The 288,358-nt window shown below is 39.2% G+C and overlaps 2 protein-coding genes across 3 annotated transcripts; one reads left to right on the plus strand and one right to left on the minus strand.

Moving 5' to 3' along the window:
• The first annotated feature begins 6,925 nt into the window (after positions 1-6,925).
• ARHGAP42 (Rho GTPase activating protein 42) lies at positions 6,926-172,834 on the plus strand. The gene is made up of 24 exons (XM_065044178.1): positions 6,926-7,417; positions 42,229-42,324; positions 62,853-62,914; positions 95,931-96,002; positions 115,757-115,858; positions 120,617-120,727; positions 128,012-128,116; positions 132,246-132,375; positions 136,440-136,540; positions 137,694-137,803; positions 139,218-139,296; positions 140,286-140,325; positions 141,554-141,616; positions 143,003-143,077; positions 143,725-143,809; positions 145,015-145,073; positions 145,859-145,964; positions 150,654-150,813; positions 153,152-153,296; positions 155,760-156,140; positions 159,469-159,625; positions 160,712-160,774; positions 167,160-167,239; positions 167,525-172,834. Exons 1-24 carry the CDS (start codon positions 7,264-7,266, stop codon positions 167,611-167,613), a joined length of 2,625 nt encoding a protein of 874 aa, XP_064900250.1. The 5' UTR covers positions 6,926-7,263; the 3' UTR covers positions 167,614-172,834.
• Positions 172,835-185,081: 12,247 nt separating this feature from the next.
• On the minus strand, positions 185,082-223,037 carry PGR (progesterone receptor). 2 transcript variants are annotated; one of them, XM_065044292.1, is made up of 9 exons: positions 222,802-223,037; positions 221,263-222,279; positions 219,902-220,053; positions 208,244-208,360; positions 200,265-200,567; positions 198,794-198,938; positions 195,032-195,162; positions 189,407-189,564; positions 185,082-187,108 (listed from the first exon to the last, which is right to left on the minus strand). In XM_065044292.1, exons 1-9 carry the CDS (start codon positions 223,014-223,016, stop codon positions 186,953-186,955), a joined length of 2,394 nt encoding a protein of 797 aa, XP_064900364.1. In that variant the 5' UTR covers positions 223,017-223,037; the 3' UTR covers positions 185,082-186,952. The 2 variants fall into 2 exon arrangements, with proteins under 2 accessions (XP_064900364.1, XP_064900443.1); XM_065044371.1 differs by lacking the exon at positions 222,802-223,037 and having other exon boundaries at positions 221,263-222,755.
• Between the last annotated feature and the right edge of the window lie 65,321 nt (positions 223,038-288,358).

Raw genomic sequence — 288,358 nt, forward strand, 5'->3', positions numbered from 1 at the left:
CTGTAAATCCTCAAGGGGACACTGCTATTCTATGATAGGTATTTTAGTAACCTTCCAAGCGTAGACAAGTTTATGGAAGTAACTTGCTTCTGGCCATTAATCTGCCTCAGTTTCCCTACCTGTGAGCAGAAAAATGTATTTCACCACACGTATTCTGTTCTGAACCTGACCCTAGACACCCAGAGTCATAGCTGGTATCTATCACCCTAGGACTGCTACTCAGTGGCTTTCACATAAATTGCTTGACTAGTTTTTATAGAAGAATGGGACTAGAACACACCCTTGTAGGGCACAGAAATTATTCTGCCCTTCTATGCCATAAAGTACATCCTTTTCCTGGATTCATGCAGAACTCAAACTCAAAGCTACTTAGCCCTGTCAAGACTTTGGCACTTCTGCACATGCACAAAAGCAGAGCTTTAGGTAACATAGAGAGTTAGAAAGGCATTCAGGTAAACAAATTATTGATTTAGTTTCTGGTTTATCTACCTCCACAAGCACATATTTACATAATTGAAAAAATACTTAAAGATTTGCCACAAAATTGCATTTGTTAGTTATTTTCTCCATCCTGAATAGCCCCACTTTCTAAATAAACTTTTCTGTAATTAAAGTTCGTTTTCGGGGGAGAGATCGCTTTGGGTAAACCGGTAGTTCATGTGTCATCCAGTATTTTTATCACAGTGTTTAACTTGGCCAAGTCCAGATTTATCTTTTGGAACTGAAGCCAGCCTTTTACTTGGCAAAATGCTTCCACTGCTTTATGACTGCCAAGAGGCTTCACACACTTGCCCTTTGGACGGGCACTTTAGCAATGGGCCTCAGCAGCTCATTACATGTACCCAATATCAGGAGTTGTTACTGGAATCAGCTTGTTTCTCACATTTGCTCTGCAAGGGTGGACCTCGCAGATCTCAGCACTCCCATGAAAAACCAGATGACACTGTCTCATAAAAAGACTTGCTGATCTTATTTTTTTTTTCCCCCAGTTATCTGCTGAGCCAATCTAAATGCAAATTATGTGCTAAAGAGTACTGAACACTGAGAACTTAAATCTTCCAGCGAATGGCAACTAATGTGAGACATCCAGGAACTCTTGGCCCTACTGACTTCTGTGTCATATCTTACTGACAGACATGGCAAGAATAAACTAGTCTTTTTCTACTCAGTTAAACAGGCTGCAGGTTACAACTACTACTTCAAATTTACAAATAGTGAGGTATGAAAGTTAGTCAGATTTCCTTTAAAGATCTTACGTACCTGCAAATAATATTAGGAAAATACTAGCTGGAAAAAATGATGCCATCTTACTGTCCTGTATTCATAGATCTGGTTCTGCTCCTCAAAATCAAGCAGCATAGCAGAGACTTTACGTGTGATCCTCTACCAGTTGCCATCTCCTCATGTTTGTCACTACTACGCAGTATGGCTGTGATTGCTATCTGTTTTCCATACAGTGGAGGGTCATAAGATCAAGAAGACAGCAGAGATGTCTGTTCACTTTCCCTCTATTGCTACGCTTTTCTGTGGTATCCCTTCTACCATGATCTTCCAAAATGAATAAGAATTCCTTCAGGAATCTTCTGTTATTCCTGTCTTCTATGCAGTCATCAGTAACCAGAGAAATCCAGTGTGACCCAATCACCATGTAAAGGTGTAAGCAGAGGTGTGAGCCCTGCTTTTAGCTCATCTAGCACCACATGATCACACAGTCCTTACCTGGTGCAGCCAGTTGACTAAGGACAGGACCAAATTTGCTTACATCTGCCTGTAGCCTTTTTTCTTCTTTCATATTCAAAGTATACAAGTCACAAGGCCAGTAAGGATGGCATCCACTTATGGAACCAGATTCTGGACGTGAAAGAATAATTTTGGATACCAATGTTAAAACTGAGTTTCTTGCTTTTCACTTTGATGATGATTTTTAGAGTCCAATTGTTTGCTTACTTATATTAAATAAACTACAGTAAATAAAATATCTAAATTACTTACAGGATAGTACAGACATCAGGCTATAACAGAATTCCAGCAAAGAATACATGAATCAAATTTCAGTTAAGATGCTACACCTACTGCCTCTCAGATGCTTTGCTTCCAGAGCAAAAACTAAAGCATGGGGGTACTTCTCTATAGTACGCAGACATGGAGAGTGATCCAAAGCCTTTTCATTCTAAGTGGAGCTCCCCAAAGCTGTCAAGAAGAAATGTGAGGCAAGGAGCTGTCTGAAGTTTCACCCATCCGGAGATGGACACTGTGAATCCAGACTGCAGGAACCTAACATCTAACTTTCCCACTTTGTAGGCAAATGCTTTGGCTACGAAGATATATATACAAAACTGGCAGTCCTCATCACCTTGCTGTGATTTTTAAGCTGCCACATCTATTGCTTCATGTAGAACGCTGAGTAGCCTTCCTCTGCTCAGTCACTCGTACTGTATCAATCCCATCCGGGATTTGGGAGCTTTTTGTCTGAGTGTCTGTAACTCACATGGTTTTATGCATCTACTTCTTCAGGTAAATGCTATTTTGAGCACACCATAAGGCAGAACCACAGCTAGCAGGGAATATTCAGATTCAACAGAGACATACCCAGGAGGCCCAAGCAAACACAGTGTATTTTTAATTTCAGCCTTGAACTTTGCTCTTTGAAGCTTCTCCAAGCCAGTTGGAGCTAGTTCAAGTACTAAAAAGACTACAGTTTTTTCAGGAAATATTATTGATCTGTAATTATTGATTACAATCTGAAACACTGATAGGAACGCATATGTGAGTAGACCTTTGTGCTCAGAAACCCATGTCTCAGGATAACATGATCTGTACATACTAAATTATATGGTTTGGCTTCTAAACTATGATTTTGGCTAGTTACTCTGCTCCTCTGACAATGTTAACTTGCAGTTACAAAAAAAAAAAAATTAAATAAATCCAAACAACAAAACAAACAGAATCCACTGGCAGCTACATCATTTAACAATCATTTAACACCACAGAGATCACATTCCAGACAGAGAGAGCAGTATCACTTTCAGTTTATACACACAAGGAATTATGAAACTTTGACTTATTTCCCTGTTTTTTTGTTTTGTGTTGTTTTTGGTTTTTTACTTTAGGACTGCTAGCCAATATAAACTTAAGATCTAGAATCTAAATTTAATAAGGAGAAACTGAAAACTTTTAATAGCATTTATGCTAGCAAGTTACTGGGAACCTTAACAACTCCCATGAAGAAACCAGTGGGAAACTTTGATGAAACAAGATCCTTAGAGAAGCTAAACCAAATTCAAATACTCTGTAAATAATTGCTCGAGTCTTCTATGCTACTACTATTTTCTGTGCTATGTAGGTACAGAGCTAATCTTGTACCCTTGAGCAGTTCAAGTGGACCTAAAAGCATCACTATCCTTGCATTCTTTGGCTATAATCCCCCACTCTCTCAAGGGACAGCAGCAGTTTGCAGAAGACAGAGCAATACCACGCAGCTCTATATGCTCTTTTCCCATAATTGTGTACATTGAGGCAGAAGAAATAACAAGGAAGTTGGCAGAGTCTCTGTTCTAAAATATTCCCTTGCGGACAACAGACCCTCATGGTCCTTCTCGGCATTAACCACTACATTAACAGCATCTAACAGAGGTCGGTAGAGCCATAACGCTAAGGAGTGCACATGTAGCCACCTCCTCAGCACATGAGTAGGTGTGTATATATGAGTACAGTGCAGTCAGTAAACCAACACGCACCTCTCCTTTGCCCTTCCCAGGCAACCCAGCTAACAGGTCCAGAGTAAGGATATGCCCCAGGCATCCTCTGGAGTCAGGGAACGGTCATTGATTGGAAATTACAGCTCAGTGTTTACATTTCAGATGAAGGAGAAATCTACAATAATTGATCTGACCTCATTAATGCCTAAGATTTTAGGACAAGCTTAGAATAACAAACAAAGAAGTGGATGAAACAGGACAAAGCTCCCCAGGGTACAGAAAAAAGGTATCTCACTTTTCAGTCAGCTCTTCACAGCTAGTGATAACATCAGGGTAACTCATTTACTAGAGCCTTCTACTTAAGGGACTGGTGTTTGTACCTACTTAGGTGTCTAAAGGAGTTCTCATTTAGCATAGTCCACCCTCTTCCAGCACCCTCTTGTAGCTTTCAAGAAAGAAGCTTTTCTGTAAATCTAGGCTTCTCCCCTGTTCCTCTCATCTTTTGAAATCCTGAAACCTTGTGTTTCTACTAGGGCCTGTACTAGAAACTTCCAGAAAAAAAATAAAAAAGAGATACAGTTTTTTCTCACAGTAAAGCTTGGACGTTCTACGCTTCCCAAATGTATCTTCAAATACCTTGTATTCTTTAGAAAATGACAAATTACGGGGTTCCACCTAACCTCAACACAAAGCACATACTGAGACTTACCTTTACATCACGATTTTTTTGTTAGTTAACCTATCTACAGATGTGCCAAATCATTCACTTAACAGATCCTCTTCAGATGCAGCCACAAATGTTCATTTTCTCTGCCAGTGGAAGATAATGTAGGATTGTGTTTACATCTAATCACTTCTCACTTTTTGAAACAAAAATCGTTCTTAATGAATCTATCTTCCTTAAAAGCGTTTTTTCTGAGAAAAAGGAATGGCGGTGACTGTGAACTAGTGGGATTTTTACAAGGTATTCAATACACCGTATGCTGAGAAATTCGCGGTTCAGCTAAGAAAGATGTGGATTATTTTGAGAAACATATGGAACCTGTTAAATGGATAATGTTAAGTTACCTGGAGGGAAGATGTCAGGCTGGAGGGAAGTTCATAGTAAATGTTGCTGAGTACATTGTTAGTATTGGTCTCATTAGTATTTCTGCTCATGAACCTGATACCAAAAGCAGCAATGGGGTCACGGAAATTCTGAAGATGAGAACATTAAAACATAAGAAATGAGACATCTTGATTACCAGAAAAATTGCTCTGAAATAAAATGTTAAGTACACGTAATGAATATTTCTGCTCTAACTTCAGCATCTGTTGGTTGAAAACAGAGGGAAAAAAACCAAAGTGTATTAGTGAACCCATAGAAATAATTTGGCCATGAAACAGACAAATATAATGTTAATTGAAGGTATTTCTAGTGCAACAGTGTAGTCATTGATGGGGCTGAACAAAGTCTTGTGCAGAATTTCAATAACACATGATTGAGTATTTTATTTTGTGACAGAAAGCTTTGATTTATTTAGATATTGTATGGAAGGTCTGGAGATGACATTATAGCATTCTATAACTACATCAAAAAATAAATACGGTAGAAGACAGAGAGTCTTTTTGGCTACAGGTGACATTGAAGGAAGAACAAGCGTGCCTAAAATAACTCTACAAATACACATAGGCCAAAAATTAGGTTTTTAATAATCAGAATAATTCTATTTGGAATATCCTTCCAGTAGTTCAACTCAATTTTAAATGAAGCTTATTAGTTTACAAGTGAGACTGCATGCTACTACCTGTAAAGCAAGGAAATAAACTTGTTAATCCAAAAGTATTTTCCAGCCTTATTCTTCCTGTCATTAGAAAAATAATTTGTCTCTGGCAACATGTTGATAAGCAAAGTTTTGCGATCACTGTGAATTAAGAGTCTTCAGTGGGTCTGTCAATACCAACATTGACAGCTAGCACAGAGATTGCCTTGTAGGTAGGAAGTTTCAGCCTTGTAAAAACAGAGAATTATTATTTTTTTCTGCATGTGATACAGTTAGAAATTACAGGCTCTTTTCTGCACTTCTGACAGTCACAAAAATCTATTGTGAAAAGTAAGAAAGGACTTTTGACGAATGGTTAAGAAGCATGAAGAGCGCAAATTGCGCTAAGGACCTACAACATGCAACAGCTTTGAGCCTTCCTCTGCTTTTGTGTTAAACTGTAAACATGGAGACTGTGATTGATGTGGTAGAAGGAGTGTGTGCGCAGCTAACAGAGAAGCACCACTGCCTTCTTGTTTGTCCTGAAGTATTATTATTTTTATGGTCAGTCTTGATGGTTGTTTCCAACTGAGTTATTGCTGGCTTTAAGGTGTGTTTACAGACAGCTCTCCTCAAACCCTGCACGTACATTTACACATACTTGCATACTGACAGGGTATGTCTGGAAAAAACTGCTCCAGATAAACACACAAGAATCATCCAAACTGCTTCTGTTTACTGAGATAAACCCACTCATGTACTTAGAAAAACACAACTTTCCTATAGTAACTAGGCTTGCAGCTTCTTGAAGCTCCTCTTCAGGACGGATTTGGCACAGCTGTATCCCCCATACCAACCAAGTGCCATGGCAGAACATGGACACTCCTATCTTTTAGTACTTCCCTGGTCTCCATCTCCCTCTCCCTTGCTCCTTTATGCTACTCTACCGTCTTCTCTCGCCATCCAGCTCCCCTGGAGCAGTGCCCTGACGGAGGGCACGCACACACACAGCAGCCAGGCCGCCAGGGCCGTGCTGGGCTCTCAGGGAAGATCCCCAGGAGCGCCTGGGCTGGCTGGCCTGAGCCCCGCTGCTCCTCCAGCTGCAGCTCCCGCCCGCGACAGGGTGGGCTGCTCTCCTCCACACCCGCCTCTCACACAAACCGGTCTCCTCCAAGCACACGGTTTTAAATCCCCCTGATGCTCCCAAACCCTGAGGTGGATCCTCGCTCCCTGCCTTCCTCTGGGCCTCCCAAAGCCCCAGGTAAAGGAGCAGACGAGTGCCAGCCCTCGGGCCCGTGCGGACCCTCCACCGCTCCTCCCTCACCCCGAGCCGGGCCGCTCCAAGGCCGCAGCACGCCCGCCCGCGCCGCCGCTGGAGGGCAGAGCGCAGAGGGGGCGGTGGCGGGCGAGGGGCGGGCACTGCCGGGGCCGCATCCCGGCGTGTGAGCATGCCGGGGCGGGAGGAGGGCGTCCTCGGCCGGGCCGGGGGAGGTTCAGGCTGAAGTTAGGGCCGGGGAGAGAGGAAGAGGGAGCGCTGCCGGAAGCGGCGGCGCTGGCGCTGGGAGCCCGCGGAGTTCCGCGGGCAGCATGTAGCTGGTGACAGCCGTCCGAGCGCGCCGCCTGCGCCGGAGCCGCCGGCTAGTTCGCTGAGGGTCCGGTGCAGCGGGTCGGGCGCTTCTCCGGGGAGGCGGAGGGGGCGGCAGCCGCGCCTCGCTTCGCCTCTCCCTCACTTTCCCCTCTGTCCTCGGCGCCGTCTCTCGGCTCAGCTCTTCCTCAGCCCGCCGCCCCTTCGCCGCCGGCCGGGGGGCTGCGGCGCCGCTGCCATGGGGCTGCCCACGCTGGAGTTCAGCGACTCCTACTTGGACAGCCCGGATTTCAGGGAGCGCTTGAAGTGTCACGAGATCGAGCTGGAGAGGACCAACAAGTTCATCAAAGAGCTGATTAAGGACGGCAGCCTCCTCATCGGGGCCCTGCGGAGTGAGTGGAGCTGGGGGCGGCGGGCAGGGGAAGGGGCTTCTTTTGTTTGAATGGGCGCCGGGAGCGGGCTCCCCTGCCGGCAGCCGCTGAAAAGCGCCTCGTAAACTTTCTCCCCTGCTCCCACCCCGCTGCTCTGCCTCGCCTCGCCTGCGGCGGGGCTGGGTGGGTGTCCCGGGGGAGCGGGAGCGGGGGCGGTGCGGGGCCCTGCCCCGGCCTGCGGGCCCGGCCGCGCCCTCCCCGGCGGGACGAGCGGGCAGCGCGGGGGCCGCGGCTGCCAGGGGCGCGTCCGGCCCAAGCGGCCCCGCCTGGGGACGGGGAAGAGCCCGGGCTGGGGCTGGGGGCCGAAAGTGGCGGTGGAGGTCGCTAGATGGACTGGGCGCAGAGCGCTGCCCGCGGTCTCTCTCCGGGACGCTGGCTGCTAGTGAGGTGTCTTCAGATAATGGAGATGCCCATAATAAAGGGGCAAAGCAAGACACTAAAGTTAGTTTTTATGAAGAAACTTTATATCTCACGCCTGCCGCCCTTCATGTATTAGTTTAACTTCTATGTATTCTGAAAGATTATGAAAGCGGAGATAAGGTTGGACCGTTTCATGCTTTTAAAACTCGATGAGTTGAGCACTGACAGCTCCCGGCCCCCCCGCTTTGAAGAGCTTAAAGTGAAAACTAGGAATTGCCATGAGCATTGCTAGACCTGGCTTGCCCTCATCTCCTCCAACTCCTGGCCACCTACTTCTCGTCTTTAGTCGCTTTGGATCTCTCTTAGCTGTTGCCTAGAGCTTTCCTTCGGGTAGAACAGAGAAATAACTTAGAGCTTCTTGTGCTGCAACATGTTGAAGGAAAAGAATCACTTCAGTCCTTAAAAATATCTGCCACATTCACATGGTATGCCGGTTTTTGTAGACTGAAGGGTAGCAGTATTGGTCTATGTGGACAGGGAGCAGGTGTTAATCCTCTGTGCTCACAGGGAACCTGATGATGCTTACCTGAAGTCTAAACTAAAAGTTTGTCCATTTACTTGGGACAGGAGGTCAAATTCTGAAGATTTTGTTTGGCCAGCAGTAGGACTGAATGTTAATTGTACTTGTTCATGCATCAGCTGTACATAGTTTATTTACAGCACTTCATTTACATAAAGCAGCTACTGGCTTTTTGAGACTTTTTCATATAAGTGCATGCATTTCTGGACACATCTCTGTTTTAGTGTGTAGCTGGATAGAAATGTAGCGTCTTATGTGAACTTGTATTAAATTCAATAAATTCCCATATCTGTGCCCATAGAAAATGTGCATATATGCATATATATATATATAAAAATCTAAAAGCTTGATAATACATTTTTCTTTCCAAAGCAAGAAAGGTTGTTTTTTTAGTTGTACTTTAGGTCTTTCTCTATGCTAAAAAGTTTTCTACATAAACCAGGAAGTTTGAACTTGCTTTAAGTAGTAAAAATTTAAGCTTAATAAAACTTACTATTACATACCTGATCCTGTGAGGTGGTGTTCACAAATAGCAGTGACAGGTTAGGATACCACATGGGTACATTTTTGGCCTGGGCTAGCACTAGAAATTGACTCATTTTTGTTCCAGATCAAATATGAACAAATACAATTTTTCTTAAGTTGTCAAAGAAAGACTGCTATAGAAGGAATATTCTTGAGAAGTTATTTAGGCCTTGATTCTGAAGTGAGTAATCCCATTACTTTTGTGAAGGCTGCTTGTGAGTCCTTGTTGGATTTAGACCTTATTATCTACATGTTCAACAATTCTCTCCTTCTTCAAAGAGAAGCAATATTTCTTTCAAGTAATGACTACTAAACTTGCAAGTTCTCCTGATTTTTAAAACTTTTTAGTTCAAATGTTACTGTGTTTGCCACAATGCTTATTGTGTTCTATTTGCAACTTCAAGATGCTGTATGCTATAGTGTCATTTAGCAAAATCAGATCTGCTCTGGTGTAGTAAGAAATATTTCTCCTTCATCTGAAATCCCTTAGTTTTGTGACTGTGCCTTCCACAGAGTACTGCCTCAGCCCCTGTGTTAGGACAAGTGGCAAATATCTGGATTTTTCTCAACAAAATAGAAATCCTAGCTTTATACTGTACAGACTCAGGTGTAGGTGCTGCAAGGACAGTGTACCTGTTATGGCAAGTAGCACTATTGTGTATTTCCTAGAACAGAGAACTTTTGACTCATTAAAGCACACTAACTACTCCTGCTCAGCTTTCAAATCAGTGGAGTGTGAGGCTTTTTTTTTTTTTAAGTTGTCTTTGAAGATCTAATCAAACAGCAGAGGAAGTAGTTTATTTTGGTGACGTACTCTTAAAGTTTGGTCTTTGAATACTTAATAACCTACAAGCCCTGAAGAACAACAGGCATTATTTGCGATGTTTAATCTCTTCAGGTGATCTAGGAATTTTCATTTACATGTTGGTTTTGAGGATCAGTTCTACTGGGGGAAAACTTCAGACTGTGCTGCAGGGCTTCAGTGAAGATGAGTTTTGAAACATGTCCTTCCTGACCATGTTTAGAGAAGAGACAGTGAAGCTAACTTAATGTACTTAGAAAATACTATAATCTTTTAAAGTTACCTAAATGTAAGATATTATATGAAGCAGCGGTGCGTGCATGTTTTTTTTCAGATAGAATTAAACTTCTATATTACAAAAGTTACAAGATATTAATTTGTGCACAATCCAGTATGTAAGAAGTTACTGTAAAAATGCAGTGTTTATAAATACGTGACAAAAGATCCTGCAAAAAAAATGAAGGATGAAGAAATACACTTAATGTAGTATGCAAACATTTTGCATTTTTATTGTTGGAGCAGTCCCAAGATAAGGTCAGACTTTATTTTAATGTTCATTCTAGAGAATGCTGCTTTCCAAAGTAGTATGTAGAGCTGTAATATGTAATATTGTGCCCCATAAAGCATCCGTTGACTATTGTGAATGCAGCAAAAGCTGACAATACTGGGATTGATAGAAAATCCTCATCATCTTTTCCTAGTGTGTTGTGGGTTTGTTGTTGTTGTTTTGTTTTTGTTTTTTTTCCACAATGTTTTCTTCTCTTTCTAAACGTGTAAGACTCTGGGAGTACCCTAGAAGAGCATAGATTACATAGTCCAGTTTAGTTAGGTGTTAGCATTATGTTAGTAGTGTCGGTGCTTCCTTCTGTCTTGTCCTACAATTAGTATTTGCAGTGAAAGACTACATTTTCTTTTTCAAATAACTGAGGTACAAAATACATTACTATCTCTTGAAAGGCTTAGTTTATGTCTGTGATAGATGTTCCTATTACATTAAAACGTTGTCTTTCAACAGACATTTAACTCTATGTGTAGACAGAATTATGTAGGACCATATAGTGTTCTTTAGTGTACCTGAAGGTGGGTTTCTAAGAAAAACTGATGTTCTGGTACAACAGGCCGCCTTGATTATTAGGTAACTCTTAATTTCATAAGTTCTTCAGATGCCTGGTTTAACAGATCTTTCAGATACATGTTTAAAATGTATACATATGTATACATATATGCTTATATACTTCACATAGGGAAGTCTACCTGTAGCTGGACTCCTGAAGCAGAATTGGAATATTTCCTTCTTATTGATTCCATCTTGTTTTCAGTTAAAACATCAAGTCTGTTTTTCCTGTACTTTTTGCTAGTAGTGTACTTTGTAATTTCATTGTAGTTGCCTTGCAAAGCAGCAGCCTACTCATGATCATGTAGATTATAGGGGACATTTCATTATAAAAAATACTTGTATGCTTTCAATTTTTTTAATAGGCCCGCTTTTCTGCCGAAGTTAATGAATACTATATTCAACAATCCAAAAAAGTAACATGCATATTGCTGTGCAGAAGCGTTCAGCTTTTCTGTCTGACTTTTGAGGCCTTCTCTCTACATCTTAAGTCCTACTTTAGCAACAAGTTCATGTATTCAAAGGTGAGAACTCCATAAGTTTCAGTAAAAATGGTTAAAAGTTCGGTGCATTTGCAGCTGTTTTCAGTAATGGTTTACCTTTTAAAGTGTTCTAAGATGGTGTAAACAGTAATGTAGTTTACAGTAATGCAGAGATGTGGTATAATATAAATAAGATTTAACAGGTATCTTTATGAATTTACAATTTAGTAGCAATCATCAGTACTTTAATTTTACTACTTAACACATGGAGAAACAGAGAAACAGGCACAAGGTGGAAATACCATCTTTTATAGGGGGTGTGAAGGAGTATGTTTTTACCAGGGTTTTACAGAAATTCTACACAGAAAAGACTGCCTTGAAACTGTTTTGACATACCGTTTTCAGGGATGATTTTCTGCTCCTCTCAAACTTAATTATAAAAATACAGTGATGAACCTGGCTATATGTAGAAATTTTGGGGGTTAGCTGGCTGGAAAAAACATGAAGACAAAATTACAGCATAAGAACTTATCTTGTTATCTCTCTTGGGAATTTTTTTTTTTTTTTAATGTAACCCCCCCCTTTGTATCTTTCCAGAAAGATCCATTTTCCCAGATATCTTTGCCTCACATATTTTAATGAGATTAAATCTTTACAATGTCTTTTCCAGATTACAACTGGAGCAAGACTGTGTTCATTGAATAATAACAAAGGAGAATGATTGCTACCAAACTTATTAATTTAGATTCTAAATAAAGCAACTGCTTCTTCATATTCCCCATATGGTACTAATGATGGCAAACATGGAATTATTGAAGTATAGCTTCCTAGTGACAACTTCAGAAACAACTCGCATTGCGTTTGAAAATTGATGGTTTTAGTCATAAAATACAAAGATGCATAACTTGCCTTTCATGTTATGGTTGGGTGAGAGGCAGGGCACTACAACAGGTTACATGTCTTAGTCTCTAAATAAATGATTCCCTTACCAATGGGGAAAAATTTCACACTAAAAGGAAGTTGAAAGTGAGTAATTGGCATTAATGATTTGAAGTCACCTGCTCTCGTGCTGTTCTGTTACTTCTGATGGGCATTTGTTCTGTCCTGCTCAGCTTCTGCTGATGTCTGAGTTATCTATGAATTATGGACATAACTTTCAAAAATAATTCCAACAGATTTCAGCCTTTCATGCAAAGATGCCAATGATACGCTGGTTCTTGGCCAGAGAAGGAGCATATTTGCTTTCTCTACTGTTTAAAGCAGCTGTAGCCTGTGTGTTATTTTCTTTAACCAAATCTACATGGAGATAACAAACACTAGTATGCAGTGGACTGTTCCAGAGCACAGTATTTTCTGTCCATCGCATGATGTTTCATTTTGAACCAAGGATCCCTGCAAGTGAATTCCCATACTGTCAGTAGTGACTGCTGTGTTAATGAAGTCCTTGAATGACTCAACATGGGTGTTCTTGTGCTTTAATATTGAAACAAGTATTCTTTAGAGAAATTTTATAATTAGATTATGTCGGGTTACCAAAGGAGTGGGTTTGAGTTTCAGATGCCATATGAAATTATGTCTCTGCTTTAAGGAAATATTGCACATTTTTTTTAAATTAGGATTGTGAGACTTTTAAACTGATTTTTGAAAAGGTCGGATGTAATCTGTTTCTTAATTGGCCAGTTGGCTTGTTGTCTACTACAAACTTCGTTTGCTATGAATAAGATAAATCAATTCTATTAATAAGAGACCAGCTGCTTCATGATTATTGTCTTTACTACAATGGAAAATATGATGCTGTGGTCACTGAACTTATACAGATCTCTTGGGTTTTTGTGGGCAGAAGTACTATAGCAACTTGCAGTTTCCTGTAATAGTAAATAACTTTGTATTCATCCTGTGTGAAAAAGAGAGGACAATACGGTCCTTCTTACTACTGAATGATATGTAAATCAGTGCTATGTCTTTGCTGTTTTAGTTTTTCCTGTTGTCTCAAAATTGTAATTATAACAAATTTGGAACATAGGAGAATTGGGTATTTAAGACTAGCATGGATTTCCTTTGTTAAATCCAGTCTCTTGCTAGTGTTACATCATGTAACTCCTACATATCAAGCTCCATTTAAAAAAGTTTTTATCCTTACTAGTTTTGCTGGAAGGCAGTTCTAGAACCTTGTTACTCTGAGGGTTGAGTATCTAATTAAAAATAAATTTATTGTGGAAATTCAAACTTGTTTATGCTCATTTTCCTTTCACTCAACATTTCTGCACTGTTGTTTACTTGGATTTGCTTGGGGAATAATCACATCCTTTCGCTAGACTGAACAAGCTGTTCTCATCCTCTTTTAAGAGCTTCTCTGGTTTCTTGGTCAGTTCAGTAGCTCTTTTATAAGCCTTTTTAAATTTTCTTTTAAAGGTTCAGGAGATCAGAAGTAAATGTATGGGAAATGAAAATAGTCTAATGTTTACACGTTTGATCTTTGCTCGTAGTATTCTGTGAGAACACCAATCATTAAATGAAATCAGTGTTTATAGTCTTGTTTTGACTATGTGGTGCTATGGATTCCTCAGCTCTATGATAAAAGATGAAAAAGTCTTGGGATCTCATAAGCTGTAGCAGTGAAGGAAATATTAAACTAAAGAAAAATAGCTTGACCTTCTTCCATATTAAAATGAGACTGAGGTATTGTTGGGCAGTAATCTAAATTCCCATTGGCACCCTGCGAAGTGCAAATAACTTTCATTAGAAAGATAATATATTTCACAGCACGTTATGAACTCTGGGCTATGTTACAATACAGTTTTACAGATCAGTTCAAAGTTATCAACTTAAATCACTTCCCTGTCCTGAATTATGCAAACTCGTGTTTCACAGGACACCAAAAGCCTAAACAACGTGTTGTTGTGCTGGTGTTTTGCTTAGTAATATTCAGTCATGGGAAATGGTATGGAAATTCTGTGTGTCTTCAGAAGTCTTATCTTCTTTTAGCTTAAAATTGAAAGCAGGATACAACGTGCTGTGATGCCTAGGTCATATAGTTGGTTCTACTACTGATGTTACTTAATATTTTGCAGGTTGCTTAAAAAAGAGAGGTTTGCATGTCAGATGTGCAGTGTGGTGTCTGTTTGCAAAGGTACTCTTCTGTTCACTGAAAGATACTATGTAAATGAAAGTAGGTATCACCAATAGGATTATTTTCTTCAGTCAAGAACCTCTAAGTTAAATAAACATAATAAAAAATAAACCAGGTAACAGTAAGAAGAATCAATGCGGTTTGATCCTGTATTACAGGGATAAATAAGCCTCTTATTTTAATTATTCTTTGCCTTTTGTGCTGTAGCAAACTCTTTCTTCGTTTAGTTTCCTGTAGGTGATGACACCTCAAACTTAGTTTTTGTCTTTTGTTCTTTCTTTTTTTTCTTCTCCTCTTTTTTACCCTCTTTCCCTCTGTTTTGCAGACACAAGTCCAGTGTTCTGTGTCCCTGATACCTCCCTGCTCTGTGGTAGCAGCCAAGCTCTCCCAAAGTCAGGTTTGAAGTGTTAAATCAGATTGATCTCAGCATCAGCCGTTGAATGATGTTGAACAAAAACATTCCTCTTTTTGGATGTTTGCAGCAAAACCTTTTCCTAATTGTTTCTTATCTAGATAACTTCTGTAAGTTCTCATCTTCTCCACCTTAATTATTTTACTGCCATAGTAGCTTGGTATCATGTGCTTTACTGGTGACTAGTTTATTAGGTATATTGTGGTTTTGTGTTGTGTTTTTTTTTTTCTTTTTTAATAAATAAATTATTTACTTGTGCAAAAGAGAGATCCACTAATCTGATGCAGTTTATCTTTGATAAATCTATATTGCCTTTTACCCTATATTCTATAAAGTTCTGAGCTTTTAATTGTTCTTCAGACGGTGTTCCAAAGCATTTATTGACTTTAAGGTCAAGCATTAGTGGTGGAACATTATTCATTATCTTTGTTTCTGAAATATATTGTTTCTTCCCCATGAGGGTGGTGAGGCACTGGAACAGGCTGCCCAGAGAAGTTGTGAATGCCCCATCCCTGGAAGTGTTCAAGGCCAGGCTGGATGGGTCTTCGAGCAACCTGGTCTAGTGGAAGATGTCCCTGCCTGTGACAGGGTGGTTGGAAGTAGATGATCTTTGAGGTCCTTTGAACCCAAACCATTCTATAATAGGTATATATTTGCTATGAGAGCAGACTCTTTGACTTGACCAATTTAAATCTTGGGTACCAAGTCTTCCATTATCATGTTGGAATTTTATTGTTAAATTTTATCTGTCATAATCCCTGTTTGAGTTTATGGAGCTCTTTCTTTTTCTTATTTGTGTGATGATGCTCTACCTTATTTGCCTTTAACCTTTTGCTTACGAATGGTGAGCGGGAGAGAAGGGAGGGGGAACCCAAGAACTCTGCCTCCTTGGGATGTACTGTTTGTATAAGCTGTTATTTTGAAGCCATGAATGTTGTAGAGGGGTGATATTTTCCCTCTAGGGCTAAAATGACTTAATTTGCAGGAAGCATGCAGGTGGAACTTGCTGCTTTGAAAAAGGTTACTTCAAGGCTGAGGTTATCTAGTAAAAATAATTGTTCTCTTCTTGAACCTTTTCATGTCTAGTACTGTTGCTGCCATTAAAACAAGCTGTATAGTGATGTTTGAAGAAAAAATTGAAATATGATTCCTTGTCCCTCTTGTGGATTACTAGTTAGCCTACATACAGGGAAGCTAGAGGGCTATGGAGCTGACCTTCTGGGGAACTTGGAAATAAGTAAGACTTGAGCTTTACTGTAGGAGAGGTAAAATACCCTTATACTGGGGAAAGGCAGAAATTGTGGGAGTATTTGATACTGCTACAGCTAAAACCAGCATGTATGTTTAGAAATACATGCCTTTGCCAAATATTTTACCTTCTAATATAAGCTGTATTAACTTGCATACTTTTATAAAGAGTCTGTTTTAATGAAGAAAAATTATGTAATGGCTCCTTAATAAAAATTACAGTTAGCTTGTAGTAAAGACTTTGGTTTGTTCTGTGTATCCAGAGATGCTTCTGTGAATCTTGTCCTGTGGTATGTGTTACTCTCATAAAAGGCTTGTTGATAGTTGCCAGTCAGTGCCTTCAAAAGTTGGGGACTGGCATTTCACAGTACCTCTAATGGGTTGGATTCTCCACTCAAGTTGTGGTCTGAGCAACCAGACAGTGGAGACCAGGCAGAGGTCAAGTAGTTCAAAATAGACCTGAGGAAAAGAATGGCTGTTTTCCACTGGTAACAGATCCACTTAAACAGGACTTGGTTTGATCCAGAACAAAGTATGTGAGGTTAAAACGATATTTTGTGAATATTCATTTTTTATTAACCACGTGCACATACTTTTACTGAAATGTAAAATGGCTAATACTACTTGCCCCCCTGCTCTGGGTTCCATCATATTATTGTCCAAGCCTGCTTGTAAAACTAGGAAAAAATAGTGCAGTTTTGTAAACATCAATACATGAAGAGATGTTTGTTGATTCATGAATCTCCGTCTAGGAATTAGTTACTGGCTATATTGCACAGGTTGAATATTAGAATATGTTACCTTAATTTCATAATTGTATTGATGTATTCAGTACAACTGAAGTAGCAAGGAAGAGAATGCGCTTCAGCTTCTCAACATAATTTTGCCTTGACAGCTGCCAGTGCTTTGCTCTAGCTTTTTGAGGAAATTCTCTGGCTTCTGCTTTTTGTTTTTTAGAAAGTATGGTGAGTCTCCTGTGTTGAAAAACTCTCTTTTATTTTTTTCAGAGTTGGATCACATCAAATTTCACCTCTGTTGTATTTGCATGATCTCTTTGGGGGCATTTTCAACAAGTCAAGAAGTAGTGAATGTGGCATGGTTACAGGCCAGTTAACATTGACTTTGAAAAGTCAAAGGTTGCTGGTGGAGAAGGAGGAAGATGAGTGTATTTAATAAATGGAGCATGGGCTTGCAGACTGACAGATACTGGAAATTTATTATCTCTGCGAGTATAAGTTGAAGGGTTTTATGGATATTGGCTCTATTTATTGCATTTCTGGGTGTTGAGTCTGATTCTGATGCTCATTTTCAGGAAAATGATGAAAAATTTTGAAGGCCCAGAGGAGACCCTGTGAACATATAAGGAGCACATGAAAGTGCTCAAGCTCCGTGGAAACCACAAACACTATAAAGCATGTCTTTTGCAATTGCTTAATTGGATGAGAAAGTTAAAGATTTATTTATATCACAGAAAAGAATCTTGATGGAGAGTTTCTCTATCTAATGGACCAAGTCATATGAAGATACAAGTGTTGGCAGAAGCTATACAAGTTAAGATTAGAAAAGTGCAACTGTGAAGTTAGTAAGATATTTCCTTATGACTGTGGTAGACTTTTCAATGCTAGAAGCTCTTAAATTGTTTTTTGTTTTTGTTTTTTTTCCCCAAGACGCAGTCCCATTCAGTTATGCCTGAAACTCCTGCTCAGTGGTAGCTGGTGTGTTGATCGCATTGCCACCTTCTTGCCTTAAAAAGAAATGTTCTCAGTCTACCTTCAGGTCTTCAAGATTATATTAGTTGAATGTACCTGTGTATATGGAACTTTGAAATCTGTGAAGAATACATCCTTAGGTCATTTTATAGATGAAAGCATTTTAAAACATGACAAATATTAAAGTGGGGCTTCAGATGGTTCCTTCTAGTACTCTTCTTACTTCGGTGTCATCATCATGTGACTTGAAATGGAGGTGATATGCTGGAATAACCATCTTGGGGAGGGGAGATTGTACATGTGGTGTGGGTTTTGTGTTTAGTTTTGTTGTGGGTTTGGTTTTGTTTTGTTTTTTTTAAGTTTTCTCCTTAGTTTTGAATACCAGACTGGATGGCTTAATTTAGTGTTTATACATTGTCGAGGGTTAAGATTGCGGGGTGACAATAAAACCCTGGCAGATGTATTGTTAACCCCCTCTCCCCCTCCCACACTTCCCCCTCCCTCTTCCCCCTTTTCCACTAAGGAGAGGCGATTGGGAGGAAAAGAAGCACAGAGTGAAGAGAGTTGGAAAAAATTAAAGATGTTTTACTAATGCTACTAATAAGAACAGAGAAAATAATACAAAATATACAAAACCAATCTTGAAAGTCTCAGCAACTGCAGAGCCGGCACCTGAAGTCCTGGATTGGACTCTGCAGCCAATCGGAGCTGGATTCAGTCTCTCACTAGGCCTCAGTTCGCAGGGACGACTAGCAAGGTCCTCTCCTAAGGTCAGCCATAAGCAGAAGGGAAAAGGGAAAAGCAAAAAGAGATCCTCGTGATCTCCCACTTTTATATGAAGTATTCACGTGAATGGGATGTTATACACAGTTGGTCAGTTTCTTGCTCACTTGCTTCTTGTCGCCCCTCTCGCGAGATGTCCATCCATGCTTATCAATAAGTTTGCATTCCGTTTGCTAGGTTTACCAAAACATGTGTCTGAGTCTCCAGGAAAATGCAGTTAATATGAAGGCTTTAGCTGACAGGCAAATTCACTGAAAGAGAAACTTGTTTTTAACAAAACCAGGACATACATGCATGTGCAACTATGCATTGAAATGAAACCAAACAGTTGAAGATGGCAATACGACCTTTATTTCCATATACACAGACACTAAATAAATATGTCCAGTTCAAGTTCCTATGCTACAGGTATGTAAAGATAACAAGACTAACATTTTTTTAAAGATCCTTGATGTTAGGAAAGTGGGGTTACAAACTTCGCTTTGTTAGCCTGTTGAGATATGGATTGTCTGAAGTACTTCAAACATCTTAAAAGTCTCATACTTCTTGTACCTATATTGTTTTGTCATCTACTAGCATGAGTGGTTTAATTGGAAAATAGACAGGTACACTGATTTAAAAACACAGAAGTGTATCTCCAAGCAAATTCTTGTAGGCATAAATGTAAGGCTTGGCAACAGACTTAATTTTTCTCACAAATACAGTTGGTACCGTTGGCTTTTTGCTGTGTGAGCTTAGAGCTGCTGCATCTTCATGCTGTTTGGGAGCCTAAGGTCAAATGAGAAATCCAAAATATTTCATTTTATGAAGAGGACTGTAGGCACAGCAGTACATTTCCTGTTTACGCAGCCAGATCTTCTTTGTGTGCTGTGAGATTTACTGATACACTCAGGCAGGATTTTTGAGTTTGCACTGTAAGCCGTAACTGTTGTTACTTAGCTCCCTGCAAATGCCATCATCTGCACCCTGGCCAGAGTGATGCAGCTCCATGTGTCTGTGGAGAAGGAAACAGAGATGATTCTCACCTAAGTCTTGCCATTTTTTGTTTATCCCTAGATTGCTGTATTGAAGATGAAAACGTTAAGGCCACGTTTAAGTCATTTGTTTAGCATTTCTTGGTTCAGGTTTCATTGGGAAGTGAAAAAATACAAGTTTTGTAACAGGTACAATTTTCTCATTCTTGTTCCCCATGTGCCGAGAGACAAATTGGTCTCTAGTCTAAGTAAATTTAAACTACAAATCCATGGAATCCACTGACTTCTTTTGGTCCCATGCAAATTAAAGAACTTTTAATTTTTATATTCTTGAACAGTATCGATAACTGTACATAATATGACTTCTTCTGTTTAGTGCTTTCTTTATGAAGTTGAAATACAGCCGATTAAAAGTGTGATTATTTTTATTTTATCTATGTTGCTGCAGCACAGCAATGATGTAATTCTTTGTTTTGTTCGTTCGGTTATTTTCTCTCTTAGTGCAACATATCCAAAACCTCCCTGGGAGGGATAATCACCTTAAATTTACCAAAAAAAAAGCTGCAATTCACATCTTATTTTCCATTATATTTCTGACAGTTTCTAAATAATTTGTCAGTGACATATGCATTGTGTGAAATGGCAAAATTTCTGTTGTCATTGGCACTCCAGAGCTTTTTTGATTTGTCTTCGGTAAGAAGCTACAGTTTTCAGGGCACCTTGAGACCTTACGACTATTTTACAATAAAAACTCGCCTACTTTTGTTGCCCGTCTTGAGGAGTTGTTGTGAAGCACTGAGTACTGTGGTGATGCACTAAGCATCAGTCTTGCAGGATTTTCTGAAACATTTATTGTACCCAGAGGAATTCCATGATATTTTGACAAACTCTTTCCGTGTCCCTTTGTAAATTAAAATGGCACTTAAGCAATTATATATTTGTACAAAGGTAATGAAATACAAGACAGCAGTGTTAGGCTTACTAGTGAACACCGGTGGGTTGGGGTGTGATGTTTTAGTGGCTTGAGTAGGCTTTTTTTTAATTTTTAAACATACTTAATGATTCCGATATCTTTTTTTCATTATTTTTTCCCCATTGTGGGGTGTGTGGAGGAACTGTGTGTGGTGAACAGGAACAGGGACGATGAGGTTCTGTACCAGTGGGAAATGGAGTTTCTGCAAAGCAAATCTCATGTCTGGATTCCTGGCAGATCTAAAAATTAGACCAGTTGAATGTCCAGTTTTTGCTTTCTTCTCGTCCCAGTTGTCCCACAGTAAAATAAAGCCTGTGGGTTTGGGAGTTTATCTTAATATTATTATCTATAAATGTGTTAAATACAGGTTTTTTTAAAGTTGTTGTAGTTTGTTTGATTTGGGTATTTCTAAAAAGTCCTTTTTAGTGTAGGAGTGGGATCTTAGATGATCAATACCTTTAAAATAAAATAGCATAGGAGGAGTTTTTTTTCCTGAGCTAGAGCATTCAGATAATACTTAGTGCAGTAGAACTTGCCATACTGCTGTATGTCATACTAGCCAGTAGAAAATTTGTCATACTGTTTTCTTAAATTTTATTAAAAGTGTGTTGGATCTTTAAATATGAAGTCTGATCCTCCATTAACTCCTTATTAATTCCAATATAAGGATTGCATTTGTGTGCGAGAAATTCAGGAGGAGGGATTGATGGTGTTTTTACTGCTTGCGAGATCCAGAGCTACTATGTGGAATTGGGTCTCTCCAAAAGCTGGTTTCTGCTTCTTTGAAGGATGTCAGGTATAAGGAGAGTGTGGTTGATTTTTGGTTTTTTTTTTTTTTGTAAGAAAAAACCTTAAAATGATAAGACTCAACAGCTTTTCCATTTCTGCAAAACCTGATTGTTTCTACATGGAACAAATTATTTCAGTCAGTAATGAAATCTTGTTATTACTAAAATACACATTGCAGATTTTATGAGGCTGCTTTAGAGATGTGTTGGCATCTCTGCACTTCAGACGTCCAGAATAAAACTGGCCAGTTGGTGATTCACGCAAAAGTACTCAGCATCTAAAATACATCAGACAAGGAGAACCTCTAAATTGCAGTAGCCACCTGCTGGAGTTCCCTCACCTGTCCTCAAATAACCTCTTTTCAGAAATGGCTTTATCTACCTGGGGCTTGAGTGCAGGTGTCCTGTTGGGCTCCACAGCAGCCTGTGGCAGCCAGCCAGGAGTTTCACCATGTGTGTGCTGCAGGGGCGGAAGTTCCTTTGTCCTGTGCCTGCTGCTTGGTTATTTTGTCTGATGATGCTGATTTCTGTTCTATGAAAAATAGTGATTGCTGCCTCCATGCATTGCCGGTGCTGTTCATCTGTGGGGTTTTTTTTGTGTGTGTGTAATTTTGTTTGTTTGTTTGTTTTAAAACTTTTCTTTCTTCTTCCTTGCAGGTTTAGTTCCCCAGCTACTCTGAAAAGTTCCTGTCTAGTTAGTTTCTGCCTTTAAATAATCAAATCTGTCCCTCTGGTTGTCTTTTGCCAACCTTCTTTGTGCCTTTTTCATGGTAACATCATGGAATATTTGAGGTGTGAATGCATGAAATAATATTTTCTACTTTGTGCTCTCTTTGTCTAATTAGCCTTGGTATTTTTGACTGTTCCTCATCATTGAGTTGACATTGGAATTACTGTAGACAGTTCTTTTACAAAATCTTTGCAGCGTATTAAAGCTAATGTAAATCCGATCACTACGTGGATGTAATTGAGATAATTTTTTTCCATGTGCGTTAGCGTGCGCTTCCTAAATTTTATTTTCTTCTATCCTCTTACCTCCCTGACATTTAAGTTTGTGACATCCTTCTGCTGCTTTCCAAGAAAGGAAAAAATGAAATTGATTATAAATATCATTATAACCATCTATTTCAGCAGCAAAATATGTTATTCAGTGTTAACACCCTTTTTCCAATCTGATTTCCAGATTCCATGATGGCTCTGGTAAATAGTAAGGCTTCTTTGATATCCTGAAAGGAATTATTTGGTGGAAAAGAGAGATGTCAATAGTGATAATACAGAAAATCTACTAAAATTTGATTCCGTTATGAGAAGCTGCCACAGTTAAGTACTTGTTGCTGTCTTTGTGCACTGGCAGTTGCGAAACCAGTTTGGTAGGTCTCTCCTGTGAGATTCCAGATCCTTGAATATTTTCCTGGCTTAAAGCCCATGTCCTCTTGTATTCCTTTCAAGACCAATACCCTCACTCAGCTGGAATATGCACTTTGTTGTGTTCATTACTTAACAGAACTGAATCTTCAAGAGAAGTTTTCTGCAACCTTTTCTATGGCTCTGCTACTGCCATAGCATCCTTAAACTGAAAGTTTTGTTTCGTTTGTAAAATATACCGGGAATACACAGGTTGCTAAGGAAATTTTCAGGATTGTATAGGAATTACTGGAATGTGACTTTTCAAGTACAGAGATACATATTTCTGAAAGCTGTTATGTGAGCACCTCTTGATATTCCTTTTTCTTGTGTGTTTGTTTTTCCATCCAGGTGAGTTATGTTCATGTCAGGGAATAGTCTTCCTTGATGTCATATTAAGTTGACTGGTTCTGATAGTGTGGGGTTGTTTTTGTGGGTTTTTGTTGTTTGTTTGGTTTTTGTCCATGCGTAGAAACACTTCCTATCAATACCAGTTCCAATATGTGAAGTATTTTGGGGGCAGTTGTGTGCGATCTTTTTGCAGCGATTGTCTGACACCTTTTCTGTGGAATGTGAGTGTGAGTGGTGCAGGCAGCCACCTTTCATCATTAGGTACTGGTGGTCAAAATCCCGTATTGAAGAAAATAACACTAAAAACTGGTTTCAAGGCCCTTGGCTTTTGAATTCTTTCTCTTTTTCCTCCATTACACCCTTCCTAGAAAAAGAATAACCTATGGACAGAATGCGCTTTTTTAAAAATTCTTTTTCCTCCTCTTGCCAGTAGTTCAATCAAACTTGAGAGTGTCTCAGTAGCTATCTGCAAGTATTTGAAAGGGTAACATTAAGGGAGAAGTGATTTGAGTTCTTAGTCTGTGTTGTGTGAGGGATATTCCTGTTTACAATTCACAATTCTGATTAATTTTTTATTAAACTGAACGCTGTAGAAGCGGCAGCTACTCTCTGTAAGTTCTATGTTCAGATGAGGGCAATGAAAATATTTACTGTGAATAGCCATTGTCCAAGTAGGTAGGTTTTTGGAAAGATGACCATAGCTTAGAAAACTAGTTTTGTTTCCTTTGTGTATTGGAAAGGTTTTGGACTAAAGTGATGTTTCCCAGAAGTGAGAAACTCAATATTAGTGCTAGCATTTGAAAATGGAGAAATATAGAATTGTAGCATAGAATCATTTTGCTAGGAAGAGACATCAAGATCATAAAATCCAACCACAACCTGGCACTAAACCATGTCTCTGAGAACCTCATCTATCTGAAAAGGTGGTTTGGGAGGGGCTCAAGAAGAAAGGAAAAACTTTGGGGCTTCTAAACTAACCAGAAAATATCAACTGGGTTCAGTCTTCAGGGTTCCAGACACAGGGGAGGAGGAAAAACCATCTCAGGTACCAGAGGTTGCCCAAACCTGATGGTTCAAGAAATCCTAATGAGGACAGTGCAGTGTGTACTGTTAGTAGATATCCATATTCCTGCTGTGCTTTCAGAAAAAGGTTAGACTTCCTTTCTTCTTCTTGATTCAGAATTCATTCTCAGGACTTGTTCTCCTTTCCAATCTACAATCCTGAGGAAAAATTATAAATTATGCCTTGTGGGGAAAAAAACTTGTTTTAACAATTCCATACTTAAAAAATATGCCAGACTTTCTCCATACCTGGGGAGTAAACACCCAGATGAATGATATATGGTAAAATATTTCCACGTTATGGCCTTTAGGTGTATCACTAGGAATTTTTTTGAAGAATGTCAGAATCTTGTACTATTAGACACTTAATAGCTCTGCTCTTCCATTTATCTTTTAAAATCTGAAATTCCATAGCAAAAAGAATGATCCTATAACATGGTGAAAACATGGTCTGAAAAGGATGGAAGTATTTATCAAAGTTTTCAACATAAATACAGAATTATAAAATTATTCTGTCACTTGCGCATACAGATTCCTGCAGTGCTTAATTAAATGATAAAATGCTTTTTTAATGACCTGGTAACACATTTGGTGTCTATCACTTTCTAATGCAGGCTATATATGGTATTTGTAGTATCTCTGAGTTTGTTACATTACTCTTAATTTTATTCAGTCTTCATTCTCTGCATTATTTCCAGTTAATGCTAAGTCTGTTATTCCGTTACTGTACTGTTCTTGTTCAAATTAAAAATGGTATCTTGTTGGTTTTTGGATTTATTTTTTTTTCCCTATGTTATCTTTTGTTACTTCAAATATTATCTGTGTTGCATAGCCTTCTGCATTTAATTTTAAAATAACTTGTGTCAGCGATAAGTTTTATTGGGAAGAGTTCTACCAGGCCATGCTGCAGTCACGCAGATGATAGTGATAAGGAAATATTCAGGTAACCGTACTGTTCTATGCTATTGCAGTAAATGTACTCTTATTTAATTTTTCTTGCAATAATAATTTACGCATACACTTTAAAGTTACTAGAACTTCAGGCTAATAGATTTAAGAAGCCAGAACGGTCTTGAAGCCTTCTGTTTTGCTTATCTATGGGGAAAAGAGGATCTGAGTATTATTCACATCCAGAAACATGTTCTTTATATTCATTCATGAAAATAATGAATTTTAAAATCGCTTTATTGGGTATATTTTTGGGAAGCTGTACACCAACAAGTAAAGTTAGCAGCAGCAGCATCTCTTAGCCACTGACAATTCAGTTCAGGCAGAGTTCTTAAACTGAAGTCTTTACTGACTTTTCGCTGCAAAGGCAGAACTTCTGAGGGTTATTATTAGAGTTTGTTTTCCTTTCAGGGAAGAGAAATTTCTTTTTTCGTGTTGGAAGTAGGAGGAGGAAGGAAAAAAAAAGGCAACCTGAGTGTCATTACTGAGAAAAGGGCACTGTAAGTCACCTTTTTTGTTTGACTTAGTTGGTGTTCTTAGTAATTATGTGTGTCTCTCAGTGGCCTCCAAAACCAATAGGAAAATAACGCTCAATGAGTCTGTTTATGTCAAGCTTCATATTGGTTCTCTCATCCGTGTTATTTATGGTTACTGCTTCCTACACTAATTTTGAGCACAGTCTTTACCCGGTTTATAGTTAATATTCCACAGTGATCTTTTTTCATTTTCTCTTCCAGTCATTATAAAAATGGACAGCAGAACACACAAGATTAATTTGTGTGTTTAGCTTGAGGGAATGATATCAAAGTTAAACTTTTTAGCTCTTTGGCTGCTAAGTGGTGAGCACGACCATCTTGCATTGAGGTAGCTCTGATTACATCAGTGTTCTGGGTTATTGTCTGTGCAGAGTGGATCTCGGGAGTATTGTTTGGTATTGAAAGGTGCTTGTTAAACATTTAGCAAGCCTATCTTTGCGCGTGATGAGCTTGATAAGAGATGCTATGATACATTGTATTTTAGATAGCCAGAAAATCCCTGTCCTTAATAAATAAGCTATTACAACAGTCAGCAGGAGTCATTATGGTCTCTCTTGATAGTGCCTAGATTGGGGGTCCTTAATTCAGAAACAATTAACAAAGCAGAATGACTCCTTAGGAGAAACTATGTATTGCCTTGCATGTGAGACTCGAAGATATCTATAAAACCATATGCTAATTGGATGCTGTAATTTTAAATAAAATAATTAAAAGTAATAAAAAATAACCTATTTAGTGCTATGTTTTTCTCTTCTTGCAGCCAATATTATAATGTACTCTGCCTGTGTCAAGGAAGCAAACATGAGTGTTTTGAGAAGAAGGTGTTTTACTTGGCTACTCGTGTGGTCAATTGAGTGATTCAGAGATCATGTTCTCGCATTCGTGTTTACTTACATGTTTAACTGGAGATGAAGCAGATTTGCAGTCAATACACATTGATCTCTGAAAGGATGATTCATTGCAGTTAAGCATTTTAAATGTTCGTGAGAGTTAGAAATACTGCATTTGGAAAGCAGTGTCCAAAATTGAGACTACCATGTTTGTGATTTGCCAGTTTGGTTCATATTGCTCCTTGTAAACAACAAATGTTGCCTAGACTAACTGGAACTTTTTTTCCCCTACGAGAATTCCAGTTGTTTTAAAAAGAATTGATGATTTCAGAATTGCATCCAGTTACAGAACTTGCTTGGTTTTGATCTTGCTAGTGTTTCCCATGTTTTTATGAAAAGCATAACTTAATGGAAATCTTCCCACTGGTATTAAATGGAGGGTAGAGAAGCCTGTATGTTAAGTACTGCTGGGCTTTTGAAATGGAATCTACAACTCCTTTAAGCAGCTTTTCATTGAGAAAAGGGAGAGGAGGGTGTGCTGGAATGGAAATCCAGCCAGCCAACGAGCTGTGAGTCATGCAGAGCTTGTGCTCCAAGTGCAGCTTCTTGTGGCATGCTGGAGGGAAAATGATGTTATAGTGATGTCAGGGCCATTCTGCAGTCAGTTTTTGCATAAAAATACAGTCCTCTGGTTAAACACCAAATTTTGCTGTATTAATAACTTCATTACAAATAGTTGCTTCAGGCTCAGAATATTTCGATCTTTTTCTTCATCTTCCTGATGAATTTTTTAATTATTAAAACTTTTGCACTGTGTGCGGAAACAAAATTGGTGGATGTTTTCCAAAAGCATTGTTATCAGCTATTCTAGTGTTGTTTTGTATCTTTTCAAAAGGAAGTTTTCCCATTTTCTTGGAGAAGACCCATCTGGACTTCCTCTAGAACTTAGATGCAAGCAAAGAAGCTCTCTATTCCCATCTCTTCAATATTCCCTTGAGCATTTATTCTTGAGATCGAGCTGTGATGAGTTTAGATTGAAATCTTAGTGGGAATTCATCTCAATTAGTGGGAATTAACATGATTTTGTGAAAGACAAATAAGATTCTGTAGCACCTGAAAACTAATGGAAACATTTTTTATGCAAAAACTCTATATTAAAGTTATTAAAATGTAAACTGTTCTAATTAAGAAACATCAGAGCTTAATTGTGCAAACCTTAATTGTTCTGTCCTGTTCTTGTTCCACTCTTCTTTTGTGTTTTTAAAGATGTTTTAACTAAAGTTTAGCAAGTGGCTGTTAAGTAACCAAATATGTTTGTTTGTGGTGTGTTCCTCATTTTCCTAGAGACTGACTGCAAACAGATACACACCACTAACTGCTGCAGCTGAAGTAACTGGGCGTTCTGTAGGGGCTGCATTAAATGGGTCAAAACAAGATTGTGTTGCTTTTTACTTTGTAATGAAATTTGGATTTTGTTTTCTCCTTTTAATATAAAAATCTACTTTTAAAAATTATGCCACATTGGAAGAAAAAAGTTGCAGCTCTTTTGGGGACTGGGAAGTGTGAGCAGCTGCATTCTTTCCAGCTCTGGTTAGTATCTCCTGCTCTGAAGGAATGGCATCTGGAATAATGGGCATGAAGCAGGGACCCACAGGGCTCTGCCTAATCACCAGTTCAGTGTGTGGCCTTGGGCAGTCTTGTTTTCAGCATCTCTGTCTGTCAAATAAGGTAATGATGCTCTGTATGACATGAACATATCCTCCTTTTACTGTCTTCCTAGACTTGGATTGCAGGAAGGCTGAGATAATTTTGTATTCATTAGAGGACTTGGATGGTATGCAGTAAGCCATAGTGCAAGGAGAAGAGGAAAGAATAATATTGAACTCTGAGGACAAAATCAAGTATTGAATAGCTGTCCACATAGGGGCCATCCACGTACTAAGAATAAGTTAGGAAAAGTTTCAAAAGAGGAGGGTGAAGATAATACATGTGTTAAAGGAGTAAAGCTGTATAATCAGTCTTCATTTAAGCCATTTGGGCTTGGTAGCCCAAATCAACTGTTGACAGCTCTTTATTTGCTAATGCAGTTATTCTTAATGTTAAAAGTTATGCTTAGCATTCCTCATAGCACAAATAAACAAGTCTTTGCTGGAAGAATTACAGCCTTGTAATATGACTAAAGGCACAGTGGTCCAGCTCCTCTGGCTCTGGAGCAGTTAAAGATGGTACAGCCTCCAGCTGTCCATCATCACTCCTCCCCTGGAGAACATCTCCCATGCTTCAACCAGCAAGATAGAGCATCTTCGTGATCCTTGATTTTGCAGTGTTAAGTCAGCTCTTCTTCCTTTGTTGTTGTTCATTGCAAAAATAGGTGATCCTAGATAGGTGGCTAAAGAGAGCTTACCTATGGTGGCCTATTGGCTCATCCATGAGAGTGAGAACATCCTGCTAGCAGATGGTGGTCATCAACTAATGGTGTCTTGAGTCAATCAAGCTATAGTAAAACATACACATCCAAATCTTCCTACAGAGAGCTGAAGAACGACCATGCAAGGTCAGACTTGAGGCTTATCTGGTGTTATATCCTGTCTCTAGATACAACTGAGTGCTGTGCTGGGAACTGGTTTGTCTCTCATGCACAGCACGGGCTGCCGAGGGGAGGATAAGAACCGGCAGAATGTGGAGAAGCTTCCGCTGTCCCCAGCGGTTTGAGGCTTGAAGATTTCCTGGGCGAAGGATTATGGCTTTAATAGCTCTCAGTGGATTTTTTTTTTTTCCTATGAACTTGTCTAGGTCTTTCTTGAACATACATAGAATTTTTGATAGCCGCAGCATCCGGTGGCAGGGAGCCTCATGATTTCAGTATGCATTTTACGAAGAAAAGCATCTTCTTTCTTTGTTTTGAGCTTATTTCTTGCTATGTTAATGCCCTTTTGTTTTCACTTTGGAAGAGACAGCCACCATTTCTGTAACGCTTGTGAGCTTTGTAGAACTTTTAGGGCTCCCCAGTTGTCTTTTCCAGGGTGATGGCTGAGTGCATTTCTTTAAACAAGATATTCTTACCATTATTTGCCTTTACCTCATTTCCCTGTGCTTTTCCCAGATACTCTGGGATGGTGTCAAGGAGTAAGACAAAAATCTGTATATAATGTTTAAATGCAGGTCTCTCATGAGTTGATGGAAAGATGTTAATGATAATTCTGCTGCTTTTTCCAAATTTCAAATAATTACTAATATTTTTGTTTCTTGCCTGGACCTGAGCATAGAGTAATAAAACAACCTAGTTACTGTTTATCTGTTTTAATGACAAAGGTCTCATACATGAGTGATAATAGTTAGTTCAGAACTCATTACACATGCCGTAATATAAACACTACTAGTACTAATGGATGGTAAGAGTATTAATTGAAGGATAGCACTCTGCCAGGAAGATAACAAGAGGATGTTGTCGTATGTTCCTAAATCTTTTCTTGACAGGAAAGCAGAACAAAATTCCAGAGAATTAAAAGCTGAAAAAACCCAGTAGATGAAATATGTAAAAACCTATTTGGTCCTTCTTACAAGATATTTGACTTAATAAAAGTTAGGCAGACTTCAGCAGAAGATCATTAAAGTTGCTTTTGTCTGAGAAATTAATTAAGTAAAAGTGTCCAATGAAATGAATGTAAGGGATAATTACCTCTTTACTGTAGCAAATGAAGAGCTTGTTCTTCGACATAGTTTCATGCATAGAGAGAAACTTCATATGATTACTGCTTTTTATAGGGTTCATCTTTCCACCTCTGGCTGAAAGCAATAAGACTGCCAAGTATTTAAGATACAAAAACTATTTCATAACTGTTAAGGAAACAGTCACATGCAAATTGGAGTTAACTCCAAACTCCTTGGGAACTCTTGATTCCTGAGGGGTAAGAGCAGGAGCTCACCTGGTGAAACAGGTTTGTAGTTGTGCAGTTCTTTATTTAATGAAGCATATTTCATTTGGCTGGTTTTTCTCCTGTTATTAAAATGTAAGTATTTTGGTATCAGATTTCTGAGTTTGGGATACTGCAAGTGATTTAATTTAAACCCTCAGAAATTTATCTTTAAGGCATTTAAGTGCTTTCATGGCTCTCATCTCTGCATTTTCTGAATTCCTTTCATATTTTAAAGGTAGAAGAGGGTTTAGCTAGCATATTAAGCTCGTTTGCTATATAGAACTTATGTGTTGAGTATCCATTCTCCCGAAGTAGTGAGAAGTAGCGCTGTAGTGAATTGGCTCTATGATAGACTATTTGAATGCAAGAAACTTCTTTAGGCCAAATTTGGTAAAGATGTTTAGTCCTATTTAACTTTACTGGACAAAATCCTGCTTGATATGGGGTCTCAGTTCTGTCTTCCCCGTCTGGAAGTGTATATCTGACTCTCTAAACAAATGTTACATCTGTTTGTGTGTGTCTGTTAGCAAAAAACCTCACACAACCATGTGCAATACTGAAGTTCATGTGACTGTGATATTAGTTGTCTGATCAAAGGAATCTAATCAAGTAGTGTATTCCTGAGCTATAAGAGCCCAAAAGAATTTCATATATAAAGTGTTTCATTTCCTTTAAAGCGAAGTCGTGGTACTTTTTTCTTTAATGAGCTAAATATACACATTTTAATTTTTTCCCCCTCTCCTCCTCCTCCTGTTCTTACAAAACATTCTACTTTGTTGCCCAAGTGCAGAAAACTTTGCCAGGAAGAAGGGTGAGCAAAGCTTCTGTTTCCCATGACCCTCAACTCTAATGTTGTTCCAAGAGCTCACTACTCACAAATGCCTTGATAACTGCTTTCATTCCTTTCATCCCTCCCCCGCCGTCCCGCACAGGCCAATGTGACCGATTCTCCCTCCAGCAGCTCTTTCGCAGAACAGGGGAATCTACTTAATGTAAAAATCATGGCACATAAAAGCACTTAAAGATATATTGCAGAAATTTTTACAGCTGAAGATCTGCGTGATAATTACTGCAGTGATTTATTCTTGGTTTTCCTAGAAGCAGTTTCTTAATAGCTCTCTGTTCATGCCAGAACTGACTAACCCCATTTTTTATTTTACCCACTGGATACATATTTGGGTAGGGGTGGTAGTGGGGAAATTGCATCTCATTCTACACACGCACATATGCAACACAGAACTGGCAGAACTGATCTTGCCCAAGTAGTCAGACCTGTGGTTCCTTACGAATGTGTTGCAACATAGGCTTTAAATATATTATCATATATTGCTTTGTGTTTCACTGTCTGTTCATAGGCACATGCATTTAAAAAAATTCTCTGGATACTCTGTGAAATTAAGAACAAACCGAGAAAACTGTATTTTAAAGTACTACTGAAAGACAGTCTGGTGCACCAATATTTTACATTGCACTGGAAATCTGGGAATTCCCATATTATTTTTTCTGGCAACTCCTTGGTTGCCAGACAGGAAGTCGTTCTTTGCTTTTTCAACCTCTGGCAGCATCTGCTCTTAGTCTCTCTGCCTTTTTTTGTGGTGCTTCTCCGCCTGCTCACTGCTCGCCATCTCTGGGATGTTTCGGGAGTTGTGAGAAATGACGCAGCAAGCCTGATAAACCCTGTTTCGATGGAAGAGGCTGGGGAGGGGAAAGACAGGGCTGTGGACCTAGCTCCTTGGAAAAGGCTGACACTGTTCTGGGAAATAAACATCTGTGGGGTGGGGGAAGAATGTGGAAGATCATGAAAGAGCATTTAAAATCCCCAGAAGGAGCTAAGAGAAAGGATGTTGGGGGTCAAAGCAAATTTACAGGGAAGAAAGCTGAGGAACCTAGGATGGATAGTGGAGCGGTACAAAACTCTGAAGAAATTAAAAGTAGAATGGTATAGTTGAAGGTAGTAAAAACTAACAACAACAAAATAAAAAGTGTAGGGGGAAGAAGTTAACATTCTGGCTTTTTCCAGTCCTTTAGGATTTCTGTGTAATCTTACACCAAGGCTGCTGGTTTAAGTTGTTTGTCATTTAAATGACTGTTGAAAAAAAAACTTGAAATTAATTGTATTTGAAAAAGAGATGAAAACTGGCATGCATGCAGTGCTTGGTGTTGGCCAAACACTTCCACGTAGCTGAGCATCCTTGAATTGGCTGCCTTGGTGTGCTATCTACATTACATCTGAAGGAGGTTGTACACTCATACCTGAGATTTTAGAGCAATCTTGAGTTACACCAACTTGAGGTGTTGCACCTCAACCAGTATTAATACAATCTTGTAGTGTGAGAATTGATGTGTGACAAAGACTACATGAACAAAAGATCCATCATGTGGCTCAGCTACAACATCTTGTGTGCCACCACGATCCATGCTCTTTTGATGTATGTACATATGAAGTTGAAGACCAGCAAGCTGTATCTCTCTGGAAAGTGCAGCAAAATGTACTGAAAGGCAGTAAGCTTAGGAAAAGACTGGAATACAGCCCTCAGCCAAAGTGAGCAACTCGAAGGTCAGATAAACCATTAAACAAAGAGGATATAGATCAGATATAATCCTAGCTTCTTCTCAGGTATGTTTCATGCACTTTACTGAGTGGTTAAAAAGTTAGGCTAAAGAGCTGAGATCTTCCTGATAAAGAACTATGGTACAGTTTTATCAACAGACGCAGGGAAAATATTACAAGAGTGTGGTGAATACTGATTTTCGATTATTTGTGAATGGAAAAAATAGGGAAATGTAGTTTATTTTCAAAGATTTAATCTTCTCTAACAGAGAAGAACTATTACACTGTTCCAGTATTGGAAATATTGGAATTCTTGCTGTGGGTCTTGGCCAAAAAGCTTACTGAATGAAAATAAGCATATCTGCAAAACCAGCATTGTATAGAAGTGTTTTGGTTGACTGTAGTTTAGAAAAATAAAATATTATGCTAGGAATAGCATCAGAGTTACACCCCACAGCCAATCTTTAATTTCAAAAGTAAAATGAAACCAAATGCTTTCTGAAACTTTTAGCCATATTTGTGGAAAATATCAAAGAAAATGCAGTTGGTAGCAAAGGAAAATTTTCTGTTCTGCTTTTAACCATGTGATTAGTCACTTGTAAAGGCTTTATTGTTGCATGAATTCTGTGAAAATGGTTTGATTGGAAGGTATAGACCCCAGCAATTCCCTGCATAGTCAGTTTGGTTTCTAATCAAATACAGCAGTATTGTTGAACAGTCTTTATAAACTAAAATACTGAAATAAAGGATTCTGTAGCAATGAGGTAAGGAAATAAAATACAAGTATTGGGAATATTGAAACAAAATAAAATGTCACCACTTCATGTGGTTATGAAGTTATGTATGTGCCTTATATTTAGAGAAGCAGATGTGCATTGTATACGGTGTGGTGTCCTCCACATTGATGGCCATAAGGCATACATTTTTTGTTGCATTTTCATTATTTCACATATTTATAACTATGCAAAGTCAAAACAATTCAGTCATTGTATAGAATTTACAGCTTCAGCATACTGCACTACAATTCACTTATTTATGTTCTTCTGATTAAGTGAATAAAGTTAGGTTTCCACATCTACAGATGAATTGAGTTGGAGTAAGGAGAGCAATAGTAAAAAGAGGGATGGAATATTCCTAACGTTGTCTTTTTCACTGTATAACATTATTTGGTTCACCAGTTATGTTTCTGGGAAGTTTTGTCAAATCAGTGATTTTATCAAGTAAACATGCAAATGTGACCTAAAAGAAAAAAACCCCTCTCATTAAATGTCAATATTGTTCTTGGGGTGGCTTTAAGAATGTGTTGGATTTAGTGCTTAAGCATAGATACGTTGTAAGAATACCCAAAGTACTGTACAAGATTGTAACATAAGGAAGTTGGGACTTAAAAATGTTGGTCTGAATAGCTATGAAGTTTGTAGAAGATACGGACTTTTCAATAGCTCTTGCTTCATAGTGTTAAGAAAGTGGGGACTTTGTGGCGTTTGGTCAAGGGGATTTCTCACTGCTTCCTAGAATGAGAAAGTAAATTGTGCACTTTTCTCATGGAAATATTCATGAGTAAGAAGGCGACACTGAAAAATTTCATACTGCTATAGCACTTTATTTAACCCCAGAGGAATGCAGCAATGCATGGGCTACATGTTGACATATTCTGCTGATGTCCTTTCTCTGGAGATTATGAGGAAGAAATGAGCTTCCCTGAAATTAGGAGCAAACCGTTGAGCCCAAGGTGGAAAAGTGATGTGGGACTGCTGGCGTATGGAGTTGTTTATTTTAGTTGCTTATTATGGTTCCATGAATAGCAAGTTGGCAAAGAATACACACCGATGAAAATAGCAAAGAGGATAAAGAGTTCATTGATAGCAACAATGAAATACTGTGCCAATAGAGAGTAATGGCCCTTGTGCTGCAAAATCTTTGGCACTGGGTTCTGTATTCACTTGTGGTCTTTTCTTGTGGCTTCTTCAGAAGGCATTATGGCAAGTGGCCAGCAGTAGCTCCATCTGTCCCTGCAGATAGCCTCTCCTCTGCCAGCTTGCTCTGTGGTTTGCCAAATAAAATCATTCTGCAGAAATCTGGGGAAAAAAAAAGAGTTTTCCTGTGACAATTGGAGAATTTGATACACAAAGTAATGCATTTGAGAAATAAGGAAATAATGTGTGTGTGTATATATGTCATTAAATAGACTTATAAAGATAGAAATGCTGTGGTCAATATCCCATGCAATGGTATAATCTGTGAACCATGAGTGGTAGGAAAGGCTCTAGTATTGAAAGCCGCTTGAAACCAAAGATGGCAGAAGCGGTATCAGCTGACTCTACAGATTTTCATTCATGTTTTAAAGGCATAGTAACATGCATTTTAAATTGCTTTCTAACTACAGGTGGTATGGACGTGTTCTGGTGGTGCTGTTTCATTAAGCTGAGGTAACCTGTTCTGGCAGCAAAATCCAGAATTCTCTTCATGTAGAGCTGAGGGAATTAATTGGAGTACTGAGATATATGCTAACGTCCTTTACAGGTCCCTGTGTTTGTCCTGACCTGCTATCATATATACATTACAATATTGGAAGGTTTTCTGTGTGTGACGGTTACCTATGGCTGTTGATTTTAATTTATTTTTCGTTTTAAAGCAGTAGTGAGTGACAAAGAGCGGAAAGAGGCAAAAATTGTGAAGAAAATGCATTTTGGTGCTGTTTACTGCATGAAGACCAACTGTGAAGCTGGGATTTTTAATGAGAAAGCCCTTAGGCAGGAAGAAATTTGAAATATAGTAGCAATATACACAGTCTTGTATGATCACTGCTTTTAACAACTTAATAATTCATACTGCCTAAATATAATTGTACTGCCAGCTGCTGTGTTTACAGTCGATGATGTGGAAAAAGATGTCCCACTGTGACATGTTCTAGTTACAATCAAATTGACTGTAGCAAACACAGAAGCTGTTGAAGTTCAGTGCTTCTCAGTGGGGTGTTCTTGTTCCTCCAGCTTATTTCTGGCTGTTGATACAGCTCATCTCCCTGGAGCTCATTCTCATATAAAACAACAAAACCAAGGCAGTTCCTGGTTCATCTTTGTAGTGAATAAGTGTGTCATGATCTACCTAAGGAGACATGTATCTCACAAGTATTCTTCTGGCTAAATATTGTTTTACAGGTATTTCTAATACTGAAAGGCCTTTTTCACTTGTCTGAATTTTAAAATATTTCTGTCATTTGGTGCAGTAAGAATGCTGCAAATCATGCTTATAGCTGTTGTTTCACAATAATAGTGTCTCTGTTATAAATCTACTTGAAAATACATTTATTTGTACAGTGATTAAAAAACCAAACCAAAAAATTACAACAGTGACTCATTTTCAGGTACCGAGGAGTGAAAGTCAGTGAGCTAGAGAAATGGTTCTCTGCATTTTAGCACGCTGTTTTATCAAGTACTTTGGCAATATTGTTCAGTTTCTGCTGTTTTACTCGCATATTATGGCTCCTTAGTGCTCAGTTCTGTTGAGTGGCTTGGGTTTTAATAAACCTGTATATCAGTGCAGAACCAGATGATACAGCTCATCAAGTACCGCAGTGCATCTAGTCATATCTGACAGCAGAATCAAAACTGCCCAGAGGTTTGAAACACTGAAGGAGACTGTATGTTGTCTCCTTTCCAGTCTTCAACTGTCCTGAGGTTCAGCTGATGGAAGAATTGCCTCTAATATCCTGCCAGCGCAGCCGTCGCCCCTTTGCTCGGCTGGCTTTGAAGCTGCACGGTAACAACTAGCTTTGTGTCAGATCACCAGATATGTTGCTGTTACTATTTTGGCCAGAGCGTCTGTTGTTTGAAGTCCCGTTTGCTGCATTCCAGCTGGCGCTCAGGAGTTCATTTAGGCGTGTTTAATCTTCTCACTGGGTTTCAACTGCTGTTTTTCTTTATTAACCCAGTGAATGATACCAAGCTTTTCCAGGGTGATTGACATCAGTCAGGAAGAGTATTGGTTATTGAAACTCCATTTGCTAATGAAGTCATCTTTGTAAGCAAACAAGTGGAAAGACTTCGGCTTTGATGTATTTGCTGAGGGCAGTTTCTTGCAGGCTGTTATTAAGGCAGGGATATGGGTCCTTTGCTAGTGCATAAAGTTTCTGCTTTTCAAGCTGGTTTGACCGCTGTCAAAAGCTTGGGCTTTCTTCTTTTCTTCCAGCCAGTCAGACTGCCAAAACCAAACTACAACCTCCCCCACCCCAACCAAAAAAAATTCTTCATGCTTACCAACTTAGAGAAATCTTGTCAAGCTTCCTTATCTGTAGCACTTGATTGTTGTTGTGAAGGGCTGTGCCGAAACTAAGATACTCGTTCTTTTGTTCTTCAGGTAATAACATCCATCATTTCACCACTTCGGTGTGATGTATTGTTCTCTCCTCCTACTCAAAGCTCTGTAAAAGAACTAATTTTATGATCTCTTCAACAAGTCTAGTACAAGAAAGTTGAAGAAGGGTTCTAGTAATACAAAGGGATTTTAATAATTTTATAATCTTTTAAATAATTTTAATAATTTTATCATCCTGTATCCAGTATGTAAGGCCCTATCCGAAGCCTAAAATATGTATTACAGCTCAAATTAAATCTTCCTTTTCAAAAATTTGAAACAAAGTGAATGTTAAATAAACCTGACTTCTAGGATAATGCGGAGGTTTTTTCCATATTTTTATTGAGTAAATATGTGCTAAGCAGTTTGATCAAAACCACAAACCTTCAGGAAGAAGAACAATAGAGTAACGTGTTTCCTGATTCCTCTGTGACTTTCCTGAATGGATGATGACTTTTATTATTCTTTCATTAGCATTATGATGCTGATGGTTGGTATTATATGTATCCATATGTAATAGCAGTGTTATATTACTTTGTTGTGGTTAAACTGCAATTATCCTTTTATTGTTTCCGGTCACATTGTAGTCTGCTGCTTTTAGTACTTCCTCTGTCAGACTCCACAAAACAAACCAAAACCCTTGCTGGCCAGCTGACTTGCTTCAGTCCTTACTGAAACAGGCTACTCTGTCTCAGTTATTAATATCTCTTTCCACTGACTGTAAGTAGTGTGAAATGGTTACTCCTGACTATATGGCTCACTGCAAATCTGAACTGAATCCTCCTTTGGAGTTGAGGAAAACCGGGAAGGTGCAGGTGAGTACTGTCAAAATAAATGTTAACAGAATTGCTGGTTAGAAATTCACCCCTCTGGCAACGGAGGGATAACAGGCTGCGTTTGCACTCTTCTGCTGGCACCTGGAGAGGTTATTCTACTTGAGTGCCTACAGAAGAGCAGGGGCAACAACATTTATGTTACCATTGAGACTTGTTGAGCAGCTGTCCTTTCCTGGATGGTAGAGTTGCACTGTCAGTCAATAAAGCTGATAAGGTTTTTATAGTAACTTACAAGATTGGATGACTGTATTCAAAAGAGAGTTTCTGTACTGGGCTAAGTGAAATATCCTAGTTCGTGTGGACTCCATGAAAAGAGGGACATGACTACCAAGATGTACATGTTAGAAGCTGAATAAGAGTGACTCTTGTAATGCCACATAGCTTGCAAATGATAAAGAGGTGATTTGTTTGGCATGATTTACCTTACTATGATTGGAAGGAGCGAGATGTATTGAGGGCTCTCAGGGACATTAAGACTCTGGGATGTCCCGCTTTACAAGATGTCATTTATCACTGGATACGGTCTCTGCTCTATCTCTCTGCTCTTTTCATTTTTTGTCCAGACAAGATAAGATGGTAGTGATATTGTTTGCCTCTGCTGGATTGAAGAGGCAGTTGCTTTTCAACCTGATTTAGTGCAGTTTTGAGTCTTCGTATGTCTTAAAGGAGGCCTGCTTATTGCACAACTGGTCCTTTCTGTGATTAGGTGAATTTTATAATCAAGTAAAGTGATGATGCTCCTAGGAAATAAACTGATAAATATAACTAATTGCACTGTTTCATCCAGTGTTGGTGGTTCAACTGTGATGTTGAGCTTTGAGTTCTCACAGAGTAACTTGTGTTACAGCCTCTTGGAAGCTGTCCAAGTAAGATGGAATTTTCTGAGAATAGTATTTTTTTATATTTTCAAGTAAAATTAACTTTGTACAGAACCTGTAAATTACTTTCACGAGAAACATCTTACCTTGGAACTTAATTTTATTCCTTGCTACACCAAACAGCTTTAACCTTAATAAGGTATTTTCTAATACTTTCAGGTTGTTAGAGTAGGTCTTATATAGAGTAAGAAATCTCCAAATAGTATTGTTCTGGGTTATTTCATCACGTTATGTAATGAGCTCTGTAATTCTTACTACATTCTTCATACCCACTATTTCGGAGTTAAGTTAAACATGCCTCCTTCACGTTCAAAACATAGAAGCGTTAACTGTTGGATTTGCTGACACAGTGAAAGAGAGAGCAGCATCTGTATATGACGAATCCGGGATATAAAATGGAGACTCCACCTTAGATATTTTTATCGTTTGTTTCCCATTCCCTTGACATTTGTTCCATGGACGAGTGATGGGGAGAGTCCACGTTCCCTCATTTCCTTTCACATTCAAAGAGATGCTGGTCATTGTGGATGGCTATTAGACTGCCCAGAGGAAATAAATCTGCATTCCTGGTAGTGATGGGTAATTCTTAAATTTCAGTGTACTTGCAATATAGAATCTTTTTCATTCAGTCACCTTAAGGCCATATTGTTCCTTTTGGTATCAACTGCTATGCAGCAATTCTATAGAAATGGTCTAGGACTCAGTGTAGTAACCTGGTGGAAGAGCCAACAATAAAGCTGTGTTTCTTTCCATTAAACTCAAAAGCATCCTGCCATGGTTAAGTTCAAGTTTAGATCTTTCTAAAAACTGTAGAACAATCAGTTACTTAGAGATCAATGATGCTGTATTTGCATGAAGGGGAGTGCTTCAGCCTATAAAAATCTGGTTTTGTTTTCATACAAATATCAAGAAACACTTTGTGTTTAGCACCTAATTTGTTAATACAGTACGGTAGGAAACGTTCAGCAAGGATGCGTTAATTCTGGGGAGCGTTCTTTCCTCTTTTCCTTGCTTTTTGTCAAAAAGATACAGAATTTGTTTACCCAGTTCTTTACACCACAGTTATTTATCAGGTAAGCATATGAAAATCCTTAATAATACAAGAAAAAAAAATCTGTTAATGTCTCTATTGTATAAAGACTGCTGGTTCTCTTGTTGGACTGATGTTCTCTAAAGCTGCATGTAAAAACATGAGATCAGCGGGCACTGGGTAAATACAGGGCTGGTGCAAACTCCTCGTAGGGATTCTATTGCATTATAGTGGTTGCCTTTAAAAGAAAAAAATCAGTCACCTTACTGTGTGGATTCTTATTTGGAGGTGTTTGAAAGATTATTATTATTTTTCTTTTTTTTCAACCCTTATTTCATTCAGGATAGTGGAATGGTTCTTACTATAGGAAATTGTCCAAATTTAAATGACACATTTTTGTGTGTGCGTCTTGATTTGGGACATTAGGCCAATTTGTGTGTTTATGTGCTAGGTTTTATTACACAGTATCACAGTATGTTTGGGATTGGAAGGGACCTCAAAAGATCATCTAGTCCAATCCCCCTGCTGGAGCAGGAACACCTACGTGAGGTCGCACAGGAACATGTCCAGGCGGGTTTTGAATGTCTCCAGGGAAGGAGACTCCACAACCTCCCTGGGCAGCCTGTTCCAGTGCTCTGTTACCCTCACTGAGAAGAAGTTTTTTCTCAAATTTAAGCGGAACCTCTTGTGTTCCAGTTTGATCCCATTACCCCTTGTACCCTTTATATATTTATAAACATTAATGAGGTCCCCCCTTAGTCTCCTCTTCTCCAAACTAAAGAGCCCCAGCTCCCTCAGTCTTTCTTCATAAGGGAGGTGCTCCACTCCCTTAATCATCTTGGTTGCCCTACGCTGGACCCTCTCCAGCAGTTCCCTGTCCTTCTGGAACTGAGGGGCCCAGAACTGGACACAATATTCCAGATGTGGTCTCACCAGGGCGGAGTAGAGGGGAAGGAGGACCTCTCTCGATCTACTAGCCACCCCCCTTGTAATACACCCCAGGATGCCGTTGGCCTTCCTGGCCACAAGGGCAGAAAAAGGTTGGCTTTCTGATTTTGTGTCCAGTATTGAATAAACGAGTATTTATGGCTTTACAATAACAGAGGGTTGAGGAAATTGCAGAATCGCAGGATGACTGAGGTTGGAAGGGACCTCCAGAGGTCGTCTGGCCCAACCCAGCTGCTCAAGCAGGGCCATGTGGAGCTCGTTGCCCCGGACCATATCCGCAAGGATGGAGACAGATACATGATGCTTTTAAACCAGAATTTATGGTTTGTCTTTTGTTCATGACTTATCCTTAGCATGACTTCTGATTTGATTTAGCAGATATAAGAACCTTAATTGCCAGTTTTCCTAGCTATAAAATAGATACTAACTACTCCTGCATTTATACCGTCCTAAAATTACATTTGGCCCTTTGAAGGCAACCACGAGGCTGATGTGGCCCCTGGTGAAAATGAGTTTGACACCCCTGATCTCGGACATAGAGAATTGTTGCTGTTTTTCTGAGCTCATCTGGACTGGTAGCAATTTCAAGTCTTCGCCAAATACATTAGTTATCACATTCATCCCTGTGTGTGCCATTATATAGATGAAGTTGGATTGATTTGATGTTTCTTTGAACTGAAGATCCACCCTGTGTAATTCAGTGAAAATAGTGCTCAGAATACACGGACAACTTAGTTGACAGGCAAACATTGTGTTTTTTTTCTTCCCTTCAATTTGTTTTTACAAAGCTTTTACATAACACTATAATGTTTTAGTGTATCAGAATAGTTAGAATGTAATTATTTTGACAATTTTTACAAAAGAAACTGTCATAATCTTTATTTTAATCTGCGACCTAATCTTGCAACATTTTAAACAGTGGTCTACTTACATATGCAATTTACCACTAGACATTCACTTCTTACAGTAATTTCTTATTTTTCAAGAAGTATAACAGTTCTTCAGTTGTCAACATAATGGCTGTGTTAATGTTTGAAATCTGGCATCAATGTGTTTCGCAGGTCTCTGGGATATCTCAGGTACTTTCACTTTGAAATGTGAATGAAGTCATTGTCCAAAAAAGATAGTAGAGAGGAAACTGTGTAAACATAAAAATGTTTCATGCAGAAATTAAGGGAACATTGCTACAGTGAAGTGGTAGTGGAGTAGTTCTGATATTTTCTTGCTCTTCTTCTTGAATTTTAGATTTATCCATGGCGGTGCAAAAATTTTCGCAGTCTCTACAAGATTTCCAGTTCGAGTGTATTGGAGATGCTGAAACTGATGATGAAATTAATATTGGTAAGTACATTCTGTGCTCTGATTGCAGTAACGTTTTTATATTGTTACATATGTATTTAATATGGTATTATGAATATAGAGGGGCAATTTCTGTGTTTTTTTTTTTTTTTTTAATGGAGCATGTGAAAAAAGAAAGAAAAATTCAATAAGTAGAAATTGTGCAAGACTTTAAAAATATGTGTCACAAACTATGCCTTTATGATATAGCTTGGTTCATTGTGGAGGAGAATATTCAGCAGTACTTCGTAAATGGAATTGTCTAAATTCTTCTGCTATTTTTAATTTGCAGCCACTTTTCATTGGGATACTAAAACATGCACCAGCTTCCTATGAAACAACATAGGTCTGCAAAAAAAACACTTAAGTGCCTAGTAAGACGCAGGAAGTATTTAAGGGTCTAAAACAGGAATATGTTCTTTACAACTTGTGCATTCCTAAGTATATAGTTGTGTGAACTTCTGCCGGTAAAATTTACTAGCTGCTTAATGTTCCACCTCTGCGCACACCCAGAACTTCTGCATTCACAGAACCGAACGGCTCAGCTAGTCTTGAGTGTAAGTAAGCCTCTTTAATATCATCAGAATGTCTTCCCCCAGCAGACTAATCCTGAAAAGATTTCCAGGATTCAGAAATTCCGTCACTTTACCGCAAGGCATTGCAGTGGTTGCAGTAATGCTTTTGGGCAGTGGCGCAGCAGCTAGAGCACTTGGATTATAATCTGTCTTCGGAATGGCTACATTCAGTGTCACGAGCCTTACGTACCACACAGCCCCCGTGTCTCTCCTGTAATCTCCGAGAGGAAGAAAGATGGTTATTAGAGAGTAGTTGCTTCTAAAAAGATAAGTTGGCAATAGAAGAAGGGAGTGTAGGACTTGTTAGTATTTTTTTTTAAATATCTGTGTAATGCTGGAACTCAAATGTAGGCTTTTCCAAGCATATCCCATATTAAAACCTATTTTCAAGTCATAGCATGATAGAGTCATAGAATCATTACAGTTAGAAGAGACTCTCAGGATCTTCAAGTCCAACCATAACCTAACCTAACTCTAGTACTAAATGATGACCCTAAGAACCTCATCTAAACACCTTTTAAACACCTCCAGGGATGGTGATTCCACCCCTTCCCTGGGCAGCCTGTTCCAATGCCTGACAACCCTCTCTGTGAAGAATTTTTTTCCTAATATCCAATCTAAACCTCCCCTGGCACAACTTGAGGCCATTTCCTCTCATCCTATCACTTGCTACTTGGGAGTAGAGACCAGCCCCCTCCATGCTACACCCTCCTTTCAGGTAGCTGTAGCCAGTGATAAGGTCTCCCCTCAGCCTCCTTTTCTCCAGGCTGAACAGCCCCAGTTTCCTCAGCTGCGCCTCGTCAGATGTGTGCTCCAGACCCTCACCACCTTCGTCATCCTCCTCTGCACTCTCTCCAGCACCTCAACGTCTTTCTTATGATGAGGGGCCCAAAACTGAACACAGTATTCAAGTTGGGGCCTCAGCAGTGCTGAGTACAGTGGCACAATCGCTCCTCTAGTCCTGCTGGCCACACTATTCCTGATACAAGCCAGGATGCTCTTGGCCTTTTCGGCCACCTGGGCACACTGCTGGCTCATGTTCAGCCGCTGTCAATAAACACCCCCAGGTCCTTTTCTGCCAGACACTTTCCAGCCACTCTTCCCTGAGCCTGTAGCGCTGCCTGGGGTTGTTGTGACTCAAGTGCAGGACCCGGCACTGAGAAACCTCAGACAATTGGCCTCAGCCCAATGATCCAGCCGGTCCAGATCCCTCTGTATGGCTTTCCTACCCTCCAGCAGATCAACACTCTCACCCAGCTTGGTGTCATCTGCACACTTACTGAGGGTGAACTCAATCCCTTAATCCAGATCATTGATAAAGAGATTAAACAGAACTGGCCCCAATACTGAGCCCTGGGGAGCACTGCTTGTGACTGGCTGCCAACTGGATTTGGTTCCGTTCACCACAAACTCTTTGGGTCAGCCTTCCAGCCAGTCTCCTTTCCCTTCAGTATTTCCCTTTTCCTGACTGAGTTACTAATAATTGGACAGAAGCTTTGAGCTACTTGCTTTCCCTAGCAAGGTTTTCTCATCCTCACCTGACAACATTGTGATGGGTAGGGGACTGTCATCAAAGATGGTTGGTATTTGGTCATTGCCTTACCCTAACCTGCAGCAGGGGGGCAGGCGGGGAGGTTTAATTTTATTGACATATAAAAGTAGGGAAGAGAAGCCTCTGAGTGGCTTCTACTCTGATATAAAACTACACACATTCTTCAGATATATCCAGCTTGGAAAGAAACAAAAAATGAATGGTGTACATGCACTCTTTGACATTCTACATGTTATTTCTTGGCTGTTAAAGTTAACTTGTACGTATTTTATGCATCTGAACTAAATATACAGCGTCTCAGTTTTATGTCTTAGAATTGATCAATAACTTTTAAAGACATAAGGTTTTGCATTTAATAATGAAGTGCCTGAGGACAAAGACAACTTTTTTTACCTGTAGCTCAAATGTAGCAAAGAAAAGACATTTTATTGTTTAGACATTAAACAGGCATTTACAACTAGGAAAAAAACAGAGTTCTTGAAGCTTGACAGCTGATTTATTTCACTTGGAGCTTCAAAGAAGGGATTTCTAGCTTCTAAAGCGCTCACTGCCTGATGGATTGTCGTGTACATCAAAGAAGCTTATAAGAGTAAAAGGTAAACTGACAGGAATCAAATTCAGGTCTAACAGAGCTTGGATGATACTGTGTGCTTTTATAGAGTAAGGCTCAATTTTTGATCTCCCTAGAGCAGTGACCTAGAATTTGTCCGTATCTTTAACATGTCCCAACAAGCTAGATGTTTGCTTATCATCAAAGACAGCTTTGTGTGGATGAATCCTGCTCTGTGCCGCCTTCTTCCTTCACCTCTTTTTTTTAAGAATATCTACGGCAGTGCAGGCCATTGGCAAGTTTTACTTCAGTCTGCAGTGCTATTCTGACTTGATAAGTTTTGTACAAAACCGCTGTATGCATAGGCGGACCGCATGCTGAAGATTTTAAAAGACATCTGTATGTCAGGCTTAGCATTGGAAACCTACCCTAATCCACCTTAGCACTGGAAGTTCAACCACTGAAAAAGGCTTCTTCTGTCAAGATGTGATTATTTCTGTTAAAAAAAGTTTCAGCTTTTTTCAAAGTTGAAATATAAGTGATTATTTTTTTTTCTTACCAGTAATAAGTATTTGGAACTGAGTTGACAGCTCCATGAACTTATTTTTGAGACAATACTACTGCTGAAGGTCTCTGTTCAGTAACTCGATGCAACCTAGTTTTTGTTTGCTTTTTGTTGCCGACCTGAGTTCTAATAATAGCATGCAGTTTTACTTGCATTTCCTATAACCTGTGCCTTTTTAGGCACTCTCTTTATACAATTAATCTATTCCAGTAAGCCTATTACATGTAATACATAAGTAGTTTTAGTTCAGCTCCATGACACACTCAATACAAACAGAATTATGATGAATGGTGTTCTTCATATTTGTTTTAATCCATCTGTTATTTAACCCAGTCATTTATTTGGGTTTTTTTTTGTTTTGTTTTAATTCTTGTCTTTGACTTCTAATTTTTATGATTGCTTACTTTTTATTTAAAAATGTTTAATTCTTCCATAGAAGTAGTGACAAAAAAATCTACGTGTCTTTTAGTGGCTGTATAATGCATTTTAGGTAATCTTTCCGTGTTGTTGCAAGTTACCCAGATTACCTACATAGCCATTTTCAGCTATAACATGCCCAGTTTAGAGTCAGACAGTTTGTGCATGGATTGTAAGCTGTTCTCCTGACTTTCTTGAATAAGCAGATGGGCTTGTTCCTCAAATTATCTACAACTTCATTTTTCTTAAACTGTGAACATCAAAGGATTTGTGCTATAAAAAGCTTTATCAGCTATTTGCCTGCAAGTTTGGTTTGGGAAATAGTGCTCCCCAGCTTTACTGACTTTTAAACCTTAAAAAATAAACAACTAGCAACAATTGCCAGTGTTGTTTCTTCCTCTGTTTTGAAATGCATGTGGCAGCATGTGATCTGCAGCAGTGCAAGGACCATGATATTGGATAGGGCCATACTAATAGATAGTAGTACATGGGTATTAGCTTCAGTTGCATGTGATTCAGCCAAGCTGTAATTTTTTAATGTCATTTAAAAGTTATGCAGACAGTGATGTCTTTAAAGTAAAAATAACACAATGAATGACAGTGAATCAGTAATACTAAAAAGGCTTAGTAATGCAGACTTGATGTAAGTCACCCTTACTCGATGAAGAGGGTGTTGCTTCCCCCCATCGTACTATCAACTGTGCTTTCCTCAGTCTGAAGTATTAATAGCCAAGACTTGACAACATTTTACATTCACTTTTTGACGTATCACCCTGTGCACAGTTACGCTCAGCTTCCTTTACAATAAGCATTTTGCACAAAGATTAAATACTTTAAATTGACAGTGAATGAATGTAAAGGAGGTCAGTGATTTGTCTTACCCGGTAAGAGTTTTGTGCAAAACAGATGCATGATTTTTGTGTTTCAAAACTTATAGGTAAGATAGAACGTCACACAGACAGGATAGGTGCAAAAGCTGTGTTTTTAATGAACGTGTGTCTTTTTCCTCAGTATAGACTGTGCCAACATAAACTTTGCAAGGAGAAGGTTGCCCAGCTCCTCCTTCCCTACTATTACCCAGCTTGTGTCACCTGATTCCTTCCACAGGAATCTCCCTGTTTTTATTCTCTTCTGTTTATGTTTTCTGGATTGTGGCTGATACAGATGAAAATAATAAACATTGTTATTTAACTCAGTGGCATTCTGTCCTGTTTCTTTAAGAAGTTCTTATCTGGTTTGAGTTATGGCTCATTATAGATCAGGGCGATTTAATATCAGCAGTGTAAGACCATATTCTTCAGAATTAAAAGAAACCAAGACCAATAAATACATTCTGATATTCTAGCATTTTACTTTAGTATCTGTTTTTAATTACTGTGTGCTATTTAGGAAAAAGCACTGAAAGGAATGTGTATTTCAGTCTGTCACTGCTGGTTTTGAATTTTATTTTTCTTTTTTCCCCTGAAGAGAATTATATTATGACAGATGTTTCAGGCAGAATCAGATGTTCGATTTAGGAGTGTAATAGGATTATGATGATCTATGAAATCATTAATTAAGCCACAAGAAATAGGTCAGAAGTTCTAAACTGTGGTATCTTTCCTTGTGGGGACTGAATTCTACTCTTGCTGCTAGCAGTTGTGGCTCATGTGATCTTTGACTCACAGCTCAAGTCATTAATGGGATTATTAAAATTGCTAGCAACTAACCATCTACAGAACTGTTAACTCGTACCAGGCAATTATGTTGTATACAGCAGTTAGGTTCAAGTTGAACTTTGAAAAGTCAGCTAAAAGGTACTGGGGAGAAATACTTGGTTTTTTTTTAAACAAAAATAAACAAACAAAAAACCAAACACACACCAAAAACCGCACAAAAACAACCCCAAACAAGCAATCCCCAAAAAAACAAAACAAAAATCCCCAACAATAACATCAAGAAAAAGCACCGCCACCAACAAGAAAACCTTTAATAGTAGTTGTTAGAGTCCACTGCTGTGATCTTAAGGATCTCTTGTTTGAGTAAAGCGGTGATGCCAGAAGCTGAGTTGTCTTTCTTGCTTGTACCGGCCATCCACACACAAAATGCTTTTGACTCGGCAGCTGCTCTGACCTCTTGCAGAGCCTGTCAGAGGATGAGCATCCTCTCAGTCAAAGCAGCAAATAGTTCTTTCTTGGGAAATAAAAACTACACAAATATGAGAAAAAATCAGTTTTGCTCCATCTATCTCTTAAAAAAATGCAAAAGGTTAATTGGCATTAGAAAGTGCCAAATTCCGCTTTTTTTTAATGGTGCAAACTGTGTGTGCACTGCTCTGTTAAAATAAAGAGAATTTATAGGAGCCTAAAGTGCATGGAGGGAAATCTTGACGTGTCAATCTGTGGACATTGCAGTCTCCAAGGCAGGAGACTCTCTTTGGGAGCCACGTGGAGACTAATCAGGAACCTCAGAAGGTGCCTGTCAGGCCAGTTGCTATTTCAAGCCACTGTATCTCAGTTGTTTGTGGTGTGCAATGGCTTCTTGAGTTGCCTGCCTGTTTAGGAATTATTTATTAAATGCCATTGAGACACCTACGGTCTGAATCACTTGGATATCTTGCAGGTCATCTGCTTAATCACTTGAGGTTAGCTTTGATGTTCAATAAAGTTCTTTTTAGGGTTAATATTCTACCTGTTTTGCACTGAATTCCCATTCGTAACCAGGTTTCTGAGTGCAATTACTAAATACCAATTAAGTGTAAAATGAATTCCAGTGGCTCAGGCCTACGACTGCCTTATCCAAGCCAAGGAAAGAGGAGGATCTTGCCACCGCCTTGAGAGTAGAATTCCAGGGGTGGATTTTTTTAGCACAGGCATCATCACAGTAACTTTTATAGTGCTTGAGTTTGTTGAACTTGTAGAACATAGTAGAGACGAGGGTATGTATAAAAGTTTTTTTTTTGTTTGTTTTTAAGATGGGTGGAGAAGGGTTGGGTCCTGAATTAACACAGAAAGCTGTTTGCAACTGCGAGTGAATTTGCATACAAAGATTGTATGCTGTTTTTTTTCCACAGTAATTACCTGCCTAGATTTGCCAGCTCTTTTTCCTCCAGTTGGAAGAATGGATTTTAAGATTAACTTTTTAGTTGACCTTCAAAGCAACTTTGCATTAGCTCCTTACAAGACCTGAATCACAGGACACAGTTCTTAGGTGCTCCTATTGGACTATTTTTATCGACAAAAGTTAAATAGTAACGAATTATGGGAGGAACTCGGCACAATCAGGGTGTGAACTGCCTGAACTATTTGTTTAGAATTTGTTAAATCTGTTCCTAGCGTTATTTTTTTGATCCCTGTTGCATATTTAAACAAATGCCACCTGTTTCTGGCATGCTATTGTTTCTTAAGGTCAAGAAATGAGTGATTTTATGCTAGTCTAAGTATCCTATAGGGGCCTCAAAACAGCATCTGCACCAGCCAGTGAAGTTGGGCATTCTGTTGGTCCAGCCCAGAGCTCTTGTCCTTGCTGTGGAAGGTCAAATGAGGCTGACAAAGCAGGAAATAAAACAATGTTACAATCATCTGTGAAGGAGGAAAGGAAAATTAGGTCAACAACACAGGCCTTGTTTTTCCTTCTTCTCCAAGATACATATCAGAAGGTTATTAGAATTTGCGTGTTCCATTCTCTGTTACAGTAAGGTGTGTATTCAAGTGAAAGAAAAAAATAGGTTGAGGTGGCTGATGCAGTTACTGCCCTTCCTGTCTGCCTTACCCTTCTTCTGTGGCAGGAGTAGCTGGATCTAAAGTAGGAGATCTCCTGAGTCGCTGCTGTTTGCATCCTGCTGCACTACTGGAATTTAAAATTCATGCCGGTTCATTTTATTCTGTTGGACTGCAAGCTGTGGTATCTCAGACTCTGCCCCACTTGCCTTGGAGCTCGTGCTGTTTACAGAAGGAGGTCGAGGCAGGCAGTGGGCAGCAATTGCTTTGATTGTCCTGGTGCTTTCTGCTGAGGAGATTAAAGGAATCAACATCTGATCTACAGCTGAGTAGACAAGTAGACAGGTCCGTGCCACTCACTGGTCAAGATGAAGTATCTGTTGTGTCCCTCATTAATAGTTTGGTCTTCTGGACTCTGGTAGACGCATTCTACTTTATTTTCCTCATTCCATGCCTTCAATGTACCTCTTCTCCCGTCCTTTAGCTTTGGTATTTCTAGAGTTGGGCATCCCAGTGGAAGTATGAATGTCTGTGGGGAGACAGGTTGAGGACTAGAGAATTGCCTTACAGAGCTGGTCTGAAAATAACTGGCACTCGTTTTCAAAAACAGGTAGTGGTTTGATCAACTTGGCTTTGAGAGACATTCATTTTCAGGTTTGAGCAAATAAGATGAAGAAGGATTTGTGCTTTCTGAAATTAAAATCCTTAGTAGAGATTAGAGTTTTAAGCCCAGGAAGTCCTTGATCCCTTTCTAGACCTAAATTCAACAAAGCTATTATGGCAAATGGAACACTTGTTGAAGTATTTGGTGATATTTTTTCTAATTAGAGTGTTTCACCATTCAAGTAATAAATGTGCTGAACTTTACAAATCAGAAAAACCCTATTAATGATTCTCAGCTGCATTCTGAATACAGTGCTTTTCCTTTTACCTCCCCTGTTTCAGCACCCACAAAGAGCCACACACAAATAAGGTTTGTACAGCTGGAAAGGTTGAAATATCGTTTTTTTTTTCCCTTTCTTTAAAGTATGGATGTGCCTCTGAAGAATCAGGGATTGGCAAGCTTGAAATGTAGTCATAATGACTTCTAACTCCTGTGTTTATGGAATGCTAGGATTGAATATTACTTTTGCAGCTTACTAAGTTGCTTGTTGCCTAGTGATTATTTCCCGCATGAGCTTGAAATAGCAATTGTTTTCTTAGAATGAAAGATTTGGGTTCATAGTCAATTTATATCACAATTCTTTCTAGTGAGGTTGGGGTGGGAGAGGCAAAGGAAAGCAGGAGGGGATGGAAAGAGTCTCTGATTTAACAAGAATCCACATTTGATCTTAGCTATATCCCAATATTTCATATTTTTTAAAGCTATTCTTCTGACAAGCTGTGGATATCAGTCAACTCTGGAGAAGTGTGATCTGTTCTAGTTAATGGTTAATTTATTTAAGATAAAGATTAATTGGATTATACGGACTGTTACAGTCTAGGAAGTTATGCTGTTAGTTTCAGTGGGTGCCAATTCAAGCTGCTGGGGTTCCAAATTAGGTCTCCTGAAGCACTTTAAGATCGCTTCATACCTGCTGGGCAAAAGATAATGTTCTGAACATTGTTCCCCCCCCCTGCTGAGCTGTGCAGCTGTGGGGTTCAGCCCCAGGACTGCTCTGTATGTGGCTCCATCAGGTGAAACAGAGGCTGTTTTCTCTTTGACAGATAATGAAAATGTTAAAACTTATTTTGTAGTGGCATGGAGATGCAGCACTTTTTTATAACCACTTGTTTAAAACTGTTCCTTTTATTCTGTGAGAACATGGTGAAAATAGATTTGCTTTGGCTAGTCCTGAAAGCCTCCACTCCTTCGCAGAAGAGTAGAAGGAAAAGGAGAGAGAAGAAGAGCGATTTACTAATTTGTGGAAGGGTTTTGATACAGTGCTCTGTGAGAGCAAGTGACTGCCTGGGACATCCATTCAGTCCCATGTTCCAAACAAAATGGAAGAAATCGCTTAGATGATTTAAAATGTTTCTGCTGTCACTTCAGGATGCCACATTTTGGGAGAGATGTGATAAAGTAGTAGAGTCTAGAGTAGGCTTTTTCTAGCACAGCGCTGAGAGTGTTCTATTCAAAAACTGGTTATATTGAGGAATTCATGCTGCAGAAGATGAATTTCCAAATTGAATGATATACTTTGAAAATACTTGCTACTTTTGAAATGAAAGTAGAACATTAACACGGGGTATATATTGCAGCTGTTTTTTAAATAAAGTGTTAAACGTGTGGTGGTGGTATTTGAATAATTGTTTGGTGTGGGGTTGTTTTGTTGTTACGAACATACTGTGGGATAGGCAGCCGTTATAAACTTTAAAGATATTTCAAGACTCTAAGAAACATTTTGCCCTTGTTTGATCCATTTAAAATATTCTGCTTGTATTTGCTTTGTGAGGTTGTGCATGAGTAGGGCATGGCAATTTACCCGTATTAAGTCAAGTAATTAGATTTATTTAAATTGTGTAACATTGCATGTCTTAAGGTTATCTCTCCAAGTATTGTGTTTGACAAGTACCCACAGTGGATCTGGAAACTGTAGATAACCTGGCTTTCTTGCAAGTCGTCTTGGTTTGTATATAAACGTGTAGCTTTTTTTGTAGACTATTGTTGAAAAGGAGTGGAGTGGAGAGTGTAAATGTCTTGGCTCAAAGCATTGTTTTAATTTTTGGAGAAGGCTTATATTTGTTTAAATATTTGTGACACAATAGCTACTTCTTATATCAAAGAATTCTTGAGTATGATACTGTTTGTAACTGGATTTACTTAGGCAGACAAAGGTTTGTTTCAATAAAATTCTGTAGCGGGGAAAAGGATTTTTACTCCTCATAGCAGCCCTGCATTTTATGTTTTACACATGTTTAGGAAAAAACCTTCATAAAAAACATGCTATATTTGCTTATTAAGTTTTGCAAGATGAAAATACTTTTGAGTTAAAATTCCAGTTGCCTGTTATGGTATGTACATGTTATACTGTACTTACAAACACATCTCGCAGAGCTTTGGGCTTTGATTAGGCTCAGGTGTCAGTCTGCTCCGCGAGGCACACAGGTGGTGCTCAGCCAGGGGGTTCCATTCCTGCCGGGGACCTGGCCACCCCTTCTGCTGCTCTGTCTGGCCTTGGTGCTGTGACAAGACCCAGAAGACTGGTCTGGGGAAATGCTTGTTCCTGGGAAATGACCAGTTTTTGAACAGCTGTTCTTGGGGAACACTCCCTAAAAAACATACAGGGGTAGAATGCCATAGCCAGGGAGACTGATACTGAGTCTGTGATAGTGTCACTGCTGGTTTTGTCTTTGTGGGGAATTTGGAGTGCTTATTATGATCTCTCTGTCCTAACACTGCAAAGAGCCAGTAGGATCCAAATTACGGTGTAGAGGACAAAATACCAGCACAGGTCCCGTGAGTTTAGAGTGCTTTAATCAAATGAAGCAGAGAAATTCCTTGGGTTTCGTTTGTTTACTTTTAGTTATGCGGATTTAAGTAACTGTGCTCTGATAAAGTTGTCTGCTTGCCAGTATATAATGGAAGATATGATCATATTTGGAGAATAATAGATAGTCCTTGAAGCATAAATTTAGGCATAAAATCTTAATTTTGTCATTTTTCTTGCTTCCTCATTTGTGTAATTTATTTCAAGAAGCTCTAAACCAGACATCTTTCATATCTGTGTTTCTTTGTCTTTTATCATATTTTTCCTTCCCGATGTATAATGGGTTTGTTTGGCAAATTTAGATTTATTTTTGTAAGGTAATACACACATTTTCAAGAGTTGAGAAATATTGGCAAAATAACTTTCCCTACAGTTCAAGGTGGGAATTGCCACAAGAAACAAAATTACCACTCTACATTGTGCTCCCTGGGAGGATCTTAACTCTTACAGCAGTAGTTACTATTTATTTTTCTTATGGGCAGGTCTGTGTTAAGTCAGGATAAACTATCCTTCAAATTGAATGGATTTTTTTTTCAATTTTTAGTTAATCAGAGTTGAAAGTTGGAAGTTTAGATTAGGCAGAAATTGCTTCAAAATCTGAAAGATCGTGGTGCTAATTCATAAAAAATCATTAGATTAAGCCTTCACAGAGTTTACTTAGCAGATTAATTATAGAGCAGATATTAAGAATGTTCATATATTGAGTCCAAAATTGCTTCAATGAGTCTGGTCTGTCCTGATTCTATCACAAGAGCAGTACAGACCAGAGTTGCCTCTACCTTCGTGTACCTTCTCATGCTGGAATTCTTAAAGGATATTTGTGGTTTTTTGGGCTGTGAATTTAAACCACTGTCTGCTGGCAGAATTTGCCTTCAATTTGAGAGTGTCTGTTTTAAAACTTCTTGCATCTTTGCTTCAGCCTGTCTCTTTTATTATCAGAAGTATATTTCATTGTATTATAGGAAGGTACAAATAGTTTTTTGGTTTTTGGTTTTTTCCTTTTGGAGGTCGTGGTCAATGTAAACACAGACTGAAGGAATGCCTGAGATCCTTATTACAATCCATAAAATCTGATACCCAGATTAGGAAAATAAGAGAAACCAAATGGAGGATAAGGCAGCTCATCCAATATTAATTTTCCAAAGTTAAAAAGAGACTGAAATCCCATGAAGAGATTATTTTACTATTCTATTTACTATTGTACATTATTTTACTATTCTAACTTCGTTTTCACAGTGGAATCTTCTAATGTAATTTATCTTTTGACACCAATACTCAGCTCAAAGTGCATCTGACATGCTGCTATTTTGCAAACTGGAATTTACATAAATACCTAAGCAATATAACCTTAAACCTAAACAAAACGAAGTAGTTTCCTCTAATTTCTTGGGAATGAAACCCAGAGGAGAACTAAATTGGTAAGAAAAACAAGAGTTTCAAGTTCTGCACCCCTCTTCCCTTCTTTTGTTTTCTCTTATGCTTTCCCAGTAAATATTACTTCTGGTACTGAGCTCAGTCTTCTGAACTAAGTTTTTCGAAGATGTTGCCACTTGGAAAGTGGGAAAAACAAACCCAGGGTAGAAGTGGCAGCGGAAATAGCAGCAGCCAATGAAACGTGAAAACTGAGAAGATTTAGCAGATGTGTACTTGTCCAAATACAGCTTTTCTGAATATCTCTTTAAAAAATATAATACTGTTTTCTGTAGGAATATGTTGCTGTTGTATTCTACTACTATTTCTTAAATTATATTGCAGCGATACTGAGGCCTAGTCAGCATTGGTTATGAAATATTTATAAATTGCACAAATTATTCTTTCAGTTTGCAGACTAAGGCTCTGATCTAGCAGCTTGTTCCCTTTAGGCTAAACTGTAATTACATTTGAAGCTGTAGATAATTGTACACTTTTAATGTATCATGGGCCTTATTCAGTAGAAAAAAAAGGAAGAAAAAGACTTGCTAACAGATCAGTCCATGTTCTGACAGTGGTAAAGGAAATTGTGTTGTATAAGGTAAGGCTTTATTTAAATCACAGCCAACATATTGAAAGATGAAGAGAATGGGAGGCTTTGGGAGCCTTATTTCAAGACAGTCCTCTTGGGTTTACATTTTGACATGTTAAACACTTGCCGTAGCGGTGACATTTTGAGACATCCTCTTTAGTTACCTTTAGAAACACACTGTGGATCCTATATGGCTTTTAACATCCACAATTCTTGTTAGGTAGAAAGTACTGGGAAAGTAGATTATTGTCATACTTATGGCAGCCTGTCAGTGTTAATCTAAAATCTGTGATTTTTTTCTGTCTGATCAGGAAAACCATGTGTTGCTCCTCTTGTTTTACTTTTTTATTTTCCCTGCCCTTTTTCAATATAGCTGAAAGCCACAGGAAGGGTGATGGAAATTTTATTTGATGTTGTGTTTTTTTTAAAAGCTGCTTGAAGTAGTGTGACTGCAACTAATGCTAGTCACTAAAAGCTCTGGAAATACATCTGTGAATTAGTAACCATTTAATAATACATTTACTTTCATTTTAGAACTGTAAAAGACAGTCTTTTCCTCTGGTGCTCCCAGCACTCATGGATCTTACGTTTATTCTGCTTTGTCACTGAAGTCTAGTAAACAAATGTTAATCCTTAGGAAATTTCCTTATGGGACTTAGGTCCATCTTGAATTCTTGACTTAGTAATGTATTACTTACTGGCAAAAACTCCCTTGGAGGCTTTGGTTGAAGTTGGTACTCAAGCATGAATAGGGAGCCTGCTGTAGCGCGTCCATGTGAGGTGTGACGAGGTCGGAGAGAGGACGTTCTGGACCGACGTTTCTGCGCGAGCGTGTCGGGAGCACCGTGCAGTGCCGTCCTGGCGCTCGCCAATCACATCAGCAAGATGTAAGGAAATCTCTGACAGGCTTGGATGTTTTTGGCTCTTGGGCAGCAAGATGTCTGAAGAACAAATGATGTATTTCTGTATGTGTATTTTTTCCATGCTGGCATTTATGTATGTGAAGATAGTGGTGATATATGCTTAGAATACTATAAAATGGTGTTTAGTGTACTTTAGAGTATTTAAAAATTGCCTCTGCATTGATCAAGACTATATGTGCAAGTATAAGTTAAAGCAATAGTCCATTTCACAGGAAAAAAAAAATATTCTGTGTTCCACAGTAACTTTCCATTCTATCTTGGGTTAAACATTACCTGCCAAACTTGGCTTTGTCTTTGAGTTCAGTATTGGTCATATATAACTACTTCTCGGTAGTTCCTTTCCTTTACTCATTAAATACAGATGGCATCATACCTATTGTATTTAACCTTTAGAAGTGTAACACTGTACTCTTTAGTATTAAGCTAATTATTGAGTAGCTTCAATGGTGTCTGGAAGTATGTTTTTAAGGGTGATACGTTCTCTGCAAAAGTATATAACAAAAACTTCATAAAGTTTATTAAGTACATGTTTGTTGTTTTTTTGTTTGTTTCCCCAGGATCCATGGTGTTGATTTTAATGCATTAAACCAGAATTCTAGATAATAAATGAAGCATATTTTTAATAATACATTCTATCAATTCAGATAAATAAACTTGTATCCTTTTTCATTTCTCATTTATTCACTTAGTTCTACACTAAGCTTTAGTTCTTTTTTGATCATGCAGATGTAGCCATTTGTGGAGCTGTGCTGTATCTTTTAAGTGATAGGGTTTTAAAAATGAATGAAAGACATGGATCTTTTGGAAAAAAAGGACATTGTTGATCTATACCATTAAGGTTTAAGCTGTTGGTACTGTTAGTTTGCTTCACAAGGAAGCAAATTAATTAAAAGTCTTTTCATTTAAAAAAAAGAGAGTGTTGGGATGTGGTGGGGTTTTGTTGTGTGTTTGTTGGGGCAGGGGGGTGTTGGTTTGTTTGGTTTGGTTTGTTTTTTTAATAAAGTAATGGGAGCCATTTCTCTTGAATGAGGGAACTTTGCAGCAAGTTGTTGCTGGGTTGGGAACACTCCAGAGAAAACAGCTGGCGACCTGTTTTAATTGTGATGAATGAGACCACAAATGTACAGACGGGTACATATACAATTGTTTTTACTTGTTGGGCGTTGCTTTTCACAAGCATTACTTCCATCATGATGCCAAGTGTAACTTACAAGTCCTTTGAATAGCCCTTAAATAAAAAGCAGACTGTAAAAGTGGATTTTGTAAACTAATATCCCCTAATGACATAGAATAACGTATTAAGGCAGCACTTTGTTTTAGTTAAAATGTCCCACCAATAACAATTTGAAAATAATTTAAAATACTTTCTTATTTCATGTGTTACGTTACATATTGTACTTTATATTATTGGTATGTTTTCAGAATGTATTTATCAGCACATTCCCACGACATTTCCTCTTGTGAAATAGTTGACTCTTCCTCCCCCCTCCCCCTTTTGTATTTACAAAGTTCATTTTAGTGCTTCTATTCTGATTTTAAAAGGAGGGGGAAAAAAGTAAAAACATCGCAGCATTAGTGATTAAAGGTTGTGAGGCCTCATGGGCTTCCTGACAGACAGCAGTGGGCTGGATCTGCCTCTAATAGTTTTGATTTTTACATCTATTTTTCTAACTACACAAAATAACCTCAGATAATTATTGTTGAAATATTTTTGTTTCCTGTTGAGAGTATCCAGAATCAGGTGTGTGTCCCCTGTGCCTTGGGTTCGTGCTGGAATCTGGAGAGGGATCCCAGTTGTGGAGGGGAGCGATGCCCCTGCCCAGCTCCACCGGGTGACTGGTGGCCTTGGGGTGACCTGTCCTGGGGAGGCCTGAGGCCCCATGGGGAGCTCTGAGCTGGGGATCCCTCGAAGTGCCCTGGGGGTGACATGTCCTGGGGAGGACTGTGCCCCACGGGGAGCTCTGGGCTGGGGATCCCCCCATCTGCCCAGCCCCGTCCCCAGGTGAGGCAAAGCTGTCCTGTCTGCAGCCAGAGGGGCTGTGGGAAGAGAGGGGAGGAAGAGTGAAAGGTGTGTGCTTGGCAGAAAGGAGCCAGGGCTGTCTTCCCTTTCCCATCTCCCACTGCAGCTTGGAGTCATAGAACCATAGAATGTCCTGAGCTGGAATGGACCCACAAGGATAATTGAGTCCAACTCCTGTCCCTGCACAGGACAACCCCACAGTTCACACCGTGTGTCTGAGGGTGTTGTCCAGTCTCTTCTTGAACACTGTCAGGCTTGGGGCATCTCCCTGGGGAGCCTGTTCCAGTGCTCCAGCAGCCTCTGCGTGAAGAACCTTTTTGTAATGTCCAACCTAAACCTCCCCTGGCACCAGGCTGCATTGCATGGATAAAATTGCCACTGAGTGCCACACAATTTTGGAGCTGTATCTCATTAATCCGAAGTGTGCAAGTAGCCAGCCTGAGTGCTGAGTTCCCTGCATGAGCATAGGCCATTTGTATGGTGTCAGGAAGGCTGATACAACCTGGTGGCTTTGGGCTGCGTGAATCAGAGAATGTCCTGAGTTGGGAGGGACCCACAAGGATCAAGTCCAAGGATCAAGGATCAAGTCCAACCCTGCATATGACAACCCCACAGTTCACACCATGTGTATGGAAAGAAGGATGTAATAACATGAAAGATTTGAAAGTACTGCTATATTCCTTGCTGCTGTAGGAGAGCTGCCAGTAGTAGAGCCGTTTTTGATGTTCTGTTGTGCCATTGCAAGGGCAGTGGGGTCACCAGAGACATCCGTGTTGCTGAGCTCTGTCTGCATACTGACTGTCCATCCTTCATCACGGTCTGAATTATACAATGCACATGTTCTCCCTGTGTACCTCCTGAGCTGGGAAAGGATGCTCCATGGCTTTGTGGGCCAAAAGGATGGGTATGGAGGTTGGGCAACAAGCAACAGAGGCAAAGCTGGTGTTGATGAGGTGTCTCTAGGGTCGGGGAATGGTTTGTCTTAGTTCTGCTGAGACTGTAGGTTCTGTGCTTTTACTGAAACTTTTACCTTTGTAATCCCCCCAAAGGTGAGGCAATGGGGCAGACAAGATGGAAACAGCTTCTCAGTCTTTAGCTGAACCACAGTATAGGGGGTATATTATTACCTTTATACTAGTGTTAAGCATTGAGGAAAATATTCATTTCCACACTTACAGAACATATTTTTATAGTTTTTTCTCTATCCTGGTCTTATTTAAATCCTAAGCAGAAGTTTTGACTCAGAAACTAAAAAACCCTCTGGTTCTGCCTTGAAATTAAGAAGGTGAATCAAAAGCTTATCTTACTGTTTGTTTCTGTGTTGTTGTGGTTTTTGTTTTTTACTTCATCCTCACAGTTTCCAGTCATGGTTCTGCCCAGTTTCTTCTTCCTGCTGTTCCTCCTTTACTGTCTTTTTGCTCCTAAAGCACTGAACATTGCCTGACTGGAGAGGATTGTTTTTTCTTCACAACTGTATTGCTTTTACCTGCCTGTAACCTTCCCTTTCTATTTGATTCAGATAAAGCCATGACTGTGTTTTGGGGCTGAGAACTGTCAGTACTTGGGTGCTAAAAGGTGTGAAGTGTTAACTTTCTAATTGAAGATGATGAAGAAAAAAATTTCATGAACCTTTGTTGTTTTAAGAGCAGTTTGTATGAAGTATCACAGTATCACAGTATGTCTGGGATTGGAAGGGACCTCAAAAGATCATCTAGTCCAATCCCCCTGCTGGAGCAGGAACGCCTAGGTGAGGTCGCACAGGAACATGTCCAGGCGGGTTTTGAATGTCTCCAGAGAAGGAGACTCCACAACCTCCCTGGGCAGCCTGTTCCAGTGTCTGTCACCCTCACTGAGAAGAAGTTTTTTCTCAAATTTAAGCGGAACCTCTTGGGTTCCAGCTTGATCCCATTACCCCTTGTCCTATCATTGTTTGCCACCGAGAAGAGCCTGGCTCCATCCTCATGGCGCTCACCCTTTATATATTTATATATTTATATATTTATATATTTATATATTTATATATTTATATATTTATATATTTATATATTTATATATTTATATATTTATATAAATATATATTTATATATTTATAAACATTAATGAGGTCACCCCTCAGTCTCCTCTTCTCCAAACTAAAGAGCCCCAGCTCCCTCAGCCTTTCTTCATAAGGGAGATGCTCCACTCCCTTAATCATTTTCGTTGCATCTTAAGTGAAGAGCACCATAAGGCTTGATGTGGGTAGGGAAAACTTAAATTTCAGTAGATTCTGGATCTGCTGTCTTACAAAGATATATGATAACTTCCCTTTAAAATAGTTCTGTCATTTTGAGTGACTCTACGGTAAAAAGTGAAAAAAAGGGGGAATGGAGTTTTAACATGTGACTACAGTAACACATCATCTTGTGGTTAATAATGACCATCTATTTCACTGAAATAATCTGGGAACAATTTCTCTTGCTGGCTTTACTAGAAAGTCAGCTGTTTTTCTGAAGTGCATCCTAATTCCCTGAATAGGTACTAAAATGAAAACAATATGTTTATCTAGTTTATTTGAAAAGATTAATTCCAATGGTGGGTAAAGAATCACGCTGCCACATGCGCAAGGGATGAACTGGCTTTGTCCTGTTTTCTACAGTCAAGGATATTTTCTTGTTAAATTTTGGCAGATATCAGTGTGAAAATAGGAAATAGTTTGGCCACGTGTGTTTGGCTCATTGTTTATTTAAGTTTTTTTTTAGGTTTTGTAATGGATACATAAATATTCTTGAATGTAGCACTCAACAGATTCTTCTCACTGACTTAACTGACTTAACCAGTCAGTTCATCATCAATTTCTTTACCTGGTTTTGACAGATGGGTTATTATGAGATGACTCTAAGAGGTTGAGTTAATGCAGTGGATAGTAAACTTTCTTGATCTCAAGATGTAACTCTGATAAAAGCTGAGATGATAACTATCTGAAAGTCAGTAACTGAAAGGCTCAGCTAGTAAACCTGTGTTGAGGAGTTCAGCAGTTTGTGCAGGAGGCCTAGAATTTATTTTACCTAAAAGATGGCAAGATTTTCTGGTGTTCATCCTCTCAGGGAAGAATATTAAAGGAAAAAGGCTTAAGACCCAACGGGACGGACATTCAAATTACCAGGTGTATTTGGAGTAAACAAAGTGCTCATGAGTAATTATGGGGGGAAAAAGGATTTGTCAGCAAAGAATTACTTCGAGGTCAATATATGCAGGTGGTCCATTACAGTTGCAAAAAATAAACTACGTAAGGTCTTGCAGAAGAAATTGGAACAAATAGTGAAGTGTTCTTCAGCTGTGAACGTTAAGAGAGCAGGAAAAATGCAAGGATGACCTCTGAGATATCCAGATGGGATAAAGGAGAGAAGTAATTTGTGTATGGTCCAAAAACGAAGTAGCGATTTGCGAATGCTGACCAGACAGTTAAGGCAAGTTAGATACTGGTTCCCTCTTAGAAGCTGCTTGAACATAACACATCCTCTAGACAATGTACTTATTTTCTTAAATCTTTCAGGGAAACTGAGAGGAGATGAAGCCATATGTTTGGAGAGTGACACATTTTGTAAAAACACTTGAGAAGATGGAAAAATAGCTAAGAGGGCAGGAATTCTGTTATCATACCCTCAACAGGGTATGTGGGTTAACTGTGAAGACGTTTTAAAGCCTTTTATTTTGAGAAATTCTACAAGTTTTGTTTCCTTGTTTTCCTCTTTAAAAGAGTATTTAGGTTGCCTCAAGTTTGTTTTGAGAAGCTGCAGGATTTATGAATCTGCATTCTGAGATCAGAGCTTTAAACCATCAAATTTAGCATCCTGTCATTGGCAGCAATTACTGCTGAGATGCATCAGGAGAAAGGAAAAATAACTACTTGGCTCTATTTATTTAAATGGTTCTTCTCTGGCATGTTTGTTTGTTGAACTGCGATGCTGAATTCTGAACAACCCATATTGCCCTTGAGAAAGTAAATGAAAAGACAGATCTTCCTAGAGAGATTTGCACCACTCACTTGCATGAGAGTAAAGCCTTGAGAGTTTCTGGAATGTTTTTCCCTTTCTTGCCCTCTTTTACGGGTTAATACTTTTATTATGTTTCTGTTGACATCTGCTGTAGCCCTTTGACTTGTATTTGAAGGCAGTTTTGAGCAAATGCTTTCTCCCAGTCGTAACAGAACTCAAAGCTTGCTTATAAATCAGTCATCTGTTCTTGTCACCTGGGAGCTTGTCCTTGCAAAATATAAAGCCAAAGAGCTGCTAAACCTAAACACTTGGCATAAGTATCACATTTCCTCTGAAATGCTGACTTTCAAATTTTTACCTGAGTATTTTCATAGTACTTGCAAATGCTTGTTGCTGCGTTTTTAGAGGAGAAGCTCAGGATTTTTCTTTGCGGTTTCTTTCTACTCCTTGTTTCCTAAAGCAGATTTTCTGGCTGATTGTAGAACACTTTGTTTTGAGACTGATCAGTTCACATTTCAGGAAAATAAGCTTGCCATACTCCAGATAAAAAAATATATATATTTTAAAAATATGTGTAACTCCTAAGATTCAGGTTCTTTCCCTTTGCTTTTTACCCACTCCTGAGCTGCTGCTCACTTCAATCCGTCCTTCATTTAATGACTACTGATTTCGGGGAAGTACTTTATAAGAACAGTATCTATCACTACTACTTCAGTCCAGATAATGGACTCATCTGATCTTAAAATGTGATGTTGACCAGGTCATTCTTTTTGCTTTTGTTTTAGCCCAGTCACTGAAAGAGTTTGCTCGGCTCCTGATTGCTGTTGAAGAGGAGAGGAGACGACTGGTAAGTTTGCTGGCAATAATATGGTGCATTGAGCATATTTTTACATAAAATTCTACTGTTTTCCTCTTCCTCCTGAAGTGCTGTTTTATTTTTTTAAATTTGTGTAGTAGATGTCAAGTATTTCATAAGAATCACTTGAAATTCTGCAAAGGCAGAAACGTGTTAGCGCAGACTGCAGTAATTTTGAATGTAGTGTTGAGCCAAATGCTTTTGCATCAATTTAAAAACTGTTTTCTCACAACTTCTTCTCTCCCCACTCCCCACCTCAAAATAACCTTTGAATGCTGCTGTACCTTCCCTTTCTCCCATCTTGTCTTATTAGTCACAAGGCACAGCACTAAACTGTAAAAAAAGGAGGTTATAGTAGAAATGTAGGTCGGTATTTATATTTAATGAAGTTTCAGTGTTGCCCAGTGAATGTATACAGGTAATCCAAGACTGGTGGTAATAAGTGGTAAGAAGAGAAACCAAATCAGTCACCTCTTGCAAAATACATTATAGATCAGACTTGTCAGAATTGGCCTTTCTTATGGTGTTCTTATTCCCTTTGTTTCCATATGACGAATCCACAGTATTATTTCATTTATACTTCTATTCAGATGTAGCTTTGTATAAGAAGTCTTAGGTATATTCTTGTACAAGTATTTTTTTTTTTAATTCACATAAGAAATGAAACTGTTTTTTTTCTTCCTTGTAAGTCAATCATGAATAAAGAAGAGAGATAAGGATTAGCCTCGGTAGGGGGATTTTTGAATATTGTGAAAGTTTAACTCACTCAAATCCATCCAATGACTAATTTTGTCCTTGTTTTCCTTTTTCTTACGAGTGCTTAGGGAGGTGAGGAAAGGGGTTTTCTGACTCAGATTAGAGGAAATTTATTAATCCAGGAAGAGGCTTAAAGTTCTCATATTCCTAAGAGTAAATAACCACAGAATTGCTGTCCTCCCATTTCTGTTTACCTAAATATTTTAAAGTGGCAAAATCATAGACATTTATATGATACGGTTGCGTAGTTAAGATCACCTAAACCTGTAAAAGTGCAGAATAGTTTGGTTCATGCTAAATGTTTTTTCCTGACTAGACAGAAGAGTGAGAATATGATTGATCAGTACTTAGCACCTTAAAGGACATTTAGGAGAACAGATTACTGAAACAGTGTTTGAAATGAACAGCTTTCCAGTTTAGGTTAAAGATTATTGTGGACTGACTATTAGAAAAAGGCAAAGCAATGAATAGGTGAAGGTTTTCTTTTTCAAACTGGTTATATTTTTCATAATGTGTATACGTAAATTTCCTTTGTTTTTGTTTGGTTGATTGTTTTTTTGTCAGATGAGTCACTCTTTTTCACCTTAAGAAGTTTCTGGCCTCTCTATGGTTTATGATTTGATCTTTCCACGTGACTTTTTACTTCATGTCTTGTAGGAAGGCCATTGGAGCAAAAAAGGGGGGAAAAATAATTAGTGAAAAAAGACTAGCCCGAGAGAAGGATATTTTTTGTTCTATTTCAGTATAACTTCAATGGGAATGCATGGACTATGTAGCTGAGCTGTTGGATCCAAATGAAGGGTGAGAGACTTGCTTGAGATTTTAGTCTCACAGAAGACTATTTTACACCTGTCTATAAGTTTAGTAGAATGTGATCATCAAATAAATACTATTTGCCACTTGGTTTACAATTATGTGTGGAGAAGCTGCTCTTGATGGGAAATCCTTTGCATCCAGCTCTTTGTGGGGTTTGAAACAGCTCCATTCTGTTTGTTCTCCAGATGAATGTTCATGCTGGGAACATTGAGGACACAGTTACCATGTTAGTGATATCTGAGTAAGAAAATTTAGCAAACTTAGCACTTCTCTGGTTTTAAAAACTTTGATCTGCCTGTTGGTGGAATTTATTTAATTATTATTGGATATAAACTTCCGAAAATATTAATTCCTGCTAGACCCAAATGCAAAAATGGGAACCTGAGGCTTGAAAAAATACATATAGGATAAACCAGTCCCACCTAGATCTCTACACAGTTATTGTGCCCATGCTTTTCTTTAAGGGTATGTTTTATAAATGAAGAAGTGACTTTGGTTGTCTTTTTTCCATCTTTCTGAGTTTATGCCCAGTGCTGCTTCACTTACCAGCCCCGGGTCGCAAAGTTCCGAATGCTCCATAAAAGCAGCCAAAGCACTGATCCTGCACTCACTTCCCAGAGTCCTGTGAACTGCAGATCCTGCTCTGATGCAGAGCACTGATTTAAAGCTTCTCCCTGGTTTTATTGAGAGGCAAAAGACAGGCTCTCCGGACATTTTTCTGCTGCAATCCACTAGTTTGCAGCTTTTCATACTATAATGAATGTATGTATTGTATCTTATGGCTTTGTTTTAGGCGTTAGAAGCTTAAGGATTAGAAGCTTCAAACCAAAACAAAAAAAGGACACAGAAAGTATCACCTTCATCAAAGATGCTTTTTTTTATTGTCCAGTTCTCTGGCTGCAGTTTCATGCACGCCATCCTCGAATCCAGAGGTCCCGTTGAGGATCGGGGTGCCGTGCTAGATGCTGAACAGATTGCTAGTAATAAGAGGTTTCTGCTTGACAAACTTGTGATTTAAGCGTGAAATCTTCAAAACAATTTCTGGCTATTTCTGAGGAAGTATGGAGCATTATTCGTAGCCTTTGATTCCTCTGCTGGAAGCACTTGAAGCCAGCCAATTTGCAGATTAGGGATGATTTTAGGAAAGCTTGAGGCTGGGCATGCAGGTCTTTAAGAATTTAATTTCCTTCTGCATAAAAAGAGAACACTGACAAAAGTTTTTGTTTTTTGTTTTTTTTAAAAAAAGCTTGTTCTTTTTAACATTTTGTAGAAGCAACTAGTCGGGGTTAAGACTTTTTATGGATACACTTCATCATGCCATTTAAAACTCCCTTTTAATTCTTGAAGTGTGTGACAGTAAAAGACGGTATTGGATCAGCGAATGCTGCATTTATGGGAAGATGGAGTGGCAGATGTTAATTTTACGTACCAACTAATGATCTTATTTAGTTTCCTTGAATTTTATATCATTAATTTATGAGCATGCATATGAGTGCATGATTCAGATTTCAGTGTGGAAAGTATGTGTTTATATCACCAATTTGTTTCTCGTGTGATGCCCATTAAATTCTTCATCAGTAAAATGATATTTTTGTTTTGGTGAATGCAGAGAGATGTGCCCACTGAATGTATAAATTAAATGTTTCCAGTGGTCAAGGAATTAGTGAGAGAGGTACTTAGCAAATCCTCTGTCCTTTTTGCATAAAGAACCAAGAGGAACTCATTTTTGTTTTCTTTAGAAGAAGCTAATGAAATAAGGTATTATGAACAATATTACTGGGAAAAACACTGAAGCATAAGGTTAAATAAGACTTTGTATCACATGCATAAATATTCCATTATGTAAAGCTTTGCAGCCATTATTATTGGCAGCAGTAATAATATGGTGATTATTATGAGTCAGTTTCTTTTATCCTTGTCTTTTATTTCCTGATGCTAAAAAAATGACTGGTAGTCCTTAGAAAAAACAGAGGTCATGCACCAAACGTTTTCCCTTAAAAAGCAAATAAAACAAAAATAACTTGTAAGACACCTTTTTGCAGTATTCTGCCTTATGTTTGATACTTGTCCTTTAATGATGCTTTTGGGAAACGGTGCTTTAAAAAAAAACGCTACCAAACAGCTCTTGGGTTTTACAAGTAGTGTGCCAATAGGATAAAAAGTCAGATTGATCCCCACTGCTTTTCCACTGACTTCAGCAACAAGCCACCAGGGACTGTAAAATAATGACCTCCCTCTATTTCCCAGTGATTGTTAGGGAACAATAGAGATACTACAGTTTAATTCCATGTGAGTATTTGGATCTATATCAAGAGAACTTACTTAAAATGCTTTCCTTCTGCTCTTGCTGGACTTTGACTGTTTCTGTTAAATAAGTGATATGCTTTTCTTAGATTTTAGAGATACATTCACTATTTATGTTTTCTGTTCATTTGATATTGTTAGTAAACTTTATAACAAACAGAACATACTGGGAGTCATATAAAATACTGAATCCTTTTCCTTTTATAGGATTATGCTGTGTTGAAACAAGAATAGATTAATTAGTTCATTCTACTGATTTTTCTCTTTCTTGAGATCCACTATCAGTTTGAAGCATTGAAGGTGTTCTCTTGAGTGTTACGTTATCTCGAATGTAACTTCTTGATTATTTCTGAAAGTTCACTAAATCCGTCAGCAAAACAGGCCTCTTAACTGGTACATTTCTTGTTATTTACCCAAGTTTATATGGGTTGCTGGCAGGTGATGAACGGTCCCAGAGCTTTTCTCTCTGGCATCATGAATCAGTGAGATGTGTTTGGTTACTCTGGATTCCTGACCAATATTGAATACCTCAAGGCATGCTACAAAAATTCTGAAGTGGATAGTTGTGGACTTTGCTTGATGAATATTTTTTTTCCTACCATCTATCTCCTTGTATCTCATAATCTTCATGCTTCAGAGAGTATCTCATTGTTGTGGACTTTTTAAATGTAAACTGGATGTTCTCATTGTGGTTCTGTATGTGCCCTCACTCAAGGGGTCTGATGCTATCTTCTCCCAGGGAAAGCATCGAAATACTCAGTTTCAAAGCTGCACTTGAAAAATAAACAAACTATTAAAACCAGCTATGCATGGAATGGTACATAAAATCAGATACAGAAGGACACAGCATGCTATTGAGCAGAATTAACCTTTTCTCTATAATATGAAGCGGGTTACAGATTCCATCGGAAGAGTAAGCAGTCTCCTGTCCACAGGTGCTGCTTATTACTCAGTTTATAAAGGGGAGGAGCCATAAAATCACATACACAAGCACCCTGAGATGGCATAGCATACACCTGGCATTTTGTTTCACATGGACTTTCTCATAAAATGACAAAAATAGTGTATGGTGGTGTTTTGATATACTTGGTAAGTGTGCTCTTCACCTGCAAAGAGACTGTCTAAAAGCGTATTGCTGCTAATGAAGGAACACTACTGCGAGCAAGAGGGTTTCTTCTCTTTGCAATTACGACTGGTTTTTTGTTTTGGTTGCCTCCCCATTTTTGCAACTTTAATAAAAAAGCACATCAAAACTGGTTTTGAGGTGGTGGTGTTTTGTTTGTTTGTTTATGTTTTCTTTTGTTTTCCTTTACGTAAGGTGGGCTGTACCTATCCTGTTGAGCAATTAAGGTAACATGTTGTCGAGGCTTTTGATTGCAAGGTGACAATAAAACCCTGGCAGATGTATTGTTAACCCCCTCTCCCCCAACTTCCCCCTTCAGCCCCTCTCTCTCCCCCTTCCCACTCAGGACAGGCAATCGGGAGGAAAAGAAGGACAGAGAGAGGAGAGTTGGAAAAATTAAAAATGTTTTACTAATGCTACTGATAAGAATAGAGAAAATAATAGAAAATATACAAAACCAATCTTGAAAGTCTCAGCAACTGCAGAGCCGGCACCCGAAGTCCTGGATTGGACTCTGCAGCCAACCGGATCTGGATTCAGTCTGTCACTAGGCCTCAGTTCGCAGGGATGACTAGCAAGGTCCTCTCTAATGTCGGCTGTAAGGAAAAGGGACGAGATCTTCGTGATCTCCCACTTTTATATGAAGTATCACGTGAATGGGATATTATACTGAGTTGGTCAGTTTCTTGGTCACCTGTTTCTTGTTGCCGCTATTGCGAGATGTGAATCTGTCCTTATCAATAACCTCTCATTCCATTGCTGTGTTTACCAAAGCGTGTATCTGGTTCTCCAGGAAAATGCAGTTAATATGAAGGCTTTAGCTGACAGGCAAATCCACTAAAAGAGACACTTGTTTTTAACAAAACCAGGACACATGTAATGTGTCGTTAACCTGAATTCTTTGGAAAGACTTTTTGAATTTGTGCATCAGACTAGTATTTTGGAAATACCCATTTCCTAAGCAACTGAGCTTTCTATTGAACAAGGAGCACTAAATCAGTACGGAGTTATTTTTCAATAATTTTATTTATTTATTATTTTTTCCCCTTTTCTTCCTCCTGCCTCAGTCTACTTGATATTAACTACAGAAGAGATCCCTGTCTTTGGTAAAAGGAATTCTGCAAGATAGGAAAATATTGATTTGAATAGTTTTGTTCACTGATTGGTTTAGTTTGGGTTTTTTTTGTAGTCCATCATCTTACTGTCCACTTGCAGTCAAGCGAAGTTTTACAAATCATTGGGAAAACGACTGAAGACAAATCACATGCCTGCATAAATCTTTTTGGTGAACCCCCATTTTGAATACTTGCTATATGCATTTTGGGTCAGAAAGCATTCTGTAGACTAGAAAAGATACAGAGATTAGGCAGCAAGGAAGGCTGGACGCCTGGGAGCTCAGGATGAGAAGAGACTGTCTATGGGGATGAGCCTTTGAGTAGCTTTAATTCAAATAAATTAGATCAATGCTTTTTGGAGACGTGGGATTCATTAATTGCAATGACATACCTTTAAAATATTTTGGCAGATCAGACCTATGAGTCCTCAGCAACAGGTTAACACTTTAGCCCTTCAAATGAGGCTTTTTTTCTTCCTGATGCAGTTGTCACTCTTGTTCCTAAGAACTAAACAGTACAAACATTCAGGTCTTGCGTCAAATACAACTAAAAGTTTGTGTCACTATAGCCCTGCTTGCTACCCAGTTCTCCCACTGCCTCTTATCTCAGACTCTTCTGCTCCGCTCCCTGATCTGAGCCATTTGCAAACCTTGTGGGAAATGAGTGAAAAAGACAAAAGAGGAAACACCTCATCCTTCTCCTGTTACTGAGTACATCACTAGGCAATTTATTCTCTATGCAGGGCAGAGGTATCAGTGCCAAATCGATATGTCCTCACCAGCATGATTTTTTCATGCCTGGAAGTAGACAGGGAAGGTCTGCAGAGTATGGCAAAGCATGAGCAGGTTATATCCTCATCCTCTCTTGCCTTCTAGGCCAGGGAAGTTGGTATCTAAAGGATTGGTTGGGGAAGACGTCTACCTGTACAATCTCGAAGGAGAAGTTGCTTTGCTAGCAGTAAACCAAATCTGCACCATTTGAGGACAGCTGTGCCTCAGAGTGCAGAGGTTGGTGATTGCTGCTTCATCCCATTTTGCTCTAAATTGCTCCTGGACATCTTTGGACAAGTCATGGATACTTCCATGGGCTGCAGAGCTTAGTAGAGCATCTTCTGCCTTGCTATCTTCCTGCTTTCTTTTTGGTCCTTCTGGAATTTATCTCAGATCCCAAACTGTGAGAAGCGTAAGTTATGTCTATATACGTGAAATTTGCCTGACCTATGGTTGCACATAGACTGCAGTAAGCTACATTTTTCCAGTCCAGTCTCACATTATGGAGTCTGTGGAGAGAAATGGGAACTTTTCAGGTATTGTCAACCTTCAGCACATGCTCAAAAAGTAATTTACTGTCAGTGTGTGCATGTTTCTCTTTGGGATGTGTGTGAATTTTACCTTCTAAATGGTTAATTTGTGTGAATCTTATTTTACTTATTTTACATAATAGAATATTTTTTGTTTATGTTTTTCATTTGCCTCTTCTGGAGAAAAGTACAGTTTGTCATTACCTTACATAATATAATACAAATTCTATATTTTTAAATATGTAATACCGTTTTGTTGAGGCTTTTGCCTGTTAGACTTGGAAATTGTTGCAGAAGAGAGTGGATGTTGTCAGCAGCAGTGTGTGGTTTCCTGCGGTATTTTAGCTCTGGTATGGCTGGAAGAACTGTGCTACAGAAAATTTTAACTAATGAATGATTTTCAGGACCAGCTTTCTACCCCAAATCTGAGTCAATTTTATGCCTCAGCTACTGTCCGTGTAAAAATTGGGAGGTAACTCAAGTGGAGTTCAGTGACACCTGGAAGAATGTTTTTGTATTCATATTAATTGCATATTTGTAGAGTATTTTTTGGACCCTTTAAGAAAATGTCCAGTCTTTCCTGTTGTGTTCGTACAAGTGTTTGTTTGTGTAGTGAACATAATTGGAGAAGTGATCCAGCTGGAAAAATAATTCCTTTGGCCCTGACTTTCTATCAGTACTTTCTCCTCACTGCAGTGCACTCAATAAAAACGATGACTTTCTGGCCCAGAATTGCTATCAAGAAGATAGTCGTTTCTATGATATAATGCTATCAGAAATCTACTAGAACCATACCTTTACTTGCCTACAGATGTTATCTGTGACCACTAGAACTGACAGATGAAATCAAGCAGTGTTTGGTGTATTTTTCTCATGCAGGTTTCCTGGAGAGGAGATCTGCAACGTGATCCTGTGATGTGTCCTGTTGAGGGAGAATTTGCAATGCAGCTTTCCCTCTTGCTGTGTCTTGGGCTTGAAGGAATCCTGTTTGCTGTCTTTCTCTGCACCACTCCAGTACAAAAATACACGTGTTCCGTGACTGTTTATTAGCACTTGTGCTCAATTAAAACAAAACAACACAACAACAACAAAAAACAACAACAAAAAAAGAAAACAAACACAAAATAATAAAAGTAAACTCACATTCTGTTATCTTTAATGCAGTTTAATATCTAACATCTCTATGTATACATAGATATTTCTGAACTTTCCCCAAAGAAAGAACACATACTAGATAATTTGAAGGTAAAGTTATGGGTGGGTGCTCTTTGTATAGAGCATTAACTGGCTCTTCCAGAGGATGCTGTGTCAGCTTCCATGATTTTCTTAGATAATAACGACCAGGAATGCATATGGAGCTCTTAGTGTTACTTTCCAGTTTTACACTGGGTATATTCCCCTAATTTTTTTACAGTTCTAATTTCTCTAATAATTTTCATTCTTTGGAGTAATTTGTTCCATTAGGACAATAGAAAATGGCCTCAAGTTGCACCAGGGAAGGTTTAGGTTAGATATTAGGAAAAAGTTCTTCATGGAAAGGGTTGTCAGGCATTGGAACAGGCGGCCCAGAGAAGTGGTGGAGTCACCATCCCTGGAGGTGTTTAAAAGACCTGTAGATGTGACACTTAGGGACATGGTTTAGAGGTGAACTTGGCAGTGTTAGGTTAATGGTTGGGCTTGATCTTAAAATTTTTTTCCAACCTAAACAATTCTATGATTCTATGATTATTTTTGTGGAAATGAAGAAAAAAAATGAAGTCATCCTGTGACATTCGATTAGGATAATATTTAAAAGATCAAACCGGTCTCATTAGAAACTGTTTACAAGTAGTCCCTCTCACATCCATGTTACTGCCCACCTGTTAACATCTGGGATGGAAAATATAGGTCCCTGTTTTGCTGAAAGGATTTCTGGTATGATTTTAGTGTGACAGAGTAATGCCATTAATACAGAATTTGCTCAGAGTTGTACGACGATGATGAAGTCAGCAGAATACCTGTTGTTCATATTTTGCACTGTGTTTCCTAGCCGCTTTATCTTTTTTCATTTCCTTTGGAAATATGAATTGTTTCCTATTGATATAAATGTTCACAATGCAGAACCATAGCAAATGCAAAGCCTTTTGCACCCTGTTCTGCTCAACTTGGTCCTAGATAATTCCATTGCCTTGAGAACCTGCCAGTTGCAGAAGAAAACAATCTGGCTGTTTTTAGAGACAGTCTTGTCTCTTTTCCAATGTAGTTGTCATAGAGTTGAATCGTGATATAGTTATTTTCTTGTAGAAAACATTTTTGTCAGAGGTGTGAAAGTGTAGGTCCGCCACCTTGATCTCTGGTTTATGTTGGATGGGTAGCTGGCACCAAACTGGGACTGCTTGTTTGTCTTGGTGGAGCCAAGAGACTGTGAGTAGGACCTTGGATGATTGTTTGAGGGGAAAAGGGAGTGGAGATAAGTGGCTTCACTGACTCTGGTCCTTGCTCACAATGCTTCTTAACATTCATGTACCTACAACATCTCGCATAAACAGTAGGCAAAGCCTTAGTAAGAAGGCTTTGATAATTAGTGTGCTTATAGTATTTGCTCTTCGGTTTTCTGCAGAGAATGGAAGTCAAGGAAATCCATTTAATTTTAAAATACAACGTGTGTTGCAGGAGTACTACACTGTAGATTACTGTAATTGATTCGGCTAACTATTACATTTTCTCCTGCTTTCTGTATTCATGGTGCTTGTATTTGCATTTACCTCCTGATAGATATCTGACTAGTAAGGCACTAGGATGATTGCTCCCTATTACAACATAGAATGATTACAGGGAGTCTTTAATCTTTGCTCTGTGAAGCTTTTTATTAAAAGATTTAACAGCTTGCTGTAAACAGTTCCATGATTTTTAGAGTGTATTGGTGAGCTGGCTTGGTGCCTTAGTAGTGTTCCTTGGAGTTCTTAATTGATTAATTAGCAGTGACTGCGATAAGAATAGGAAGTGATTATTGAAAACCAGTCATTAAAACAGTAACTCGTGGACAAATTTCTGAAAAATCCTGGTTTACTTTGCAGCATTTCTCTATTAGGAGAGGAGATTGCTTGCCATTCCCAGTTTTGAAGAGTATAATGGGGAGACAGAGGAGTGAAATTGTCCCTTCGGCAAAATCACAAAATGCGGGGTTAGTTGGAAAGCTGCTTGCTACTTCTTATTTTATAAATCTCTTTTGGTCCCGATTTCATATACTCATTTCATGTTCGCTGTATTTCGATGCATATGATCTTGCATTATAGGACAGCAACTACCCAAATTGTTTTGAGAGGCATTCATCAAGTGTCGTGGCTGGAATGAGTTTATTTTAATGACATTTTAGTTTTCATGGGAAGGCAGGTAGTTGCTATTTCAGCTTGTAGATGCTTTGCCTTTCAACACAGTCACTAACCAAGTGTCTTCTCAGATAACTATTGACAGAGTAAAGAGTGTTTGCACTTCTAAATGAGTATTTTAAAGGAAACTGAGCTTTGCTGGAGCAGCCAACCTTATAGCTTTAAAGTTTTATGTGTTTATTTTGTGATTGCAGAGGGAGGGAAAGGAGTTGCTTGTAGCAGAGGGTACATGTGGTGCCCATTATTAACCTGTAACAACGTGGGAGCATGCTGGTATCTGACAGTCTACCACAAATTTTTTAATGGATTCTGAATTTATCTGCGCTTCTCCAAGTAATATTGGAAAAGGTACTTCATTCCTACGAACAATTTATTTTCAACTTTTTCTTCTTTTAGTCTGATCTCTGGAATAGTTTGAAACCCTTGTGTTTTGGTGTTTTTTTGTGTGGTGGTTTTTGGTTTTGTTTTGTTTTTTCTTAACTGGTATCCTGGGAAATGTGATTAAAAATGAAAAACAACACAAGCACTTCATGTACCAGGGGTACGTAGAAAAAAAAGATGCCGTTATTTAAAACAAACACCACCAAAACAAACAAACACAATCAAAACCAAACAACACCTTTTCACAAGAAATCAAGTTAATTATGTTTTTTGAAGCCAAGGCAGCTCAATATTCTCCCTTGGGGAACCTGTGTAATCCGCATGGGCCCATAGCTGTATTACACACAAAGATGTTTTATTTGAAGTGTTCTCATTAGGATGTTGTCATAAGGTTTGCAGAACACTCAGATTGCTTTTTTAATTATTTTCAAATGTCTGTAGAAGCTAAATTACTGTTACTTTGACAAACTTTCTTAAACACATCTCCCCAAGCCAGTGCTTTTACTTTGAACTAAGCTGTTTTTTTGGCAGCAGTGCCAGTTTATTATGTACCCACTTCAGAAAACTGACCTGGATAAAAGCAAAACAAACAACATTTTTTGCTGCTTATTTTTCAACCGTGTTGCCACAGGCTGTTTCAGCATCACAGCGACAGAGGGCAAAGGAAGAAGTCACAGAGAGCATGAAGAAGCAATGTAAAATCCGCAAATTCTGCATAAGCTAGCAGGATCGCCAAAATGAGTGCCTGTGAATCAAGCTCTCCGTGCTACGTTTATTGCAGCCCTGCTGTTGCAACCAGTTGTGATCAAGGAAGGAGGTTACAGGAAATTGTAGCAAAATCTGGAAGCCATGTCACACAGTCCTGTGGAAAGTTCCAGATTATCACAGAATCACAGAATCACAGAATCGACTGGGTTGGAAAAGACCTCAGAGATCATCGAGTCCAACCCTTGGTCCAACTCTAGTCCATTTACTAGATCATGGCACTAAGTGCCATGTCCAATCTCAGTTTAAAAACCTCTAGGGACGGCGAGTCCACCACCTCCCTGGGCAGCCATTCCAATGCCTGACCACTCTCTCTGTAAAGAATTTCTTTCGAATATCCAGCCTAAATTTCCCCTGGCAGAGTTTAAGCCCATGCCCCCTTGTCCTGTTGCTAACTGCCTAGGAGAAGAGACCAATCCCCACCTGGCTATAACTTCCCTTCAGGTAGTTATAGAGAGTGATGAGGTCACCTCTAAGCCTCCTCTTCTCTAGACTAAACAACCCCAGCTCCCTCAGCCTCTCCTCATAGGTCTTATGTTCAAAGGTCTTATGTGGCCAAGGAGTCTGGGAGCCTTAACGATTAAATATTGTGAGAGCTGCTTCTTTGGATACCCATCCTTCAGTAAAAGACTGCCTTTAAAGAAAGTGTGCTAGACACTAGGACTGGGTGCTTTCTAAATTGATTTATGTTGTTAGTCATATTTTCATGAGAGCAGAAAAAAGACTAAGAGACCTGGATCTGATGCTGCTTCTGGTGCTTTTACTCCATATGTCTTGCCATGACATGTCATCCCAAATCCTGCATCCCTTTCTTAATTATTTGTGCTGTTCCCGACATGCTTATTTTGAACATTCGCCATTGACCCTGGCAGAACCTTCTAAATTATAATTCTTCAGCATTTGAGGCTTAAATAACCCCTGACCATTTTACTGTGTCAGCTATCAGTAATGCTTTGTATGCATGCGGCAATCAAATTGTATTTCACAGTGTGAAATCAATTTAAATTTTTTTATAACTTCATGTATTGTATTCCATAACTTCATTTCATATTAATTTATTTACTGTTATGTCTGGTTTTTAAAGGAACATCATGACATTTTCCTGTGGTTGTGAAGGAATTAGCCTGAACAGCTACAGTTTTAATTTTCTCTTTATTTTCTGTTGGGATACTGGAGCACTGTACACACATGGTTAATGCTGTCAATAGCATGGGCATAATGAAAGGTTTTCCATGGATCCTGCACCTATAAAAATTCATTTATCTCTGAATAGTTCAAATCTGTGGCTAACCTACCTTTCTTCAGAAAATCTTAAATGTTCATACACGTGCTTTTGTTTCCTGAAAGGATACATACTCCCAGTCTCGGAGTTAGCAGTTGCTGGGCATGGTACCATTACAAACAGCTCAGCTGACTTTGGCTTTATGCCTGGACATGTTCATTCATGAAATAATTGTTAAAACAAAACACAACTTCCAATTACGTTCATCTCTTAGAATAGCTAGTTTCCTCAGCACCAACTTTTTTAAAAAAATAGATTTTTAGCAATGATTTTTGGGAGGATTGTCCTGTTGGTACTGGAGAGATAGCGAACAGCAGATTGTTTGGATGCTGCCATGGCTCTTGTATCAAGAACCAGACCCTGCACAGAAGCAAAACCTTTAACTATCAGACTGCCTTTCACAGTGTTTTGTTTTGTTTTGTTTTTTTCACAGCAGCTGTGCAATACAATGCAAAGGGATTTGTAATCGTAGTAGGTAGTAGAGCTTAGTAGCTCTTAACCCCACTTTTGCAGTTACTGGAATTGATCCGTTGAGATCTGCAGTGTCTGTGAAGACGAAAATTCGTTTTCATACTGGCAGATAGCACAGGTTGGTCACAACTAGTGACTGCATGGCCAGCACAACCCTGCCTGGCTGATTGATCACTTCTGAGTGTCACTGAGAGCAGCAGGCAGGGCTTATGTGACTAATAGTGCATACGGAGTTGCTTAGTCCCAGTAGCCACTACTTAACCACTGATGAAGCATTTTTACCTCATACAGAAGCGATTCCATGAGCTGCTGAATAAGTAAGTAGGTAGATCAATAGTTAAGACCAGTTCCACTCTGAACTGTTCATCTTGTCTGTCAAGCCATCGCTCTTTAATTTGAAACGGGGTTCAATGAATGGGAGTTGCAAAAGAAGGCAAAGGGGGAGACCAGTGCAGTTACTGATGAGTTCGTAGGCCCACGCAGCTTCGCTTTGTGCTCAGTTGTGTTTGAGCCTTTTTCTGTCACATTCTAAAGCTTGTTACCACACCATGTTTGGGATTCCATCTTGTAACCAACACAGATTTCAAGTAAAGCACTTTGGATATTTATTCAAACCATTTCTAAAAGACAGATACCAGCTCTGATTTCGGCAGTGGCTGTGGATTGCCAGTATGAAATGAATGTCATGGACCTGCCATCAGATACCTGTTTCCAAGGTGCCTGTTTTCAAAATGACAAACCAAGAACTTGTTACGATAATGACTATCATGAAAAGGAATGGAGTTTTCAGATTTTTTTTTTTTTTAATAATTAAGGGGTACAGTTGTTACTGTCTTTAACAGGGTAGCAAAACTTACATTTACAACCAAGCTGGTAGAAAAAAAATCAGTGAAGATTAGTCTAGAACAGTATCCTAAAAGTGGCAAAAGTTGAGCATCTGTCCCAGGGATATGGTGTCGTTTCAAAGCTGTGATAATGTAACTGCACGTATGTATAATTTTATCTGCTTCTGTGCTTGTGTATTTATCCTCATAAAATTATGTAGGCATTCTCAGAGCCCGTTAAGTGTAAAGACAATGAGCTGATGAAAGAATGAGCTCAGGATCTGTTAGGTTTTTTTGGATTGTCTCATTTGCATTTTTTTTCTGCATGAGTTCCTGAAAAGAGGGTGTTCAAACTTCTCCATTTGTATGTTAGTAACAGAACTTTTGTTTCTGTGTGTGGGAAGTTTCTGTGAGTGCTGCTTACATCATCCAGCTAAGAAGAGGCGATCATCTGACAGGAAGAAATTGGGAGAGAATTTAGGCTGAATGTCAGGAAAACTTCCTCGGGATGAGCTATGTTGTGAAATGCTTTGCCAAGGAAAATAGAAGCGTCTAAGGCACAAACTGAGGTTGAGCCAAGTGTTGGAAAATGTAATGTAGAAACCAAGTACGTATCTTGTATTGCTCAGTGACTGTGCCTCCTTCTTAGCCTGAACCAGAGTTGATCACTTCGTTGTTAAGGATTGTTTAATAACTTATTTTAAAGATGCCCTTCATGATAATGGGCTAAGAAGCTGTGCATTTCTCAAGATGACTTCCACTCTCTTTTTCAAGGATAGGGATTGTGGGGAAGAGGGCAAACACTTGGAAGTTGGACAGCCTCTAATGAACATCTGCTTTTCTAGTTGGATTTAAGAGTAACTTCATGAGCCGTGACATTTTCCCAAGAGCATTTTGAGTGAGTCTCTAAATATATTGATTTTAGTATTTAGGAGCTGACACTTCTATGGAGAGCTCTTTAGCTGACCAGTTTTTGTTTCTTTATTTCTTTAAAGAAAATCAATGAAAGGAACCACTAAGTCAAATATAACCATTTCTGGCAATTTGGAAAATTTAAAATAAAATCCAAACTCTAGTAAACTTTTCTGCCAACATACTTTTATCCCTCACTGTTAAACTTTCATTTAGGGCTTTTGTTTGTTTGTTTCAGTTAAAATTTTGGTGTATTCTTATTTTGGACTCATAAGAAGTTGCCGATGACATGTGGGAACTCGGGCTCTTGATTTCTTTTAGAAGGCTGCTGCTAAACAACATTATGTCTGTCTGTTGTGATGTCTCCAGTTTCTGTCTAGGAAGAAGGTACCCATGCTCCCCCTTTCTGTTTTTTTTGAGGAAAACATATTTAAAGTCAGTTTCAGAAATTCTGACCAAGCTCATTTTAAAATAAATGCTGTGATGAGTCTGACAGCTCAACATCCCTTAAGGGATAATGTGTGCTAATTAAAAACCATTGGTTTTACTTTTCATAGTATGTCAGAAAGTCCTTACGTTGATTAGTTAAGTGTTTATTTATTCTTTTATTGATTTCCAGCTTTCTCTTTACATTGTAGTGGACCTCACAAGGCGGGCTCTTCGGGCTGCATTCCCTCCACTCTGGAGAAGCTTTGTTGACATCTGCACAGTGAGGGAAACAGGCCTGGCCCGGAAATTTACAGATCAGCATTTTGAAAAGCAAAGAGACCGAGTAATAACCATTCAGAACTGATTTGGAGTGATTCTTAAGTAGGTCTGACAGCCAGAGTGAAAATGTCTGGAAAGTTTTAAAACAGGGACTTTGTAAAGTGAATCTTGTTTATTTGCTAAGATTTATCTTAATCAGATAATTTCTGTAACGGTTAATGCATTGAATTTTGAAAATGGAAAAAGGAAAAAAGCCACAAAAACTCTCCACCAAAACAGAGATTCCTTCACTTCTTAAATTGAAGATTCCCACCCAGTACAAGACAATTTGGTTTTGTTGTGTTTACTTTTTCTTTGTGGGGAAAAAAATACTTGCGATAAATGTTTAAGAAGTGAAAGATATTTGTAATGTAGTAAAATATCTACATTGACCAAAGTACTCGATAAAATAGTTTACCATTAAAAGTGTAGTGAAGCATAGGTGTACTTGAATTCTGGATCTATTTTTTCTTAATTAGTTCTGTGCTCCAGTTATGCTGTTTCCTGTGTTTATGTAGCCATTTCCCCCTTGATAATATGTAATGTAAACATTCAAGCTGAGGATTTTTTTTGTTTGTTTGGAAAGCCAGAAAGGGAGGAAAAACCAGAAAACTTTTCTTCTGCTGCCTATCTGAAACAGCGTTCTGGAGTTCTCTTTTGCTTTCGTTTATGGTTTGAACTCTCAGCCTAGTCAAGAGACATGCACTGTTTGTACTAGTGATAGTGATAAAAAGGTAAATATCCAAACTTGTAAGTAGCCAACCGAACTGTTTTTCCTTCATTGTAGTTGTACTTGTGATTAGTTTCTCTTTTACAGTTTGCACTGAGTTACAGTACATGCAGTAAGCCATAAAAACAAATCGCATCTTTTACCGGATGATGAGGTACCTACCATATCCATTGCTGATTTATGGCTGTCTTCTAAACATTTTCATGGGCTCGCTAAAGAAAAAAGAGAAAACACACAAAAAACCAACAACTGGATTTTTTAAGGTTTGGTTTTGTGGTTGTTGTTTTTGGTGTGTTGTTTTTTTTCTTTAACACCAGGTAGTTCTTTTTCCTCAGTGTAAGTAGTGCCTATTAGTGTTGATGGAATACACAGAGAAAAGAGATTTCTCTAGTTAAGTGTCCAAAGTGCTGTGTTCAAGTTGTTGTCTCCTGTCACTCACCTCTGGATACGGGGGAGTTACTTTTGAGCAGAACTATTTTGAGAGAAACTGATAATTTTGGTGAAAACCAGAAAACCATAGGGTGAAAAGGGTGTAGCTCTTTTAGTTATGAAACCTACCAGCTTCAGTCATTTGTGTAATTCTTCATAGATCAGAGAAAGTTAAATGCATTCTTTAACACAATGCAAAATGGCCCCATCTATGTAGAAAATAATTCTGCTGACACAACTCAGTAGCAAGACTAAGACCTGAGAGACTAAGAGACAGGAGGGACAGAAGGGAGATACACAGAGTTTCCAGCTCACGTTATAAGTGACAATAGTGACAAAAACCCCACTGAGCTCTTGCCCAGTGAAAACAGGAATATAGGACACAGACAAATCAGAAGTTGTTTGAAGCGTGTCCTTGTGTACTACAGGAGCACCGTGGCATGCACAGTCTTTGTTATGCGAAAGGATTTTTAGAAAAAAAGAAAATAACTAGCATGTCCCGAAAAGAGATGAATGAAAGCACAGCAGATCCACAAATGGAGCCCCAGATGTGTGCAGCAAACTTGTCCCAGTATATTATTCTCTCCTGGGCTTTTATAATCAATTACAAGGCATAAGTCAGTTGGGTTTACATCTTTGCTTTTGAACTTACTGGCCAGTAGCTTCTGTTAGGCCCTGACTCTGTAGGGTTAAGCTGTGACTGTTTTGCACATAAATTAAAAAAAAAAAATTGGGGGGAAGGAAAACCTTAATGCACAGTGCTCTCTGCATTTGAATTTTACTTTACAGTGATCAGTGCATGTAGCATGCAGGTATTTATCCATAAGCAACCAGGTTATTTGCAGTGCCCACTCGCTGCTCCAGCTCTCGGTGCAGTCTCTGCTGAGCCTGCCCGGCACTGCCGAGTCCTTCACTGCCTGCTCGGGAAAACAGGTTTGGTAGTGGCTAACCCTGCCTTATAATAAGTCATTCTGTTTATGACCCCCAATCAAGTGAAGAAGAACCAGGTTTTGCCTTTTGATTTCTGATTTCTGAGCTCACTGAAGATGAGACACTCCAGTGCTTCCTAAGACTTCTATTATCAGTACCTAAAACAGGAAACTTCTTAAACACGATCACGTGTTTTCTATTGGATCAAAACATCTTAGAGTCTGACCATGAATGTATTTTGCCTTCATGTTGGCCAAGAACTGTTTTGAAGTGGTCTGTGCCTTCTGTGAATGATATGTAACTGTATCGGAGTCTCTCCTCCCCCTTAATCAGAGACACATTTAAACATCTTGCCCTTCAGGTTCCTGATCTTAACTCTTTGTAGCTGAGCTGAAGGAGGCATCGTGGGTCACTCTCTAGGCACTCTACAGGCACATTTGGTGTAATCATAATGAGCTCAGCTATCCTAGGTTCAGTATTATCTTTTTAATGTTAGGAATCTTGAGTTCTGCATTTTGCCTTCAGCGCCCAACAGAAGCTGCGTTAGTGACAAGAGGGTGGTTCATCTGTGTGAGCCCTCAGGCTGTTAAAGATCACTGACTCACAGGGGCAGGTTTGTAGATTGTCCAGTTTGTTTTAAATTCAATTCTTAGAACTTTGCTGTGATTAATATTTCATAAAATGGATCTAGGTGCACTGTTTTAAATGTGTGTCTGTGGCCTGAGAACCTAAATTAAAGGTGGCTTAATAAAGGTAGTGTTACAGGAACTGAATTTACAATTCTGTAGATCCATAAGGTGCTTGAAGTAGATATGACATGCGTCATTTTCAGACGGGTTCAGTGGTGCTGTCAGTAGTAAACATAAATACTTCACACTGTCACTAGGGTAGTATTCTTCTGAATACCAGCAGGGAGATTTCCGAGCAACTTTGACAGTTAGATGTGTTCCAGCCTGTAACCACTACACTCAAGAATCACCAACACCTTAGATTTTGCTTTGAAGCTAACAGAGAGCAGGTAAAAAGGATCTGAGCATTGATAGTCGTTACATCATTCTATCAGCCTTCACATGGCATCTCCCAGAGCACACTACAGAGCCCAGGTGGGATTGAGAACATCTGAATAGCCACTGTGAGCTCCACAGTTGCAGAGGGGGCTCTAAGCTCTTGTGTCAGTGTGTGGATGCTATACGTTTACTTTTCTGTTGCCCCTGGGGAACCCGAGAGCAGCAGCTGACACAGTAGGACTGGCAGGCTGAGACTGGCTTGCGCAGACACCATTAAGTAATTCACCAAAGCGCTTTTCCTTGCATGTACTTCAAAATGCAAAGTTCAAGCAGCACTTCCACCCTCCGAACTTTTATTGCTAATGAGGGCCCTTTATTCAAATCCGTTTCTTGGCAAGGCACACTGTGAGAGGAATGGAGTCAATTTTGGTAAAAGTTGCTGTGGGAGGGCAGTAACAGCATTGTTAAAACTCATGTCTGAGCAATTCCCTTGATACCATTCTTTGCATCCTAATTTCCCCATGAAGCCCAATTAACAATATGCCAGTGTTTACATCTTTATTCAGGACTTGTAACACTTGGGGAATAGTGTTTGACATTTGGAACAGAGACTTGACACATGAAAAGAGCTGTGCAATTTTTTATTATTATTATTTTATTCAAGCTACCAAGGGGGAAAGGGAGAAATAAATGAAGATGTAGAGAAGTGAAATTAATCATTTTCATATGAAATTAATTTTGGATTTTTTTTCCTTTACCACTTCAACTACACTATAAAGCACAACCTATCTGAATTTGTTTGGCCCCCTTCTGTTTGCAGATGTTTCTTCTTGGGAGTATCTGGTGTTTGAACGAACACAGGACTCGTTTGCCAGTGTGTGTGCTGTGAGTGGGACAGGAAGTTCTGTGCTCACTTTGCAAACACTTTCGAGTCTCAGGTCTGATTTCCTTCAATTCAGCGCATGTAACTAGTGTGAGTTTATTAATGGTCATGAAACCAGCCATGCCCTTTAATAACGCAGATGGATTTTTTTTTTGTCTTGATACTAACCTCTGGCATTCAGTTTCTCAAGACCATTATGTATTACTATTACAATCTCATTTTTATTTCTTAGAATTCTTATCAGCTGCTGTTTTTCATTTATCCACTTCATTTCCTTGTTTTTCTGGTAAGATGTATTGTGTTGCCTTTCTTGAAGGCTATTTTCATTTGTGTTTGTCATATTTGTAGATGCTAATAGCTAAAACTATACATTTTGTTATGTAATCTCTTATTTTAAAAGACAGTTAAGTGCAAATTTTTGGTATAATAGTTTTATAAAAGTAAATACATTTAAAAGTCTGCAGTAAAATCTTAGACATTTTTAAAGGTTAGCATCACGTGGTTTTCCTATTGTAATCTGTGTTTGTAAAATACTTTTGTCATGACGGTAGCAGGCAAAGATATGGTTTGGACTTATTTGGGTGAACTATTTGAGGTATTTAACCTGTCTTCATTCAGCTGTCTAAAACGAAAAGGAAATTTAGCAGTCTTTTGAGATTTGCAGTAAAATAAAGAATGATGAGAATAGAAGAGAATGTCTGACTTCACACATATATGCATTTATACATATGCATGTGTATGGAACATGACTGTTTTCACTAATCCATTTTCTTAAGGCTCTGTTTTGTGCATCTTGAAGATGTAAAATAGAGTTACCATAAAGGTGTTTGTAGCAATTTCACTTCAGCAGTTCGCAATGTTTAAAGCCATGTAATATTCCTCCAAGAAAAAATCTGCCTTCTGTACGCAGATGGCATTGTATTATATGGTGTAAATAATTTTTAAGGCTGTCCATAAAACGTGTTAGACGTCTCATTGCTGCTGCATGTTATCAGAAGCAGTTTTTTCACTGGGTATGTGGCAGGTTTGTAGCCTCTGACTTTACTGCTAGTTGGAGTAATTGGTAATATGTATTTGCTGCACTTTCTCAACTCAGCAGGACAGTTTGAGCATCAGCTATCAAAATGTCTTTAACAGTAAATTTGGTTTGTCAAACCAGACCATTTAGTAGATGGCGTTTATAATAAATGCAGTTTCTGTTCCACACGTAGACAGTGGGAATTGAGTAGGTTCTTCTTGGTGCTGCTTAAAGTTGTGCTTGAAGTATTAGTGATTTGACAATGCCCCAAAATCTTCTGTTTATAACCAAAACAGATTAGCATACAAACATTAAAATTTAACTACTGTAAAATAACAACAATTCTGGGAGTTTAAATATAATGATATTTTTCCCTTTAAATATTTATAAGGCAACAAAGATGTTTTAAGCTTACTGCAAATTCTCTAATGTGGAATTTAAAACAGATGGAATGAATATTTAGCTTTTCCCTCCAGAGATGTTGCAGGCAATGAATGCATTGAGTGAACAAGATAGTTAAAGGGGAATAGCATTAAAAAGAAGTATTATGTGAACATGTAGATAATATACTTTATCTAGATATGACAAACACCATTTTTCTGTCTTTAAAAAGTTTTAATATATGGAAATTTTGTGGCTAACTTTACTCTCATTTGCCTGCAATGAAAAGTTCAGCCAGAAATAATCTGCCTCATTATGCAAAACAAGAACTGTTGAGATGCACATGAAACTTGCTGCTGTAGCTTCATGATACTGGTATCCTCATCAAAATGCCTTTTTTTCCTTCCCTCTGTGTCTTGTCGTTCACTGAGCAATGTCAAAAATCAGAGTCCAGTCTTGCAGTCCTCAAGTATTGTCTGTTGTGGTTCATGAAGAGGTGAACAACTCATTAAGAAAAATAATCCTGAAATGCTTGAAGTCATTTATAAGACCTGTTACTTGCTGTATAGTTCTGTCAAATGTTTGCTCTGTTGGGAATTTCTCCTCTACTTCTTTAAGTAGGTAACATAATGATGCTCAGATGTTTCTGGAACAGCATTAAGTGGATGGAGTCAGATGGTGGGAACTTGTGATTTCCGAAGATCTGTTTTCTCTGTTGGTTTCCACCCTCAGCTGTGGTGACCCCTGGGTGAGCCCTGTCTCTGTCAGACCCCGCTCAGCTGCCCCGTTCCAGGGTCAGCTGGTGAATGTGTTAGTGATGGAAAGTGCAGTGAGTAGAGGTGTCGTGCTGCCGTGGGGCTCTGTGACACAGGGCAGGATGCTCATCTCTGAGACTGAATGAAGTCCCGTCTTAAAGAGAATTGACATGCAATGGCACATTTGGATTTTGACAGGCAAAACAGCGTAGATCAAGCCAGCAGTTTTGAGTGTATCTGTATCAACACTCCACACATGTATTGGTTGGTGATAACTGTAATAAGTGTGCCAGAAATAAAAGAAATATAAGCAAGTCAAGAGGAATAAGAATATTAAATTTGTGCCTAAAAATAAGCCATATTTTCTATTACCTGATATAATAAAGCTTAACTTATATGTTCCGTATATAGCCCCAGCTTAGAGTTAAAATGTATTTGACTATTTTTTTTCTTGTAAATTCTGAAGCAAGGAAGTTTTACCCTGCTTCATTGGTTGTAGTACTTTGGTAATGTAATCCTTGTAATTCTGTGAGTATTACTAAATTGTAGGTCAGCTGTTTGTTTACGTATTAGGAGTGCTATATACCTTTGTGAGTGTGAAGTTGGACTGTGAAGTAACCTGTAGTGAATCCTGTAGTGGCTGTAGTGTTTATGCTGGCTCTGTTAAATCTGTCTGCTTTCTGCTGAATGAGAGGCCACTATTCTGCCATCCCAGATTTTTTGGGGGTTATCCCATAAAACCTTAAATGGGTTTGCAATGTCCCTGAGTGAGAGCAGACTTCAGGCCCGGTGACCCAGTCATTAATTTGCTTTCTTTTGGAAAGATCTAAACAGTGTTGTATTTAGGCTTTGTACATCATGGATTTTAGAAAAGATTATTCCCGGAAAGGGCTGTCAGGCATTGGAACAGGCTGCCCAGGGAAGCGGTGGAGTCACCGTCCCTGGAGGTGTTTAAAAATGCCTAAATGAGGTTCATAGGGACGTGGTTTAGTGGTGGACTTGGCAGTGTTAGGTTAACAGTTGGACTCAAAGATCTTAATGGTCTTTTCCAACCACAATAATTCTATGATGCTATGATAAACTCAGAATTATCTTTGTGGAAGCAGAATAACAAACTTGAGTTCGGTTGCAGAGAACCTGGCTATTTCATGATGTGATGCATCTTGTCTGAAAGGTGTCCAAAGGGGTCACAGAAATAATGTGTTTCTTTCTCCCCATTGATTGGGAAGGGATGCTTATGTGGCTATATCATGCAGAGGCTGTGGATATCTCATCTTGAGTGACTGAGTTAATTGCCTGGTAAATTCTTGAGATTCTTTGTACTGGTGTTGTTATTGAGATGGTAATGTCCTCTGTCAGGTCTTGCTGTCGGCAGTGCATGGTCTGATTCATTAGGGTACTTCTTAAAGTTCCCAGATTTTGTGGAGAAGCTGTTAATTTGAACTCAAAAATATTTATTTCCCTCTTAATGCCAGTCCTTTGAGTTCTTACTTCTCTGTTGTTACTTGGCCCCAACGAAGTAAACTACTGTTAGTATGGAGTAGTCTCAAAGATTCAGAGTTTCAGGGTCATACACAAGGCTTGTCTTCCGGGAGGAGGAAAGGAGCTGCTGCTCCACCGTCATTGCACACATGGAGGATGTTGGTGCCTCCTTTCTTTCCAAGAGAATCAGTTTACTGGTTTAATGAAAGGAGTACTGAACCTTGGGATTTTGGAGTGCTGAAGTACCATACAAATAGTTTGCTGTAGAGATGGAGACACCACAAAAAAGGCAAGATGCTTGAGAGTGGTTGGGCTGTGTTTGGTAGGTACTTGCTATGTTGTACCCTCGTCTGAGAGAGCAGGACTCATCTTCACCTTGTTCAGGAGCAGGCGGAAACAGCTCAGAGAGCACATGCCTCACCTTTGAGCCTGTTGGGTGTAAAGTGAATGGAATGTGGTTTATATAAACACTTTATTAACAATTAATGTACTGGTATCTTGAAATTATTTTAAACTTAAATATTTTAATAACATGTAACGGGAAGGATAGTGGATAGTTTAAAGATAAGTGAAAAAAGACAGTAAAATGGAGGTTTTCTGAAATGGCCTCTACTTATTCATTCATGCCAGTGTGCTCTCAAATGTATTGATTGCAAACTGTAGTATTTTAGTCCTTGCCTGATACTTGGGAGGAAGAAAGGAAACTGCCAAATGGGAGAGAGAGACCAAGGGGACCTCCTAGTATTTGATGATATTCTCCTCAGCTTATGAGACAAGGTTGATTCTGGTTTGTGATCACAGAGGTAGTCACAGTGCTCTCTGCAAGATTTGCTTGTTTTTATATTGTGCTCAGCAATCTTAGCATGAGCAGGACTGTTTGTTCTTTCATCTTATTTATTTATTTTTTCTCTTTCCCTTTCAAATGAAGTCCTGGGAGTAATCCTTGAATTGGCTTCCCTCAGCAAGGTACTTGGGTTTTCTTTGTTCCATCAGCACACAAAGTGGTACCAGTACAGTCCTGATGTTTTTTGTGCTTTCAAGAATTACGTTTCTTTTCCCTTTTGAGAATGTCATTTCTTTCTGTTAGTACTGGACTCAGTTACAGTTGGTATTATACTCTGTACCTTACCTGTGCTAGAGACTGGTGGGGGAAAAAGCAGAGTTAAAATTACTGCTGCATTGGTGGGATGTTAATTTTGTGAAGAGTCTTACTTTGTCTAGAATAGGAGAAGTGTTTTTCACAAGAAGTGAAAAAACAATGAAAATGTGTGGGGTCTCTTTGTATTAAAGAGCAGTATCATGTACGTCGATATATGTGAAAGATGCATTTTCTTGCAATATACATGACTATAATTTTTTGCAATAACTTGCTTGAACTGAAGGCTTTAACAGAACTCAACCTCTGATTTAAAAAATAGCTTTTACATCTTTATTTTCCCTTCTCCTCGAGTCTCTATGCAACAGCACGCACCTCTCGGAATTTTCTTTTTCATCTCTTTCCTTTTAAAGCCCTGCAGTGTCACCATGGTTAAGCACAGAGTCACAGGAAGGGCAGCAGGTCAGGTTGAATGCTTGCCTAATTGTTGTGGGATTTGAATATATCGGGAAAATAAAGTGTAGAGTTGGAGGTCTCCAGCTGGCCTGGAATTCTGAGTGTCCTGAAGGAGGAAAGCTGCCTGGGCTGAGCGCTGGGGTGGCAGCCGGTGCCTCCAGCAGGAGTCCTGCACGGGTGGAGGTGAGGCAGAGCTGACCATGGATGTGGAGAGCTCTGATGGTGTCCGGATCACTTGCTCCTGCAATCCTCGCCTGAAGGTTTTCTGTGCCAGAAGGATGTGAGCTTTGCAGGAGAATCTGGCTGTGGTCAGGATATGGGATTGTCATAATTCTGTCAAAAGTTTCCTAAACTGTCTCAGATCTTAACATCTCACCAGTGATCTACTTTTCAAGATCAAATTTAGTACTCTATAAATGAGGTTGTGTGTCCTAGCATCACTCAAAAAAATGGGTATGCCACCAAGTTTCTTTTCAGTTAAACCCTGAACATTATCACTTCCCAGCTGAAGGGGAAGTTGAGGATTTCCTCTTGGTTCCTACAGAGGTGGATACAATGTCTCTACTTGTCTTTAACTCTGTAGATTTTTCATTGCCTGGAAATAGAAAGAGGCACTGATGGGACCAGAACAGGAGTTGATATCATATAATCACAGAATGTCCTGAGTTGGAAGGGACCCACAAGGATCATTGGGTCCAACTCCTGTCCCTGCACAGGACAACCCCACAGTTCACACCGTGTGTCTGAGGGCGTTGTCCAGTCTCTTCTTGAACACTGTCAGGCTTAGGGCCGTGACACCTCCCTGGGGAGCCTGTTCCAGTGCTCCAGCACCCTCTGGGTGAAGAACCTTTTCCTAAAGTCCAACCTAAACCTCCCCTGGCACATCTTCCTGCTTTCCCTTGGGTTCTGTCATTGGTCACTAAAGAGAGGAGTTCAAGTACTACAATATCTCTAGAGGGCTCAGAGATAAAAAGACAGACCATTCTTTCTGTAGGACATTTGTCTCTGAAATGTGGATGCTTGCAATGAAACCACTATCTCACTTCATCTCTCTGAAGATTTCTGGAATACTAACTATTTCTGACTGTGAAAAAAACAGGACAGAATCTGATGGCAAAGACATGGAAAGATAAGGCTTTCAAATCTACTTTATCCACTCACCCATATTAGATGTTCTGAGAGAAAAATGCATCAGGAAGCTTGTGTCAAGGTACACAAAACCTGAAATCATTATTGCAATGTTAAGTTTAAAATATTATGTGTATATACCATATTTTTTTCTGTGTATATATACACCTCACATCAATGTGTACATTTGAGAATAAAATGTTTAGGTTTAAAAAGTTGATGGTAGAATCTCAGGCAAGAATATTCATGAAAACCAACTTTATCCACAGGTGGCCCTTTTTTTCTTCTTCTTGCTCTGTAATCAGTAGAAGAGAAAAACTCCTTGAGGAGATCTCACATCTGAAGTCGGATTCTTCCTCTATATTGTTCTTCAGGGGAGTGTTTCTCCCTTTAAAGTTCTATGAGGACTCCATAGGCAGACTGGCCTTTCTGTGCTAAAAACAGCCTTTGTGCACGTTCTTCTGGGTCATTTTTTGACTGCTCCAAGAAGCAGCTATTTCAGGTATGACATAAGCTGTGCAACACAGAAAATTAAAAAATAACGTTCACTTGAAAAAACTTTGAGAAAAATAGTTTATTCGGCCATATATAACTACTCTCAGCCTTGACTGGCATGTGATTTATAGGCATCCCCTTGTGGCCATAAATTAGGACCACCTGATGCAGCACCAGGGTTTTGCTAAGAAGCTGGATATTGCATTACACATTGTACATGAAGTGTCCAACCTATGTAATTACTAGTCTGTAGTTAAAGCTTTGTAATCTTCGGAACCTGCTTTAACACCATCTGAATTTTAACTCTGCTTGAAATAACTGACATTGCTAGGGATATTTTTAGAAAATTAACACAAGCTTGCATATTGTTTGATGTCATCTTTTTTGTAAATGTAAAAGGGATTAAAATAAATTTCAAATATACTTTTTTTTTTGTTTTCTAAATATGTGAGTTACCTGTGTAGAATTTTCCATACAAAGCTGTGAAAATATTGGTCCTACTAAGATCACATAGTTACAGGCATTGAAATTCACATTGTTAAATTGATGTAATATTTACACTTTTTAACTTTTAAGGTAGAAACTGAGGACTTGAGTACATGGCTAATGTTTTATTACATGTTCACATTCTTTGGAGCATATGTAAACCTGATACATAACTAAGTTACATAAATGCTTGGTTGTATTTGATCTCTGCTGTTCTGTTTGAAGTTGTGTTGATTAGGAGCTGTTGATACAGGCCACAGACTGATAGAAGCATTTTTTTTTCTGACACATTGCATGTTAGGAACTTTCAGGAATTGGGGGAAGAATTTCAAATTAAATTATTTCCTTTTATCTAGCAGAGCAATATATTTCTATACTAGAAATGCATTACTATGCATATGTTAGCTATGAGATTTGTTGCCACCTTTGAATGAATTTGTTATTTTCTAGAAGTCTTATACCAACATGAAGCAAATTAGTGTTGGTCAGCATTCAGTTTTGTGAGTCATTCAGTACTTTAGGGAAATGAGTTTTATTTCCCATATGAAGGCGTGGTCATTCTGTATTGCATTTAAAAGTACTCACAGGAGATTTGGAGCAAAAAGTATCTTTCCCAAATTTTATGTAGTGAAATTCTATAGTGAAAGCATTTTACTATAAGTCAGATAAACTTGATTTAATTCCGAATTCTGTCACTGTGAAAGTGCCTTGTTTGATATTGTTGCCGTCATCTTCTGGCAACGGGGAATCCTGTCAACTTCATTCTCTGTATGACCTACCTAGTCCTTACCCCTACAAATAAAAATATAAGACCAAAAGATATGAACTGTTCTTCTTACTGCAATTGAACATTATAGATTGCCAAGTGAAGCTCAAAGCTTCATGTCTTAAAATTTTTGTGTCTGTATAAAGTAGCTACATCAAAGTTTTAGTTAAACTTCTGTTCATATTCACTAGTCCTACCTAATAAATGAAGAGGAAGAATGATGCATGTACAGTCTGCATACCACTGTCCTAAATGAAGCATAGGAAACTAATTAGAAAGCTCTCTCAAAAAATGTACATTAACTTTAGTTTAAGAAAATCTAGAAATGGCAATGTGCAGATGTGTTTGCAAAATCCTTATTCTTTCCTTTCTAACATAGTGTAGTGGTTGTGGTTCTCATAAGGATGGTAGTTGATGTTGAATTTTTTTCTTCGTTCTACTGATGATTGAAATGTTTAGTAAAAAACAAATGTTTAAAAAAATGCTAGTCAATAATATCTCCTAGTGTAGATGTGGGGTTTCTGTATGATGTGTGAAAACCACAGTTTAATCTCATTATTGGTACATTAATTCAATTTCACAGCTAATTTCTGAAAGCAAGGAGGGTTGGAAAGGTGGAAGATCATGAATCAGACAAGACAAATTAAGGTGTTTCAACACATTGGCTCAAAAGCTGTCAGAGCGTATTGAAATGTTGCAGTTATGCAAACAGAGAATGACCTCGTAAGTTGTCAAAGCTGGCTTAGAAAAAATTTTTTCAATTTTTTGATTGTTTCTTTTTCAAGTACTTTTTACTAATTCAGTGTGATTTGGGTGGTACTTCTTTTAATGGTATTTTTATCAATAATGCTGAATAGAGTTATACATACCAAAGTTAAAAAGTTGATTCAGTTCTTTAGTTTAGAACAATCTGTTTCTTTTTTACTAGATCTAATATAGCTCTCTCGCTTGTCAAAGTAATATTTTCCTGTTATGTCTGCCTGATACTTCTCTAGCATCTTAACTTAACTTGGTGTCATCTCGGTCTTTTTCAAAACTGCATGTTTTTGTGTTTTTTTTAAAATGTTTGATTTTTTGTTTGTTGTTTGTTTGTTTGTTTTTCAATCTGGAGAAAAATTGGTGCTTGTGCCAAACAAGAGAAACAATCACATTATTTGATTGACTGCCATGTATTAGCCATGCTGGGAGCTGGAAATGTGTAGCATTCAGTAACTATTGGATCAGGAAAGTATAACTTCTCTAAAGGTGTGACTAATCTCAATAATCTTTTAGGGATGAGATTTGTGTTTTAAACACGACATGGGTTTCTGAAGTTGCTGTTTACAGAAGCCATTGCAGTCTTCGACATTTTTTGCCTGTTCCAAGTGTCTGTGATTTCAACCTAGCACAATAACTGAAAAGGAGAGGGATTATCGTCTTGGCAGGAAGAAAGTTACTCTACTAGGACCACACAGTGAAAATTTCAGATTATTTGAAGCAATCAGATTTCTATAGAAATGGTTGTGGGAGGATTAGATTCCTCATTGGGGGTAGGGAGGTGGACTCTCTGCTGATCTGTAACCCTTAGCAAGGAAACTGTAATGTAATGAAAGGAAATGAATAAATGCATGAATAAGGCAAAAATTCTTTTTTCTCTTTAATTTTCAGTTTCCAAAGCTAGGCACAACTTGATGGAAATCAGTGGGGGTCTTTTCATAGTAGAACGTTCTGTGTCTTGTAATACCGGCTACGTCTGCTGGGACTCTCTTTGGAACTTTGCTGGTGTTTTCTCCCTTCCCAAAGCCCAAGCCTGTCACTTGCGGAGCTCCTTGTTTTGCTGGGAGGTGAATTGCCACATCGGGGCTCTGGTCAGTAGAAGCTTTCAGCCTGGGAGGAGCTTGCAGCATGTTCTGTTGATGTGGCTCAGCCACAGAGGCACAGACCCTGTCTAGATGAAGTGCGTGACATCTTTTAATTAGCCCTGCAACACCCGGTGTCCGCTCCTAGTTGCATATTTAACTGTGGGAGTAAATAAGATCGTGCTTCAGCCCAGCAAAGCCACTTCCCAGATGACTCCTCTCGGTGCCAGATGCTTCCCATGAGTGTGTTTTACTCAGTGCTTGGAGCAGGATGTTTCATTTGCTTTGCAGCAGCATTGAGTGAGGCTGGTCATAGTTGTGTTTCAGTCATTTTAAGGCTGTCAAGAGGCCAGACTATGAAGTGAGGTCTCCTGGGGTGGTGTGGAGGCTTCCTAAACATGATAACATTGAGCAAAGGGAAGAGCCATATTCAGCCCCATGTGGAGTTAGTTTGACTGGCAATGACTAACAGGAGGACTAGCAGTGACTGCTGGTATCAGTAGTAACTACTTCAGTAATATGAATATATCTTAATTGAGCTGTGACATATTTACTATATTGTTGCTGTATATAGCAATGACTCTAAAAGGCAGAGAAAAAGCTTACTTTTTTACATGAAAAAGAAAGAAAAGATGCAAACAGAATCACAGAATGTTAGGGATTGGAAAGGACCTCGAAAGATCATCCAGTCCAATCCCCCTGACGGAGCAGGAACACCCAGATGAGGTTACACAGGAACATGTCCAGGTGGGTTTTGAATGTCTCCAGAGAAGGAGACTCCACAACCTCCCTTGGCAACCTGTTCCGGGCTCTGTTACCCTCACCGTGAAGAAGTTTCTTCTCATATTTAAGCAGAACCTCCTGTGTTCCAGTTTGTACCCATTGCCCCTTGTCCTGTCATTGGTTGTCACCGGGAAGAGCCTGGCTTCATCCTCGCGAAATTCACCCTTTACACATTTATAAACTTGAATGAGGTCACCCCTCAGTCTCTTCTTCTCCAAACTAAAGAGACCCAGCTCCCTCAGCCTTTCTTCATAATGGAGGTGCTCCACTGCCTTAATCATCTTTGTTGCCCTGCGCTGGACTCTCTCCAGCAGTTCCCTGTCCTTGAACTGAGGGGCCCAGAACTGGACACAATGTTCCAGATGCGGTCTCACCAGTCTGTACCAGTGGCTCCAGGAAGCCTTTGTGGTTCCTGTATTTGCCATGTATATGCTCTGTGAGCCCTCAAAGCTTCCAGCTGCTGGCTCCAGATATACGTACTCCAGTTCTGCCTGATTTCGGGCAAGCCATTTCACGGGTTTGTTACCCCTGTTAATTTTAATCTACCTTCCTTGGGAGAGTAATTATCTTTGGAGTGCATGCACTTTGCCTTGTAGAAAGTGTTGAGTCTCAGATTGTTAGATGTAGCCCAAAAGTCTATATGTTTTGGGGAAATGTCCACATGGAAAATAACATAGTTTTGTAGTCTGTTCCAGTCAAACTGATGGAGTATGTTGAATGCAGTGAAAATACTGCTCCTCATCCTCAGTGCCCGATTTTTATTTTTAAATGTAGCCTGTTTTGATCACGGCATCATCAAATATGCCAAGTGTTGTCTTTGCTGTCTTGGACTTTGTTAGTTTAGCATGTCAGATTGAGTCTTGACTTCTCCTGAAACTCTGCCCTTCAGAGACAGATGTGGTGGTTCTGTGGTCTTTGGAATTGTAATGTTAGGTTTGGGAGGAAAGAAAATGTGTTTGTCTTTCAATGGGTTTATTCTTTATGTTTATTATTACAGCCTTTTGGGAAGTTTTCATGCTCAACTGACAATGTAACTTACCAATTATTGTTACGGAAGAGTCACAAGAGCTGTATTCATTCACATTTGGCTTAGATACATGTTAGATTTGCCCAGAGCTCCAAACCTGCCCAAGCACAAATGTGGGATGTGATGAGTATGGCACAGACTGGACTGGTGATGAGAAAAAGAAGCTATTCATACAGCAAAGCTCAAGTTTTGCTTGTAGTTAGTATAGCAGCATATTGTAATGTGGTTTATTATGCTTTATTTCTGATGTGTTGGAAGTTTTCAGTTTCTTCTGATCTTTCTACAGTAAAATCAATTTAGTTGCTTTTTCTGCCTGTCCCTAAAAGGCATATGGTGAAGTCATGCTACCTTTTTTAAGTGCGTGGCATGATGGCACGTCTGGCATTTGTATTCTTCTGCTTGTGTGTTTCCAACCCAAATGACCAGGGACCACTTCGGGTGGTCGCTGCTGGGAATGGTCTTTAGAGAGGGGTTCCCAGGACTGGATTTACGCTAAATAAACAGAGGCCACGAGGGGAAACTGTGATTCATTAGGAACCCTGTTTTAGGTTAAAGTGATAAAAATAGCTGGAAGACATCTTAAATTAGTTTAAAAAGCAGAAAATTGAATTAATGCAATCTAGAGTACTTTTTAAATTGTCTACTTTTCTTGTAGAGTTCTCTGTCCTACGCTTCTCTGTTCAGTGTAAGTATGTCATCCAAAGAGATAGCCGAAAAGATTCGGCTGTCGAAGATTCAGATTCTGTAAACATGGGCTTTTTTAGGCAGTGCTGTCAGTACTGCTGTGTTTATCTTCTGTGTTCTGCCAAAACATGTTCCTGGAAGTTTTCATTTTGTATTCTGGTTTTAGGCAAGATGCAGGAAATGGAAGTAAATTACCACAAAACCCTTCTATATGTTGCTACTACATTGTTCATTACAATTGCTGTAATGGAAATAATAGAATCATAGAATGTTCCATAATAGGCCAGTGAACATGCGTGTTGTATGTTTTGTGTAAAGAAGATGTAATTATTTGACTCTTAGCCATTTGCTCTTACCAGAATGTTATAGACGTGACTTTTTCAGTCTTGCACGTTGGCAGAGTTGCAATGACTCCACTTTCTGCAAATACTCTGGATTAAAAAACTATGCTTTGTGTTTAACTTTGCAGATCCAGAATGCTAATGATGTGCTAATAGCACCGCTGGAGAAGTTTCGTAAAGAGCAAATAGGAGCAGCAAAAGTAAGTGGCTGTGGAAATAATTCTTTATCATTTCATGTTTATTTGAGTTTATCAGTGTGTTTTGAAGGTTGGACTGAAAACAGACATTTGTATTCAAACATACTTGATGCCACCCTCGTTAATGTATTGGTAAATTATACTGAGTTCTTTGCTTCAGAGAAGGAGATGATTTAGAAATGGAGTTTAAAGACTGATTATGTGCATGGAGTACAGCTCTTGCTACTGTTGCATGTTCTTACCTTCTGGAGTTCTGTTTGCCTTCTGATGTCTGCATTTACCTTACGTTGCACCTTGGGTCAACCCAGAGCTGCAGCCGTGGGTGCAGTGGCCCTCAAAGGGCTGTTGTACGAACACCAAAGTAAGTCAGCGTGCTTTAGGCAGGCCCTCTTTCTGTCTGTCCTTTCCCTCTCCACTTTGCATGGCTGATGCACTGCAGTGACTCATATTGCCAGAGTATTCATCTTCATATTGCCCAGAGATTCTCCCGTGGGGGAAATGCTCCAGTTGGTGTTTTAAGCCAGTTCTCTGGTGTTAAGTGTTACATCTGTGTTAGAGAAACAGTGCAGGTTGTCTATACCAGGGTTTAGTAGTCAGCCTGGAAAATCAGCGATATTGGGGAAGAAGATTTTGGAGTGAGTTGTTAGTCTAGAACAGCTGTTTCCAGTCTGATCCTGGACTCTTAAGTGGTTATCAGCGGCTGCTTTGATCACAATCTCAGAGAGATGCATAAAGGCTGCGGTAGTCAATTAGAGGTATGGTTAATAACAGTTCTGTCTGTTGTCTTAAATATGCCAGTTCTGAAGCATTTTGCATCTTGTATTAGCACTCATAAAATTTTCTGGGAAATTTTCCATTTGTAAGGTTAAACGGGTATGAAAAAAACCTCTTTGATGTTGCAGCTGAGGTTGCGCTTGTGCAGTACTCAAACAACCTCAGAAGAAGAACAGAGCGATTGGAGAGACCGAAGGCTTATACTTTTTGTGCTGCTATTGTGATTATGTAGCAAACAGATGACACTTCTGTACAGGAACTAAGTGAATTTTGAGAAGAATTTTTACTGTGAACTTGAGGTCAGTTTTCTCTGACATGGATGTTCTTTATCCTCTTACTTGAAATGTTTTTGTGTACAGCTGCATTCTTCTCTTGTCCCACCCCTATGCTGCTGTGAGATGCAGGGCTGGGAGTTTGTTTTCTGTGCTACACAAATCAGAATTTAATCCCAGCACAAAACTGGTTTTAATTTTCAGCAGATTTTAGTTGCATTTTTCAGTTCTTTGTGTTACCATTTCATTTAATATACCTATATGGGATATCATTCTTCTTTGCATATACCTATACAGAATATGATTCTTCTTTGCAGAGAACCCTGTTTGAAAGTGTAACCTGCCATACTATTGAGTGTCCTGGTACCAGCAGAGAGATGATCTGCAGGTGGTTCACAAGGCTCCCTGCAGAACTCCATAAAACACTCATGTCTCCTTTGAGAATGTATCACTCAGTAGACATCAACACATTTAATGTTCTAACTGAAGATGACTCCTTTGTTGTCTGAATCAGCAGGTATTCAACTTTAAAGGCAGGGCACTATAGGACAGGTTGATTCCTCTCTATTCGGTATATCACAGTGGCTGGTTTCTTTTCCATATCCCTTCCAGATAAAATATGGGCATGTGCCCATCTTACATAATTTGTGGCATCAGTGATACCCCAGGTTCCAGTATAGGTTGGGAAATTACATATTAGAGAGCTGTGTAGGGGAAAGGGACCTGGGGGTCCTGGTGGACAACAGGATGACCATGAGCCAGCACTGTGCCCTTGTGGCCAGGAAGGCCAATGGCATCCTGGGGTGTATTAGAAGGGGGGTGGTTAGTAGATCGAGAGAGGTTCTCCTTCCCCTCTACTCCGCCCTGGTGAGACCACATCTGGAATATTGTGTCCAGTTCTGGGCCCCTCAGTTCAAGAAGGACAGGGAACTGCTGGAGAGGGTCCAGCGCAGGGCAACGAAGATGATTAAGGGAGTGGAGCATCTCCCTTATGAAGAAAGGCTGAGGGAGCTGGGTCTCTTTAGTTTGAAGAAGAGGAGACTAAGGGGGGACCTCATTAATGTTTATAAATATATAAAGGGTGAGTGCCATGAGGATGGAGCCAGACTCTTCTCGGTGGCCAACAATGATAGGACAAGGGGTAATGGGATCAAGCTGGAACACAAGAGGTTCCACTTAAATTTGAGAAAAAACTTCTCAGTGAGGGTGCCAGAGCACTGGAACAGGCTGCCCAGGGAGGTTGTGGAGTCTCCTTCTCTGGAGACATTCAAAACCCACCTGGACATGTTCCTGTGTAACCTCACCTAGGCGTTCCTGCTCCAGCAGGGGGATTGGACTGGATGATCTTTTGAGGTCCCTTCCAATCCCAAACATACTGTGATACTGTGATCGATTTGACTTGTAAGTGGTCACACAGCAGTGTCCTGAATGAGTTCGGGAGAAGCCTTTTTCCAGTGTCTAATGCACTTCATTGTGCAGTGCGATGTGTGTTTGGGGCAGTCCAGGGTACTGGCTTGACTCATTGGTGCCATATAGAGAGCTCTCACAGCTCATTGTTTTATAAAACATCAGATAAACTCATATTTTCTTGCACTGCACATGGAGTTCAGCTGTCAGTCTCAAAAATGAGAGACTCAGACCACCTGCATAACCCAGATTGTGATATAAACATTCGCCTCTGAATTGATTTTTATCAGCAGAAGCAATTACAGTTGGCCTTTAACTAAATGTAATCATCATAAAGAAGTGAGGGATTAATTACATTTAATACTGTTTTTCTAGTAATTGCAAAATAGCAGTATGTAATCTAGGAATAATGAGACCAGTACAAAACAGAGTAGAAATTTGGGCTTTCTGAAATTCATTGTTAGTGAAGTAGAGAATGTGGTCAGATTGCTTACCTCCACTGGTGTTCACTGGCCTTGACCCTGGAGCATTTATGAACTCTTATAAATATGGAGTGAGTTGACCTTGTTAGTTTTTCATGTGAAGTTAATGAAGTTTTGCACAGAGATTTTGCTCTCTGAACTCCTCTAGGGCGATCTGAACTGATAGCCAAACAACAAAACATAAATGCTTTCTTGATACTTGGATTTCAACAGCACACTGTTGAACAACAGCACATTTCACAGGACACTGAGAATGTCACTTCTTACTTGAGGGCTTCTCTAAACATGTCGGCTGTATGAACCATGCATCAACTGTTATTTTTTGCTATGAAATATCAGGTTTGAGAGATTTTTTTTCCCCAAATATTAATTTACAACAGTGTGGAGGATTATATTAAATCAAACCAAACTTGCTTCTGTTTCTCTGCCATCCCTGTCACCCTTAAAAATCTGAAAACATTTCTGTACTTCTGTTCCGCTCCAAAGAGAGGCTGAGGTGGTGCAGACTCCATGGTATAGATGATAGTTATGTCATATTATATATTTCTAGAGCTATGAATAATTTACATCGTAACATCTTATGGACAAGCATTTTAAGAGATTAGGTATGGAAACATGAGGCTCCTTGTGTATGCCTTTTGTATTGGCAATTTCAGCAACAGCCAGAGATGCGAGCATCTGGTCTTTGTGATCACCCTGGTGTTGTGACAGTGTGTTTTATAAGCAGTGGTGAGCGCTGGATTCTCTCACTTCTAACTGAACTTTGAAATAATTAATTTTAGTACCCTGTTAAGCTGCATTTCCAAATTTCTGGAGGAAAAATATTAGATAGTTGTGTTACCAATATACATAATAGGAAATGATCTTTGGTACTACAGTCAGGTTTTGGGGGCGGATGGGAAGATCATGAGAGCAAGCGCTTAAAAGTGTTTACTGGGTTTTTCCTTTCTTTCTAAAACACCAGATAAAATTCAGCTGGACATAAAACCAAGCAATCTTCCCCACTGCCCCACCACAAACACACAGGGAGCGGGGGGAGAAGGAGGAAATGTTATTAATTAATGACAGTTTTCACTGTGATAATCACCATTTTGTTTGAATACTAAGTATCTTAGCAAGATTTTTCTTACCATGATGAGCTATCTAGGACTGTCCTATTGTTGTGTTTAATATAGAGAATGGGAATATTTTATTTTTTAATTTAAGACTATATCAAGTTTAGGCAAAAAGTATAATCACAGAAATCAAAGAGAATATGGAGGATAAAATATGTCATGTTGATGTTACAAAGCTATATTTCAAATACAAGGGCAGCATAAACCCAGAGTGCAAAGTTCAAGTGGTTTTGGATTGTAACAAGAATAACATTAAAGAGCAATTCTTCACATGCACTTCAAAAACCTGAAGGACCCCAACAAATTTGAGAAACATTCCCCATAAAACATTAGTGTTTGTAATCAAAGTAGCAATACACAATTCTGCATCACTTGCTCTTCGGGATTTATGCTACTCGCTCTTCTGTTTTTATTGCACATATTTCAGTTCTTCCTTTTCTGTACACACTCAGTTTAAATAAAGCTGAGTTCTCTCCCGAGACTACACAAACCCAGCTTTGCATTGGATAGCCTGTTGATTTACTCCATCTGAGCTTAAAAAAATGACCTCTGCAATTATTGTAGAAACACGAGCAAAAGCCGGGTGAGGTAACTGGGAAAGGATTTCAGGCACGAAGCGTTTTGCCTTATTTGGTAAATGTGGTTTGCAAGTCCCCAGCTGGTGACTTTGGTGAGATCATTGTGTGAAGTGTTATGTACAATAAGGCCAAACTTTCATGTTTCTTTTTTATCCATTTGGTACAGTATTTAGCAATATTCGTTCCAATGTTCATTGACCTTTAGTGCAACTTAGATCAAAGACAACAGAAGCAATTTTAAGACTTAAAAGGAGAGTTTTGTTTCCTCCTTGCGATTCCATCTGTTTGTTTCATAAAATTATTTATTTTGGCCAGGAGGATTATTTTTTATCATTACCTACTTTCATTCATTCATTTGAAGCTGTGAATTCCATTCTGTTTGGGAGACAAATCCATGTTAACTGCTGGGATTAATTTTCCTGCACCCATGTTCACACCTATAGGCACATGATGTATGTAGGTGTGCAGGGGCTGGCGCGCTCTCTCTGTGTTTAATTTGGATTGTCCAGAAGTCAAGGGGAATAAAACAAACAGAAAAACACCCTTTTTTTTTAAAGTCTGTCAGAGAGCTGTCAAAGCAGAGTTTTAGATAGGTATCTACGATCAGTTAGAGATGCCAGAATGCCTATTTTGTGAACTAGTTTCCTTGGTATCTAATCAAATTATAGCACTTGTTCCTGAGAAAAATGAATGACTTTGCTCTACTAGGTATGGTGGAAGGTGTTTCATTATAAGCCGCGTGTGTTGCTCAAGGTTTGGTCCTTGCGTCCACTAGTTTGGGATATTTTAATATCAACCTGAACCTTAGAGAGGAGGGGGCCAGGGAAGCGGCAGAAGTGGAGCCAGGCCAGGATAATTGATGGCCAAATGGTTTGAGTTAAAATGCAACATAGTTTCCCAAAAACAATTACTACCAGAGTTACCTGAGACCTTATTTTTTGTAACTTACTCTGTAGGCAGGAAAATGCGGTGGATTTCAGCATTTCAGCAAGGCCTTGAAAGCAAGGCCTATTTCAGCAAGGCCTTTAAAGCACTCTGCATGAGAGCTTATAATTTAGTTTAGATGGAGATTATTATAAGTAACCAAATCTGTGTAAGGAACTGGCTAATGGGGAAAGGGCAATTGGTTTTTGTTCATGGGAGGTATTGTCTGGTTTGCCAAGGCAGAGGAGGAGGAGGGCTGGAGGATTAGGAAGAGGAGAAATGACTGAGGAGGAGGAGTTGAGGCTGCTTGACCGTCACTGTTATGTTTAGATTCAATGATCCTGAGGGTCTTCCAACCGAAACAATTCCATGTTTCTATGGCTGCACACCAAAAATTTACTTTACTGATAAAAAGATCAAGTGACAATCTGTTTAGATACTACTGTCTTTAAGGATCTATCCCTGATAGATATGGAACTACATGTTTTCTTTAGGTTTTCTTTTACTCATATGAATTGTTGGGGTTTGGGTTAAGCTTGTGATCTGTAAATTGCATTTGTAAATACATTTAATTCCAGTGTGAGTCCTAGATCACTTTTATCTGAGGGATAATGCAGAATATGTTGTCTAATCTGATATCTTATTTAAACTAGTATTGACAGATGCAAGAACTGAGAAATGAGAAGACTAATGTTAAAAATAATGTTGGTTTTATAATGGTAAATTTTGTTTGTGACAGATGTAAGAAAAGTTGAAAATTTGAAAGCTTCAGATTAAATATTGTTAAAAATGTTGTTTCATCCTGATTTTTGCTTTTTTTCCTCTGGATTTCAGTGTCTATGTATAGAGTCTTCTGTGAATTGACCCAGATCCTAAAATCTGGAGTAGGTGGATTGTTGCTTTATCAGCTGCAGCTATCTACTTTTCCATTTGTAATTTGCATTTAATGAAAATGTATAGTATAAAAAAGATTTTTTAAATGGGTCAAATGTATTTTTACTTTAAAATATAGCTATTCAAATAAATTTATGGAAGCAGGAAGCTGAGTAAGACCTGCATCAATTTGGTAATCCCTGTTAAAGTAGAAAATAATTGTAGTGCTACGCTGTGACTACCCACTGCTTCTTTTACACTTCTGTGTGTGAAATGTTTGGGATGTTTCAAAAATAGTGGTGAAGAGCCCAGTGTGCACACACTTCGTCTTTTCAGGCAGTCTTACTTTCTTCTGTGGAAAAACAGACCATTAAGTTGGGAGATATCTCTGGCTGAGCACCTGGATCCAGAGGCCTTTTGTCATTATGCAAATGCAGCAAAATTATTTTGTCATCGCAGTAACTGGTTTTGTTCAAAGTTGAGAAACTTCTAGGAAGTTAACTGAAAACAAAAAAGAACAATCCTAAAAGCTTGTTTCACTTTTAGTGTATTCCTTTAAAAAACAAAAACTCAGATCTCATAACTAAAAGATTGTGGACACGGTGATTAAAAACTGTTAGTTCAATCCATTAACTGCAAGTATTTGTTAGTAAACAGTTAATACTCTGTACAAAGTCTGTTTTAATATATTGTACTAAATGCATTCTTTCTGTTAAAATTTAAATATGATTAACTGGCTGACTGACTAAAACCAGTTTCTGAACCTGTGTTTTTTATGCACTTTAATAGAACTCTAATTTACATCCTAAAGAAAACATATATAAATTAATGGTAAATAAATTAGTCGTCTATAGTAAATAGGCAATGTAATTTATTGTGTTCTGCCAAAACATGTAAGAATTAAGGCTTAGAGTAAATATGTTAATTGGTGAAATTGCTGAAGTCAGTATACAGTGTATTTATGTTGGCAAAAAGAACCATTTATTAAAAAAAACCCTATGGTTAGTAAACCAGAAAAATAAAAACTTAGGTAGCAAGTATCAGTCCTTTAAGTGGAAAACAACAGAAGAACATAAAAATGCAAGTGTGCAATTGCTAATTAAATTAAGGCTTTTTTGTTGCTAATTTAAATTGGCCCACTGTCACCTGTGTCACAGGAAGCATTCAGGGACACTGCGTCTGGACCCCACGCAGCTGCTCAAAGCTGCTGGGCTCCTGAGCCTGGAACAAAATATGAGCGAGGACGATCACCTCCAGACTTCATTTCCAGTTCACAGGGGAAATGAACTTCTTGTTGGGTACTTCACAGTGGGGGAATTTGGCAACTATGCTCAGAAGCCCTACTCATCTATTATGTCCTTTCTAGCCTTGCTCTCAGCCATTGCATGGGGAGGATTACATCCCACACCTGAAAAACAGGACTCAAGGTTGTTGATGAGACTCTTCAAGAATCTCAAGGAGGATTTAAGAGAGATATAGAACGTGACCGATTGTCCATGGCACAGAGCAGGACATGACTTGTGGGAAGCAGAGAGTTTAGTCTTTTGCCCCCTGCACAAGGTCTCAGTCTCTACCCAACTAGTCAAAGGCATCTATTCCCCTGCTTCCTCAGGCTCAAAATAGGACTCCACTCTGAATTTTACCATCTTTATGAAACCAAATTCATAATGTTTTCAGAAAGGCAGCTGCATTCTCTTACCCTACAGGGGTTATTTTAGAGGTGTGCTCATGGATGTTGCATAGTCCACAGCTGTACCAAACACATAATACTTAAATAAATCAGGAGGCTTTTTACATGGGCATACATTAATCTGTGAATCTTATTCTCTTTCTCCATTGCTTCCCTTTCTTCTGTAGTGTATTTAAGATAAGAGCATAAAAATAGATGTATTATGTTTGGGCGTTACTCAGATGATGCTGAGTCTATGGGTGATTATTCCACACCTGTGGCAGAGTTGCAGTTTCCATTCTAAATAGAAAACAATTTGATTGTGACACTTGGCTATACAACCATAGGTTTCCCTTCATCCAGTATCTTGCTCGATCTATGCAGCAGGTTCTGCAGCAGCCTGGGAATATACAAACTTGAACTCTCTTACCATCGTAGCAATTCTGCTTTTTGCAAGGCAAGGATAAAAATATAATAGCTCTATTCCAAGGTGTCATGGGTGATAGTAGTTGGCAAGTATCACTTCTGTACTGTAACAAAAGATGGGCATGACTGCTTGAAACTCTGATGTGTCTTGGTGTACATATCGGAGCACCAAGAGCCTCATCTTTCTGGCAGATGAAACACCTTCGTTATTTCAGGATCTTTCAGTCTAAAGTAGCCACCACAGAACCATTTGTTCCTGTGGAGCTTGCCAAGAAGGGATGGTCTCAGATGGTTGTTTTGATGAGAAGATCATCCCTCCATAAGAAGTAAACTGAGAACATGGGTTGAGCTTAACAACGCCACTGGGGAGGCATGACTCTTCACCCTAAAGTGATAGTTTGTGTTCCTTTATCAGTGTTGTTAGAGGGACACTGAAAATAGATGCTTTCAAAACAAAATCACTTCTGACATTAACCCCAGACTGTTTCCTCTTTTTTTTTTTTTTTTTTTTTTAATCTTCTCTATCTATAAACAGCACAGCTTCCAGTTCTGTGTATTAATCTGAAAACTTTCTCGTAACACGCCTCAAGTGCTTCCTCAGGTCAGCGTTGTGGTCCCGTAGCGATGACGTGGCAGGTGGCGTGGGACCCTGCGCTGTGCTGGACGTGCTGCTGGCACGCTGAAGTCAGGGACGTCGCTGACTGGTTGGCATAGATGAGAGAGAGATTCCCAGGGTATCTTTACAAAGATACTACTACTTAAGAAAGAGATATTTTTATCTTCTGCTTTTAAAATAAAGCAGTGAGTATGTGACGTTATAAACTAGTCTCGGAGCTGCTTTTTTGAATGACATTATATTCCTTGCAGCTTTTTTTGCATTTTCTTTCCTTTAAGTGCACAAAGGGAAGAAGATATTTTGTAACCACGCTGCTGAAATGGCCTCATCATACACATTTTAGTTTACTGGCGCACCGAGACATTACTGAAATACACCTAATTTGGGAGGGAATCTAGCACAGAAAGGAGGTGTGGAGAACCTGAACTGGCCGTGTTCCCATGGGGGGAGGAAGGAATATCCAGTGCTGCTGGAGGAATGTGGGTGAGGAGAGGAGCAGCATCAGGTGGGGAAGCCAGCGGGGAACGCTCAGGGAATGGGTCGTGGCCTCTTAGGGAGACCGAGGGACGGACAGAGAGAATAAGCAATGTCAGTAAAGGGACAGCAGTGGAGACCAAGGGAAGTTGTTGACTAGTGTAATACAGTTTTAAAAACTGGATGTTCTTTTTGTAATTGAGAAGTTTACCACCCTGACTGTTAGGATGAACCCGAGCCTTGCTGTCAAGTGCAAAGATGATGCTACAAATGGTGTCCTGCCTGTAGCAACCCTGTGCTGTGCTTGCACTCCACATAACTGGATTCTGTATCTTTAGTATTTCTGTGCGCTTACATTAGTACCTATAGTGCCAAGTCTGTCTTCTCTGTCCTTAGTATGAGAACCAGAGAATCAAGAAAAACAAACTTTTTTCACTGTTGGCACTGTGCTGGATAACAGGTTGGTATGACTGCTGGACTTGAAAGGCAAATTTCTAGCTGTCTACACATGGGTGAAGCTGAGAGATTTGTGCCTGCATAGTCTAGGTGCTGATGCAGAAGATAAGGTAAAAATTGGAGCTGCCTGTTCCCCACGGGTTAAACCAGCCCACTTCAGTATCGCCCGTTGTCAGTTGCTCTTCTGCTGTCTGCGCAGTCGGTGTGTGGCACTGTTTGCATCAAAGAGTTGGCTACAAACCCCCAGATCTGTGCAATGGTGATAGGTGTGTCCTTTCCTGTAAACCTCCTTTTTTTATGTTTGTCCCACTTCATTGTCTGAACTGAACTGAATTTGGTGCATGTTGAAGCAGAAACCATAAAAAACATTGTATTTTTTATTTCTTTTTAATGAACTTCAGGAAACTCTTTAAGCTTGTACTGGAACTAGACAATGAGGAAAAAAAATAGATATAGAACTACTTTCTGCTTTTGCAGACAAGCTCTCCTCTCCTGACTGATTTTGTAAGCATTAATGTTAACAGGTTCACATGGCTGGTGTTGCCAGCTCAGTAACTTCAGCATTTTGAATATTCTAAACCTCAGCATGTGTTATTGCTGATGCGAATGAGCTTCTTTCCTTTTGTCATGTAAGTGATAACTTAGGATTGGGTTGTGTATTTTTGTCATTTACTGTCTACTCAGCATATATAGCTATATTGATTTCTAACATATATCTGTATTGCTTATGACATGGGCGGTTTATTTTGTATGAATTTTAATGAAGTATACAGAGTTAATTCAAGCTTCTTTCTGAATTCCTAAAGTGCATGGGTAAGTTTCTTTTTAAAATAATTTAAAGTCACAATCTTTTGTACAGGAGCAAGACACCCTTTTACTGTTCAGCTTCAGGAAACTGTCCTAAACCTGCCTCAGAGAAGAGTTTAAAAACTTGGTTTCTGCTGTTGTAGGGAGCTTCTTCATATTATTTCAGCAGTAACGCACTGGTATCCTAAGCAAGATATTCCAGCAAAAAATACTTCATGTTTAGTAGACAGTAAAAACAATAAAACTAGATTACGTGTGTAGACTCACCAGTCCTGCTGTTTGGGCAGGGATTTAACAGATTCCCAGACATCTAGCAGCTACTCCTGGAATCGCCAAGTGCCAAATAAACTCGAGACAGCTCTGCAGCTGAATAACAGAGTCAAACGTGTCCTGCTTAGCGACCTGCCAGTGCTGGCAGGTTTGCGTGTCTTTTCACAGCAGTGCTGGGAACTTTCAATGGTTTTTTCCATTTCGAGAGAGAATATTTTTGAGAGAAACGAATGACATTCTGCCAACACATTTGTTCATTTAATAGTAACTGCTTCTTAATTTGAACAGAATTTTAGATCTCATAGAAAGAGTGAAAATTTTCTGCTGTTTTTTCAGTCTCAACTGGTATGCACCCTCTGTCTGCACACATCTGATGGAATTAAATAGGGAAGTATTAGGAAATGGCTGTAGGATTTTACTGTAACAGGAAATGCTTTTGAAAGTACCTGATATTTGGATCTGTCAGGACATTACACAGGGAAAAGAAAATTTTCTTCAGAATTTTATGAACCTGAAAGTCAATTATCTCTTGCAGGTTTATTTAGTGGTTTATGCAGATGTCAACTCCATCCTAAACTTAAATTAGTTTCGGGTTGTTTAAAGTATGTTTTTAGTTTTATGCATATCTTACCTGATTTTAATTGAGGTTATTTTTTAAACTGACAGTTTTTAATAGCTGTCTTCACGGCTTTAATGCTGCTAAACAGTCTTGTATTCCCAGTTTATTGCCTTGTTATACTTCATAGTTGCAATATGTTCTTTTTATTATAATTATTTGTGTTACACAATATTCTTTTCTGGATATTTATGGTTTGCATATGGCTGTTCTTTTTGAGTAAATGATTGATTTAAAGATTTATAGTGTTAGGACATTTAATTTTCTACATGGTGCGTTCAGCTTCAATTTGGAAGTGTTTTCACTAGCAGTTATGAGTAACATAAGTCATAATTTATGACTATATTAACCCTATTTTATATTAAGCATCTGTCATTTCTTTATAAACTATACCATAACTTTGTTCCACTTAATATTATTTGCTAACAATACATAAGCAATGCCCATTAACCTCCTAACTTTCTCATAGATTTGGAGAGACACTATAGCCTCATGATATGTTGAATTCTGTTTCGGAGGAGGAAAGGAGTTTAACATCCCGTTTTCACCTTTGCATTTGGAAGATGTCTTTTGGCCTTACCTCAAACCTTTTTTGGCCTTACCATGCACATAACAAATCAAAATGTCTACCAAAAAGAAATCCCCCCATCCAGACATCTATCACAATGCAGCCTGTGGTCTCAGATGCCTATGATAATTTCAACTTTATTAAAACCAAACAAAAACCGCCAGCCCCCAACACAGCAGCCACCCCCCAGAGAATTCCAAGCAAAACCTCAGGCAGAATAAAATGTAAGGTGAATTTATTTGTTTTCAGAAGAGAAGTTCTGGGACTCTGAGACCTCATGTTTTCATAGGATCTGAGCTCAAACCAATCTTTCCAAGACTAAATCTAGTTTAGTTTCTGGTCTACATCTCTATTTTTCCTTGTCCTACTACTTAGTAAGACATGATCCCCAAAATTTACAACTCCAAACAAAATGCCAGCAACTTTGTAGAATACATTTTGATTTTTCCTTGAAAGGTAATGAAAAAATGTAGCTTTGACAAATATATTTGGAAGTCTGAGATTCCAGCAATGACCTATCTCCAGTGCGTTATTATATCAACATTTTTGCAGTTGTTGTCAAGGAGAAAGAAAGGGAAGGTGGCTTTATTGAGCTCAGTAGAGTTCACCATTGCCTTCAGTTTCTTCCACTGACAAATGTGTCTGACTTGATCTATATTCAAGTCTTATTATGGCATTTCATGCCAGTTTCTACATTTTCTGCATCTCAGCTTGAGTTGGTGAGAAAAACATCTACTAATTTAGCATGTGGGAAAAATAAACCATCACAGCCATATTTCACAATATTCACTTGTTTTCTAATTAAGAGATTCTCATTGAAATTTTTTCTTCAAATAGTTTCTTTGCAAGGTTTTCTGCTTTCATTTCCTTTCGTTATCCCTCTAAAATCACCCCTTACAAAACAAGGATATTGGTTTTGAACATTTATCTGAACTAATTGTGCAGGGCTTTTTGTTTTAAAGATTTATGTGTTAAAGTTTAAATATGAATTCTCAGACAAAGAGTAAAATATTTTATTTAGGGACAGATGTAAGATATACCTGAGATATGCTAAAAGATAAGTATAGCACCGAAAGTCATTGCGACTAGAAAAAATAGAAATGGGAAGAAGAGCAAAGGCTCTTTATGAAAAATAAGAGGGATAATTTATGTAATAATTCTGAAGATACATATAACAATTTTGATGTAAAATACTAGACACAAAGTTGTAGCAAACATAGACCATTTAAAAAAAAAATCAGTTTTCTTGATGTTCCCACTGGAAAAGAGAAGTCAGCTTCAAAACATAATATCTTTCTGCTTTACATCTAAAAATACTACTTGTGGTTAAAATCTGTAGGAATCATGCCAATGATTTGTTGCATGCATGTGATTAGTTACAGCATGGAATCAAAACCAAAATTATCTGACTCAGTTGACTCACCTTTTTAATAACTGATGTCTGATCTTTTCACAACCATAGATTTCTGTAAAATGAAGCATAGGAGAGAATCTTTTGAATCATTTCAGTTGGAAGAGACCCTCAGGATCATGAAGTCCAGCCATAATCTAACCTGACTCTAGCACTAAACCATGTCCCTAAGAACACCATCTAAATGCCTTTTAAACACCTCCAGGGATGGTGATTCCACAACTTCCCTGGGCAGCCTGTTCCAATGCCTGACAACCCTCTCTGTGAAGAATTTTTTCCTAATATCCAACCTAAACCTCCCCTTGCAGAACTTGAGGCCATTTCCCCTTGTCCTGTCACTTGCTACTTGGGAGTAGAGACCAACCCCCTCCATGCTACAACCTCCTTTCAGGTAGTTGTAGACAGTGATAAGGTCTCCCCTCAGCCTCCTGTTCTCCAGGCTGAACAGACCCAGTTCCCTCAGCTGCTCCTCATCAGACTTGTGCTCCAGGCCCCTCACCAGCTTCATCGCCTCCTCCGCACTCTCTCTCTAGTACCCCAACGTCTTTCTTATGATGAGAGCCCCAAAACTGAACACAGGATTCAAGGTGGGGCCTCAGCAGTGCTGAGTACAGTGGCACAATCACTTCTCTAGTCCTGCTGGCCACACTATTCCTGATACCAGCCAGGATGCTCTTGGCCTTTTTGGCCACCTGGGCACACTGCTGGCTCATATTCAGCTGCTGTCAATCAATACCCCCAGGTCCTTTTCTGCCAGGCACTTTCCAGACTCTCTTCCCTGAGCCTGTAGCGCTACCTGGGGTTGTTGTGACCCAAGTGCAGGACCCAGCACTTGGCCTTGTTAAACCTCAGACAATTGGCCTCAGCCCAATGATCCAGCCAGCCGATATCCCTCTATATGGCCTTCTTACCCTCCAGCAGATCAACGCTCCCACCCAACTTGGTGTCATCTGCACACTTACTGAGGGTGAACTCAGTCCCTTCATCCAGGTCATTGATAAAGAGATTAAACAGAACTGGCCCCAGTACTGAGCCCTGGGGAACACCACTCGTGACCAGCTGCCAGATGGATTTGGCTCATTCACCACAAACTCTTTGGGCCAGGTCCTCCAACCAGTTCTTTATCCATCGAAGAGTACACCCATCCAGCTGACAGCTTCTCCAGGAAGTTGAGTTACACTTCTAACTGGCATATCTTTAATTAATGGTATCTTGAGCAAAATTTGTTTCTGAAAAGATAAGTTTCTCTTTTTGGAGATAGTCTAATCATTTTTTAAATAGAAGTAGAGAAAAACTAAGCAAAGAGAACAAAACCAGGAATTAAATCTCGATCTGCTATTACATCGCTTGACTCTATCGAGAGGGTACTAGTTAGTAAAACTCCATAACATGCAGAAGTTGAGCATTTAGTTAAGGGTGTTCCTAATGGGATTGTTAAAAATTTGAGGCATTTAAAAAGGCTGCTATAAGGTCTCCCCAGTGCTTTCTCTTCTCTGGTTTGAACAACTTCTGTTCTCATCTTGTCTTCATAGGAGAAGTTCTCCAGCCCTCTGATTGCCTTTGTAGCCCTCCTCTGGACTTGCTCTAACAGGTCCAACATAGCACCCCTCCTTGTTGGCTCCTCTGTCACTTTGAGAAGGAAGTTAGCATCAACACCCACATTCCAGGAACCTCCTTGGATGGCTTATGCTCTGCTGTGTTGTTCCTCTAACAGATATCAGGGTGGTTGAAGTCAGCCATGAGGAGCAGGGCTTGTGAACATGAGACTGCTCCTGTTTGTCTGTGGATGGCCTCATCTGCTTGGTCCTCCTGGTCAGGTGGCCTGCAGCAGACCCCCACTGTAATGTCACCTGCCTCTGCCCTCCTTTAATCTTGACCTATAAGCTCTGGTTGACTCTTCATCCACCCCCAGCAGAACTCCATGCGTCCCAGCTGGTGGTGACATAGGGTGACACCCTCTCCTCACCTCCCCTGTCTGTCCTTCCTAAAGAGCCTGTAACTTTCCATTCCAACATTCCAGTCATAGGAGCCATCCCACCACATCTCTGTGATTCCAGTAAGATCACAACCTGGCAGGTGTGTGCACGTCTCTAGCTCCTCTTGTTTATTCCCCATGCTACATGTGTTTGCATAGAGACATTTAAGTTGGCCTCCAATGTAGCTGACTTACTGGTTGGACTGGCTGGAATTCCTTTGTGCTGCTCTTCAGGTGCTCTCCTGCTGACTGTGGTCCTTCTCTGGGCCCTGGGCATCTACTGCTGGCACTGCCATCAGACTGGTAGGAGTGGGATGGACTGAGGTTCTCCTTGTCCAGCAGCTTTAATTTAAAGCCTAAAGTTTAAAAAGTTAAAATTCTAGGTCGTACTTTGACAGAAATGATTGATAAGTTTCCAGGGCAAAGAGAAAGGATGAGGATTACTTGCAGGAAAGTCATGTGAGGAAGAAAGGTGGCTGGAGGCTGCAGGGAGTAAGAGACATAGCCCAGAGGTCGGGAACAGTGTCTTTCAATGGCCACGTACCTCATGCCTTGTGTCGTGGCTGGTGCTGTCTGTTCTGGTAGCAGTACAGCATGAGCTTTCCTATCCAGCCACATCTCTTTTCTCCTTGGGGTTTGATCCAAAGTGGAATCTAGAGGCAGAAGCAATCCTCTGTCTCCTAACCTTTGAGGAGATAGTTTTGCATGGAAACTTTCTTTGTAAATCTCCTGGCTTGTGGAAAAGAAGTATTGTCAGTCTCGTGGGCACAGAGTGTTTTGGGGGTTGCAGAACAGACTAAAGCTGGAGTGAGATACGTCTGTGACTCCACTGAGGATGCGCCTGCTGTGAGTCACCGGCTGAGTGTGCGAGGTGAGGGCGATCTTGGCATAAACTGCCGTGGTTCTTCTCTTCCAGAAAATGAATCACCTGCTCATGAGTGTATCTTTTTTTGTTAATTTTTATGATGTAAACAGTTTTCAGACGCTTCAGTACATTCAAATATGTGTTTTTTACTGACATAACAGAAGACATTTCATGTGAAGGCGACTCACCCACCTGTTGGAGCCAGAGTTTTTTTAGACTTTTCCCATAAACATGTCTGAGGGATCAGTACAGTGCCAGAAACACTGTCCTGCTGGCACCGCACCCTTATTCCCAGAAGTATTACCAAAGTAAGACACTAATGCAGTCAAAACTGCCAAGTAAGCTTTACTCTCAGTCTGCTTCTATTTATTCTCTGCACTTGGTCCACTTGCAGTCTTGAAGGGAGAGGTTTTCTTTTGTTAAAAAATGAAGAAGTTGTTAGGATGTGCTGTCCCTGGAAACACTGTGCTCAGACTAGAAGCTGTCCTCATATCAAGGAAGCCCTAGATTGATACTTTTCTCCGTCGTTTAGCTGGTGTAAACACTGTAAAGGTGGTGGTTGAGCAGATGACTGTTGTATCAGTCTAAAGGGTGGCCAGCATTGCTAGCAGAACAACAGCAGCCTTTAAATTCTGCATGTCTTCACAGATGGTTCCATGGAGATCTTTGTGAAGCTTGCAGATGTCAGCACAAAATATAAGCAGCTGGATTTGGTGCACTGGGAATAGCATTACATGTGTGAAGGGACTCCCCTTGGCATTTGACGTGCGGTATGGTAGAACAGGAGCCATTTCGGATGGCCGGGTTCTGTTTTCATACCTTTGACTTTGATTCTCACCAAGCAGCTTAGACTTCAGACACTTTCCCAGCTCTTGTTGGTAGAGGTTGTGTTAGTATGTTAATGTGAGCTCAAGTGCATGACCAGACTAACGCATTATCTGTATATCAGCTTGACTCTGAGTTCATGAGGCAAGAGGAGTATCTACTGCTTGTATCCTAAATCTGTTAGGGAAGGAATCGGTGCTGACCCAGCTGGGCTGGGTGATTCCTCGTCTGACACATGTAAACCTACAGGAGCTTTGCCCGTGACTTCTCATCTAATTCCTTTGGTGCAGCCTCTGAGGCATCAGTTGAGTTTGCCCTTGACTTGAGGATTTCCTCAAGATGGTGACTTTACCACCTGTGTCTCTTGGATTTTAAAATAATCAGTTAATTTTTTAGTCCAACACCTTAACATCATTGTCTCAGAAGATAGTATGCAACTAACTGCACCTTTTATTCAAAAGAAGCTTATCTGTGGTATATGATCAACTGAACTTGGTTTCTGTTTGTGACCAAAGATGTTGAGATACTCGGGTTGCTCTTGCTTGGTCACAAAGACCTGTCACTTGAGTATTCCCCAGGAAAACTGGGGCTGTGGAACCAACCTATGATTTCAGTCCCACAGAAGTTCATTTATTGGCTAACAGGTCATTTGGTGAGTCCTGCCTTCTGCCTTCTCTCTTTTAAGAATGTGTTTGGGAAAGATTTTGGAAGATAATTGATATACCTTCTTTTTCCCTTGCTAGGCAAAATACAAGGTTTTCTTTTTTCCTTTTTGCCTTTTTTTCCTCATATCTGCATAGCTGGAATTAAATAAAGAATGGCATTGGGAATTTTCTGTATTGTTAATTAATATTTTGTTGGGTCAAGTACCTTCTTTTCCCTCTGTCTTCTGAAAATACTTTTATTGTGAGGTAATGAGAACATTAAATTGTGCATATTTTTCATACTAAATATATTCGATTTTTTTGCACGATAAAAAGTATACAATATGTTTTATAATCTAGTATAATTACCATTGCCAACTTCAGTCACTGGTGCTAATCAGTAGGTGGTTTGTTGCTACAGTTAGTTGATAAGTTTTCGTTCATAGCATTAAATTCTTCCTTCTGTTTCTTATTTCTCTGACTGACCTGACTTTGCCATGATATGACAAAGAAAAACAGGGTGGTGCTACAATTTCCAGGGAGAAAGGGGTCAGGAAAATAATCACTACAGTTCTGAAGATGACCTGATGTTACTGCATTATGTCCAGTAATTAGTTTTTCCACCATTAATAGCTTTTGCACATGTGTAAGTGGGACTGCTGGTCTTCGCCTTTCTTTTCTCAAAATATTCAACTTGTTAGTCATTAGAAAGAATCATTACAACTTGCGTAAGATTGTAAAGGTCGCTGGCAGGAGGTTGTTCTTAATTGGGGGATATACAATTTCATAATTAAAAACTATATTTTTATTGTTAATGATACTCTCATGGGATGTTTATTTTGATCCCTTCTCCTGTTTCCTGAAATTTGGCACTTCTTGAAAGATGGAAAAGCTTGTGAGAAAGCTGTCTTTTTCTTACATTTCAGAATTAAATTTCAGAATATCCTATTTTTAAACGTTGAAGTATAAATTTTAAATTAGTTCACAGAAAATACGATGTTCTTTAATCTACTCATAGCAGTAGCTTTCTTTTGTATTATCATGTATTACAGTAGTCTCACAGTAGAAATGTGAGGGTTATCTGCACATGATGGGAAAAACTTAGGAGGAGTGGGAAAAGAAAAAAAGCGGGATAACTCTTTTCAATAAGACAAGCTTAAATATTCAGACACATCAAAACATTATTGGAAACAGACTTTTGGACCAATTGCCTTTTGCAACCACGTATGTTCTTTTCCATCATCCTCATATTTTAAGAGTGTGGGTGGAAAATAAGCATATGTAAGTCTTAAATGCGAGGAAGAGGCCTATATCATAAAATTTATTATACTCGTCTTCTTCTTCCATGATGTTATTATTCAGAAAAGACAGTGTGACAGGTAGGTACATTTATAAAATGTGGGAAAGATTAGTTTGCGTTAAATGTCTGCAAGATACCACCTACATAAAACCTCATGTATATTTATTACGGGAAACTATTCGAGTCTGTTGTATAGGTTTAGTACTTATGGGGAAAAAATCCTGCTTAATATTTCATTTAATAATTGAATCAGTCCTCCTTCTATGTTCAGGCCCAGTTTAGATTTAAATGCTAAAAACATCAAAACCAACAAAATATCTAGGCCTATTTTGGCACCTATTATTTCTCTTAATTTAAGTTACTTGAGACATTTAGTCAAATACTTTACTTGGCAATATTTTGTTTTTCAGGATGGGAAGAAGAAATTTGACAAGGAAAGTGAGAAATACTATTCCATCCTAGAGAAGCACTTAAATTTATCGGCAAAGAAGAAAGAATCTCATTTGCAAGACGTAAGCACTAAACATGTTCTTACCCCGTTTCACATTGGCGTAGAGATCATGATAGCGAAGTTGTTCTTTTCAAGACATGCTGTATTTCGTTAATGTGAAATTGTGCTGATTACTTGAGTCACACTTGTTGTGAATGTAAATACTTCAGTGGGATTATGACCCTAGTAGAGTTATATATGACCCTAATAGAGTTATATATTTTGTCAATTAAATGTTCTGCATGTCCAATTTTGTGTACTTCAGGTAGAGCTCATGTTTATTGGTTGCAACAACGGAATTATAGTACTACAATAAAAATGTTACTTTTATAAGGTATATGTGGAATATTTAAAAGACAAATAGTTAATTGCTTTTTTTGCTGTTTAATTTATTACTCGATTAAATTATGCATCTGTTTCACATAAATTTTAATCTGTGAGACTGAACTGAGGTCACTTTAGTGGTCCTTTTTTGTGCCTTTTTTCTTCCTCTTTTTCGCCTTATTCTGAGATTGGAGCATCATGCTCTGAAATTGTATCCACGACTTCAGCTTTGAAGGGTCTGTATGGCTAATTCTTTTCTGTTACACAAACCAACAAAAACAAAACCACACCACTTCTAGTTTAACAGGAGGATTCCAGGGCTTTTCAATATGGTGATAGAAATAATTATGAATTGTCTTTGAGGCATATTACAGTAAAACCAGCAATTTGATATCAATGACACTTTGGGATTTGTGCCAAAAGTAATTACAAATTATTTTGATGGGATTACTGTTCTCGCAGTGACTCTTAGATCATGAAGATTAGTTTGCAGAAGGAGTTTTCACAGAAGATGTGACCATCACTCAGTTACATAATGCAGGATGTTTTTTTTTTTACGTTTACCAGTAATAGTATAATTCAAATTAAATGATGCTTAGCAATTCAAAATTTGTAATACTGTTTATACTCCTGAATTACCATTGCTGTCCATGTAATAATCAGGCTAGATAAGACATTCGTTATATAGCATTGGTTAATTGTTCTGGTTGTATGTCCAAGTTTTATATGTACAGCTTTCACTTTCCCTAAACATCGTGTATATTAATAAAGAAGCAGTTCTATTAGAGGCTAAGCACCAGCTGAGAAAAATAATATTCTCATCAAAATGTGGAAAAGTGAACTCAAGCCCCAATTTACTCTAGAATAGAAATAAAACGTATAAAATAAAATATTTTACTCTTGAGACATGAGAATAATTACAGTCTAAAAACAGCAACTGAAATGAAAAGTAACAACTGTGAATCTAATAAACTGTGGTAGAATAACAATAGATTTGGCTCAAGTATATAAACTAATGGAAAACCGAAAAATTTTTCCACTGTGTCCTTAAGTGACATCTCTGGATTTAAAAATCTTGTAACAGAGGCTGAAGTTTTTTTGGTTTTCTCGATGTCCTACTTGTAAAGCATCTGGGGCATGTTGTTTCTGTCTTCCCCAGTTTTGTGCAGCTATAGGTGTGCTGAATCAGCAGCACACACCTACCATAAGTAGAAGTACAATAGCAAATTAGCGTCGAAAATGTTAACTGGGAAGACTTCTGGCCTCTATCCGTATCGTAAATGAAATGGGGCCAAGCACCAGTTCCTGGCCTGAAATCGAAGTGGTAGGTCTTGACTTAAAAGCAGCCTATAACAAGGATGGGGACAGACTTTTTAGCAGGCCCTGTAACGACAGGACAAGGGGTAATGGTTTTAAACTAAAGGAGGGAAGATTCAGGCCAGACATGAGGAAGGAATTTTCTGCAGTGAGGGTGATGAAACCCTGGCCCGGGTTTCCCAGGGAGGTGGTAGATGCCCCATCCCTGGAATCATCCCAGGTCAGACTGGATGGGGCTCTGAGCAATCTGATCTGGTTGGAGATGTCCCTGCTCATGGCAGGAGGGTTGGACTAGATGAGCTTTGAAGGTCCCTTCCAACCCAAACTATTCTATGATTCACATCCAGAGTGGTTTGGGTGAGCCCCGTGTGTAGCCCTAGTCCAGGACAGAGTTCCTTGGTGCAGCCAGACCCCGAGCAAAGAGCCCAGCGGTGCTGGTGGCTGGGGCTTTAGCTCTCAGTGCAGGGGAAGGGAAGTCTTTGCCTCCAGCTGTCATCACTCATTTGGTGAGATGGGAAAACCATTTTTTGACTGCTGCTGTCATACTGACAAATACTTCTCGTTTAACCTACTGTTTAATTGTTAAGTTTTCATGGTACCTCATCACATTATGTGAGCTAAAGCATACAAGGAGTAGTTCTTGTACTGTACTGGACTTTTTTACATATCTCTTATGAATGCAGCTGAGAGCACTTTAAGCATCTAAAGTTTGATGTTCTGAACATATTCTATAGAGAGTGGTTTGCATATATTCATCTAGTTGAAATGTGTTGGATATTTTAAGAGCCTGCAAGACTGGTTATGCAGTTTACACAGATAATGAGAGGTTTTTTCCTTTAGTATCCGAAAGAAACTTTATCATCTTTTCACTACCTACGAGAGTCCATAGTGGAGCAGAAAACGGTCAGAACTGAGTGATGTGAAATTTAATAAACTCCTGATTTTATTTCTCTGAAATCTGTTCCAGAATCAGGCATAGAGTGAAGGCTTCAGTCACCAACATTATCTGAAGTTCTGGTAGAAGTTTTAGCGATATCCTACGTCAATGAAAATATTTTTCCCTATAACTAGATATCATACAAGTAGAGACTCAAAATCATATCCATCAAATCTTTTTGGTTTTTACATGTAGTTTGAAGTCATAGAAAAATGTGTGAAAATCCATTTAGCTTTTGAAACTTTAAAATCACTTTCAAAGTGGTTCTTACATATCTGAATCCTCAGTGTTCACACAAATCCATAAGCTTCTATAGAAGATATATTTTGGAATTCATGATTTAGTCCTTGTACACTAGTGGTGATTATGACCTTAATTTGAGAACCCATGCATATTTGAGATGGCATTTGGTTGTATTAAGTATCATTACAACTATAATCTGCTTAAATGCTGTTCAGAATAGAGATGGATTTAATTAGGTGTTTAAATACTTTTCCCGAGTCAAAGCCTGAAAGAGCTCATTTCTAAAACTAGTTTCTATTATTTGCTTACCACGAAAAGTGAGAGCTGAGGTCTGTCTCAAGTGCTTATTCACTGCACTTCTGTGAGTGAGGGTTTGCTGGATCATGTCCCAGAGTGCTGGCACCTGGTTCTGTTCAGCTTTGCAGTATTACCTTCGTGCTATGTGTTTTGTGAAATAAAACTATCAACTAAGAAAACAGTAACTGAATGCACTACATTAGTGGCACATGTCAGAATTAATTCTGTGGTAAAGCACTTGTTTATTGGAATTCTGAGTGCTTGATTTCTGCTTTGTAATATTAGTTACTAATTAGTAAATTAGTCTGCTTTGTAATATTAGTTTGTAATATTAGTTTTTGTACTTAGTTGCCTGATAAGATTTTATAGGCATGGGAAGTGCTGAACCATTTGAAAGATGCCACAGAAGCCCATGCTGTGAAGTAGCATTAGAGCACTACGCTAGGGAAGTGGATCAATATTACTAAGAGCCTGTGTGGCCAAACCATGTCCTTAACTAAAGAAGCGATGTTAGTTATATACAATGTTGATGACCAAGCCCTGCCTGAAGAAAATTACTGACATTTTTGCATTTCTACTGTTAAAATTACTAAGCCTCTTTTATGATGTTTGCCATTTTAAAGTTTGCTAGCAAGTGAAGACAATATCTAGCTTTTCCAGTTTTCCCATATTTGTTATTTTTAGTGCCAGAATAAAACTAGAGAATGGCACACGTCAAAAAGAGCTGAGCTGGTTTCACTCGCATTGCAAATACCTGATAAAATTTCTTTTTGACCTAAGACTAATGCAGCTCAGAAGGTATTTGCTTGAGAAAATGCTTTGTTATGACGAAGGATGAATTAAAATACAATCTGTGTCTCTTCTTTAGGCATTATCCACATACTGCACTGCTTGTCTGTTAGGTCCCTCTCTTATGGCTTGTTTAAATTGAGGATAAAAGCCTATTACTCTTTATCAGTGATAAGAGTTAATTCTTTAGTTGTTTAGGCAGAAGACTTGTTTTGGTACTGGCTCTTCATGTGATATTATTCAGGCACATCTGACAAGTATTGCCTTGTTCTTGCATTCAAAAATTAAAATGTAAAAAATAATTGATTTATGAGGTTAATGACTTAAATATGTTTATAATCCAAAAGCATGTGACTCATGCTATGAAATAATAGGTTGCAAGATGTAGTTAAAGACAGTCTATTTAAGAAAGAAAATACCTTCTTGGGAAGATGTTTGAAGTTGAGAAATATATATATTTCAGTGCATGTGATACTCAAACATTTTAATAGAGATATTAATCCTTTCCTTTCTCCTTAATTACTTTCCTACTCTCTACTATTTCTAAACTTTCTGTATACCAGAGACAGAGTTCCTGCTGCCACCTTTCTTTTCTCTCCAGGCTCTCCTGAAAAGCAGAATATTAAAGCGCAAAAATGAAGAGGAAATCAAAAAGGCACAGGGCAAAGGCACGAGGCTAAAATGTGTACTCTTTGCTCCTTAAACTTGAATTTAGATATTCTAAGTTGGTATTCTAAGTTTCAGGAAGAAAACTGAATCCCATGAAGCTTGTAAAGCAATTTCATGGAAGATGTGTTTGTTAATGACAAAATCTGGTTTTAAAACAATCATGAGGGTAAATTAATGTTGTCTATATTTCATTTTGTCTTTTAGGCAGATACACAGATTGACAGAGAACACCAAAACTTTTATGAAGCATCATTAGAATATGTTTTTAAAATTCAAGAAGTACAAGAGAAAAAGAAATTTGAATTTGTTGAACCTGTAAGTTTTGTGTTTCATTTTGCTTAGAATGCACACATTTAAAGCTGAAAATTGAATTGAAAATATCTGGTTTTTGCTCCCTTTTAAAATTGTGATAGCAGGTTGTTTGTATATAGACAGACAGTAAGATCTTGGCTTGGGCACTTTCCATGTTTATTGAAGGTTTATATAAGAGTATCGTATCTACTGTGAAGTGAAATGTCTGCTGACTTGAAGTGTGCATAACATTTTAATGGGACAACATGTAATGTTGTGTCTGTGCAAGACATAATGGATGTTGCCTAATACCATGGTTTCATGGCTGAAATTTTGAGCCGGTTTTCAGATTTAAATATTCCATGTAGGCAGTGTACACATGTGTTTTTCTGAGTTGTACATGAAATAAAGTGAAAAATCAGTTTTTCTTTAGGATGGGTAAGGGTTTTTTTTTTTGTTTGGTTGGTTGGAGTTTTGTTTGTTTGTTTTTCTGTTGGTGGAGTCATTTGTCTTCAGTTTTCTCTGCACGTAATGTGCAAAGAAAGCATATGTTGATACACCATAAAAGAGGAAGATAAAGTTGTGTTTCAAAGACCATATTTAGACCTTTGATTTTTCTCCTGGACTGTGTTTCTGCCTCTCACCCTTAACTGTCTTCTGGGTCAGTCAGTACCAAAAGCTGCTTCGATATGATGTGCTAGCATATTTCTGTGGCATATTAGGAGTATTGCTACTGTTCATGTCATACAGGAGTAGCTTGCCAGTTGCCTTATTTCGTTAGGACCTGTAGTGCTGGACAGGGAACATCCAGTGTGACCTGTCCCTTCCTGTTAAGCCCTTTGAGCATCGCAGAGCACCAGCTGTGAGAGAGGAACATGACAAGTATAACTTTTTCTCTCTCCACGCCGTCTTCCAGCTCCCTTGTAACTAACTGAAGCAGCACTCCTGGTCGTGAAACAGGTTGAATCGCATCTCTAACACCCACTGTCACCAAGAACAGCTTCTCAGATGCCTTCCCTCCATGAAATGAAAATGTATTGTGTAGTGAATGTTTGACGTTGATGCAAACTAATGAACCCGGATTCAGCAAGCAGTACTTACAGAAATCCTATCTTTATGGCATACAGCTGCCAAATCTTAGAGACTAAAACTTTGCTTGGATTCCTAAATAAGAACATTTTTCTACCTGTCACAGATTAATCCACAGTGTCTCTCTCTGTCTGCTTCTGCAAAACTCTCGCATCCTGGAAAAAACTAGCAGGCTCGACCTAGTTCTGACCCTGGTATAGGAAACTTTATGCTCCTGTAAGGTCGTAGAAACTTTCTGTATTGAGAAGACTTTGTACATTGGGAAATATTATTGTGCAATTGCATATATTTAAAATAAGGTGTCTTTCATTCGATGTGCTAGCTAGAGAGGAAAAATAAATTTGATTTTCTATATTGTAGCTGGAGATACTAAGCTTTATCCTTTTGACCAGGAGCTATCCCCACACTACGTCAGCCATCATAGCAGCAGCTATGAACTACCAAAATGAAAGAGCGTTTTTTCAGTTTGTCAGTGCTGATACTGAGCAAGCTAGCGGGAGGTTACTGGTAAACTCAGTCGTGTGGACGTGGGTATTTTTCTCATGGGGTATAGACACCCAGTAGGTAGAATTTACTTTTGAGTGCATCAGTTGCCACCCTGTGTCAGATCAGTAGGCGTTTTAGCCTGGTATGCTGTTTGTGACACATAGGTATGGGAAATATTCTGGTGACTGGGTAATAATAGCCCTTGGGGGCAGTGTCTTCTGGCTTCGCGTGTGAATTTTTTGCTATCAATCTGCATATAAGTGGAACTTAATTTATAACACAATTTACAAAATTTTGAACCCTTAAAATTCTTTTTTTTTTTTTTGTTTCTAGTCTGTTGCATACAACATGATGGAATAAAATAATTTACTAAAACCCATAAGGCAAAGTATGCCGAGTAAATTATAATACACATCAGCAATACCACAAGAGAAAGTTTAAAAAAAAAAAAAACTCTTCAAAATAGGCTTTCTAAAAATGCATACTTTATGTAAGTGATGTTGGAAGTATGAGCATGTGCTCCTAGATGCAGGTAGATGAGGACAAAGCCTAACACTTCAAAATCACCTTTCAGAAGATTTGCCATATTATCAATTTTCCTCTGTGTGTCCTACGGACACTCAAATGCTAGGAGATGCTTGGCTGTGTGTCTATGTAGACATTCCGCTCATTGTGGTGCTTTCTAGTGCTTGTGCTGGTTGTGTCTGATTTATCAGCTCAGTGTCACATCTCCGTATGATTTGCAGACTGATGTGTCACTAAGAGATTCTTTGAAGGTCAGTTTAGCAAAATAAAAGAAAGGGTGTTAGTGCAGTGAAGGAGGCAATTGTGATGCCCATGTGAAAGAAGGATAAGTTTGTGACATAGGAATAGAACTTGAAAAGCACATGGTCTGCTGGAGCTCCTTCCAGCACCTGCAGTTTGTCTGTGCCAAAAGATAGGGATGGTCTGGGAGCCAGAGTGGGAGAAGCAGCCCAGCAGAAATGCCGGGTGGTTTACACCTGGGGCAGTAGGACACTAGAAGTCGGTAAGAGTGGAGAATGTTCCTTCCTGGAGGAGAATGGGGAGAGATCTTAAGATACAAAATGTTAATGACTCATACTCTGGATAGAGGATTACAATATTTAGAGTAGACTTTTGCAGCTGCTCCTCAGGCCCTGGATTTCTCTGCCGTTCTCTGCATCTTGTCTCAAGGAGTTGCTAATGTGTACTAGAATGTGAGTAACTGACAGCTGCCTATTTTTCATAAAGATCATGAATTTAAACTTTTTCTCAAGGACAAGTCAGTGTTACAATTTACAGCAAGTTAAACAACACAACGAAGTAAGGCACAACAGTCTCTGTTCCTAGGTTTGTCCTTATGGCCCCGGAGAAGCTAGTGCAAACCAACGCAGCTTTCTGAGGATGTTACGGTTGTTAGGAGAAACACAAACTCCTTCCTGGAGCGCCACTTTGTCCCTCAGCAATGCCAGGGCTTCCTTGGCCTGTAGGAATCCGGGCATGGAGCTCGTAAGCAGTGAACTATCTGAAATGTGAGGGTGGTCCGTTAAATGTCATGAAAGCCCAGACGTGTTTATTTAAAGAAAAAAAGAAAAACAACGAGCAAACCCTGCCTGTAATTGCATGCAGTTCCATGACACTTGACTGAGGGTGTTAAACTCAATTTCCTCTTCTTTGTATTTTCTACATTATTAACTGCATTCACTTTAATCTGATGGATAAGTACCTTCTGGTGCTATCTACTTATAAATATAATGAAACCAGGGAGACAAGGACTTCTGGCTGATGTGCTGCAGGCCAAAGGTTAAATTCCTCCCCTATCCGAAACCTAAGTACAGCCTTCTTCCTGTGAGAATGAAATGACCAGGCAGTCTTGAGGTCACCAGCTCTACATAAAAATAAATAAAGTCTCAAGAAATAGCTGGATTTTGTTTCAGGTTCTGTGTTGAAATCCTCGCGGTGCTGGGCTAGTGAGTAGCGTTGTATTACGGAGTTCAGACCTTGCTTTGTGACCGATTAGATAGTCAGACTGAGGTAATTATAAAGGCACTTGTTGAAATGAAAAATTGTTGATATGAACACATCAGGCGTTGTATGTGAGGTCTCTTTACACATGAAGACCACTTCGAAATACATTCTGAAAATCTTTTTTGAAACAAAAAAGGGCTGGTTTTATTTTCTTTATTATTTAATACAAATCTTTTTAAAATTAGGAGCCTGCCTTTAGCAGCAGTGCCACTTGTAACACCAGCAACAAGAAACACCCACTGGGAGCATAAGCCAAGGGCAGAAGTCCTTGGCTTTTAGATCTTCTCCATGCAGGGCCGTGGCTGTACCTGTCCCACTGGAACTGGTTATGAAGATGCATTAACAACACAGGCCCACTGGGTACATGGTGTTTTCTGGTGCCATTCTTCCACCACTGCTGACACATACATAGGAGCAAATGCCATCCTCAGTGTAGTTTTTTTCAACACAGAACTTAAATAAGCTGGTCTAAGACTTGCATATAATAAGCATATTTTTACTTTTATGCCTCTTTTTTTAACTGCTCAGAGTGTATTTGACTAAGAGAACCTCAAGGCTGGATCCTCTGCAGTGCACTACTGCCAGAATACCTGAGCAGTACTTTAACTAAAATGTGTTCAGATTTTCTGAGGGCTTTTTTGCTGCTGTTTTTTTTGCTTTCTGATAAATTCAGCTTTGCTGCCATCTTGTGTTATGTTTTTTTCCTCCTCAGTATTTCTCTGTGTAATCTGTAAAAGCGTTTGGTATGGTGGAAAATGGTTTTCTTCAAGTGTTGAAGCTGAAATTTAAACGGTTTATAATACATTCTGCAGAAATGCCCTTTGAGCTGATCTTTCATTCTGATCATTCAGGCATATGCTGACATACTGAAACTTTCTCCCACTGGTTCCTTTATTGTAATTTTGGTTGCTTTAACATTCTGCTCTGGCTGCAGTTTTGCTGAGTGCTCTTATTGCTCCTGCAGTGCTGCTTTACCTGAAAAGGGTGGGTTTAGCAGTAGGCTCCTACTTACAGGTTAAGTTAATCCATGTCCTTTTGACTGAAACAAGTTGAAGTAATCTCAGGAGTATTTATGCTGCTGTAGCTGGGGACGTGGATGAGTAACTGGATCTAGACTAGGTGGGGGCTTTGAACAGCTGGAGCCAGAGCAGAGCCTTGGTTATCATTTCCTTATACCTTATTAATAACAAAAGGAAGATTAGTTTTCTGTCTTTTCTTTTATGTAACTCTTTCTAGAATTACATTATAAACTTTGAAATTATACAACTGTTTCTGTCTGTTCACATAATTGGAGATTTGAAGATAAATTGTTGTGTTTGGACCTTCCTCAGAACCACCTGAATAACCAGGAAGAGGTTTGCAGAGCCAGGTCCTTAGCTGGGATCATTATTTCAGCTCGGCAGAAAACCATGTAAAGCTGAGACAATTTACACAAGCAGAGGAGCCTTTCACTTGATGTGGGATGTGGTTCAGGAATTCACACCCCTTGTAGGGGCCCTGCAAAAAGTGAGTGTCAGGAGGATGGAGCCAGGCTCTTCTCCATGACAACCAATGGTAGGACAAGGGGCAACGGGTACAAAAACTGGAACACAGGAGGTTCCACTTAAATATGAGAAGAAACTTCTTCATGGTGAGGGTAACAGAGCACTGGAACAGGCTGCCCAGGAAGGTTGTGGAGTCTCTTCTCTAGAGACATTCAAACCCACCTGGACACATTCCTGTGTAGCCTCATCTAAGTGTTCCTTCTCCGTCAGGAGGATTGGACTAGATGATCTTTTGAGGTCCCTTCCAATCCCTAACATTCTGTGATTCTGTGTGACCCTGCAATACTCTAAAAAAACAAGGGAGTCCTTCTCCCAGCCATGTCTTCACGCTTCTGCCTGTGCCAGCACTGATGATCTATTAACCTCAAACTGTTTAACTGACCAATGCAGCAGAACAGCCGGCTTCCCCAGGCAGAGATGCTCACTGAAGGGCTCGGTGGTGCCAGAGCTGGCACAAGAATGTGCGGGATAGGTGACAAAGCACAGTGAGGAGGGGAGGAGGAGTGGGAAGGGGAGAGCACGACTCCAATCGGGCAGCAGCAAGTCATCACGTTAGCTGCTCCGCCTGCAGTGCTGCGTCCTTGATCCCTCATCTGTCAAGCCCTGGAAGTTTTTACATTAAAGGGTGTGGAATGTCTTGGGATGCTGCAATGGATGGGGTCCTAAAATTGCAAAATGTTATTTTAGCTATTCCCCCGATATATATGTGTTACCTTAGTCCAGCAGTCTCTCAGTGAGCAGCAGGAAAGAGGGAGACAGAACAATTTAACTACGTTTCAAGTAGGGCTGAGTGTAAATTTAAGGAAAATATAAACACAGTAAAAGCTGCAATTTTATGTTGTTTCACTTTCAATAATCTATAGCATTGGTAACACAAAGAAAAGTGCATTAAATATGAATGATAACATTTTTGTTGCCTGAGTCTAGGCTACTTCAGTAGTCAATGGAGAGAGATAAATGTTTCCATTGGATCATTCATCCCATCCTGAAAGAGAAGCCTGAAAAAAGGAAACAGAATTATTCTCTCGAATACCTGTGTTTTTTACTGGGTTAGGAGGCAGCCTGGACAGCCAGTTACGCAACCTAGATGATTAGCTTTTCAATGGCTGTAATACACTAAGGTAAATCTGTCATGTTGTTATAGCTTTTGTTATCGTACATCCAAGTTAATATATCTTCTTTTGTTGTTTTGTTTACTTGGATGTGTAGAAGCTAAATTATATATACAAAGAAAACAATCCATAATAAAGAATTAAAAGCTTGTTATTTAACAGCAGGTAAGAAGACTTACAACAATGTCAAAATATTTTTTAAATTTAAAATGGAATAAGTTAGAAGGCTTTTAAAACTAGTAGATGGTAAAAATGCATTAATTAGGCAGCTAAAATTAAGTGTTCAGAAAATCTAGTTGCACTTTTTGCTACTTTAGCATTATTTAAAAGCAAACTTTAAAAAGGACTTTCACCCGGATACGTGCAGACTTCAACTGTTCTGTTGGAGTCAGTCACAGACATACCAAATAGAACCTGTATTTTGTTCAGAGCAGGAAGAAATTGTCTGGATTTCTTGTGTTGTATTAAGCTGTCCAAAACATACTTTCAAGAGTCTCATTTGTGGAAAATAGGTCATAGCCCAAGCAATTACTGTGAAGAAAGTGAAAATAATATTTTGAAGGAAAAAACCTTGAACTCTGAAAGTAGGAACTTGGAAAATGCACACTATCAAAGACTCCACCTGAAAAACTGGACAAAATAACTAGGACAGGGAATTAAATGATTATGGAAATGACAACTTCATGATTCAAAAGCATGTTTAACACCTCTCTTCCTTAAGGTGTGACTGTGGATTCCTTGTTCAGCAAACCTTTGCAACTGCAAGCAATAAAAACTTAGATTGTTCTAGGAGCTAAGACACAGAATGTTTTTTGCTGATCGTTTGCCATATTCTGCTGCTGAAAACTAACAGAAAATCAACCATCCTTACTTTTTGTTTTCTAATATTCACCTGAATAGAGAAAGTGTGTAGCAGTTGCTAAGAACTACTTTTTCACTATCACAGTCAATACCTGTTCTGTATAAGCTTGTGTATGTTCTATTGGTGTTATGTAGCATTAAGAGCACGTGTTAAAAATATATAATGCTTCTCAATTTTACTTTTTCAGCTCTTGGCCTTTCTTCAAGGATTATTTACGTTTTACCATGAAGGATATGAACTGGCTCAGGAGTTTGCACCATACAAGCAGCAGCTGCAGTTCAATTTGCAGAATGTAAGGATGATTTGTGTTTACACCATTTTGTTTGCTAAATTAATTTCAGGATATTAAAGTAGACTCGTAGCACTTTATTGGGGCTCTAAATCTTGCAATGTTTCAGTAAGCTGAAGTCAAATTAATGTATGAATAGGCAAAAGTTATTTTTGGTAATTTAATGTCACAAAGATTTCTGTCAACAAGTAACTTTGGAAAAATTAATCTGCAGAAAGTCGGTTTGTGATTTCCAGGCCAAAATTTTGGGAGCGGGAACCAGAAAAGGACAGCAACCAAGTTTTGATTAGAAAACATCGCAGTCCAGATAGGTTTAAATATTCGTAAATACTTTCTCAAGAGTGGGGCCTGTCTTGTGGAGTAAGTGTATGTCCCAAAAATGCTCCAACTAGCATAGAATGTTGTGGTTTGTTTCTTTAAGATCACAGATTGCCACAAAAACCTTGTCCTGCTGTCTGCTAGCTTACCACTGTATATTAAGTATACTTGGGAAGCCGTGCTCTAGCTGTTCTCTGGATTTATTTTGTCCACATCAGAGAACTGGTGGGACCTTCCTCCTCGGTGAGCAGCTCTCACAAGCATTCAGTTCCACTGGAAGAAAGGGTCTGTTATTTGTGTAGAGAGTTACTCTCAACTGAGCAGATGAATATTTTCCTGTAGATTGGTCTGAGTTTGGTGGTAAAATACATACAAGATTAACTGTGCCCAAAAGCACCATTGCCTTCAGAAATACCAAAAATGCATTTAATCAACATACTTTTCTGCTCATCATAACTGCCATATACAAGTGTATACACACATACAAGTGTATATATAGCAGGGTGGGTGTCAGTCTCTTCTCATAAGTAACAAGCAATAGGACAAGAGGAAATGGCCTCAGGTTGTGTCAGGAGAGGTTTAGATAGGATATTAGGAAAAATTTATTTGTGGAAAGGGTTGTCAGACATTGGAACAGGCTGCCCAGGGAAGTGGTTGCATTGCCATCCCTGGAGGTGTTTAAAGGACATGTAGATGTGGTGCTTAGGGACATAGTTTAGTGATGGACTTGACAGTGTTAGGTTAGCGGTTGGACTTCAAGATCTTAAATCTCTTTTGCAACCTAAACGACTCTGTGATTCTGTATTTATTTCACTGTGTAACTCGGATGTTACACTTCCAAGGACACACAAGTATATACAAAACATCTTTACACCCAATCTGCATTAGAACTACTATGGCTTGCTTTTAAGGCAAAAAGTGAAATTCAACTTATTAATATTGGGCCAGGCCTACATTTTTCATGACAAGTAACTTCAAATTCCAGTTTTAAAAAAAAAAAAAAAGAAGGAATTCTGTCATTCTGTTATTTCCTCCAAATGCTGTATTTTTGGGGTGACTCCATTTCTTTTCCATTTCATTCTTTCAAGAAAAGATACTCAACAGAAATTTTGTAGCTCCATTAGAATCCAAAAATCTACAACAGTTTAGAAAATCTGGCACCAGCTTTTGTGGATAGTGCCTTGGTCACTGAACTAAAGGAATATGAAGCAGGTCTAGGAGTACGGGAGCACCTTACCCTGCTCAACTGCTATTCCCTGTAGGTTACTGGCAAATAAAACACTTGACATTTTCCCTGTAGCATCTTGCTATTAGAGAGACATATGTTAACTTGAAGTTAGACAACAGCATTGCTTTAGCACTGTTAGTGTAGATCTGTATTCTCAGGAGAACTGCACTCTTCCAGGTTTGGCTGCGATTAAAAACGCACAGCACCCCTCTGTAGCCCCTTCCCCTTCTGTGTTGTTCATATGTACGTATAGATCCCATTTAAAACACTGCTTCGGGAAATAAGGCAAAACTTTCTACATGATTAACCTTTTCCTTTTGGATCAAAACGCAAATGTTCTCTGAAAGTAGAGCATCTCAGCCCCTTGTCCTTTCAAATTATGTATTTACTATTTTTGGTTTGCTACTGAGACTGTTTCAGATAAAGGCACAAGGGGTCAGTGTTGTTGCACCGCACAGTTTCGGTAAAAGGGTAAAAAATGCGCTTCAGTCCACAGATTCATTTACTTTAATATGGCAAGTTCTTAAAGGAGCAAGAGCCCACAGCGCAGACCAAAACTGGCATTGTAAGCCAGAATATGTTAGTATCTTCTGTGCTTATATCTAGAGAAACGGAACTATTAAAGGATTTTTTCATTTTCAGTGTTAATTAAGAAATATTTTATCTCTTCTTGAATATTATGTAAGTACAACTTGAAGTTGTAAATAGACTATGAAGGTAGAGGGAGATGTAAAGTTAGGCAGAATTATGTATTATAATATTATTTTTTATCATATTTATACATCAGAGAAACATACATGAAGATACAGTGGGGTATGGGATGTCATTCACTGCTTTTACACAGAAACTTGGATCCTGGCTCCAGATCTAGATCAAGAGCTTCCTTTTACCAGCTGGGCTGTCTACTGACTTGTCACTCAGAGCATCGCCCAACCTCAGACTGGAATGGAGGGTGTAGGGCAAGACAAACTGAGGACAGTGTTCAGGGACAATTGTGTTCAGCCCACCTGTTGTAGCTGTCAGAAGTACTCCTCTCCATTACACCGTGTTAAGGTCTTGGAGAATAATTGACCTGAACTGCTGTTTTTGTTCTTAAAATTGTCCTGCAGGTTAGAGCAGGAGCAGTAACAGCCGTAGGAGTAGCAGAGTAGTGGCAGGTCGACAGCTCTTCACAGGTCACTGCATCCTAACATGCCCTGTTGTTGTGTTTGCTGTTTCAGCTGGCCAGTGGTGTGCTTTCTATGTCCATTTGGCTTTGTCTTCTATAATTTAACTCAGAGTCCTGGCTTCCTAAATAGTAGTAATTAAAAACTTAATAGAGAAACAGCTATAAGCTCTCAAAATGGGGACATTCATCCTTCAATGGCAAGTCCCTCTTGAAGATCTCAAAATGACTTCTGTTAACTTTGGTCTGAATTGATACTTCACCCTAACGATATCATCTGGGAAGCTCAGAGAGGAGTTTTACCTCCCTCTCTAATAATAATGTTTATCTTCAAGAAGAAGACTTAACATGTGTGTTATTATACTACTGTGCAACTCCATGAATGAATAAAGAATGAATGAATAAAGAATGAATGAATAAAGAGGAGAAAGTATTTGCCAGTGTATAAAGCCAAGAGAGTATCTTTCTGGCTAGTCAGGATTAGAGTCTGTAAGATGGCTTCACAGAAACATTACAAAAATCTTTTTTCTTTTCTATTACCTGTAGGAACAAAGTGTTCAACATCTGATATGTTAGTAGCAACCTATCAAACCTCTGACACCTCATAATAATTCTCTACTATATCGGGGTAGGTGTGTGGAGGGAAACCTGGGCCTTACTGAATTCAACAGGAAAAAATGTGCATTTACATGAGTATAGATATTAGAAAATATGAATAACCCACCTTTGTACCTCATTCTTTGCTTGGCCAGATGCCTGGTTACACACACCACAGTTAGGACAGACACAGTCCTTCCGTGCTTTTGGCACCGTTTGCACAATCCTATCAAAGAATGTTCATGACAGTGTGGTTAACCTGACTGTTCTGAGTCCCGGTAGCTGTGGTATTCCTGCAGATATGGATGCACTTGTGGAGAGACTGCAGCCATTTAGAGACATTAGCCTGACATTAAACCAAACTCATGTTTTCTGCGCTGTGCTTCAAGTGGTTCAGTGGGATTTCTTACGTCAGGTGTGGGGCTGTGCCATCAGAAGCTTCTAGTTCAGCCTGGCTTCTGTCTGTGGATTCTAGAGCACATGGAGAGAAAGTCTGCAAAATGCTGTGTAAGCATAGCTGAAGATGTGAAATTACCTCCTTTCTGAGGTTACTGACCTGCAGAAAGAGGAAAGTTACTATTCTCGATGTTTCCTTTACACTTGTGTGCTTGAGTTCTTCATTACTGTGTTATTCCTAGGCTTCTAGGGCAATGAACAGTATTATTCTTCATTGCTTTTTTTTGATTTGTTTTTCCTTTTTTATCTCTGGTAGATGCTTCTGTTGGTCTCCAGTACAGTGTCCTTGGCATTATTAACAACCATTGTTTTTTAGAACTTACGTGAGATAATATGGTTTTTTGTTTGCTTCTTTTTCCGGGTATTAGACCAGGAATAATTTCGAAAGCACTAGGCAAGAAGTGGAGAGACTCATGCAGAGAATGAAATCAGCCAACCAGGATTACAGACCGCCAAGTCAATGGACAATGGAAGGCTATCTCTATGTGCAGGAGAAACGTGAGTAAAACAGATATACCTTTTGATTTGAAAGGCACAGCAACAAATGTAAGGACGAGAAAGTTGTTTAATTAGCAGGACAACACAACAGCTCTGTGTTTGAATGTCTGCAAACTTCTGCTGTGGTTGCCTTCCAAATGATTGAGGGGTTCAAATGAAGAATAAGTGTTTAACTTTTCAGAAAGCACTCAGAGTAGCTGCAGTCAGATGGGGTGGTGATCAAAACACACAAAGCAACTCAGCTCCTGCCCTCAGGTCCTTGTGGGGCCCCTGGGTTCCTGCCACTGGCCGCCCCAGTGACTTACTGGTAGCCAGCTCTGCTCTGGCTGGCTGCCCTTCACCTTGCAGTCACCCTAAGGGTAAATGAACATGCACATAATGGAAAACAAAGGTGTAAGAGGAAGAAAAGTGACCTAAATACAGTCCACCAGCTTCAAAATAGCTGTAAATCTATTCTATGTTTCATTCACTTCATGAGAAATGAGAATGAAGTGGTGAGCTAAATGAAGGAATAAAACTAAAGTTGTTGAAACTACTTTGAAGAGCCTAACTATACATGATGTTGTAAATGAAAACAGAACAGGAAATATGTGAAAAGTCATATGAGATAATTCAAAACTATATGTCACCTGAAGTATCAGATGCCGCTGTTTTATACCCTAACCAGTATAGAAAAGCAAGCCAAACTAGCTGTATTAGGTAGGATCATGCAAAACCCTCAGAAAAATAGTTTCCATTACATGGGGTACCCAGATGTGTCTATTTATTTATTCATTTTTCTATTTGCTGTGGAATCAGCCTGACATTAGAAAAGTATATAGCAACTTTTTGAGATAGTGTGTACATGCTTGTACAAGTTTGATATTTGTGCAAAAATTATTAAATACATCTTTATACCTTATTTCTCAATCTGAAAAAAAATAGAAGGCATCTGGGTATAGAATTCCTGTGTTAGACTTGACCCCATTTGACCTCAGCTTTGATGAGATCATCTTCACTGCTTCCCTTTTAGATGATAACTCAAGAGACTACATGGAGTTATAGATAATTGATTTTCCAAATAACATCATGAAATTAATCTTTATTCCATATGTGAGCTAAAAGAAATAAACCTCAATGCTTGTCACCATTAACCTCAGACACTTTTGCCCTCAGTAGCACTGAAAGTTTTAAGAAGACCCTTTATATTTTAATTGCGTAATAATGATAAAAGAAACCTGCGTTAAGTGGAAATTACACTGAGCCCTGCTAATGGGGGAAGGAGAAAAGGAGTGAAGCATTGGGCACATGCTGTGCTTCATTAAATAGTGAGAGGCCAACTTGACATCCTCTTACTGAAAAGAGATTTGTTCATTAGTTTATTCTGGAGTAAAGAGTAACAGGGCCTGTGATCCCTGTGTCAGTGGGGAAGGTATTAGTTATGTATTTCCTTGTCATGTGGATTTACTTTCTTACAGCTATCACCGCATAGGCTCATGTCAAATTTTGGACAACTGGGTTAAATACTTGATATTCTTGAGAGTAAAACTAAATCTGGCATATATTTATTAGTGAAATGCATGGTGGTAAATATGTTTTTTGAAGAAAACGGCAGTAGGCCATGAATTGCTTTTTATTCAGATGGACAGTCAAGAGTAACTTTAAGTTTCAGTGTAGGTTTCTGGTTACAATTAATGAAAAAACAGGTGACTTCAAAACTCATCTAAAATTGCTTTCAGAGGGCTCATCTTTCTTGTATATGCTAAAAACGTTAATGAAATGCCATCAGAAGAAAAATCGATTTGACATTATTATAGATTTTGTTTTGCTAAGTGAAAATAAGTTACAATATAGGAACAGAACAGTTAAATTCTGAGGCTGAGTTGACTTGTCAGTTCTTGACATTACATTCCTGTGAAACGGAGGCAACAGAAGAACTTTCTCTGAGTTGGCTTAACAGACTGTGTACATTTCCACATCTACATTGGTGGATTGCCAGATGTCCAACTTCTATGACCAATGCAAGCTTTTGCATATCCACTACCTTTGTGGAAGGCTACATTTAGAAGACATTGTAGCTACAGCAAAACTACTAGGTTTGCTTTGAACACCTTCCATTTTTATTTAACTGCTGACATTTAAAAAAATGTATATATGTATATGGATATATATATTTAACTCAGAGTTCTTTCATTTTAAAAAGAATTAGAAGGTTCAGATATACTATACTTTGAAAAATCAAGATCATACTTTCCCATGAGCAACTCCCATTGAAATGAACTTGAAAATCACGTGTGGGTTGAAAGTATCATCTATTCCTGTCCTATTCTGATTTTAAACAGTAGTTACAGTACTGCATCATATATATGTATTTTACTTTGTCACCTGCCTTGGTGATGGCTCTGCAGAGGGGGACCGTGTTTGAATGCCAGGCTCTGAAGCACGATGCTGTCCACGGGGAAAGAAGCACTTGTCCTTCTTGGTACCTCTTCACACACAGCCACTGTGTTTGGTCTCTGTGATCCAGAAGCTGTGTCAGTGCTGGTATTAATGACATAAATGGGGCTTTTTTCTGCCACTGGGAGCAGCTTACACAGAATATCCCACCCTCTGTGCTAAATTTCCTAACCTCAAAAATCAAGAAGCTTCGTCCAAGTTACCTGTTGACTATGTGTTATCTAGTGACCATGAATGCTGCCAGCACTCTTTGTTAACCAGTGCAGTTATAGCCATAATGTTCTGGCCCAAGGGGGAGCAGTCACACTGCAAAAACCTGAATTATCTTGTCCTCTGCAGTGCACCACTCCTCTAGATGTATCTGTAAGAATTTTGGGAGCTTATCTTGTTCTCTGTGCTATAGTAAACATTTTTTTCCAGAAAATTGTGAGAGATCTTGGCTGTACTTCTGGGATATGGAGAGAATTGTGGGAATGGTGTCCTCACAGCAAAGAACACATTATAAATACCTGTATCTAAGCTATGTTAGTGGCCAAAGTTTAAAATAGCGTTGAGCTTTAACTTAAGAGGGTTTTGTGTTTAGATTAGTGAATGAAAGTTCACAGGAAGGCCTGAGCAAATCTCTGGGTAATCCAGGAGTGAAAACATCTTCCTCATCAGAAATCCAGTACTTTGCAGTAGGATTAGGAAGTTGTGTGATGCGAGCTCTCCAGGATAAAGCACACACCCAGTTACTTGGGGGTCACTGCAGATTTCATGTGTGGCTATCTCAATCGAAGACTAGTAAATCCATAAGTACATTATGCTTTGTTATTGTGGGTATGTGCAGTTGTCAGTTTGTGGACACCGTCAGTTGTACACCACTGCTGCAGCCGCCTCTTCCCCAGCAGGACCCCTTCCAAGGCATAAAAGGCCACTGTTTCTGGCTGAAAGTGCCACCTCTACCATCCAGCATTTTACTCCTCATCTCTAAATCACTATTATTTAAGAGTCCACTGTTCCTCACCTTCCTTTCCTTTTCCGTAATGAAATCACCCTCCAGTGCTCAGCTACATAAGATGGAACGTGTCTCTGAGCCAATGCCGTTTTACCCACTCCCTTAAGGTAACAGGTAGAAGAATGGAGTTCCTATGGTACTACCAGAACCATTTGTTACCTTTGAAAAGAGCTCTGAAAGTAAGGGGGAAATGCACTCTAACTGCATTACTTCATTGAGTTTTCTGTGTCTAATACCAGACTTCGAGGTTTTGCTCGTAGGAAGGAAGGAATACTGGATCCTAGTGCTGTACTTGGGTTGATAAAGTCCTCAACTGTATTTCCTAGGCAGAAAAATCCTCAGGATCTTACCTGTCTCCTGCCTGTCTACCCTGGTAAAATGCTGTTACACATCCACTTGCTAAAGAAAATCGGTCTGCTGGAATTTTGTTGGGCAACCTCATCAAGCTGCTTGAGAATTATACCTGGAGAACATGTTCAAATTAAAAGAATTAGGGGAGTTTGGTTTGGTTTTTCTTTTGTAGGCTACATGGAGATGCTGTTGTTTCATTTCTCTACTTTATCTAACTACAACTAAAATAATGATAAAATGCCAAAATAATTATATTTAATGCTATCTTTCTTTAATCTAGGACCTCTTGGATTTACATGGGTAAAACATTACTGCACTTATGATAAAGGAACAAAAACATTTACAATGAATATAGCTGAAACAAAATCTGGTGGAAAAGTGGTAAGTTTCACGTGCATGAATGCATACATGAACTGTATATTCCATTGTTTATAGTAAGCATTCAAGAGCTGTTCAAAGACAAAAATGTGAACAAAGCATAAGTCTGTTTTCATACATGAAACAATGCTTGTCTTGCATAGTATAGACAAATTAAATATTTAAATAAAACTATTTCTTTAAAAACTTATATAAACTATTTATTAAATAACTTCTCTAATGTGGTAGTTGCAAATGCATAGGAAATCAATCACATTCGCACGGCATCATAGAATCAATGAGGTTTGGGGGGGAGCTCTGGAGATCACCTGGTTTAATCTCCATGGTCAATGCAGGGTTGAACAGATCAGGTTTGCCAGGATTATTCACTTTGTCACCTTCCCAAGGACGAAGGTGTTGCAGACTGGCCTGTAGTTTCACATGGGATGAGAGGAAATGGCTTCACGTTGCATCAGGAGAGGTTTAAATTGGATACTGGGAAAAATTTATTCACAGAAGGGGTTGTCAGGCACTGGAACAGGCTGTGGGAAGTGGTGGAGTCACCATCTCTGGAGGAGTTCAAAGACACGTAGACGAGTTTCTTAGGGACGTGGGTTAGAAGTGGACTTAGCAGTGCTAGATAACAGTTGGACTTGATGATCTTAAAGGTCTTTTTCAACCTAAACAATTATCTGATTCTGTATCCTTGTCCTTGCTCTTCTTAAAGACAGAGGTGACATTCGCTTTCTCCCATTCTCAGAAACTCCACTGACTGCATCAGTATTTCCAGCATTATAGAGAGCGGTCTCATGATGATGGTGGCCAGAACTGGGAGTTAGTCAGCTTCGTTCTTTAGAAATCTTTTTATCTACGTGTGAGAGTTGACAGAGTTATATGATATTCATTCTAAGTTGTAGTATATAATCATGTTATGTATGCAGACGTTTGTAAAATTTTGAATATTTTTGAAATATAATGATCAAATAACAAATGTGACAGAAAGCTATTAATTTAGTCTTCTTTTATGTACAAGTAATTATTGTCTATGTTCCTAAATAATTTTAATCCCTATTTTATGGCATATTCTTTGGACTGTTCATACAGTTGAATTTAAGATATGAAGCCAAGGTATATCAGCATACTGCCTGTGCTAATTTTGGTTTGTTTTGTTTTATAGAATGGCCTTGTCACAAGCTCACCAGAAATATTCAAGCTCAAATCTTGCATCAGGAGAAAGACAGATTCAATTGACAAACGTTTCTGTTTTGATATTGAAGTTTTTGAGAGGTTTGAATTTTTTTCATTGTGTTGAAGTTAAACAAAACTGCACAGAATAGTGTTTCATTTGAAGTTCTTTAAGTTCTCATCAAAGAGATAGTTGCAGGCACTTTTCACATGTTATTTATTGCTTTAGGACATGATTCTTTACAAATATGCATGGCCTATAAGTTAAATGCATTCTGGAAACTTGGACAGAAGATTGAAAGGGAAGTAGAATACAAAGTTGCTTGGTCATTATTGTAAGGATATAACTTTCACAGGCTGATAGAGGGTTCACTTTTCCCATTGATTTGATATTCAGGAGGAAAGTAGTGAATTTTTGTACAAGTCAGCAGAGGATATAAACAGACAACAAAATACCCAGAAATTTTTGGTGGGAGTTTATATACAAGGGCAACATTAATGTCTTCTGAATGTCATGTTGGTAAAAGTTGGTTTTCTCCTAAGAAAGAGAAGATGCAGTGGCCAGAACTGATCTCAGTAATGACTAAGAATGTGAGCGAGTTCATATAAATATAAACAGTGTTGGAATACTGTCTCGTGAGCATTTATGTTGGCAACTCAGTGTATTAATTTTAAATTGTTTCTTGAAGAACGCATTTGCCTGTGATCACAAATAGAGACTAATTCTTTGTATATACGTCTGTTCATGTAATTATTTCAGGAACAAAGATCAAAATTGGTTCCCTTATCCTCGCTCAGGTTCCCACGACTCTTTTTCTATGCAATGTCAAAGCTTCATCACCAGAGAGTATATGCCATGTTTTTCACCATGTTTTTCAGTTAAAGCAGAGCCCACAGAAAGAACTGAGTTTTTTTAATCCTCTCCCTTAAAAAATTCCTTCACTGTGGCAGTATTCAACTCGATTGGCTTTACATACTTAAGATGCTACCTCAAGGCACTCATTTTAGGCAACCATTTTAAGGCACACTTCTTTTGACTGGCTTTGGATGTCCATATTGTGTTATGATGATTTTCATATTAGAAGTACCTACTTCTTTTTATTGACCATGAAACGGAGGTAGATAACCAGCTCCGACATAGACATATTTAATCAAATTCAGCTGAGGCATCTTGCTCTTAAGTTTTCCACCCTCAGCATCTCCCCAGTGAAAAATGGGTTGTATTGGATCCTGTTTGTGGGTGTATAACTCATCTTGCAGTATGGAGGTGCCTAATACCTATTAGAGGGTTGTAGTGCTTAGGCATCTAAAATTATGTGTTGCAGTACTGAACTTTTAAGAAGCAGAAATGTTTTTAAATCTAGCTCGGAGTTACTGTGTTATGTCAGAAGCCAACAAATTTACTTAACTTTTCTGCCCTTTATGTATTCACATCAATATGCATTTAGATTTTGACTTTGTATACTGTTGGAGAAAAAAAAATAGTGACTTCAGTATGTATGTATATTTTTGACAGACCTGGAATCATCACACTACAAGCTTTTTCAGAATCCAACCGAAAACTTTGGCTCGAGGCAATGGATGGGAAGGAACCAGTAAGGATGTTGTTTTTTTCATTTTCATTTCATTTTACAGTTTTGTGGCACATGTATTAAAGAAAGAAGCTAGTATGCATTTTAGATACTCTGTTACAGTATGGGCAAACACAGTCCTGTTCTTTGTGAGACACTATCACATACACAGTGAAGATAGGTACAAAATAGAAAAGCAGAACTATTAGTGAATTTAAGCCTTTATTTGTATATTATTATGTTAGGATATTTAATGTTTGAGTAATATGATGGCATATTGTCTAATAGGATTCATGGTTCAGGTCACATTTGTGAAGTGGTAGTTTCTGCTCTGGTAAAGACAAACCATCTTTTGGGCAGCATTGTGAGGTAAACAACACCATCTTGAAAGGAACTGCAAAGACGGTAAAAATGTGTTGAAAGCTACTAAGGGACAGTCTTGTCTGAGATTTCTTCCCACTATTACCCTGTTCTTAAAATAGTCACTGAGTGAGGGTGATACCAGACCTGCATCCAAGGGGAAAAATTGTTTGGTCGATTTTATGAAATAGCTGAGTGTTTTTACAAGCTTCTTGCTAGACTGACACAGTACAGAAATTAGATCAGTAGTTGTATTGAAATTTAACCTATTTAGTGGAGTCTGCAAATCTGACTTCTAACACATTTTAGTGCCCATAAATTTAGTGCTATTAAATCCTAAGTCAGTCTAGAATCTCAAGGCCAGTCTGGGTATGTTTGTGGGACCCACCCTGCTGGCCCTCTGCCTTCTCCCCAGCGGGGAAGGTGACCAGCTGTGTGAAACTGCAAACACAACCAGAACGGGGCTTGGGCCCCTCTGCACCTGCTCAGGTCCGGGCGCAGGGCTGTTATCCGGGGTGAAAGGCCAGGCTGGCTTTCCCCTGCCAGCAAGCTAACACACAGCATGTTGCTGCTCGCTTAAGAACTGCCAACAAGCCTGGCAACAAAGAATTTAAATCACAAACACTGACATGTTGCGGTTTTATTTTTTACAGATCTACACACTACCAGCCATTATTAGCAAGAAGGAAGAAAGTAAGCTCTTTTTTTATGTAGAGTTACCAAATATTGCTAGATGTCTGTAACTTCCTGGTTTCTAGATGTATGCGTGTGAGATTAATTATTTTACATTTTCTTTCTGTTGCTGTGAAAAAACTGTTTGTTGGCTTACATGAGTGGGTTACACAGAATCACATTGCAAGATGTGTAAACTGTGCAAAAGCCTTCAACTTTTGTGCTACTATAAACCTAAACTGGGAGAAATTTGATTGGTTCCAGAGCTACAATATATTTAAAAAATCTGTAAAAAGTTTCTATCAGTAGTCTGTCTGCCTAAGTGTAAATACATGCCAGTGTGTTGAAATAATATCCCATATGGATGACATATTTTTGGTTTTAGGTGGATGTGTATCTGTTACACATACACTAAGTAATAAAATGATGATATTTAAGGGTGCTATGAGATTTATGTGTATCACAGTATCACAGTATAATTGTATTAACGTTATATTAACACATATATGTTAACATAATATTAAGAAAAATACATAAAAATAATTTACATGCATGGGTGTATGTATCTCAGAGAGAGAGAAATGAGTCAGGGACATACATCTTCATAGCAAGTATATTTGAGACTCTGGAAATCTAAAATTTAAGCCACTACCTCTGTTTTACATAGGATGGTGTTTATTTTAATGGTGACACATGTGCTGCTTTAAGATCTTGTCTATACAAGTAGGTAGAGCAGTGAGCATCGAAGATACAAAAGTTGACTAGAAGTGCATTCACTAGAGATAAGCTCACTAATTAAAATCAATAACAAAGATCGTTTTCCTATGTTAGCATTTTACAAGCGGTTATGTGCATGTGCAAGGAACAAAGAATGTTGTTGTATTAAAACCACTGAATATATTCTGTTCATAATGTAGGTCCTGAACTGTTAAAGGCATTTTCCTGAGCAGAGAGGAGTACAGGAATCCGCTTTTAAAGCAACAAGGTTTCAGCTGTATCTGTAGAGGGGCTACTGGTTTCTCAGAAAAAAACAGTGCAATATTCTGCTCATAATGAATCACTAATGATCAGAAAGTTGGATTTCAAGTGCTAAGGATTTATCTACAAGAATACTATTACAGAAGGAGTATCATAATCTCATGGACAGATGTGCATCAGTCCTTCTTGACTAACGTGATTGTAGCTAAACAGGGAGATTTTGTGTATTCCTACATTAGAAAATAAAGAACTTTTTTTCTTCTTTTTATAGTGTTCTTAAATGAAGCAGGTTTCAACTTTGTGAGGAAATGTATTCATGCTGTAGAAACAAGAGGTGTGTATTAAATAGCAAATTATGTATTAGATTATTATGACTATTTTTTCTCAAATATTACTTCAATTAATTCTACATGTTTTACAGCTGTGCTTTGAAGTGTGTCCAGTGTTTGTTTTTTTACTTTTGACATTTTATCCATGTGCTTTATGCCTATAATTGTTGCCACAAGTTCCAACAGCATTTCTTAACTTATCATTTAAGTGGGTTTTTTAAACATTTTCTGTAATTTCATGTTACTTAAACAGCTTAATAGTTTGACAGGGGGAATATACAAAAAGAATAATCAGTCTGCTGCTGAGGTGATACCTTGCAACTCACAGCAAATTTTTAATTAACCCCTTTCAAATGAAGAGGTGTGGGTGTATAGTTTTCCATAAAAAGTGGGAATCTTTTCCTGCCCGTGCACTGAAGCGCAGGTGTGCAGCTCCCTTCTGATCCAAAAGCTGTGCTTGGTCTCTCTGGGCAACACTGAGCCCCACATGAATTCAGTTTCACAGGTAACAGTGTTACGTAGCTTTTGAATCATTGCTGACTCAGAGCTTGCGTTTTTTCCTGCTGGGGAGGCGGAGAAAAAAGTTTTCGAACCAGATCACCTAGATTATGCAAGTGAGATCAGACTTTGGAATGTTGTCTTGGAATTAAAATTGGGCAATTTTTAAATGATAAGACCTAAAGTGGGGAGAAGGGAAGACCACTGGTTTTAAGAGGCAGTTAAAAACAATAAAATTAACATCACTGGAATACTGAAATGCTGTGTTGTGAAGGTCACACTTGAAACCTTATTATTTTATTAGCCTCTATGCTATTAAAAAAAAAGAATTGAAACATGGGTAAATTGGGACTTGACTGTCTCTTTTGCATGGGGATCCATGCGTAACATACAAATTCTCAACTGAGTTGTTGCTGTGGTATGCTATGTATGTTTTTATTTTGGGTACAATCATTATTTCTCTGTAGATGTCAATTAGATCTTAATTGGAACGGACGATGTTCTAAACAAATACAGATGTATAGTAATTCCACTGAAGTCTAGGTATGATAAACTTGTTTGACGTGTAATGTGTTTTAAGGCTGCTTTTGAGTCTTATTTTTCACTTTGCCCAGTAATCTCTTTTTTGTTTGCTAGTATGGGTAATTTCTGTTTGAAAGGGTACTGTTAATGTAGAACTGTGATTAGTGTAAGGTATAGTGTGGATTCAGTGGAATGCATTTGTTAATATCCCAGAAGATCATTCAGTAGGGTAAAGCAGTACTTTAGAACGTAATTGTACCATTTCCATAAATACATACAGATGATTTGAAAACATACACCAGAAATGCATCAGCGTATATTGAAATAACCATATTTACATTATTTTCATTCCATTTGTTTTCCCAATGTAGGTATTACAATCCTGGGGCTGTACAGAATAGGAGGTGTAAACTCCAAGGTGCAAAAGCTGATGAATACCATATTTTGTAAGTATCTGAAGTGAACCTTTGTCAATATGCAGCATATGTGCTGTGGTCCCTTTTGCCTAACTGCTGTACACAAAAGAGTGTGTCAGTATATTTACAATTTCCACTAAATTGAGTTTGCAGTCTTAAAATGAGTGATCCATCTACCTAGTTTCTTGTATGCATCAGCATTCAATTTCTGCATGCAATCATTGATATACATGAGCAAAATACTCATTAAAAAGCATTTATTTTACCTTTAAAGTTCTATTTGGCGTATTTCAGAAGTATTCCAAAGCTTAGCTCTGTAACACAGCATAATTCTGTTTAATAGACAGTTGTTCTAGTCTTTTACATAATTTGGCTCTGTAATGCCTGTATTTGAATGTCTAAGCCAAATACAGTAGTAATTCTCTGTTGACTTGGGCTTACTTTACACTTTGATGCAGTGCATATAGTTAATCTTTACAGGTACTAAATAATGCTGAATTAATTTTTACTAATACTTTGGCAGAGATTACAAGTTTCAAATTGATCTGATTGGTAGATAATTTGGCTAATGAGTAATCACATGAACTAAATGTCTAATTTGTTAGTTTCTGTTTTGCTGCTTTTCTAGTTAGTGTGTTTGTCAAACTATAACACAATCATAATTAAATTTCTACCAGCTCCTAAGTCTCCCCCTGATATGGATATTGATCTGGAACTTTGGGACAATAAAACAATAACAAGTGGACTAAAAAACTACCTCAGGTGAGTATGATGCTGCACAAATATTGATGTTCTTTTTCTGGCCCATTAATCTTTTGCTTATTAAAGTCGTATTACACTTCTCATATCTTTTAGCATGGTAATAATTGAGTATATTGTTATCTTGCCTAATATCCATGTGATCATGTATGATAATAAATCTAAAATTTGTCACATATTTTCTGCCTTATTAAGATAGTCATGCCTTATATAGCCCTAAATTTGCCAGAATTTAATTAATTGCATGTTTTTATTTAAAAATGTTTAGGTTAACCACAAAGCATGTTGTGCAGTCTTTCTTTTCTGTATTCCTTAAGCTGTGGGGTTTCTTGGCATTATTGTTGCTGCAGAATAAAATCTGTGCAAAAGCGTAGGTTTTTATCCCTCCAACATTATCATTTTCTCTTCATTTTTGCCACTAAGAGACAGAATTTTCAAGAATTATGGGACTTGCTAGATAACACCCTTTTTGGATGTCAATATATAACATTCAAAATATACATAACATTCAAAAGAAACATAATAAAAAGCATTAAACCCAGATGATGAGTGTTTTGTGCCTTCTAAAAATCTAGATTTCCTCAACTGCTCCTCTAACAAAGGGCAGCATCACAGAAATCCCTATTCACTCTGGAAAACATACCTAGGATTTATAGAGAAATGCTCATGTAAACCTCATTGAAAAGACTGGCTTTGGTTGAAGAAATTTTTAATACATCTTCAGAAGCACAAATCATTGCAGATACTGTGTGCTTGTGTCTGTAAAGCAAGTCACAGTCTGCTGGTCAGAGTGACTCTTCTAGGATTTCTATGATCAGAATTTTGGTCCCAAATTTCATCATGTTTTTGCCTTTCATTTAAAAGATGGCTTGTGCAGCCCACTGTGCCATGTTCTGCAGCTGTATTTATTCCTGTACTACAGCTTGGGAATCAGAAAACAGTGAGTCTCTGTGCTGAAGTCAGTGCCGGTAATAGTTCCCTTATTAATTTAGATGGTGATACCAGATTCAGCTCAAGAGATTTTCAGACTATGTACGTGACTGAGTTGTATATTACTTGTAATCAGTCATCACTGAATTGGGTTTCCTAGGACATACCAATATACTTTCTGCAGATGTTGAGGGCTGTTGTAATCACACCCATAAAGCTTAACAAGACTTTGAGTGATGGCTCTCTTTAAAATTTTCCTTTTAATATTTTACAACCAGGTGTCTTTCAGAACCACTGATGACTTTCAAGCTGCACAAAGATTTCATTGTTGCTGTTAGTAAGTAAAGTAATAAATAATTGTTAATGAAAGTAATATTGTTTCTGACTCGTAATCTCCTCAGTTTCTATCCTTATTTTTCTCCTTGGTCTAGTATTAAGTGATCCAGCCATGGATCCGAGTTCTTCATGTCACTGTATGTGACAGCACAGTGCCACATGAAAGCCCTCAGAACAGAGAAGTCTCACTAGATGAAGCTGTTCAGTGGTTTGTTCTGTGTGGCTGCCTTCTGCATGGAATTTTGAACCTTGATTTATACGTTGGTTTGTTTTATATGGGCTTATAACGCTTCTATAGCATTCATCCCTCTGATGCAGGGACCTTTATTTTCCCAGTTTGCCTTGAGAAATGGAGCGGGTGATAATTATCCCCTTTTCACAAATGGAGTAATTAGATACAGAAATAGTAAGATTGTTTTTTATAATAACATCAGTTTAGAATTTGAAGGTATTTCCCCATTCTGGCATTGATAAGAATAAAAGATATTTGAGAATTTTAGATATTTCTAATATCAAGGAGTAGAATCTTGGATTTCAGTGAAATGGCACATTGGGTCAAAATCGCTGCAAACTTTGTCGGTTCCAATATCAGTGATAACTACTATTGGTGAGTTACTTGAAATACAGATTTTAGAGTGTTGTAATAAATATAATAAAATCATCCTCATCATTTTAAAGGCTTCTTGTAATGCATGCGTGTAGTAATGTACAGGCATTGGTGCCATTTGTGGTCGTGTCTTAGCACATGTTCTAATTTATCAACGATATTTGTTCCCTGTTTAATAGAGTCAGATGACCAGAACTACAGAGTTGAGGCGGTACACGCGCTTGTGCATAAGTTACCAGAGAAGAACAGAGAGATGCTGGACATCCTTATCAAGCACTTGGTCAAGTAATTATTTTTGATTTTTCTCTTTCATATTATTGTAAGATGTGATTATTTCTGCTTTAGATTTGTCAGTGTTGCTTAATCCATTCTCTGTGTTTAAACAATATCACTAGAAGTTGCGTTTTGTTTCTAAAATGCTCCTCTAAACGTAGATGAAGAATACTCACCATAGAAACAAAATAAAAAAATAGCACCAGAGCCACTGAGATGACAAGTTATGTTTATGAAGTGAACCCATTCGATGTTTTAGTCCACATTCCTGTTTACTACAGGAATTGACACTACTTAAATTTAGGAAACGCATAAAACACTAGTAGAAAACTAGTAGAAAACACTGTTTTGAATCTGACTCGAGGTCCCACACTGTTTCAGAAATGTATGGAGACTAATATGATAATACTTCGCCTTCATGTTTGATCTTATTTTTGTAACTGTTCTGAAGTGGAGTATCATTTGGAAACACTAATTGGAAGTATTATTATTTATATTTTTGATATCTATGTAAATGTCGAGACCCACTTTTGAATCTCCTTTGTTTCATCGGCTTCTCTGGGTATTAACTAAATGTCAGATCGAAAAGATTTTGCGTTTCTTTGAGCTGATGACCCCTTGTCTTCACTGAATTACACTTGGCACACACTGTGAGACAAAAACGACAAGGTTTTATTCCCTGTCTATGTCAATAGCTATGATTACATCCATTTATTACATTATAATTTATCATGTTTCTGCATCAAAAATTTTTCATATCACTTTAGTAAACCTTTGGCCAGTTTTCACTGGCATTTGCTGAATAATTTTTAATATGTATTATTCTTTCTCATTTAGGCTGCTGTATATTCTAGTACATTTATCAATGATCTGAGAATGTGACTACTGAAACAGCAGTTGTTCAGATCAGGCCCGCATGACTGAGATATGTAGAAGGCATAAGTCCATGTTGTTTTCATTCTGCATTCATCCCAGCTATTCTGCTTTTTCGATCACAGCTGGAGCCCCAGCCTGCAGGGAGCTGTCTGCAGTGGAGCCTGATGCAGTTTTGCTTCCTCTTATAGATACAAAAACTTTGAAAATTTCTTTGATAGGAAATCATTTAGCCCTAATAAATTATTTTTAGCCCTTTATGCCATTAGCCCCCTGTAGAACTAACATGTTACCAACTTGCTGTGAATGCTGCCATTGCAAAAACCGATTAGGCAGACCTTGCATCTTGTCACACATGGGGTAACCTGGAGAAACAGATGAAAACAAGTTTCATAAGCTTTCTTACTCAGAGTTTTTTTATTAACTAAAAACATGTAATGTGTCCCCCTTTCTAACCCTGTAAAAAATTTAAACTTTTACTCAGGGATTAATAATTTCGTAAAAGCTGCTGGTCTGGAAGCCCCAAAATTAGCTATATATATATATATACACTTATTTGTTGGCCGAATTAGTTATCGGCAGACATTTCTTTCTTGACCTTTTTTCCTGGCCTCTTTATTCTCTGTATGACATCTGATGCACTCCCAAGAAAAAGCTTGCCTGCAGTATTCTCTTCATTAATTGTTCTCTTTAATTCCTGACTGTCATATATTTGATAAATTTAGAGTTTTATACTGAAAACTTTCAGTTATTTTCTTTCCTTCTAATTTCTTTAATAATTTGCCAGCTGTTGTTTATGCTAGCAATTCTAATGAGACTGAATTCAAAATTAGTCTCTGGAATGTATTAACTATCTTCCTTCCTCATCTTTTTCCTTCCACTGTGTAGAGATTTTTCAGAGAACAAATGGCAGATAAAGTGCATAATTTTATGTAAATGGGAAAATATGAAAGAAAGAAAAAAAAAAAAACAACCTCCTGTTTCTTCATTATTTTGTTTAAAATCCAGTTTCTAAATGTACATCCTTTCCCTATATTTCTGTTAGCTGTTCAGTTCCTTTATGTGTGGTTTTGTGTCTAGCTGAAAATACTGTACCTTTAACTACAGGTTATAAAACAAGGATAATATGATTTCTTCTTGGTTTACGTCTTAAGGGCTTTACATCCGTACCTACCTTGACTTTTGTGTCACTGTGCAAAATTAAATATGATCTAGATGCTGTGTGCTGTAAATCATTCTAAAAACAAACAAAAGCGGCAAATGTTGAAGAGCAGCCTGCAGAGAGGTGATACTGCATGAGGATATACTCAGTCAGCAGCCAGGCAAACATGGGAAGTTTGGTATTATTTTCAGATAGGTAACTCATTTTTTTGTTTCAAAACCTTCGTAGTCAAATTGCTTGTCTACTTTAAAGAATAAGTCATTCTTTGGTATGATTTAATAACACCATACTTTTCTAAGTCAGGAGTCTACAGTCTGGTAGTATCAAAAATTTACTGGTGATGTATCAGAGAAAAGAGATTTTGAGGAGAAAGCAACTGTATGTTAATGAAAGCCTCACCGCTACCTGAAATGCACGATTACCTTGGCCTGTATCTGTTCAACAGCCCAGCAACAGTAGGAGTAGGTCAGAGAAATTGATTATCAAAATGATTCACTTACAGGCCTGGGTTTTTTCTTTTCTTGCAAGAAATTGAGCCTTCGAAATGCTCTGTGGAAAGTCTTTTCTGGTCACAATGTTATTAAATTCGCCATTCCTTTTATTAACCAAGCTACCAAGTTTGTAACTAAGGAAACCCAAACACGGGACACACGCTGCTTTCTGTCTTACACTATAAGACTATAGTGTTTCTGTAAGATACCTTAACAGTTACTGTGCGGCACAAAGCAGAGTAACATTGCAAAGGGCTATTTTTTTCTAAATTTTTCTAAGAAACCTAGAGCTAAATAATTCAAAATCCTATTTTCATTAGAATACTAGTGGAATTCCCTAACACCCCTTAGCCACCTAAGCCAAACATAAGATCTGTCACAGAGAAAATTAGATAATTGGCTAAAAAATTGCTTTAACAAGATAGTTATTTTCATGATACGGCTTCCAGATAATGATCTCTGCCATTGTGTCTGTCTGAAGTAAAATTTTGGAAGATGTTTTTGGTATAACTTAAAGAAGCAACACAGGGAACACCTAAGAAGATGGGCATTTATTTTCCTGCAGTTTATGGTCACATTGTCTCCAGTACAAACCCCTTTCCTATATTTCTCCTGCTTCTGAATGTAAATGGGATGCTGAAATATTCCTGTTCCATATATGAGGGGAGGATTAGTTCATTGTAGAAGTAATTGCATAGTCTGTCTATCTCACCTCTGTACCAAGGTAATTCTACTGTCCTACGAATTCTGTGTGTCCTTAGTGCCCAGTCATCAGTGAGACTGAGAGAAAACATAATGTGAGTCCAGACTTGAGTTTGATCCTGATCTTAACAAAATCCCCAAGTAGCCTTGGGAAAAATTGGTTTTCTTGGCACTACCTTTTTAATCTTTGTAAGGGGATAGTATTTATTTTATTTGCTACCAAAGTCTGACATCAGATAGTTCATTATGCTAATGCTTGTAGAACATTTTAAGAATAAAACAAGCTAACTGAGAGTGTTATTGGAAGGAAAACATAGCAGATGTCTCCATAAACCTGATTAATGAAGACTATCAGAGAAAACCAGAAGATAAAGTTTGCTCATACCTGCTAGTCTGCCAATATTTTATAGATTTTAAGGTTTCTTAATTTTAAAAGGTACAAGGGTTATTTTAATTATGTGGGAAATAGCTAAAAACACTCAGCTTGACAATGGTTGAAGATAGCAGTGAGAAGGAAGAGGAAAATGTGAACAAGTGCCTCAGTAACTGATTCTATTTGGTAGCAGATTCAGTAAAATAAAGCATTAAAGCAATTATCAAATCTCTGCTTGGCATGATATTTCTCAGACATGAGGCAATAGGGCAGCTGTGATTGGGGAATGACTGGCAGTTATTTTGAAGGACTTACAGTGATACAGTTTTTACTTGGCAAATCTTATTCGTAAGGAGGGAAAGGGGTTGTTGAGGATTACTGGTTGGTGGCTTTCGTTTTACTAACTGATAAATTACTGAAAAAACGAAGTTTTTAAATCCTACATAAAGAAGAAAAATTACAGAAAAGGTACAGTAAGTGATAACAGAATATACAGAAGTAAGAGGTTAATATATTTTAAAGCCAGATAATTTAGTGTTATCTGTACCACAGAAACAATTATTTCACTGTTCCCATTTATCCCGTGTTTTCAATGCATTAATAAAGAGATCCTATTGCAATGTGTTTTCAGTAACTAAGTTTATTTACTTTACATGAAAGCTGAACTATATGGTTGACCTCTGCTACGGTATTTTCAGTCGATCCCACATCAAGTATTTAAGCTCCTGTGTATTCATTGGAGAGAGATGATGGGTGCCTACCTAAAGACTCCTAAACTTTACATGGTCTGGATCTCTCTGTGGAGACGTTCAGAGATTGTTGGCTTTTCCTTGTCAGTTATGTCAGGAACTTAAATACTTACTCTGGGAAGACATATTCATTATCTATTAATTACTGCAGGATGGGAGCCTTAATGGAAACACACTAGTTGTACTACACCATCTTTTGACTCCAGTAAAAGTAAAAGTTTAAAAAATGTTTTTAAAGGGGAGGCATGAACTTGGGGTCTTGTTAAAGAAATTGTGTTAACAGGTTTTTGCCTGTTGGAATTGTAGTTTAACACAACCATTTAATTGCATATTGTTTGTGTTCATTTAAAGGGTATCGTTGCACAGTCAGCAAAATCTAATGACTGTATCCAACCTTGGTGTTATCTTTGGACCGACTCTGATGAGAGCCCAAGAAGAAACTGTGGCTGCTATGATGAACATTAAGTTTCAGAATATCGTCGTTGAAATTCTGATAGAGCATTATGAAAAGGTAGAAAGACATGATCTGATTGTTACATTGTTAAGAATAAGAAAACCAGCATTTGTAGAAGGTCGTTGATAGAAAGAATGCCTTCTTCCCACCCCATGCTATGGATCTGTATTCCTAGCAAGTTTTTTGTGGCTGTGCAAGGTACAGATCTGAGGCGTCATCTCCCATGCTTTGAAGGAGTTTCTCTGGATCATCAGGTGCTTTCTGAAGATTGCTGTGTCCTTCTTGTATCTAGAAACAGAATGAGAAGGTCATAACTTTGCTCCCAGCTCCTCCATCTCTCTCCTGCTATCGGCGTATGAAGGTTCACTCTGGGTCAATGCACGGATTCTCCTCTGATGAGTGTGCCAGGTCAGAGTCTTTCTGACCATTGCTGTCCTTTGGGGATAGACCAGCTGTACAGTGAAGATCTAGTCCCATCTGACATCATGAAACCTCACCTGATGTCATTTCTTTTTTCATGAGCAGCATCAATGTGGAGCCCCAGCACAATCCCACATTTCTGTGGACTGTGTCATTTTTCACGTGTGTAGGTACAAGAGCAAAAGTAAAAAGGCAAAAAAAGAAAAAATTATCTCAGATGAGGTTTTATTCCTAGTTACAGGTTTTAAGCCCATCATGTCCTTGTGATTTAAAAGTTCTTCAATGCTCTGGAACATACACACTTCTCTAGGTACTTCTTTTGCTTTGAAGAATGGCGTATCTGTGCCTGCCTGGTCTATTTTGTTTTCCCCAAAGAGACCAGTAAAAGTGAAAGTCCACCTCAGACTCTTTCCTGGAACATTAAATAAGAACTGTTTCATGTTTTGAGGAGGAAAATCCATGAAATATTAAACACTTTTGTCACTACCATTGCAGGGATCAGTTTCACTGAAAGGCCTCCTCAGATTTTGTTTTATTTTAAACTGTTTGATTTCAGAACTCAGCAGAACAGTCCAGACCTCCTTTACTTGATCATCAAAATAAATCGGGGGGGGGGGGGGTGGATCTTTTGCTGAAATATATCACCTTCTCTGATGACTAACAAAACAAAGTTAAAAGACTTTGGGGTTGTTCCATTTCTTGTTACTCAGCTAAGGGATGGTTCCCAATCAACACCAGGATCCCCTGCACTAGTTGGTCAGTAAGTACTGACTGTACTGCTTGGTATTGCCAGTTATATTTCATAGGGACTCCTCAAAATTGGTGTGATACTGGTAGCCTCCTCGCCTGTAACCCCAAAACATGTATGTGTTTCCAAAACTGAATTTCCCCTCCAGAAAATGACAAGCTCTTCCTCACTAATACCTAATACAGTACTAAGGTACTTCAAGAGCATCTCAAGACATGCAGTATTTTCTGCCATAGCAGTATATTTGCTTTTTTGTACTCTATGAGTGGCATAGAGGTATATTTTAGTTGTTCACTTCATCTTCTTCTGAGAGTGCCCTACTGAATGCAGATCCAGAAATCCTTGCTGAGTTGTGTTCTGGCATTGCATGGTATTAACCTGTGACACTTGGCCCTCTCTGCAGTATGGAGACTGGACACTTTGGATTCTTTCAGCAGTTTAATGGAATAGGCAATCCTAGTAAAACCTCTTCTCCATTCCACAGAACTAATTACACCTCCTTCTACAGAATGCCATAATAGATACTCAGTTGAGTTTACAGCCTGCACTAGGAGGAATAGGTGAGAAAGGACATCTGGGAGAAAAACACACAAATATTTTGGTTATATCCTTTGCTTGGGTCATCCTCCAAGGCAATTATCATTTTTACTAGAAGTATCCAAGAGAGTTTTTAGGGTCTTTCAAGACTCCTACTGCATGTGTCTTGGGTATTGCAGAACAAGTGATACAAATGGAAGTCACCCACATTACTGGACTTTCTGTATTGTCCTTGCTGGCCATTCTTATCAGCATAGAGTTCTTTAAAACCTCTTGTGTACCTGTGTCACAAGTACAGTAGTCAGATATCCAAAAAATGTTAGTATTTTCTGCAGTAATGAAGTTGTAAGGACCTATTGTATGTTTCACATTTTAGACTGTTAAGCACTTAATAAGAGCTAGAAAATAAAACTATTTAAACAAATGTTTTAATATAATTAGTATAAATTTTAAGCACAGCTCAGTATTGTGGTTCTTGGATTGTAAAATGAGATCAGAGCAAAGTTTATATTCTGTGAACTCACTCTTGCGTGTCTCAGACCATTACAGCATTAATTTCAGGAGCTGTGGTGAGGAAAACATGAATTAGTAACACAACTGGGAGAGTACTTCTATTATTTATGACAATACTATTTATTTATGACATTTATTTATTTATTCCCCCTCCCCCTTTTTTTTTTGATCATGCAGATATTTCACACTGCGCCAGACCCCAATATTCCTCTTCCCCAACCTCAGTCCCGATCAGGTTCAAGAAGGACAAGAGCAATTTGTCTCTCCACAGGTTCACGTAAACCCAAAGGAAGATACACACCGTGTCTAGCAGATCCTGACAGTAAGTTTGTCCTTGTTGACTCAGTATATTCCTTTTCTATGTCTCGGCTTTAACTTTCCTGAATAATATCCAAGAAGCATTGTATTCCGATAATTACAAGCCTGACATATGGGAATTTCTGAGCTTGTTTACTCCTGTGAGTCACAGCCGCACTGCTGGATGACTGCATTCTGTGCTTCTCTCGGGCAAGGAAGGATGTTTGATTTTAGGCAAGTCTTGTATTGCATACCATGTTCCAAAATTTTTTATAGTGAACTTTATATTCTAATCTAAATATAGTCTGCTTTGAGACTCTGTGGAGTTCATTACATGAAGTTCACCTCATTTGCTTGTAAGATGATGATTGAGGTTGGGAAACTGTAAATAGAATCTTTTCTTCTGTAATAAATGTAATTTAATAAAGGTCAAACGATCAAAAACATTACTTGGCTTTTTTCACATTCATGAAACTGTGGTCATCGATTCAAAGTGAGCCATTGCCTAGGTTTGCTAAAACCGCTGAAATGTTTAGTTTTTCTGGAATAGAAACAAGCTCTAATATTTTGGGGAGAAACAGTATACTTATCATATGGCTTCCTGTTTAACAGCAGGGAGTAACGTGTGTAATTAGTTGCTTCTTAGAATGCTTATTCATTTTTCTGTAAATGTGACTATTATAAAGTTTCACTTCATTCATTTTCATCTAGTGGGCCATTGCTTTTTTACTTACTGTCTGTACCACTGAGAAGTATTGAAGTTGTTCAGAGTTCCACTACTGCAGCAGACTTACTTCCAGAAGAACTTCTGTGTCCCTTGGTTCCTCAAAGAGATTTACATGAAACTGGTATAGCAAATTAATCCACAGTTAAGGTACATCTGTTCTTGAGGATCAGCTGTAATTCTTGTGTGCAGTGTTAGGTAATTTATCTGCAGTATACTCCTACACAGGTGCTGCATTTTCCATAGGTTTATATCACATGATTCCTGCCAGTGAGAGTTTAAATACTAAATGAGAGCAATTAGCTGTCTACAGATCAATTGCCAGTATGAATGGCTTGGGATCCCCAGTGAGAAGTTACAGTGGAACTGTCAGTTACATTCACCAAATGAGCAGCTGGGCAAGTTTCAACTGGTTTAACAGTGTAACTGCAATAAATGGATGCTAGCATTAAAAAGGGCATTTCTGTACAAGTATTTTGCAGAGCACGTACAAGCTCACACTTCTTCATTCAGACACGTCTTGTGCTGGTGGTTGGATTGAAACTAGGTCTGACCCACATGCTCTGCACTTGGATTTGCTTCTTAGGTCCAGCTCAGCTGTACAAGCTTCAGTAAAGATCTCACTTGTGTCTGGAAGGTGGCAGCAGAAGCAGTGGTGTTCTCCTTGCCAAATATCTCCAGGTGTGGCCAGAGACTGGCAAGAGAGAGCCCTGGCTTCCGGCAGTAGCAAATTCTGAAGTACTAGATGGTTTTAAGTCATCATTTAAATGAAGCATGGACACTTAACTGTATTGCAGGAAATTAAGGAATTCTTCATGGCATGCAAAGTGAGATCTAGGTTTCAAACAATAGGGAATGATAGAAAATGTATCTGACAAATTCAGGCTTCAGCCAGTCTTGCAATTTTCAAGGGACTAATGGTCTGTGCAGGGGCAGGATGGGGACAGTCTACTTGGGATACTAGAATTCTGGCCAGAAATGGGCAGAATATTTCAGATTATTGTACCAGTGGCACTACTGTTGTCAGATCCACTGTGCAAGGCCGTGGTATTTGTGACCTTATCTGTAGTATTGTTTGTAGTTGTGGTCACTTGTTGCCAAGGATATTGAAACATATGGAGGCAAAAGCAGCTCTATCATGTCGAATTAAAGACATTCATCAAATATTCAAGTTGTAAGGAATGAGTTGTCCTTCTGCAGGATAGGTGTTTTATAACAGTTATGACAATTCAGAAAGCAGGATATCTATAGACTAACAGACTAGTGTTAGACTGCAGAGATCCTCAGCAGCTTAGTAGCCAAAGTAAAATTTAATTCTTGTGCCTGCAGGCCATACAATCCTACATTTAAGAATGTAAATGTGACAAGTATCACATTTGCGTTGTTGTGGAAATCCAGCAAGAGGCTCACCAGAAAGATATTGTAACTGTTGGTTTTCCCAAGGATATTTATGTTGCAAGCAGTTCTTTGAAAATGTAAACTTTTATGCAAAATAGTTTAGCCTGTAGTCCATTATGTTCAGCAAATCTAAAGAAATATCCACAAAATGCAGCTCTTCCAGGTTAAAGATAGGAATATGTGTGAAACTTAGAGTAACGAAATAAATATTTTGTCTTAAGAATCACTGCCTCTGAAACCACAGATGAATGAATTTGATGACAAGGTACAAGGGGATAGATGTGACATGAGGAAAATGCATATGATTATAAAATGTACTTCTTTTTCTTTGTTTCCCTTTCTTCCCCTCCCCTCCCTCCTCCCTAGGTGACTCGTACAGCAGCAGCCCAGACAGCACTCCCATGGGCAGCATCGAGTCTCTCTCTTCTCACTCCTCCGAGCAGAACAGCACTGCCAAATGTACACCCTCGCAGCCCAGGGAGAAATCGGGAGGGATTCCGTGGATTGCCTCTCCCGCTTCTTCTAACGGCCAGAAGAGTTCAGGCCTCTGGACTACAAGTCCAGAATCCTCATCAAAGGAGGATGCAACCAGAACAGATGTGGAGTCAGACTGCCAAAGTGTAGCTTCTGTCACTGGGCCAGAGAATGCTTCACCACCAACAGACCTGACCAAAAAGAGTTCTTACAGTCTGTCTGGGCTGAAAAGGTCTTCAGCATCTTCCCTCAGGTCAATTCCATCAGCTGAAGGTAATTTCCAGGGTCTTTTAGGACACCGGTGTTTTCTGTGAGGTATCGGAAAATAAGAGCTGCATCTGAAAGCTAACAATATGTATTGATATTTATTTTTCAATTTTTGTGGCATGTTCTTTCAATTTTCAAACTCCTTCTGACATATTTCCGTTGATTGTTACCTGTGCGGTTCACACAGCTTAAAATATCACAGAATCACAGAGTGTCAGGGATTGGAAGGGACCTCGAAAGATCATCCAGTCCAATCCCCCTGCCGGAGCAGGAACACCCAGATGAGGTTACACAGGAAGGTGTCCAGGCGGGTTTTGAATGTCTCCAGAGAAGGAGACTCCACAACCTCCCTGGGCAGCCTGTTCCAGTGTCTGTCACCCTCACCATGAAGAAATTTCTTCTCAAATTTAAGTGGAACCTCTTGTGTTCCAGTTTGTACCCATTACCCCTTGTCCTATCATTGGTTGTCACTGAGAAGAGCCTGGCTCCATCCTCATGACACTCACCCTTTATATATTTGTCAACATTTATAAGGTCACCCCTCAGTCTCCTCTTCTCCAGGCTAAAGAGCCCCAGCTCCCTCAGCCTTTCCTCATAAGGGAGATGCTCCACTCCATCATCTTTGTTGCCCTGTGCTGGACTCTCTCCAGCAGTTCCCTGTCCTTCTGGAACTGAGGGGCCCAGAACGGGACATGATATTCCAGATGTGGTCTCACCAGGGCGGAGTAGAGGGGAAGGAGAACCCCTCTCGACCTACTAACCACCCCCCTTCTAATACACCCCAGGATGCCATTGGCCTTCCTGGTCACAAGGGCACAGTGCTGGCTCATGGTCATCCTGTTGTCCACCAGGACCCTCAGGTCTCTTTCCCCTACGTTGCTTTCTAATAGGTCATTCCCCAACTTGTACTGGAACCTGGGGTTGTTCCTGCCCACATGTAAGACTCTGCACTTTCCCTTGTTATATTTAATTAAATTTTTCCCCGGCCAACTCTCCAGCCTGTCCAGGTCTCTGGATGGCAGCACAGCCTTCTGGTGTGTCAGCCACTCCTCTTGTCAATGTGCTTGCCTTTTTTTTTTGACCACTGCATCTCTTCAGGTGATTGAAATAGGAGATTGAAGGAAAGGTGTGGGGTTTTTAGTTTGTTTCGGTTTGGGTTTTTTTAGTTATGGATTTTACATGCCTTTAGTTGAGATAGAACTGGACAGATGGGATAAAAAGGTAATCCCTGGCATGAAATGTATATCTGAAACCCAGCTGAGGGAATGACTGCTTCATTCTGCCCTACTTGCATGGTTTGTAATCCAGTACAGCAAGTAGATTATCTTGAACACAAGATTATGGCTGTGTATGGACGTGATGTGCAAGAACAACCACAAGTTTACAAATCCAACCTTGGGAATTCAATTTAATTGCACAAATTAGGATGTAAATCTTCCTGTGCAGTCAAAGGAGGATGCTGCTTCGAAAAACACTCTCAGAGCACCTAAACTTGAGGCTGTGCTCCAAATAAGCCAGTAGACAAGGCTCCCCACGAGACAGAGAAGCTTAAAAACATGGTATCTTAATTTAGACAGTTCTGTTGAATTAGCTGGGATGCCTGTGAACCCTTGCTGTACCCCTGTGAGTACAAGAGGTGATATTGCACTATATTGACAGCTATGTGGAAATTACTATAAAAGAATCGCCTTGTTGAAATCAGGATCTTTTCAGTGTTTTGGATTATGAAGATTAACAGTCAGTGCTGAAACAATGAGCTCCAGTGGACTGAGTGCTAGTGCCAAGTTTGCCACTGAGCTGTCAATGAGTAATGCAAGTGCAGGTAGGGTAAATACGTGGTTACGTGCAAAACCACATATTAAAAGTGTAAGAAAGTTCTCTCTCCTCTGTGTCCCGTGGAGTGTACAAGCTTTTTCCTTACTTCTAGATATGAATTAGTGTTATACTAACAGTATTAATGATGTAGAATAATAATAATCATTAGCAAAAAATCATAATGTAGGATAATACTATAGAATAACAAGAGTAGTAATATAGGAATTGGGTTTATATTTTGGAATCTCTTTTTATTATGACAGCTTTTGGAACATTATTAAGCATCTGTTGTTCTTGGGAATAAAGAAACACAGAAGTAGATGCAGTTCTTATCTCACAGAATGTATATGCAAACAAGGCAGTAGTCCACAGATTGGTCAGCTTACAGGACACGTGGCCATGCCTTGTATTCAGTAGAAGGACTTTTTTGTGTGCAGTACAGTCTGTACAGCTATAGATTTATCACAGAATAGTTGGGTTGGAAGGGATCTCCAAAGCTCATCTAGTCCAACCCCTGCAATGGGCAGGGACATCTTCACCCAGATCAGGTTGCTCAGAGCCACATCCAGCCTGGCCTGGGATGGGGCATCCACCACCTCCCTGGGCAACCTGGGCCAGGGTTTTGCCACCCTCATTGTAAAAAATTTCTTCCTCATGTCTAGTCTGAATCTCCCTCCTTTACTTTATCACGCCTTGTCCTGTCACCACAGGCCCTGCTAAAAAGTCTGTCCCTATCTCTTTTATATGCCCCTTTTAAGCATGGAAAGGCCACAATAAGGTCTCCCCGGAGCCTCCTCTTCTCCAGGCTGAACAACCCCAACTCTCAGCCTGTCCTCCCAGCAGAGCTGTTCCAGCCTCTGATCATTTTGTGGCTCCTCTGACCCCTCTCCAACAGGTCCATGTGTGTCCTGTGCTGAGGGCTCCAGAGCTGGATGCAGGACTTGTTTTATCAAGTTACAGTAGTAATTGTTTTAGGCACCTCATAATCATTAATTCCTACATATTTGTTTTTAAACTGCATGAAGCTCCTGTGGATACTGAAATATTAATACTTACAGATTATGTGGTCTGATTTGATAGTAGATGCTGCTTTAAGCAGGAGTTTAGATGACTTCCTGAGATCCCTTCCAACATGAGTTATTTTCTACAATTCTGTGCGGTGTACTATTTTATAAATGTTGGATTTATTGTCACATTGTAAAGCATGTACCGTTTAGCCTTTTAAGTACAATGTAATTTTTTAGCCTTCAAAAATTTAATGTCATTTCTTCATTCTTGCTGTTGGTTCTTTTTTCCTGGCTTTCTCCCTGAAAGGCTGTTTCTTCTGTGTCTTAGTAAGTACTTTATGTATTTTTCTTCTCTAAAGCAAAACAAAACAAAAAACCCAGCAACAACTACAACAAAAAACCCACACAAAAACAACCCAAAAGACGCCCACCACTTTGCTTTGCATGTTACACATGTTGTGAAACAACTTCAAATTAGCTTTAATTCCCTACAATGTGGTTGTTTTCTTTAGGTAACAAAAGCTGCAGTGGATCTATACAGAGCTTATCTTCAACAGATACCAAAGATACACCAAAGGCTCCGCCAAACCCTGATTTGCCTCCCAAAATGTGCAGGAGATTAAGATTAGATACCGCATCAAGTAATGGCTATCAAAGACCAGGATCTGTGTAAGTCATCAAGGCTCATTGGAGATTTGTGTTGTTACTGTATTGTCTACTCTAAAGTGATCCCAGGGAGCTACACAGGTAGCTGAAAAAGCATCCGTGAATACTTTGAGTATTTCTGTATTTGTGAATTATTTATCTAGCTTCATTGAAGTTGTAAACAAAGGAGACATGGCACAAAGTCTGTTGAAGTCAGTTGAAAGACTCCCATTGATTTTATTAAACTACAGAGAAGGTCTGTATTGAAGAAAAGTATCTTTGCAAAGTGGTTAGAATTATTATCTCTGGTTCTTCTGGAATTTAATGTTTCAAGGAGCATAAACGCTACTTACTGTCCATGCTGTTATGTCAAGGAAATCATTAGATCTTACTTGTCTAAGTCCAAAAAAAATCTTCTGAAATTTCTTTGTTTGATGGATGTGAAATAGTTGGTATCTTTGGTTCTTCTGGCTGTTGAGGTTTTTTTATGTTGAGAGGATAGTTCTAAGTAATAAAGCTCGTTGAGATTTGGTGTAGCAACGTTTCTCAGTGCTTTTTGCACAAACTTCAGAGTCAGAAGACGTCTGCTGCAATCCTGACTTTGAGCAGAATTTCTCTGTCCCCAAGAACAAGTGATGTCATGAGCTACAGAACACCAAGAAGTTCTCCAAATACTGCAGGACTCCATTCAGCTTCTCCACTTTTTAAACTGGAAGGGATCACCATAGTCATTTCACAGACTGCCATGTCTTAAACAGAGAATGTTGCATAGCTCAAGAGTTCCAGCCTGATAATGACAGACTGGCAGTAAAAACACTTCCAATATATGTATTTACCATCCATGACTATAATTTTAAATACAGGGTGTTGAGATTTCCCTTGGTGAATCCATAAGGCACTAGAGTATGTGGATGTCAGGCCCCAGTTAGGTTATGCCCTCAAGAATTCTGCTGAATAGGAACTTAAATTTAACTTTTGAATTTCCTCTGTTTCTTAAGTGAATAATTAAAATGATCTTTTTAAATGTGTCCATGACTTTAGATAATTACAAGTGAAGTTAGTCTGTGTGTTTTATTAATGGTATAAAGCAATGTGATGCTTTATTTTCAGAGTGGCTGCAAGAGCCCAGTTGTTTGAAAGTGCTGGTTCACTTAAACAAGTTTCTTCAGGACGGTAAGTGTTTTGTAGCACTTAACAGTTTGTAAAATCCCTTCTGTTTTTCTGGCTTCAAAGACTGAAATAGAAGTGTTGGAGCTTTTTTCTGTGTTTTTTGGACAGCATCATGTGGCATGCAAAATTTTTGTGGTTTATTAAACTCACCCTTTCTCCAGAAGAAAATACATCTAATAGAGAATACCAGCCTGTCTAGCTAGTCTGTCACCTGGGGGAATTGCAGTGAGAGATGTTCAGGTTAGTGATCTGCTTAAGGACAGAGCTAAAAGAGTAAATTAGCAGGATTTAAATTAGGATGAGAGTGCTGTATTTATTCCATACAGCTGTCTGTATATACATGCATTCAGCAGAGTTGCAAACGTGCTAGTTTATGGTAGTTTGATCATGTAGGCAAGTCCTGAGTAACAACCTCTTTAGAACATTCAGGATTAAGCTGATCAGGATTCCTGTCTTTCCCATCACATCTTCCCCGCCTCAGTATCTGTCTGGAGAAACTGTTGCCCTTTCTTCTCAGTAGTGTGCAGAATGAATTATTTATGTTTTCTTTACAATTGCATTCATTGATTTGGTGGATTTGATTCTCTCTTACATTAAGCTAGGATGTTTTGAAGAGTGTTTATTGAGGAAACAGTATCTTTCATACATGGTAAACTAAGGCAGATAGTCAAATAAATGGATGTGTGAAAAAGTTTGTCTCTCTTTTCACGGTCTCAGCATTTCAAGTTCTTTGAGACAGAACATATATTTTCATCCATCACTTTACTCATCGATACCAGGAACTGTCAAGCTTACTGGAAATGTCAAGCTGTAGATTAAAACAAAAAATAAAGTCAATGTTAATCCACAAATCCAAAAGTAGTAATCTAGAGTAACACAGCTGTAAATGAAGATGTCAACATGTGCCGAGATGTGGGCAGTGGAATGTGAGTGTCCTCTCTGATGGATCTAGCAGGGATGAGGAAGAGAAAGCTGAACTTGCACAGGCCCATTGATTTTGTTTGAGAGAAGCAGTTTACATGAATCAAGGCTGTTCTTGTTTTTTGTAGTGCATGAACTGTAAGGTGACTAGAAAAGAGGGTGGCAGGGGGGAAAGGGAGATGGAAACAGCAGAGCATTAATTTAAGGAAGAAAAGTATAAATGAAGAGACTGTGATGTTCTTAAGCCAGTACCCTAAGCTGGGAGCGATGTCTGCTTTAGCAGTTCTGCATCATTTCATCGCCGCTGCTGTTCCTTCTCTTATTTTGTATTGTTCCCTTCTTGTAAACTCTCCCCTGTTGTTCCCTCAGAGCCTGTGCCACCTTTATCTGTATATAAAAAGCATGTAAGAAGCAAAAATGTGTCAAAGGAAAAATGTAGCAGTTTGATAATGGATATGAAGAGCAGATAACAAAGCGAAAAACGCTGAAAGGCTTATTAGCTCCTCTACTTCAGCCTTCCTGAGAAAGCAGAAGAGCAACAGTAACGAGGAGAATGGAAAACGAGAGGTCAGCAGGCAAAATGAGGAAGAAATAAGAAGTAGCTCAACTGTTCTTATAGTGCTGCTTAAGTCTGAGAAAGATTTTACAATTCAGAGCCAGCTTTTATTTACCTCTCATGCATCTTATGAGCATGAAGGCTGATTTAAAACCTTTGGGGAGTCTTTTTTTGCTCTGAAGTATGTAGAAATCATGGTAATTACACTGTAATCTACCTGGTAGAAAGGCCTTGTGAGACAGAGAGACTATTTTTAAGGTGTCTGGTTTGATACCAGAAATGTTCAAATCAAGATAGTGTCGAACTGTGTGCAGGGGTAATTTACCCTGCTAGAAGTAACTAGTTCTGAGGTTTTAAGCTACTGCTTACCCCTATGCATTATAGTATCTAAGTAGCTTCATTCTTACTTGAAGCATCTATTGCCTGTTGTGGTCATTTGTACAGCAGGCGGATCAGAAGTATCTATATGGTTTTGCAGTCTCACATTCTCATCTGTATTCCAGCAGATAGTTTTGCACTCAGTGCTTTACCACCACAGTGGCCTGGTCTTCCTTAACTTCTTCTCCAAACAGTCTTTGCAACCCTGCTTTCTGACTTCATATAATGTGATATCTCTATTATTAGTGTGTGTCCCCCATCTTTATTTAATGCTGGGACACTATTTGACCTGGCTGTTTTCTCTCATTGTACACATGAGTACATACCCCCATAGTGCTACCAGTTTGAACAGACTTCTTTTAGACAGAAAGAGAACGAAAGGCCGCAGTACATGTTTTAGGATTATACAGGAAAGACCAAAACGTTGTGCCCTGTCCAGCCTGCACTCTCTTTTTCCAATTCCATAATTACTTTGACATCTCAGTCATCCCATTTCTTCCCTGATTACTTCAAGTTTATTAATCATCCATCTCCACAGTATTAAGCTACTGTGTACACTGAGACCAATCCCTATTGCTAACCTAGTATGCACTTGAATGAGGTGAAGTTTTCTTACTGCTTTCACAAATATTGCAGTTATCCAGCAGCCTTAGTAAGGCCTGAGGTCTCTTACTGCAACTTCTGTGCAAAAACGCATGAACACGTAATCCCTGACTTTGCTTTCTTGACTTTGATTTAGCGATACACAGAAGGTCAATTAATTTCTCACATAAAGTGAAAAACTGTATCGTAAGAATAAGGCTTTTCATTAGAAAATAATACCTAGAAGGAGGAGCTGGTGACAGCGAACAGTTCTGGCTCAGCAGCAGCATCTCTGGGTGCTGGGCTGGGACTTCAGTAGGAGCAGGCTGACAGTGTGAAGCCCTGTAGACCGATGCTCCCTTCCCAACCATCTGGTTAAATATCCTTTCCTAGTCATTCTTCTGGTGTTGTTTTCATGCTATATTTTGCATTTCCTTAAGCACCTGGAATGTCTTGCCCAGCCCAGTGTTTTCTCCTCGGTCCAGCTTGTGTGTAAGTCTGCCATCTCCAGGAGTCTACAAACCTTTCTTCTCCCTCTAGGGTAATATCAACAAATGAGTCATCTGAGAGATTCATGTGTTTTCCCTCATTCGTTCCTCTTCTGGCTTTTGTGTTTGTCTTGCTAGACTGAAAACTCATTAGGGCAGGGGCATAGTTTTAAAGCTTATTTATAACTATTATTATTACTACTATTATGAAAGGGGCCTCAGGTGTTGTTGACTGCATGTTGTCAAGAAAAATAGTTTATGATCTGATGAGTACTGACCCTTTGACTGCTAGTATAAGTTTGTTGTTATGGGCTGAAAAGAAATGTAAGAAAAAGTAGGAAAAGGGAAAATGCATTCGTTTTCCCTTATCTGAAGTCTATCCAGTAAAGTCATGGAAAAAAGGAAAACAACATAAATCACACTCTTCTCAGATTATTAGCATCACCTTAAGAGAACCGTAATAGATGATGGTGATGTTATCACATGCCTTTTCACAAACATCATAAGTAAGAATGTCCGCTTTCATAATTGCACACACACAAAAAAAGCCCAAGAACATGGAAGCCCTTTCCATTGCTAACGCTTCTAGCTGGATAGGTTGAAGTGAGTAATAACTAATATGAGAACCTAAGTAATCAAAGTGTGGAGGCAATAACCAGCGGCTTGAAAATTGCTCCAGAATGATGAGTAAATATTCATAGAATCTGTCTCTCATTATACCATCACACGCAGTTTGTGGATAACATTGAGATGTAATTACTCTGTGTCAGGAGACAGGTGATGGGAAGAATCCTGTAATTCATGAGCTTTTGAGAAACTGGTGTCTTTGTACCCTGTGTTTGTGTGTCTGTCTAAATGTCAAATGTTGGGAAGCTTTCTCTTGCCAGAACGGAGCAAGTTGGAGTCCATGTTTTTATGTCTTCTTTTTACTTTTAAGGTAAATATACTTGGATCATGTAAAAATAAAAGCTGAAAACAGAAAAATTCAATAGATGTAAGAGAAGACAGGAGAAAATGGCATTTTTTTAAAATTTCTTTTTCTAAGGGCACTAAAAACCGACATTCAAGAATAACTTAAATAATTCTACCTCACATTTGAGTATTGCTGCTCTGTTTTATTGTTGTCTTAAATGTCTTTTATCACAGTATTACTCAGGTGTCCCATGCTCAACATGGGAAACTGGCTTGATAGCCATGCCACTTAGTAAAATCAGATTCAAAATCATCCCTGTACTTTAGTAAATGAATTACAAAATATCCTATATTCATTGCAACTATAATAATTACTAACAGTTAATCTCCTGTTTTATATGTGTAAAATCCATGATTATGCCACACAGGAAAAAGCTGTTTTGCAAGACTGTTACTGATCTGGGTCAGTATAATTACAACATCTGTAGTGCTCTTTGTTGTATTGACTTTGATGAAAAAGGATCTTGAGATTAAAGAATTCAGTTCTAGTTTATATGTAACCTTTGGTAAAGTCATCTAATCTCCCTCTGTATATTTTAGTATATATTATGTAGATTATTTTGTATACATTTGTATGTATTATGTAGTGTAATGAAACTTCGCACCTGTCTTGTTGACTGTAGAGGGCAAGTTGGCACCAGGGAGTTGTCTTGGAAAAATGCTAAACAGAGCAGTCTACACCAGGCAGAAAACAAGCTAACAGTGAAGCAAAGTAGACGAGCAGGGGCCTGGTGCTCATGTTGTTCTAGTCAGCAGTGGGGATGAGTCCAGAATGATGGTATTGAGAGTCAGAAATGTTTTCAGCATCCTGAAAATAAGGTGCTCAAAATTCTTAACCTCCTCTGGAAATCTCAGCCTGAGAGTCAAACCCTTGATGAGTCAGTTGTTCACTTAAGATGAAGGCAAAATACATCACTTGGTCTAGTCATAAATCAGCTTCAGAGCTTTTTCTTCAAAGGAAGAGATCATTTCTGGAAAGCTCACACATACAAACTTGGGAGTAGGTCCCTCCACTCATGCTCTTTTAGAGACTGAGATGAATGATGGGTGCTAGTGCTGACAGGCACCAGGGTGTGAGGCCGGGACAGAGGGACGCTCTCTGCTCCCTTTTGGAATACTGTCCCTGATTAACCTCATCAGAGAGGTGTGGAGCTCCAAAGGTGAAGTGCCACGACCCCATTGACAGTACACAAAATCAAATAGACCTCTTAAGCTAGTGCTTATGATGTGGCACTATTATTAATCTAATTTATGACTGTTATCTCACTAGTTTGGGAGGAAAGACAAAATAGATTACATGTCACTTGCATTTACACCCTCTCAAAAAGTATGCTAGAAATTTTAAATTTCACCATAGGTCACATAGTGGGTCATTGAGATAAGTGCGGACTAGAAGGAAAGCTGAGTCAGTAACGCCCCACACAAAGGCTGTGAGTTTCCAATAAGTTTTAAGAAACTCATAAAAACTGGTGGATCGCATAAAAATTGCTTTGCCTGTATAAATTGAAGGAAGGGTATTAGATAAAGCACAAGAATCTGAAGAGAGCTCCTAATTTCCATCTGCATGTTCAGTTCCTCATTTTGTACTTTGCAGAATCAGAGTGCTGGAAGCCATATCAGGAGCTCACCTATCTGTCCTCCTTCTCTGGAATATAATCATTATATATCTAACTGTAGTTCTTTTACAGATACCTGTGAAGTGGCTTTTTTATTGTTTTGTGGGGTTTTTTTAGTAATTTTTTAGCAGTGAGAATTCTTCAGTTTGGGATTCTCCGGTTCTTGGCAGTTCCAGTGCTTCACTATTCTAACTAATAGTGAGGTTTTCCAGCTACAGATTGAGAGACATAAACTTAGCTGAGCTGTCTACCTGTAGGTGTCTTCATGTCAGGTATTATTTAAGGAAATATTTCATTGAAGGTTTTGCTGCAGGCAGTGGAACCTGGCAAGAGCCATTTGTTGCAGTCTCAAGTGGGCATCAACCATAGCAGAAACCAGGCTGGAATGATCAGTGGAAGTGGCACAGAGATTACTTATAGACATCTAATTTTAGGTGGGAGAAGCTGAAGCCCACCGCAGAAAACCAATTTAACTCACAAGTCATGTTTTTAGACATTTAGTGATCACTTTTGATTTGTCTCCAGGCCATCCATCAATCACTTCAAGCAATAAGCTCTGTCTCAGTAATAATTTGAAGGACAACTTCAATGAGAATGAAAGAAGGATTTTAAAAGTTTTAAATCATGTTCCTGTTTAAATGTCTAAGTAGGACGTTGGTCTGTTTTCTGCAATAACATGCTTGTTAACTCCAATAAGCTTGGAGTTATTATCTGCTGTAATAATACTCCTCTGACTTGCTGTGTAACTAGTCATTACCATCTTGTATTTGTGCAACTGATTGTTCCTACACTTCCCAGGTTTTAAGTTCATTTCTTTATATGTTTTTCCTTGTTATCTCATTTATCGCAAGCCTGTATGGTTTTTTTTATTTCAGGCAAGCAAAAGCCATGTATTCCTGTAAGGCTGAGCACAGCCATGAGCTGTCTTTCCCACAAGGGGCAATATTTTCCAATGGTAAGAGTTTTACATTATCTTTTTACATTTATATATATATACACCTGTATATATATATATACACACCTGTATATATACATATATATGTATATATAACTGAGCTGATTATCCACGAGGTAAAGAGAGCATAATTCCATTTTCAAATCTCAGTTTTGCCCTGATTTTTCAATTGCTCTTGAATCAATACTGTCTAAATAAATCTATTAACCATATATAGGATCTTTTAACAATGCTAACTTATTGTAAATATGTTTTGTTTGTCTGGCTCTTTTTCTTTCTTTGCAGTGTATCCATCAGTGGAACCAGGCTGGTTAAAAGCAACTTACGAAGGCAAAACAGGACTCGTTCCTGAGAATTATGTTGTCTTCCTCTAGTATTCTTTAGTGGACAGCAATATCTTCATGGTATCCATGGTAACAAGTAATAAGCACTATGATTTTTATCTGACACAGATATGGGATCAGCCCGTTAGCTGAGCGGTAGATTTCCTTCAGATACTGCAGCCGCAGGTTACACGGCTCCCGCTCAGCGGAACAGAATGTAATGAAACAGTTAACAGTTTCTGTACTGAAGACGGTACTCTGTTTAAATAACTTCCATTGTTTGCAAAAAGGTTGTTCTGTTCTTCTTTTATGGGTAAGGAACACTAGAGCAATAAAATCAAAAAAGTTGCCATTTAGCTGCAGACCTTCAGGTCCTAGGATGTTGCTCACAGAAGTGTGAGATTTAGAGGCAATGCACTCTATGATGTTTCTTGCAATCTGTAGTTTTTAATATGGAAGATTGTATTTTTTTCCACAATGTAACTAATGCTTCTATTGTGATCTGAATGCTCCCATAGAAAACTTGATTGTAAAGTTAGTCCTAATCATTTCAAATAAGAAATGAGTTTTCCATAAATCAGAAGTTGGAACTTCTGTTAGTCGTTGAGATTAAAATGGGTTACAGGACTTATGCAACTGGTAGTGAAATCAGTTTATACACTGCCTGAGCAGTAAGTGCTCATTCAAAATGTGATATGTTTAATGAATGTTTTGTTCAAATACTTCTTAGATTTATTTCCTCCTTTCTATATCAGTATAGATAATATTAACAACCTTTATTTCTGTGATATCCATTATCGGGAAGAGATTCTCAGTGTATCTCAGAACAACAGCTGTGGAAAACGAGGAGGTGCAGAATCTGGAATGACTGGTAGTCACGTGAAGTGAGCAGTGAAAAACAGCGTGTTTTGAAACCTGAGATAAATTGTAACTGAGTCCTTTTCAAACTTTTTCCATTACAAGTAAGACAAATGGCCTGTGAAGTAGCTAATTTTATAAGCTATGAATGCTGAAAGCTCCACGTAGCAATAAAGTATTTAGTATTATTTCTCCTGACTTCTGCTAGACTATTTGACAAAGATTTCTCCCCTTCCACAGAATAAATAGCTTTACTTTTCAAAGGTTTTGTAAAGACCCATTGATTGCTCCTGGTAGGACTGAAAAACACCACCACCTCCAGCAACAACAACAACAAAAAACCCTCCAAAACCATAAGCAGCTTTATAAATCTGAGCATCTTCCTTGCACACTTTGAGGGAAAACATGCACTGCTTGCTTGGCTAGTTACCGTGCCCGACTGAAAACCAAGATATTTAAGCTCCATATTAGTAATTCTCTGGCCTTAGTGCTACAGACCTGTTTCATAGACCTGTCAAGGCTTAGTTCTTTCTTCAGTAAGAGAAATCGATAGATAAATTTTCCATTGATTTCAAAGTTGTACACTACTTTTTGAGAAAGAACTTCTGTTAGGACTAAAAATATCAGTAAGCTTTTAATTGCTTCTTTTTTCTTTCCATGGCCTTTCTCTTCTTTTACTTAGAAAATAAGATTTATTTCCAACATTAAGCAGCACATCAGAACCTTCTTTACTTGCATGTAGTGCATGATGTCTGCAGAGCAATTCTGTGTTGAATTCAGGCTCGTGGCAAAAACCTGCAGGATCCCTCGCCTTGCTAATTAAGTATCAAGGGGCAATCAGGGAAAGAGAGAGGCTGGAAGAGCATCCTCCCAAAAGTGATCTGGCTTTTCAGATGGCTGTTCTGGGTATGACTGAAGGCAGGAGGTTGAGGACAGACCCACTAAATTGGGGACTGACTGGTCTGGGCTCTTTCTTCAGTCTGAACAGTTTAATTGAGTCCCAAATCACATTTGACTTCACCTTAAGACCGGACAGTGTTCAGTGCATTGTGATGAAGGGCAGTGCCAGACATCGTCGCAGGCAGTGAAGGCAGACACGTGTGTGCTCCTCTCATTTCCCCAGAGCAGGTGTGGAAGGAAACAAAGGTCTTTTCTAACCAGATTGAGCCTTTCTGATGTTTAAGACAAACCAGCATTTCTGAGTGTAAGCTACGCCTGAAACTGCCATTGCCCCGAGAAGATCAGCGTGGGTCTGGTTGTGTTCTTGCTGTATTGCACAATCCGGAGATGGCAGGCTGTCCAAAGGCTTCCCTCTGGTGACCTTCCCAGCAGCGCAGGGAGAGAGGCAGAGCCGAGAGCCGCCGCCCCAGCACGTGTCTCACCCGGGCAGGGAAGTGCAGTGATTTGGGGAAAAATCCCAACTTCTGTTTATTGCACCGGGGTCAGTGGCAAACTGACCCGTGTTGAACATCCTTTGATGACCTCTTATACCTCTTCAGAGCAATTTAATCGTTGTGAAACTCTTGAGGAATGATGAAATAGCACATGCTCTTATTTGCTTTGCTTTAGACTGATTTAGAAAGAAGTGGGGGGTGAAAGCTGACCGTAGGTGATCTTACAGCCTGGCTATGTCTGGGTATTCTCCAATATTATATTTTGCAACCAGCTAATCAGAGTGCAAGCTAGAGGACTCAGAAATGACAAATTCGTTAAAAATTTTGTAAAAATGCAAAGTTCCATTACAGATTAAGTAAGTAGAGCCTGTAAGTGCTGAGGGAAAGCTTGTAGAAAGACCTGGAGGAATCCCTGTAGTGTTTTGTCTGTTCCCCTTCATTCATCTCACATTAGACACAAAACTGAATTGTAGAAGACAACTTGATAAGAAACTGGATCCCCTTCATCCTCCTGCTCACAAAACAAATCTGTATTTTCCTCTGTGAGACTCTGCACTTTTTCAGGCCCTTCTTCTGAACCAGCCATGATGGTCACAAATAATTTTAAGGTAGCTTAGTTTTAAAATAGCATTTACATCCGGAAAAGGTTATGCCCATTCTTAATTACAGTTATGCACAATGAGGAGGGTTTTTCATCTTTTTGAAATGTGTTACGGTTTTTCTGTTCCTCTCTGCTGTGGGACATAACAAGCATTTTCTGTATATTGTCAGCGCTGGGCTGAGGAGGCCCCAGCTCTCCCTGGCTTCCCAGGAGGCAGTTTCTCTCTACAAGAAGCTGCACAATGAACTGGAGAGTTGAGTAACGAGGTGTTCAGAGACTGAAATGGGGGAGAGAGCAGCACCAAAGCTTGGCTGATGATGATACTCTCAGGCCTGACCAAAAATGTCTTCTGATCATTGCAAAGGATCAGAAATCCGTTTAACGTTTAAAGGAAGATACGATATCTCTATAGTGCCTTACCAGAAAATTAGGCAAGCTGGATTAAGTTAGTTCACAGTATTGATTTACTGTGTTTTTTATGAGTCAGATTCTAGCTACAAGCAAAGCTTGTGCAATATTTTTATTATAATTATTATTATCCTTCCTAAAAGGATGCAGCATAATTTTGTCCCGAATGTCACTGTAGAACTCAAGGTAGATGATCACAATGCATATTGTGGTTTCTGTTTATCTTGTGGAAATAATGTCTGTACCCACAACTTAGGTAATTAGCCATGGTTTTTCTTTGTTAAACCTTTTGATACATGTTACAGTACAATATGAATCCATAGTGTGAAGGACTGATATATTGTATGATAAATATGTAAAGTATATTAATATTTTATAGTCACACTTTTTATTAATGACGATAAAGATGAAAAAATATTTTTGGTGTAATTCCTATGAGTTCAGTATTAAAATGTCTTTGCCATATTTTGGCATTTAGAGTTCTATGTAACAAAATGCTTAAATTAAACTATAGCTAACACATATGTCCCTAACTGATCTATAAAGTCCATTGTTCAACTATTTCTGGAAAAATATTATGCACAGATTTGCTGACCAGCACTATTCTGTTATAGTCATAGTAACTTATTTTCCTTTTACATGCTTTATGGTGCTAATCTCTATTCTTTTCCTATAATTAGATTGAATTGTAAAGTGCCCTTAGGAAAGATACGTAAGGAGAGGAAAAGTTGCAAAATTCAGCAGTTCAGAACAAAAATTACAACAACAAAAAAGCATTGTATGGCAGTAATTGGGTATTTTTTTTTGTTACATTTCTCCACTGCTCTATTTTCTACTTGATAAAATTGCATCAGAATAAATAATGAAACTAAAAGGCATATTGTTCTTCAAACTTCTTTTGCTAAGGCAGCAGTTCGTGCAGTTTTGGGTTGAGCAGCGAGAAGAGAAACCCCAGCAGGGGATCACGTCCTCCAGGCTGGGGTGGATCTTCTCCACTGACGGAAACTCGCAAAGCTCTCATACAAAGCCAGTCCTGCGGCAATTTATAGCAAGGATTTGCGGGCCAGAAGCCCCCAGAAGGTAAAGGGAATATTCTGCTAATGGGGCAACATCATACAGCTTGGCATTATCCCTTCTTTCAGCATAGTGTCCTGTATGAATTGTTCAATGAGCAGAGATGAGGCTGTAGGCAAAGCTCAGCCTCGCTCCGTGTGGGCACACAGCCCCGGCAGCTGCTGAGAGCTCTCAGTCCAGCTGTTGATCCAGCTGTTGGTCCAGCTGCGTCCATGCAAGGCGGGAGGTCTCGTTTTCAGATAAAATTTTTCACAGGCTTTGGGAGTTTGCTTTGTTTTGGTTTAATAAGGTGCTTGGTATCCCAACAGCTACTAATTCAATGTTGTAATTCCATCACTGAAGATCATAGCATTGTCTTACTTGTCCTGTATGTGGCAGTATTTAATAAGCCATTGGATGATCCTTGTTAAATTTTACATATAGGGAATGGTGCTTCACGCCTTGGATGTCTCAGCTGAAAGCTATTCTGCATCTGAGCTTTTTGCAAGTGTTTTACTGGGAATTCTCATTAAAGTTCTGACACTAAAGACAGCAGCGCGGTCTCAGCACTACAAGTTTCTGTTATAGCAAAGGGCAAAGCAGCTAAACAGGGCACATGGGTAGTTTCAATTTTCAATCGTATTTATGACCATTTTGAAGGTATTAGAGTTTATAGGGGTTACTTTAGATACTATATGGTATTTTAATAGGAAAGTATATACAATCAATAACTATATATATTTAATAAAGTCCTACTAAATTATCTTATTGAACTCTCTGTTTATTTTGTAGTGTGGTTTCAATAATTATCTGCACTCTGTATATAACTACATGTAAATAAATGGCATGACATGCATAAGCTGACTTGCAGACATAATTCTATGTTGTACCTTACACTGTATTTCAAAAATTTGAAAACAAAAAACGTTTTCCAAAATAAAAAGCCTTTCCACACAAACTGGTTTCTTTATTATTTTTAAATTTGGGCTCTAGTTCAGCCTTTTCTTTTGTCTGATAAATAACGCTTTTGTGCTACTTCCATCCATACCTGCATTTTTCAGTGGTTGTTTCACCCGTGAGGATGCTTTACGTGGAGAGTGCAATTGGGCTGGTGAAGCTGCCGTGTTGGCTCTGCTGGAATCACAGAATCACAGAATGTCAGGGATTGGAAGGGACCTCAAAAGCTCATCTAGTCCAATCCCCCTGCTGGAGCAGGAACACCCAGATGAGGTTACACAGGAAGGTGTCCAGGTGGGTTTTGAATGTCTCCAGAGTAGGAGACTCCACAACCTCCCTGGGCAGCCTGTTCCAGTGCTCTGGCACCCTCACTGAGAAGAAGTTTCTTCTCATATTTAAGTGGAACCTCCTGTGTTCCAGTTTGTACCCATTATCCCTTGTCCTATCATTGGTTGTCACCGAGAAGAGCCTGGCTCCATCCTCATGACACTCACCCTTTACGTATTGATAAGCATTAATAAGGTCACCCCTCAGTCTCCTCCCAAGCTGAAGAGCTCCAACTCCCTCAGCCTTTCCTCATAAGGGAGATGCTCCACTCCCTTCATCATCTTTGTTGCCCTGTGCTGGACTCTCTCCAGCAGTTCCCTGTCCTTCTTGAACTGAGGGGCCCAGAACTGGACACAATATTCCAGATGTGGTCTCACCAGGGCAGAGTAGAGGGGAAGGAGAACCTCTCTCGACCTAGAAAACCTGAGGAGAAAGGGCTGCAATGGGGGGTTAGGACTGAGCTGTAGCTTATTGCCCTTACTTGCAGCTTAATGAACTTACTGGGATGTAACAGCGATGACATAACCTGTCACCAGAAAAAGGTTCTGTGACTGACCCTGTCACCGCTCATTCACCAAAACGCTCCCCAGCACTATGAGCACTTTAGGAATGGGTGAATCTGAGGGCAGCAGCACAGCTGAGCACGGATGCCAGGAGGTACCTGACCTGCCCTCCTGCCCTCCCGTGCCCGGCAGGTTGGGAGTAGATCTGTCACCTGTGCCTGTGCCTGTACCAAAGAATATGTGTGTTCCGATCGTCCATCAAAAATGATCCGTCGTCATAGGTTTTATGTTAAAAATCTGAAATAAAGCAGTGGGTTTTTTCTTTTAGAGCTTTCTACCATTTCCCATGGGGTTGCAGGCTACATGGATTTCAGGTCCTTTAATCTGCAGGAGTCAACACAGACTATTTTGGGATCTATACAAAGTCTTAAAATAGATATTATCACTCATTTTCCCAGTGTCTATAGGGCCATTTTACTTGGCATGGAATAACTAAGATTTTTCTCTGTTTCTGGAATCAAATGTTCTGGCTTGCTATATTTTGACATTTCAGTAAGCATTCAAAAGTAAAACATAAATTCCTGTTAAACTAACTCAGTGTTACTGGATTATCACTGAACAGATGAAACTACCTGTGTTTCTCACCAGAAAGAGTGAAGAGGGAGTTCATCACTTGGTTGCATTAAGACGCTTTATTAACGCCCATGATTCTTGTCTCTTTGGAAAAGCGGATCTCCTGGTCCAGAGGCTCCATTGCTTGATACGCCTACAATGTGGACCACAGAGCAGGTGACTTGTGGAATAGTTACAGTACAAAGCGGACGCCAGAGCGGTCCATGGCGACGCGGGGCAGCAGGATGGAGCCGGGGGCTGCAGCCGGGGCGGCCGCGACCCCCATGCTCGTGGAGAGGAGACACGTGGGTGCTGCAAGGAAACGGCACAGGCACGGACCGGGAAGTCAGCTCAGGTCCCAGGTGGGAACGTTGTCTCATGAGCTGGACACTATTCGTTCCTTCAAGACCTCCCTGCATTTCTAACACCATGCTTATTAAAGACGGTAAATAAGGTATGTGCACTTTCATCTTTTAAAATTTTATTTCACATCCATAAAGCTTTTCCTGTGTAATTTGGATTGATCGCTGATACGGACAAAAAAAAGTATTCAAAGATCTTCTTGGCTTCTTTTGTAACAGTTGGTTGCTTTTCTATTGTATTTATGGCAACAAGCTCAAAAGCTGAGCTAGCCTAGAGCAAGCGCCTTTGCCAAAGATCACGGTGTGCTTTTTTAATGTAAACATGCCGGGATTCATGGGAACATCGAGTGACCTCCACAGCCGGTACAGAAAAGAGTCTTAATTCACTTGAAAGCACTTTGGTAATTGGAATACATCTTTCTGCCAGTATAATTGAGGAGCTGATTAGTTAGACTTAGCACGGGTGTATTTCATTTAAAATTACTGTTAATGGCTCTTGGGTGCCCTTAGAAGGGATTAGAGTCCCATCTGAATGAAAAACACCAGTGGTTTATTTTTGTTGATGGTCATTGCTTTTGTCTTCTTACCAAAAAAAACCAAAACAAAACAAACCAAACCAAAACAAACCAAAAAAAAAAAAGCACCAAAAAAAACAGGTTCAAAGGGAAACATGCGGCTTACCTGGATTGTGGGTATTTTCAAAGGGAGAGCGGGAACGCTATGCTTGCCGCTATGCTTGGCACGGGCTCCGTCCCCTCCGGCGGGCAGGGGGCTGAGGGCTGGGGGGCAGATGGGGATGCCCCAATGCCTGGCACAGCAGGAGCCACATGCTGCGGCCAAGCTCATTTTTGGGGCTCTATAGTCCATTGCTGGGGAAGCGTCAGCACCTGCCGCGAGCAGGTGAGGAAACCGCGCGGTGGGAAGCCCCATGAGAAACCTCGCAGAGGACAGTTCACAAACCCGGGCGGAAGGAAGGTAAGAAACCTGAGCCTGATCAACCTAGACAGCGTTCCTCCAAATAAATGAACAGGAGAACAGGATACAACTGGTTCCCAGAATGAGATAAATGCTGTTTGGAAGGACCTCACAAGAAGATAACAAAGATCAGGGTTTCAGCATGCCGGAGCTGAGCACAAAGTGCTGGAAGTGGAGGCTGAGAAAGCGGTGATGACCGAGTCCTGAATTAACACGGAACAAGCAGCATGCAAGGAAAATCCACCAAAAAAAAGGCATCTAGGGGCTCTGGAAGCACCTTCCAGGGACATCTGAAGGAAACAGGTAGAGAGCATAAAACTTCAAAGAGATTTAGGTGCAAACAAATTGTTTTGGGCAGCGGTTATGCCAGTGGTGATGCAACTAAATCTTTACATAAATCTACAGCTTAAATAGCTATTTTAAGTTTATTATTTCCTGCTGTTGCTGTTGGTGGGGGGATGCTTATGTTTGGTCCTGAAAAACAATGTTTCTTTTCTGTCATTATGACAAATGGTGTCTGCCTGGGATGGCAAAAACGGTCACTCGGCACAATGTGCTGCCGGCTCTGTTACAGGCTCGGCACAAGGCACCTCCCCAGGCCCTTCCTTGGGCAACCTGCAGTGAACGCCGTGGGTGTCTCAGGCAGCTTCCAGCTGTGACAGGTGACACCGGTGTGTTTTGGAACAGGTCCTTCTCCCTGCCCTCCCTATCCCTCTGGAGTTCAGATGATGCAAAACAAACAAACACAATGAATTTTATCTTTGGAGCAACGCAGAACTGAGTTGTAAGGAGAGTTCAGGTTCTGCTACCACTGAAGCCTTTCTTTAATAATTTTTTCTCATCTTTGTTTAAATGATCCCTTGCAACTTTTCCCCACTAAATGAACTGGAAAGCCAAATGTCCAGATATCTGTAAGTGCATCAGCATTAGGAACTCAGGTGAATGCTCTTGTGCTTTTTACCGCTATTAGCAATTAGCTCTGCTGGGTGGTTTTTATCCAGACAGAAACTGAAGGAACAGTGCATCTCTACCACGACGTTATTTGTGTGCATCTCTCACAAACAGCTCCTCCCCTGAATGCAGCGGGAACAGCCACAGCTCTTCGCTTTCCACCGTTTCCAAGGTCAGCTTTCCCTGCAGGACACAGAGTGTTTGAGTAGAACAGCGGTAACACAAAGCCCATCGCTGTGGGTGATGTAGGACAAGGGGCCGCCTCAGTGCCACCTCAGCCTTGGCTTGGTTTGGTGCCTTCTCCAGTGCTGCAGCATCTTTATTATTGACACACTGTCAAGGGTTTAGATTGCGGGGTGACAATAAAACCCTGGCAGATGAATTGTTAACCTCCTCTCCTCCCCTGCTTTCCCCTTTTGCCCCTCCCTCTCCCCCCTTCCCTCAGGTGATCGGAAGGGAAAGAAGGACAGAGAGAACAGAGTTGGAAAAATTAAAAATGTTTTACTAATGCTACTAATAAGAATAGAGAAAATAATACAAAATACACAAAACCAATCTTGAAAGTCTCAGCAACTGCAGAGCCGGCAACCAAAGTCCTGGATTGGACTCTGCAGCCAACCGGAGCTGGATTCAGTCTGTCACTAGGCCTCAGTTCGCAGGGACGACTGGCAAGGTCCTCTCCTAATGTCGGCCATAAGCAGAAGGGAAAAAAGGGATGAGATCCTCGTGATCTCCCACTTTTATATGAGGTATTCACGTGAATGGGATGTTATACACAGCTGGTTAGTTTCTTGGTCACCTGTTTCTTGTGAGATGTCCATCCATGCTTATCAATAACCTCACATTCCATTGCTATGTTTACCAAAACATGTATCTGGTTCTCCAGGAAAATGCAGTTAATATGAAGGCTTTAGCTGACAGGCAAATTCACTAAAAGAGAAACTTGTTTTTAACAAAACCAGGACACACACACACAAAGGAAAATGATGGTTTCATCTGAATTACGGCAGGATATGATCTCTGGCACTGCTTACTTCTCTCACTTAGATAACAAAGTAGCAGGGTTGTCTTCACTGAGAGCAGCTAATGATTGTTGCAAGAACTCATTAGCAGGTTTAAGTGGAAGTTCACCTGCACTGGGCAGAGATGAATCGGTGTCCGTAGCGCCTGCATCATTATGGAGTCTGAGATGTTACAATGAAAAAACATGTTGTTTAGGCAGACTCTTATTAGCTAAAAGATAAAGCAAAGGGCTTAAACATCTCATTTGAAATAATGAGTAACATTATTTTACTCTTTATACCCTGCCATTATCATGTCTGTTAAAAAAAAAAAAACAAACCATCACATAAAAACAAAACCATTTTTGAGCAATAGAGTATGTATTCAGCCTGAGTTTGGACGTAGTATATACATATATACATATATATATATACAAAGTCATTCCTCTCAATCCGGAGCTACAGCGTTGCATAAGTAATTGGAGACTAAATAAAGGCACCAGTGCAGTCATAAACTGAATGCATAGTCAAGTTGGAGCATGGCCTTAAACTTTGACACCTTATAGTTCTTCAGAGTCCCAGAAATTTTCTTCTGCATGCTAACTGATAGTAGGACTTCCACTTTAAAGAAATCAATCTATTTTTTTGTTTTGTACTGACCAAATGCCTTCCACTATTGTTTAATACTGCATGGAATGTTTTAAAACTAAATTCATTTGGCCAAAATCGTCTATGTGGTAAATCCCGGTCCTGTGGAACTGTTCATGGTGTGCACATGGAGTGCTTGGTACTGTCTAGGAGATCAATTCACAAGAACAAGGACACTCAGAAATGAAACTGAAACATCCCTTTCGAGATGTACTGTGTTATGTGGAAATAACATGGAAAAGTATCGTTGCTGTGGCACTGTTAATGCTTCTCTGAGAGCACAGGAACATTGCAGCGTATCCTTAGCAGCCGAAGCACCAGCCCAGACCGGAATGACCAGTGTCCCTGCAGAACGAGACAGGGGAGCTGGTGTCCCCGTGGCAGGAGGCCACACGTCCCAGCCACCCCACCTGGGCCCCTGCCCTGGCCCTTGCGTTGGGAGGTGTTAGTGATGGGGAAAGGATCGTGTGAGTGCTGCCGTCAGGGCCACAAAAGCCAGAGGTGACATTCCCTGTCGGGGCAGCCAAGAAAAGGTCACACCAGGCAACCTCAACAACTGCTCTGCGCCCGGCAGCAGGGGAGGAGCCCTGTGCCCGCGACTGGGGATCGCACAGTGGGCATCTGGCCACTCAAAACCTCGCTATAAAATATGCATAGATGTATATGTTGCTGTACTAGTTGTGTCTCTACTCGGACACATTTTGTCTGATAAGGAGAGGCGGCAGAGCGCCACGGGCCCTGCTCCACATCAGCACCTGTAGCTGCTGCTGCTGTGCATACAACTACTGCAGCGCAAGTCATACTTGTTAATAATTTTTTCCTTTCTGTGTATTTATGCTGGAAGATCAGGAATGCATTGTAACTTTTCTTTTTTTTTATACACTAGCAGTCTGACAGTTGTGGTTTTTACTAAAATCATTATCTTCTATACAAGTCAAAAAAATTATTATCTCCCATTCTTTGAGCCTTGTAGAGGACCTGAATTGAAAACAAAATGGGAAGTAGTTCCCCTTTCCCCCATCTAGGTTTAAATTCAGTAAGTAAGCACTGGCTGTGTTGTCTCTAACCTGGAGCTCCACAGCAATCAAACAGAAACGAGCCTCCGTGGCGGCTGCGGCTCCGCAGCTCTGAGGCACCAGAGGCTCCAGCGCTCTGGGACGGCAGCTGCAGATCCACGTCCAGCCCGTTCTGCAGGGGTAACCCAGACTGAAGCACTTCTCGTACTACTACAAAGTAAGCACATCTCCAATTTATTGGACACGACACAATGTAGCTAGACAACGCCGGTACAAAAATACTTGAAAGCTATTATTTTAGATGTACAAATATAGATGCAAGTTCCTCTTCACTGGAAAATACAGAAATCTTATACAAGTTTCTTTAAAAAAAAAATAATAGCAATAAAACATAAATCACGGCCATCATGGCCTTGAATGTTAAATACAGAGAAATACTAACACCAGCCCAAATATGTCTCAAGGTTCAGGATTATTTGGCTTTCTATGGAATTTTCCATCGAGGATTACAAAGCCTCCACAGCATGCTCATGCATTACACATCCAAGTGATCTTTGGGAAATAAAGTGTGTTGAGGGCAGGGAGGGGACAATAAACATTTTACAAATATGGCATATAGAGTTTGTGTGAAATTCAGAAACTGCAAGAGATCATGTATTGCAAAAGTACCCAGCCTGGTGTTTAACCCTTGGGTTTTCCTCTATAATGTAGTTTTTCTTAAAATGAATGGCAGTCTTCAGGGAAGGCTTTAAGGATACTTTAATTGAAAAATCTTCTTAAAGTAGTATTTTCAGAATTTCATAGGTCTGTTTTTGTTTTAATGTCAGAGACTTATAACCTTGCTTTGTGAGAAGACAACTAAAAACATGACTTGTATTACAAAGTTTGAGAAAGGACAGTGGTTCCTGCCTGCCAGTAAAATATAAGCTGGCTGTAGCCACTACTATAAGGTGCATATAACAGCAAACCCAATGCCAACAGTTTTGTGCAAAATTATCCTAAGTGACCTGGCCAGTGCACGACATGACTATATTGTAGGCTGAGCTTTGGGATATGAAACTTCCAATTGAATTTTTAAGCCTTGTCATCCTCAGCTGGCCAACCCATGGTGTGTGGCGACAACAGTCCCGAAAAGATGGTGTTCTCGTCCGTGGTGCCCAAAGCCGTCACCATGGACCGCAACCCACGGCCCCCAGGCCCCGACTCCTCGGGCATGTCAAGTGATGTGAAACGTGATCCGATTCTGCTGTCACATTTCTTTTGTTTATTAGTGCATCATATATATCATATATACATATATATATATATATATATAAAATATATAGTATATATATAGTATAGTATACATAGTATACTATATATACATATATACATATATATACATAGTATACATATATATACATAGTATATATATAGTATATATAGTATATATAGTATATAGTATATATATAGTATATATATAGTGTGTGTGTATATATATATATATATAGTGTATATATATATATATATATAAAAAATACATAGTGTGTTGTACTTCGGTCTGTCAAATAATATGCCTACATAGACCAGCAAAATCCACATTTTACTGTTACAAATGTTGCTGGGATCTGGGAAAATGGTTGGGAACATGTTAATTGCTCTACAGATATCTTTGTCACTGCTCTGAAAAAGAAATACCATATTTCAGATGCAACACCTCCAAATATTTCTATCAAAAGGAAGGTTCCTCCATGTAACCGCCTGCCACCCGCTAGCCTGACATCTCAATACCTTCACTGACAGTTTAAGCTGGGATCCTGACTTCTCTGAGCTTGACATGAAAACTCATTTCACTCAAACTGCTTTTGATTTATAATGATACACAAAGTGAACTATGATATTTATATAAATACACGTATTTATACAAAGGGTATGCACTACTAATAATGTGTCCACCCTGCACACCCACTTGATCTCTGGGGCAGTGTCTGGAGCCGGATGCAGGGACGGTGTCACAGCATCTGCCTGTTTCCATACATGTGTCTGCATCTCTGTGATCTTAAACTACGTATGGCAGCTATGCCTGCTCCATGTTCCCTAGTTGTTACAAAAAGTACTGTGTGAAACAATATTATTTGTAGTGACTTCTTTACATTTATATACGTTTGGTAACAGCTGCAGTCAACTGCCTTTTAAATAGATGTGTCCATTTCAGGGAATTTATAAAGTTCATGGCTTTATGGTTTTCAAAGATTATATGACTCTTTGGAGCTTCCTTTTTTTGGAAAGGAATTAGGGATCCCCTTAAATTTTAGTATTCAATCAGCCTTATTTGAACACTATAATAAAATCATACCCTCCTTTGAAACAAAATTAACTTTTAAAACTGCATTGTGATTGCAGATCATTGGGTGTTTCTTTCTCAGGTACTCTAAGCAAAAACATTTACACACCTTTCTGAACGCACAATGCCATGTTCATGTCTCTTTGGTGCCCTACTTGTTCAGCCTTCACACAGCCACAACAGACCTGCTGGAATAAATCAGGATTCTTGAACAGCGGCTATGATGAGACCATCGTTCCCAACTGGAGGCATTGCACACCAGAGTCTCAGACTGGACAGAAACCAACACTACAAGGTATGAAATGTGAGAGCATTACTCTATTTTTATCTAGTATATAGGCATATGTGAAAACTGTACATCCAATATGGAATGAGCAACTTACGCTGATGTTCATAGAAGTATCACCTGTGTAACACAAGGGTCCTTGTACTAGTCTACCCAGCTACTTCTGTCTTGATGGCAAAGATACTTATTATGCCCACTAGATGCCTTTCATCCCTCGTTTGCAAGTATGCAGTCATGGAGGCCACTGTGCAGAGCTCTGTATTCCTGTAAATTACGTCTTTCTTCTTCCTCAATATAGCAAAAAGAGATTTTAGTACTGAACTGGCTGGGTGGATATTTAAACTGAGCTGTGGGAAAATGCAATAGAGTGAGACTACTTAAATGACACTGTGAGAACTTCCTCACTGAAATGCATGAATGTCAAACTGGTGCAACTATTGTACCTGTAGATGTCAAAGGGTAATTTAGTTTTCATGGTCAGAAAAACATGATCTATGGCTAAGAGACTTGCGAAGGTATTTTTATAATGGGCACAGCTCAGAGTGGCAAGGAACTGAAACGTTGCCAGTTTTAAATGATGATAAACTAGAATTAAACGAAAGCTTGCCACTCCTTGACATCCTTTATATTCTGTAAATACCTGGTACAGAGCACTCTGGGCCCAACCCAGGAAAAAATGCCTAAATGTGAGCGAAAAAATACATCGAGGGAGCAGCTCTACTCATGTACTGGAAGTTATGCAACTACTGCATTAGTTGCAACAGCACTGAAAGATTATTTCCTGAGGATTATGTTCTCTTTAAGGTGAACAGCCAGCTAAATTTTAACTTGGTTATTATTATCCAAGCAGTTATCCTCTACTGCGTGTTTCTGTCCAAGCATCTGAAAAGCTCCAGTACCACACTACATGCAAATAACGTCAATCTAATAAATAAATAGCATTTGTTGAAAAAAAACTCATAAATTTTAAAATAAAAACCACCTAAAATAGGACTTTTTTTTCCACCCCTTTTCATCTTCCAAGGGGGAAAAGAGCTAAATTAAAAACAAACCCTCTGGTCAAGTCAGGTCATCATGACACAAAGCAGTACAAACCAATAAATCCCACGATGCTGACAGTCCAGCCTGGCAGAGCGCACACAGCTTTTGGGCCGTGGAAAGCTGGGAGGGCTTTGGCGCTTGGCTCTGTGGCTAAAAGCTGACTTATCGGAAGGAGAGAAAGGTCAGCGTGCCACAAACAGCCTGTCAGGCAAGAAACATGTACTTGGAGCTGCACCACTGCATGGGTGGAGAACAGCCCCGTCCCCTCCTGCTCTGGGGATAAACCAAGCTTAAGTTTTGTGCAGGCCGGAGAGTAGGGGACGGAAAGATCCCTACAGATATACGGTTCATGCTGCTGCTATGTCACTGATAAAGGAGATAAATATTTGGTTTCAGATAGGAACACGGGAAAGCAGCTGACCTTCTCAATGGAGATAATTGAGAGAGACATCTTACTGTACTTTAAAAGACAAAAAAAAAACCAAAAAGAACTAAGGTATTAATGAAGCATTAACTGGTCAGAAAACACCAACTGAACTCCCAGCTTCTCTACTGTAGATATAACCCAAGACAACACAACTGCAGTTGTGCAGTGCAGCTGAAGGAACAGCTGGAGTTCAAAAATCCCTAAGCTTCAGTTTATTGTGCACACATACACCGAGACCATTCCAAAGTGCCATGAAATCAATTGAAAGTTTCTCAGACTGCACTTCCCCCCGTGACAGACGAGGTGTTAATGAACCCACATTCCCCTTTCCCTAGAGGCTGGTCCAAACTGCTGATCCAGCTGAGATCTGTGACAACGCGAGCCAAGTGTTTGGCCTTCCGTATTTCTTGAAGCACAGTGGGTACAACTGCGAAGGAACTTGGTGTGAAACAGAGGAAATGGTTGACCATGGTTTTGTTTGCTTCACTGAAGTACCAGCAGATGGAAACGGTAAAGGCCTTGCGTCAAAATCACCTAAACTACAGAACAGGAGAGGCCTACATTCAGGCATAGCTGGCATTATTTAGTGTAAGACAAAGAACTTTTCGTGACAGCTCAGACAAAAAGTTATGTCTGCAATCTGCAGAAGATGGCAAGCTTTTTGTTAGTACAACAGGTCTCATACCTTTAAAATGTAATCAGAGACATTGTAAATGTCAGAAAACAAAAAACTCCATCTGCCAAAACCTCTTATTTCTAGTACGCAAAATGCAACATAAGAAGATCCAGCATTGTTATGCCTTGTTCAGTGTATCGAGAAGCAACACAGGATGTTTTGTAAAGCTCGGGTCAAAAAATACCTTAATATTTAAACAAATACTAATGCAGAGAAATACAGACAACTAAAAAGTCTGGTACTATCTAAAACACTGCAAGGATAAATTAGTTTACTGATGGACATTGCTGCAGTGTTGGAAAGTCACAGTACAGGAGATTCCTGTAGGTAAGGAAGCGATCGTGGGGGTTGGTCACTGTTCATGGTGTCCGTGTAATCCAGAGCAATCAACGGTACCGAAATGGACACTCAAGGCAAATTTATAAATTGGGCTCAAGACTGGAAGTTCTCAAAGTAAAACAGTTTCTTGTAACTTTAGACAATCAAGTAATGTATGCAGGACTTTCAAATTCACATAGCAATGACATCTGGCCAATCTTGTTCTGTTCCGTGCAGTGCATTTATCATGACCATGAAGTTCTGGGTTTTTTTTCTGTGAGTTAAAGATCTTTAAGAAATACAATTTGGAAATGTTATTTACCTCTGTGGTCTGTTCCCAAAAGACATCTATTCTTCCTTTTTGCTTATGCTTTTGAGACAAATATAGAGCATTTCAGACTAATCTGCCATATTTATGGGACACGGTGACATGGGAGCCACTTGGAACAAACTTTAGGCATTTAGGAAAAAGGCAGATGTAGGGTGATCTGGGGCACTGCTAAGGCAAGAATACTGCCTGCTCCATTTTCCATCTTCAGAATTAGGATGTCAAGGAATAATATTTAGTGTGGGAAGTTTCTGTTAGAAGTTTAATCTAAACAGTAACATAGAGAGTCTGTTTATTCAATGGTAAATCATGTGGCAATGCTTCAATTCCCAAAGAATGCATGAAAATATTGTTGTTACACAAATGCAGAATGGTCGAAACGGACGTTTTTACTAAGTTCCACAATTACTACATACAAATGCAAAGAAAAATAAAGAAAACAAAACTTCATATGTAGAAATAAAGAATTTTGTGTTATTTATTAAAACATAATTGCTTTAGGGATCACAGTTAAAAGTCAGACCGTATTGAATATGAAAGAAATGGCTTGTCTCTGGGCAGTTAGAAATGACGAATCTAGTCAACTAACAGAAAAGTCTGCTTACATCATTTTATCCAGGGCCGCGTCTTCACACAAACTCTAGTGGGTTTTGGACAATTAAGTGGGAATCTCAAAAACATTTTTATCCCCAGTCATAATGTAGCTTCTTCTTGATTAGCTTTAGGAAACGATAAATAATAAGATAACTTTACATCTACCTTTAGTTGTTAGTTATCAACATTTTTTTCAAGAATCGGGACATAATTTTTATGAACGAGTAATATCATTTATACTTTTAATGGGGGGCACCCTGATTTAATCTGGGATACCAAACTTACATCCAGTGGGTCATTGTTCACGTGACAAGGATATGTCTGTATTTGCACCACCAACATTATGCTGTCAGGTGGTGGGTGCATCCCACACGGAATGGGGAAGAGCCAAAGCACATGGCCAGCAAGTACCAAAGTACCTTTCCTATGTTGTTAGAGAATTTGAGAATCTTTTTTCAGTCACTGGCAAAACCTGTGGTATTTTAATACATTCTTCTTGTTGCTTTATCTGTTTCGCTGTTTGAATATATCAGTGATTTGCTGCCTTAAGTGCATGAGTTGCTCCATATTCACATCAAAGGAACAAACATCACCACATCATAATGTTTCAGTCTTCTTGAACGTATAAAGCTCATTTAGCCCAATTCCTCTTTTACATTTGTCCCAATTGTAATGGCATGCCTTTAAAATATAAAATATGTAGCTCCACTAAATAGTATTGAAATGAGCCAGATGTGTATCAAAATGTTTGTAGTCATATTTTCCATTTCTTTTTGCATTTAATCTTGCTATAATTTGATGTTAATGACCGTTTGAGTATTCAGCAGTGGAATTCAAAACATTAAGGCTATTAAGAGTTGTAGTCAGTGAAAACATCTCTATTTAAAGCTTCTCAAATACAGAATTTTAAAGATGATGAATTTAAGATAGCTAAGTGATTTTTAGCTTTAATAAGTGCTGAACTTTTAAGGAAAATAACAAAAACCAAAGCTGAGTTGGTTTGCATACACATCACTTCTGGTGCAATACACACTGATGTCTTCCTAAGCTTTCCCATTTTTGAAGGAGAGCTGCACCCAATGGTGCAGAAAACAGGATGGTGAACTCAAGAGTTTCAATGCCGTATGAGCACAGACAAGAGCATGAATATGAATGTACATTTTGCGGCTAGCACTTCAGTCACTCATGAAGGCATTGCAGTGACGCCTACTGAACTCTGGACAGCCAACTTCGAAAGGTTACTTCTGTGAGGCAGGTTACATAATAAAAAGTGAAATACCCATGAAAAAATGCGGGCACTATTTATTTTAATTTCTCCAAAATATTGTATTATGCACATGCCCACATGTACCCATGCACACAATGTACTAAAGTATAAAGTTTACACCATGTCATACCAGAAATTTTAGAGCATGTAAGAAAAATGTATAAGATAACTGTTCTTAGAAATCTGAAAACTCTATTCATTGTCATTCTTATGCATATCTAAAAAGCAACCTAGCCAAGTTTACAAAACATTTCTTATGACTGTTGTGATTTTTGCAGTTAAAGAATCAGGAACTCACAATATGTACATCAAGCTTAAATGACTTGTGTATGTTACAAGTATAAAGCAGTAGGCAGGGTAAATATGACAAACATACTGAAGTCCTGGCATTGCAAAGTCTTGACCAAAATAGACAAACAAAAAAATGACCCAGAAATCATCTCTATGATAAGAGAAAAGACATTTCACTTTTTGTGAAACAGGAGAGGTTTCACCATCCCTGCCAGAATCTTGGGTAGCTGGGCAGCAATCACCTCTGACATCATCTCGGGGAATTCAACACTCAGTGCACGGGACTGCAGAAATGTGTTCAGACAGAAGAGATGGAGCTGTTTCACTAGCTGGATTTAATAAAATACAAACATGATAAATCAGGCTAAGAGTGATGCAGCCAGATAAACATGCTGTCAATTACTTATCTCATACATCCATCAGCTGACATCATTATGTACCTTCCTCTGTCATTCGCTGAATCAATAATGTGGGTACTTGTCGTTCCCTATCAAAATATCCTCCCATGCCAGAAAGTCACAAATATAGCTATGTGGTATGTCACATAAAAACAGTGTCTCACTAATATCATAACGTATTACTATCCTCACTCATGATAACCACCATGAGCAAAAGCACTTACTGAACAACTATTCAGTCTTTCCTCATGTTCAACCCCTGTCTCTACGCCTTGGTTACCACATGCTGCTCACACCTTGCTCTGAGGACAGCATATGCTGTTTCCTTGTCAGCTTTTCCATGGTTCTGATGATGATCATGCCTGTGTATACTGCAAACACTAAACTCCGTAGGCACTCGTCCCTTGAAAGCAGCTGCTCGATGTATGTGACTCTTTCACCTCTTCTATCTTCTCTAAGAAGTTCCAATTACAAGTTTTCCTTTAAGACCTGTGACCTTTATGTTGTCAAATATCACACTATTTCTGCTACCCTAGACTTTAAGAACACACAGTCTCTCTAATGTAATTTATCTTTTCCTTGTATCCCCTATCACTATATCAGCCTAAGCTGAAACAGTGACTTGAACTAAGATACTCTACAGACCAAACACTCCTCTGACCATCACTTAGGAGGATATTTTGCAGCAAGCCTCACTCACTTCCCTCAGGCTATTTTCTTTGTTTGAGTATTTGAAATGATGAGATTAACTGTCCAGCCCAGTACTCAGAAGAGCCTTCCTGTGGATACTGTGACACAAATTGTTACTACAGTTAAGACAAGAAGACCTTTTCTCCCAAGTAAGACCATTCCAAACAGGTTCCTTGAGCACAGGGCTGCTGTGAGGAGGTCACTGACCAGGACTTGTTTTTGCAAGTCAAAGGCAACTGAACTCCAGGGAAAGGTTCAGAACTCACAGTCCTGAGTGACAAGGGCAGTCTGACTACCTGCAATTACTTAAACTTAAGCTCCATGTCCTCCCTTCAGACTTTCGTACTCTCTGCCCTCGCCTGTAAAAATGCTTTCCATACTTGTCTCATTCCCCTTTTGCTGGTATCTGAGACATTGTAATAGCCAAATTGTGGATATGGCTTCTGTGGATGGCAGAAGCTAATGGAGAGGTTTGTGCATCGCATCAAAAGACTCCAGACCACCTGGTGAACCTCATGATTATCAATATTGTTACCTCTCTTAACTCCCACAAATGAGCTATTCATGGGGTTTTTTTCTCCCATCAGAGGGAGGAATTAGTGACAATGAGAGTTTTTAGATTAAGAAATGAATTTATTCTCAAATTATTAAAATAAAATGCAGATTTGCCAAGTATAGGAGAACAGAAACATACAAAAACCCCGTCTTTCCTTGAACTCCCTGCGAGCCACTCACAACGAGCACTGAACTCAGAAACGCTTTTCCTGAACTACCTCAGTGCCGCTCCCCCAGCACCTGCTCAAACCCTCAGTCTGGCCCTGTTCCTCTGCTTTCTGTGCTCTTGGCCTATCCTGCTGACATACACAAGCCATTACAAAACAATATTCATGCTGGTAAAGGTTTATACAAAACGTCATTCCTCAATTTTAATGGCTATCAAGCCAATAGGATACCTGCTGGCTTCTCAGGGATGTGGAAAGGATTCAGCTGCATCTTGAGAAACACTTCTGAATCTCTATGATACCACCACTAGAGTTCTCAACAACTACTCAGTTCCCAAATATAGATAGATACTGAAAAAATGGCATAGAATATACACATAAAAGTAGTTGAACCAAGGTTGCAAAACAAATCTTGGTTGTCTTTCCTTAATTCTCAGTAGCCTGACTTTACAACTTGAATAGTCTACTCTTTGCATTATTTAAATATTTTCATGAACCTGTATACACACGCACACACACCCGCTGCCCCCTACCAAAAACCATAACTGTACTAGTTATGTTATAGAAATAATGAAACAAAATGGTAGCATTCAAATGCATGTTTCTCAAATACTTAAATCTTGTATACTGTATAATATATACTGATGCTGAATATAGAGCTATCTATTCATACAAATATACAAGCTAAAGGAAAAATGTAGGGTTTTTTTCTTTTGTTGTTTAGAAATGCTGACTAGCTACTTTCCATAAAATTACCTTTAAGAAATACTAGTTCCTTCCTACATAATAAGCAAAATACATTAACAAGGATACTTACATCATGCATGGAATCCATCAGCTTTGTAAGTTGATAGAAGCGCTGTGAGTTGGCCACAACACCTTTCTGGCGCAAACCTATTGCCTTCACCAGTTCTCTAATGTAACTCGTTCTCATCTCATCAAATTGGCTTTGACTTCTTAGACCTTCCAAAGGAACTAAAAAGAAAGTAACACTTGTGTTGCAATTTATTGTGAAGGCAATGAGAAAAATTTAAAGTACAAGGACGACTTACAGTATCTCACACAGTCCAGTGCAATTCATTATTATATGCGAGGTACTTCTTCCTGCTCAACAGTTACTCCAGTTACTTAAAGGAACATACAAGCAATCACTAGTCAATCATGCTACCTGCTGATGTCTATGAGTAGCCTTAAGATTCAGCCTGTTTGCTGAAAATAAGATGGCCAAAAGAACCGCTCCTGTCCTTGAGGAAAGATGTTATGGACTGGCTCGTATTTACAGTGTTGAGGGTCAGCCCCCTTCATAGCACATTGATCTGGGAGCAATCCAGCTGGAGTGCTTCAAAATCAAATCAAGGAATGAACTAACAACTCTTAAGTAGCACAGTGAAGTATCCACAGCTCAGGCTTCCTGTTTGGACCTCTTTCACTTAGAATAGATGCACTATCAGAGGCTTAAATGTGGGCAGCTCTTTAGAGAAATTAACAGCGAGGAGTAAATGGTTGAACTCACTCTTGATGGTCAGCCATGAGGACCAAAGTGAGGACACGGAGGCAACATTGACAAATGAACCCGCTAGCGACTGCTAGTGATAACACCATATTTGATCACTGATGATAAGTGTTGATAGCATTGTAAGGCAGTGTAAGCTCTCATTTACTTGACATAGCAGAGTGTAATACACAAGTTTTATACTTTATGTTGACAGAGGCAACTAAGAAATGAAAAACTTGATGAAAATATATTCCCATCTGGCAATCAACTCTAAATTGTTGTGTCGCTGTAATAATCATACATTAAAACACTGTCTTGTTTAAAACACATTGGTTTTCAAAGAGTTGTTAAATCTATTCCCCTTTCCTTTTTTTCTTGCCAATGACATTTCACACTGCAACGTCACACTTAACATGTCATATTCTGACAGCAAGCATGAGGGGAAGGATTCACCTCATCGAACTTCAGACACTTTCTAGTATAGGCAGGTCCATCTGAGCCAGTGACCACAGCTTGCTGCAGTGGTAGTGGGAAAAAAATCAAGCAAGTCTTCGGCACAAAACATGTTCACAGTTTTAGAGGTATCTTTAGAAAGAGAAGAATTATGCTGCAGAGAGGCTTATTTTTCTCCACAGATTCTAAAAGAATGTCACAGGGACTAGCTCACACAGTTAAATAAATCATCTGCTAGCTATCTAGGTATCTAGTACATCTTCACTCTGGTATCAGACCATAACTAATATCAGGCCACAACAGATTTCATTTGAATCTATTAAAAAAACAAAAAGAATTGAAGCTTGGTTCATCGTGACATTGATTTATTCAATCAGTAACATCCAACTTTCAGGTGATTTGTCACTTTCTGGAATTAAAACAGAAATAAATCCCTGTACTGACACTCTGCACAATGCATTGTATTGTGAGATACCTAGGAGTGGGATTCTTAAAAGAGAAACCACCCAGAAAGCAGAGAGGGGCTGGACCTAAACCCATTCCCTGCAAGAGAATTAGGTAGCAAACCCTGCACTGAGATAAGTGCTGCTCTCCATCTGGAGATCAGAAACCCTGTGGCCTAAGTCATGTCTGGTTCCTCAAAAGAACGTAAGGGGAAAGGAGACACTTCAGGCAAACATATTAAAACTGTATTTCCATCACTTTATTTTCCATCACTTTATTTCCCTTTATATATTTCCCCAGCTGAGGGAGCTGGGGCTCTTTAGTTTGGAGAAGAGGAGACTAAGGGGGGACCTCATTAATATTTACAAATATATAAAGGGTGAGTGGCATGAGGATGGAGCCAGGCTCTTCTCGGTGGCCAACAATGATAGGACAAGGGGTAATGGGATCAAGCTGGAACACAAGAGGTTCCGCTTAAATTTGAGAAAAAACTTCTTCTCACTGAGGGTGACAGAGCATTGGAACAGGCTGCCCAGGGGGGTTGTGGAGTCTCCTTCTCTGGAGACATTCAAAACCCGCCTGGACATGTTCCTGTGTGACCTCACCTAGGCGTTCCTGCTCCAGCAGGGGGATTGGACTAGATGATCTTTTGAGGTCCCTTCCAATCCCAAACATACCGTGATACTGTGATACTGTGATACTTTGAACCCAGAGAAAGCTGAGAAGGCAGAAGTTCAAATCTCTACCTGAGTTAAGCAGAAGTCTCCTATTTTGTAGGAGATTGCCCAAGAGAGGAAATGATCCTGTTTGCTAAGGCTGTTTCTTGCTCAGGGTCTCCTCAGACAACTACTGAATGTCAGGGAAGGAGGAAGACACGTATACAGAAAATAGTAAGTTTACTTTCAAGACAAGTGTCTAAGCACAGATCTGGGCTATGGAAGTCAGGGTCTGACTACCCACTAAAATGGAATTAAAACAAAACTAAAAATAGAGAATAGAAATTGTGACTGCTTCCACAAAAACTACATTTATAACACCATATTTAATAATAGTCCAGCTTTTAGGGATGACATGTTAGATTTCTTTTGGCAACCGATGGAAATAAAATGCTGGACAAGGTGGAGCTTTGGTTTGACTTCATATGGCCTCCCATGTCCAGACAGACTTAGGAGACATCTGAAAGCGTGCCTGTCACATCTGTGGTGAGGGTCTGAATGGAAAAGTTCAGCTCTGTGGAGAATGCAATGTGCTTAGAAATAATACTCACAAGCAGAAATAGTCACAGTGGGGAAAAGTTATGACACGGAAAAAGAACAGCTTAATTTTCAAAGCCTGGATGGTTCTGGGTATGTCTAATAGCAGAATTACAGACATCTATGAAATATATTTTTCATATAAAGTGACATTCTCACGGAATTTAGGGTTAGGTGGATGCTATCCTTGACTTACGTATCTAAACCAGCAGTTAAGTCCTTCCATTTCACTTGTGAATTAAGCTGAAAGATCTCTTCCAGCAATTCATGGCCTGTTTCCCTAGAATTCTGCAAAAGCACAGTCACAGTCCTGTCTAATTAGGAAAGGTTTCACTAAGCTATTTATGTAAGTGAAAAAGGATGTCTTACATGCATAAATGCAATTTAAAAACAGGTAGCTCAAACGTTCCTTGCCTCTGAACATATGTAAAGAATGCGGATGCTTTTATTCAGTGGCAAGAGCCCAGCCAAAATCTTGTGCAATAAGATTTTGCAGATCCTCTAAATCAAAAGTCTGGAAAGTGTTAGAGCTAGAACTGAACTTGCTATATGCTTATTTCTCTCTGTTTTTTGGCATAGCTCTACTTTCTTAAATCACAGTGTTTCTGAACTATTCACAGTATTAGTTCCTAGATGTATAAGGCCTCTGCAAGATGGAGACTTATTTAGAACTTCTGGGGCACTACTGCAACACAGCAAATTACATGTAGTAAATAAGGACCTGTAAAATTGAAAGAATTGCAGAAAATAAAAATGTTGGACTTTTTGCAAAGACTAATTCTGTTTTCAAAACAGCTTTAAAACTGTCAAAGTACAGTATAAATAAAAATAGTCAAAGGCATAGCAAACTCAATGGAAAAGCTGTAAAATCAAAAATAGTGTTAAAACTTAGGCTGAGGTTTCTATTCAGAATCAGAAATTTATTGAGACTGACATTTAGTTATGTTTAATTATTGTTTCCTCAAAATTATATAAAAAGTAAAAACCAGTTCATCTAAACAATAAATCAAACATGAGACAGAATGACAGACTAGAAGTTGGGACTTGATTTACTCTTAGTATACGAAAGCTCAAAATGGCCGTACTTGCACATTTGAAGATTATGGTGAATACCGTGACTAAAATAGAAGTACTCTTAAAAAACAACTTATATCAAAATAGAGGTTATATGGTTTTTTGAAAACAGTTTTGTGAAATTATATTTTTACAGTAGCAAATGTCTACTAAATGTCTCAGCAACAATGGTTATATGTTCTCCTTTTCCCAAAGATCTGACAAATTGTTTTTTCCTATAAGATTATAAGTGCAGGGGAAAACAAAAAGCAATACTCATCAGCACAGCTAGAAGAACTTGTTTTTTTTAAAAAAAAAAAATTTCTTGCATGTATATAAACATATAATCTTAAAAATGAGTTTCTGAGGGCAATGCAGTTGATAAAGAATAGTAGCTGGATAAATACTGTTAAACTGATGTACTCCTGAATGAGAGGGATTGGACCATTGCAATGTTTCTTAAATTTGATTTGAACTTTGTGGGACAGGAATGGAGAGGCAGAATATATATACAGAATATACACACACAGAATATATATATACACACATAAATATATATGTACAAAATATATAAAATATAAATGTATCTAAATTTCACAGACATTTAGAACTTCCCTCTAAGATTCAGATAGACAAAGGAATTCATTTTGTGATGAAAACAAGGTGAAAAAATTTAAAATATGAATACACTTGAATTCTAACAAAGCAATTTCAGCAGAGTGTATGGTATTTTGCTACTATTTCAGTAGTTTTAATGTTCATATGAGGTAAATTTAATCTTTACTGCTTATGATCTGTTTTTTTTTTAAGCAGGAGCTTATGCAAACACTGGCTAAGTACAGCTTAAGAAGGAATAAAATTCAGGTCATTATCTTTTACTGAAACTTTGTACAACCAGCAAGCTGGTTATGGAGGATTTCCACATCTCTTCTCTGACTCTAAGTGTGTAGAGAACCAAACTTCAACATTCTTCCAACTATATTTCTCTGAGCTGCTTATTCTCATTTCTAGTGGTACCTGTACTATTTTAAAACTTTCTATTTGGGGATTCATAACTAACAATTATGGCCTGAGCAGACGTACAATTTTGTATTTTAGTTTTGGAAAATAACTTCATCAACTGCCACATTTCCCATTTAAAGTGAAATGCAGCTGTATCCTGGATTCTTTAAAAGATACGTATGATTAAAAGTGACCACAAACCAAAGAAAAGCATTTTCATTTGTTTACATCTGTGCTAAACTTGGCCTATTTACAACTACAAAAAGCTGAATAAATGTTAGTATTGTTTGCCATGTGCACCTCCCCAATTCTTTTGAATAAGCATGCCTTAAGTTCTTGGCCAAGATAAAGCCCTCGGTCCTGACAATTTATTAAATATTTTAAAATATATTTTTAATGCTTGTAAGAGTTTTTTAATCTGTGTAGAGTCATTTAAGCTGAAGAGCTTCCAGGCAGAAATTCTGCACACTTGATTTTAAAATGTGTTATGCAGTATAGCTATATTTTAAAAGGGATCCAACATTTTGCCAGTGCCTTTATACAGAATAAAACCAACTAAGAATTGTAAATTATTTGTTCCTTATAAACACTAGAAAAAATATTTTTAGATCTTGGAATGCTAACATTTCTTCTATAGAAGTTCCCATTCGTTAAGCCAGATAGCCTAGCAATTGTCAATTTAAACAACAGGTTTCAAAATGCTTTTGTTAATGGTATGTTACAAAGAACTAAAAGAACCTACTTGTGTTGAGAAGTAACAGTGCTTTCATACACAGGAACTCTTCTTGGCTGACTTGAAGTCTGACAAATTCCTGGGGGAGTTGCCACATGGACAGGCACAGGGAATAGAACGATGATTCTTTCATCCTCTGTCTTACACCCAGAAAAGGTAAAAAAACAAAACAAAACATGAAAATAAGGAAAAGGAATGGCTCTGGTACTAATTGCTTGAAGGAAATGTCTTGGTAGCATTTTAATTACTACGTTACAGAAAGTAAAGCGGTCACACACACAAACAATCTTCTGACTGTTTTGTCTAGTTTTTTAATCCTAATGAATGTGCTGTTATTTTGGACGTTTAATCTGTTACTGCTGCCGAGAAAAAAACCCAAACCAACAAACAAAACCTAAAACCCCAAACCAACCAACCAACCAACCAACCACAACAAAACCCACAAACCTTGGAGATTATCAAAGCTGAATGATAATCATCAAAAAAGGCTTTTTATTAATTAAAAACATCCTAATAATTAATGTGAAGTACCTCTTTTTTTCGAGTTTAATAACATTTTACATTCTCTGAAAAGATTTCAAATCACACAAGGAAACACAAACTGTTTAGTTTTTTGCAGCACTTCAAACTTACTTTTCTCTTTGAGATTTTGGTATACTGAGTATATTTTATTGCGTATACTTATTGGGAAGGCAGTTTTCAACTGGAATTACTGCAATTATAGCATTTTAAAGTTTGTAAAGGAAACTGAATTCATTATACATTAACTTGAAGACCCAGTAACTTTGGCTAATTTTACAAAAATGCATCCTGATTCAGACGAATTCGGTACAACAAAGACAGGATTAAAATTTGCCCATCCCCCCAACGAAGTTCAGATCAGTGATTTAACATGACTGCAGATACTACCATCAACAATGAAAACAGAAGATATTTTCCATTAATAAAAGACTTTTCTCAATGCACTTTTTTCTTCTATCCTATAAAATGTTATTCTTATCTCAAATGAAAATTATTTCAGCTTTGTTCAACATCAGATGTCTCACATCAGCCTTTAAATTACTTAAACACAGAAATTTAATCTGTTATGTCTGAAAGCAAAGGCTACTTCGCTAGCTACTTTAAATCTCCCTTCTTATTGCTTTCTGGTAGTCTCTTTCAGGGTATGCTTAAATGCTGTTCTTAGTCATGTTTTCAGACACTGCAAGGTATAAGCAACAGTAAATCCTCGTATGGTTTTAATACTAATTCTGGCATCAGTGCCTGCATGTCCACATGGTGAGTCAGGTCAGGGATCATCCTCAGCTACTAATTGATGGCTTTTTCTGTGGTATTTCTCAAGCACATCATTTCCTTATCTGTTCGACAGTGGAACCAGATAGTGTTTGAGCTGTTAAGTGAAATCATGGAGATACATGACCAGGGCAGGGAGGCAGGTGGAGTTGACTTTTTTGGCTGTGTTCGGCAGTTACCTTTGCTTAAAGTGATTGGGAAAGTACAATCTTAAACATCGTCATAGACAGGGAAGTTGCTTACGTTTCACTGATCTAAAAGCGAATTTATTTCCCAATAAATAACCTAATGAAATTTAACAAGGGAAAGTGTAGAGTCCTGCATCTGGGCAGGAACAACCCCAGGTTCCAGTATAGGTTGGGAAATTACATATTAGAGAGCAGTGTAGGGGAAAGGGACCTGGGGGTCCTGGTGGACAACAGGATGACCATGAGCCAGCACTGTGCCCTTGTGGCCAGGAAGGCCAATGGCATCCTGGGGTGTATTAGAAGGGGGGTGGTTAGTAGGTCCAGAGAGGTCCTCCTTCCCCTCTACTCCGCCCTGGTGAGACCACACCTGGAATATTGTGTCCAGTTCTGGGCCCCTCAGTTCAAGAAGGACAGGGAACTGCTGGAGAGGGTCCAGCGTAGGGCAACGAAGATGATTAAGGGAGTGGAGCATCTCCCTTATGAAGAAAGGCTGAGGGAGCTGGGTCTCTTTAGTTTGGAGAAGAGGAGACTAAAGGGAGACCTCATTAATGTTTATAAATATATAAAGGGTGAGTGCCATGAGGATGGAGCTAGGCTCTTCTCGGTGGCAAACAATGATAGGACAAGGGGTAATGGGATCAAGCTGGAACACAAGAGGTTCCGCTTAAATTTGAGAAAAAACTTCTTCTCAGTGAGGGTGACAGACACTGGAACAGGCTGCCCAGGGAGGTTGTGGAGTCTCCTTCTCTGGAGACATTCAAAACCCACCTGGACACCTTCCTGTGTAACCTCATCTGGGTGTTCCTGCTCCAGCAGGGGGATTGGACTAGATGATCTTTTGAGGTCCCTTCCAATCCCAAACATACTGTGATACTGTGATAAATAGTTGCAGCTATGAGTCAGTTTACCACTTACTTTCGATGTCTAAACCTTTGTTTATAATGCTTCTAATGTGACCCTGATGTTCTTGGTTCTACAACCAAGAGAAGGGCATGTTGTCAGCCCACCTCCTTCTCAATGTAGATGGTCTTGAGCGACAAACAAGCAGCTGTCTCTGAGGGCTTATAATCAGGGTACACAAATCTCAACATTAGCCTCGAACAAAGTCTTCACAAGGTGGCAGCAGTGCTCCACACGCAGGGCAATACCCCATGACACGACATTAATGCCTAAAGCCATTTCACTCTGTGTTTCTCCTGAATGTAAGCATGAGAAAAATCACAGACTGTGCTGGCACAGAATACAGTCAGAAGTTCTCTCAATCTCATCCCTTCAAAGTATTTCAAATTGTATAGCATAATTAATACGCATGGGAGAGGAAAGAATTTATTACTCTGTCACCTCACAGTGATCTAAAGTCATTTGGAAGAGGAAAGGTCAGGACTTACAGGGTCAGTTCCACTGAATATTCTGTATGAAGAACTTCACTGGAAAGAACCTGCATGTCTATAGATTTTAAATTCAGGTGGATGGATCATCTGTAAATCCACCTCTTGATCCTTAAACAGGTATATTGTACAAGAAAACATGTTTAACTTTCACCTCACTTCATAGCAGTTCTTTTAGGATTTAGAGGAAAAATAACTAAGAAAAATGTATTCAGGAAAAATAATTAGGGAGATGAAATTATGTTTTACTGTTCCTGGAAACCTCACGTGTATTATACCCAAACTACCTAAAATTACAGGTTTGATAATACTAATTTGCAGAACTGAAAAACTAACAAAGACTGAAATGAAGATTATCTGAATGCATTGGCACAGTGAAGGAAAAACTAAGCCAACAACTCCCCCTCAAAACAGAAAAGAGCAGTCTCATATATTTTATCCTTGATATTAAAATTTCTTCTTGCTAAATTATTACAATTTTCAGATAAGAAATGTATTTTGGAAAAGCAGAGTTCTATCAGAAAGTGTCAAAACTGAGTATCCTAGCCTACATACAGTTGACAAAACCCACCCAAACAATGACAAAAGAAAATCCCACTTAATTCCATTTGTTAAACATAAACTCACATCTTATTCAGATGAATTCAGGTAAATCTTCTGATAGCATTTTTTTTTCTTAGTGAAGAAAAGTATTATTTAAACTCTTTTTGTTTGGCTATGTCAACATAATAAACCTTTCCCACAGTTACTGAATTTTAACATAATCAAAGGACTTTCATCTGCTGTTAATTTTGAAAAGAACAAGTAATGAATGAAACCTTGGCCTCAATGAAGACATGTTCTCATTGACAAAACTAAGTTCAAAATGTCATTTATATTATGCAACAGCAAAGTCTACTTACTCATTTAGAATCAGATCTGGTGCAAAATATAACATCTGACCACTGACATGTTTGTATGATCTCCATCCCATCGCAAAAACCATTAGACTCATCCAGGAATACTGGATGAGGGTTATCTGATCATCGATATGTAAATTCCGAAATCCTGAAAATGAAATTAAAAGTTAAAATATTTAATAATTCTAATTTAGACAACAGTTGAGGAGGTATTCTGAGATTACAACTTTGAGCTATGAAACTAAGAACACCTAGAAAAACAAGTGCTTTTGGGGATGAAGCTCTCAAAAGTTTGTGAAGCTTGTGTAATAACTGACTATCTCACCTTGGTAGTTAACCTCTTGCCTTCTTGTTCTGATCCAATATTTTGAATAATCAAGCCAAAATTAATTTTAGCAGACAGAAGTGACTATTTCAGTAAGTAGGAATGGATTTCATTTTCCTTTGGCAGTTTGTAACATGATCACTGTAACTAACTCTTATTTAATAGAGATAGCTTGGACTTCAGTGTTCTTAACAAGAGATACAGATGTAATAAAATAAACATCCACATATTAATATCTTTCTTGCACTTAACTGAAGGGTATTCATTTGTGTGTTTGCCTTTGATAACTTTAGCTCTCTGAACTTCAGAGATTGCTATGAAGTATCTGAATCAATCTATCAGCTTCCTGCCACTGAAAGCAGCAGTCCTGCTCTTCATTACCTGTCCTGTTACTTCCTTCAAGCAAGTTCTGGCATTCATGCCACCTCTCAGTGAACTGGTTCAGCTCATGAAGCCATCAGAAAACTAGAGGGTAAAACAAGAGGTCTGACAGCACAAGCTGCAATGGGGAAGGGCAGTGACAGGGACTACCCTTTCCTGCAGCGGTGAAGTGTCAAACTGAGCTCACATGAAACTGTATTTCCAGGCTTTCTTGTCAGTATACTGATTTTTATATATCCCAGGATCAGGCCCCTATAACCATACAGTTATATACATATACAGGATATGCATACATGACATGGACTTTTTTTGGAACCCGGTCTTGATTCTTTGTAAATTCAGTTACCAGTCTATTTGTGAGCTGCTTAGTCCTAACTGGTGCTATTTATTACAATTTGTTGCTTTCAAAAAATTCAGTTTCATAAGAATAAAGAATATGCAGAAATAGAAACACTTCTTTATACTAAAAGACTGAAAAATAGATTTGAGGGGTTAGTGGGGAACAGCTGCTATAACAATTATATGCAGGAACTCTGGGTTTCTGGGTAATTTTGGAGTGAGTTTAAACATTCAGATGCATTCCTTCAAGAGTGCCCTCCTATTCAAATGTATTTGATTCCTGCATATATTATCTGATTAAGTGGAAGCTCAATCGTTTTAGAATTTGTTAAGAACTAATTAACAGGCAGACAATAATATTCTCTTTTGACTGCTCATCCTGTGACGTATTTGCTTAACTAATTCACTACACACAAGAAGTGTTATTACCTGGTAGCAATTTAGACCATTTCACTACACAAAGAAGTTGCCTCTCACAAAGATGGTTTAGACTGGTCAGCAAGGAACTTGGTGTTTCGGGTTTTGTATTGTCATAACCAGCATAGACAACTTCAGGCTCAATGCCTCGTAGAACACTTATCATTGGGGGAACAAACTGTATTTCTTGATTTGGAGAAAAGGACAGCCTTTGGGTTAGAGACTGGCTTTCATCTTGAAGGGTTGCTGGCTGCTGGAGTGCGACATCTAATGTTCTCACAACCTTAATTTTGTTAAACTTTTTGAATTTTCGACCTGAAAAAGAAAATTGTTGATCTGTTAAAAAGAATTAACCAGAAACACTAATATTTTACATTAGCACTGAATTACACTTTTCTTCTATACAAGGAAATTAGAACTGCCTTCTGAATAAGTGGTCCTTTTTTTTGACTATTTATATAATTAATAATCATGGAAATTTTTTAAGAGTTTCTCCCTCCATATCCTCCTCCCTTCACTAAGAGATGAATGGAACCCACCCATTAAAATTATTGCCATGAATCCTAGGTTACAGTAACCTCAAAGTGTTTTCTGGTTCAGTTCCCACTGAACCAGACAGTACCGACAGCTGAGCCAGCTGGCTCTACAGTTCAGTTTCTATTCAATGGTAATTAAGGAAATTGTTTATTTTTTCTCCCTAATATTCAGAAACAAGATGCTAGTAATTAATTACTACAGATAGAAATTCTCCTCCTCCAGTTCCATAAAGGCATTTTTCAGTCTCACAGCTTAATTCTATTTTTGATCTATAATGTAAAGTTTTCCTTCTGTTTACTAGAAAGAAAACAGAGTTCAGGCGATGAGTGAAAAGCCGGAAATACTGTAAAACCAAATGTCAACACTTACAAAACTCTTCACTTTCTAAAGGATAATTTATCTTTCTCAGTATTTTAAATTCTTATTTCCATACTGCAATGGTATGAAGAACACTAACTAAAAAAAAAAAATACTTGAAATGCTTTTCCAAAATAAGCACAAGTACTACATCTAATGTTTTGTGATTCTGTGATTTGCTGTGGCTGTGCAAACATACAGAGCTCTAGGATGCAACTCTGCAAACTTCTTTCATGGCAACAGTCTGGCAGTGCAACATACAGACCTAGCAAATCAAACCTCAGGGGTTCAAAGACAGTAACCCTTAGTTACATATTGACATATTATTTGTTGTAATAAAAACAGAGAAATCCGTCTAGAGGTGACTGCATGGAACACATTCACTTTAAACAGACTCTCAAAGGTGATGAGAACACTGTTAGATCATTAGTTCTGCAAAACAAGTTTAGTGATGGCACATACACACACACACACACAAAAGAAAAGGTAAACCATTTTGCTAACGAGGAAACATAGAAAGTTTACAGTTTCAGCCTTAAAGGAAATAATAAGGATGGGGAAGGATTTCCTCAAAAAAAACCCAACAGAAATCACGTGCATATTTTCCCTTGTTGAGGTGTAGCATCCTTTAACAATAGTAGGAAATTAGATGCACCAAATTTCACTGGATGAAAAGAAAATCCACGCTGAGCAAACTGCTGAACCACTGAGAAACTGCGTTATGAAATGGCAATATGCAAAAAGCACTCTAAAAGTACAGGAGGTGAAAGGTAATAGAAGCCTAATAGTAGGCATCCATGTGGTTTTATTAAAATCCAGTTTATAACATGCATATCAGATTGCCTTTTGAAAAACTGTACTTTTATTTACAAGTGAAAGGTTAGACAGGGGAACTTATCGCATCCCAAAGGAAGGGGACAAAGACCTCTCCATCTTTTACTGACTTTATTTTAGTTAAAAGTAGTGTTGCGCTGTCAGAATGCAAACAGAGCACCAAAGAGGCCCTTGGACACTGGGGTAGGGAACCGCACCTGAGCTTCATCATGTGCTCTGAATTCATTCGCAGCTATTTACTACAGCATAGTCAGACTTATCTATCACCTTCCTCCTTGGAAAGCTCCAGCCTTCCAAACTACACACTAAAATAGAAAGGCTCAACAAAAATGGCTTAGGAACATGTCTATTCCATTTTCTTCAGATGCTCCTGTACCATACAAGGTAGCAAATTTTAGGAAAATCCAGTGTCTCCATTTTGGAAGATCTAGGATGTACACTTCAGAGAATTAAATTGACCTTTTCAAAACATTCATTGGTAAACAGGTAGCATAACTTCAATCAAAATTAATACATCAAACATTTAAAGATTTCTTACATAATTTTATTTTAAACAGAACAAATTCTATTACTTAAATTAATGATTCTTGAGGTACACTGGTATAACTGGAAGCAGAATCAATCCTCTTGTTTGTGAACTAGACAAGATTGAGCAGATGAACACAATCTAAGAAGCAAAAATGGGCTTTAAAAAAAATAATAATTTGTGTTATTCTGTCATAGATATGCATGTTTATGCATTCCACACACAAAAAAGTAATTTGTACAAAAAATGCAAAACTTCAACTGAAATTAAGACAGTCGTATAAAATCCAAAGAGAGTATACTAAACAAAATTTCAAGAAACACATGAGTGATGGAGTCTTCAGTTATACTTATCCAGTGAATTCAGGAGTCATTCTCACACTAACTTAACTGGGAGCTTAATTAGTATCAAGTACTCAAAAAATCTTATGCTCGTTTTATCAATTGTGGTAAGAATACAAATATTTTTGATTAGTGACTTGTTAGTAAAGAATTAAACAGAAGCTTACACCTTATGTTACAGCTGAACCAAAAAAAAAACCAAACGAAAGAATAGACAATATATTATGAAAAGAGACTTAGGGCCAATTCCTATCATAACAGAGCTATACATAGTCCTAAAAATGCTGGGAATTTCCCACTAACTATTGTTTAGTCACGAAGCAAAACAGAAGGAACAATGGATTTGATAGTTCATAAATAATGATTTCAGGTATTTTCTGAAATAATAGCTTCAGATACTTTTACAGTTCAGAGAACAAGTAAAGAAAGAAACCAAACAGACTGCTTATCTCACGGAAATGTTAGTAGTTAATAAGTACCCATGTTTCCAAGTGATTAAATGTACCAGAATTGATGTCACACTGGCTTGCAGAATTGCTTATATGTTTATTTCTAATTATGTTCCTTAACAGCTACCAGTAAAGTAACTCGTTACCTATCTACTGGAGAGGTGACTACTAATAACTCAGAGTAGACTTTCCCATCAACCACAAGGAGACCATGTCAAATTAATGCAAACTCATAAGGGCATACGGAAAACAACAGAGATTAGATAGTACCTTAGCTTTTCAACTGCTGCTTACAAAAATATACAGATAATTTCCTGCTGTAAGATAAACAAATGTCTCCACCTATTCTTAAAATGCATAAAGAATATTAATCCACTCTGAAAAACATTTATCTTAAAATTAAAACACATATGTGCATATTTAGACAGCACACCTTTTCTCTATAACACTTCCATTAATTTAAGATAGCCCGCCACTCGAGCAGTTTCCTAGTATGCACAGTTCCCTTACCCTTGATCACTCTAAATAGTACTTGCATAGTGCATGTGTACTGCATGTACCTAGAAAACATAAAGAAATTTTAAAAATAAAATTGAATTAATCTCATAATCAAATAAGATTTTATCCTTAATACACAATTCTGTATTTTAATATTCTTTTAGCTAGGTATCCAGAACCATACTTAAATCAGACATTACTGATAGTAGGCATTTCTTATTAAAATGGTTGGGTTTCTAATAAAAGCCTAACATCTGACTGTCCTTCTCCATACCCTGCAATGAGGATGTCAATGATTTATTATTCTTGACAGAACACTATGGCTCTGATTTTAAGGTCACTATGCTCTTACGTTTTGTGTGGGAGAACAAGCTGTGTACACCTTAGGAGGGTGTATACAAAATAAAGGAACAAAGCAGCAATGCAGAAGTAATACATCTTGGTTTCAATAAACCCTTTGATGCTACCACAGAAAATATTACCTGGAAAATTAATTCAAATTTGTCTGCATGTAATCATTGCAACACGGACTGAAAGATGACTGGAACAATTAAGAAAGTGATAATTTAGCAATACAGGTGAACAAGAAATCTTTGATAGACAGCCTGGGAAATTAGATTCACTGATAGGAGAAAAAAAAAAAGCGCTATCCTATTAGGTAGAAAAACAGAAAGGGGATAGATTAATGTTCCAGTTATGAGATGATAAAATCCAAAGTCAAGTAACACTCCCACAGAGAATGACAATTAAGGAATTACAAAAGATATGCTTTCATTGATATTTTCCTTCAGCATATTAAGAAATAAGAAGCAGTCCATATAGTTAAATTGGTTACTAAAGCTATTTGTTGCTATTCTATAATTTACTAACAACTGACTACAATTAATTTTACAGCAATTCAGGTTCATTTAATTGCTTTGAAATGAGATTCAGAAAACGGAACTATTGTCCATGTAATATTATGTTATGATCTATATGGTTGCCAACCCGTAACATTCAGTGGAAGATAAGTGTACTTCTCCCAGCAGTAAGTTTAATTTAATTACTGTAAAAAGAATCTTTAGAATCTCGTAGTTAACATCCTGGAAAATCTTAGTCCTTTTCACCTCGATTAAGCAACATTGGAAGTCTGCGTTTAGTAACTGAAGGCTAGCACGAAGAAACTATGGAGCAAGATCAAAAGAACGTAAGTGTATCTATGTAAGTTCTGAATGGCAGAAATCAGAAAACGCACAAAACATCTTAAAATATAATAGGCTGTAAACATACGAAAAGATTTAAAGCATTTAAAATTCAGATTTGTTAAAAATATCCAATTGCATAAAAATATGCAATTTGTTCCATGAACTGGAAATTTGCCTATGGATTCTTGCATCCTGGGGAAAATTATCTAAGCTCAGTAGGATCCTATATGTGAATCATACTGTGTTGATCAGCACAGCAAGTCATGGGTAGGAAATATTGCTCATGTGATACAATAAAGGAAGTATAGGAAATGGCAGAAGAGCGATAGTAAGGAAGATGAGAGTAACAGTAGAAAGAGCATTATGGTTAAACAGTCTATCTTGAGTCTTTTTGTTGGTTTGAATATTAAACCCTCATTAACAAATAACATAATCTGACTCTTGTTTTCCACATTTTTTTTCCTACATTTGTCTTTTGTTCTATTTTCAGCATTTAGCACTTAATTTCAATTTGTATTGAATAATTAGCTTCCTAATTCCCTCAGAACTGCTGACATCACTAAGAGGACCCGAAGTACTACACTCAACATCATGCAGCTGAGAAAAACCTAGAGATGCCACAGTCCTGGTTCCATTCGATATTCCCTTTTTTTCCATTGCCCCTCTGTTCTCTTCTCTGTTCTTCTTTTTGCTGCCAAAGAAGCAAAGTTCTTCTTTCCTGAAAGTTCCAGAAAGTTCTTCTTTCCAGAAGAACACCAGTCACCCCCAAAAATGGAAGACAGCTTTGATTAGGTATGTTTAGAAATGGGCTAGACAATGTAATGAACTGGCTAGACAGAACGACTTAGCAGTAGGTACAAAGAAACTATTCATACTTGCTTAGTAATGGTTGAGAAGAAAAGGTGATGCAAAGAGAAAGACTAAGTTTTTACTCTTCATACCCAATGGTAAAGAACTAAGAGTCAGAGCACCTTTATCCTCAGGTTTTGGTATCAAGTATGAGGACCTAACATCCTTGTATGAGGACAAACTAATAGAGACATTGCTAGCAAAAGCATCCACCTTTTTTCATTTTAAGTACCTCCACCCAGAGTAAAATGTATGTATTAAAAAGCAGTAGAAAAACTACCATCCCTAAATGCATGCAAAATGTAGAACAAAGTCAGACTTCCTGGCTGCTCTTCCTGTGTAGAATTACGATGCAGAACAATGCTGAAACACAACAAGTAGATTATGCTAGTGAGTCATCACACACCCTTCTTCTTGTTGAAGCAGTGCTGCCTGTGATGTTAAAATGCTTGGGGTTTAGTTATTGGTGTTGTCCAGGCTATCATACACAAAAATCCTGATTAGATCATCATCAGACTCTTGGCTGTGCAAAACTCACAGCCTGGAATGCATTTTTACCTGTATTAATTTACACCAGTTATAACCATAGAATGACTTGGGTCAGAAGGGACCTTTAAAGATCATCTAGTCCAACTCCCCTGCCATGGGCAGGGATATCTTTTATAGATCAAGTTGCTGAAACATTAAAAGACAACTTTACAAGTTGTTTCAAACCTTAAAAGACAGGCATTCTATCTGCCACGTCCTCCTTCCCAAGTCCCCATTCTTACCACGCATTTTCCACAGCCCACTTTGGACCCCTGCCTTTCCCTTTTCCCAAACCTGAGGGACTCTTCTGTCACCTGGCAAACAATGCTTCATGTCCAGGGTGAAAAGTCTGCCTTTCTAGTAATACTGTTTCTCTGATGCACTCCCACCCCAGCTCTGAAACACTGGTTCTCTCTGTCTCATCCCTCTTCCTCCGTCTGGTGCCACCAACATGCTTGTCAGCTCCATTATTTTTCACTGAGAGGCAACACTGACTGACCAAGGTGCAGGAGGGAGTGAGAAACCGGAACCTTGATTAGATTGATGGCTTTCATTAGTCTGTCTCCAGTGGTGTGGGGTGAGAGGGATGCAGTTTGGAGAAGACGACTCAAAGGTCTAGGGAGGCTGAGGGGCACAGAACACAGCCCAAACTGCAGCATCGCCTCCCCTCCTCTCATCCCGCTGGCTGCTCCCAGGAGCTGCAGCACCGTCGCTTGCAGAAGATGAAGTACCAAGGGCCAGCAACAGCTGATCACTGGTTGGGAACTGCTGATTTATATCACTGATAAATGTATAAACTACAAGAATGACATAGAATACGCAGAATACTCCAACTCCATACAATACTACAGGAGCTGAAAGCGTACAGATGTGCAAGGAAAATATCAGCCTGAAAACTATATACACATTTTAATTTACAAATGAACACGGATGAGCAAGATAATGAACTTAGGCACAGTATATAATGCCAGTGACAAAGAACACTACATAAAAAGCAGAGAGAATGGTGAGAGAGGTCTGATACACTAAAATAAATGATATTAGGATGAAAACAGGTTTTTTGTCTGTTCCTTTTTTTTTTTTTTAATTCCCTTTGAAAACATATTCTTTCTATCATCTTAATATAGCCATTTTCTTACAGTCTTTGTCAAGTATTTTGAAGCATTGTGCTGGTCCAAAACTTCATACAGCTAAAGTTCTCATGAAAAAATATGAAAAAGTACACATCATTCCTGAATGTTAGCACAGCAAAACTTGCCATGTGACTACCTGATCCTATACCATTCTCTCCCTGTGGGTTTTCAAAGACATAGTGCTCAATTTTGATTAATGTTGTGTAAAAAACAGTTAATCTGCTACAGCAAGAACTAATATAAAGATGAGAATTCCCAGCATGCACTATGCAAAGTCTATGGTGCTGGTGCAGCCTCTGCTTGGCCCTCTTCAGTGGAAGAGAAGGATATAATTCTATTGACGTATGCTCAAAGCAATGATGGAGAGCACAAAAGAGGAGATAGTACCAATTCTTGATTTTAGCATCAATCTCAATTTCCTTCTTTATTTTTTACCTAGAGCAAATTCTCTGATCCAAAATTATTAACAAATACACACCAAAGACACAATTCCTGCCTTTGCAAGAAAAAGAGTGTAAGGGTACACCATAGGAAAGAGACATTCCTACAGAAAGAATTTTCTTTTTCAGGATTTCCAGACTCATTAAAGAAAAATCAAAAGGAGTTTTAAATTATTTTAAATATCAGATAATTCTTCCAAAAATAACCTTAAAATGTATTTCTTTCCTTTGCAGTATTAAAGTTTAAACTCAAGAGATTGCAGGTAGTGTTCTTGACTGCCTGCTTTTCTGAATCAGATTTGAAAAGCAGCTCACCTCCCAGGACCATCCCGGCTTGACAGCACTTCCTCAAGCGACACGCTGGACAGTTCTTCCTACGAATTTTATCGACTATGCAGTCATTCCTTCCAGCACATAAATAGTTGTGCTGTCCTGTAGGCAAGAGAAAAACAGAATTAATACCATGTTTTCTAACATTTCTGTGTATAAATGCTCCAAAAATAACAGAGGATTCAAAAAAGTATACTTGACCCATTAAAGGACTCCATTTTATGCTAACTTTTAAATATCAATGTATTACTATTTAAATACAATAACTTATTTGGCCTGTTTAGGAGTGAAGCTCTCCAACTAAAAGTTTCAAAATAATTAAGAGATAATATGAACTAATTGAATTATCATACTATCAACTTTTCATATGTGAATCAAGCATGAGGAGAGATCAATTTATTCCTTTCAAAATTATTTTCATTTTACATTTTTGTTCCTGATTTTAAAGTAATTAAGTGAATTTTGCTTGGATTGATGTAGAGTTTGCAAAATTAAACTGAATGGAGAATTTGGAGCATTAAGTAATGCAAAAAGAACCCTCTAGGTAGAGTAAATGACCTCTGATGGAGAAGCAGTTTGTACTATACTTGCTGAAATACCAACTGAACAGATGCAGCCAACGTAGACAAAAAGGACAAAAAGAAGGACACCGTAACTTTTTGGTTTAGGTAGGTTTGTTCTTAGTTTCTTGTTTAATTCTGAATGACTCAGTTAGGAAGAGCCTGTCATTACTGTGTTAAAATGGAATTTTTAAAATGAAATTAGCTTCCAGCTGAGCAAAAAAATGAAATTCAGCTGATGTCCCAACATTCTTTCGGACACAAGCTTCAATGATACTTCCAAATTTCACTTGAAGAGAATAAAAAATAAGTACACTTTTATTTAGTATAATATTGATAATTTCTGTGATCAACTTTAATTTTGAATAAGTAAGCCAGGCTAAGGAAGTAGATAAGTAAGAAGAAATCAAAGCTAATCTTAACATATCCTTTCAAAATAAGCCCAAGTTTACCCTGTAAGGTTTAACTTTAAAATCCTGCCTGTTTGTGCACATCATCCTCTATTAATTCCTGCATTTTCGGTTTCTTACCAGTACCTAACATGAACGCATGAAAACATAAAAAAATAATTGATTTAGAGAGCAACAAAATACATCAAAACAGTATGGATAAACTACAGGAAGTAACAATATCATGGGTACATCCCCCATGGCATATTGTGGATATGGACCTCCAAATATAACAGAGATTAACATCAACCCTTTTAAATTTTCACTGATTTCTGGATAAGTACTGCTTTGAGTGAGCCATCTGATGTCACCAGTAGCCAACATGTCTGAGATTATGATTCTACTCAGATGCTGCTACTCAGTTTCTTTATGACTCTATTCTGTCCTTTCTCTGCACGTGGTAAAATGAGCAACTGTTCACCAATAACTTTTCTACACAGAAGACAAACTGAAAATGAATCCTCAGATGAGAGTGCAGGAGAAAGAACATTCTATTCTAACAAAAGAGCTAGTGTGAAACCATGTGAAACAATGTATTTGTTTCTGTGCAAACATTTTTTTAGATAATTAATTTACTTCTTACCCACGCTTTTAAGACGACTTGTTTGGTTTTAGTGAAAGAAACTTGATTGCCTGAAATTCATTTTGATAACATTTTTTTTCTTTTAGAAAACAACAGGTAAGTAAAACCAGCTGCCTCATGCATGGTCTGGCATTTTAAAAGTATTTTGTAATGGAGTAAATCAGTAGAAATTCTCATTTATGTTCTCCCATTAATTCGAATCCTAGATTCCTCCTTACAGGATACATTTCCAAAAGTAACCAAATGAATAAAACTCTGTCTTGCTTTTGGCAACAGACCAGAAAGCAAAACACTTATTTTAAACATGTCTTCCTTGGGATTATTTGCAGTTTTTCACTGTCTTGCTCTGCCTTCATTAGCTACAAAAGCATTCCCTCTTTTCAAAGGCAAGAACAGTTTTAAAATAAGCATTTGCTTTGGTCTTCAGGAAGTGAATATTATTTCATTCCTATTTAGTTCATAAACTGTATTTATTTATAAATATAATAATGAACAATGACCTAATATTTATTATGCCTTTACCTAGTTTATTTCTTGCCTAAAGTCTTCCTGATACCAGGATAAAAAAAAAGAAGCAAGAAAAAGCCAAAAACCTGCCAACCCAACCGTCCCACGAGATAAAAATCTCAGGTACTTCTTGATTCTTATGGTCAACCACCTCCTGGTCTTCAAGGCTATAAAAAAGCCACAGTTACATCCTGAGCTGGAATTACACTTGCATGTGAATCTTCCACTCTGCTCACCACTATCCAATCTCTACCCAACACTTCCCATCCCTAACTGTACTCTACTCATTCTCATTCAGATGCAGCTTATTTGGAAAACACATAAGGTTTAATTATTTTGTAGTCTCATCTCTTGTGGATTATCTCAGTCATCTGATTGGATCTCATATCTATAGATAAATCTAAGTAAATTTTCTCATCTGAAACAATTTCTACCATTCTGAGAAAATGCTATTTGCTTGAAATCAATATTTAAGTAGCAGCAACCATCTGGCAGCTTGTATAAGAAATGAAAAACATGCCAGATATTTGGTTAATTTCAAAATTATGGGACAATATTTAGTTAGATAAAGCTATGTGGAATTTTTTCATGGGAAGCTAAAATACGTATTTGAAAATACATTTGCAGTATCTCAGTCTTCAGGATCATCTGTATGTTAACTGATTGGCTTCAATATGTTAGCATTGCAGTTAGTTATATAAAATGCATTCACTAATGAAGTATCCAAAGACCCTGTCAAGATAAAATTCCTGTTCCTGGTAGCTGGTCATTCACTGTCATTTCTATGACTACTGTCAGTATTAACAGGAAAAAAAAAAAAAAAAAAGAGAAAAAACAGGATAACAGTCTAGTCACTAGAGCATGGGTCAGATAGTAAAGACTGACATTTGTGTTTCTTACAAAAATATGAATCTGGCAACTTTCTGGCAACTGCTGCTTTCTCAGAAGCCTTCACCCATGTTATGTTTCCTATACATGTTTACTTTTCACCTCTTTTTGAAAGTGCACACGGTAGCTCTCTCTCATCAACATTTTTCAGCTTGGAACATAGATTTGATTTAAAATATGGAGAAAAAACAGAGACAATTCCATCTGTTACTCATATGTTCCAGATTCTTGTAGGATAGCATTTTCTTTAACCTCCATCAAAGTCCTTTTGTGTTAGCAAAAGTGGAATTGCTAATACAAACAGGCAAATACAATTTTAATTACTGTAATGACTAATGCTATACTGGCAGGTTTATATGAGAAAGTGGTCAAAATGCCAATGATGCACACACACAAACAAGATCAGAGGTTCTGCTGTCAGTAAAGCTGTACAGACCTTACTCCAGCACTGAGAAATTTTAATCCAAATACTGCAGGAAACTGCACATACAGTGTCTTTAAATTAAAAATAGCAGTATTGATTTAGCTCACTGACATGCTGTAAGTCACTTAAAATCACTCAAATAAACTAATAAGCTGCAGAGGTTTTGCAGATGTGCAAAATATGGAAAACATAAAGCTTTATCCTCACCAGGGGTATTATATGCAAGCAGTTATTTGTGTAAGTGCATCTGTGCTGAATTGATGCCAGCCTGCACAGCAGAAAGGCTCTTGTTCACGAACTCTCAGTTCCTCCTCTCTGCAAATAAAAGCACTTTTTCAAATCTATTTTCTCCCTCCCATATGTGATTCTGCCTCCCTGTATCAATCAAACTGGAAATGCTTTCTTATAAAATGCTTTCTTATAAAATCACCCCACCACTGGAGGACTGTTCTTTGGAAAACATATCACAGTGTTTTACTTAGTCTAGTTTAAGATTTCTGTCTATAAACCTGCAGACACCTATCTTTTACATAACTTTGTAAATTATTTTATTACCAAATGCCTCCCAATGTCAACTTTTTGCTTCCTGAGAGCTAGCCTCCAGGTTTTGCTCAATAATTTACTACGAATTTACTTCACCTCTTACAATATTTTTTCAAAAATAAGTTAAATCAATAGGTTAACAAACAAACAAACAAGTAATTACTTTTTTAACGTAATTAAATTTAGAACTTCTTGTGGAAGCTGAAAAGAAACACGGTTTCCAAACAAATTAAATAGAAAACAGCTTCACCTCTATACCTATAATAAACACAATAGTGCAGATGTAGCTTTGGAGTAAAACTTGACTTCTGGAAGCTAAGACAATATACTAGGGGAAGGATCGCTCTGTACCTGCTCTGACAGTCAGCTTTTCCATAACTATGCGAACTCTCCAGCCTAGTTCATCATCAAAAACAGTAAACACAGCGAACTTGACCTCTGCTCTGATCTAAATTAACCACTATTCTATTTACACTGCTTCAATGTGCAAAACAGCAAATGTGGGTTGAGTTTGCCTCTCACTATGTGGGTTTACGAGCTTCAGTCTCGGGAGAACTAGGGATCTATAATAGACAGTTTGTAATACTGAAAATATGCCCTTCATGCCCCTGTATGCCATTACAAATCACTACAATCTCCAAGATTCCATACGCCTCAAATAATGTTTTTTAATGATTCAATACCAACTTCACTTCTGTGATAACATTTTCCCTAAAAACAAAAAAGGCTACTAAAGTGAGACTTAAGACTCTGATCACTTAACAAAAATCCATACACCCCACTGACCTTAACATGCATAATGTTTTCATTAAAAAAAACAAGTAGTTAGCAGGAGACTCGCTTTCAATTAGTCTATTGAAATAAAATTCTCATTTCCCACCTCTTAAGCAGGTGCCCAAACTACTACTCTGTACTGTATCCTGGTATAAAGACAAATCTGCTTCATAGCAAAGAATTTAGAATTTACAATTCAATGGAGAATAGAGGGGAAAGAGCTGATAGAAGAGTAACTTGTATGTTCCATCCTGGAATCATGTTCTACCTGAAATAACGTGGCATTCCTTTCTTCATAATAATAGAGTTCAAAGTGAATGCAATGAAGAATGATTGCACCCCAAGTCATCTGGCAGCCTGGAGATCAGGGCTGCAAGGAGACAAAGGGTGTTTGTCCCTTCAGGCACTGGAGATGATGGACCCAGCTCTCACGTCCTGGGTGACAGCCTCACCTGTTCTACACACTCAGTGATGGGGTCTGTGATTGTAACAGGTACTAGTAATTCCTTCATCTTTGTGAAGATAGTCTGTCATTCCTTTGCTTTAATTAAATGTGATTTTTAAAAGAGTTGAGTAAAAACATTTTGTTCAAAAAGAAAGTAAAACCATAAAATGTTCATTTCTAAGTCAAACCTAGAATTTTTTTATAGTGCATTTTGCTTTGGTGGACAGATTGAAAAATAATCTTTGACATAACTCCGCCTGCAACAAACTTTTGGAATTATTCCGCTCCACTGTCTACTGCTTTTAAACATGTAATCTTACAGTCCTCTGTCAGGTTTTTTTTTGCTAAGGAGAGCACACAAAATTGGCTTCTTTAGAAAGAAAGCAGCATTTTCAAACTACTATATAATCCTGCACTACTTTCCTTCTCTTGATCCCGATCTCAAAATCTTCCTGCCTTTTGCTGCGAATCCTGCAACACCATCAGCTTTTTCCTTCACAAATCGCTTCTTCAGACAGCAACCTGAGCACATGGTTTTTATGATATCTACAAATCAGAACAATTAAATGTAGCTATCCTCTTTTTCATTCATTTCCGGACGCAGTTAGAAGTTACAATCCTGTTTTTTTAATCTCTTTAATTTCATTGTCCCATCATTTACAAAAAAAAAAAAAAAAAACAAACCAAAACAAAAAACCCACGCAACCCAAAACCATCACAACACCTACACCACCAAAATGAAGTTAAATTACGTCCTGTTTCACAGAAACCATAATGAACTACCAAATCAGGATTACAATTTCATATTCAGTTTGTTTTCCTAAATTGTTTACTACTGCAACATCTTGAAAGACATAAAATCTTTGAGTCTAAATACAGGAACTGAAAACAGTAGAAATTATCCACAGCTAACATCTTTCGGAAGGAGGTGCTGGCTCTTACAAGTCAGTATTTCCAGTTCTTTTTATGGCACTGTGTCACAATTTCTCCTCAGTTACCATTTTTAAGTAGTTAACTACATCAGTTGTACAAATATGGAAAATTATGGAAGTGACAGCTTGTTTGTCAGTAAGGGGTCTCTTTCTTATAAATATAGAACCCGGGACTTGAACACAAAACCTACTTTTAAAGCACTCCAACTATTTCAGAGGTATACATCATTAAAGTACCATTTGTACTTCTTCGGATCCCTGAGTGTTGTATTCTTCCACCAACATAAGAAGCATTATATTTTATATCAGTCATCCCATCATTCTGATCTCAGTAAAAGTACTACAGCACATCACCATGATGATATTTTTCATATATATTTTCCTCTTAATCTTTGACTTGTCCTACAACTGAAACAGTGGGACAGAGTCACTCAGTCTAAGAGTAACAAAGGTAAAGAGAAACATTAGTAGCAGAAAAAGGTAATGTGCAAAAAAATCAGATATTGTTGTCTGTTTTTCAAAACATGCAATGGACAACTAACTACTAAAAAAAAACTTAAGAGGGGATCCATTTTACTAACTAGATTCTGAAGCGTAGACATCCAGTAAAGCAAGTAGCATACACTCCCTTCTTGGGCACAAAATAGGCACTTTAGGATGCAATTTATCTTGAGCAGTTGTCTAATTTTGATTAACACTTTAAAGTGATTGGTCCATATATGGATGTTAATATTGTAAATATCTACAGCTTGTTGCAACAAGTCTCACACCAAATATTGTCTTTAACAATAAGGGAAGATGGTATCATAACAATTGGACGAGAACAGGCTAATATTCTCATGGATCTCAATGCCTGCATGTAACTCTTCCTATGTTTTAACTGCAAAAGATTCCAGGTTGTTGAAATGTGCTCAGACATTAACTGATATTAAGCAACAGCCACGTGTGAACATGCAGAGTTGTGACTATGTATTACCAGGAAACCTCTGCAGTGCAGCCATGTATTACTACAGCTAATGGAAGATTGTCACATATAAATGATCGTTTGTTAAGTCTTTCCATTCCGTAGTTTCTATAGAACCACCTCTTACTAGTACACCATCAGTTCTGTGTAACAGATACACAGCTTAAGGAGACAGACGTCGTCAAGCCTAAATCTCAGCTAACAGTCTAATTATAAATAGTTAGATACTTATTTTATATACTTATTATATCTATTTTATACATTACAGAAATATATTAGCTACCTTGGGTGATATGGGTCAGATTCATATGACCCAATGCAGACAGTGTACATCATCACTGGACACTCCTTTTAAACTCAGTACAGAAAAATACTTACTGTTAGAATTCTGTTATTTTCATCCCAAGTAGGTATCTAAAATAAGTCAGTGAATTACTTCCTAGAAGTTCCTGTTTCTCTCTGTTTACTGTTAAGTGAACTTAAGATGAGCAGTTTGGGTTACTCATGTTGTGACCAGCTAAAGTTAGAACAAAGGAGCACCAGCAACACTGAGCAGACCGTTGCTGGTGCTCTTTAACACATGCAGTTTTACACTACCTGAAATAGCTTCTATTCCACCTGAAAAGATGTTTAACATTAATACTTGATCCTGCTTCTAAAATATTACATAAAGTTAAGCCAAGAATTTTAGCAATTCACACTTTTGCAGCTGATTGTGTTCCAAGCCGTGTCTATCAGGAAACCAGTAGTAAGACACAAAGAGAGCAGTAGGAAGCCCAGCATTAGTGCAACAGCCAAAGTACCAGAACAAAATCAATCTTAGCTCACTCATTGTGCCTAATACAAATCAATTCATCCAATCAACGTTTGTCAAATGGCTGAATAACAAATATTTTTGAAGTCAGAAGTACAATGAATATATACAATTATTTATCGGTGCAGATTTTCCTTCTTTCCCTTTTCATGATGCAAACTCTTTGTTCTGACAAAAGTAACATTTCCCACTTGAATTTTAGGACCCTTGATGAAATAACTTTGTATATTTGAATTTGGAAATGCACTTAGCTTCCTGTACATTAGCACATTTTGGTCATGTGTAAAATAAAAGAGCTTTAATAATATTAACTCTGATATATTAAAAGTATTTTTGTCTCTCAATTTGCTGTGTGTCTGCTTTGTGCATTTGTACGTTTGAATGATTGTATGTTTTCTACTTTATGAAACTTTCATGACTATCAAGTTTACAATACACGCTGTACCAAACTCTGATCCCAACATCCAGCCTGGAAAATTGGATTAAAAATTGCAAACGCCTGCAGAGTTAGGATAAAAAGGAACATTTTACATCTGCCTCATCAATTTCACAGACAAAAGGGTCTCTATAGTATTGCATTTCACTCTGTTTTCAAAGAGAATTTTCTATTAGTAGCTGGTATTTTTTTTTTAAGATTCTGCCATGCTGTCCCATTTTACATTTTTAAGCTATATAAAAGTACTGTTTAGTCTAGCAATTTTCCTTACGCATAGTATGTCAGTATTTACAGAGTGAATCACCCTGTCATCACAAAACTGTCTATACATAACACAAGTCAGATAAACTTTAACAGAAATTTCAGCTGAAGCGACAGTCAGCATTCATACTGTGTAGATACAGCTTATCTTTAATTCTTCCACCTTCCTCCACAGGTACCTCTCCATATACAGAGTGAAAACTCATGTGGAAATGCTACTTTCTGTCAGGAAGTGTTCACCAAATTCAGGTCTCAGAGAGAAGAGAAGTTCACACTACTACATATGTTTGGGCTTGTTCCCTTATGCTATTATCTGCACAGCTTGAAGCACATATCCAAACTAGGCAAATCTGCTACACAATCACTTGATAAATTTTGTCATAGGGCACCAGGTGTTTAAACAAACCAAGAGTTAGTTTCTGACCCATCTGCTGTAATATCACGTATTCATGTTGGTCCCCAATTCTTCAAGTTTGGGAAACTAATTTTCATCAGATGTCAATATTATAAACAAAGTGCAAAGTGCAAAGGAAAGAAAATGCTTTATATAAATACAGAACAAAAATGAGAAGTGGGACTTCATACAGAAAACACAGCACTTCAATTTTTTTCATGATCTAGGTTATATTAATTTTTCACCAGTAAAATTAGTGAAAAGGAGACGCTTTCAACTAGAAGGCAACACTGCAGGTCACCAAGAAACCACGTGTTAGCACAAGTGTAACTCCAGAATTCCAAACTTTACATGGAGGATTCCTGTTCAGGACAGAAATTTTACTACGTTACACAAGCATTTTGATCACAGTTGCCCTGCATGGTTTTACGTGAAGATATTTTTCTAACACATTATTAATGACCACTTGACAATTTACTGCTAAAACATTAAGAGTTCACGTCTTAATCTTCATTCTCCTAAAGCACCATTAGACGTATCATAACCTAGTTTTGTTACCATGAACAAGATATATTGGTAGCACTTAAATAATGCCTGATCATCAACTGCAAATTACTTTGCAAATTTAAAGATGTAAATAATGCATTCCCACTCAAAGAAATCATGGGCAGGAGGACATTTAACGTAGGAAAAATGTTTCAAGTTCATATAATTGCTACAGTGAATATTTAAACACTATTTTCTATTGCATTTACAATAAAAATATTCTGTTTCTTCTTACAGAAGAGTAATTTGTCACTTTTATTTCCTATAAGAAATAAACAAAAAAGTACTTTAAATGAAATAAACTATCTACCCATAAATGGGATTACTTCAATGCTAGTTATTATATCCTGTGCTTCCATTAAAAAAAAGAAATTAATGTCCTTAAGGAACTCTGTAGACTTGTACTTTCTCTACAAAGGTAACTGTATCTGTTCCTCTTACTCATGCCCATGCTGCTCGTACCTGTTATTCTTTCCCATAAGACTAAAAAGCCTGTATTTTTAGTTACTATAGTCAGGTAGTCTGAAGTAGTTGTCCATTCTTTGAATATTGTAACCAAAAAACCCAAACACACTTCCTCACCATACTCTCAGCCTTTGGAAACATTTAAAAATTGAGAGTATGAGGTTGCTACTTAAAACATAAACATTTTGTTTGTGTAACTGTGCTGATCGCTTATTTCTCTGAATATCTATACTCAATCTGGTAAGATTCTTCAAGTACAGACTTTGATTAAATAATCAGTGAAAATAACCTTAAGATATTGCTTCTACTAATTTACATGCCTTCTTAATATTTACCACTAAAATATTAATGCTGAAGAGTAAGAAGATGTTTTTGAGCAGGTTCACCTACTGCACAAACACAACATGATATTCGTTTAGGAAAGAGATTAAATTTAAAAGTGACAGAACCAAATAAAAATTAAAATATTAATATATAGATGAAAAGTGAATAATAAATCTTATTTTAAATAACAGCACTCATAAATTACTTTCTACTATGCGTGTTTCTAGTGGCTCTCTGATGATTCCCATTAAATGCACTAGAGAAAATGCAGCACTAGCTCCAAAGTCCATCTAGCCCACCTAGTCTGGTGTTATCACTTTGCTAGTATCTAGTAGTTTAAAGGAAGAACATGCACGTATGCTTAACGTAGAAAGTAACAGCACACTAAAACAAAAATTCTAACTATGTTATTTTGCTAAGCTTTTATTTTTCTAATATTCTCCTTTTCATTTGAAGAGCAATAAACCCTACGAAAGTTGAATAAACTATGTATCACAGCAAGAAAATACATGATGCAATTTTATTATTTTAAGGAATCCTATACATTGTAAAAATGTTTTTTAAGCCTACGGAGCAGAAATTGGAACATCCTAGTTTTGACAGGATCAGATAAAAACCAAATAAGGAGACAAAGCATAAAATGTAGAAGTATTTGTTTTACTGCTTCCTCAGTTGAACTACATAAAGCAATCTGCTCTTATATTCAAATTCAACACTTCAGTGGACAAGCATATAATATAATCCAAAAATTAAAAAATAAACATAGGTATTCCTACTGTTTTTTTAAACCTGCAGCTTGACTTTGCAATTTAACATCTATTTGGAACAAAACTCAAACCCATTTATTATTATTATTATGACTTGAAATAGTTCAGTGAAACTTGAAATATTTCCATAAATCTCACGAAGCCAAATTCTGCATCTTGCAAGTAAGAAAAATTCCACTAATTCAAAAACAGAATGAAGCCAAAATAAACTGTTATCTGTTAATCATTAGTTCATATATGCAAAATTTTCCTTCAAATAGTATTTATAGTTTTTAAAACAAATTGTTTAGCACACAAGATTTTTATAGAACTGCCTACTTGGAAAGAGTAACTGATAAACAGTAAATAATAAATAGCAAGTAATGAAAGTAAAACAAATAATACTAGGAAAATCAATTCATAGATAATTTAACTGGTATTCACTGTACCATTTAAACAGTTACCAAAACAAAAAACATTGCTAGTCAAAACATTTTTAAACATCAGTAATAAACAAAAGGTATGTCCTTAGCAGTGGCCTACAGAGGTACATTTGAAATAATTAGGAACAATGGCATCATATAGTACCTTCCATTGCCCTTTTAAAGAAGACTTTACAGCTTCCACAGGTAAGTACTCCATAGTGGCAACCAGAAGCCTCATCACCACAGATGAGACAAATCTTCTGGGGTAGCGATTCAAAACTGTACTGAGGACTCTGGGTGGTTTCTGTATCTGGCCTTCAAAAGAGAAAGAATTGAGAGAAATGAAATATGCAGTTTTGCGACAGTTAACTACTTACCTGTGTTAATCAGTTTTATACTCAAAACTTCATTTTTAAATTTGTAATCAAGCTACCAAAGGACAAGAACAAAACAAAGTACATCTGCCTTTCTGCTTAAAGGTTTATCTCTACCAGGCTAAAAGGCACATTTGCAACATTGGCCTAGTCATTAAACAGAAAAGTTCTGGACAAAAATAACAGTATTATTTTCACCCGTTTTAGCTAAAGAGAGGTACAATCTAGGAACTGTGTTAAAATGTTAATCTTCCTCAGATCAACAGCTCTTGTGAGTAAAGCCATACTGACTGATACTCTTTTTTCCTGTACATAGAATGGCATGGTGACAGAATCAAATGGAAGTCGAATCTCAAATGTCCCTTTCACATGGGAAATAACTAAATTTCATCTCAGCTACAAAAATCTTTAATACCTGTTGCTTCCCATTCAGCTGTAGCATTCTCATCAATAACTATGATGGGCACATCGAGAAAAGGGGACGTGCTCGCAAATTTCTCTCCAAGAAAAGAAAGACTAACATACTTAATCATTATGTTTCTAAAAATCACGGATTTCCGCTGAAACTGTAGCACTGCAGATACATTTGCATACATTTCTAGGTAATACACAACATGGTGGCATCGTAGTAAGCCACTTCGTTCTAACAAATCGATATACATGTGTTTCAGTTTTCTTTTTTGTGTGAAATTAACTGGGGTTTATTCCAAGTCGGGGATAATATTTTAGAGAATATTTGGCTATTTATGAATATTGTCTCGCTGAGGGTGAGCACAGCCTGCAGAACACTCTGCTCCCCCTCTCTGGGGACGGTCACCTGCTGGGACATCAGAGGCGCTGAGCCCCCGGCAGACCCGGGGGTGCCGCTGCACAGTTAAGTTGTGCTGGTGTCACGCACACCTGGGACACCTCGGCGTGCACCAGCAACACAGAAAATGGAAACGCGGCTGCAGCTACTGCCTAAAAATTCAGACGGGGCTCCCGTCCTTCCCTCGGCACCATCCCACAGACCCCGCAGCGCCAGCCTCCCACTCCGCGGTCGGTCCTGAGGAGCAAGCGCGGATCTCCCACCAGCTGCGCGACCCCTCGGCCCGTCCCCTCAGCGAGGGCGCCCCCGCGCAGGGTCTGGCCGCCCGCGCCCTCCGCTTACCGCACATATCCGAGGTAGGGCTGGCACAGCGGGGGCAGCCCCTCCTTCAGCACCGCCGCCGGGAAGCCCAGGGGCTGGTGCCCGTTGAGACCCAGGGGCGGGTAGAGGCCCGGCGGCGCGGCCGAGGTGGACGGCAGGCTGTCGGGCGGCGCCGCCGCCGCTGCCGGCCCGTAGGCCCCGGCCAGAAGGGTGGGCTCGGTCTTGTAGAGGACGCACTCCAGCGAGGGCTCCGGCCCGGCCCGCGGGGGCTGCGGGTACTCGGCGCAGCCCGGCGCGGCGGCGGCCCTGCCGCCCGGGTAAGGGGTGGGGAGGCCGAGACCCTCCTCCTTGATCTTCAGGGCGGGCTGGAAGTCGCCGTAGGCGAAGTGCCCGTCCTTGGGCTCCGCGGGCGGGAAGGCGAAGCCCGGCAGGTCCGGGGGCGAGGAGCGCGGCCCCGCGGCGCCGCCGCCGCCCTCGAACTCGGCCACGTCCAGCAGCTGCCGCGTGCGCGACGCCAGGTACGCGGAGTTGAGCGGCAGCAGCGGCACGTGCAGGCACTCCTGCCCCGCCGCCCCGGGGGCCTCGCCCTTGGGCGCCGCGGCGGGACCCTCGGCGCTGCCCCCCGGCCCCGTCGGTTTAGCCGCGGCGGGCACGGCGTCGCCGGCCGGCCAGAGCGGGGCGGGCCGCGGCGCGGGGGACGAGGGTTCGAGCGCTGCCGGGACGGCTTCGCTCGCCTTGTGCAAGGGACCGCGGTTCATCCCGGCGTCGGGCGCCTCCGTCCCGAAGAAGGACCAGGGCGCCGCGGGCACGGCGGAGCCGGCATGAACCACGGGCGCCAGGAAGGTGTCCAGGACTCTGTCCAGGGAGTCCTTGTCCGAGAGGGAGCCGCTCCCCGGCCGGTACGAGAGAGAATCCCGGTCGTCCTCCTCCCCCGGCTCCTGCCGCGGCTCTTCCTCCTCCTCCTCGTCTTCCTCTTCCTCGTCGCTGCTCTTGGGGTAGAGCAGCCGGTCCAGGGAGGCTTCGATGGTCTCCGCTTCCCTGCGGAAAGGGTCTCGGTCGGGCTGGCCCTGCAGCAGGACTGGCCCGTCTCTGGCAGGCGGAGGCGCTCTGGCCTCCTTGGCCTTCACCTCGGTCATGCTGGCCCGGGACAGCGCTGGGCACCGGTGACTCTCCGGCCCGGGAGACGGCCGCCCTGGGTGCAGGCGGCCGGGCGGCTCCTCACATCCCGGGCGGCTCCTCACATCCCGGACGTGCCCGCTGAGGCGGCGGCGCACGTCCCGCTCACATGGCACTGCCTTCGGGGGGGCGGCTCAGCCCCGGCCCCCGCCGCCGGGATGGGAGCGAAACGGGGCCGGGGGCTACGAAGCCCGCAGGAGAGAAACGACCGGAGCGTGCGGGAGAGCGGGGTCCCCGCCAGGCTCCAGCGGCGCCGTTGCGGGCTGCCGCTCGCTGCCCCGGTTCCGCGCTCCGCTTTTCCCTCTGCTGCGCCCCGCCGTCCCCGCTCGGCCGCCGGCTCCACGCCCCCTGCCCGCCCCTCCGCGCCGCCAGCCGTGCCCTCACCGAGGGGCCGCGCTGCCCCTGCGGGTCACCGCCTCGCCCCTCCCGCCCCTCGCTCTCCGCCTGCCAACGTGGGCGTCCCCGCCGCCGCCCGCCGCTCCGCTCTGCCTCCGCGGGGCAGCCGGTCCGGGCACCGCGTCTCCCCAGCACCCTTTCCAGCGGCTCCTCCTCCGCTCCGCCTGTCCCGGCACGTCCCTCCAACCCCTCTCCCCTCGCATCTGTCTCCCCGTGCTTCAGGTCTGCGCTTTCCGACCTCCCCCCGCCGCCTGGCTTTCTCCTTTGCTTTCTCATCTCTTGCCCCTCATCTCTTCTGCAGATGCCCCGTCTTCACGCTTTACCATCCTGAGAAGTGCAGCTCTGGACTGTGCACAGGCTACAAGCAGGTTGAGTAGGTCGGTGTTTTGGAAGGCAGAGAGAAGACTAGCTTCACTCATTCGCAGTGACTACAGTATAATCTTACTTTTGTGTGCTTTCCACTGTCCCCTTCAGACATTCGCTGTAATTTTCAGGATTTAGCTCTGGCCCAGTGCCTCTCCTGATATAACATCCATTTTTCCAGTAGCAAAACAAGGCGTTGTAAAGTGCCTCAAAGTATCCTCTACGCACATTTTTTCTACATGTTTGGAAGACAGGGCATTCTTTGCTTCTAATATTTTCCTTTAATTACTTTGTCATGGTGAATGAGAGCACATTTAAAATGGACCTGGTTTACAGAGGCTGGCTGATTAACCTGCATTAGCAAGTTACAATCCAGCCCAAGTTAGTTCTGACCAAGAAGCTGTCACCAAATAATTGCTGCTTGGCATTTTATATAAAATCCTGACTTCTTGGCAGAGCCCATTTAGCTCAATAAAACAATTGAAAAACAACCAAACCCTTAATATAATTTGCATCATATAGCAGTCTCAGAAAATAAACTTGTGCTAGAAGTTAGAAAGAATAAATTAGTGTAGTAGTCCTAATGACTTTGAGTAGTATCAGTGTATTTTTGATCCATAGATAAATGTGTACTGTTACATGCTTGTTTATGCTCTGCAAGTATAACAGGCTTTACAGAAAATACTTTTTTTTCAAAAACTCTGATCATGAAATAGTTACTTTTGCTATTCTGCTTTGAAAATATTTTCAGACTGAAAAAGGCAGCTTCTTGGGAAAAACAAAAACAAAACCAAAACCAGAATGATTTGAAATTATTTCAGTGTTCTGAAAGCTAACATCAGAAATCATACAGGACAAGTTTATAGAAGCAGTGGCTTCAAACAAACCTTGTCCAATGTGTGTATATTCTTCGTTGTTCTTGGCAAAATAATACTGGCTAGTAGACTACTTTGGGAGTTACATTTTATTCTTTTAAGAAGTAGGAATTTAAAATTTATTTTTTAGAAAAGAACTATACCATTGTGGTAATAGCTAACATTTTAACATTTAGATGTCATGTAGGCACCTGTATATACATTTAGGAGGTTCAACAGAGTGATAAACACCAAAGTATGTTTGTTATGCATAGGAATATTTCCTGAGCAGTGTCTCACACTGTTGATATTGGAGAGGAAAGAACCGTTTGACCAGCCAAGCAGCAAGAATCAAAGGTGTTTTCATAAAACCTATCAGTGGAACCGATGTTAAAAGAGCACTCTCAAAAGGCTCTTCAGGTCTGGTATGTCATGACATTAAAACAAATAATTTGAAGTGCTTCCATGGCTACTGAGCTTCTGTTTTTCAAGCTTCTGTATTTCTCCCTTCTCCCAAGCCTTCCTTTTCTCAGAAGGGACAGAAGTGCATCTCTAGCACTGTTCATCTCCATGCTCATTCTTTTTTTCTGTGATGTTTTCATGCTTACTCAGCTAGTTGTCATGCCTGCTTGTTGCCACCGTCTTGCTTTCTCATTTCCACTTCCCCAAATGATCGGAGCATTCACGGCCTGCATCTTTACAGAAATGTGCTCCAAAGACTTGTTTCTATACAGTGACTTGTTCCTCTTTCAGCTTCAAGACTAGGAAAGGTGAAGAGCCACAAATGGTAGGACGAGGATGTCCTGAGAGGGAAGGAGCCCCAAATAGTTTCCACAAGACCAACTCGCAGCTGCTGCTGACTTTACTGATAAAATTCTACACTAGAAAGACCATGTGACTGTAAATACCTGTAAATTCACCAGCTATATAAGTGTTTACTAGTTGCATTATTTGTTAGCAGTTAAATATTGTGCACATTTTCAGTTCTTCCTAATTTCATTATTATGACCTGCTAAATATACTTAGTTCTTTAATGGTAACAGTAATTATGCTGAATCATCATTGTTTATTGAAAATGTTTTGAGTTCTTTAGCATATTAATTAGACTTCGATTTGCATTGACTTCACTTAATTCTATGAACTTTCATTGGAAACTTTTGCTGTTTTCTTCATATTATTCTGTTCATAATCTTCATGCTTCATCCCTAGAAGTGTTCAAGGTCAGGCTGGATGAAGCTTTGAGCAACCTGATCTGGTGGAAGATGTCCCTGCCTACAGGACATCTACGGGGGGTTGGATTAGGTGACCTTTAAAGGCTCCTTCTAACCCCAACCCTTCTATGATTATGTGATTAATTAATTCCCTTTTGCTGTCAGATATTCTCGCATTGTTTGGCTGCTTTCACTGATACTGCCATGGTATTACAAGTTTTTCGATAAGAACATTTAAAACTACGCCCTATCAAATTTATTGACATTATAATGTTGTCATTAATTGGTTTTGATTTATCAATTTTGTTGTTGTGGTAATCACCATTACACAAAGACAGCCAAGTTTTCTTATGGTACTTCCCCAGCTAATTTTCAATTACAGGACATAAAAACTGAAACTGACGTTTTAGATTCAGATCTAAAAATGATATTTTTTATATTGAATAAGTTTTTACCGAATATAAACATTTCAAAAAGCAAAGAGCGTGAATAGGTTTGTACTTCCAAATATGCCTATTTTGAACCACATAATAAAGCATTGGAGAGTTTGATTTATACTACTATATCTTTTGAAATTCAACCAAGCTCAAATTATTTTTGTGGCGATTTCCTTGCTCTGTTCAACAACTAAAGGAGGATTAAAAGCTACACTTCTCAGCTTGCTTTGCTGCACAATTCTTGTATAAAATGTCAACAGAAATAGTAACGGAATTGTACTGAGAACTCTCACTGTAATGCTGTAGAATTGCATTTAATTTTTTTAAGCAGTTCCTGAGCATTTGTTTGACCATTCAAACATTTAACTGTACACTTTCAAGCAGCAAAAATTTTTGATAGATGCTTCAAAGAATTTCTAATGTTGTTGGTTTAAATAAAAAGAAAAAAAATGCTATATGAGAAACAAGACAAGTGCAGCCTCCTCAAACACCACATATATCAAAATCACAAACCTTTTCTCTCACCACCTTTTCTTAAAACAATCTTGCAGCGTGGCCTAAGGGTCGACAGAATCTAAATTCTGTTTCGCAGACTAAGTGTTCCATTTGCATGTCAAGAGCCCTCCATATAAACAGTGCCATAAAGTTAGTGACTTAATGTTTAAACCTGGGACAGATTGATTACACCCAAAAACCTGAATTACTGTCTTAGTCCATACAGACTTTTCTTATAGTGACCACAACATTGTTCTGCACTCTGAGAACAGAGCTTAGAAGTGAAAAAAAACGTTTTATTTTTTCAGATGATCAATGCCTGGCAATTTTATAGTATCATTGTTTAGGACATGATACAACCAAAAATAGGATTCACCTTTTATAAGCAAAGAGGAAGAGAGACTATCTGCTTCAAAGAATGTATAAACTTGTGGTCAAAAAACAAACCAAACCAAAACCGGAACTCTATAACTGCATTTTGCAATTCCTACACTACAAAAAACCACCAGGTTTTTCAACACGTTGTGTAGAGGTTAAAAAAATCATGGTGTCATGCAAATAACAGCACCTTCTTGGTATGTTACAACTCTTGGCAGTATGTACTTCTATGGTTTCATCCCTATTCTGGAAATGTTTAGATCCCTAGTTAGCTTGCTAAATTCCACTGGAATTAGGATGCCAGCAGACGTTAACTATGCATTTCTCAGAGATTATCACTTTTGAAGTACCAGCTAAGTCATGAAAACACTGAGCACGAGGGATCTGGCCTGATCATAAATGTTCACATCTGAGCACTTAATGTCTTTTTATTAAAGATCTAAAGGACTCCTGTGATCCGAAGCACTCTGATTGAGAGCCATGATTTTTTGGCAGTGCAGCGTCGAAGACGGGTGCCTAAAGAGGTCTGAATACAGTCCTAAATCCTTAAAATGCAGTGTAAATGTGCTCTGCTACAATGACTAAAACATTATAGGAATCATAGTTTTGGAAACTGCACTGTAAGCATACTTGCTTTTCCCCTCAGCAAGGGCGTACTGCAATGTAATTAATCTCTGTGATCTGTTATCAAGTGTTTTGTTACTTAAGATAAACTGTCAGATTAAAAAAAAAAAAGCTATAAAAATTGTTGGCTTACTAAATACAAGGGTGCCTTGAAACAGATGCAAAAGGCATCTGCAGACAGGAAGGTATGTGGCAAAGAAAATAAGGAATATAGTTACTAAAGGAGATGAGGGACAGGAAGCTGATCACAATGCACATTACATTATTTCTTGCTCTCAGATGCTGAAGTTGCCACAGGGATAATATCGATACGGGAAGTGAAGTGGGCTCTCAGACACTTCTATCTTTATAAATTGTCCAATGAGGGGAAATAGGTGGGCGTTGAGTTATATTCATGAAAATGATCGTTGCTCCTGGGACAGAAGTAATATATTTTTTAAAATTTTTCTTTGTTTGTACTTTGGCTAATGCTCACTGAACTGCAGAACATAATACAGCTTCAGCTGAGAAAATAAGCAGGAGCATGACAAGTGAGAAAAACAAGAGAAGAGAGGAGAGAGAGGAGAGGAGAGGAGAGGAGAGGAGAGGAGAGGAGAGGAGAGGAGAGGAGAGGAGAGGAGAGGAGAGGAGAGGAGAGGAGAGGAGAGGAGAGGAGAGGAGAGGAGAGGAGAGGAGAGGAGAGGAGAGGAGAGGAGAGGAGATGCTTTCTGGTTTTATGCTCTACAGAGAATGTCATTGCTTGCTGAGTGACATCCTTAAAAACTTCCTTGACTGTTTTGTCCTGTGGTTTTCAATGAATGCATCAGCTGGAGGTGCCAAAGGGCATGTGCTGTGCATCCCTCAAGGCCTCACTAGGAGACCCTTACCCAGACCCAATATCTGCCTCAAAGTGGCTTTGTAGCTACATTGTCTAGCTTCAGGAAAAATAAATATAGGTTGCTCTGTATAAAGTATGGCATTCAATTATCTGCATATATGAAATAAATATTTCATATAAATATGTAAAGCAGCTGCATACAGACAGCTGAATTTGGTGGTGCAAGGTGGAAGGAGATGACTCCCTAGCAGTTTAGCATTGATGGTAGTCGATGTATTGCAACAAGTCTTCTTTGCTGGCTGGAGAGTAGGAAGTTGCAACCAGTGATACTCCACAGATGTTAGCATCTCTGAAATTCAGAAAGAAATAGTCAATAATTCTTCAGAGGCATTAAAACTAACAAAATTGCGGATCCTAAATAAATATAGAAAAGAAAATGAAAACTGGATAGAACCTCAGGGAAGTTGCAAGTGAATTTGGAGATCCAAATTGACATGAAAATACTATGCAACACGAAGATTGTGTGTTGAAAACAGGTATGTCAGTGAAAAATGCATTTTCTTAAAAATGTATTAAAATATGCACATGCAAATATGGAGCTTCTTGTGGGTGTTTTTGTAGTAATTTTTGTAGTTTTAACCAGATGTATAACTTTACATTTCGATCAAGCTCTAATCGAAAAATCTTTCTGGTCTTTTTGTGTAATCATAAAATATACTATTGAAGCAAAAGAGTTCATTTTTTGTCAGTGTTGAAACAACTCTTTCCCTCTGCTGTGCATTGACATTCTTGGCTGGGCTTTGCAGATCGTGTCTTACAGTGTTTTCTGTCTTCACATTTAATGGATCAAATTTTCTCATTGGATAAAATAATTTTAAGTAATAATTTTTAGTTATGCTGTACCATCTGAGGAAAACAGTTTCCAAGAGGAAGATTTACATTGCCTATTTCCTGATTTTAAGGATTTTAGGCAAAACAGTGTTTGTCTTCAATTAATATTTCCAGAAATTGAATTTGTTTATTAATGGTTAAACCCTTGTCGGTCTTCATCAGTGGGATTACAACTGGCATCTAAGGAGGCAGACAGGAGGGCTGCATTGTTGCTGCATTGTTGCTGCACAACAGAGTGAATGCGTACTGTTGAAAAAGGCTGAGTTACTTGGTTAAACTGAAAGCAAATTACTGTCTCATGGTGTGGGAAAGGTAGTATTTTTCCATAATTTGTAGAGAATAAGACATATATGTGTGTGACAAATTTCACTGCCTGGTGAAGAATAGGGTACAGTGTATGAGGATCAGCTGTGGGGGTATCCATGAGTCTGGCAGTAGAAATGCTAAGATGCCAAGGAAGGTGTCCTGTGATGTTAGTAAGCAAAGACCAAGGTAGGATCCTCCACCTTTTGAAAGCTGCAGATCTATCCAGATGCTGTACGGCAGTAAAACCCGATTGTTTCTGAATTGGCCAAGTGCTAAAGAACTGAAACATTAGTTTCTGAGTTTTGCCTCAGATACTTGAATGCCATAAATCAGCACAGCTGCATCAGATCCAGTGGAGATATTCAACTTAAAAACTGTCAAGGGACCAATATTCTTTCATTCTCCCAGTTCTAAAGTTCTCTTAAAGCATGTTGTTTAAGGATAAAAAATGCCAGGTCATTGTTTCTCAAGAAACCTAGAAGACTCTCACATTTGTACCTTTGGGTCTGGATACTTGTCTAAATAGTAAACTGCTCTCAAGCTGTCAGACAAACCTGGTGTTTCCCATTTAGCTGATCGAAAAGGGCTAAGGTATTCCAAATTCTTAGGAAAGGGAGCGTGACGCTGAATTGGAAGCAGCAAAAAGAAAGTCAAGGAAACCAGAAGTAGAGGTTTGCCATGCAAACACTCAATTTAAACGTCAGCAGATTTTAATTTATCGCTCAGTATCCACTAAAAAATAGCCGGAGTTAAGCCACAAGCCCGCTGGGCACTGATTTGGATGTGGGATATTAAACAACAGAAAGCAAAAGGGAGATATAGCCCTGAGACATGATAGTTGCTCAGCTTCTTAAGTGAATCAGAGAAAATTAAATTTCATTACTAAAGTTTAGCATTTCTACATGCCCTTTATAAATGAAATCAATAGTGAAACTTGTATTGAATATGGAAAATAAGAGGTCACCACTTTAATTAAATGAGATCTTCTAAAAGATGAGAAGGCTGTCTAAACTGGCATAAATTCTGGGCTGTTTAACAGACTGAGAAAACATTGTTTACTGAAGTGTAAAACCATCAAGTTACACAAACGGTTTTTATGTTCACCTGAAATGACAATTCGAAGATGAGTCCTTTTACTAGACATGGAAAGATGTAAAATACCTTGTTCCTTGTGTAATACTAGCTCCAAAAAAGCAAATTTATTTATGTCAGTAAAAAGCACAGACTTTCTAGTCCTTGGTTTTGAGAAACTCTGGCTGAGCTATTCCTTGGTCAAGTAACCTTGTTAGTTCTGTTATTAGTTGTAGTTGCTGGTGTTGTGTTCATCCCTAGAAGTGTTTGCCATTGATCAGACCCCCAGTTCTATGTATTTTGCAGACCAAAATGTGTCCTGAAAACTGCTCACAGAAACAGATAACGTTAAGAAGAGGGTGTAGTTTGTTCTAGAAATAAAGATCCATCTAAGGAAAATGTTTATTTCATCACAACCCCAGGAGCCTGCGACAGCTCTTAATCACTCTTCCCTAAAATTAACCTCCAGATATGCTAGCTATGAAATTCTGGCCGTAAAGGATCTTTACAGGGATACTGTAAGGTGTGATTTTCTCACAACTTCCACTGCCATCTTGTTGTTACCTTAAGCGAAAAAATAATAGCTACATTTTGCCTTTGAGAGGCCAATGCACTCACAGGAAAATGTAACAGCAAAAAAGATGGTATCTGTAGTGTTGTTTGCCATAAAATTAAAAAAAAACCTTATCACTGGTCATGGAAAAATAGATTAATGAGGTAGGAAGTGGGTTACCAGGGGTATCCCCAGCCTGGTGGCAGCAGGTGGCCAGAGGGATGAAGGAAGTGAATAGAAAGGAGAAAGATTGGCAGTGACACCAGTTCCATGATGACATTTTGGGCACCGATGGGAGCCTCTTGCTGCAGAGACAGAAGCCCGTCTGGTTTTGCTTTGTCATAGCCTGTTTGTCCTGTTCTTCACCCCCCATTCAAAACAAATCTCATGTTAAGCCAGAACTGCCAGATTTCTACAACATTTCCAATAAGCAGTCCACCAAAAATCTGATAATATTAGCATACAAATGTGAATGAACAAATCAAATATAAATTTTGTCTGAGATAGGGTGTAAACTCAATTCCTAGTAGAATACAATTGATAAATGGTTAGGATATTTGTTCCAAGCTGTTGGAAGTCACCAGAAAAAAAAAGTGGCAAGCGATGAGTAATTTTAATCTGAAAACATTATATAATATATATTTTATAAATTATAGAAATGTGCCTAATTATTTTTATATAAGATTTTATATAAATTATATAAATAGATTAAACCCTCAAAAATATTACTTTGGATTTAATGAATGCTACTACTACGCCAACTCTACGCAATGATGCCTGAATTGTATCATTCCTCTCTGTGCTAGGAGAAAATTTCCCTCCTATTCCCTAATCCTGAATTCAGAATACATGAGTAATGTACAGTGAATGGGTGCATCAAAATATACTGGAGAAACAGGGAACACTTAAGGTTAAAAATATAAACTAAGCTTTTCTTATTTGACTTCATATCTATTCTTATATTTGTACATTTTTCTTCTCAGTAAATGTAATATTTTCCTTTAGTCTTTAATCCTAGGCTATATTGCATGACCATTCTGCCATGAGTTGTATTTGCTCACTCTTTTTAGCTTGTTTGCTTTTTGAGGTCAATCCTCTTTCTCTGGTCTTTCAAAACACAGTGTTTGGTTCTGATTTTTAAGTGATGAGAAGCGATCAACAGTGTACTTGTGTGAAGGTGCTCTGATACAACAGAGTGAAAATAAAAAGCGTGATGAGAAGCTGATTTGTTTGATATGACAGTTATCTAAATCTCATCTGTATTCTGGAAAATGAAGTGCTGCCATTTCCAGGATAATATACGATGTTGTTTACAAAACACTTTCATTGCCGTGGCTCTGGTGATATTCACCCTTTTACAAGCCTAAGGGGAAAATGAACATGACCAAAACCACCATGTCTGGTCCAAAAGTCAATCTGAAGTGGTGCCACAGCTCTGTGCTTTGGGCATCATTATGAGATGAAAGCAAAAGCAGTTTTTGAGTAAACAAAGCATAAATACAAAATCAATCTAAAACCAGAACGTGATACTGACTTATATTTAGATGACTCTCATAGACTGATACATTTAACCTGCTCTCTGTTACTAATGCAGGACTTCGCTCGTCAGAAAAGGTTTCTATCTCTGGTATAAACCTCAGTAAGTAAATGTTCCAAAGCTTTAGCGTTCAGAAAGGATATGAAGAATGTTCCATTACACCAGAACATTAAAAAAGCTTTCAAATAGTACAGAATGCAATTACCCAAATAAGAAACAGGTCACAGCACTAGATCTGCTGTCCTGACCCATGCGAAAGCAGAAGTTGTTTTATTTTGTTTGTTTTGTTTTGTTTTGTTTTTTTGTTTTGTTTTGTTTTAAATGGTGACTGATGCTGAAGTTGTGGCATAGTGACTCAGTATGTGTATGCACTGTGCAGGAGGGTGCTGGACAGGAGAATCAAAAGTCATTTTTAAGGAGAAAATTAAAAACATCAATTAAAGCTTACGGGTTTTTTTATATTTTTATTACTCTCAGACCCTGTTCAATCAAGAATGAAAGAATTATGAGCACAAGGCTCAAGTAATTAAGAGGCAGTTTAGTATATCATAACAGTAAGGAAATGTAGCAAAGAAAGCAGACTTGAACTTTTTCCTTGTTTTCCCTTCAGTCTAGTGACAGCTTAGCATAGGCCATGATCTGAGTTTTGAATTTGTGACAGTTTGTGGCAATTGCGAAGTGACAGTAGTTTTTCCTTTACCTTGTTATTTTAAAAATACAAGGAATTAATCTGACATGAAACTGCCATTTCTTAGCAAAGATTGTTGTCTCAAACATGGATCTGAACAAAAGCACTCAAACTTTTTTTGGAGGCTTTACTTTCTTTTTCATTTTAGATGTTTCATGGTGTAAAGCCTTTGTTACTTCTCATCCACTTTGGGATGTGGGAAAGCAGCCTGCTGGTTATGGAAATATAAATCAAAGACCAGAGATGATATGGCAGGGATCACAATACATGTTGAAATAATATATGTACAGCAATAATTATTTTTCTTCCTTTTTGAGTGATTGTTTGAGTGGATTATTCTAGTCTTAAAGATTCCTTCATGTTTTATTCATCAGGAGAAAAAAAAAAAGAGAAGAAAAAAAAGGAAAAGGAGATCAGTCCAAACTGGTAGCAGGTCTGGAATCTTTTACCAAAGCATATTGGAAGCAGAGGATGTAGACTGAGCTCCAGGAAGCTCCTCCACAAACCACAGAACCAGGACTATTCATTAAATAATATCTATTTGCTGAAATATTGAGTAGAAATGTGTTCTCTTTGTCTGCCAGTGTTCTGAACAAACTGGAAAATTTTCAAGGTGTCTCGGCTCTCTTGATACAAAAGGATGAATGCCACATCAGAACTCACGTACAATTTCATTTCACCTGGGCTGGGATAAAAATTTGATGAACAAACAGGAAGATACATTTATTAATTCAAACCAAAATCAAGGCAACCTCATTAAAAGAACTGTGAAAGGCATTGTCATCATGGGAGATATTATAAGGGTGCCCTACATTAAGGGCTTGTGTTTTGCTGAATCTTTTGTTTCAGGATGAATAGAAAATAAAAGGAGCATATTCTCACACAGACATACAAACAATACAGCCAGAATCATATCGCGGTGTGCACATGAAGTGGTCCCCTGACTGACAGGAATATATGGGACAGGTCCTGAAAGAAAGCTGAGCTTGTGAGATGCAGCTTTGACGGATGCAACAAGGCAGCCTGGGGGCGGCTGGCTGGGAAGGAGCTCTGCAAAAAGGACCTGAGGTTCTGCTGAGCAACAAATTGAACAAGAGCCAGCAACACGCCCTTGAAGCAAAGCAGGCCAACATCATCTCGGGCTGTATGAGAGTGTACCCAGCAGATACAGGGAACTGATCATTTTCCTCGCCCTGGTGAGACACATCTGGAGTGCTATGTCCAGTTCTGGCCTCCCCAGTACAAGTAAGACACGGATGTGCTGGAGTGAGCCCTGTGGATGCCACCAAACGGGTCAGGGGGATATAGCACGGAACATATAAAACTGAGCAAGGTGGGTTTGTTCAGCCTGAAAAATATAAAGAAAAGGGGAAACCTTATTGCTGTTTACGATTACCTGATCAGAGGATATCAAGAAGACAGAGTCACAATCTCCTTGGAGGCACACAGCAGCAGGAAGGGAAGCTACAAACATGAAGTAGAATGTAGGAAATTCCAGTTAGTCTTTCTATTTTTTAAATACCAGAGTAGTTTGCTCTGAGAGGCTGAAAGATCTCCATCCTTGAAGATGTTCAAAACTCAACTGGACAAGTTGAAGGGCTCGGATTAGGTAACCTCCAGATGTGCTTTCCAACCTAAATTATTCTGTGATTCAGTGGTTCTGTGACTGACTTGGCAGCTTGCAGGTGGGAATGGCTGCTAGATATGCATGAATGGAGATAAATGAAAGCTTGTATATATTTAAAGAGATTATATTGCATGTATCTATAGCATATTTACACAGTTTTTTGTATATCAGCATACAATACATAAATTTAGGCTACGTATACGGATATATATTCTAGCATAGGTAGCATTGTAGTACATTGCAAAAGCGATTACCACAGTATCACTCTGATGAAGAATTTCTTGCTCTTTGTTGGGCAAAATTAGTCTAATGCCATCAGATGCCTGTTATTTCACCTGAAGGATTTCTGTGTCAAGTCCACCACACAGAGACTATAGCATCCAAGTTATCAGACACAGGGAGATGAATCAGGCTACAGTGAAAGGGTGATCAGCCAAGACACACCTAACCTGTGTGGTCCAGAATAATCTTCTGGGTTCTTTAGTGCACCCTAGATACATCCTGAGTTCACGTCAGGATGAGACCGTGTACCACAAATAACTTTTTTTCTACTGGAAAGAAAAAAGGATGTGGGCAGAGAGGGAGCTGCAGTGTGATTCAGAAACCGGGATGGGAGGCAAGCTGTGCACGTTCGATACAGTGCACGGAACGTGAGTACAAGTGCCAGAACTGCCAGGTCTAAATCAGCACTAATAGGCTGTTGTGACTGAATTGAGGCCTGGGCTTCCTGGTGATTTTGTGACTTAAGGACATCGTGAGAAGGTGTAAAATAACCCAGAAACTTTATTTCACTTCAAAGTTTTATTAGGGCACTTATGTTAGATTTAGTAATGGGTCAGAGTTCTAATGTAGAAATCTATTTCTGATATTTTCACATTTGCATCTGCTTGGTCCAGACTTGTTATTTGTGATTCTGTCTGTCCTGAAATAGCCTAGTGCCTCCTTCATGGAATCTATACTCAGTGGTTATCACCTATTTATCTCTCCAGAGTGTGCCACAGCATTTAGATATGTTTACAAGTGCTAAATTATTTCCTTCTGTGTTTCAGAAGGTAGGCAGTGGCTATAGGAGTTTCTGACTACTCCTTTGTTTCTCTTATCCCTGAAAAAGTGAGAACTACTGAGTGCATCTTCTGATTTTAAAGAATCTCCAAGTAAAAATTGAATTAGAAATCCATTTTCAGCATTGTGTGTTGTGTACAGTCTGCTAGAAATAGCAATATTCTATTGCCTGTCCAGAAACAAAATGTAAGGGTAGAGGTATATCTAATAGTGGAACACAAAGGAGAGGGAAGTTAGAACTCAAGGTGTCGAAAGGAAAGAGATCTGTCTATTAATGTCTATAACCAGAAAGATCCTGTTCTTTTAGACACTAAAATGAATGGTGCTCAGTTAAATTCTGCTGGCTGTGTCTTGTTATTCAGGTGTTATTCAGGTGAAATCCAATGGTCTGGTTATTTATGAGCGTAAATCACACCGAGCGTTCTTCCTCATACTAATATTTCACTATTGTTTTATTTTATCGAAAGTAAATTTACAAACAAGTACATTAAAAGACAATTCGAAGAGAGATCCATTAAAAAGGTCTCTTAAATATTCAATTAAGATACTAGATTGAGAAATAGATGATTGGGCAAAGGATTTAATAGTATTACGAAGTAATACGACATTTTCAGAAATAGATTCTCTGACATCGTTGATGTCTATTGCCTTTCTAATTTGATTTTTATAAGCTACTACCTAAAGTGAAGAAGTATTGTATATATCTTTTCCTTTTTTTGTGCTTATATTGAAGAGCTTGTTGTGGCTTAACAGGCAGTCTAGTTCTCCTTTCCTTTCTTTTGCCAAAGGAAATAGTTGGGATTTTTTTTCTTCTTTTGCTTCTTCTTGGTGCAGATGACCCATTTTTGCTGTTGCACACTTCTCTAAGTCAAATTATGTATTAGAAAAATGAGATTGTTTCAGCTTTGCAAGCACACAGGACAGAAGCCAACAGAAAAAGGGTTTTTTTCACAGACTGAGGCTGCACATGTAGAAGATCAGTAGCCATATTACCAAACAGGATATTTTCCCCTTTATAAGATCTTGAGTTATCGCTAAGGATTTAAATGCTATTAGTAATGAACATACAAGGAAAGTATTAAGTTTTAGGCAAACTGCTTCATTTCAATCGTGTCCATAAGACAGGTCAATTCTGAGAACTACTGTCTGTGCCTCAGCTCTCATGTAGCCAAAAAGGTCTTTTCTTACTAGAGATTTGCACAAAATATAGTCTAAAGTAATGTGCCAAATTCTGTCTGCTCTTCAAGATTCCGGAACGTGCAATTTCAGCTACTGCACATTGTCTTCCTAAATTCCTCAGTTACATATTCATCTTGTGAACAGTAAGACCTTCCGAAGCTTAGAGATTAAAAGCTTTTGCAATCTGTTATTTCCTTCATTCTGTTACCCACTTGAAAAATAACCTGGTTAGAATGTAGGCAAAAATAATAAACAAACTGAATTATGCTCACAGTCAAAGCTGTGGAAGTCATCAGTTCACCCAATGCTAACCATAGCTGGTTTGTCTGTAATTATGAGAATACGTAGGTGTTTTGAACACCGAGGAGATAAAATGAACCTGTGAGGTTTTCCAGTTTTGAATCTGAGAAGGGTAGATTTGGAGTCATTAAATGTTATTGTTTTTTTCCACATGTACCTCTGACTGATTTAAGGATCTGCTGCTTTCAGCATCTTTTCCGTAAGTCTCGTGTGACTCATATCCTCTCATCTGATAAGTGACATGATCCTAGTTATTAAGTCTCATGTTATATGGGTTCAAATCCTAAGAAGACTGCTGTGTGGCAACACAACTATATGTGTTCTTGCCCTCACCTCTTGTTAGTCATAAAAGGAAGACTCAAGTATGCCAAAGACACACTCTTCATAATCAAAATATGTTTTTGCCATGTTATTTTGTTTTCTTTATATTGATTTAGGTTTGTTATTTAAGATTGATCTTACGCTTTTAGTTTCTTAATTTTCAGATGTGTGATTAGCGTTTGCATATTGTGCAGTGTGCTGTGAGCTACACCTCAAATGCTCTACAGCCATCCCTCAGATCTAAGGTTGGGATGCTCAGCTCACATTTAATCCACAGGCAAGGGCAGAGGTACAATACCAAGTGAATGCAATTCTCTGCCTCCTGGTGCACCCTGGTTCTGCAGGAGCACCACTAGTTCCGTCACTGTGAAGCCCAAGCTCACAAGCCCTCCCAGGACTTACCTGGCCCCACACAGGTCTTACAGTTTCAGCAACTGAGTAGAAAAGATGGGAGACTGTCAGAGCCAAGGGAGAGGTATTTAAGGTTTCAGGGCACGTACGCATCCCTCTCTCCTGGGTGTCAGTAGCAATAACTGGAAAAGCTCTGGCCTGTCTGCTCTTTAATCCCTGAGAGCACAGCCAGGCCCATGTGAGTCCACACAGCAATCGGTATCACGCTGTAAAAAACAGGCTTCATCTAGTTCTCTTGAGTGCAAGCACACAAACATTCTGGTAAAGCTCCAGTGTGCCCAACAGCACCCCTTGCTGTACACTCTCTTTTTTTTTCCTTTTTTATTTTTTTTAAACCTAGTAACTAACCTTGGCTGTCTTGGCAGCCCTCACTCTCTTGTCTTCAGTGTTACTGGCACAAGCTGGATAGGTTGTGCTATTTTGATTACACCTGCTTAAACTGTAGTGATGCCTCCACAAGCACGTATACAGTATGAACACAAAGCATGGGTAGGTGCCCTCATTCATTTTCACCAACTGGAAGAACAATATGCCCTTGTCTTGTTCATATATGAGGGGGAATAAATTTTGAAGTGTGGTTAAGTTTATGATTTGGAGAGCTTGACAGGCTGTATTTTGTGATTTTGGAGACTGGACTTTTTTGGGGAAACCTTATTCTCCAAAATACATGAGATATGTTGGCTATTTTTTTCGGTCAAAAGGTATAGCGTGTTTTCAACTGCGGTATTAGAGAGTGTTTTCACTGTTTCTTGATGGCACTTCAGTCTGCCAAACTCTTTGGATCTGATAACATTACCTGAGAGATTGAATAAGGCAGCTAGGTAGGAAATGAAGTTATAAATATTTGCAAGGTACATATTTACAAGTAAGAGCAATGCTGACTGCTTTGGAAGCGGGGTAGGCAATACACATACAATGAAGTATTCTGTTTTCTTAATGGAGCGTTGCACAGATAGAAATCAAATCAACCATCCCCACTTTACTATTTTTGCACCAATCAGTCTGGGTCACTTAGATTTTCACTCCATTTTGAGAAGCAGAATGAAAGAAAACAATATGATTGCTGTTAACCAGGTCATGCCTTCCTCTCTGTGTGTGCCAGAACATCAGTGTCGTTCTGATGCTCTGCTTGGACCAATATGATCAAAATATTTCATAGCATCAGAATATATTTCTCAAATGTAAGTAGTACTTTTGTCTGAAGCAGTCCCAAAAAGCATACTAAAAGCCCAAACAGCTACAAATATCTTAAGTTCATGTACAGACTCCATTATCACATGCTGCTGTGCAATATTTCCCTTTGTGAACATCCCCATATCAGACTGCCTTCATAATTCCCACTGTATTTGGTTATTCATTTATTTATTTAAGAGTTGCCTTAATAGTTTGATTTGAGCCATTGGGGTGTCTTGTACTTATTTTGTTTTCTTTCAAGTGTTGACCTGAGCAGGGTTGTTATCCTGAGAGGGACCAAGGTGTTCTTATGAGAACAGGCTGAATTTTAGACAGATTTGCCTTCAGATATCTCTTTGAAATTTAGAAGGGCTTTCTCACATTACTTTCTTTCTTAACTCACATGGTGCATTTGTTGTTTTGTGTATTTTTGTCTGCTGACAAATAAGTCCTATGCCATCCACCATCCATTGTGGACAAACAACTCTATTTTATTTATTCCCACTCATCCTTTGTTTCACTGCTCAGTCTTACTGTGACCTTAGAAAAAGCTTCTCCCTCCCCATTAGCTGCTCCAATGAAAATACTGCTCCCCTAGAGAACAGTAACAATTAGGACTTTTATGTATTAGTTTTAATAAACTGACATTTCACATTTGGAAGATGTGAATATGTGCCTGAATTTTGTAGAAGGAAAAATGGAGACAGGAGATATTTGCAAGTGGTTTTTGCTGATAATGGTAGTGACCACAAAAGACAGAAAACTTCTGCTGTAGGCAAGCTTGTGGTCACTGTAATTTTTGTGTCCTGCTTTCTCTTTTACCTGATCTTCTGGCTGGTGCTTTTCCCACCCAGTTACCCAGCCCTTCGCAGTAGCAATTAAAAGCTCTCCGTGATGGCCGTCACATGTAGTGGAATTTTTTAGGCATTAACAGTGATTTCCAAAACCTCAGGTGTAGGAAATGATAAGGAAAGTATGTGGAAAGAGAAAAGTATTTGAGAAGTGACTGAGCTCCAGCTTCTCTTAAAGACAGGGAACATTCTTTTTTTCTTCTTTTTCTGACAGAGAAGTGAAAGAGAAATTGTACGGTTCGAAATAAAAACTGCAAGGTTTGTGTTGCCTAATATTGGTAGGTATGTTGCTATCTGCCTCTTCTGTATATCTTTTTCCTTTCAGGTCATTCCTTGGCATATGCCTTTTTGGGGTTGTGCCTGAACATGAACGTGAGGGTTATACACACTCCTCACACTTCACTGTTTTCTCCATTTCATAACTCTGGTCACATTTTTTCAGTTCAAGAGGGACAGGGAACTGCTGGAGAGAGTCCAGTGCAGGGGAACTAAGGTGATTAAGGGAGTGGAGCACCTCCCTTATGAGGAAAGTCTGAGGGAGTTGGGGCTCTTTAGCTTGGAGAAGAGGAGACTGAGGGGTGACCTCATTAATGTTTATAAATATGTAAAGAGTGAGTGCCACAAGGATGGAGCCAGGCTCTTCTTGGTGACAACCAATGGTAGGACAAGGGGTAATGGGTTCAAACTGGGACACAAGAGGTTCCACTTAAATATGAGAAGAAACTTCTTCTCAGTGAGGGTGACAGACACTGGAACAGGCTGCCCAGGGAGGTTGTGGAGTCTCCTTCTCTGGAGACATTCAAACCCGCCTGGACACCTTCCTGTGTAACCTCATCTGGGTGTTCCTGCTCCAGCAGGGGGATTGGACTGGATGATCTTTCGAGGTCCCAATCCATAACATTCTGTGATTCTATGATTTTATTCCAACTAGTGTTGTAACATGAGCAGATGATGATTGCATGTATGTTACTTGCTGACATGTGTCTTATTTGATAAAAAATATTAGAAGAAGTGCCACATAAAGGGCATCCTGACTTCTGGCTTCTGAGCTGTATGGGGCTGCCTGGCAGGGACACATGCTAGAGCAGTGTGGTGAGGGGTCTGGCTCCTGACACCCACCAGGAATGGAGGAAAAGCTGACAAATGTTATTAATACCACATACACAGCACAAAAAAATCAGATCAACTGCTACAAAAACAAATGTTATTCCAAGTCATCTTTTCCTGTTTTTTCACATCCTACTTGTCCACAGATCTTTGTAACAGGCATCTTGCAAAGCACTAAATATAAATGCGTTGTTCATATTTGGTGCCATTCAGGTGTTATGCTTTGCCTAGCTGATACACAACGTGTGGTCTCCATGGCTTGTGTACTTTTCCACTTGGCAGAAGAGTGACCTGAAGTGCTGGCCAAGCTGGGTTTGTTTCATTTGTGGGCTTGTTTGTGCACTAACAACACTGATAATGTCAACACAGCTTTAAGAATAGTGTTTGCTAACTTGTTCTGGCTCTGAAACAACAGATTATAAAATACTGTAGCATTTTCATAAGCTTGTATTTCCTCATTCAGCAACAGAGAAGGTGTAGCGCTAACATTTTGAAAACAAGACAACACTCCTCACTAACCAGAAAAAGGTCCAAAAAAATGGATTAATTGTCAAAAGTAGACTGGGGATCTATTTGCATCATTGAATCTGTGCCTGGCTCATATATATCAATTATTTTTGTGAGCTAGGTATAGTTACATCACTTTTGTTCATCCATTCCAGAATGCAAAAAATACTAGCCCAAAAAGGACTGCTGGTAGGAGAATGTGTTTTTTTTTTTTCACTTGCAAGAGTTTGTGGAAGAAGGTGCTATTAATTTAATATTTAGTTTATTTGTGAAAAGTGTCAATATAATTGACTTAGGCCTCTATTGGCAGCCTTGTTCTTTACATTTTCACAGGACAATACCATTCTTCTTCCATACCTACTTCATTACCTTGACTTTGGCTGTATATTACATGTGTAATAACAGTGTAGTAAAACAATCTTCGGTAAGCAAGGTAGGGAAACATTATTTAAATTCAAACACACAGAGCTACACTAGGATGAGTTTTCCTTATTTTTTTCCATTATTGAACTGAAGCAGAACCCTAAGAAGAATTCATAATACACTAATTTTTGTTGTTATTTTAAAGTTTTGAATATTTTCTATTTATGTGATCATTTAATGCACTTTGTCTTACAGCAGTTGTACATATATGTTACAAAACATATCAAGTATTCTGATCACTTTTGTGAATCAACAGCATGAATTAAACCAAAGGATGATGTTACTTGTATAAAGCAAATATCTTAAGGCTGGACAGCTAACTACAGGTTTCAAGAGTGTTCAAAACTGCCAATTCATTTTCCTTATTCTTTCTGGTTAATTTCCTAGAGTTTTGGTGTGATTTATAAGTAGAAAAAAATAAAGAAAACACACAAAAAACCAACCATCCAAAAAGCAAAGAAAAAAGAAAAAATAAACTAGTACATTCCTTTATATTTTTTGGGAAAACACATAATTTAAAATAGTTTGTTCTTTAAGTGTCACCAGGCCATTTAAACTGGACATTAAAAGGTAGAGTCTGATTCACAGAGTCTCTGGGAAATTTTAGGTAAGCATGTATACTCTGCATAAATTCTTACTGGCTAGCGTGTATTTGTACAAGCAGGAACACGGTGACCTAGTGGAAGATAATCTATAAAATAATTTTATGATTTTACTCTAATTTGTTCATTCAACAAAACCAGAGAAATTCTAAAAAGCCTTTCAAAAAGGTAAATTTCTAGATGGACAGTACTTTTATGGGTTCATTCACCTTAACTGAGCAGTCACTGCTCTATGTTTTCTCATGTGTCTGAGAAAATGAGGTGTTAGGATGTGGCCTTCGTCACACTCAATATAAGCAAGTGCAAATGCTTCATTTCTGTAGTAGAATGAGTATTCAGAATTTCTTCTTTCATGCTAATGTAGTTTGCCACCCTGCAGATTCAGTATTGAGACTTTGAGCACCATTGTCAATCAGTATTTTAATAAATCAAAAAGAAGTGTCAGCCTATATGTCTGTACCATACTCTGAATGAGAGCCCACAAACTCTTCACGCAGAAGTGTAAATCACTCTGATCCTGCTCCAGGTTGTTACCAGAATGATAGAATGTCCTCAGTTGGAAGGGGCCCAAAAGGATCATTGAGTCCAACTCCTGCCCCTGCACAGGACAACTCCACAGTTCACACCGTGTGTCTGAGGGTGTTGTCCAGTCTCTTCTTGAACACTGTCAGGCTTGGGGCTGTGACACCTCCCTGGGGAGCCTGTTCCAGTGCTCCAGCACCCTCTGGGTGAAGAACCTTTTCCTAAAGTCCAACATAAACCTCCCCTGGCACATCTTCGTGCCATTCCCTTGGGTTCTGTCATTGGCTGCCAAAGAGAAGAGTTCGTTGCCTGCCCCTCCTCCTCCCCTTGTGAGGAAGCTGTAGCCACCATGAGGTCTCCCCTCAGACTTCTCCAGGTTGAACAAACTGAGTGCCTTCAGCCACTCTTCATGTGGCTTCCCTTCCAAATCCCTCACCAACTTTGTAGTCCTCTTCTGGACACTCTCCAGTATCTTTACATCCTTTTTATTCCACATTGCCCAGACCTGCACACAGTGCTCCAGGTGAGGCCGCACCAGTGCAGAGCAGAGAGGGACAATCACCTCCCTGCCCGACTGGCAATGCTGTGCTGGATGCACCCAGGACACGGTTGGCCCTCTTTGCTGCCAGGGACACTGCTGGCTCATGTTCAACTTGCCATCAATCAGAACCCCCAGATCCCTCTGTGTGGAGCTGCTTTCCAGCACCTTGTCCCCCAATCTGTATATACAGCCAGGGTTGCCATGTCCCAAGTGCAAAATCCAGCACTTGACTTTGTTGAACTTCATGCGGTTGGTGATTGCCCAGCTCTCCAATTTTCCAGATCCGTCTGCAGGTCCTCTCTGCCCTGAAGAGTGTCAACAGCTCCTCCCAATTTTGTGTCATCAGCAAACTTACTAAGCAATCCCTCAAGTCCTGAGTCTAAGTCATTTATAAAGACATTGAAGAGTGCTGACCCTAAGATGGATCCCTGCAGAACCCCACTAGTGACTGGTCACCAGCCCAACATAACCTCATTTACTAGAACCCTTTGAGCCCAGCCTGTCAGCCAATCACGCACCCACCGTACTGTGTGTTTATCCAGATGTTTGCTGGACATCTTGTCCAGGAGGATACTGTGAGAGACAGTATCGAAGGCTTTACTGAAATCCAAAAGGATCACGTAGACAGGCTTCCCTTGGTCAACAGAAGAAGTCAGTAGGACAGGTAGGAATGATGTGGGCAGAGGTGGTGATGACTCGCACCAGCTGGATGAGCCATGGCCTGGAGGCATCAGAAGGGCATCCTAGTCTTATAAGAAGGGACTTGGTGGTGGGGACAAGCCCAGTGCAGAGACAGGGGTGCAATGTCTGGCTTTCATTTGCTATTTAACTGACCCTTAGGGAGTGCAGCAATCTAGAGGACTTCAAACAGGGACCTGGCAGATAGTGTGGCAGTTCACATGGCAAAGCACATTCAGGGGTTCTGGAACATTGCTTGGGCTGCTGTTTGCTGTTGTAACTCGCAGTTTCCTCAGCAGCCAGGACACTGCTTCTATATCTTCCTGGTCTTCTGGGAACAACGTTTGGGAACAGTTCTAGGAACTTCAGGGTGTTCAGGGGAGGCCATTGTGGTAGCGGCACCAGAGTACCTGCCCCATGAGAAGACACTGGGGGAGCTGGGCTTGGTCAGCCTGGAGCAGAGATGGCTTTGGGGACACCTAACAGCAGCCTGACAATACTGAAGAAGACATTACCAAGAAGACATAACCAGCCTCGTTACTCAAATGCACAGTGGTTGAACATGAGACAATGCTCTTAATGCAGACAGGAGAGGCACAGATTTGGCATAAAGAAAACCTCTTACAACAAGAACAGGTAAGTACTGGAGCAGGTTGCCCAGTGAGGTTGTGCAGTCTGCATTTTCCAATGTTTTCAAGACCGGACTAGAAAAAGCCCTGAGCAACTTGGTTTGAATAAAGTGTTAAGCCAGCTTGGAGCAGGAGGTTGGACTAGAGACCTCCTTAGGCCCTTTCCAACTTGAATTATCCTATGGTCCTAAGAACAAGCCTCTTCTGAAATGTCACCAAACCTGTTACAATTTTTGATCTATGCTTGGACGTAGTCATATGTCAAATCAGACACTGCCACACCTAGTGGCTTCCAGGCCTAAGAACAGGGGGAAGAAACAACTGAAGTGGCTTTGCAGCTGAAAGTGGTGGTAGGTTTAAAACAATGAAGCTGCAAAAGATTTACTTTCCCTTCAGAACAAGACAATTTCAGACTTAAGTATTATAATAGATGTGACATGGAAATCTGAATAAAAGTAGGCTGAACAGACAGGACACAATCAAACTGTCTCAGACCATATCTGAGTAACCAGACTGCAGAAGGATGTTTGTAACCTCAACCCCACAACATTTGGAAAGAATTTCAATTTCCCTCCCAAAGAGCTGGAGCTATTGTCACACACAAATATTCTGGACTCGATGAACAGGTAATCTGATCTCTGAGGCAATAGTTATGTTTCTCAGGCACTGAATGAGGTCTCAGGGACCCAATGCAATATACTTAAGTAAACATAAATGATGTTGTTAAACTGTGCCATCCTTGTATCATCTCTGCATGCTTGCATCAATGGCTACTATTACAGTGAATATTAAACAACAAAGAATGTTGTAAAAATGTACAAATTTGCCTCATAATCACATAAACTGAATTGGCTGGGTTTTCTTCTCGTGTAAACTAATGTAATCTACCAAATTCTTGAAGTGAGTCCAGTTTGCTTTCATGGTGTAGCCTTGGATTTCCACGTATGAGTCCTGTGCCTTGTCCAACTATCCCCAAATCTGTCCACGTTTCTAACATCTTTACATCCTCCCTATGACCTCCCCACTTGTGTACTTGATGGATATTCCTTTTTTTTCCAGGTCACGTCTCAAAACTAGCTTTTTCCGTGATGTCTTTTCACAAATCAAGAAACATTAATGTACTTGGAAGAAACTACATGCATTGTTTGAATGTTGTGCCTTTGATCTGTGAACCTTGTGCTTTAGTCGTCTTCTGGGAGCTTAAACATGCTAACACATTGACAGCATTCAGTAAATAATTCAGGTGGAAAACTTCCAATTAATTACTTAGTGAAATATCAGCTTTGAATTACAATCATTTTGATTTTGGTTAGGAAAAACAGACCACATATTAGTAACTTCTGACATCAGATGATATTATTTTACTCCAGTCTCTAAATGTCATACTTCAACTATAGCCTTGTATTTATTTAAGCATGTATGTGAAGGACTACACACTACGTGCTTATTGAAGGATGAAGATAGGAAGTTTTTAGTGTGCAAAAGGAACCTTTAAGTTTTATGTTGAATTCTGATTAGAAAGAGAATTTACGTTGCTTGTGAAGTTACTCCAACTCATTTGTTATATACAAGCTATCTTGAAAGAGTGTAAACAAGACATAAAACACTGAACAAAACAGTTTCTGTTTGTTTTCTTGTTTGTAGTGTAAAAGGAGTACATGTGAAATTACCCTGAGATTACAGGTGGCCATTTTAGTTATTAACATATTTTCTATAGACAGAATTAATGTTAGTGATAGAATTACAGGGCTTTTTTCACTTGTGAAAATGAATATATAATCTTCATCAAGCATGATTCAAATGCAAATTTCCTAGTACTAGGTAGTCTTCTGGCACACTATCTTGTACTAAAGAATCCTGCTTGTCTAACCTTGATTTAATTGTGTTCTGTGCATAAGCAATGACCTCACTTGGGTCATGAATTGCTGAATCAATGGAGCAAAAAGTACCATGTTTGACCTTGCCATTAATGGCAAAGCATTAAAGAGTGCTGTATTTTGTTCTTTTATGTAACATGCATATTTTCCTGACATTAGTAGACAGTTTTCTTTTACAAAAAATAATTAAACCAAATACAAGTGACATTCTAGGTACTGCCCTATCCCTCCCCTTGTTTCTTTCTCTTCCAGAATTAGTTAGTTAACAATAATATGCATCAATCATTCACAACTCAGATGCTATTGCAATATGTGAAAGCCTAGCAATAACAACATAGCTAAAATCAGAGAAAAAGTAGTTAGAAAATCAAGATCTGTCAAATTAGAAAAACATAGTATAACGTATCAAAAAATAATTAAAATTCTCAAGTGAGGATAGTAGGCTTCCACAGTAGTAGCTTCATCACTGATTCATATTTGGACTATATGCAAGTGTTTCCCCAGGTTTCTTTATTATGCAGGGAAACGACCATTTCTGTGAAGGGGAACATCATCAAATCTGGTGGGTAAGGAGGAACAAATCAGTCGGCAAGTCCCAGGTCTTGCTGCTGATAAAGCAGGATCTGACCTCTCCATGTCCTGGGGTGCATAAGCCAACAGTATCCCCTGCAGCCAAGAGGGCCAACCGTGTCCTGGGTGCATCCAGCACAGCATTGCCAGCTGGGCAAGAGAGGTGATTGTCCCGCTCTGCTCTGCACCTGGAGCACTGTGTGCAGGTCTGGGCACCACAGGATAAAAAAGATGTAAAGCTGCCGGAGAGGGTCCAGAAGAAGGCTGTGAAGTTGGTGAGGGGTTTGGAGGGGAATCCATATGAGGAGCGGGTGAGGTCACTTGGTTTGTTCAGCCTGGAGGAGACTGAGAGGAGACCTCATGGAGGGGAGGACGGGCAGGCACCGATCTCTTCTCTTTAGCAACCAATGACAGAACCCAAGGGAATGGCACGAAGATGTGCCAGGGGAGGTTTAGGTTGGACATTAGAAAAAGGCTCTTCTCCCAGAGGGTGCTGGAGCACTGGAACAGGCTCCCCAGGGAGGTGTCATGACCCCAGGCCTGACAGTGTTCAAGAAGAGACTGGACATCGCGCTCAGACACATGGTGTGAACTGTGGGGTTGTCCTGTGCAGGGACAGGAGTTGGACTCGATGATCCTTGTGGACCCATTCCGGCTGAGGACATTCTCTGATTCCATGATTCTATGCTGCTTTGGCATGTCAGAAGAAGACCTGCTTGCTATCTGTGGAAGACGGTCTAAAGGACCACAGGTTTGATACGCTATTTGGAAAAGTTCTTTAAGATCATCAAGTCCCACCATTAATCTGACGCTGCCAAGTCTAACAGTAAACTGCATCCCTAAGCACCATGTCTACACATCTTTTAAACCCCTCCAGGGATGGTGGTGACTCCACTGCTTCCTGAGGCAGCCTGCTCCAATGCCGGACAATCCTTTCCCTAAACCTCTCCTGGCACAACTTGAGTCCATTTCCTCTTGTCCTATTGCTTGTTACCTGGGAAAAGAAACCAACAGCCACCTTCTACAACCTCCTTTCAGGTAGTTATAGAGACCAATAAGATCTCCCCTCAGCCTCCTTTTCTCCAGACTGAACAACCCCTGTTCTCTCAGTAAGACTTGTGCTCCAGACCCTTCATCAGCTCTAAATTAGTGTGGGTATAAATGACTGCTTGGGGTGCTAGGCCAGGCATTATGGACTCTGTTTACACTGTGAAAATATCCACACTAGGTAGAGATTTGGACTCTGGGCAAGAGATGGAGTGCTTGTTGACACTGTTCAGGGATCCAGCCCCAAAAACCAGCATGGGACTTGTTATCGATACTGTACCTGTACCCAACATACATCCTGCAGTGGTATATTTTGCTTCATATACCAGAGTCAGATGCAGGGCTGAAAGTACTGAAACAGTGTGTTGTTATTGATTTATGCTTATATGATTACTTCAAATTGTGTTTGTGATTTTGTTTTTGGATAACCCAGCAGCATGCTTGGGAGCTGTGAGGACGTTCAGTCTGATGTGACAATGACACCGCTGGTGGGAAGACACACTTTGTAAGCACACCTTGTAAACATACCCTTTCCTCTCAGTATGCAGCTGATCAAAATGAACTCTCCTGGATGTGAGTGAAAGCTGGTTTTCTTCAACAGGATACAGAGAATCAAACTGTATGTTCTTTGCACTTCCATTTTGCAGGTGGAGAAGGTTGGGGTCAAGTGACCCCCAAATGAAAACCTAGCCGAGCAGCTTCAGAGACCTGCTCTGATTCTTATAATGACACCCAGTGAGAAAAGTAGTTTTAGAGGATTTCAGTCATTGAGGGAATTCTAAGATCTCTCTTTCCTCTTGAAAGAGCTTGGTCTGTAGGCAACATGTCCCACAGATATCCCAAGCAGTAAAGGGCTTCAGTGCTGGGCATCCCATGGGCTTCCTGTGTATCATGACTAGAACAATGACTTCTCAATTTTTCTTCCTTGTCACGTGGTTGTTTCTAGTACCATTCCACCCTGCTGGTTTTATCAGCTGAAGTAGTTATGTTAAAATATTTGGACCATGAATGGTAATGAAATAACTTGCTGACTGTTTTTCAGGATTTTTAGCCAGAATGAGGTGCTGTGTTCTTTTGTCTTTGTCCCCCTGCAGAACTTGGATAGCACTCTGTGGTGAGCAGCCGTCTGAGAGCAGGTGCTGTCTCAGAATCACATTTTTGTGCCAAGAGAATCCATAGTTCTGACCAAATTAAAACCTACCAAGCTGAAAATGTGCTGCTGAGTGGCAAGAAACAAGAAAGGTTTTCTTCCCTGCTTATTATTACAGAATATTAGCTGTTACAAAGGGTTCTTTGTAAGCATAATACCCCCAGCCTCTCTCAATTCCATTTTATCACTTTAGAAGAGTGGAAATGAGTAGAATTTTTCTCCAGTAGTTATGGAGAACGGTTCTATTTTGAAGATTTTTACTGCATTGTAGAGGTCATGCTGGCATTTCTGAGAGCTACTTCAGACTTCTCCAAAAAATTTTCATTACTCTGTTTTCTGTTGGGAACTATAATTCTTTAAGCTAAAAACAGGCTGACATTAGTGAATAAGAAATAAAATTATGGGCTATCTTATGATGGCTCCCTGAAATATGCCACAAGAGTGTTCCACTGTTATAATCTGAAATGTCATTTAAAATAAGCTTATTGTCATTCAGTTCAACTTCTGCAAATGTAGATGTATTTACTGTAATTTTGTAGTAGGTTCTTGCTAGGTTTATTGTAATTATCACTAACTACTTGCATCACTAAAACAGAAGTGATTGATAATGGCATTTTTACATTGAGCTGTACATAGTAATTGGACAATTGTGCTGTGTAAATGGAACATTGCATTCACTGGAAACCATTTCTTTTTGAGATGAGTTCAGAAATAAAACTTCAGAAATTGCTAAAAGCATCATTAAAAATTTACAGACAGTCAGGAACCCTAATATTATTTTCTAAAAAACACCAAGTCATTTTCTCTCACCTTCAGCCTCTCTTTTCATCTAAGTGAATCTGCTAATTCATCTGTGCTGCCAAGGAAGTAGAAAGTTAAGGCTTCAAGACTGAACAGAATTGAGCAACACTGTGTAGGTTACAAGTGCTCATATGTATTTCACTAGGAGCAGAAGACTTTTTCAGTTCATCCAGTAATCACAAGCACTAGAGGATCACAAGCTAACAGGTCACACAATTTAGTGCTATTGATATACATCAAATTCCTGCTTTGCTTTAGTTACACTTGTGTTAAAAATTTTCCAGCATCTCACTTACAGCTCCTCCATATTTATCTAGGAATTTACATAGCGAATATACATCAATCCGGTTGTGGTTTTATCTTTATATACTAACTCTATATAAGCTATATTTGGATCTGTTCCTATAGTTTGTATTTCTCTATCAGGAACTTATATAGTATCCTCTCGAATCTGTATCAACTTCAATGGTCTGCTGTCTTCTGACCTACGTTCCACAGGCGTCTTACTCCTTGTTTGAAGAACTACTTCTGTGCATTTTGAATGGGGGTCCTTCTAGCTTAATTTGATGCCCCCCCTAATTCTTGTACTACAAGAAATAAAAGACCAGTGAATCTCTGTCCCCTTCCCATGAGACTCATTGTTTAATAGACATCATACACCTCTCTTCTCAGGTCATATTTTTCTCAGTTTTAGTAATTTCTTTGATGGAGTGGCAGGGTCCCTTCACAAAAACAGCTGTGGTAATTGTTCCCAGTCATGTTTTCTGAGATGCTCATTTTTTTCTCTTGTTAACTTCACAAAAACTTTGAATGGTGAATTCCTGCATTCCAGGTTCCTTTGTGCTTCCTAACAGCTTCTGATAATTTCAGTATTCACATTTATGTATTCTTATATAATCTGTTCATGAAAAGAAAGCAAACAGTCAATGCTATTGGGTTTTTTTTACCACCAATTAAACGTGGAACAATAAATCAAAATGAAACCAAACCATAAAACTCAGAATATAAATATTGTCAAATGCCTGTCTCCATTCCAAAGTGTCAGTCCATTCCTGTGCACTTTCCCTATGAGCATCAGAAGATACAAGGAATAATAGCTGCTAAGAAGACCAACAAATCCAGATGTTGTCAAAATCAAGAGAAAATCAACTCCATAGCTATTGCCATGGCACTCTCCTTTTCCAAAACTGCCACTTAGCTAAACCAATGTAAGGGGGAGAGGGGAGGATCCATGCTGAGGGGCTTTCTGACCCAAACCATCCTGCGCTCACAGTCACAAGAGTAATTTGAGTGTCACTGAACAGAGTTCCCCTTTTGTGAACTCAAAATCAGCATGAAGAATCATTATCAGACAGTGCTTTAAACTGGAGTGCAGTTGAGGGAAAGATCTGTTTCTTATTTGTGCTTTTTTATTTCAGAACTGAATCCAAGTTCTTGAGCAAGTGACCTCCTTGGAAGAGCCAACAGCTGATGGGCCTGGAGTTGGGTTGCAGGCCCATGTTTTGGGGTCATTTCCTCTGGCTTTCGCAGAAGCTGAGTTCTAGTTCTGCATTAGACGCGTAACCGTGTATTGCCTGAACTCTAGCCTGCTCCGCAGAGGCTAAATAAAGAACTTGGAAAATATCAGATGACTCAACATCGGTTTCCACAGGCTAGTTTATACTTCAGAGTCAGTGGCCGGACGGTGCGTTTAATGTGTGGTTGTAACAGCCACATCCTGGCCCAGGGCTGTCCTTTGGCACTTGCAGGGCTGGTGCAGCAATGTGTCACCAAAAATGTCCCCAACATCTGGGATTCACAGCACACTGAACTGTGCTTTTTAATCCCATTTGATTAGTCTTTTTAGATAATGTCTTTATTCTCCCTTCCTTCTGTTAGAAAGGAGAAATTAATGTGATAATTTAAGTACTGTACCTGTGAACTCTGTTACAGGAAAAAGTAGGTATTGACAAGAGGCAACGACAGACAATCAGAAAAACCATGTGGCAAAGAAAAACAATAGCAGAGACAGAGTTATGTAACTTTGCTTTTTATTTATGCCTGTTCCAAAAAATTTCCATAGTCCTGTCACACAGAACGTACTCCCATGGCTTTAGGGAGGTAGTGCAGATCTCACTGATGAGCCACTGTAGTTTTCAGTCACAAGGATGTTATGGACCCGTAATATTGTTATTGCTAATAGATTATTACTAGCAGTGACAGTGATATTACTATTAACAATAATGAGCAGATATTGCCCTGTGAAACCATGAAATGATGTATGACCTAAACCAGGATGGATTATATTACTTACACCTCCACTTAGTGGGGTTTTCTATCCCCTGAACACCAAACTGTTTGGTGTCTGTCCCTGAAGAAAAATTCCATGTCCAGGAGAAAACTAACTCTGTGTTCTGTGTCAGGAGAGGAGAGGTGCCTTGGAGAGGCTATCCAAAATACTCACACACTGAAGTGTCTGCTGTCGTTGACTTTGCCAGGTTTAAATCTTCCTGACACAAAATCCACTAATATAGAGGAAAATCTTGGTAACCTCTCCATGTTAAAATAAACCAACAAAACAGGTACTTGAAAGCACTCAGAATAAAGTGGCACTCGGGACAGAATATGCAGGATTAAATAAATAGAAACAAAAAAAAAATAAAGCAAAAATATAAATAACATGAAAATAAGAAAACTGAATGACAACACAGTTTTCTTATGTCTGTTTTCACTTCTTTCTTTCTTGTTCATATTACTATGCTGTCTCTAAATAGTAAAATTGTATCACAATTAAACTATGCTCTGTTAATTTCATCTTCTTACCATGGTATTGTTGAAAGAACCCTTTTGTCCAAAAGACTATCTACTCAAATGAATAATAGTTGGGCAGAAAGAATTAGTATATTAATCATTCATCATTACATTTAATTAGAGTTGATTAAATCATCACCTCCTGCTTAGAATGAGTTTGCTTTTAAAACCTGCCAGGATTAACACTTGGAAGAATGACTGGAAGCTCCTGTGAAAACTGATTGCATGCTGTACAGTAAATAATACTTATACGAGTAAGTCTTTGGGTCAAGCCTGTTCTGGGTTTGTACAGTATCCAACAAGGAAAGTCTTAATTTATCTGAGATGTCTAGACATTACTGTAATAAAATGATAAAATGTTGCATTATTTTAACATATCCACATTGGAGTGAGAAAATACAAATGTAGTATGTGTCAAAACTGCTTTTCTTGGAGAATGCTGCATAATTGTGAATGTGTACTCACCTATCTTGGTAGCAGTAAGAATCAATGACATAATGCATTTTCCTGCAATATAAGCCTACATTTTTCAATTGGGGTATATTAAAAGATAACACAAGTGATTCTGTTCTTTACAACCGCTTGCTTGTTATATCACTCCATCACCTGTTCATTGACAAGAAAAGTAAAACCCAAAAGCTGTTTCACACTTCAAATCTGTGGACTTTCTGGCACTGTGCTGATGGTCTGTCAGTTTTTCAGTACACAACCAGTTCAATTATAACATGTAGTAAATTTGAAAAATACAGATGTTACCACCCTGGTTTGCTTTTCACTGCCAATGCCTGAGCCTGGCCAAGCTGTTTGTCAGGACCGGAGGCTTCATCAAGGCTGCAGCGTGGTTACAGCTTTATGCAGCAGGATGATGGTGATCCTTCACTGAATCCTTAATTGGGTAGTCTAGCTTTATAAAGTATTGATTGCTGCTTATATGACTTGCAGCATTTTATGTGTGTCCTGTAGGCTGCTGAGGTCTTAGCCAAATTAAATTACTTTTTGCCCAGCTGTCTTTATCCTCGTCGGAAGTCTGGGGTTTTGCCATTCTCTTTTTGTGGCAGAAAAACCATGAACTAGATCTGAATCTCTTCTGAAACATTCAGCTAAATAAAATAAAACATCGCTGATGTGGTCCAGCAGTCTGCAGTGGCAACATTTACTACATCATCCGCTGAGAATCATAATCCAGAATCTAAACATTCATCAAAAACATACATCGATAGTGCAGCTGATCTTCTAGATATGAAACCCATGTACACTAATGATTATTTTTGTTCTACATGACAGCCTGTAGCAAAACCACTGAAATGTATAAACAGTTGCTCTTAGCAAGTCACTAACACTTATTTCTTTCTGTGATTTTAGCTGCAGGTTATTTTTGCAGAAAATAGAATATTCTTCTGTGGTTTCTTGATACAGATGCAAACAAGGATGAGTTTTCTGCTTTGGGTGATTCCTACCTGAAAGTGGAGACATAGTTTAGATGTAAGAATAATCATATTTCTGGGTAAAAACTAGAAGCATAGGGAGAATGAGGATTTGAGAAAGCTTGAAACTTGCAAAAATATTTTCTTTTGCATTGAAAGTTTTAATAGTGTGTACCTTGTGCTTCACAAATGATAGAGTGTGTGACTGGTAGAAAATATACGAACTGGTGCTTCTGAAGGCATGGTCTTTCTGGAAATGCCTTCCTAGCTGCAGTCTGAGACTGCCTGTTTTCTGCCAGCCCTAAAACAATACAGAGAGTTTGATTTAAAATATTTTATGAGGATGTCTAGAATTAAAACAAACAAACAAACAAATATAGATACCTCTATTCTGGGTCAAGATAAAGAGACACGGAAAATCTGCTGCTTGATTATGCTCTATCAATCTATAGAATATTAAAGTCTATCCTCAAAGACATTTTCATTTCATATTCTAGTTACTGAGATTCTAAGGCTGTCAGGCAAATTTGAGGAGTCAGGACTGGAAACCAAAAACAAAGACTTTTTTTTTTTCCCTCTTAATTAGTCAAGAGAAAATTGATATTGAAGTGATTATGTGTATTTTCTACATGAAATACATTCTAAATTCCCAAATAATATCACAAAATAAAAATACTTTTATGATGATGTTCAAATCTGTGTATCAGTAACACTCACTTTCCTGAGGCATATTTTAACTACAAATCTAGCTGAATATCAGCACTAGTAATCTTACAACATTCAGCTGTAATACCAGACAATTTTTTGTTTGCACAATTACAGAAAGTAAATAATCCAATCTACAGAGAAAGCTGTAGGCCAAAAGTAAGAAAAATTTATGTCTGCCTGTCTGTCTGTTTCAATGTAGAATTGGAGCCTCAATGGCTGAATGTTGTTCAGACCATCAGTCTTACAATAGTTCTTCTTAGCTATTTTTCAGACATTTAATTGCCTCTATTCTGAAATTAGATTACAAGCACAGGTCCCCTTTTCATTTTGTTCCCCCCCCAACCTCAGGCCCTTATGCATATCTGAGTATTGCCAGGGTTATTCTCTTTTAACAAAATTTTCATCCTTAAAGGCCTTTGAAGCAATTTCACTCCTGTTTTTTTACATGCAGGTGCTTTGGGAGATGAGATCATTCTGCCTGACAGTCTGATGAGTTCAAAGAGTTAAACAATTCAGAAAACTGGATATTTTTTAATGCTCTCCTATTCATCAAAAGATTCCTTTTAGATTCAGCCGGTATTACTGTTGGTGTCAAATATTTTTTAGAGATTTATTTTAGACCTACAGTCTCTGTTTTCTTTGGTGGCATTTCCCAAGTCCAGCAAATGTAGAATTAGGACGATTCATCAAAAGTTTTAAAGTGCTTTTTGAAGTGAACTTCATAGAAGTAATTATTATTTGCTGAAGGCTGTATGAGGCAGAGAATAAAGGCAGATCCTGCCTGAAAGGGCTCAGTGTACAAGTCAGAGTGAAACATCTCAGAAAAGCTTGGAAACCTTCTCGTTTTAGTTTTATATACCAACTGTCCAACTGCAATGCCTTAGAAACCTGGAGTGAGGATGCAGTTATGCTACAAACATATGTAAGTATAGAATTAACCTGTTCAAATATGAATAATATGCAGTTTTATCTGAGCTACTGGTGCTGTGATCTTGCTGTGGTTACAGGAGAGTAATAAGCACTTTTAGGGCACAAGTCCTAACCTGAAACAGGACAACTGAATCACCCCTCACAGTGGCAGCTCCTCTCTACTGATTACAGAGGGAAACTTGGGTGACTGCTTAGGTGTCACTTTTTTCGCTGTTTCCATTTGAAGCTGAGATGAATCCCACCTCAAAATATAATAATAGCTGGTATTTACAGACACAGTGTAGGAAGAGACACAAAGGTGTAGAGCAGAGAGGTGATTTGCCCAAGTTATGTGAGATGTCAGAGCCAAAGCCTGAAGGGGAACCAAGCTTTCCCAACCTGTTTAATTCCCTGGTAACCAGCCTACCCAGCAGACTCCACAGGTGTCATTTCTTCTTTCTTGCAAGTGCTGGAAAATACTTCACTTTTTAAGAGGGGGCTGGTCGTGGATAGTGACCGAAACCATCAAATCAGACCATGGTCATGATTAATTTCTTATTCTCTATATTGCAAGAACCTTGATCTATAGATCTGAAGACATATACTTCTTGCTATTTTTCATTTTCAACTCGGATTCTAGAAGAGATTTAACATGAGTCTGTACAAAGTAGAAATGTACATCACCTCATCAGTGTTTGGTTATCATTTTCTATCTTATTCCATTTGCAGTATTTTTTCCTATTGGCTAATCTCCTCCCATGCTTGTCTGGGAATATGCAACTGTCCAGTATAATCTCACCATTAAAAGCCTCCCCTTTATGGCTTGCATTACCTGCTACCCACCCCCACCCCCACCACGAAGATAATGTAAACCTCGATCATGCCTTTGAGAAGAACCTCTAAAGACTTTCTCTTCAGCTGTTTTGATACTTTGTTTTAAATTGTTTGCCCTCGAGTATAAAATTAAGTTTATATACCTGAAGGTTTACTGTTTGAAGTGATGATTACATCCAGTTGCAATTAGATATATTTAATTTCTTGTACTGCAAATTGTATTTAACTGAATTATCTTGTGAGCTTGGTTTCCATGAAATAGTTATAACCTTGGTATTCTTCAGAAAACCTATCCTAACTTGATCTGTGGCCATCTCCTAATTTCATACACTAAATAAAACTAAAATATTTGTCTTTGGATGGAATGTTGAAAATGTACAGTTGGGAAGAAAAACAAACCAGAAAAAATGTACTCTATGATTTACTACTTTGTAGTTTAAGCCCCAATGAGATTTGAATGAGGTCAGTAGTACAGTTTATGTTGAAAATTATTTTTATTACAATTTATGTTGTTTTAAATAAGGAATTGTTTTGAAAAAAAATCTGTAGGAATCTTAAATTCCCTGCCCTAAAATGGCTTACATTGGTTTACTCATAAAATACCCAGAAATGGTTTTAACACTACATTATTTTTGATCTTCATACTTACCAAGTGCTCGCTAAAAACTGTGTTCTGCTTTTTTCATTGGTTTGCCACTATCCAAAGGTAACTTAATGCTTAAAGCATTACCGTCATAATCAGTTATTTGGGAGAAGATGCAGCACAGTTTGGAGGAAGAGTGTGAAGAAAAGAGAAGGAAGGTAGGGAGCAGAATCATAGAATAGTTTGGGTTGGAAGGGACCTTTAATGGAGAAGAGTCCTTGCCTGGTTTTGCAGCTCTATGTGGTAGAGGTGCTTGTGCACACTTCTCAGCTGGGAGAGAGAGATCGTCCAGGCACCAGCCATTGCAGACAAGCAATGAAAAACTCTTTTGTTTTCACAGAATGGTTGGGGTTGGAAGGGACCTCTGGAGACCATCTAGTCCAACCCACCTGCTAAAGCAGGTTCACCAGAGCAAATCGCACAGGAATGTGTCCAGGCAGGTTTGAATGTCTCCAAGGAGGAGACTCCACAGCCTCTCTGAGCAGCCTGTTCCAGGGCTCTGGCACCCTCAAAGTAAATAAATTTTTTCTCATATTCAGATGGAACCTCCTGTGCTTCAGTCTGTGCCCATTGCCCCTCATCTCATCATTGGGCACCACTGAAAGGAGTCTGGTCCCATCCTCTTGACACCCACCCTTGAGATGTTCATAAGCACTGATGAGATCCCCTCTCAGCTTCTCTTCTCCAGGCTGAACAGACCCTGCTCTCTGTCTTTTTCTGCACTCTTTTCAGTGCTCGCCCCAGTGTGAGAATCACTGGGACTGACTGGGCTCTTGGACAGTACGCAGATAGCATGAGACCATTGATAGGTCAGGTGTGGGTTTGTGAAGGAAAAAATTTTCTCCTTGTTCCACTTAATTCTGTAGGTAGGGACTTTGCTTGGTGAGATGGGTTTTGTCCTGGACCACGCACCCCAAGATATGTGAGTCCCTCAGGGCAGCAGCTGCAGAAGCCACACACTGCCTCTTAGACGTGGAGGTGGTGGGAAAGGGAGAAATCTCTTCAGTGGAAGATTCCGGCATTAGGTTCCTGTTGCAGATGTCACCTATAAAGTACCACTGAGGCTGGAAGGAAACAGAATGACGTAGTGGAGCCTGTCAGCAGTGAAAAAAACAGCTGGCAATGGCCAGTTCCACTGCCCGCCAGCTGCCTCTTTTATAGGCAGCTGCTAATATTACATGAACTCTAAGCTGTAATTACATGAAAATACTTACTCATTTCCCATCTACTTGCATAATTTTATAAAGGATATTAATATAATCCATTTCACTCCTGTCTGTATTAATAATGCTCTGTAAATGCATCTGGGAAAATTCAATTTTACAATGGCACCAGGGCTTTTCATATAGCACATTTTTAGAAGGTTATTGCATGTCTCGAGTGGTTGATGTCACACTGCTGTCAGCTTCAGAGCTCATAAACCTGCCAGAGCTATGCTGCAATTATCTAAAAATGCACCATCCGGAATTTCTTCTCATTTCCTGACATGTCTGCGTGCAGGAACCATCACGGCAGCTGCCTGGGCATCCGGGGCAACAGGACACCAGAGTGGACCCTCCTCCCGTGGTGTCCCGCTGCCTGGCAACGGTCACGCTAACCTCCTCAGGTTGCCATGGGGACACCTCCAGCTTGAGTGTCACCAGGTGGGGGATCCAAAACAATTCGCTCTTGAGAAATAAAGTTCTGGTAATACCGACCTCCAGAAAAGGGTAATTTTACGACTGTCATCAAGGAACTATGCTTTTTAGAGAAAAACCAGATGACTAAATTTCTTGGTAGGAAGTTGAGAGTTTATAAATAAATTCAGACCCAGGGGCATCCCTGGTCTGCTGGGGGCATCCCATGGCTACAGCCCCTCAGGGATGTCCTTGCCCCAGCATGGCTCACCCACAGCCACAGTCTCTCAGGGGTCACCCTGCCTGGCGTGGGTCACACATGGTCGCAGCCATGCCCCTGCTCCAGAGTGGGTCACCCACAGCCACAGTCCCTCAGGGATCTCCTTTACCTGGTTTGGGTCACCTGTGGCCACTGTCCCTCAGGGACATCCCTGCTCACTGTGGATCATTCACAATCACAGTCCCTCAGGAGTGTCCCTGCCTGGAGTGGGTCACTCACAAGCACAGTCTCTCAGGGATATCCTCACCCCCTTGGCCTGGAGTGTCCTCAGCAGGGTGTCTGCAGCCCTTCATGGCTGACCATCACTTTCTTATGTTAGTGCAAGAAGGGGCACTATGTGCCTTTCTGACCCACTGAAGTTCAGCAGGTTATGGGTTTTGTTTCTGTAGGATGGAGACCTGGCTAGAGCAGCTCTTGACTGGCACCCAGTGGATCATGACTTCTCAACCCACATCAAAACTGTGGTTCCTGTCTGCATTAACTTTTTCACCTTTGCACATCACAAGTGCAAGGCTTTGTTTTCCTCCTCATCCCAAGACTAGCACCAGGCCTTTCTCTTGACCATGGCTGAGCCTCCTCCAGGTTCCAACCATGAGAATCTCAAACAAGTTCTGAGGGGAGATTTCTTCTTGCAGTCCAACCCTTGGTCATCCCTTTTGCAGACCCACTCCTACTGGAACCCTAGGACTTGTCAGACTCCTGACTGTGACCCTAACACTAATCCAAGTCTGAGTCTAACCCTAACATAAATGCAGGAGGGACCTAGGGCCGTAGATGGAGTGGAGCCACAAAGGGGCTGCCAAAGGAGGGGATGGACTTGAAAAAGAAGTCATTCTTGGAAACTTGACTGAGGGTCTTGAGTCATTGACATATCATAGTATTACGTTTAGGCTTAGGGCTTAGGTTAGGCTTAGGGTTTAGGTTAGGGTTGTGGTTAGTACAGAGACAAAGCCAAGAGCTCCAGTTGGCGTGGGGCTGCAGCAGTGTTGCCAGAGGAAGGAGTGGGCTAAAGACAGAAATCCTTCCTGACATCTTGTTCAATACTATAGTGCTGGGCATCTTGGACTAAAGTCACAGCTGAGACCAAGAGGTCTCTGGTCTCAGCTGTGCACTATTCTGTAACCCACACAATATTGCTCTGGAAAAAGTTCCCCAAAACTATTTATTCTCCTCCCTTTGGCAGCCTCACCCTCACTGGAGCCTCAGGCCTTGTCTCTCACTAACTGTAACCTTAACCATAGGTCTGGTCCTTGGCTGAGCCTTAACCAAAGTTGCCCAGCTATGCCCTGGTTTAAGAAAGTTTCAGAGGACTGCTGTAATGCTGTGCAGTAGTATTTCTGTTTTCTGAAGACTATGTTCAGAGTATTCATGGTATTCTAATTGGTGTATATCTCGCCGTGCTATTTTATTTTGGTGAGAAAAATGAATTGTCTCTGAATGTGTTGGTGACCCCTGCATTCCAGTGATATAAGGATGCAACTTCTGATGAATTTTTGCCTAGCATGGTAATAGTAACATGTGTAGCAGGTGGCAGCATCACAGAGCCCCGTAGAGATAAATAAAATGATACAACTTGTGCTAATTTTCCTTTAATGAGATATGTTTTAATGATTAATCTGACCAGCGCTTTTGTAACCTGGATGCTTACTCTCAAGACAGTGAACACAGCCAGAGCTGTAACAGCACAGGATGGGATTGTAACTCAGCCACCCCCTCATGTGTCAATAGGTCTCTTCAAGGTGGTTCTTCTGCTCTGAACACTGAGTCTGCCAAACAGTCATAGGTCTGTGGTGGCAGATGGAACAGACAGCAGTTGCAGCAGCTGGACCAAGTCTAGGAAAATAGGAAGTGATTGGAAAGGGAGGGAGAAGAATTCCTGGATAAAAGAAGCTTGAGAGTTTGTGGGGGAGAGAGGATCTGTGAGAGTCATGGACTCTAAACTATCTCATTGAGGTCCCAGGCATTTACATTATACTCTCGTTTCCTCTTACAGGAAAGTACTGAGTCCAAATATAGTTGTTTCTCATCTAAACTAGGAATTTGTCTTCTTTCTTGACTAGGAGATAACATTTTTAATCGTTCGGTTACATTCTCTTTGCTTGTTTGTTTTGTTTTATTTGCTTTGTGATTGCTTCCAATGTGCAGTGAAATATTTCCGCGTGTCTGTGTGGTTCAGTCATTTGCTTTGCTCTGAAAACAGATGATCACTTAGTGAAGCAGAGTGCTTCTACTCATACTTCTCGGAGTAATGCCTTCCTTCTACCATGTATTTCAGGAAAAATGCCAGTGAAATAGCTTGAAGAAGAATGGTCAATGGGTAAACATGTGTGTTGAGTTAAAAAAGATTATACGTAAAGACAGGAAGAAGATATAGAGAAAACAATGAAGAAAAAAATAGAGAAAAAAGGCAAAGTGGCAAATGAACTAAAAGAAATAGGTCCATTCTCTGGGAAAAAATAAGAGAAAAGCAGAAAAGAACAGTGTGAAAAACCAGAACTGGAATGAAAAGGGCAGTGACTAAGTAACAAGGGAGTGGGAAGTGAGGAAAGTAGATCTTGACAGGATAATCTAACTATACAAGACCAAGTAATGATTAAGAAATAAGAAGAGATACAGCCATGGGAATGGTGAAGACATTGCCAGAAAGAAATTATTTAAGTGAGAAAAAGCAATCACAGAAAAAATATGGGTTTATTATTATACTACTGAACACAACTGTTTTATTTGGACATTTTGCATCTTCATCTTTGATGTATTTGCATAAGAACTGGCCTTAGTTTAACTTTTATACATAACTCAAAAATACAGTTCTTATCTGGAAATTCCTGTGTTAGATTTTTTTTTTTTTTATATTTGTAGCAAAGTTATAAGAGAAATTTGGGCTTGCAGGTCTACAGAACAACAGTCTATTGTCTATACTTGCCATCTAAGGCACTTTAGTGCCCAAGATTACCTCAAATATGAAGCTACATTTTGCTTCTGGAAAGTCATACATGAAGCAAGGATATTCTTCTCAGCCATTGATTTAATCTTCCATTTAGAGTGATAGGTAGAATGAAAAAGAATGACACTTTCTGTCTCAAAGGTCATTCCTGAGAAATCACAGTGTAGTGTAGTTCCAGTAAAGCTGATGAGATCAAAGGCTGCCATTTTTAAATGCCTGTGCCCAAAATCTGCAGATTTAAGTAATTAAAAATGAAAAGACACTGCTAATTCTAACAATCTCATTTATTTAAGCTGCTAAAACCAAAGATGTCTGACTTAGTCACCAAGGTTAGAAATGTCAATTTTAATCTTTTTGTGCTTATTGCAATACTCTAAGTGTAATGCTGTGGCATGTGCTTGTGTAAAACTAATTTAAATAGAAGCTGACTTCTATACACCAAACTGTGTTTTATGAAGATTACTGCATAGCAAAATAATGGACACATATGTATACAACTACATTTTATGGACAGACTACTGACACAGATTAATAACTATCATGTCTCAAACCAAATTATATTTAGATTGATCATGTGAATCCCTTCTTTTATAGAATTTATGTTTTAATAAAACTAAATTCCTGTAGTTAGACTATTTTGTATTTCGATAAGCAATATTGTCTCTCATTTATTTCTATTAATCCAAACTCAAGCAGCAACGAAACCCAATGCAGGATTTTAACAAGTTCCTATGTGACTGTTGACATTTTGTGATGAGATGTACTCACAACTAGAGCTCTGATCATCAAATCCTTCAAACCAGATTCTTCAAAGCACGATGTTTATCTCAAACACTTGTACATGGCTTGACACCTTCAGGAAGCAGTTAATAGTTTTCCGTTGGCTGATGAGGACATACCAGAAGGTTTTGCACTGAAAGTTAAATCAAACTGTGCACAGTTCGGTGCTGCCACAGCAAGTGTTTCCAGTCCCTGAGCTGTTTTGCTTGAAGCTGTCTCACACACCTCTGCTCTACCCTGTGGCCTGCAGAATTAGCTCACTCCTACCTTACATGGCAGAAGAAAAGGAAAGAGCGAATGTGTTTCACTTCCTGATAATGTGACACTGTGGGCAGTGCAAGCCTAGGAACAGTCCCAGCACAGAGGAGGCTTGAACTAGTCATCTCTCCTGTTGTCTTTATATGTTTCGTTAACAAGCTCCAATAACAGTAAGTGAATGAGTTGGACTTCAGGTTAATGTGTGGTCTGTGCACATAGGCTGGGAAAAGTGCTTGAATTACTGTTTTTCTGGACTTTTCCAAATTCAGCTTTTAAGATGTGAAACTGAAGAGAACCTGACATGGGTGATGGAACAGCAACAGCAAGTTTACTGAAAGTTATAATGCAGCTGCAAATGTTGGCTTCAGTCCCGTAGAAACAGCAGAAACCATTCCAGTAACAGATGGTCTAGGGCCTTTCATTTATTCAGAGATTGTTAGAGTGTACCTGCCCATTTCTGTCTGCAATGGAGGGATGTCATGAGGACACAAGAACAATTGTACTAGGTCAAAAATACATCCAGCTCCATATCCTGTCTCTGACCGTGGCCAATGCTATCTCATGAGAAAAGCAGCAAGTGCAGTTCCAGGGGGAAAGCCTTTTCTCGGCAACCTCAATTTCAGCTATACCTGCTGCAGCAACTTGCATCGAATATTTTCCATCAGTTCATTCTACCACTACTCCAATTCTTAAACTACCTTTTGTGTGGACAAGCATATTATGTTCCAGCAAAAATCAAAATGGAAGTCTTAGTGCTAACTGCCTTTCTACAGCAGAGTTGGAAGTGCTGAACCCACTTTTGAACCCTGTACCTGTGAATATTCAGTTGTAAGTGCGTGCTGTAAGTGCTCTGAGAAGCCCAAGAGTTTGCTCACCTTAGCTGTCACCCTGGCCAGCTTGCCCCGAGACGTGCAGTGCACAAGTAGGGATGCAGATCTTACCAAGCCCATACATCTGTTCTCAAATTGTGCTCTGCTGAGTGTAAGCTGACATAATTTCAGCTGGTCTGACCCCATAAGTGCTGCTCTGCAAGCAAGAGAATTGTAGAATCAGATGAGTACCCATTCAGCCAAGCATTTAAGGACAAATTTAAGTCCTGTTGACTTACATGAGAAATAATGTGTGTTTAAGTGTTACTGAACAAGGACTATTGTTGTCATTGTCATATTCTACTTTCTGACTTTTTAGAGGTGACATCGGTTGAGTTGAATGGAAATACGAGTGTGGGTTGAGCCTATGCTGAGTAGTTTTGATCCCTAGTCTGAAAAATATGTAAGATAATCTACCACTCTTCAAAGACACTTGTATACCTCCACCACAACCAATATTTCTCTACAGCAACTTGTTTCATGATTATAAAATTGAAGATTTTCAGCAGTTTGTGTTACATTAGCCTGGTTTAGTTAAGTTTAATTCAATTTAGTTTAGTTTAGGCTTTTCTTTAAATAGCAGTTATTAGCAGTCTTGCTAAATTGTAACCCAAAAGGACACTAACATTTGAGTCACTGAAATTACTGGACATGTAGCTTTTCCTAAGGTCATTGCCAATGGCTGAACATATGCCTATTACCAAAAGAACAACAGGTAGGTAATAGTAACAGATGCCCAGAAAAAATATATATTTTCAAAACCTGCTCACAATTTTAGACACAAAGTAAGATAAGTAAAATATGTATAGCATCAAAGAAGTTTCCAAATATGGGAGATAAGTGAGTTATAAATATGGCTACATTAAAATTACATTAAAATCATCTTGCTCTGCTTATGTTGTTGTATCTCTGCAAAAACACCCATTCAATTGACTGAGAAAAATCTAAGTTTGTATGGCAGATCAACTACAGCCTTGGTAAAACTGAAGTTAATAATAATATTATTTGTTTAATGTTATTAGTATTATTAGTTCATTAGATTAGTTAGATAAGTTGTTCTCTTCAATTCTTCCGAAAAGTAACAGTTATCAATTTGACGAGGCAGACAGATTAGTGATCAATGTCAAATTAGTCTGACTAAGGTTGCAGTTTAATTACAACCATGAGAAACGCCAACATTACAAAAGGGAGGATTTGACTGTTGCTGTGTCAGAGCATGATGTGTTCAGCCTGACAGACTCATTATTTATGGGGTTTTCAGAGCAAAAATATCTTGTGAAGGGTTTTTTAACAAAAGTCCTTATGAAAACTTGAAACAATGTTGCTTTACATGTAAGTAGAAAATGATACAAACCTTTGTCATAGTTCAGCTCAAAGTGGGTGAAACACCTTAGAAAAAGCGGTGTTGCTTCAAGGTCCATGTGAGGACAGCTGAACCTCATCTAGTTGAAGATGTATCTGCTCATTGCAGGGGTTTGGACTAGGTGACCTTTGAAGGTCCCTTCCAACCCAAACTCTTCTGTAATTCTGTGATTTTATGAACTTGTAGAGAGTAGCTGGTGAAAGGGAAATGTGGGCAGTGGTCAAGTATTGTGCAGCTGGGCAGCTTGCAAGAGCTGGGCCTCTCATGCAGCACGAGGGCAATCAACCACATTCAGGGACTAAGAGCTATTGTGTGGAAAGATGTCATGTAGACAGCTCGGCTTGCCCTGGGGTGGGAAACTTGTGTTATGGGTGGATGGCCAGGCAGCCATCAGGACTGCGTGTGACCTCTGCCCAGCGAGGTTCACCACCCCGGCTAGTGAGGTGCCTGCCTGGTGTATAGGGCCATTCTTTCTGCTACTCACAAGCCAAAGATATTGTCCTGCTGTCCCATGTGTGGGCCATTAGTTACGCATCCTTCTATCTGATATGCCTGCAGAGCTGGGCAAAGATCCCCTGATGGACCATGGCTCAGTGGCAAAATATTTTAAATGCTGGGCAAAATGCCATGTGTTTGTAGTTAATACTGAACAATCACCAGGAAAACATACTATGAATTATCACTAACAGCTTTTCTCAGCATGGGAGCTAAGCAGCAGAGGAGGAGATTGGCAAGTCACCCCACACGTATGTGAAGCTGGTAATTTGTCATTCTGTATCAGGAATCAAAAACAAGGTGGAACGAATGGTCAACAGGCAAATTCCTATAAATACAGGGCTATGTTGTCCAGCCAAGCTGTGCTGGATAGTGTACTGGAGAATCTGGGCTGGCACAGCAGAGGGAGAAAAACAAAAGGGAGCAGCTCCTGTTCCTGTGCTGCAGAGAGGATTTCTAAATTATTTTAATGAGGACAACCCAAATGGTGGTGTGATCCTCACCCTGGAGACAAAATGGTAAAAGTCATGCAGAAGGAAAGAAAAATTATGGACTTATTAAAGGCAGAGACTGTGGAAAGCAAAGTAGTTTGTTAATTCAAATGTCCCCACAGAATCAGTGCCATAATATTAAAATATCAAAATAGGTAGGGGGTTCATTTGTCAGTTCTGTTAGAAAAGGAACTGAGCAACTTGTAAACCAGCCTCATACTATCAGCTCTGTGTACAGCCTGGCCCAAACTGCTGATTTATGGTATAATTTCGTTTCTGTTCCTCCTGATGCATAGTCATATCTTAGGTTGAAAACATTGCGAAGAGCTGCTGAATAGTTGTAACTCCTTTTTTTCTTTGCATTTTTGGAGACTGACGGTTTAACACACACAGAAGGTTATTAATTCTTCCCTGTCCTGCCTGACCAACCCCCTTTGCATCCTCTTCTCCTCTTCAGAAACCTTACAGCTTTGCAGAATCACATAATCACAGAATGGTTGGGGTTGGAAGGGACCTCTGGAGACCATCTAGTCCATCTCACCTGCTAAAGCATATTCACTAAAGCAGATTGCACAAGAATGTGTTCAGGAGGGTCTTGAATGTTTCCAGAGAAGGTGACTCCACAGCCTCTCTGGGCAGCCTGTTCCAGTGCTCTGGCACCCTCAAAGTAAAGAAGTTTATCCTCATATTCAGGCGGAACCTCCTGTGCTTCAGTCTGTGTCCATTGCCCCTCATCCTATCATTGGGCACCACTGAAAGGAGTCTGGTCCCATTGTCTTGACACCCACCCTTGAGATATTTGTAAACATTGATGAGATCCCCTCTCAGCCGTCTCTTCTCCAGGCTGAACAGACTCAGCTCTCTCAGCATTTTCTTGTAAGAACGGTGCTGCAGGCCCCTAATTATCTTCATAGCCCACCACTGGACTCCCTCCAGAAATTCCTTGTCTTTCTTAATCTGGGGAGCCCAGAACCAGACACACTACTCCAGATGCAGCCTCACCAGGGCAGAGTAGAGGGGGAGGATAGCCTCCCTCAACCTGCTGGACACACTCTTCTTAATGCACTCCAGGTACCCATTGGCCTTTTTGGCCAAAAGGGCACATTGTTGACTCTTGGTCAACCTGTTGTCAACCAGGACTCTGCAAGGCTGCTTTCCAGCAGGTCAATTCCTAACCTGTACTGATGCCTGTCATTATTCCTTGCCCTTGTTGAACTTTATCAGGTTTTTCTCTGCCCAGTCTTCCACCCTGTCCAGGTCACACTGAGTGGCAGCACAGCCTCAGTTTGGTACCATCAGTAAACTTGCTGAGGGTGCGCTCAGTCTTGTCATCCAGGTCATTGATGAAGGGACTGAACAGGATTGGACCTAACACCGAACCCTGGGGAACCCCACTAACTACAGACCTCCAACCAGACTTTCCACCATTGATCACAACCCTCTGATCTCTGCCATCCAACCAGTTCCTGATCCATGTCATTGTGCATTCATCCAACCTACACTTCCTGAGCTTACACATGAAGATGTTGTGAGAGATGGTCTCAAAAACCTTGTTGAAGTCAAGGTAGACAACATCCACTACTCTTCCCTCATTTACCCAGCCAGTTATACTATCACAGAAAGCTATCAGGTTGGTCAAACATGATTTCCCTTTGGTGAAACCATGCTGACTACTCCTGATAACCTTATTTTCCTCCACATGCTTGGCAATGATGTCCAGAATGAGTTGTTTTATAACCTTTCCAGGGATGGAGGTGAGGCTGACTGGCCTGGGTCAATACTTTGCCAATACTTGTGCACCATATGTTTTACCCAAACATCTTCCAGTGCCTTTCAGAGGCTGTAAGACGACTCTGCTTTAACTGAACTGCTTGGGTGAGGTTCGTTTTGCTGTCAAAATATCAAGGCGTGGGTGTAGGTGGCCACATACAAACTAGGTGGCTAAGCTCCCTCAATAGATGATGGACATCAAGTCGAACAGTAACCTGGAGGTGATTCAGTTTACCCCCACATTTTACCCACTAGGTGTTCCTACAGTAGACACCTTATGGCTAGTCAGCTGTTCTCTCAGGTGCAAAGAATGAGCAGAGAGTTAATCCATTGACTAGGCACCATCCATGGATTTTGCTGTGCCTGAATAGCACCATGACAGAGGCACAAACTTTCCTGTTACGGACCCTTTTTTCTGATAGGGATTATGTCAAACACAGGTTCACCCTCAGGGCATTCTTTTAGCCCCAGTTCTGATTCAGTCACAGCACCATCCGCAGTTCATGCTGCCTTTCAGATTTTCAGGGTTTGCTATAGAAGGTGCCTTGTAATGTCTATTTCTGCCAGATGAGCTCAGCCAATTCAATGTTTCGATGATTCTAAACAAATACTTTTTTCTGTGTTAATGCAAAATTTTATGAGTGCAATGCTTTTTCTGGGCACACACAAATGTTTTGCCAGTTTTCAAAGTATGTGTTTTAAATCAATCACATCCCTCTGAGCAACAAAAGATTTTAAAACTGTCTCAGCTGGTCTATTATTTCTAGCTCATTCTAGAAAATATTTGATGGGAGAGCAATGACTCTTGGCTAATGATTAGACAGGGTAGCAAACATGTTTGGGGGAGTAATAATGTGTTTGGAGTAGATGATGCTAAACATGATTTACTGAACTAGGGCATAATGACAAATACTGTACTTTAAGGCTGAGCAGTGGTTACTAATTAGCTATACCTACTTACTCTAAGATGTCTCTGCTCTATGAGTATTGCTGGTTTCCTGAATCTTCTTGTTCTTTTTCAAGGTAGCTTATTCAATGAAAATAGCAACATGTGGTGGGGTCAGTACACCCTCACTAATTTTATATTTTCTCTTAATGTACATTGAATTTAAAAATATTTGCTCTGCCTTCCATTCACTATAAATGTCATGCTGCCCCTTAGAAATATGACATAAGCCATTTCTTAACCTTCTTACTCAAATCCGCCTGATACTTGTTCAGTAGAACACATAGAAATGTTTCACTAAACACAGTTTACACCCATGAGGGAGTACTGCTTCTTCTATTCTGACCTATATCATTGTAAGTCATTAAGTTTTGTACAGTTGTTCTCTTTTAAAGACGTACATGGAGATAAATGGCAGTCGCTAGGCTGCAGAACTGTGTGCTGCTGCCTGACAATAGGAATATGTAGGGTGCTACTAATCCGGGGCATCTAAACAACAGACAAGTGGTGCCTTGCTCATCACGGATAAAGCACAGAGGTAAGAAAAAGTACCCTGAGATCTCAGATCTGAGGAAGGTATTTTCCCAACCCCCAAACCTAACAACTGGTATAAGTTGTTATATAGATAACCGAAGCTTAGAAACATGTTTTTTGACTGAGAGTTTAACAAACATTATTTAACCTCAGGTAGTTTGCCCACACGTTTGTGTGAATGCACATTGGACCCAGAACTTCTCCCAGAAGAAGAGCCTTCCAGAAAAATTGGACTTTATTTTAAAGCTTAAGTGATGGTAAATTCACCATCCTGGTCTTACTTGACTTTTTTAGGCTGAATTTCTTATCTTTGACATCTAGCAACAGCATTTTGTTATGCCTCTATTAGTGTTGTTGAAAAATCCTATACAATGTGTAGGAAAAAAATTATAGAGTAGGATCCAAAGCATTTCTGAACTTACTTTTCAAGAATCCAAATAATGTTATTTTCTTCAATCCTTGCCTTGGTTTCATGGCTCTCCTCTAAATTCATTCAAGCATATTGGCATAGGCTATATGATCTTCTTCAGCTAGAATAACATTTCTACACCTGTTGGAAAGGATAAAAGATAAATTTTATTTTTCAAAGGTAATTTACTGAAAAAAAATAATGGCTTGTAGATAAAAGATACAGCTTATCTGTACTACAGTGAGAGACATTCCCCAACAAAATGGAGGTATTAATGGAGTTTCCACACGTCTGACATTTTAAGGGGTTTTTCCAAACATATACTCTTCTTATCGTTTCTGTTATTTATTTCTTGCCTTCCAAATTTAAGCAATACCAGAAAAATAATTTTACTATTTAAACTCAATTTGCTCTTTGTGGTTCTTGAGTGATTAGTTGGAGGTTGTTTTCTGTTTGTTTTCCAATGTGAATTCACTGCTTTTCTTAGGGAAATTAGAACAGATGGTTTATCTTGTTTCTCTTGCTTTTTTAAAAAGCTTAAAAACTAAAAAGTAAACTTACAAAAGCTCCATCCTCTGCCTCTTGCAGACTCCTGAGTAAATTGGAAAGTTATAGCAATGATATTTGAGTACATACATTATTTGTGGCAGCTATCAAATGTGTGTTTTGAGATGAGTCAGACTCAAACTTGAAGCCCCGCTGTGTGACTTTTCAGTCTGGTTGCAATCTCACCTAGTGACAGTTTCACTAGTACTATATACAACCTTTTCCCAAATTTCTGCATTTCAAACCCAGGTCTTTTAAGACTTGGAGGTATAACCTGTGTGCTCAGCTTCCAGCCATATCATCTGACAGCTCACACTATAATGTATTTTTTGCAGAATCACTGTGTCATAACAGTGTGATCTGCTCTGTTGTCTGGTTATTTCCAGCTAACCCTTCCCAGACTATCGTGGGTCTGACAGCAGCTGAACAGATATGTGGTACAATAACAAGATTATCTCTTTCCTGTGTGGTTTCTGCTTTCAGCATTTGAGTGTATCAATATGTGCTGCTGTTGTTGTTTCCCTGTGTGTATGACTTGGCATATATGTAGAATTAATTTTTTTTCATATAGCGGCCTCCCTCTTGAGTTTCTAAAGCTGATCTCTCTTGGGATGTTCCCAAATTCCCAGATTCTGCTGAGTTCAGAAGCCAGCAAGTGCTGAGGCATGGACCTGGAGGAAAGAGAATAACTCCAAGTCATTATGAAATAAAAAGGTCTGGTCACTGACAGTGATGGAAGTCACCAAAAAAGCTTATTCAGTTCTTAGGTACAGCAGTCTACATATCCAAATTACATTAAAGCACAGTCATCTTAAATTTAGTGTAGCTGTGATGTCACTCCTTTGCTTTGCCATTTCCCCAGTCAGAGATGATAGACCCGTGTTATCTCAGATTACGATGCTGTATCTGAAGTGTGTTTCTCTGGGGAGAATTGACTCACTGATTTTCTAATTGATGAGACAGCAAAATAACTGCATGCATCAACTAAAGACAAAGTGATTTCAAAGACCATTGCCATGCAGAGTGAAGAGAAACACGATGGTTGTGCTTAATACTCAGTGTTGGGTAACAAAAATTCTTCAAGAATTTTCAAGAGATGCTGAAAAATATTTCTAATGCAAATGCTGAATGATTGTTTTCTCATTTGCTGGAGTTTTTATTTCCTTTAATGAAAATAAAATTTTAGTACTTTTATATCTGAAACTGCTCTAGAATTAGAAAACAAACAAACCAACGGCAAAACTTTCTCCTTCTAAATTTTTACAAGATTGTGTTGATTTTGTTTTAAAGTTTTAACATGCTTAAAAGCTTTCCATACTTACCGTAAAATTCAGAGGTTAGATGTGCCTCCCAGCACTGAACTCCCCATGGATCCTGTGTTACAGATATAGTTAACTACCTGTGCAGTACCATCTGCTGAGCAATCATTCAGAAATTTGGGTTAGGTACCCTAGAGGTCATTATTAGGTGGTAATTCCTAAAGCTACATGGAATATAGTGAAAAGACAACATACATGTCAGTAATCAGGAGCTGGTGGGTCAAGACTGACATTAAGGTTTTATTGGAAGAAAAAAAAATAAAGGAAAAAAAAGCCGCTGTTCTTTCAAAAAATAAGGCAGCCATCACCTGTTCACCAACTTTTGAGTTGAAAACCAGGTATACAGTGAATTCTCCAGTCACACCTTGTGAGAGGTCAGGGTGCCACCTACCTCTCTGAAAACTGTGTTTTATCAGAAGCAGAGGTAACGTGAGGATGAAAGCTGTGTGCAACGTGTCCTGTAGCAGGACCTCTCTGGATGCACCCTGAGCTGTGTCATCTCGAAAGGCAGCGCTTTCCTGAGCCCAGCACAGTATAACACCAAAAGGAGTGTGATGGGTTCACAAATCAGTGAGTGGGGCACAGGAGGGGGGCTTGGCAGATGTTCCAAAAGGCCTGTGTGGTAATGCCACATCTTGTGGCACTTGAAAGGCTGCTTGAAACACAAATTCACCCTGGGAATCAGTCAGCAGCCCAAGGAATGAATTCACATTGCAGTATAGGTATGGACTATCCCAGATATAATTCAAATGTAATAGCAGTATGTAACTGATGTATACTAAAAGGATAGCAGGGATCAAATGAAAAGAGTGTGCCTTTCATAGATCATGTGGTTGGGAAGCCAATGGGAAAAGAGACCAGGAATGGGTAGGAATGGGTGTTACGTGCCTGTGCAAACAGATGGGCCTCTGTCAAAATCCAGGCATTTCATTCTGCTTGTAATACATCCAGGTACTCAACTCCTTGCGTACCTTGACTTTGCATTTACAACAATCGTTACTTTCACAATATAGATGCTTAGAATTGTACAATTAAAACGACACATTAAACCAATGAACTATAGCGGCAGCTCAGTTTTCTGAAACCATATAAATTAATTGCTTTCTCATCTTTCTCTGACCTTGTTTTGGTAAGTGGGTAGGATGAATTCATCTGACATTTATGCTTTGCCAACTTTACGTCCTGAACATCCTCTGCAAAGCAGCAGATTAGTACTTCAGGGTTAAAGTGTGATGTAGATAACAGCTGTACAAGAGATGAAGAGGATAAGAAACCTGCTTACCACATGTTCTGCCTTCTACCAAAATGTTACCAACAAGTTCCAGTAAACCTTCTCCTGTCAGCCTTGGTCAGATGGGAAAGGGAGTGACAGCTGATTTGGGTTCTGTCCCTGAAGTATCACGCCTTAACAAGCAGCATGTTGCTGCTTTCCTCCCAGTGGCTTCCTTTGGGGTGAGGATGGGGTGGCACAGGAGAGCAGTGCCTTTGAAGGATTGTGAAGTTATGCAGAGATCATTGCTCAGCGCTGTCCTTAACCTCAGAACAAACACTGTTCACATGAGCATGACTTGAATACAACTTGAAATAAGAAAAAAACTCTCAAAAGAGAATTAATAGAAACTGTTCTAACAGAAATAGCAATTGGATGCCACTTTAAAATTGCTGAGACTTATCATTTCTGTCTTTCTGATACTGTTTGGGAGAGAAACTACAGTAGGTAACAAACTACTAACAATGTAGAGGAAAGAACCAACACCCACTCTGTCTGATGTTTTGCCATGAGGATCTACTGGCTATCAACATAAAGCTTTGCAGGTCACCATGTTCCATATTTTCCTTGTGAAATGCACTGTGTGCTTCGGTCACTTGAGTAAATCTGTGTATGCAGTTTCCTAATAAATTCTTTATTTTATTGCCTTATAAAAGGGACTTTAAAGACCATGTGGATCTGTAATTGAAGATTATAGGCTTAAAGAGAGAACAATTTTATAGGAGCACAAGGGACATGGTATTTGTTATGAGACTAGAGCCTACCCACATCATAATTTCTGCACAGCAGATGTGGAACAAAGCAATGCAGAGAAGCGGTAGGGGACAGGCCCCAACTAGCCCTGGATCAGTGCTGAAGGAATAGGAACAAAACCAAGTAGAAGGAGCCTTTCCCAGGTTTTGTGAGCTCAGTTTCCCTCCATTCCCCACTTCCCAGGGCCACCCAGACTGATGGACCTCTCTCCTGCAGCCTGAACCCTGCTCACAGCTCTCAGCACCTGTGTTGGGGCAGGACAGTCACCCCCCTGATCAACAACAGCCCCAAATGGCTCCTCTCAGCCTCACCTTTAGCAAACTGAGCTGAGCAGCAGCTCTAAGCTGTGCCCTGTCCCCACCCCACAGGTGTCCACCTTCACCCTCTGGCTCTGGCAGGGAGGGAAGTGGGATCTGTGGGAAACCTCCAGCATGAAAATGATGCCGTGCTACAGGGAGGACAATTTTAGATGTAGGGCTTGAAAGGAGACTCTGTATCAGAGGTGTGAGGTGCTGGGCTGAGGCTTTGCCAAGTGATGATGATACTTTACATAAATAACCCAAGCAATGCCCCCTCACTACATGTGATCCAGCCCGAAGCCTTCCTGCAGAGGGTGGCGGGTTTCTCCACACCTCCTGCCACTGGGCGGATGCCTTATTTTGTCATTGGGCTGCCCAAAGCTAGTGCCAAAGAAAGCACATGTTTAATTACAGTCCGAAAGTGTCTGAGTTTGCTTGATTTATCATTTCAAAACTGCATCAAAGCCAGCCCATACTTGCTCTTCTCATTTGCTGGTTTTCAGATAGGTGTTTTAACAGTTCTGTAATCCAGTTCAGCCTGTTCAGCTATAAAGATGTAGTTGATTGATAAAGTATTTCTCCATAAGTAATATTCAGTCACTGAATATCTGATTTTGTAAATTAAAGTATACTACACAGGTATGTAACTAGAGGGAGGAGGAGAGTAAATGTTGCTTCATTTTCAGAAAATGGTTTGATTTATATTCTCTCCCCCCCCCCCCCTTCCAATATCACACTGTACCATATTGTGTTTAATTGTACAAATGTGGATACATTTACTTTGGGGAGTGGGTAGCTTTATACCCTAGAGCATAAATAATAAGCAGTACATTTCTTACCAAATCATACTTTGTCAGTTTGCATTTCTCCAAAATTTCCTGACCCAGTCCTGTTCTGGAGGAATCCTGACTGGTTTACCATCATGGGCTAAAAGATCACAAGTTACAATTCCACATTGACTTAAATGAAACGTGTTAAAATAGGAAAATTTTGGCTAGATCTCACTTTGAGCTTTTAATTATTTCAGTAAATAGCTCAAAGGAAATATTGGAAGGGAAAAGACTTGTAATCTCCTCTGTATCCAAATCCACTAGTCTGGTAATGTTACCCAAAGACAAGATGACACAGTGCCACAAAGACAAGCTCTAATCTGGAAAAGATGGAGATGAGATCATAGACTAGAAAATGATCAAGAACTAATTGAAGTGCAGAATTTATGGACTAGGCATCAAACAAAAATGCAAGATTAAGGAGGACTCAAGGTGAAATTCTTGAACAAGCTATTTCAAAATCTTTTCTGTCGTGAATGATCTGGCAAAATACAGGAGGATAAATATATGAAGTAGTACCTTGAGGACAGGAGGAAAATTTACTAGCAGAAAAATACATAGTTGGGCATGAAAGGGCCATACACATGAGAATTTGCTGGAAACTGGAAACATTGATTGGAAGAGGAGGGACTTCAGAATATTACAGTCACATTTTAACTAGTTCAGGTAATTAGCTTGATGGTAGCATCTGAACAGGTGCAGTCAATGGCTCAATGTCCAGGTGGAAAACAACCCCTCAGGTGTCTGTGTTGGGACGACTACTGGGATGAAGTGTACCATCATCAAGTTTGCAGATGACACCAGCTTAGTGGTATGCCTGACAAGTCTGAGGGACACGATGCCACCCAGAGGGACCTTGAGAAGCTCGAGAAGTGGGCCCATGCGAACCTTTCAGTACTCAAAAGGGGCCTGTATGAAAGATGGGGACAGATGTTTTAGCAGGGCCTGTTGCAATAGTGCAAGGGCTAAGGGATTTAAACTAAAGGCGGGGAGATTCAGGCTAAACATGAGGAAGAAATTTTTTACAATGAGGGTGGTAAAACCCTGGATCCAGGCCAGGCTGGACGGGGCTCTGAGCAACCTGATCTGGATGAAGATGTCCCTGCTTATGGCAGGGGTTGGACTAGATGAGGTTTGAAGGTCCCTTCCAACTCAAACTATTCTATGATTCAATGATTCTAATTTAACATATATTGTCCTCTGGTTTTTTTTAGTTATTCATTACTGCCTTCTTCTGACAAACATTAGCATTAGGATTTCTTCTATCCTTTGCACATTTAAAAAATGGACTTAGATTGTACTCAGTCCTGCCAACACATATTTCTACCTGATGTCTATTTCCTCTTCACAATTTCTAACTTCGAACAATCATGACATTTATTGTGTTTTTATGTTTTATGGACAGGGTTCTCCTTTTACTTTGCACTTGGCTGATAAAAGAATCCCCAAACCTCTGCTCTGGTGATGCAGTTTACTTCCTAATGAAACAGACCAGCAAAACTCTAAAAGTGAGGCCAGCAGAGCTGGCGCAGAAGGAGGAACAAGCATCCATCCAGAGACTGGAGCTAACATCACTCTGCAGGTGGCATGCTGTGAAACTGTTTGTGGGTACTAGTTGCTTTTACCATGACTTTTCTCTGCTTCTGTGCCAAGAAGATGAATAAAGACAACAAACTGTCTCTCCTTCACCTGCCACTTCACAGCAAATCGTAATGTCTGTCCAAGCATTCAAAAAAATGACATAATTCTTCTCAAGTCAGATGAACTGTTTCCAAACTGTGCTTGGCATGAAAGTCACCACTTCTGTCTCAAGCCCGATGGAGTCCTTGAGTGAATGCTTGTCTGTATTTACTGTGATAACTGGTTTAAGTACAAATATTACCTCTCTCTACAAGCCTCGTTGTTCTTAAAGCTGTCTCTGAGAGACTTAAGAATCAGAAGGCAGATAAAGGGAGCAGAAATGTACTTATGTGTAACTACAAAAAAAACCACAACTAGATAAGAATCAACACTTAAACAAATCAGCACTGGCTAAAACAATGTGCCGCTTACCCCACCTGTCCCCGTTCCCCAGCTCACAGCTGGCAATGCTCTGAGGGCATCTACCAGGTCCCTGCTGACGTTGCTTGCTGCTTACACCGATGTGCGTGCTCATCTTCTTTGAATGCAAACACTCCAAGCTACAGAGACAATTTTGAACCCAGGCATGGTGCAGGACTGAGATTCCATAACCTCACATGGGGTTCTGAAAAATGCCTGTTGTGAAAAATGAGAGGGGTAGCACTGATCTCACATATTTAATGCAAGTTGCCCCTAGTGCTGGATTCACCTGTGCCTCCTCACTCACCTGTGCCCTGTTTCATGCCCATGGGAGTCTTTGCAAAACAAATTGTCTCAGTCACCCACATAAAGAGCTTATCTGTACTGCCAGCTTCATCATCTCCTGGGGGTTATGTCTTTAAAAATGCTCAGGTCATTCAGCCTGAGACTATTAACTAGTTCAGTTATCTTACAAAATCTGGGACATTTGAAGTACTGACCATGAAACAGAAGAACCTTTAAGAATTTCTGTTCAAAGACTCAAACATGACAAGAAGCTTTGTCCAGGTGCTGTAAAATGACTTGCCCTCACTGTAACAAGTAATTTGGTATTGCTTATGTGATGAATTTGCCAGCAAGACCATGTCATTGTGTCTGCCCAGCGAGCCATGTGACATCGAAGTGGTGAGTCAAATGTGAGGGACCCTTCAAAAATGTGACCCCTTCCATTGAATGGGCTGTGAAACTTTCCATTTGTTCATCTGTATCTCTGGCATATGCTGTAGCCATAACTTACAATTAATGATCTGTTTAAGTGTTAAGATGTACATCCAGGTAACTTGCTGTAGGAAATAGATTATGCCACAGAGGCAGCATTCCCAGAAGACATCTTGTGTGAAATAGATATTAATCAAAGCAATTCCAGTGGTTTATGGAGGGCAGCAAGCTATACTTCATTAAACGTTGCTCAAACCTGGCCTGTGCACACTCTCAGCTGTGTACACAAGGGTGGCTCTTGCAATTTCAACAGAGAAGGAAATGGCCAGCTGCACATAGAGACAAAGTCAGGATGCTCTGATAACAACATTTTCAGTGAATTTCAGTTTGTCAGAGATGTAGTCCCATTTTCCTTCCAGGAGAAGTATTGTTTGAAAGCGAAGAAAAATGCTCGAAATCATCACATTATATTGCATGAGACAACAGAAGGAGAATGTGGAAACCAAACTAGATTTGTGGCTCATTAAATGCCACTGACCTTAAAATGCACGTGCTCCTCATTCTGGTTTTGCTGCCTGACGTGTCTCTGTATATCACTGTCAGCCAGAGGATGAGCTTTCTGAAGCACCCATAGGGCACTCACTTTGTTTACTTGGCAATAATTTCAGAGGTTATTGCCCAACAATAATTTATAGTAGTCAAATACAATAATCTAAGGAGCAATGAATAGTATTTTTACAAGATAGTTTTTCATTGTCACTTTGTGTTTCTGTGGCCTTTTATGCATTTGACAAGCATTCATTTAACCTTAAAAATGTTTGTCTCCTCCACCCACAGCAGGACACAATGGTAAGGTTTATGGACTCCTAAAAATGCTGCATTAAAAGCTGTGAGGAACCTAAATTATCCTTATTTACACTCACCTTTATCCTTTAGCAGTGGTGTGATGGAGACAGGCATTGTCCAATAAAAGCCAACAAGACACGGTTTATCACACTGAGGTACAGGTGGCTTATTCAGCTGTGCTCTTTTTATTGTTTTTTTCTGCATGGAAATTCTAAGACTACGTATGCTTTTTTTAATATCCTTAAATCTGGCTGTCTCATAAGACTTCAGAACACTTGAGTATTATACTCTAACAATTTTATGAAATCTCAGGTTAAGATGTATTTGTGTCTTAGGTAGCTAAAAGTGTGTCTTATTCTTTGGCTTCTGATTTGCCCTGTCTGGTTGTTATACCTCATCAGCCATATGGCAAGTGTGTGGTGGTTTTTGTTTGTTTGTGTTTTATTTTATTATTATTATTGTAGAGACATACCTGGGCCCAAACCAGTCCATCTGCAGAGCATATTGCTCATCTGTATTTCATTGAGGCATTCTAAAGTGCTCCACAAGATGTGAGGAACAAAACCGGTGCCCTACTGACTTCCAGAGAATTTTTTTAGAAATTTCTCAGTTTCTCAACCACTTACATCATAACAAGTTCTATAAGGTTAATTATTCTTGTCTGGCTGCCTGTTGCTCTGATGTCAAGAATCAAGTCACCCTGTTGAAGCTTAATTTTATCTTCATTTTCACATCTATGAGGCACAAGTTTTGTTTTTATCTAAAGATATTCTAGTCTGCAGCTTAAATTTTTGAATCCTATATTACTATTCAAATGAAAGGGATTTCATTCAAAAGCAGTTATATTGTTTCTTACCCTAATCCATGAAAAAAACCACTATTGACACTTTTTGCATTCATTTAAATCAGCAAAACCCATCAATTTTTTCTTAGCATTGTTTTTTAAGCCTTTCAGATTCCTAACTGTATTTTGCAGTCATGACAAATGTAATGCTTCACAGTCCACTTTTGAGATTTCAAGTACCCTGCTGCTGTTTTTGTCAGTCTAACTTTCTTCTAAGAGCTTCCTAAGTATCTTTTCTTGTAGCTGATCTGTATATATTTTTCTATGATTTCCAGAAACCATGTCAAGCTGACCTAACCAAATACAAAACTAGCTTCTTTGCAATAGCTCTCTCTTAGGCAGGTGTACTAGAATTTTCAATAGGTATGGCTTCAACCTCTTTTGCCCTCAAATAAATTAAAGTGCTTTTTAACATGTACGCAGTGCCCTGTGCTACTGAGGTAGATGGCTATACAATATCTGCCTGTCTGTCCACTTTTATCTCCATTATTACAGTAACTGAGTTCTTCACAAACAGTGAAGAATGCCTTGTTCCTCAGAACACCCTGTGGCTTTGAAGTAGGAACTTCATTATGTCTGTGAGGAATGAACAGACAAGACAGATTAAGGGCTAAACCCTAAAGGTACTTTAGGTTTGCAATACTGAGATGAACAGCACCAAGGGGCACTGAACCTGGGGTATTCTTGTCTCCAGGTCAGTCAGCCCTGGAGAGAATTAGATGCTCATGGAACAGATCCTGAGGAACCTCTGAAGCTATCAAAGGTCTACTTTCAGAAGAAGGTGGACCTTAAATGCCTATGCAGGTTCCTGCTCTTGCAATATTTGTGAGATCTGGAGAAGTATCTACTAAAGTTGCTGGTTTTTTGTATTTTTGTATTTTTTTTTCCTTTAATACAGAAAAGTTCCAAGGCTGCCTGTTTATTAAACTTAATTTCAAACTTAATAATCAATGAAGCATTCCTTAATCAGACAGCTACCGAAATTTGCTTCCTTAATATAATCCACCAATAAGTTGAACTTGATACATTTAAATTCTCCAGGAAAAAAAGCTATTCAAAAAGAGATCAAAAGGAGTGTTTGTGTTTTCTCTTTCATGTGGTAATGACCTCTCAAACAAGTCAGAAACAGAAGGTGAAGTAAACACTGTATATTCACTCCATGTATCCTCTGGAAAGTAATTTTTTTCTTTTCAGACCTAGAAGGTATGTGATATCACAAACATGCATTTCTAGAGCAAATCCCAACAACTTTTATATTCATTTTTCTTGTCATGACTATACCCACCCATGGTAAATGGCAATGAGGAGCAATGACGTGATCTATTAAACACTCTCTTTGATTCAGAAATATCTTACTCTCACTCTTACAAGAAAAGGCAGAATCCACCAGACACACAAGGGTACATATAAATCCTTCAACTTCTTCCCCATCAAAACAAAACAGGTCTAATTTAGCCATAGAAGATAATTCAATTATGGTTGTCCTGCACTGAAATATTATCCAAGATGTAATAGCTCCTAGAAGGACATATAGCCTGGAATTTGTTTTATTTTCTTTTACTCAAGACTAACTTAAAGTATGCATGTAATTTCGTACAAAAAACTTCAGGTTTTTCTATCACCTTTTGAGTACTTTTGATCCTAGAGCATTAATATTCCTTTAACAGCAAGTTTAATGACTGAATAGGAAATTAAGAGTGGAGAATCCTGTTGTCCTCGGGGCGTTTGTCCAGGATCCAAGCAACACATTCACCCATCTCTCAAGGTGCTTGGGTATAGGCACAACATGCTACCAGCACATCCAGAAACACAGAGGAATCCAGACATTCCCAAGGAAGCTGTTAAATAAGCACTGATCCTAGACTCTCAGTGCATTTGGATTCACTAATAATAAAGATCAGACGTGGTAAAAACTAATTATCTCGTGGTTATAGCCCTGTCAGCAAAACACCATGTTTTTCACAGAGTTAAGCTTTCTTTGGCTGTACGTGTCCAACAGTTTTTCCTAGTTCCTTTGAAGTAAGTCAAGGTATGAATGAGTGTAGTAAAACAGTCAGAGAGTTGTGTCAGCTTTCCTCTTCTGTGAATCATACAGCTTTCACATGAGAATAGACATTTACATCTGTATTCATTACATTTTACTCCCTGATAGTTCTTACATGTGTTCCTGAGCAGTAAAGCATGACAGTACGACCCCCTCAGATTTCCCAGACAACTTCAATATTGTACTTTTCCCACTCATTCCTCTATAACTTTCACCTGGCATCAGCCACAAATGTTTCATCTGGCTGGTTTGTTTCTAAGAAAATGAAATTAACCCCTGAACTCAAAGGTCAATCATGATTTGCTGGAGGAAACGCTTATCATGCCTCTTAAATTAATAGTTAGGTTGTGTTATAGCCAGAACTCATTATTGGCAGTAGTCATGGAAAATTTACACACGAGCTTACAAGCTGAACATTTACCAAAGGGCTTGTCCTTTGCAGGCAGGGAGTCAGTTGAAGTTGAATCGCTTGTAATTCGTAAAAATAAGTGGAGAAAACATGTAGAACATGTAGTGCTATGCCTGGCTACAACTAGTTAGCAGACACAGCCACATAAACCCACACCAAAAGTGAAGCACAAATCTTGTGAGGGACCATGTCAAGCCAACCAACTAAAGGAGAGGGCCACAGAGGTCAGGCCCCACACCAATAATATAGCCAGGTCCCATCACAATAGAAGAGGAAAGTCCTAAAAGACTTCTGAGACCTTACAGCTGGAAAAAAGTAAGCATTAAAGCTAGATAAATCTATTGCAGAACTTCTTTGCAAACAGGCAACAGAAACAGTGAACTATGAAAACTATTTTGGGTTTTTTCCCCAAAAGATTATGAGGGATTGTGAGGAAAACACTTCCTCATGTCATCAGAATGATTATAAACATTTCATCAAAAAATCAGTGCATGGCGCTTGGAGAAAGACAAAAATGACAGTTCTCACATAGATCACATTTTGCTGCCAAATTGTGAATCTGCAAAGATGGGTCACAGGTGGATAAACACCAGATTTGCTGCAAAGATTTTTCCTCAACAAATAGATCAGTGTGCTGTATTTAGCTCTTCTTGAGAGATTTCATGCCTTAAATTACCTTTTTATTTTCTGTAGCAATACTTGCATAGCCTGTTCTTACGTTAAATGATCTGGATTTGTAAAAAGCTAACCAGGTTAGAGCTGTAACAACTTAATGGGGCTTCTGGCCTCAATTCAGGGTGCACAGAAGGACAAAACGATCGAAAAGCATTGGTAGAGACGAGTATCATGTGCTAGTTCCCTTCAAGTCAAGTTGAATGGAGGGCACAGAGAAATAGTGTAGAACATGATGGAATAATGGCTCTAAATATAGCTTTAAGGAGAGGCCAGGCTATACGGCAAAAGATTATAAAATGTATTCGAAGAAAGAAAGCAGCTCAGAGAGAACTCCACAGAGATGGAGCAATGTGCACAACAGACTCTGCAGCTTGCTGCGGAGAGGTAGTTGTACTAGAATGGGGCAAATCAGTGTTTCCATCCTGAAAAATATAGCTGTTACCCTGTAATGAGGGTCACAGAAGATGAGATGGGAGGATATCACACATAACATGACAGATACATGACAGCTCACACAAGGTCTAGCAAGGAAAATGTTATATTGGCATTGATGCCACTGTTTCCTTTTCATCATTAATTAATCAGCAAACTGTCTTGTGTTCCGTTGTTTCCCAGATGGTGAAGGAAAAATGGTATTGCTTATTTTTGCCTTCTTTCTGTACAGGAAAATTGTCCCAAAAACTGCAGGAAGACAGAGAAAGACAATGTATGACGTTAATTGGCAACATCAGTACTAGGGAAGTCTCCAGCAGTCCTTTTTGTGGTCACCCACACTGCCTGGGAGAAGGCTCAACGGCAGCTGGTTGTGACTCCCACACTTTCTGCATTTCCATCTTCCCCATCACCCAAAGGTGAAAGTGAACACAGAAGTTCATCCAGTCCACCACTGAAGTCATGGAGTGGGAACAATCTTTCCTCTCCTTGCCTCAGCAGCAAATACTCCAAACCAAACATGAGGCTGAATTAGAAACTGCGTGAAAAGCTGCATTGCAGCTCCTGTCATGTGTGGATTTCACAGGTGAGCTCAGCAGCTGAAAGGAAAGCAAAGGGCTGATCTGGCAGCCTTAGGCACCTGGTGAGCTCAGGCAGCAGCTGAGCAAGGATTTATGAGAACTATTTGGGATTTAGGCATTGCTACTTCATCTTAGTCCTGCTTTAGTATCTAAGCCTCTTAGGACTTTTCTGGTGGGCTAAGAAAGAGACCTGTAGATGACCAAATTCATTGAGTTAGATCAGTCTGAAAAATGAGAAAGGCTCATTTGGAGGATGATGATAAATGTTATAAATTTGCATCCCCCATTTCTACTGTGCTGCTGGGAATGTGAATTCAAGCTGCTTTGTGAAGAGCAGCCTTGAAAGCATTCAAAATTTGTGATGCATTCCCACATCAGTGCAGCTAACAGGAGGCTTTTCGTGTGAAACACTGTGAATTGACAGTGCACTTACCAACTGCCTTGGAAGCAGGCTGTATGGGAAAGGAGGCTGAAGAAAATAAAATCTGGCCTTTATTTTTGATAGATATATTGTTATTACAAGTGATCCCTAAAACAACTATAATTGAAGCATATTTGGAAGATGTAGGAGAAACCTCTTTCATTTTTGTTTATTTATATATTCAGCAAGAGTCGCACCTTGCTCCAAACATGGTGGAATTAGTCAGAAAAAAAAAATCCTTTAATTTTAGTTGAGCTACTCCATGTACAGATAACTATACATCAATGAGATAAAGGATTCGTAATCTATTATAGTCCAGAACTTCAGTAATTCTCCCCATGAACCGGTGTCCATTTCCAACGTAGCAAATAAAGGCAGGAAAACATTATCTTTAAAGCCAGGATGGAGTTCTGAAAAATCTCAAGCAGCAGCTGCCAGCATTCAATACCGTGCAAAATCACTACATAAGCGTGTATGAGCTGCTGCCATCCCTTTAACCTTCCACCAAACATCCTGCCCACCTCAGCTGCTGGAACAAAGCGCGGCCAGCAGCAGATCCTCCTTCAGACGGCTGGAGCAGCGGTGACTCGTTCCAGCCTTGTAAGGCAAGAGAGGAGTCCCTTGGGCAAGCTGGATGGCAGTGTCATAAGACCTCTCACAAAACCTGATTTATATGTAGCAAGCTCTGAGCCTGACAATGTGAGGAACAGCAGGCCTTGGCTGAAGTCAGTGGTGTTATATCATGGAGAAGCTTTGTCCAGACTCAGGAAGGTCCTCTGGCATCAACTCTGCAAAAAGCAGAGCACTCAACTCAGGATGGTCCTTTCCCAGACCTGGCAGGGGCTGCAGAACCACTAGAAGGCAGGTTAAATGCAAGATCATGTGGACAAATTAGGGATATGATCTGGGGAAAACCCCAAATAGAATGTAATTCAATTAAAATATGAGCAGGAATCTGTACTTATCTGCAGGTTCATGCTGGGAAGCAACAGAATAGGGAGGAATTCAGCCAAAAAAATGTATCTAGGGGTTATGGTAGATGAGAAATGAAATGAAAGTCTCCTGTGACATGCTCTCAAGACCAGCATAAGCTGAAGGTGAGCTTGTAAGAGAAAGTCATACTGCAGCTGTTTTATTTTGTCAGGGCTTAGCTGGACAGCCAGATGTTGTATGAGACAGATTCAGAAGAAAAAAATCTTAAATCAGAAGAGTTTAAACCTCATTGTTTTTGAGGGGAAGCATTGAAAGAATGGGAGTTTAGTCTGAAAGAAATGTTTGAAATGACGATAGTCCTCATGCATAGGAGGTTGTGGAAAAGTGGAAGAGAATAATCTTCCAAGCAAAATGATTCTATGAATCTGTTCTAACTGTGCTGGGATAGTATGACCTGAAAATACAGCAAGAAAATTTCAGATCACAAAAAAAAAGAGAGAAAGAAAAGTCTACTTTAGGGGTGGTAAAGCAAGTGTATGGGTCATGCTTGCTGTGGAGTATCCAGCATCTGAGATTTCAAAAGCAGACTGAGACAAGATATCTGTAAAGTTGATTCCATCTCAGGATGAGGGTGGAATTCTGAGTCCATGTGTTTTTAAAAGACCAGGCTGACTCCTGGCTGCTTTTGTTGACCCATCAACACAGAAAATATTTTAAAGTTCTTACAAGGTTGTTTTTTTTTGTTGTTTGTTTGTTTGTTTGTTTTTGTTTTGGTTTGGTTTTGTTGTTGTTGTTTTGGTGTTTTTTTTGGCCAGAATGCACTATTTTAAGGCAAAGCTGATCAGCAACACAGTACATAACAAATGCGTGGGAGCCTGACCCCATAGAAACAGGCTTTTTTAGTAGATTTCAGGTTTTTAACCAGTCCTATTCCCACAGAACTCTAGAGGAACTTGTGGGTGTCTTTATAGATTTCACAGGAAAGGTAATGCTTATATATTCATCCAGAGAGAAGCAAGAACTGATAAAGATCCTGGAGGAGGTCTGGAGTACTGGAAAACAACATTTCACTTTAAACACATTCGCACATCTTCCTGTAAAGCCCAAAGGAAATATATGAACAGAAAACAAATTACAGACAGAGAAAACAAACCTCCCTCTCTCTGGCATATGGTTTCTCTGACCAGGTCTTGACAGGAACTGCTGGTGCAGCTGCCAGCGATTCTCATCTCAGCCCCAGCAAAGAGCTGGGAGGTTCAAAATGACAAGTATGGAAAAAACATCAAAGAAGACTTTTTGGCCAGATGGTTGACTTGTAACAGTGTTGCACTTCATTATTACTTCTATATTTTGTGGTTGTTGCTTGTGTTACTCTGGTCCTATAGACTTCCACTTGTGAGAGACATAAGAAAGCAAGCACTAAATAAAACTGTCACTGGAGAATTTATGAGACAAGATGGGAGTAGATAAACAAACTGCTATTTTTTTCTCTCACACCAACAAGAAACAGGCACAGAAACATGAATTGTCTGCAGTTTTCCATGTGCAGCCCTGGTAGTGCTTTCCAGTGAGCACTTGTGCAGCACGCCACAGGGTCCAAAGCAGCAGCTTCAGGTAGAGCTGACTGTGGCATCAGGGTGTTTGCTGATGGTGTGAGATACATCAGTACGTAAGGGGCACTAAGGTTGATTCACAGAATTACAGAACGATAGGGATTGGAAAGGACCTCAAAAGATCATCCAGTCCAATCCCCCTGCTGGAGCAGGAACACCTAGATGAGGTTACACAGGAATGTGTCCAGGCAGGTTTTGAATGTCTCCAGAGCAGGAGACTCAACAACCCCCTGGGCAGCCTGTTCCAGTGCTCTGGCACCCTCACTGAGAAGAAGTTTCTTCTCATACTTAAGTGGATCCTCTTGTGTTTCAGTTTGAACCCATTATCCCTTGTCCTATCATTGGTTGTCACCGAGAAGAGCCTGGCTCCATCCTCATGACACTTACCCTTTACATATTTGTAAAAATTAATGAGGTTGCCCCTCAGTCTCCTCCAGGCTAAAGAGCCCCAACTCCCTCAGCCTTTCCTCATAAGGGAGATGCTCCACTCCCTCAATCACCTTTGTTGCCCTGCGCTGGACCCTCTCCAGCAGTTCCCTGTCCTTGAACTGAGGGTCCCAGAACTGGACATGATATTCCAGATGTGATCTCACCCGGGCAGAGTAGAGGGGAAGGAGAACCTCTCTCGACCTACTAACCACCCCCCTTCTCATACACCCCAGGATGCCATTGGTCTTCCTGGCCATAAAGGCACAGTGCTGGCTCATGGTCATCCTGCTGTCCACCAGGACCCCCAGGTCCCTTTCCCCTACAGTGCTCTCTAATGGGTCATTGCCCAACTTATACTGGAACCTGGGGTTGTTCCTACTCAGATTTAAGACTCTACACTTTCCCTTTTTATATTTCATTAAATTTTTCCCCGCCCAACTCTCCAGCCTGTCCAGGTCTCACTGGATGGCAGCACAGCCTTCTGGCGTGTCAGCCACTCCTCCCAGCTTGGTGTCATATTTTACCCTCTCTAGTTTGCAAACTCCAATTAACACAGCTGTGGTAGCCAGCACAGCCTGTAATGCTCCCCCACAGATGTGCTCAGGGCATTAGTCCATGCTGGCATCTGCAGGAACCCATCTATCCTGAAATGTGTCTTTATTTCAGCTGGATTAACACAAAACCCTAAACTTAAGTTGCATCAACAAGAGCGTGCAACGTAGACGTGGTCTAATGTGAGGTGGGAGGTCTGTGCTTGGGCTGGAATCAAACTCAGCTTTCTCCTCATCTTGCTGTGTCCTCACAAGAGCATTCTCGCCTTTCTTGTTTTTGCCTTTTCTGTCCTATTCAATTCTGTGTACTTGAAAGGCATACTGATT

Source organism: Columba livia, chromosome 1, assembly GCF_036013475.1.
Source record: "Columba livia isolate bColLiv1 breed racing homer chromosome 1, bColLiv1.pat.W.v2, whole genome shotgun sequence".
Classification (NCBI taxonomy): domain Eukaryota; kingdom Metazoa; phylum Chordata; class Aves; order Columbiformes; family Columbidae; genus Columba; species Columba livia.

Excerpts from the sequence above, each read along its gene's own strand:
- ARHGAP42 (XM_065044178.1), top strand. The coding sequence starts at position 7,264 with ATGGGGCTGCCCACGCTGGAGTTCAGCGACTCCTACTTGGACAGCCCG. Across the intron at positions 96,003-115,756 it reads AGCAAATAGGAGCAGCAAAA|GATGGGAAGAAGAAATTTGA; the intron begins GTAAGTGGCTGT and ends TTTGTTTTTCAG. Across the intron at positions 167,240-167,524 it reads AGGGGCAATATTTTCCAATG|TGTATCCATCAGTGGAACCA; the intron begins GTAAGAGTTTTA and ends CTTTCTTTGCAG.
- PGR (XM_065044292.1), bottom strand. The coding sequence starts at position 223,016 with ATGCGAGGGGAGAGGGGTTGGAGGGACGTGCCGGGACAGGCGGAGCGG. Across the intron at positions 220,054-221,262 it reads CCCTACCTCGGATATGTGCG|GCCAGATACAGAAACCACCC; the intron begins GTAAGCGGAGGG and ends TCTCTTTTGAAG. Across the intron at positions 198,939-200,264 it reads ATGGTCTAAATTGCTACCAG|GATTTCGGAATTTACATATC; the intron begins GTAATAACACTT and ends TTTCATTTTCAG.